The sequence below is a fragment of the Schistosoma haematobium genome, chromosome 1, assembly GCF_000699445.3.
Source record: "Schistosoma haematobium chromosome 1, whole genome shotgun sequence".
Classification (NCBI taxonomy): domain Eukaryota; kingdom Metazoa; phylum Platyhelminthes; class Trematoda; order Strigeidida; family Schistosomatidae; genus Schistosoma; species Schistosoma haematobium.
In genome coordinates, this window is record NC_067196.1 from 85305869 (window position 1) to 85594226 (window position 288358).

The 288358-nt window shown below is 33.3% G+C and overlaps 2 protein-coding genes across 2 annotated transcripts in view; one reads left to right on the plus strand and one right to left on the minus strand.

Moving 5' to 3' along the window:
* Positions 1-32662: 32662 nt before the first annotated feature.
* MS3_00002334 (uncharacterized protein) lies at positions 32663-209568 on the minus strand. Its single transcript, XM_051209902.1, has 23 exons — positions 209334-209568; positions 162393-162459; positions 156911-156951; positions 129904-130095; positions 125721-126188; positions 117754-117903; positions 115311-115541; positions 100717-100989; positions 94879-94989; positions 89272-89616; positions 86588-86764; positions 83434-83740; positions 80286-80344; positions 78884-79063; positions 74962-75241; positions 73456-73564; positions 62861-63169; positions 58549-58722; positions 54150-54372; positions 51557-52125; positions 47078-47372; positions 36760-37313; positions 32663-33068 (listed from the first exon to the last, which is right to left on the minus strand). The coding sequence occupies exons 4-23, from the start codon at positions 130019-130021 to the stop codon at positions 32904-32906; spliced, it is 5097 nt and encodes a 1698-aa protein (XP_051075381.1). The 5' UTR covers positions 130022-130095; positions 156911-156951; positions 162393-162459; positions 209334-209568; the 3' UTR covers positions 32663-32903.
* A 67414-nt stretch (positions 209569-276982) lies between these two features.
* Positions 276983-288358, plus strand: part of BRD7 (Bromodomain containing protein 7) — a 20515-nt gene continuing 9139 nt past the window's right edge. Inside the window, exons 1-6 of the mRNA XM_051209903.1 lie at positions 276983-277126; positions 277877-278016; positions 280443-280604; positions 281966-282373; positions 284217-284280; positions 286456-287309. Of these exons, the coding sequence (XP_051075382.1) occupies positions 282026-282373; positions 284217-284280; positions 286456-287309 (1266 nt within the window). The 5' untranslated portion in view covers positions 276983-277126; positions 277877-278016; positions 280443-280604; positions 281966-282025. The remainder of the gene's footprint in view (positions 277127-277876; positions 278017-280442; positions 280605-281965; positions 282374-284216; positions 284281-286455; positions 287310-288358) is intronic.

Consider the following 288358-nt stretch of genomic DNA (forward strand, 5'->3'; position numbering starts at 1 on the left):
ACCTGGTTGGTATCCGCGAGATGATAGCAACCGATGATTAGAGACCCTGAATGACATGGCTCAAAATCGTTTGCATTGGCGCAGGTGCATACACTCTTTGTGTTCTCCCAAATTTCGATCTCCTGATTCCTCCTTGTCTCTTTTTTTTCTCCTCTCAAATTTATTTCACTGTATTATGCTCTTTAAGTAACACCTCTAAACACTAATTTTCCCGATTACTGCCTATACTCTTATTACCTCTACCACTACGGGATTTGAATCAACCACTGCATCTCTATGCTAATGTGGTATGGCAACTCGAACTGATGTACGTACGTACGAAGTTCTACGTTGTTACTGACTGACTGACTAATTAAAAAGGGGATAAATGATTCACTATAACAAACATATTAAACATTCCTTTTTATTCATTTATTTTTATTTTGTTTTTTGAAATGTTAATTTCTTATTGTTGCCAAGTAATAGTTTAATGAAATTCAATTATAATTGTGCTTTGAATTATTCCAGAATTTTTCGAACAGACCATATCTATACAATAATGACAAATAATAATTAATATTATTATAAAGAAAACGTATATTCAATTTAGTCTATTAATGCAACATACATTAGTTTTTTTTTTAAGAGAAAAAACAATAAAAAACTAATTTACACATGGAAATCTACTCATCCTACAAATCACAATTGTAATAAAGCGTAAATCAAATAGGTCAAATGAAAACTTACACGAAGTAAGAAGACAAAAAAATCTAGTTATAAGTTACATTAGAAAAATAAATAAATAAACGAAATTCAGTTGAACAACAATTAGGTCACTATGACAACACAAATGATGAGAAGGAAAAAACGACAATACATAATTGAATAAAGAAAGCAAAAGGAAGAAAAAAGAAAAGAAAAGAAAGAAGAATAGATTAATTGAATTGAAATGAATAGAAGTAAAATAATAATGACATATATTTATTGTTACAAAACATTAAGTATTCATTATTGTTTCTTATTTGAACAAATTCATAAATGTTGATTTGGTACATAAATATATTTAAAATTACAATAGATTTTAAACAATTCAGTAATGATTTTCACTGATTGTATAGTTTAAAGTAGTATCGTGTTTCAATAGTTGAGATCATGAGTCAATTAAAGCTAGATCACCATTGAACACCTGGGAGAACTAGACGGCCGTTTCGTCCCTTTGTGAGACTCCTCAGCAGTGCGCATCCACCACCCCGTCTTGCGGGATTCGAACGCAGAACCTATTGATCTCGCGCGTGAGCGCTTAACTTCTAGACCACTGAACTGACCGGCATCCAATGGTTTTAATGTCTCATTTCAACTAATTCACGAAAGTGAGTGACACATCCATCATTTTCATTAGTGAGTTAATATCTCATAATAGACGCGGCTGTCCAGTGCTTCCAGGTTTTTCATTATCGTCTAGCTTCAATTGACTGATGATCTGAACTATTGAAATTACTACAATCTCCACAAAACCCCTTTCTGATATTTTCTTGTTGTTTAAAAATAAAACAAATAGCTGAGCTTTATTTAGTTCAGATAGTCAGTAGAAGAAGAATTAGCTAACATCAAGTTAATAGACCATAGCTCGTATACTAGTTAAATTTTTTTAAATACTAATATTTGTTGTTACAGAGGAGATTAGAATGATTTGTATTGTTTATTTTGGAAAAATGTCGCCTGTTATTCTAATATGCATGTTTGAATACGGGATGATTGTCTAAATAATAAATCATGCATTCCATTTGAAAATTTTGTTTTTATTAATATACATTTTGTGGCATTTAGAAAAAAGATTATACTGAGAAGGATTCATAGAGATTGTTGGGTTTTATTGTTTACATCAAGTGTTTAGTAGTAATAAAATTTCGGAGAAGTCGTGACCAATGGATTTAAACTATGATAGTTATAAAACAGATATACACTAATGTAACATAATTAAAAAATACTACCAGTTAACTGAAGTTAGAAACGTACATAATTGGAAAATGTCTCAGTGTTTGGATGTTAATTGCTCTCCACAAGACTTGACAGACCTGAGTTTAATCCTGAGTGAGCTTGTGAATGCTCACTTCTGAGACCCGTTCATGATGTAAATTGTGAGATCATAATGTTTTCTGTTTAATGCGTCATACGTTCGAATATAATCATCACTCAAATATTCTGTTTGGTTCGACATTCGTAATAATGGACTGTAGTAAAAATAAAGTGAACTTATACTTTCCATCACGACTATGGAAAGGAAAACATCAACACATTTATTTCCTGTGGATTTACAATTTTGTTTCACATTGCTAAACTGCCGATGCTTTTGTCTAGCATGTCTGGTTTTTATCTTGATCTACTTTCAATGAAGGCATATGGTATGGGAAATTTGCTGCACTCCTAAAGATTAGGCAAATTGATAAATTCAGGCAGAGATCTTCCAGTATGGTAAACTGCTTTATAAACATCAATGAATGCGTTTTGTACAAGCGAGTACCATTCGATAGTTATCAGTGTAGAAAATTTTACTAAGAGTTCATGAGTCATTTCATTAGTAAAACGTTCTTCAGAGATAAATTAGTCGATTGTATGAGTGGTTATACTTTCACATTCAAATCAAAGAACCTTAATTGATACATAATTTTGACTTGAATTTTTTGATGATCTTTCAATTATTGTTAAACATTTATAGCGATACTGTTAGTTGCAATTAAATGTTCACTAGTTAGTGGCCAGTGTCATATTTCTCTAGTCCTTTAGTACTGAGGGAGTTCCATTGATCAAATTGCATTTTGGTCAATAATTTAAGTGACCCAACATTGGGTGCACTATAAGGTGGGATGTTAGGTGGTTAAAAATAGTCGACAGTAAACTATACAATATCTCAGTCTCTAAAGCTAAGTGATGCATGTCTGTAGTGAACAAGAACACGAGTGGGGACAGTCGAACCATATAGTAAATACATCATTTGCAGAATATCAATCCATCGTCTAAAACTTGACTGTTTCTGTTGCAAACATCAATCCATTGTCTCAGATTTCATTGTTCATGAATTTTCATACCGATTGCTTTCCGTTCCTGTTCTTTCTTCATCGACCATCTACTGAAATACAATTCATGCCTGATCACTATTATATACTACTTATGTGGATATAAGTACCCACACCATACAACAAATACAACTTGTTGATGCATGATAACTAGAAAAAGAAACCTCAATCACGAAAATTTTCTTGCCAACTACCATCAACTATCTTGATATCTGAATCAAGTTCAATGACTAGAAAAAAAAATAAAAGAAAAACTAATTTTACTCTGTCGAAATTCATAAATTTTATTTCTAATCTTGCTCATTATTTTCTTTATTTGCACATTATCAAATAGAAATGCTAATTCATGCATATGACTTTTTGTATGTTAATGAATATTTTCTCGATCAGTTTATTTTATGAATTGACCCTTAATTTAGTTCTCAAATCACAACTGTGAAAATCTACAACAACAACAACAACGACCACAGCAACAACAACAAAGAAATGAAAGAAATAATCAGTTTTCAATAATTGAAAAGATAAATTGAGTAATTTGAGCTGAATACCCATAAATTCTTTCCAAGTAGAAAAGTTAGTTCTATTCTTAATATCCTAAAAAGTTATGGGTCAAATAAAACATTTGTTACTTTTAATTTGTTATTTTAATTCATTCTTTGAGCAATACAAAAAAATGTTTACTATATTTGTATGTCATCTTTATAAAGTTGAATAGATTATAATGAATATTAGTAGTATGTATATAAATACGAGTATTTATGAGCATACTGAAAAACGGAACTTTTATTTTTTGAGATTCCAGTGGTTTTACCATCTTCTTTAACTAGGTGTTAATGCTAACAATACCTTATTAGTTAAAATATTCGCTTGATGAATCATTCCTCTTTGCTCTAAAGATCTGATGAGCTATCTACATTCGATACCTGCTCAGCAGCTGCACGCCTCACTGCCTTCCTCCATTGGCAGCAACTGAAACAGTCAACACCGACCCAGACAGAACACTCCACTCGACTTCACCTTCTCGTATCGAACCTCCCTAATTAGTGTCTCCTCTCTAGACTCTAAGATGGCGTCCACAGATTTGCATCCTTTCCGCCTCCTGGTTGGCGGCGACATCAAATGTAACAAAAGAAGACACACACGTTGAGACAACCAAATGTATTTCAAGACAAACACATAGAGTACTTTCATTCGAAAAACCCCCTAGATTGTCTTATACTTCATCGTTTCTTCACTGCCATAACAATTACTCTCTGTTTATCTTCCATTCAATTATTAAAACCTTCTGCTGCTAGGTTTTCAATTTTCGAGTGGTGTTACATACTACTTATGTTGGCAGATATAAGTAGTATACACCACAATAATTCCCTTTATTATCTTAAAGAGAGAAAAAATAAAGATTGGTGCAGACATTTCCTTGATATAGAGCATCAAGTGGATACACTGAAGTCTTTCAAGATGTTTCATATACAATATAACTTCAATCTTCTGATATTTGCCGAAGCTATATTGATCATACTCCTAAAACCACATCTATGTATGCAAAAGGAAGCAGTGATAAATCTTTCTTTGCTCTGGTAACAATACATCCTTTTTATTACATCGTTCAACTCTTTCCGAAGTTTTGACTACATGATTGTCAATTTTCTTTAATTCATAATTGGCTGGCTGATATGTTTTTTTATTATCATTAATCTGTTTCCAGTTGACTCAATTTAAACGCTTTAAGTTTAGAGTTAAAGCGGTTCGCGTGGGAGACTATTCTTTTAATATATTACTTACCTATCCCTGTTACTCCCAATGGAGCATAGGCCGCCGACCAGCATTCCCCAACCCACTCTTTTAACCCACTCATTTAATATATAAGCTATCTTAAACAAGTTGATGAAAGTGATTGATATACATGGATAGTATTCAGAATTTTGATTTATTTGGTTTAATATTTATTTAGCGTACATCAGACGACTGATAATTTTACAGTTAGAAACGAAATAGTGTTTACTGAATGAAATGGACCAACTGTAAGGATTCATTTTACATCTATCCTTCACTTATACATGAATACAGGGTGTCTGTGAAATGAAATAATGTTTTCTCAGCAAATCAGTGCAAAGAATCAATTAAGGGTACAAATTCGAATAGTTAAATATCAAAATTCTAGAAAGAAGAAACTTTATTATTACTGCTGAATTTTCAAAAGCCTGTTAATTATGTTGTATATGAAATCAACATACACATTGACATGAACTTCATTTATCAACCATCAAACGAAAAGTCAATCAGTCAGATCATCAGTATTCAATGGGAAATTAAAACATGATCACCAGGCTTAACGGTCTAACATCATGGTATACATATTTATTTGAGTTTTATTAGTCTAAAAAATTCTGCAAGAAACCTTTGACCTATACTTTGTATTAACTGAGGTGCATTAACGAGAAGCATCTGAAGTTGAAACGGAACATGTACTCAGCGGGATTTGGATCTTAATTGAACAGCATTAAAACAAATACCCTACTGTTGAGGTATTCTCGACAACATCAATCTCGTGAAGACTGACATATATAGAAACCGTAACGATGCAGTTTCAAAATAATTAAATAAAAATGATTTTGATATATGAGAAAATAATTAAAGATCTGATGCATATCTCATACGTATTGTTCCGTTTATCATCTTAAAGTTAATAAAAACAAAGATTTAAGTAGTATAATGTGAATTCTCTTTATTTCGTTTAGTTTCTTTTCAGCTGTATGCAACCTGTTATATTTAACAATCAATAGTATAAAGTGGACTAATAATCTTTACAGAGATGTGTTTAGTTGGAAGCTGTTCGTAGCATTCATCAGTATAGTATATCGAGAATGTTAGAAAATCTACGAAGCTAAACAAAATAAAATCTGTCTAATATATTTCACATGGAAGAAAACTTTAAAATGTTGATAGTAATAATAATAATAAAAGTCAATAAAGTTAGAAATAAGTGGTTACATAATAAACAGATGCCAATGCTAAGAATAAAATAAGTTAGACAAGACAATCAGTTCACAGAAAGAGTTGGGTTGAATTCTGTTAATTAACAAAAAAGTAGTAATGCTGCAAAGGTGTAGAAAGATAAATAACCATTTACGTCTAAACGCGCAGATCAGGTTTTTGGCGCTTGATAAATACAGCCACGACAAATTTTAGAAGACTGGAGCATCGGTGTTTAATGCTACATTTGAAAGATTTCAAACAATCGACCTAATATCCTGTACCTTGGAGTGATTCAGAGATTTCAATATTGGAAGTAATTTTCCCTTTAATCTAAGGCTTTCAGGAACAAATTGAAGAAATTGAAGATAAACCCTCTTTTGTGTTCGACAGTTATAGCTGCTTCGGCAGGTACTTGTAACTTAACAAGGGCGGCCTGCTTGAGCATCTCGGCTACCTGTTCCTGCCATCTAGATATTTCAACAAGTTATCTATTTTTGTTTGTTTTAATAAATCATTATGTTTATTAATCGCATGACACATTCTGCTGCGTTTCTGAAAAGTGTACAACCTTTTGTTGTCAAAGTTACAAAAAACTCAATAAAAGACAATGTGGTTGCTGGCAATATATAGCGAAAAGAATGCACATTATTCAGATGTTCATTTACTGAACTGCTAACATCTAACTGGCGATCACTGAATATTTATCGCCAGGACCGACCAAGAAGAAAGAAACAGAAACTTGTTGAAATACTTTACGCTGAGAATTCTATATTGTACCGAAAATATAATATTGATTAAAGCTGATAATAATAATAAATTTTTATTAACACAGTTGGTGGTAACATAAAGATATGATCACTTTTGGTTGAGTTATTTGTGAGGACGATCCAGGAGTGAGCTCAAGGAAGCCCTAAGAAGCTCAGAAAGAGCAGTCTAATCATCTTTTGGAAGAATATTCTAGAATCTACACGTGCAGTTTCCCGATCGGACAATCATAATAACCCCCTGTGTGAGGATTGGATAGCTATAATAATGATTCCGTTTTTACTAAAAACTATATATACGTGACAGTTTTGTACCATAATTTGACACTGTCTGGAGTAACATTCCTTTCACTAGTCTTCTGTCTTCTCGGTTCTAGTGTTTAAGCTATAAGCAGTATGTCAAGAATATAAGCTCCAGATATAACATTATTAAACATGCTGTTTGATAAATTATTAGTTGAGCTGCAGTGTACCTGCCTACTTACTTGCTTACGCCTGTTACCCCTCGTGAAGGAGCATAGGCCGCCCACAAAGATTCTCTATAGAACTCTGTCCTGGACAATCCTTTCTGGTGTTTTTTCCGGTTGCTACTCGTTCTTTTCACGTCTACTTTCGATTGCCGAAGCAATTTGTTCTTTGCTCTTTCTTATTTTCTTTTTCTTTCAAGATTCCATGAATTGATATAATCGAGGATATGTGGACAATTGTGAACACAAATTCGACAGGAAAAATATTGAGATCTGGGATAGAGGGAATACTAAGAACACCAGGGAATTTTTAGAAGCTTGGTCTTCAATCAACAAACACATTCTGTCAACCAAACAAAAAATTAAGGACAACTATAAGACCAAGAATCAAATCAAAGGGGACGCATTCAAGATAAAGGAGTTGACAATGACAGGTCAACGGTAAACAATAATCAGTCAAAGTCGAGGTCTACAGAACAAGCTGAGAATCGAACACTCCACTTCTGCCTGAGTTTTTGCTGATAATTACGTTCAGAATAGCAAAGAAAGCTGCATGACCAAACCATACAGCTCGGAACAAAACTCCACCTGAGCTACGAATCTCCTCCGATTAAATGTTTATACTGTACGTAAACCCCACAACAGATCACAGTGCACATGAATGTCACGCCGACTTTTAGTTTGTATATTTCTGACAACTTCTAGAATACTGTAGTCATATTCTCAGCAGTGTTCACATGAAACACGAACGTATAATACAATCTAACAATCGTTGAATTTCACTTCGTATGCTCTACAGTAATTGCAATTTAGACTCAAAATTCAGACGTATTAGTCTAGCAATTGATTATTTATGGGAGCAGTGACATATACTAAATATAATATTTCCTTCAAGAAACAGACAACTCATTTTTGATACTCAATATTGCAACCGAGTGTGAAGGATCACAAAGAAATGTACTCAACATAATATCGAAAATCAAGATATTTCATTCCAACTCCACTCTCAATTCCGATTATCGACAAAACATATTTTCGAATAGTTATTCCGAAACAGTCTCCCACAATGAATCTGTGAAACGTGATCATCATGACTGCTTGTGTGATACGTCGATTACCTGTTCTCTTCTAATACTGCTGCGAAAATGTCAACACCAACGGTTCCATATCATTCCACTAATGAAGTGATAGAGATTTTGAATGTGGGAATATTATTATCGCTGAGAGTGATTATCCAACTTGTCTTCATGTTGACACTGTATGCGTTTATTTGTTCACAAACAGACATTATGATTTCGTGACACTATACATGATTAAATCCAGAACACATTGTTATTCATTATTTGTAGATTCCATGAAACAGTTGATCAGTTTGTATAGAATTGTCTTTAGTCATGTCAGTACATGAGGAGTGTGTGAAGCAGAAGTGAGATGGGAGATTTGTCAGATTATGTTGTTGTCGTTGTTGCTTTATGTGTTTGTTTTTCCTTGTAGTTGCAGATGATTTGAAGAGCCGACTATGTGGAATAGATTTGACCAACAATAAATCATTTATTCTTAATGATAACATCTGAATTCATTTTAGTGGAAATATATTGGTTCGTTACTGGTGCATTTTTGTTGACATCTGATATTCCATAAAGTTAATGATGTGATATTTGTCAATCTATCAGTGTAGGTGAGCCTCTTTCCACATTGCTTACTAATTATAACTCCATACGTATATGAGTATTGACTGTTACGTTGTATACGTTGACATCGATTCTGTACATCATAATTTTCTAACTTAATTCTTTACATTTAGCTTGTATCAGCAAGTTGAAACCAAATAATCTTAGGCAAACTAAAAATTAGAATTTGAGAAAATAAGTGCCAAACATCATCTGTCCCAACCTCACGAAACATTTGAATAGGAAATGTTGGTGATATTTATATCTTCTTCTGTTTGAACATCAACTAGTTGTCGAGCTCCATGATGTAGCTTCACTCACATCAATCCACGTGGACTATTGTGAACACATGTATAACAGGGAAAACGTCTAAATCCTTGATAGATGTAATACCACGAACAGCAGATTATTCATAAAAGCTTATCACTTAAATCAATCAGCAATCAACAAAGACATATTGAAATCTATCCAATTTACAAACTAAAAAAAGATACCCCAACCATAAACGTGATCAAGAACCAAGTCATTACTGTGCTCTGAAATCATATGACCCCCAATTATCCATAAAACTTGAGTCATACACTTCATATTACTGTGATCTATGTGACTATTGTTCTTCTTAAAGAAAAAAAAACAACTTAAGAATAACTCCTTCCAAATAATGTATCTTTATATTCTTTTTCTAGTATTGACTCCAACCTTTATCAAACCAATCATGACTATACACCAGCGTATATTCTATAATTATCTCCATAATAATTATGTAATACAACTCTATGTTGAAATGCATCATTATCACTCAATATGCAAATGATCATATGACTTTTGAAAGAAGAAAAAAAGGTAACGTATAAAATAGTAGGAATGAAAAATAAAAGAGAAAGTCATTTATCTTTCTTCCGACTATCAGATCCAAGTTCTTTGAATAAGTCGAATGCTTTATCTACAATAACTTCTATGCATTATGACGTATATTAATTGACGTATAATTTCAATAAAATGAATAGCCATTAAATTGTAAGAGTAATAGATACAATGGTATATTATAAGTTATAAAACTATGTAGTTTTTATGAATTAAAGTATTACATAATATTGAAGAAGAAGAGGAGGACGAATAGAAAGAAGCAGAAACTAGTTTATCATTATGCATTTATGTTGATAATTTTGATCAAATGTATAAATAATATAAGTATTCAGTATAAAATGAATTTAATGTGAGGTTTATGTGAATATTATGGTAATTATAATGGTTGGATTTATAAGTCATTTGAAGCAAGATCACTATAGAAAACCTGAATGTACGGAGATAGCCGTTTAGTCCTAGGAAACACCAATGATCCAATCCATACACATGAACAAATGTAGATGAAGAGAACTAGTGTAGCAGCAACAGCCCCTGAATCAGTAGGCCTCAATGTACGCAAAAATGAAAAAGAAAGATCCTCAAAAACAATACGGAGAATACCAAGTAACGTCTATGCTTAACTCCATAATTTTCCAACTTCATAATATATCGCTCAATTTCGTGGATTGTTTGAAGTTAGATATTAACACCGTTGGATGTCAGCACAATGGCCTCAAGTTTAAGCATTCCCTCGCGAGACTGATGTGTCCTGGGTTCGAATCTCTCTGGGGGCAGGATCGTGCATGCGTACTACTGAGGAGTACTACAATAGGACGGGACGGCTGTCCAGTCCTTACAGGTTTTCCATGGTGTTCTAGATGCAACTGACTCATGATCTCAACCACTGAAATTACTATAATATCCCTGATACCCCTTCTGATAATAATTTACATTGATCATGTATCATATACTTTTCATAATCAAAATCTTTGTGTCAATTATACTGTTTCAACAATTTATCAACCGTTTCTTTCCAAATAATTTATCCTCATGGCTTTTTTTTCTAATATACATATTAAATTACTCATTATACCCAAATAATCAAGCTTGTAGATTGATGTATGTTCTGTGATTATTTTCAATATATAATTGCAACTACTGATATTGTCAAACGTTTGATTGTATGATGCTTGAATAAAGCAACTAAAAAGCTATTGAATTCAATGAAGAAAATCAATTTAGCGATAAACCGAATTATGATTATACTGAATTTATACAAATCGGCATAAACATAATTCAGTGATGTAGAACAAAGTTGTATAATGTGAATTTTGTTCTCATGGTAACCTTGTCATATATATCAACAGAATGTCTTTTTTATAACTAAACAGTTTGCATGTTGTCGAAAAAAAGTTGTATAAAATGTAGTATTATTTTGAACTTGTTATATTATATACAATAAATTTATTTTCCTATAATCATATATTAGTATTTATGACTGTGGAAGAACTCTGCCTAGAGCCACCACCCCCACTGGAGCTACTACCGGTTCCAAACCCAGATAAAGGAGGAGGGTTGGGCATGAAGTTAGTAACCTCATCATGTAGAAAAATAACTCGTTCAAAAAAACGCTAACTAGAAAATAATGACTATTGAAGGCTCTCATACTAAGACAAAATTGTCATTCAATGTTTATATAAGGTTTTCAATGTTTGATCTAACTTTGATCAATTCATGATCTCAATTTATAATTCTGCTTATTTGTAAAATAATAATTGAAAAGAAAAGAAAAGGAAAGGTTATTGATCAGAGGAAGAAAAAGAAATTCATTATTATAATCAATATTCAATAAAAGTTATTCTAATGGTTAAGATCATGAGTCACTTGAAGCTAAACCATCATGGAAAACCTGTAAGAACTGCACGACCGCTTCGTCCTATTGCGGGACTCCTCAGCGGTGAGCATCCATGACCTCTCCCTTTGAGAGATTCGAACCCAGGACCTACTGGGTACGCGCGCAAGCACTTAACCGCTAGACCACTGGGCCGCATCTAACGGTGTTAATGTCTAACTTCAACGAATCTACGAAATTGAGCCACCGTCCACTATTATCTTCATTGAGTCGCTATCTCACAACAGACCTGATTGAACTCCACTGGTCACTGCTTTTCACTAGAACTCCAGGAAATGCCTCTTGAAATCAGTCATTATTTTATTTTAATAATACATGAATTCAGTAGCCAATGGTATATGTATTAGGTTAATTATCCTTATGTAAATGAAATAACAGCAAAAATAGAATATTTATTAAATTATTAATTGAGACAATTATTTATTCATGAGAAGATATGAATTAAGTTAAATGATAGAAAAAGGAGTACAGATTTGCCGCTTTAATACGGATGATAGTTAAAACTGGTTATTTTTGTTTTGTTTTGTTATTTAGAGGATTCTAATCTTGAATGAATTACATATTATTCTTAAACACAAGAATCATTCCATTAAAACATGGAGCAGTTTTTCTTTCGATCTTTTACTTTCTTCAGTACATATTCTTATCGAATATTTATTGGGATTATTAATTTTGTTATGAGTATTATTATTATTTTATCATTTTATGATGTCTATCATCAAGAAGGTTTAAGTATTTATAGATGTTTTATTTGTTGAATTCATGAGTCATTTGTAGATAGATCACCGTGGAAAACTTGGAAACACTGGACTCAGTAGTCTAGTGGTTATGCACTCGCGCACGAGAACAATGGGTCCTCGGTTTGAATCACGCGAGGTGGGATTGTGAATGCGCACTTCTGAGGAGTCCAATAATAGGATGAAACGGCTGTCCAGTGCTTATAAGTTTCCCATAGTGGTCTAACTTCAATTGACTCATGAATTTAACAATTAAATTACTATAATATCCACAAAACCCCTCTCTGATTATATTTATGAATAGTTGTCTACGCATGATACTCAACATCCATTGGCCGGATATCATCAACAACAACCTTCTATGGGAGAGAAACAATCAGCTTCCAGATAAAGAGGAAACTAGGAAAAGACGTTGGAAGTGGATAGGATATACATTGAGGAAATCACCAAACTAGATTACGAAGCAAGCCTTAACTTGGAATCCTGAAGGGAAACAGAAAAGAGGAAGACCGAAGAACACACTGAGTCGGGAATTGGAAGTGGACATGAAAAGGATGAATAACAAGTGGAAAGAACTTGAAAGGATTTCCTAGGACAGGGTTGGATGGAGAATCCTGGTGGGCGGCCTATGCTCATCTGTGAGAGATAACAGGTGTAAATATGTAATAATGTCTGTAATTATTTCGAATTCGCTTTTATATGAAATACAACCTAATTTATATGATTATCATCCAGTTATTCCAACAAATTAGTTGTTTGTAATATTACATATGCTGTGATCTCATATCTACCTATATTTCTGACCATTAATCGGAGCTGTGATTTGTAATATCAGATGGCAGTATGATATGTGCTACTGATTTGAGGCAGAAATTTGAGAAAATTGAAGAGAAAAGACTAACAACAGAGAGCGATTGGTATGGAAACGAAGGAACAATAAAGTCTGATACAATTGACGGAGATTTTACGAATTAAGTGTTTACTTCATGGTTCACAGAGTTTATCAAGATATTCTGTAATGTTGTATTAAAATACGTTTGATTGTCTCCAGTTGTGTTCTCGTTCACTACAGAAGTACACTGAGGGAATTATTTTTCATTTTTGCATATATATATATATATATATATATATATATATATATATATCAGGTTGACGTATAATTGTTCCAAATCATAACAACACTGTCCTATACTGAAAACATTGAATCAAATCAAAACAATCAAAACATTAGTTATAACAATGAAGTTAAGTGAAAGGTATGTTTTGATAAATATGATACATTATTTTGCAGTTTAAATAGTTAATTGTTTTGTTCTGTGCCCTGGTAATCATAATACGTGATTAATTCTATGAATTAAAATACCATCTTATGTGAAAAGACCAATGACACATAAACCAGCATGAGCAGCCTAGTTTCAATCTCTGAGCCCTGATTAGTCCTTCCGTCTAGCCTTTCCTGTTTGAGTCTAGAACACAGCTTCTACTGTATGAATCATGCATTTCAGATATAATTAGTTTATATACAAGCAAACCAGACCTCAACACACCATAAAATAGATGACACTTATACAAGATCAAGCCGAAAGTAGTTGTGAGTGTGAGATGCTGTAACGAATAAATTAGGAATAACTTAAGAAGAGTAAATCGTATAATAATCGCCAGTAAGCCAAATAGAAACTTATAATAAGGGGAATATGAAATACATATATAATCTAGTTACTTAACAGCTATACAATAAGTATATTTATTAACAATCCATAAAACAGTTCCCAGAAGTTACCTATAATTTAATTATCGCTAAGATATAACAATAATATCTACAAGACTAGGAAACTGTTTTCACTTTGGATATTTCTGTTTTATTGATGTATATAAACAGAACAGGGACTAAAAGCAATTTATCTAATTGTTCCAGTAAGCATCCATTATTCTTTATCATTGATCTTTAGATAAAACAATGCATAGTACTAGATGATCCTATTACTCAGTCTAACTTTACTTCAATAAAAAGAAATGGCTTCATATTTTTTCAAGGATATTTTGATATTGAGGATCGAAACTCGAAAAATTACTATTTCAATAGTTAGAATATTACTGAATGTATCTTCCTGATAGTAAATGTTGTGACAAGCGGTGTCCGAATTCTGATAATGACACACAGTGTGCTACACTCTAACTCGCCCCCCAAAAAAATTCTGACTACTTGAGCAAGAACACAAGAGTGAGCCAGAAACTGTATTGGGTAACTGTTATAACGAGAAAAATAAATGCTCCTGATTAAGGGATAGCAAATTATTGATCGGACCAAAGACGTACAAACACGTAGAACGACCTAGGGTTCTGATTGGTCCTGCTCCCCTGTATAGCCCAGTCAGTTGAGTCCAGAACACAAGTCTCAGCCTCGGATTTATGAATCCTTATATTTCAAACATACTTTGTTTATATACCATTCAAGCAGTCCACAACGTACCATAAAATAGAAGATAACATTGTACAATAATGGCCAACAGGAAAATAACACGTTAAATAAATATGGACCAATAAGATGATACCATTCCATGTCCAAGGATAGCATTAGGCTTAACAGGATAATTTTTGGGATATTTTCCTGAATATCCCAACAGTAACTGAATAAAATGTACAGATACTCATTCATATATGTATCACTCTAATACTTGGGAAATTGACCTATATCTTAATCAATGAAACACACTTGTGTTTTAGGTCATTTCTTATTGCCATCGATTGACCTTCTTGCCAAGCTACCTCTGATTGGCTCTCCATATCAATAAATGCTAGAAATCATAATGTAAATCGAAAATAGATTTCATACGTGAGTGACATACGTCCCATTGAACTATTGGTAGATATCCGGCGGCACCAGCTAATCAGTGAATATAGTCAAATGCTACTTTGGGAAAATGCAACTGCAAAAGACACTTCAATTTAATTAAAATTACATTGTAAAAGTTATCGAACTATTTACGATCATTTTTTTCATCAACAAAACAGAATATTCAATTATGTATAAGATGCAACAGAATGAGTCAAAATTTGATGTATAGAAATATCTAACACTTCAGGGAACACAATTCAATGTCACTTCCTCTTAAAATATGGTTTACAAGCAAAATATTTACATTGGAAATTCTTGCGTTCATAAAGATTCTTAATGATGAAATAACATGGAAAAAGTGTATAGTATTTGTCTGTTATTTACTTAAAATTATAGAGTTGGACATCAGCCATGTATTTTTACGGTTACCTTGTTCACCTGAATTAGTTTTCTTCTGGTTAACGTTTTTTAGCGAGTTAGTTTTCTACGGGATGGAGTCGCTAACCCCATGCTCAATCGTCCTCCTTTATCCGGGTTTGGAGCCGACAGTAGCCCAAAGGGAGCCCCAGACTGAGTCCACCTAGATATCTTTTACAAAAAAATATGCGTATCATAAAATAAGAAAGTAGACTATTTTCTATTCATCGTGTTTACTTATTAGAACTTAAGATTTCTAAGTTAGCATCATAGATGAAATTCATAGTTTTCACTTAATTGGAAACAGTTATTAGGAAGATATAGACAAATATTTCGCATTCATTGTTTCACCTTTATTGTTTCTGGAAAACACAGTATCATCAGTAATAAGAAAACATCACTAGGTTTCTTGGCCAATATTTTGACTATCAAGCAATTTTAAAGTTTTCAATAGAAATAAACTTAGATATTCAATAGGGCAATAGATACTACAAGATTATGAATACATTGAAGTGATGAATTATAATGAGAACAACATATTAGTATAATGCTACAATATGATATTTCGCTAATCATTGAAAATCAAATACCATGCTATACAACGACGAGTTACGTATTGTAATGAGTGTTTATTAACATCTAACAGTCTTAATTCAATAAAATACATTTATCAGTATGGGGTTGTGGAGATTATTAAGTTTTGGTTGAGATCATGAATCAATTGATGTTAGACCACCGTTGGAAACCTGGAAGCACTGGACGGCCAGTGCTTCCAGGTTTCCAACGGTGGTCTAACATCAATTGATTCATGATCTCAACCAAAATACATTTAACTTAACGGAGATAAATAACTCTTAATTTATAATGAGTTATACATTTTTAAAGAAATTCAACCAATTTATAGAAAGCTGAAGTAAATATACATTAAACTGAACAGATCATAATTTAGTTATGAAGCCTATTCAATGCCTTAATCGCAGAAACGTAAATAACTTTTGAAATAGATTATCGATTCTGAAAGATTAGCATTTAATGTTGTGAGACGAAATTGTTTTATCCATAGAAACGTCTTTAAATATTTAATCTTTCAGAATAGGCAACTTGATCAGCATAAACAATAGATGCTGATATCAAGGTATATTCTGTAATATTTACACTTGTAGGCCCAATGAAATGTCACTGAGCCCTAACCAAATTATCCGACAGTTGGGTCGCTGAATATTGAAAAGATCGTCGATCCATTTCAAAGTCAAGGATAACCAACACGCATCAGCTGATCATATGCCATGAACTGGTACATGCGGTGGTGGTCTCACTATCTTCTCTGAACTCATTCTTACTAATATATTTTCGTAATAACGTCCTTTGTGTTTAACCGTTTTTCAATTTGACGAAGGGGTAATCCACTTTAGGTGCTGATTGCATGGTGTGATTTCAACGTCAGCTCTTCGTCACATCATGTCCGTCCAACTCAAGTAGTCCCCCAATCATTCGACATAGATCATCAATGTTGATGGTTTACACACTGAAAAAGTCATCACTGATTACAGAAACATTTTAAAATGACCTCAAGGTTCAATTAACTCATTTAATTCACATAGCATTTACTCTACGATGATTTCATAAAATTATGCGCTTCAAAAAAGAGAATTGTATGGCAATACAAAACGAGAAGAGATCTATCTGTTTAAATTAATACTTCTAACGATATTCTTATCATTTACAATTTTGTTATTGTATATATATATTTAAAAGTGAGGTTTAGTTATAAAAATAATTTGAAACTAAAAATTGGAAAATGAACATTATCAGTAGTAACATTATTTATTTATTTTATTTATTTGAACACATAAATATTGGTACAAGGAGGCACCAAATACATATGCGCCACACAGGTAACTTGATTTGTATGTGGGTTGTGATACTGGCTGGGTGCCTAAACCAAAGAAGATGGTTTTCTTAGAGGGTCACACCCAGAGCCTTCAACTTAAACGTCTGATCCACAATGCAGTGGAGCATTTTAAGGAGATGCAGTCCCATGGTAGCCGGTGACCAACAATTGATTCATACACCATTTGTTTCCTCTGGATGCTGGAGCACATGTGCACCATTGCTTTGGGATAAAGGTTTTCCAACTCCCGTAGCTGAACTCTCCGGGTTCATCAATCCGGTTAGAGTACCGGACATTCACTTTCCGTCCTCTCAATTTCGTTAACAACACCACCCTCGTGAGAAGGCAGTCAGTAGGACTTCCCTGGTAGTGGCTGTATATGCGTGGCAATGTGAGAGCATTTTGAGAGGGAGAGCTGACTCTTCCTACCCTCAGCTGTACCAGGGCATTTGGGGGCAGAACATAATTTACAAAATGAAAATTACTCATGTTTAATGAATTAAAGTAGATTTTTTTGAAACATTTTTAGCTATAAATATTAGCATAATTATTTCATGGAACATCTTGAACAAACTACATTTTCACACAAATAATGAATTTGTTTCATCGTAAATTTCATTCTTTATAATGAGAATGCAGAAATAGTTAATCTTTAGTCAAGTTTCCTTTAGTATCATTTCAATAGAATGTAACAAATGCTTATTCATTGTTCATGAATGAATCTATAGAATAAATGTAGAATAGTGAAAAGAATAATAGAACAGCTTCATAAAGAAATCTCGTATATATATCCGTTAGAGTTGAATTAGATTATAGTGAAGATGAATAATGTATACCTATAATTTTCCGATTTACCAAAGAGAAGTGTTAGAGATACTTATAATTTGGGTGATATTAAATTATGTGATTTGGATGCATTTACTGTGAAACTTCCAGTGCCAATCTGAACAATACCATTAGTAATTATATCATAATAAATATCCGGTATCCTAACATATCTGAAAAACAATTGATATTACTTATGTATAAGGAGTTTGTGATGTTTGTAAAATTTTCACAATTATAAATCATCAAGTGATTATGACTATACTATCGATGAAAACCTGGGAGCATTGTGGAACTTCTACAATCTCTACAAATCTCCAATACTATTAATAATCTTGTTAGCTAGATGTACTTGCCTTCCAGAGTTGATATTTACCACGGAATTTGATCGTAGTATCGTTCATTTCAAATGTCCAGTATATTATTAGTCAAATACTTCTTTAAGATAGTTCCTAATTTTCTTAGAAATCAGTAGGTAAGTAGGTTATTCCTATAGGTTTTATACTTGTTACCATTCATCAGTGAAGCTTGGTAGTACATTTTCAAAAACTTATTTGTGTTATACTATACTGAAGAACCAACCAGATTTAAGATAGCATCTATTGAATCCTCGCTCAAAATTCAAACCGAAATGATATATAAAGAGTAAGAAAAAATTTGTCTAGATCAATCTCTCAAGATACTAAAAGTTTAGGAATATATCTATTCCGAAATGATAAAATTAGTGTAACATTGTATTTAAGCTAAATTATGAGAAACATCTGCTCCCAATACAGTTGGAGTTTTAAGTGCTAATTAATATTTAAGGTCACCTGATATAATTCAAAGCCTAAGGTCTAGTTTCAAATCAGTGTTCATCAAATGCTAACAAGTATTCTGGTTATCTGGAACTATAATAATCACTTATTAACCTTCTTTATTGATTAGTTCAATTTTCATGAGTTATAATACTCTTTTTTAGATGAAAATAATTCACAATATATCGGTTTCATATTCATTTATTACGTATTTTATCAAGCTTCACATGTTTACTAAAATGTATTACACTGGTTGAAATCACAAGTCAATTGAAGCTAGACTACCATGGAAAACCTGGAAGCCCTGGACAGCCATTTCGTCCCAGTATGGGACTCTTCAGCAGTGCGAGACTGATACGTCATGGGTTCGAATCTCGCGGGAGCGGGGACGTGGGTGCGCACTGCTGAGGACGAAACGGCCGTCCAGTGCTTCCAGGTTTTCCATAGTGGTCTAGCTTCAATTGACTCATGATTTCAACCAGTGAAATTTCTAAAGATCTCCACAAAACCTATTCTGATAAAATTTATTCCTTACTCAGCAGTTAAAATTAACTCTTCATTGTCTAACGCTGTCCCTGTTAGAAGTGGTGTAATACAAGGTAGTGTCTTAGGTCCTTTGCTCTTTTTAGTGTTTATCAAGGATATTTGTGAAAGTTTTTGTGTCGGTAAGCCCCTTCTATACGCAGATGATCTTAAAGTAGTATATTCATTTTCTCCACATGACCTGAAAAATATGCAAAATTGCATCAGCATGGAGCTTAACAGGGTAGCACAGTGGTGCTTAAAATGGCAACTGCAGCCTAATACGGCTAAATGTGGATGCATATGCTTCGGCGATACAACACTCAACCTAGACATTACCATAAATGGAGAAGTGTTATCTAGGTTACATACAGTAGTAGACTTAGGACTTAGATATTCCCAAGACTTGTCGTTTACAGAACATATATTAAAACAGACCTCCAAGTCTCAACGTCTAATAGGTTACATAACTCGGAAGCTTTACAACAATGAGTCACGTATTCTAATGTACAAAGTTTGTGCTCGAACTCTTCTAGAATATTGCACGTTTATTCTTAGCAGTGCGCGTATAAACGATAAATTAAGGCTGGAATCAGCACAGAGACGATGGACACTTCGTATTCTAGGGACTGATTGTATCTTGACTTATAATTCTAGATGTAATAAACTTGGGCTAGACCCTTTATGGAGGAGGAGACTCAAACTGAATCTTATCTTTTTCTTCAAACTACTTAATAAACTATCCTTTACATCCAATCACGCGGTTCAATATGCAGAAACTTCTCATTATGGCATCCGTAATTCATTGGCTTTAGTGAAACAAACTCATTCTAAATCATCTCTTTATATGAATTACTTCACCTGTAAATTTTCTAGACTCTGGAATGACCTACCACAATCTATCCGCACGATAAAATCACTCCCATTATTTGTTTGCTGCATCGATGCATACTACTCCTCTGAAAATGCATTGAATGTTCTAGCACCTGGAAGTGTATCCCATTCCACAAGTAATATTATAGGGACTTTAAATATTTAGCCATTTTTATTAGTGCATTCCCTAAGTAAAACCACCTACTCGTTGTCACTTTATGTTAACACCGTCCCTAGCAAGTTTAACTAATTTGAATAACACCAACAGTGTATCAATGTGTCACACTACACATGCATTTAGGTAGACCTGATTGATATATTTTGGTAATTACTGCTTTGTTGTTCCGTGCTCTCTGTTTTCGTTTTAATTTCTCTAGTTGTGGATAATTATCATTATTTCGATCTGGCACACGAATTGACCTTAATTACACCGTTCACAAATCAACAGGCTGTCCATTTAAGAAATATTAAAAATTCCCGGCTGATGCATTGGATCGCTGTAATATATGTACTACTTAAACAACTACTGAACTAGTATACTTAAAACTTTCTTTTATCACATGTTTGTTCTGCACGTCTAACGTTACTATTTATATCAAATTGATCATGCCTGTAGACTGACGTGAATTCTGTAATTATTATTTTCAGAATATAAATTATTACAAGTAATACATCATTCAATGTTATGAATCTAACAGTACTGTAGAATATGAAATTCATCATTAAATAGACAATGGAGTTTATTTTAGGAATGGTAACATAATATTATCTGAAAACTAAGAAGTACTGTACAATATATTCTTTTTAGTGTACAAACTCTTCAACAGTACATATCCACTATCCTACTGAGGATCAAAAACGCATAATCTTAAGGCTTCATAATAAGCATTTAATCTCGAGATCGTTGAATTTGTATTCAATTGTTTATATATTTAACTTCAATCAATTTCGAAAATTATAGTTCAGAATAGAAACATAATAGAAGTGATTAGAAATTTCTATTATTATACTAAATGAAATGCATTATCAATAGAAACTATTAACCGTATAGGGGTTGTGGAAATTGTTAAGTTTTTGATTGAGATCATGAACCGATTGATGTTAGACCACCGCCCAGTGCTTCCAGGTTTTCAATGGTAGTCTAACACCAATCAGTTCATGATCTCAATCAGAAACTATTAAAGTAATTTTATTTGATATCAGAAGTGGTTTTTGTGGATAGTATAGTCATTTTCGATATAACAATGAGAAGATGGAATTGATCTGAAAAATGTTATGTATTTGTGCTATACATTTCGAGCAATCTGGTCACACATATATTTGTCAGGGCATTTTATAGGAAAATTAATAAAGGTCAATTAAATAAGAGTTCAAGTAAAAAAAGTAACAAAAGGGAGAGAAACAATTTTACATCGTATAGAAAGAACAAGAAATTGTCACGTTATCCTAGGCCATAGAATGACTTAAGGATTACCAAGGTAAATTCAAGGTTACAACAAATTGTTTTTGTACACATAGGTGGGGGGGCTGTTAAATTTCCGAATAGCCAAGGCTTCAATAAACTTGAGAATTCATCCTTGACAATTTCTATACAACGTCTTAAAAGATGCAATAATGTCAATTTTGTGCCCCGTTTCAATTATATGTTTTGCTATCGACGAACGTGGTTTTCTACCTCCCATGTTGATCAGATCATTTGACACTAATTGGTTTTCAAGCCATCTAGGTACATATTCAATGACACAGGACGAAACGGTTGTCCAGTGCTTCCAGGTTTTCCATGATGGTCTGGATCTTCGTCTTCTTATTACATTATAGAAATTTATCGAAGGGACTAATTGCTTTAAATTTCATTCATCTGTTGCTGTTTTTTTCATCTTCAAGGAATGTAATTCAAGAACAAGTCGACGGGCTCCGCCTGAGGCTACTGCCTGTCCCAAGGCCGGATAAAGAGGAGTGTTGGGCATGGGGTTAACGACCCCATCCCGTAGAACACTAACCCGCCAAAAGAACGCTAACCAGAATAAACTGTTCAAAAACGCTAAATATTATTTAAAAAGGTCAAGGAAAACAATACCTTAAAAATTATCTTTAATTATAAATCATTCCTGCCATTTCCAAAAATTTCATATTAGACTTCAACAATATTTAATTTTCAGCTAATTTTATATTGTTACCATATTCATGTGAATGAATGTAGTTTATCTGTTCATCTAATTTTGTAATGTTAAACAACACAGTATTTTATCAATATAGAAAGTTAGATTATCTATTTTATTCACTGCTTTATTATTCGGGAATTGAAAGCAGACATGAAAAGGTTGAATAGCGATTGGAACGAACTGGAAAGAATTGTCCAGGACAGAGTTTAATGGAAAATGCTGGTGGGCGGCCTATGTTCTTTCATAAGGGGTAACAGGCGAAAGTAGGTAAGTTTACCATTCTTACTAAGACAGGTTTATTTATAATTCTCTTAGTATTAAAATGTAACATTACTGTTAGTAGTAGAAGTATGAGTTGATTAATTTGTACTCTTGTTTTTATACACTTGGCTATCACATAATAATTTCAGTGTTATATAAATAGTATTGTTTTTATTACAATATAACCCGAGCAGAATTTTATTTAAAAAAAAGTATTTTATACACATACATCTTGTTCTAATCAATGTATTATTTAAACTTAGCTGCCTTCTTGAATATCTGAATTACCTATTTCTGCCATCTAGATATTTCGACAAGTTATCTAATTTTGTTTGTTTTGATACATCATTATATATTAGGGGCGTCCAAACCAAAACGTGACATCAGTCCTTAAAGTCACTAACTTCTAGTCTTAGTCATGTTGGGAGATGCAGACTACTTGTTTGGGGTTCGCGTGACTGTCGTAACCAATCGTTGGAGACTCTTGGTGACATGGCTCAGAATCGATCACAATGGCGTCGGTGTATACACTCCCTGTCTTCCCTTAAACTAAGAGATTACAGTCGCTTCATATCTTTCTTTCTACGAACTAATTCTTTCTTCCTGTACTATGTTGTTATATGCAATCGTTTTTTTTTTACATATTACCACCTCTGAATTAACTACTTTTCTGAATCCGGTGTTCATCTTGTTGTGTTAATGAGGTGTGGCAACTTGGACCAATGCATATATGTGCCTGGTCTTATGTTGTAGCTGACTGACTGAATATATCATTATGGATATTAATCGCATAACCTATTTTGGTACGTTTCTGAAAAGTGTAAAACCTTTCGTTGTACAAGTTACAATAGGCTCAATCATAGATATCGTTGTGGCTGGCAATATGAGAAGAAAAGAATGTACATTATTTAGATTTAGATTTACTGGATTGCTAACTTCTAAATGGCTATCGTTCAATATTTATCGTCGAGATCGACCAGAAAGTAACAAACGAAGACTTGTTGAAATAATTTTTACTGAGAATTGTAGGTTGTACCGAAAATATGATATATTGAATAAAGCTAATAATAATAATAATATTGTTACATATATCCTTTATGAATCGCCTACTAATCAAGAGTAAATATAATGTGGTTTATGAACTATATTTGGAAAACAGTTCATTCCAATAAAATGTGCTAGTTTTAGATTATATTCAAAGTCTACATAGGATATATAACATGATATTTAGTTGGAGAATTAAATAGTTTGAAGTGAGTCGATCTTTAGTTCATGAAATGTTTCTTATCCCAAACTACTGGTTTCCAAATATCAATCAAACCACTGATATATTCGGATGGATAGGCAGGATTCTTCTATTGAAATTTATTCTGAAGTATAACACATATCCAGGATTCCGTAAGGATAGATCGTGTACAGACCAAATCGCAACTCTACGGATCATTGTGGAACAATCAATTGAATGGAATTCATCACTCTACATCAACTTCATTGACTACGAAAAGGCATTTGATAGCGTGGACAGAACAACACTATGGAAACTTCTTCGACACTACGGCGTGCCTCAGAAGATAGTCAATATCAAACAGAACTCATATGATGGATTACACTGCAAAATTGTGCATGGAGGACAGTTGACAAAGTCGTTCGAAGTGAAGACCGGTGTTGGGCAAGGTTGCTTACTCTCACCCTTTCTCTTTCTCCTGGTGATCGACTGGATCATGAAGACGTCAACGTCTGAAGGGAAGCGCGGGATACAATGGACATCTAAGATGCAGTTGGATGATCTAGACTTCGCAGACGATCTGGCCCTTCTATCCCAAACGCAACAACAGATGCAGGAAAAGACGAACAGTGTGGCAGCAGCCTCAGCAGCAGTAGGTCTCGATATACACAAAGGGAAAAGCAGGATTCTCCGATACAACACAGAATGCACCAATCCAATCACAATTGACGGAGAAGATTTGCAAGATGTAAAAACCTTTACGTATTTGGGCAGCATCATTGATGAACAGGGTGGATCTGATGCAGATGTGAAGGCGCGGATCGGCAAAGCAAGAGCAGCATATTTACAACTGAGGAACATCTGGAACTCAAAACAACTGTCAACCAACACCAAGGTCAGGATTTTCAATACAAATGTCAAGACAGTTCTACTGTATGGGGCAGAAACCTGGAGAACTACGAAAGCCATCATCCAGAAAATACAGGTGTTTATTAACAATTGTCTACGCAAAATACTTCAGATCCATTGGCCGGACACTATTAGCAACAACGTACTGTGGGAGAGAACAAACCAGATCCCAGTGGAGGAAGAAATCAGGAAGAAGCGCTGAAAGTGAACAGGACACACATTGAGGAAAGCACCCAACTGCGTTACAAGACAAGCCCTCACATGGAATCCTCAAGGCCAAAGGAAAAGAGGAAGACCAAAGAACACATTACGCTGAGAAATGGAGATAGACATGAGAAAAATGAACAAGAATTGGATGGAACTAGAAAAGAAGGCCCACGACAGAGTGTGTTGGAGAATGCTGGTCGGCGGCCTATGCTCCATTGGGAGTAACAGTCGTAAGTAAGTAAGTAAGTAAGTACGTAAGTAAGTAAGTAAGTAAGTAAGTAAGTAAGTAAGTAAGTAAGTAAGTAAGTAAGTAAGTAAGTAAGTAAGTAAGTAAGTAAGTAAGTAAGTAAGTAAGTGAGTAAGTAAGTAAGTAAGTAAGTAAGTAAGTAAGTAAGTAAGTAAGTAAGTAAGTAAGTTGAGTGAGTAAAGTAAGTAAGTGAAGTGAAGAGTGAGTAGTAAGTAGTAAGTGAAGTGAGTGAGTGAGTGAGAAGTAAGTGAAGTAGTAAGTAAGTAAAGTAAGTAGTGTAAGTAGTGAGTAAGTAAGTAAGTAGTGAGTGAAGGTAGAGTAAGTGAGTGAGTAGTGAAGTAAGTGAGTGAGTGAGTGAGTAGTGAGTGAAGTGAAGTAAGGTGATGAGTGAGTGAAGTAAGTGTAAGTGAGTAAGTGAAGTAAGTAAGTGAGTAGTAGTGGTAAGTAAGTGTAAAGAGTAGTGAGTAGTGAGTAGGTAGTGAGTGAGTGAGTAGAGTAGTAGTGGTAGTAGTGAGTGAGTAAGTAGTGGTAGTAAGTAAGTAAGTAAGTAAGTAGTGAGTAAGTAAAGTAGTAAGTAAGTGAAGTAAGTAAGTAAGTAAGTAAGTAGTGAGTAAGTAGTAAGTAAGTGTAAGTAAGTAGTAAGTAAGTAAGTAAGTGAAAGTAAGTAAGTAAGTAAGTAAGTAAGTAAGTAAGTAAGTAAGTAATAACACATATCATTACAAAATACTCTTTGCAGGTATTTTTCATGAGATGGTGTAGAAGATTTGTAGCCCAGATGGATGATTTTGATGGAGTTTTGTAAACGTTTTTATCCTCAAGTAGTTCCTCGGCTTTCTTGATGTATTCTTCTTTGTCCATAGTCACTGTAGTGCGTTCTTAATGGATGTCAGTTACAAAAACGTTAAAAAAAACCCAGTCGTTTTGATATTTCTACATAAAGTACGAAGAAATTAATCTCGTTTTCAAAGTAATTTGAGAAAAATGGGAACTTGTAAAGAACCCATGTTTAAAACGAATGCCTTCAATGCAGATAAAAAAACTCCATTGGTATTTTACAAGTATCTGTAACATACCAGTTTGGAGAATAATTTCATTGTTTTATGTTGTAACGGGTGGATTTGCACGGTTATGATAAGCAGCGTTTTATCGATCGAATCGGTGACACGGAAAACACGTAAGGACGACCTAGAGTCCCGATTGGTCCCGCTTCCCTGTCTATCCCAGCCAGTTGAGTCTAGAACGCAATTTACAGCCTCTGAGTTATGAATCATTATATTTCAGACATACTGTGTTTATATACCAAAAAAACAAACCACATCGTACCATAAAATAGAAAACAACATTTACACAATATTTAACGAGTGAAATAAACATCGACCAATAGGAAATGTCCATTTAACGTCCAAGGACACCATTCGACTTAACACGACAATTATCGGTACATTCCTCTGCATACCTAACATTTTAGTCATTTACAAAATAAATGACGCAATGGTATTTATGTTGGGTTCAAAGATAATGACTGAAAAGTTCACCTTGATTATTTTTGTAATTTACGTTCATCAGTATACGATTAATGTACAGATTATCTAATTAAATGAAAAAGCCTGTAATAATTGAGTATAGTTAAACGTGAAATATATCTAAGACAACAATTGACGAATCTCAAATTTATGTTTCTGTGATGTGAACAATTTATATCCCAATAAAACTTGTTATACATATGAATCATCAATTTGTAGTGACCTACTTTTATCAAGAGAACGCGATTGATTTAATGGAAACAATTATTATTATAACCAATTGTACCAGTGATTGTTTCACTGTACTTGTCTGTTTAATTGTACTAAGGACATTCTTCCTTCCGTTGATTGTGACCTTGCACGCGCTTACGTTTCCTCTGTGATTCTGCTTGTACTCCTTTGGCCTGATACTGCGAGATCTCCAACAAATATATCTCCCCACAACCTCGAGTCGCCTTCTAATATCTGGTACGCAACCTTCTTGTAGTGATGATCATAGTCAACCATAACTCGACGTCACACTACAAATTCATGACGTTTGTCTGTTATAAAATTGACTGGTGCTATGAGTGTATTATTTGTGAACTTCGGTCATCGTTTAATTTGCCAATACTCTCTTGGAGAACACATTGTGTATTTCTAACACTCTATGGTGAGTTATGAGTATTGAAACTTTAAAAGGTGCATTAATTTCTCTGTAGTCTTAAATTGACTATTTAATCTTTATTTTTATCACTATCTCAAAACATGTTAATTATTCTTATTTCGAATTTATTTTGAATAATTACATTGAAGACATGTTCGTATAGTATAGCAAGGGTGTAAATAAATTTAATAGACTGAATATTGTAAATATACACCTTATGTGATGAAAGACCATTGTGACAACAGTTCAAACGGCTAGAAACAAGTAAACATTGATCAGAATAAAATGAGTAGAGTTCAGTTGATAAAATAAGATTAATAATTTGGTAGATAGTTGGAATAAAACTCGATGATGTGATAAGTGCAAGAAAGAGTTCAAAGAAAAAGAAAAAAACATATTAAGATACAGCGAAGGAATATTAGTTACCAAGGTAAGGAAAGATTAATAACCATCTCCTTTTGAACATATAAATCAGGTTTTTGGCGTTTGTTAGCAACTGCCTCAGCAAACTTCAGAAGACTGGAGTTTGGCTGCTTACTAATCACCTTGAATGATTGTAAGGTATCGACATGATGTCCTGTATGAAGGAGATGTTTAGTGATTGTACTATCTAGAGTCTTTCTTTCTCTTGTTCTTGCTCTTTTCAGAATATATATATATAATATCTTATCTAGCATACATTTTATCTAAGGAAAGAAATTATAAATGTTAGACTAATCAAAGACTTTTAGAGATGAGTGTTTCCTAATATAAGCAATAAACAAAGCGATGAATATGATTCGGAATGGAATTTCATATATTATCATGTAACTATATATCTATTAACTTAGTGTTTGGTCAAGCATTTTCCAATACAGTTTTATTATCTTTTTTCTAGTAAATGGTAAATAACCATGAAAAACATTTATTGTTACAATCAATGTATAATATTTTTAATTATTGAATCGAATGTTGTAATGTTCAATGAGGCAATAATTTATGAACGACCTTTGAGTGATGCCAAAGTAACCTTAGGAATGTCCACCAACTTACTAGAGCTAAATAAGGATTATAAACCTGTACGAACAATAAAGATTATAATTGGCAGTTGATAGTTAGGATTAGGAACTAGATTTAGGGTTTACACCATGAACTGGCATAAGCTAAAAATGCCAAAACTCTATCAAACCAAATGGATGAATAAATTTCGCTTCGAAATTCAAGACCTGTTATCATAAATTTGATTAATTCATCTATAAATTATAGTCTCGCCGAATTTTCCCATAACATACTTACAACCTAGTCAACTGGAAATAAAGATATTAATATAATATTAGTAATTGAACACTAAAAAAACGATACTTGATAAGTAATATAACTAGTGATAAACGGGAAATTTTAGGCTAAATGTTGAAATTGATTTTATTTCGACTAATCCTGATAAAATTATTATGATTAAAAAGGGCAGAAAAGAGTAATTTGCATTTTTTTCCCGAGTACAGAGGATTTATAGATTTGCTAAGCCTTTGTCTTGGAAAAAATTAGTTCACTAAAGGGAAACAATGTCAGTCAAGAATAATTAGAAAGGTAGAAAAATCATGTTATTAATAGTATCAACACAGAAAAGAATTAAAGCTTCAACCTATTGCATAAACTCGTGACCATCAAGACTCAGTAGGTAAGTGGATAATATGATGGTGTGTTGAGGCATACGGTAATGGGTTCGATTTTCAGACTGAACATAAACTCTCGAATATAGGTACATCCAGTTGACGAGAACCAAATAGGATGAAACTTGCGTCCCGAATTCCACTGCTAGCCGTCATTCATCTCAGCTTATACTACTTGTAAGTAGTTCAAATTCTCTATTGAAAATTAAAAAAATATTATGAGTAGTACTCTTTTAAATTAGATCTTATTATTATCATGTGCTAACTCATAAATGTGCATCTACGATCTGAAAGAAAGTTTATTCATGTTCTACTTTCCACCTTGATTCTCATAAGTTGATCAATCTGACTGTTTCGTTCAAAATTAGATTTTTAATTAGATGAATTTTACTTCATGAAATCTAGCAACATTCAGTTATGTACAATGTACAATGAACTATGATATATATGTTCAACCATTCAAATTGTTATAGCATATCAGACTAAAAGCCAGATTGCTGGACGTAGTGATAATATTAGTACAGGTAAAAATGATCAAGCGCCTCAGAAAAATAATGGAATTTCAGAAGACTATGGAACGAAAAATCTAAGGTAAGATTAAGTACAAAAGATACAGTCGAGCTCTTTTAACCATGTTAATCGTAAAGCTTTACCTTTCAGCCTTCGGAGAGTATCCTAGGCACTGTTCACAAAAACAATACTTGTTCTCTATCAATATTAGTTGTAGTAACAGCTGTGTCTGTTGAAAAAGTAGATTATCTTTCCTTGTTCAAAGTTAGATTCCCCCAATTCATTTTGATAATGATGAGATTGTTCTGACTAAACACTTGATGTATTAAATTGTTAAGTTCGCTACTTGATTAACGCAGAATACGGTTTACGACTACGAGACTCAAGAGTTGAACTTCACCGTCGCAAATCAGAAGACAGAAGAAAAGCTGGAGAAGTGTTTATTTAGTAAGAATCAAAATGTACAGAAAATGACGGGTATTCATAGGTATTCGCGTTTGTTAAGTCAACATTGTAATTCGGCCAATCCGGGAAGAGAAATATTATGCTACTGAACAATAGTAGCATGCCGCGTTAATATTATAGAAAACTCAATCATGTCCTGATTGGATGGAAACTCTCCGGCTCCTTTAGGGCCTCTGGAGGCTCCATTGTAGTTCTCGGAAGCCGACTCAACATAAATTAGTAGAGCGAATGAACTCAATATGTTCTCACAGAATCTCTATTTAAATCTTACTTAAAACTACTAGTCAACTGACGAAACCTGTTGTTCAGTCGAAAATTTTATGTATCTACAAATTGTTCAAATATTAGCTTAGTAAAAATGAAATTGACGAAAGCGAAAGATCGTTAAGGTTTATCAGATAGGCAGCAGACATAGTATTTCGTTCTTCTGAATGACAACACTGTCCATTATCAATAGGCGTTGTGTTTTACATATGGCTGGTGTTTCCTAATCTAAGCAGCAGTTGTAGTAAAAATAGTGTCTGTCCTAACAGCATAATAGAACCATCATCTGTAAATCACATCTTTACTTATTGTCATCAGTCATGCCTGTTTGCAATTCTATCGTAGGTTATGCATAGAAACTCTACATTACTTTTGTTGTAGTAATTATTGTATATCTAATGTCTCGGTACTTAATGTGAGTCTAAAAAGAATCACATTATATACATCTGAGAAACTGAGAAAGAAATCATTGATTAGACATTTGTGGCTGATCATCAAGGGAATATTGATAAGTGAATCTGATAATAAGGTTATAAGTTGATAATATGGCAATTATGATAATTATAACATTTTTTGTCATAGAAAAAGACATATTTCGCAGATCATATAGTTTGCCTTCTGATATTCATCCGTTGGTGACAAAACATTAAAGACCTGTTTTTTTCTGTGAACTCGTTACTTGATCACACATAACCGTCATCATTTATAAGTAATCAACAAGGTACATTTCCTATGTAGAAAAGATAAACATCTGATTCAGTATGTAGTCAATGATGAATGTGAGCCAAAATATATTCACTCACTGTTAATTCCATCGAATAGTCCAACTACCGAAATAAAAACAGCTATTTATATAACGAACTGTTCTAAAATTAAAGAATATGCATAAACGAGTTATAATGCATCTGGGGATCTGGAAAGAGGAAGATTTACTTCATTATTAACACCATAAAGAGTGGTTACAACATACAATAGAGTACATAGAACAGCCGGTAGCAGTGTCTATTCCTAATGACATTTTATCAATAAGCGAAATAGGAACAATGAATACACAAGTATAGAAGATAGTAGATTTAAATGTAGATCCAGCGAACGCACAAGACCGAAAACAACTGTGATGAGGTTTGAGATAAATTAATTACGGTACTAAATACAGCAAATGTAATTAGTTTATTTAAATAATTTAAGATATTGCATAATCAACAAACGCGCTGTTTACTGAATATTAACAAGTAGTATAAAACAATATATAAAAATGAGTCAGATAACAATAGGATTCAAGAAAATGAAAATGAACTTAACATCCGTTCTAACTTCAACACTTAAAACTAACCCTCATGAATAATTAACACAGTAACACAATAATAATACCTGATATTAGTTCATAATGTGAACCCATCAACCAATGTACTCTAAGATAACGTCAAGACAGTTCTACTGTACGGAGCTGAAACTTGAAGAACTACTACAGCCATCATCAAAAAAGTAAATGTATTTATAAAGAATTGTCTGTGTACGATACTGAATGTCCGTTGGTCGAATACCATCAGCAAAACCTACTGTGGGAAATAACAAACCAGCTTCCAGCTGAAGAAGAAATTAGGAAAAGACGATGGCAATTGACAGGACATACATTACGGAAATCTCCAAACTGCATCACGAGACAAGTCCTAAATTCCAATCGTGAAGGGAAACGGAAAACAGGAATGCCAAAGAACACATTACATCGGTAAATAGAATCAGATATGAAAAAGATGAATAACAAGTAGAACGAGCTGGAAAGGATTGCTTAGGACAAGTTTATATGGAGAGTGCTGATGAGTGGACTATGCTCCTCCACGAGGAGTAACAGGAGTAAGTAACCTAAAATATTTCATTCTCTATTGATTTTAGTATTGCTAGCATAATTCAGCTCATGAACTCTTTCAAAACCTATTGATTATTTTATTTTCAGTAGTATCTTACCAACTGTAATTCATCATTTATAATTTACCAAATAAGAATTGGATTTTATTATTTTTTTCAAAAATAATGTATTTCAATAAATTCATTAGAGGAAATTGTTCATGCAACTGAATATAATTGAACCATCCTCTTTTTCGAGGTTTATATAATATAAAATAAAAATTTACATCATCAAGTACCTAGAGGAATTGAAATATAAATACATAAATGGTAAGAGATTGGAATAGATTTGTCTTTTTTTGAGAGAGAGATTATTTGAATATAACTTCTAGATAAATGAGAATTCATGGTCCTGATGAAACTCTTTCTATAGGTCGTATGATACTTGAATTTCTTGTACGAATTTCTATTGGACTATCATTTTTACTTAAATTATGTTCCATAATATCTGATTCAAGGTTATTGGTATTCGGAAGATCAACTCCACTATCAGCAAAACTAGAACTAAGCTGAAATGAAAATATGAAAATGATTCTTATTACTTTAATTAATATAAGTAGTATAAAAAGTATACATTGTTGTTTCAGTCAACTATTCATGTTTATAAAGAAGGAATGAATTGAGCTGTTTTGTGACTTTAAGAAAACAGTCAATAAAATAGACGTTGAAATTCAATTCGAAAATCTTTATGCTCAAACAGCAGAACTAGTAACTTCATCAATAGATAATGTCGAAAGATTTAAATCAACACTAGTCGACTGCTGTTTTAAATACTTAAATCATAGACATAACACGAAAGGGATTTTGACGAAAAAATATACAGAAGCTTTAAGAAAACTTAAAACTAATGACAATTTGTTAATCACGAAACCGGAAAAAGGACATGGGATAGTGCTCATGGATAAAAATAACTACATAAACAAAATGAAAGTCCTTTTAAATGATAAAAGCAAATTTCAGAAACTGGCTGTGAAGAACGACGAAGCAGATAAGATTGAAAAGCAATTAACAGATTCACTGAAAGAAATTAAACAACAAGGTTTTATTTCAGAAAAGGTATTCGAAATGTTGAAACCTACAGGAACGATTACACCAAGACTATATGGCCTACCAAAAATACACAAAAGTGGCTTGTCCCTTCGACCAGTTTTAGATAGGAATAACTCAGCGTAGCAAAATGGTTGGTGCAAATTCTTAAACCATTACACAAAGAAATTGTCAAGCACAGTATCAAGGATTCCTCTGAATTTGTTGAGAACATAAAAAATCTATCAGTCAAGAATAATTTCATGATATCATTTGATGTATCATCTTTATTCACTAACATTGCTTAATTCGTCCCTTCTTTATTTACCAAACGGCAAAATGAGAATTTTCACTATACTCATGTTTAGTTTATGTATGACAGTCAGATCCCACCAATATCTTTATAGTAATGTGTCGATAATCATTTGTAAAATGCTTTTAGGATTAAAAAGCTCTTAAATAACTTTAAGTCAATCGGAATTTTTGTGAGGGTCTCTAATGATTTGGTAAAACCAAAGATGGATTTATACGAATATTCGTCAAGATTAGAACGAATAGTTTGACAGTAATTGAGCGCCGAGTATAGAGAAGTCATTATATGTGAAAATTATATTTGAACTATTCTCAGCGATTGAACTTTAACTAATTCCAACGTTTCGTCCAGCTAACTTGTCTGGACTTATTCAGGGTAATAATCAAAATCCAAAATGATGGATTTGACCATAGGTACTGTTCTGAAGAGTTTCGAACAATATGTTACTTTAAAATCATTCATAATGGACGTTTTATACTGATCGAATTCTAAACCTTTACTGCTTATTATTGCAAGTTATCAAAAAAGATATTTGATGGAATGTGGATGTTTCAATTTGCAAATCGGAAGGAAATTCTGGACTACTCGTAGAATAACTGAAACCAACTCAAATCTAACCACTTGTACAAATGATTTTTTTTTGTGATATAAGTTAACGATAAATCGTATTAGTTCTTGGTAAGCCTAAAATAATAAGGATGATGAATGAAATGGTTGATTCACTAAACGTTGTACTTAAGATTAAAGTTATTAATAACATTAACAAATAAAATTTAGATAGTTAAAGGGATTTGCTTGATCTTAGATTATAAAAGTTCACATGGACTTCTTTTGTGTTATTCAATATGAATAGTTCCATTATTAATTACTCTATTGAGTTATCAACTGAATAAGTAGTTGACTAAAAAAGAGAATCGATTTTCTTCTATGTAGAATCATATATTTATCCTCAAAACGGTTCATGGGTGAAAAAAACAGCAGATTTACTCATGACGAAAACATGTTATACTGTCCTAACTAAAGTGAATGAATAATGTAATGAAAAGACATAATGAAAAGGTGTAATTGAAAGTATAAACAGTGGTCTTGAGTGAGTAGAAGATACTCGTAAGCTACTAGTATTTGACCACAGATGTCTTAGAAATATTGCTCGCATCTGCTGGGATCACCTGGTAAGTAATAGTGAGGTTAGACTCAGGGTATTAGGAAATGATGATAAATCAGTTGATGAGGTTGTGAATCTTTATCGACTAAGATGGTTGGGCCACGTGTTACGTATGCCTAAACACCGACTACCACAACGCGCAATGCTGACTAGTGTTAGGGGTGGTTGGAAGAAAGTTAGGGGTGGCCAAACCAAAACGTGACATCAGTCCTTAAAGTCACTAACTTCTAGTCTTAGTCATGTTGGTAGATGCAGATCACTTGGTTAGGGTTCGCGTGACTATCGTAACCAATCGTTGGAGACTCTTGGTGACATGGCTCAGAATCGATCACAATGGTGTAGTTGTATACACTCTCTGTCTTCCCTTAAACTAAGAGATTACAATCGCTTCATATCTTTCTTTCTACGTACTAATTCTTTCTTCCTGTACTATGTTGTTATATGCAATCGTTTTTTTTTACATGTTACCACCTCTGAATTAACTACTTTTCTGAATCCGGTGTTCATCTTGTTGTGTTAATGAGGTGTGGCAACTTGGACCGATGCATAAATGTGCCTGGTCCTACATTGTAGCTGACTGACTGATTTGAAAGTATATTTCAATTCATCGTTCAAAATATTAAGTATCAGTGTAAATGTTCTGTTTCAATCGATATTGAGCATTATAGTTCAACATCTTCAGTCATTACGGTTATTATGCTGACTTCAACCAGACAGTCTACGTTTACCAAAGTGTCTGAGATAAACAGTTCATAACTTTATGAAGTAATGTCATGTATTGATTTATTACTTCTTCTTCATAGTTTTTTTCTTCTACTTAATTCTGCACCAAGGAAAATCACTTAACTGAACATGATAAACACTAACTAAGATTAAAAATCAACTAATTTCTTGTTTATGATAATATTCCATTTTAAACGATTACTGAGAAATTTGTAATTTTAATAGTTGATGTCATGAGTCAGTTGAAGCTAAACAACCATGGCAAACCTGAAAACCATAGAAGGCCGTTTCGTCCTGTTGTACGACTCCCCCAACAATGCATATCCACTACCCTTAACTCTTAATTTTCGAACCCAAAGATTTATCACAGTTTCACGCACAAGCGCTTAACCATTAGAGTCATAGATACGTACTGCTGTGAAATCCCACAATCGAATGAAACAACCATTCAGTGCTTCCAGGTTTTTTTTTGATAATCTATCTTTCATTAACCCATGATTTCAATGATTAAAATCACTATAATATCCATAAAAAAACTCCTAAATCAATAATTACTTCAAAATATATTACTTACACTCAGAATGGGTTTTGTGGAGATTTTTAGAAATTTCACTGGTTGAAATCATGACTCAATTGAAGCTAGACCACCATGGAAAACCTGGAAGCACTGAACGCCCGCTTCGTGTACGGTGGCGCAACTTCGTAGATTGGTTGAAGTTAGACATTAACACTGTTGGATGCCGGCTCAGTAATCTAGTTGGTTAAGCGCCTGGCGCGAAACTGATAGGTCCTGGGTTCGAATCTCGCGAGGGGCGGGATCGTCGATGTGCACTGCTGAGTGGTCCCATACTAGGACGAAACGACCGTCCAGTGTTTCCAGGTTTTCCATGGTGGTCTAGCTTCAATTGACTCATGATTTCAACTAGTGAAATATTACTTACCATCTACTTAATTAATAAAATATAAAACTTACATTTTCTCTTGGACTTTTATGATATTGTTTATTATCATTACATATATTTTGTTGTTCTATTTTATTGAATTGTATATTAGATTGTTTTATATTTGATCTATTCTCTATTTTCTTATATAATTCATTATATAATTTAATATCATTATTATTATTTTTAGTGAATTCCGGTTTACTCATATATTCAATCCATTGTTGTAATGTTAATGTAGCTGTTAAATTATCTGTATAAGTTGATAATGGTGTAGTTAAAGTATTCAATACATTTGATCCATAAATGAATTGATTTTTATTCAATAATTGAAGATGTTTGATGAGATCATTTTGTTGAATTATCATATTATTATTACTATTATTATTATTATTGTTATTATTATTATTATTATATTGATTTATTGGTATTTTTAATTGATTTATAATATTTTGATCGGATTGATTGATTGATAGATTTTCATTAAATGGATATGGATGTATATGTCGAAGAGGTGGTACAGTAGTATAAAATGAATTCGGATCATTTGTATTCATTCCTGATTGAATGGAATATCGTATAGAATCTTTGTGAAATTGTAATAAGTTAATAATGATTAGAGTTATGAATGTAAATGATAAGCTTATATTGATCAAATAAAACAAACGTAAATAATTAGAAATGCATAATGCACATTCAGTAGTTTTAAGTGTCGAATGGGTTTGGATTCGATTTCCTAAGAAGTGATATACTATTTTATGTTTCTTGTTTTCCAATAAGTTTCTAACTAAAATCAGTTTGTAATGAAGACCGAACGATCTGATAATCACCAGAAAACACCTATATTAATAATTCACTTGATGTTGTTTACTTGTATCTTCTTATTGTTATTTAGGACTGCAATTGATCAGTCTCATATTGGCATATGTACATCCATCTTCGCTAATAAAGCCTGTGGTCTAAAGCAATATCGAGGCAATCCGCACAGGATACATATATGCCAATATGAGACTGATCGATTGCAGTCCTAAATAATAATGGGAAGATACAAGTAAACAACGCCAAGTGAATTTAAATTTCGCCACACTGTACAAGCAAGTGACTATCAGGACTCAGTAGCTAAGTGGATAATGCGATGGTGTTTGAAGCGAATGGTACTGGGTTCGAGTCCCAGAGTGGACATCAACTCTAAGATACAGGTACATCCAGGTGACGAGTTCGAGATAGGACGAAACATGCGTCTTTGATTCCACTGCTATCCACTATCCATCTTTGCTATATCAATAATATTTGTATAACCAAAGAAATATGGATGAATGATTGCTTGTCACAAAACTAATAATTAATTGTGAACGTATGATTCAGTAAATGCTAAATAATGTTTAGATATCATTGAATGGGATGAGAATTTGAATCATGTACGTTTCAGCCTTTTTTTCATAGAAAGATAAACTCTGATAATGTTTTCTCTGTGGAATATGATTTTATTCATGACATTCAAAAACAATAATCATATAACCATAATCGATTACATAGTCGTGATATTCAATTTGATAAACAGGTAAGCAAATAAAATACACTTAAAAATAATAGATTCCTGAAGATAAGCTGAGTGAATTACTTCTAAGGTGTAAGATGAACGTCCATTTTCTCTTCATCAATATTTATTATAAATAAATTGATGGAATAGCTATAAGCTCACCTCTAACCACGATTTTAGTTGAATTCATCTTAGTAAAATTAGAAAATGGACATCTTGATAAGCTTATCAATAAACTAGATTAATACAAAAGAAAATTAATTGGATGTCTTACAAATAGAGCCAAAAATGTCTCCTCATATGATAGTATAAAAAAGCAGTTGGAGTTTATGAATAACATACTGGCTGAGATGTGTAATCTGAATTTTTTTAAAGAAGTTCACGTATGCGGGGAAAAAGATAAGATGGAGATACTGATCACCTTTAAAAAACCTCTTTTACTAAAGCTACAGTTCAAAGGGGGTATACTTAGAGACGCCTTGTATGAAAGACTAGGATGAACAGTTAATAGGACATTCTAATCAATCAACCTCGAGTTGATATTTTCTAGTAGACCAGTGACATCTACTCAAACAAAGAAAAAGGTGTCAGAGTTTGCTTCCTCAAACTGTATATATAAATTCAGCAGATCCTGTGGAGATAGCTATACTGGGCGTACTTCCTGGCAACCTAACCAACGAATGAGTTAACATCTACCAGCTTGGTTTGAAAATGGTCAGAAAAAGACAAAACGTAACTCAATCTTGACAGTGGGGTTATAGTAGATAAAGGCGAATTATTTAGAGGGATCTATCGTTCCCGTTTCCTACATATAGCAGAAGTGATAGGGATATGAACCTATAACCTTAGTTTATGTGTCCAGAGGAAATTCGTGACACCACTGTCCATTCCTTGACTGGATGTAACCTAATATCATTCAATAACTAATTACTTACACGCCCTCTATTGAGTAATTTCAATAGTGTCTTTTAGTTATTAAAGTCGATTTATCCAAGTTTAAGTTACTTACTATGTTGAACCGTTGATTAGAGCTTCAATTATATTATTATACTTAAATCATAAATTGCCTTAAGTGGTTTAAATTTTTCAAATAAATATTCATGTATATTAGAGTAACTCTTGGTGAGGAATGTTCGCTTATATGTGCTGTTCTAATAATACTAATAATAATAAGTATGATTATCCCAAGCAAAGTAATTGAACGAGTTGACTGACTGCTAATCGATTGGAGTCAATATGTATACTAAGAAAAGGTGTAGCCAAAAGGAGAATATTCTAATTAACTTGCCATTAAAATAAAGGGAGTAGGTGAGTCTGTTAACCTAATTAATATTCTATCACATATGCATTAAGTAGTTTAGTAGCTTAAATAAATAATAATGATAATTAAGACAAATCAGGTCAAGTCATCACTAAGTAATGTTATGCATATGTATGTATTCTCTGATGTAAATGAAGAAAAAGAGGACTTTATTGAAATATTATTGTAGAGTTTCCCTTAATTAACCAAGGACATAACTTTGTAAAAAAAAGCCATTACGGTTAGTAATATGGTGTACATTATAATGGTAATAGATTCTAAATTCATTACCGATATTATAACAAATAACAGGGTAATTTTTCTGTGAATCACTGGTTAAACTATATATTTCGATGATGATATTAGAAGACGAAGATTATCAGAACTATGTGATATATTAGCGCAATACATTTCGAACAATCTGGTCACACATATACTTGTTAAGAGCATTTATATATAAAAATAAAAGGTCAACTAGACAGGAAACGGGGTAAGAGGAGATAAGGATAATGATAAGAGTAATAATAATAATAATAATAATAATAATAATAATAATAATGTGAACACAAAGCGAAACCTAATCACTCTGGATAATAAGTCAATATTACCAGGGTAGGTTTAAGGTAAGAACAAACTGTTTTTGAACACATAAAGGGGTTTGAATTTTCGTATGGCTAAGGCTTCAATGAACCTTAGTGTACGCCCCTTTACACTTTTATACAGCACTACAAAAGCTGAATTTAGATCAATCTTGTGACCTGTTTCAATTATATGTTTAGCAATAGAGGATGATGGATGTTTATCCTCTGCTCTTATTGGGTCACTTGATTGTATTTGTTTCTGAAGCCATTTGGGTACATGTTCACTCACCCTAATGTTGAGATCACGATTACTCCTCCCTATGTATGTGTGACCACACACACATTTAAATTGGTAAACACAGTGGGATGTGACGCAATCGTTTCCATGTACTTTAGGTTTTGAATGAAGCATGCACCTTGTTCTTTCTTTGATGATGACCTTTGCTGCGCAATAGGTTTTACTGATGACTGATTTAAGTCGTTGTTTCAGTAAAAGGCTATTTGAATCACCTCTGAATGGTAAGGTGATGTAGACAGGCTTTTTCTCTACCGAGGCTACAGTAGGTCTCGCTGAACCATGGACTTTCCATCTATTTATGAATTTCAGAGGATAGCCATTTTCTATTAACGTTTTATTTAACAACTTAACATCATCATCAATGGCGTCGTTTGTACAAATACGATCGAGTCTGTTGAAAAGACACCTTATCAAACCACGTTTGTATTGCACAGGGCAATAACTATAATAACTAAGATATTGACCTGTCCACGTTGGTTTTCTAAAAATAGATCGCTTTACTGAACCATCTTCTCGCCTACTCAGGAGTATATCTAGGAAGGGAAGCTGGTCGTTCTTCTCCTCTTCACATGAGAGACTAATATGGTTTTGGAGAGTGTTGAGTTTATTTAATAGACCGTACATATCCTCTTTTTTCTCACAAACAACTAAGATATCGTCCACATATCTCTTATAAAGTGACATGTTTCCGATTAATTCATCAGTCTGATTTTCAACATGTGCCATGAACACATCTGCTAGTAATGGTCCTAGCGGACTACCCATAGCAACTCCATCAATCTGACGAAAGTATTCACCTTCAAAAGTGAACTGAACTTTGTCAGTACATAGTAATAGTAAATCTTTAAGAAGTTTTACAGGTACACGTGATTGAAAATTGTTTTCAGATATGTAATCACATAATATATCAATGGTTTTTTTTAAAGGTACATTTGTAAACAAGGAATTTACATCAAATGAACACATTGTCTTTTCCTTGATATTAATATCATCTAAATGATCAACCAGTTCAAAAGAATCCTTTAGAGAATACTTACATAGATGTCTTCGAATAGGATCCAACAACTTTGCTAACCATTTAGCCAGATTATGTGTAGGTGATCTGCACATTGATAGAATTGGACGTAAAGGAACATTAGGTTTGTGAATTTTAGGCAGTCCATATAAATCAGGGTACTCGGAACCCATAGGTTTTAGAAAGTTAAATTCCTCTTTATTAATAATATTCATGAGAAGCAATTTTTCTAGGTTTGAATTTACTCTTCTTTCTAGTTTGCTGATACCTCCAAATTCAACATCAGGCATAAATTTACTTTCATCACTAAGGATAGATAACATCTTACTTTTATATTCACATTTATTCATGATAACTACGCCTGATCCTTTATCAGGTTTTAACAAGACAATATCAGAGTTTGATCGTAGTTCTTTTAATGATTTAAAATGCTGAGAAGTTAATATGCTTCTCTGCTTCGGGCCAACACTATGAAATTGGTGTGCTATATCCACTAGTTTAGCTTTACACCAGCTTTGATTATTTGAAGACGTAGGGGTTAGAGTACTCAGTTGATCATATAGATTTTCAAACTGGGCATTTATTTCCAATTCAGACATTTGCGTTATAGGGACGGAGAAATTAAAACCAAGAGAAAGGGCTTCCTTTTCATTAGCAGATAATACAATGGAGGATAAATTAGTGACATACTTTTCAGGATTTACTGGGAATAAATTAACTTGATTAGTAATAATACAAGATTTTTCGAGCTTATTACTGATCCTTTCCTTTGTTTTCGAAATGACATTACTGCAAAAGTTGGTGAATTTAATATGGCAGACTATAGATATTTCATTTAATATAGGCAATGCTTGAGTGTGTAATTCAATTAAATTGATCAGTTTGTCTTGGCACTTATCTATATATGATTTCGACAATCGAATAAGATTTGAAATATTTGGTTGTAATTTACTTGAACGTAAATTCTTGTATAGTTGATTTGGGAATATGTGACTTGTCAAACAAGATTTATAGAAGTTCAGTTTCACGCGTTCCGATACAATTTTACATTTAAGGTTGACGAGTTCATCTAACCTTTTGATAGTATGTGCAGGGAGTCTTCTTTTAAGAAATTTAAAGCAAACTATATATACTTTCTAACTATTGGATGATTAGTTTAAAGAATATTATATCTAATTTGGTTCAAACAACTAGATAGGTAGGAAGAAGGATTGATAAGGACTCTAGACTGTTCGTACGGGTTGACGCGTTATTGATCCGGTTGATAAATCATTGTTCTCTATTCGGTGGTATCATTGCGTTATATAATAATAGAGTACAAGGTCACGAATTATAATAATTGACAAATGGGGTGAAAAAAGAATCAATGTTAGCCAGTAATTAGTTGAAAATCAGTATAATTATTTCGAACAATCAGCATACAGAATTGTCGTCGGTATCCTTGAATGACATTGGTTGTTAATTCGTCATACAGTATTTACTGATTCATACAGAAACAGAAAATGGTTCTCCCTACCAACCAATTTCAGTTACTATTTCAGTAACAATAGCAGCGTTTTAAAAAGAGCCAGTTGAAATTTATAGATAATTTACGCAGATGACTGCTGAATCATCCATGCTTTGAAGATGTGATGAAAATTGATCAATTAAAGATGATGACTGTACGGCACAATAATTCTCTTAATATTAACTTAGTTAACATTAATTATATTTCAAGTCAATAGAGTTAAGTAAGTTTTTATTATAAATTAACGAATCAGTATAGTTTAATGTTTAGAGGCTTTACAAGGGGGCAACAAAGCTGTTACAACATTGTCATTATCATATATGTATATTTACATGATACTTGGGTTTTATTTACTTAAATAAGTAAGGACTTACAGTACTTATTGACTATCTATGTATATATGTTGAATATACAGAACTAACTTAGCTGAACTTTCATACATTTTTTTTGCGAATCCCTTATATGCTAATGTTTTTATACTAGTTTTATTCGATTCTTAATACGATGGATAAGCTACACTTAATGGGGGTAACCCAAGGAATAATAACAATAATAATGGCATTGTTATTATTATTAGTTATGTTTCTAATCATTTATAAGCCTAATTATCAATGACTTTGCAAATAGCCTCTTTTGTAAACAAAACTAAAGGGTAGTCTAATTTTTAGATAATATTCATAATCAAATTTGTAATTAGTAGAACACTAGTCATTTGTATATAATAAGAAAATGAATAATAACGGTGAACTAAATATCATACTGTTAATAAGGCTAATGTTTGTATGACTTCGTGTTGTTGTTGTTGTTGTTGTAAACTCTGTTACTTATCAAGCATAATTGTGTTATCTACTTGGTGGTCTATTTCGAACTGATATCATAAATGGAACATTATATATATATATATATATATATATATATATATATATATATATATATATATATATATATATATATATATATATATATATATATATAGGAGAGAGAGAGAGAGTTATACTTATGGAGGGTAAAGAAGGATAATTTTCCTAGTATCAACTTGGTCATGAAATATTTAGCAAATACATTCATTCCTATTTCAAATAAAGAAACTTTATTCTATTATTTAGGTGAACAACAACAGACTATTGTCATTTTTCAAAAATTAACAATGATTCATCATTGTAGCCTTAGTTTCTCTGGGATAGTAACAGTTTCCAATTCACCTGGTAATACGTTTGTGATTACTACAGGCTTTATTAGAACCTACCACAATTTAAACTATTAATAACCGATAAAACTTGGGAAAACCATTATTTGTATATTTTTATAAGAATAGGTTACTGAATAATAAATTACTTATCTTGAGTTCAAAAAGATCTTTGATTAGGGAAACAAAATGAGTTGATTTAATCAATCTAATTCACAAAACCTTGTTCATCTTTTCTGAATATCGATGATTGGAGGTTTTTGTACACTTTTTCTAGAGAGTATACATTAGTACAAAAATCGAAACTATAGTTTCAGATGCATCAAATTCAAATACCAATTAGTTGAATACGTTAATATGTATAAAATGAAAATCAGTAATCAAATTGAACCATTGATCAGTGAGTATGATTCCAATCATATTAAATTACATGACTTTTTTTATGAAAACCGTTCCATCTTGAACTACTCAAAGTACTTTTGAGTAGTATGTTGTAATGAATAAATTTTAAATGAAATTTCCTATTTGAATAACTTAATATTGTGAGATGACATAAATTACTTTCATTTCATGTTTCCCAAATCTTCCTCATACACAATTTATAAATATATTATTTCATAAATGTAGGTTTGTATATAACCTTTACAGAACAGTAAATAGCTTCAATTTATCCCAAAGTGCTATATAAAAAAATGAATCGCACACAGGAGTCATTCAGTAAATTTTAAGACTAGCTTCTAACTGATAACCAGGCAAAGTAATTGTGAACATTTAAGTTACTCTTAAGCAAATGGTACTTGATATCTGAACCTCAATTATGCAAACAAAATGATCATGTACTTCAGCTAACACTATCATAGTGATCGAATCGCTCCTGTTTATTTTCTCCATTTTTTCATCTTTTTCAAAATATTTAAGAATCTGTTTTGTTTGTCTGATCTACCATCTTTACCCTTTTCTTTTGCTTAGTCGCACTAACGATTTTTAATGTAGAGTTAGAATAACTAGTTGTACTGTTTTAATACTACCCAATAAGACTTTTGGGTCTTAGCCAGTTTAGCTATCCAAGTATCAGCATTTTTTTCTTAGAATCTTTGATAATTGTTATAATTATTATCAGTAGTACGTAGGGTTTTTTCAAAAATAAAGTTAAATTGTAATTAAATTATGAAATGATCCTAAGGAGACCGATACTGAAGAACTATGAAGCACTGGACAGTAGTTTCATCTTAATCAGTAGGCATCTTTTTCTCACTGAGAACGCTTAACTCTTATGTCACCAAGTCATAAAGTTTGTAGAGGTAGTAGAATCTTCATAGTTCATTTCATGGATCAGTGGTGTAAAAGTAATGCATTTGCAGGCAACAACGAAAATCCCATATTCGATTCTCGGAGTTGAGGTTGTGAATGGACACAGATGAATAGTCAAATACTTTGACGAAACAACTGTCCAATGCTTTCTGATTTTCAGTAGTATTTCAGTGAAAACTAGTTCGTGATCTAACTATGGATATAATAAGAATACTAATAACTAATTTTATCATTGTCATCATCATTATGACTACCCTTTCATTGTTTTGATAATTTAAAATAAAACCATAGACCGCATTGACATCATTTCATTGATATTCAGCGTGAAACTATGATCAGTTAATTTTCAAATTTTTGATTGAGATCATGAACCGATTGGTGTTGAACCACTATTAAAAACCTGAAAACACTGGACAGCCGTTTCATCTTACTGTGCAACTCCTCAGAAGTGCGCATTCAAGATTCTGCTCAAGGGATTCGAACCCAGGACTTTCGTTCTCGTGCGCAAACGCTTGACCTATAGATCACTGAGCCGTCATCCAACGAAAAGTCCCTCCAATGCTTCCAGTTTTTCAATGGTGGTCTAACATCATCATCTCAATCAAAAACTTGATAATCTCCACAAACCTATACTGATAATTTTTAAATTACTGATTTACCATTGAGGAACGAAAACAATTTAATATTGTAGTGGCTGGTACCTATATCAAGCCCACATAGGTTATTCTAGCTTCTGGAAAAACCAGTTTATTCATTCTTCTCAAGCCACATTTTGACCTTATCACTTATTCGCTTAATAAGTCTAACTGCATTGATATGATCGTATGTGTGTTATTTATTTACACTGTTCATCATGTGTCTGTAACCTATTTTTGTTTGACTATAAATATCGAGTCACACTTGATTGAGTTGTCTCATTCACCTTCCCTACTGTGCATCATTTTATTTCGCTTCTTTCTCTCCTCTTCTCTTCGTTTGTGTGACCGTCTCTCTGGATCAACGATTGTATGAAATATACATATACAAAATTCATCCTTGTACTTGACTTACTTCATCCTGTTATTCACTAATGCGAGTTAAGTCGATGATTATACACGAAAACAGCTAGGATGTATATTTCGATGACAATCAACATATGAACTAACTGGAATCAGATATAAGGCAACTAAATGTATTTTTTGAAAAAAACGTGATAAGGAATTGCTTTATCGATAATGAAAGCAACTGATAGGAAGTTTAAAAATTGACTGAACTATTAATCGACATATATAGAACAAGTCATAATGATATATACATTGCTATTCTATAACTGATGGACAAACCAATCAGGTAAAAGATAATAGGTCTCGGATTTTGGCACGAAATTCACTCATCTATCTAGTTAAATGGAGTTTTCGGATTATAGTTGATATCAGTTCGTGATGAAAGCCCTAAATCTAATTCCTAACCCTAACCATCAACTGTAAATCATAATTCTAATTCCTAATACAGGTTTATAACCCTGATTTGGTCTTAGTTATTAGGTGGACACTCACAAGGTCAGTCTAACGTCATTCAAACGCCAGCCATAAATGATAGTCTCACTGATATGTTATTGCATATAATTGCTTACCTTGATGTCCTATTAAAGGTAAACTGACAAGATCATCTGGTTTAATGATAAATGGACAGATTGAATTGGCAGCATATGATAAACTAGTTAGCTGTGAGAAATCACATGAAATTTCTTTTCTATTATTGATATCGTTATTGTTGTTAGTTTGTAAAGAATTTAAAATATTTTTACCAATTCCTGAATAATCAGATGGTGTTGTAGGAGATAAAGTTGAGTTGAATCTATCCAAGTGAAATTGTGATAATTCATTGACAGTTGAATCCGAATCAATATGTGAATAGATAGATGAAGACTGAAATGGAACGGGTAAACAGTAATTATTTGATTGTCAGAACATGATATATATATGTGTATGCAAATCAAAGAATGGAAGTAAATGAGACATTCAAATGATATGAACTAAGATTTCCAGAGAAAGAGCATTCGGAGGAAAATAAGCTGTAACAATTAGAAGTAATTTAACTTGAAACTATTTCAAGTGGTTTATTTATGAATATAGGTTATTTTCTGGAGATCGTAGAATCTCCATAATTTAAATCACTAGTTGATTCTAGCTAGACCAACACTGAAAACCAAGAAGCACTGATCAATTGTTTCATTATAGTATGTAGCTCTTCAGTGATACTCAGCCGTAAAACCGACATGTTAGTTTGGACTCAAACTTTCGGTCATATACATGAACATTTTTTAACGTCTAGGTCACTGAGAGATGATTTAATATATGAAGGTCCTATAACCTCCATAATACACCATTTTACTATTCATAATCATTATGTTTCAACATGTGGTTAGTTTCAAAATGTAATTCCTGTAGTTCTAGTGCGAAACCATCAGTAATCAAGCATTATTAACAGATATTTTGTAACAAAAGGATAAAGGGTTTATTGTGAATCGTGACTTGAAAGCGAAGAAACATCGTGATGTAGCAAATTTCAAATTTCATGGCAATTTATTTAAGTCTTTAAACATTTCGAATGTAATATTTCAGAATTGTGTATCTGACTAAAGTGAAACCCAATTCTGATAATGATAGCTGCCTTGTGGTTCAATAAAAATGTTAATAAACGTGAGCGTGTTCTAAACGTAGGTGCTAGTTTGAATAATATTCAAAGGTAATTTCTAGAAGTATATAATGAACATGTTACCTTTATCCTTTTTTTTAATGTAAAAATAAAACATCATGACCTTAAACATTTGATTTATAAACAATGATAAAGTAAACCCAGATTGTGAACGTGTATTTTTTTTAAAAGGAAATGACCAACAACCAGAGAGACTTTAGAATGATCGATATTGGTCCCACAAGTGAATGTTTTTAAAGAAAAACTGTGTCTTCCCAAAATCTGCTTGCCATGAAAGTTTGTTTTTCCGAATGAGGTCTAAGAAACTAACTAACCAGATAGTTAGCCATGTTACAGATTTTACTTCATTTAATCAATAGTTTCCACCATAAACTGCCTTTAACTGGATCGCTATTGGAAATCAGGAAGTGATGGATAATTTTTCATGTATTTTGTTGTCTTTAGACGCCAATTTATCTATCCATCCATTTGGCTAAATAGAGTTTCGGCATTATAGCTTATGTCATTTCGTGATGAAAAACCTAAATCTAATTCTTAACCCTAACCATCAACTGTAAATCATAATTCTAATTCCTCACACATGTTTACAACCCCCATTTGGTCCTAGTTATTAGGTGCACACTCAAGGTCAAAAGTCGTCCATAAATTATAATCTCACCTTTCATTCTTATTGGATCCTCGATACACACCTATTTCTAACCTCTGTCTTGAGTTCGAAAGAGAAAACTGCAACCAAACTTCATGAATTATATCTCAATCAAACAAGCCAGCCAACACATTCACTTCAAATATTCAGCTTATATACACGATTTATGAAGTTGCGCAACAAATCAAATAAGAAATTACAATTAAAGCACAGTCATAAGCGGTAGAGAAGATAATAATAATAATTGAGTAAGAGTAACACGCATAACACTGGGTCAATTAGAGGCTAACACTAAAGAGAACATCGAAATACAATAATACAGTTATCTACAATAAAAACATAAATAATACTAATGTGAGAAATAGCTCGAAAAGTTCTAATTTTTCCAGTAGTCTAGTCTTAACATATTCTGTACTTATCATTGTCAGTGTTTATTCGTGATCTCAAAAGGTTTCAAACTTGGAACCTTCATTAGTTGATGTAAGAACAGTATATTTCCACTGATTTCATATTACCAACTTCAACAGTTTCGTGTTATTGATAGATCATCATCTATTATCAGTGATGATCTATACCTTATGATTGATATAATTCAAATTTATTAGTCATAGCTTCTCTTCAGAAACTCATAAATATGATTGACATTAGGAAGATTCAGGACGATTGTCCTCTGGTATTTGTTCTCTGTTTTAGTAAAATAACTTGCTAGTGAGGAATACTACCCCTAACTCAGGGTCCGAAAAGTCGGAAAAATGAAATTTCGCAAATGCGATAAAAATGATCTTGGTGGTCTAGTTACAGTATTCCGGCACCAGAAAGTGGGTTTCAAGCGTTAGTTAAGCCCTAACGCTTCAGGCTGGGCTATTTTGCTTACTACCCTACATATGTGTTGCATGCAGTATTAGCTATATGGCTATGTAGAGCTGAAGGTCTCATATGAAGCTGGATATTCGCCATTGGTATTGTGGATGGTTCGGCATTGCTTCGGCAAGTTTTCTGACTGTTCATACAAAAACTTGGTTTGCTGGTTAACCAATTTCATTCATACTGGTGGTTGCTTTTCAGTGTTCCCGAGGGCCATTGTCATTGGGACATTGTAAGGCATGTCGCCATTGCTAACATTAACGAGTTTGACTGTCGTGTAAGCGGAATAGGTCAACTTTGCCCTGTTCGTATTGTGCATAATTGATTCACGCGATCATTGATCGGAATAACTATACACGTAATGTGAATGTGTATATGAATGTTGCGAATGGTCCATCAAGGTGATTGATACCTGTGTGGTTGCCCCACAGGATTGAGCTGTACTATTCAGATTGTAGCGTTAAAGACTATACGGTGTCTGGTTCTCCTGTTAAACGGGGTTGAGCTGTACTGTCTGGGTTGTCACGTGATAGTCCGGATGGTGTCTGGTTCTCCTGAAAACCAATGTAAAATTATCCTGGCCCACAAGGGTATATTATATAACTGTGAATAAACTGGTTGATCCTGTCAGTAGTCATTTGCTTGTCTCAGATTGCAATTTACTAGTGAATATTACATAATAATAAATGACCATAAATCAGCTTTTTCATTCTTATTTGGAACAAATTATTAATTTTCATACCCAATTTCATCTTATTATTGTTTGCCTAGTCAGAAACTAATTTAGATTTAAACTGAATTTGATCTATTTTCATAATCAACAAATCGGTTTTAAAAATCCATCAAACAAGATACATTTTTTCAGTTGTATGCTTTATTTTGGAGTGTAAATGAGATCACAATTAGTACTTATCTAGTACTGCGTTAATATGAGATTCAGGTAAAGAGAATGTGATTACCAGTTGGCTGTATATAGAAATTACTTTGAGTGATTACAACTTTATAAATCATATACTAATTGCACTAAAAAAAATGTTAGACTTTAATTTGTATTTCATTCTGATATCCCCAATAAAAATTTCAAAAAAATCTTGGCGCTAAAATAAAATGTGGGTGATTTAAGAAAAAAAGCAACTTTTAACCGCTGTAAAATTGTTGTCAACGATCACATGACAACAACTACAAAAATCAATAGATTAACAAAGTAAAGTGAATAGAGTCTACAGATATGCAAAAATGAAAAAAAATTCATGGACTGGGATAAAATAGTATGTTACATAATCAAATGCTAGGAACTCAATTTACCAGGATAACGGACCATTTCGATGATGATTAGAAATAAGCAAACACTGAAGCCTAAGTAAATTAACTGACCAGTTAAATAGAATATTGTAAACAACTATAATGTGGCTCCAATGTTTTACTGGAGCCTATGATACTTTCTTGAAAGTGTCTTTTGAATCCAGGAAAGCATTGAAATCGGTCTGATGACTGAGTGTTTCTAGGGTATCTACCTATAGAATTTTAGGAGACAATAAATTGCATTTCCATCATCCTGATTAAAAATTACTAACGTACCTACCTACCTACCTACCTACCTACCTACCAGTTTTATCATGTTTTCCAGAGGTTTCGTGAGTCTCAAGCCATATTCAATTGTATAATGACCCTCATATTCTGTGCAAAAGATCCGCAATACATCCTACCCTTTGTTTCCTGTATGAAATTCAAGAGTGGAATACTAAGTGGCAGTTAGGAAGTCGTCGTCCAAACGTTCGACTATAAGAATTATTACAATGATTAAAAACGTGTTTTTACTCGATGTCAAGACATTTGAGATAAAATGTAGCTTTAAAAAAACAAAGTTTATTAAATAGTAGCTACCTGGTCATTTGTAAGTTGATTATCCTTGTTTGAAAGTTTATTTGCACCATTGAACTGCTCTCCAACAGTGATATCTTGAAATATTCCATCTAAACTCCCAATCTGATTGCCTACTTGACCATCTGAGAAGGTACCATTAATTGATTGATGCTTTGTCTGTTTCAGTAAATAATCTTTGTAAAGGGGTAGTAATGGAGAACTATGTATTACGTTTTCATGATTATGATTTTTCATAAATGCTACTTTTGCTTCATTAGAATTTATAATTGGCCAATATGTCTTCAGTGTTTCATCAAGAACCATAGATTTCCTACAATTACTTACACATGGTACTTGAGACTGTTGTATCCACTGTGTTGGATGTTGTAATGTAGCAAAATTATTCAAATCTGTAATCAAATTCTGTTGATCACCTAAAGATTGTAGATGAAGATTACCTGCAGTACGTGGAAATGTTTGATGATTATCAGTTGTTGAAATTGGTTGAGATTGAAAGTTTTCCCATTCAGTAATTGTTCTCTGCTTTGGAGTTTCAGTTAGTTGCGAATCACTTAGGCCACCAAAATAGCCTAATGAGGAAACATTTTATGCGGTACATTGTAATTATATTATAAATAATGAAACGATCAGGTTGTCTTAATTAATATAGTCAATATAAAATACCTTTTTGTATGAGACTGGAAAGTGTATTAGTTTCAGTAAAATGAATCTATGATTATTCATTAATTCTATAAAATTTCAACAGTACGAAATCGATTTTGGTAATGTGAAAAGTTTCACTTAAATGTTTTCTAACCATAAGTGTCTACGGACCAGCAATGAGATCATTATCTCAAAGATTTGATCTATCGAACATAACACAGAGTCATCAATCTATTTCCATTCACCTTTATTTAACAGATAACTTAAATATGAAGATATTTGAAATCAAGCAGAATCGTTTCACCAATAAAAGTACATATTCACTTGGTATTGTTTTCTTTAATCTTCTTTATTGATGTTTAGGACTTCAATTGATCATTCTCTTATTGGCATATGTGTATACTGTTCGTATTGCCTCGATATTGCCTTAATTCACAAGTGTTCTACGAAAATATGGATAGTGGATAGCAGTGGAATCCACGACGCGCGTTTCGTCTTATCTGGGACTCTTCAGCTAGATGTACCTGCATCTCGGAGTTGATGTTCACCCTGGGACTCGAACCCAGTACTATTCGCTCCAAACGCCATCGCGTTATCCACTTAGCTACTGAGTCCTGATAGTCACTTGCTTGTGCAATGGGTTAAAGTTTAAATTCACATACATAGTACATAGTATAAAACTACTTAACAAATTTCTTGAAAAATTAATGTTACCAATATTTATGTTTAATTTCTTAAGTTATATCAATTCGGTATCAGTAGGGTCAAGGTGAATCTTGTCGTACGTACAAACCAATTGAGAAATCATTGAAAACTAGTGAATGCTGAGCACTTGTTTCGCTCCACCGTGAAAATTCTTAAGTGGTTTGCGACACAATTCTAACGGGGTTCAAGCGCAAGACCCTTAGGTCTCGTGACAAGCGAACTATGTAGGTGGTCATGAGTTAGATTCCTTTGCTCTATATTTCCAACATTGATCATTCAGTGCTGTCGTATGATATCACTCAACGAAATATATATGGATACCTGTCATGTTTGACCCAGAAATGTTGATGCGGATCAGCTATCCAGTACACCTTGTTTCTCAAGCGTTCCTCAGCTAATAAAAAACAACTTCTTGGGAGTAAGCAACCTCGATCCCGAACGTGGGACTTAAACCCCAGAACCCTCGGTATCGAGTGCGGATGCTTAACCCCTAAACCATTGAGTTGGCCGGCATCCAACGGTGTTAATGTCTAACTTCAACCAATCCATAATATTGTGCGACCGTCCTCCATTGTCTTCAGTGAGTAACTGCCTCACAACAGACCCCGTTGAACTCCACCGGTCACTGCTTCTCACTAGTACTCCAGAAAATATCTCTTGAAGTCAGTCACTAGTGAGCAAATGAAGTTTAATATCATAAGGGGTGTTATGGAGATTGTAATAATTTCAATAGTTGAGATCACGAGTCAACTGAAAGGATACGGCCATCCAGTTCTTCCAGGTTTTCCATGGTGATCTAGCTTCAATTGACTCATGATCTCAACTATGGAATTTACTACAACATCCACAAAAACCCTTTCTTAAATTGATTATATATTTAACATTTTGAAGCCAGTTGATTAACTGAAATGTTTGTTATAGAAGAGCTTACTCACTTTCGTATGTACCTATTTCTTCTGCTTCTTAGTCCTTCTAATATAAAGTCAAAATGTTAATACATTTGGCTTATGCAACAAAAGTTCAGTGAATAAATGAATTCATAATAAATAATTTGAGATCCACTTACAATAAATCAATTGAAGTGCCTGGTGATTGCTGTATCATGACGAGACCTACCCACTATCAAGTATCAACAGGCAATATCAAGGAATAAAATTATGAAATATATGAAATGCTTCTATTTATGTAAAACTACATTATTTCAGCACAAACAAATACAAATACAAGTCAAATGTTGAACACATACCTCTAGGATATCGAGATTTCAAATGTAATCGATACCATATACAAAATGTAATCAGTGCAATGAATATAATTAGTAATACACCAGCGAGTGAACCAAGTATTACAATTAACACATAACTGTCATGTTGATAATTTTTAGTTAATTTACCAGTTAAATCATTTTTATTACCAATTTGTCCTGTCATTTTAGACTTTATATTTGATGTTGATTCAGCAAATGAATCCTGTGTAGAATGAGAAAAAGTAAACATTTATAAGTATCAGATTTTAAATGATACAGTATCCGATGTATATTTAATTCAGTAAGACAATGATTAATGTATGTTAATTTATTCTATGCTAAACTCAGAAAACGAATTCTGAAATCAATTAGGTAAGAGTCTTGATTATTGATCATATCAGTATTGATTTGTAGTGCCCCACTATTGAAATAAGTGACTGAAATTGGCTAACCTATGTCATCATATGAACATTCTGAGTGAATTCCTTCTCTATAGCTATTTGTAATATGTTCTGCTGAATCGTTCAAAGCTAATATTATGGGGTTCGAATCTCAGCGTGGATGTCTTTACGAGGATCTAGTCTGCTTGTAGTGAACGATAACACAGGCAAGGATAACCAAATATATTTGAAAACAAAATTACAGAATTATTTGGTGAAACGTGAATAGTACATGTTCAATGCTTCATTTGCAAATTATCAATCAATTGTCTCAATCTTTGTTATACCTTCGTTTCTATACCAATCACTCTCTGTTCTCGTTCTCTTCAATCCGATCTTCTTAATCTTCCACTGATATGCATCCCACTTTTATTTGGCGTTACAAACTACTTATATCTGCCAACACATGTAGTACACACTACAGGTTGACAAGTCCCGGATGAAGATAAACAAGTAGCCTGAATTCCAATGCATTAGAAAATTCGAGTATAATTGAAATTATGAACTAATCTAGGTTAGATCACCAATTAATACCTAGAAACACTTGATGGCTGTTTTGTCCTACTACGGGACTACTCAGTAGTGCTCATCTATGGTTCCGAACACAGGAATCAAACCCAGTGCCTTTGGTCGTGCGCGCGAACAATCAGTCTCTAGACCACTGGGCTGTCGAGGTCATACATACGTATTGCTGAGCAACCCTGTATTAGAAATGCAAGGCCGTCCAGTGCTTCTAGGTTCTCAATGATAGTCTAACATAGATCGTTTCATAATTTCAATAAAATCCAGAAATCTCCACAACATCATACTGAAAATTCAAATATGTTACATCTATTTGTAGTGTCAGTTATTATGCCAAGCCCATATACCTTATTCGAGCTTTCGGACATCCCATTCTATTCATTTTACTTGAGCCATACATTGACCTTGTTATTTATTCGCTTATCAATCTAGACTGTTTTTATATGAGCGTATATGTGTGTGCCCTTCTTATTCCATTAATCACATGTCTGTAGCTTTATTTTGTCTGACTATGAATATTGAGTAACGCTTGACTAAAATGGAGTTGGCATCCCAGCCATCTTCCCTGCGCGTCATTCTGCTCTGTTCTATTACATTCACTTTACGTACAAAATATATGTATTCAAATACCATTCATACTATCTAATTGGAGTCAGATCAATGGGCCACAAAAATGGTGAGCCCTTCAACGAACATCGTCCAACCTTAACGACGACAAAACTACGGGCCTCCCAAAATGGTGAGCCCGCCGACGACGAGCGCAATGTAGCAAGCTACCTCGATGAAGGAACGGCGGCACTCCACATTTTCGACGAACATATTATACTGTTTATGTAAAAATGCCTTTAAAATTTTGGATAATATTAAATTCAATTAAATATAAATTCCTTCTATTATTTAACACTAATATGCTTATCGTAACTTTCAATGTTACAGAATTATTCCTCACAGGCACACATGTATGTTTATTAGAATACTTGAGACATATAATCTTACAGTTTTTACTGAAAATTGATCTTTTAACTCAAATATCTCGAAAATAACGTCTTTAATTGTAATAATGAATCAATCAAACAGGAAGCTCTATGATTTACTCAATGAATTCCATAGTTTCCACTTCACTGTCTCTAACCATGTGACACCCTTCTTCATTTTTTTGACATTTAGCGGTTGATTTAATACAGTCTCATAGAAATGTTTCAAGCCTATACGGATAACCTTTTAAATAATATGAAACTCAGCTTTAATCGATACGAAGTTCATTATAACTCATCTTTGAAATCTTTGATTAGAATTGACTTAGTAAGTTATGATGATGTTTGAATTGACCAATACTCATACGACGGACTACAGTGCAAGGTCGTGCATGGTGGACAGCTGACAGATGCATTCCAAGTAAGGACCGAAGTCAGACAAGGCTGTTTACTCTCCCACTTCCTCTTTCTTCTGGTGGTCGACTGGATTATGAAGATCTCGACATCTGAAGGAAAACACGGAATATAATGGACGGTTCAGAATCAATTTGACAATTTGGAATTCGCAGATGACCTGGCCCTTCTATACCATACACACGAGCAAATGCAGATAAAGACAACTAGTGTAGCAGCAGCCTCTGCATCAGTAGGCTTCAACATACACAAGGGGTAAACCAAGGTTCTCAAATTAAAAACGGAGAACAGCAATCCAATCACTCTTGATGGCGAAACTCTGGAAGATGTAGAATCCTTCACATACCTAGGAAGCATCATCGATGAACAGGGAGGTTCAAATGCAGACGTAAAGGCGAGGATCGGCAAAGCAAGGGCCGCATTCGTACAACCGAAGAACATATGGAACTCAAAACAACTTTCAACCAATATCAAAGTCACAATCTTCAATACGAACGTCAAGGCAGTTCTACTGTACGGAGCTGAAACTTTCAGAACTACTACAATCATCATCAAGAATGTACAAGTATTTATAAATAGTTGCCTACGAATGATACTCAGTATCCATTGGCCAGATACCATCAACAACAGCCTTCTGTGGGAGAGAACAAACCAACTTCCAGATGAATAAGAAATTAGAAAACGACGATGGAAATGGATACGACATGCATTACACAAATCATCAAACTGCATCACGAAGCAAGCCCTAACATGGAATCCTGAAGGGAAGCGGAAAAGAGGAAGGTCAAAAAACACATAACGTCGGATAATAGAAGCAGATATGAAAAGGATGAGTAACAACTGGAAGGAGCTGGAAAGGGTTTCCCAGGACAGGGTTGGATGGAGAATGTTGGTGAGTGGCCTATGCTCCTTCACGTGGAGTGACAGGCGTAAGTAAGTAATACTTATATTTGGGCCTCTTATTGAGACACAGTAGTAGCGAATATATAATTGTAAAGCCTGAATATAAAGTAGTTATCGAGTTATAATCTACAATGATGTCTTCTAGTATTAAATCTAAAAGTAATTCAGTATGCTGCATATAATACTTAAGGGACTTTCAAGAAACGAAATAACAGGAGATGAAATAGTTGACTAGAATCTAATTGATCATTTTTAACAGAATAGTACATCGCTAGTTCAAGTTTTATACATAAAGACAAATCTGGTTAACAACTCATTTAAAATATTCTAGTATACGAGTTCAGACTAATTTCTAGTAGAGAAAAATTGATAATTTCTAGTCAAACTAACTTCTTATCATTTGTATAAATAATACTCTCTGAATAGTATTGTTAGTTTAACCTTGATAAATATATTCTACCTATCAAGCATTTAGAAACATTTCATATATAACTACATGTAGTATCATATAACTATTTTTTTGATGAACTTTTCTTCTCTGACCTGAATGGTTTGATCGTGGAGCTTTCATCATTCTTCTGAACGACATCATCAGCAGTACAAACTCCATGTAGAGGTTTCTGTTGATGATGTCGTTCAGAAGAACGATGAAAGCTTCATGACTAAACTATCCAGCTTAAAGAATAAAATTCCATTAAAATCATCTACCTGAACTACAAATCTTCACCATCATGCAGCAATTTAGAAGACTCTCCCACATTGAACGAGCATTCCATGTACCTAAACAAATGATTGTTCTGGTTGTCAGAAGGGGCACTGGCCTCGTGATTTCCGAAGGAACTCGGCTTTCATCATGAGGCATCATAACTCTTCTAAATGAAGACCTTCTGACTCCAAGGGCAGAGTTTAAATAGCTTGAATAATTTTTTCTGATTGGTGTTTTCTTAGCGAGTTAGTTTTCTACCGGATGGAGTCGTTAACCCCGTGCCCAATCCTCCTCCTGTATCCGGGCTTGGGACCAACAGTAGCCCGCCCGGAGGGACTCCAGGCGGCGTTCTTCACCATCATATAAGTATGTTAATGATAGATAATCAAAACCACTGTGAGGAGTGATAAACAAACAACAATTTAAGCCAATGTACTTACCGCCATTTTATTTATATTTTCATTAGTTGAATTATTTGCAAGAAAACTATTTTCATTATTCAATGATGAAGTGATATTTGGTAAAGTTTTTTGAACAGCTTCATTACTTAAACGAGTAAAGTATTTTTGATGTTGATAATGATCAATTTTTGTAACTTCAATATAAACAGATACCTAAAAATGAAACAAACTAGTAAGTTAGAAAAGAAAACAGCATATTTTGAATACCTTACTTATAATCCAAAATAGGTTCTTTAATTGAACACTGCTAGTCGAGTTAGAGCTTATGATGAACTGTCATCTGCTTTCGCAACTTCAAGTGGTGTCCGTCAAGGTTGTCCACTTCATTTTTTTGTTTAACTTCATCATAGACCTACTGATGGAAATAATGCTCTCATCGATTGAATCTTCAGGACTTGATCTCCTACCAGGAAGTCCATTTATCAACTAAGCATACTCAGATGATATAGTACGGTTTGGTGAAGGCGCTGATAAAATGCATGGTCTTTTGGTAGCATTGAGAAACAATGCCAGAATGTTTGAGATGCGCTTTTCTCCCTCTAAATGCAAGTTGTTGCTTCAGGACTGGCCTGAGTCAACACCTGAACTAAGAATAGGGAGTGAAGTAGTCGAACACGTTGACAACTTCACTTATCTTGGAAGTCTCATCAGCACAAATGGGTTGGTGTCCGACGAAATCTCAGCACGGATTTAAAAATATCCTTTGGCTTTTGCCAACTTACGTCACCTATGGCGAAGGCGAGATATCCGTCTATCAATTAAGGGACGATTATACTGTGCGGCAGTTTGTTACCTTCTAATTTATGGCTGAGAAACGTGGCCATCAAGAGCAAAAGATACTCGTAAGTTACTAGTATTTGACCACAGATGTCTTAGAAATATTACTCGCATCTGCTGGGATCACCAGATAAGTAATAGTGAGGTTACATACAGGGTATTAGGAAATGATGATAAATCAGTTGATGAGGTTGTGAATATTCATCGACTGAGATGGTTGGGCCATGTGTTACGTATGCCTGAACACCGATTACCACAACGCGCATAGCTGACTAGTGTTGGAGACGAGAGGAAGAAAGTTAGGGGTGGCCAAACCAAAACGTGACATCAGTCCCTAAAGTCACTAACTCCTAGTCTTAGTCATGTTGGTAGATGCAGACTACTTGTTTGGGGTTCGCGTGACTGTCGTAACCAATGGTTGGAGACTCTTGGTGACATGGCTCAAAATCGATCACAATGGCGTAGGTGTATACACTCTTTGTCTTCCCTTAAAATAAGAGATTAAAATCGCTTCATATCTTTCTTTCTACGAACTAATTCTTTCTTCCTATTCTGTATCTTTATATGCAATCTTTCTTTTATATATTCTACGAATCTGGTGTGCATCTTGTTGCGCTAATGAAGTATGGCAACTTGGACCAATGCATATATGTGCCTGGTCCTACGTTGTAGCTGACTGATTGACTGAATCTAAACAGTAGATTTTTGAGGGAAACATTAAGAATAACTATGATAATCAGCTGGTGTTTCATAATATTCTGTTATTTCTAAATATAGACTCGAAGTTATGAAGATTCACAAGCATGAGGGTTTTATTTTGATAACTTATAAAATATATTCCCTTAGTTGAGGAACAATAGGTTGATTCATACGATGATGATGACTTTATAATGAAATTAGTTTTTGGGCATTCTAAGTAGAAGGGAACATCTAGAAACATTGTTTGATTAAGAACGCATTAATTAGTAGGTGAACATTTTTTAAGGAGAACATCACAACTTAAAATTGTAAAAACTAATTTTATCTCTGTTATATCTCGATGAAAATTATGAATGGTAACTTTTAAGAATTATTTACGGACCAATACGATACATATATTTTTACTGTATATTTATTAAGCAGCTAAACTAACCATATTTGTATTCCTCTTATTATAAGCTTTGTTTTAACCTATTATACGATTTACCATTCTTCAATTATGCCCAGTCTATTAATTACAGTCTCCCACATTCACAGGCACTTTTGGCCAGATCTTGTACAAATGTTATTTTCTATTTTCTGATACGATATGGTCTGTTTGGTTTGTATATAAACTCAGTATGTTTGAAATACATAATTCATATCGCAGAGGCTGAGATTGATGTTCCGAACTTAATAGGCAAAACTAGGCCGGAAGCCGGACCGATAAGGACTTTAGACTTCTCGCACAGGTTTTACGCGTCATTGGTCCGTTCGGTAAGTCACTGTTCTTTAATTAGCAGTACCACTACGTTATATATTAATAGGGCATTAGGCCACAAGTCATAACAGTTTCCACTGAGAACAGATTAAAAAGGAAGAATGTACAACCTGAAGCCCACTATTCATATTTTACTGTTCATTTAAGCTTAGAATACGGCTACAGTATCTTATTTCTACACAAAAAGTGTTGATTTATCAATTACAAATCAAACAAATAGATTCCGAATCCATCGATCATATTTTTTACGCTTTTGTCGTGTATTTTTTGTCACATACCTGTTGTTACGATATCTTTAAATATAGTACTTTCATGTTATATGCTACTTATGTCGACATAAGTAGTATATAATGCTAGTCGGGAATAGAATGTCCGGTAACAGAAGGTTTGAGGTATATCGATGAAAGTAGTACAGGAACAGAAAGCAATTGGTATGAAAATGTAGGAACAATCAAGTCTTAGATATTTAATGAATATTCTACAAATGAAGTATTAGAGTATGATTTTTCTATTTCTTTCAAGTAACTCTGTTTTATTTACTTCATTCACTCAGATCCAAGTATTTTGAGTTTTTTTATATTACATTCCTATCCTATTTTAATTTCTCCATCAAAGTTCTCATGCTTAGGTATCGAATGAATGGCTACCATAACATTTATTGTTATTATTATCATGATGGATCATATGCTCAATCTCTTTATTATTTGTTTGGTTGTGTTGTGTCGGCTTCCGGAGAACTTCAACGGAGCCTCCAGAGGACCAAAAAGGAGCCGAAGGAGCCTAGCCAATCAGAGTATGATGGAACGTTTGAGAATTCCAGCGTGGCGTGCTACCATTGGTCGGCAGCATAATATGACGTTAACGGATTGGCTGAAATAAGATGTTGATTTAACAGACGCCAACATCTATAAATACCCTTGATTTTCTGTACTAAAAGGAACCTTGGGATAAAGTGTTTCCTCTCATACTTGTGTCTTCTCTCTCTGGAGTTCAAGTCGCTGTGTAGTTCTAGTCTGCGGGTTACGGGAATAGCTTAGGATTCGTATATAGCGTTAAACCTACACGACTTATCAGGTTGTAAACATTTTTATCAGTATAAATAACCAGATCCATATTCATGCGTTCATCTTAGTTGATTGAATAACTTTTTTTCTCAGTATTATAATAAAAATTGATTATAGTATTAACAGTATAGGGATTGTGTGCTTAATTGGGAGAAAAGCAATTTATTGTTTCGAACAAAAAATGAAAGTGTCTTCATTACTTATAAAAACCATACATCCAACCACCATCTAGTCTCAATATATAGTGCACGCACTGTCGAGTCACCTAGAGTGGTGGCCACATTTCAACATGGTCGATAGCAATCGATCTGCATTAAATAAGGACTTGACACACATGACATTGATCACCACCCAGTGATCAATCGATTGTGAATTCATTTGTATATTTTTCATTAATTGTTCTTTATATCCTTCATCATTCTTTTAATTCTTAATTTTTTAAGAAAGAAATTTTTTCTACAGTTCGATCTTCTTCCACTTTTGATTAGTGTTACATACTACTTACATCTATCAAATATAAATAGTATGCAATATAATAATTATGCAGTGAACAGAACACGAGCGGGGACAATTGAATGTGTTTGTCACAAAATTACAGGACATGTTAATAAAATCTAACAGTCATAAAGTAAATGCTTAATTTGCAAAATGCTCATCAATTGTCTCAAAATGACTCAGACTTCAATGTTCTTTCATTTTCATACAAATCGCATCGTGTTTTTCCATTCTTTACTGTTCGATCCTCTTGTCTCTCTACTATCAGACCTTCTGTTCACGACTAACATCATATACTAGGACGAAACGGTCGTCTAGTGCTTCCATGTTTTCCATGGTGGTCTAGCTTCAACTGACTCATGATTTCAATCTGTGAAATTTCTAAAATCTCCACAAACCTCTTTCTGATATACTACTTATATCAATATAAGTAGTACACACCACAATAGTAATAGTAAATATAATAATTTTAATACTAATATTTAATTAAACTTACTGCATATGTTACATTAGATTGTAATCCATCAAGTAAATAACCTTTCAATGAACTATCACTATTTATTCGACGTATATATAAATCATTTAATTGATTGATTTTAGATAAATCCATTGGAAATTGTTTATCATTATTCAATATAAATTTAGTCCATAATTCTAATAAAGATTTCCGTTCATTTAGATTCTCAGGTAAATTACGATAGATTATAATGAATGTTATATCTTTATAATTAGTTATATCAATGGATGTATATGAATGATTTCTTGATTGTATATAAATCCATTCAATATAGAGACATGTATTATTCTAGAAAAAAAAACAACAAAATAATGAAATTTGGAAGATTAAAAAACTACTCTGAAGAAGTTCAGACAAGTTTGTTGGACGAAAGATTGGAATTATATATATCGTTTACAGATTGTTATATCCCGATAAGAATAATGAATGGTAACTTTTGGGATCTATTTATAGACCAATACTATACGTATATTTCTATCGTATAATTGTTATGGAACTAAACTGTTCATATTTCATGTCCCTCTTATTATGAGTTTTATTTTGACCTATGAACTATTACTATCCGATTTACCATTCTTGAGTTCTATCCAGTCTATTAATTAATGCCTCCCTCATTCACAGACAAATTTGGCTAATTCTTGTACAAATGTTGTTTCATATTTTATGGTACGTTGTGGTTTGTCTGGTTGATATAATAACCGAGTATGGTTGAAGTAAATGATTCATATTGCAGAGGCTGAGATTGGTGTTCTGGATTCAACTGGCTGAGCTAGACTGGAAGCAAGACCAATCAGGACTCTAGGTTGCTCGCACGTGTTTTATGAGTCACTGGTTCGATCGATAATCCGCTGCTCTCTGATTGGCGGTATCGTTGCGTTATACAATAAACAGGTTCACAAGTTATAACACAGATCTCTATTATATTAAAAGAGTGATATATTAAACAAATTTTTTTTTCGATAAATTCTCTTCAGGTTCCTACAATTAATATTATCTAAATTAATAATCTGAAAAATGATCAAGTTAAGGGTAATGTACATCATAACTAGTTTGTACTAAATGGGCTAATATCGAGCTGTTTAATGTTTTTCACTAGACCTTTGCTTAGCCAAACTGAGAGGGGTTCACGAGCACAAAAATGTAAACTCTTAAGACATTGTTTGACAATCGTAAATTCACATGCTTTGAACGATGTTTTCGACTACTCTAAGATATTAATGAAAATTCAATTCATAAATCACAGATCATGTAAACAAATAATGTTCACAAGCCTATACTGATAATTACAATGTGTTCATCAGTGACTAGCTTCGTCAGGGAATTCTCGTAGTTCTTTTGAGAAGCTGTGACCAGTGGAGCTAATCCGTGTTGGATAGAGACAGGTATCTAACTCAGTACAACGGAAGTTGGTCGCGGAATTTCGTGGATTGGTTGATGTTAGACACTACCACCACTGCATGCCGGCTCAGTGGTCCAATTGGTTAAGCGTTCACGCGCGAGACCAAAGGCCCTGGGTTCGAATCCCGCGAGCGGGACCGTGGATGCGCACTACTGAGGAGTCCCACAATAGGACGAAACGGCCACCCAGTGCTTCCAGGTTTTTAATGGTGTTTTAACATCGATCAGTTCATGACCTCAGTCAAAAACTTAATAATATCCACAATCTTATACTGAAAATAGTATGTCGACTTACTGTAGTCATCTGACTGTAGAAGTTAAAACATCACCTTTAATGTATTTAAATTGAGATTAAAAGGGCATATTAACTGAAAGTTATGAAAAATTCAGATGTTATCAATTCAATTTGTTCAGTGATAAATTTACAACCATCAGTAGAATGATGGAAGTAATACATTTAGTTTCTAGAAACAGCTCATGTCATATTAAGCACAACTTTGTCAACCACGGAACTGTGCACATATAATACTCACAAATTGTGTCACTACCTTGACTGACAGAAGTTAAACGACTGGAATAAAACCCAGTGGTTTAAAGGTGACGCAATCACATTAAAGCCTATGTTTAGTCTTCAAATTGTACGTGTTCACTGTTAATGAATCCCATACCAAGTCAAAACAATTGTTCAGTGTTTGATGATATTGTTTTCGAGAAATCATTCCACGTTGTAAATAGTCAAATTATAGATAATATATCCATGTGTGATCTCTTTGTTAAAACATAGACTTTATTTTAAACTAGATTTAACAAAATATTTTCCTGTCATTTGAAATAATTGACCCCCAATCACTCTTACAACTGGTATACAATACAAAACGTTTTTAGACATCATTTCCAAGGTCTTTAAGGTGAGACTATAATTTATGGACGAACTTCGAGAGACGCTAAAGTGACCTTGAAAATATCCACCCATTCACTAGGGCTAAATGAGGGTTATAATGCACTAGGAAGAATTAGGATTAGTATTTACAGTTATTGGTTAGGGTTTTCATCACGAAATGACATAAATTAATAAAAGTCAAAACGTTATTTAACCATATGGATAAATGGATTTCGTGCCAAAATCCAAGACCTACTATCTCATCTCTCATTCGTTCGTTCATAAATAATGATCTCGCCGTGCTTAAATATGACGCTGAGTCGGCACTGCACAAGCACCTTCATGTTATGTATTTGACCAGCTTTAGTTTATTTCCTTAAAAAAAGAAACTGTTAAATATATATTGAAATGTAAAACAAAAGATGTTGCTTCTATAAATAACTATCCTTCTGAAATTTATAATCTCGAAGTTGTAACACTGTAAATAAATACAAATATGAGAATGTTATCCCTGAAATCATTAGGTGTTTATGTACAATCAATATATAGATGAGTGTATTTTCTACTAGAGTCGTCGTTGTCATAGTATTTTGGGTTAATAAATCATCACTTATACCGGTCTTTGTATTCTTACTTTCGCATCGTGGGAATTGCAGAGGTCCCTCTTTCCTAATATAGGTGATAAACGTTTCCGACATAACAATCAGCGACGACCAGACACAAAAAGTAGCATTAAAAGAGCCAAGACAATAAGCATTCAAACGACAAATTATAACAGTCTGTTACTTTATTCATTACATTATTACAAGAGCATTACAATATTACAGGGTAATGAATTTGTAACGAAATAAATAAAACGCTCGCGCGCGAGACTAAGAGGTCCTGGGTTCGAATCTTGCGAGGCAGGACAGTAAATGCGCACTGCTGAGAAGTCCCATACTAGGATGAAATGTCTGTCCAGTGCTTTCAGGCTTTCCATGGTGTTATAGCTTCAAATGACTCATGAATTCAATTATTGGATTAAAATGTTTTGAAAATTCAGAAGATATCAAACTACTTCCATCCAATAGCTATAATTGTTTGTCCATCCTAATATTGGTGTTTCTAATATATCACTTTAAAAACTTACTATTTGAGGTATATATATATGACAAGATCTAAAACTTATTCAGTGACTATGTATATAAAAGGATACTAATTATTAATTACCAGCGACTCAGTTACAACAAGAAAATGGTGAATACAACAGAAAAGTACTCAGTGAAGCAGAAAGACACATTATTCTTTTGTCTATTCCGCTCCATTTACTTATTAGTTAAAACTATTATTTGACATTATTAACTTGTTATTGATACAAATTGTTTATGATTTATTCAGTTTATGAGAAATGGGTAATTTATCATCTTCTCTGTTTTGTAGTCTCCATTACGCTCACTGTATAATTCTGAATAGTTTAGGGCTGTATTTTCTGGGGTAGTGACAACTATGTAGATCTATTTAGAGGTTGTAATTTTTTTTATTAATGATATATTTAGAACTCATATTGACTAATCTCTGTTGTCTTATGATCATTCGAAGTAAATTATATCATTATAGCGTGATGTAACAAGTTTTACTTTATTTTCGATATGGAACTAGCAGTGGAATCCAGAATACATGTTTCGTCAATACAATACCAAAATGCAGGTAACATCCAGTTGACGAAAGCCAAATAGTACAAAGTATGTGTTCTGGATTCCACTGCCAATCACATACTAAAATAAGTAGGTCATGTTGACTCAATACCTGTTCTTTGATTGGATAGGTAGTTTGATTTGATTATCTGGAGTTAAACGCATTTATACACCATCAAATCTACGAAGGGGAAATACATAAATTGGTAATTTACTTTGTTAAAAAGTGTGTATCTTAGAAAGAAATTCGTAATAAGCCATTTATTAGGATGAATAATTGATATAAGTTATATGAGTACTTTATATTATTTAGTTGATAGGTAGAAAAACACTTGTACGTGTAAAGTTTACATGAAAACCACTTTTAGTCTAATAGATCTGTCTATAATTTCATCACAAGAAAAGTTATCATCAGTGGTATTGGATTATGGTCACTACATAAGATTAATCAAACAAAAGCGGAAATACTGAGAGTTGGATACTAATTAAGCTGTATAATTACATCGATATTGCCGCGAAACGTAAGAGTTTAATCACCTACGACGTGTGCAACTAAAAGTATCATGATAGAAAGAAATATTTTTAAGCAGAAGTGGATGTTGGCTAGCAGTGGAATCTAGGACACACATTTCGTCCCATTTTGGACTCGTCACTTGGATGTACTTGCAGAGTTTATGTTTACTCCGGGACTCGAACCCAGTATAATTCGCTTCAAGCTGTAGGATGCAGATAAATTTAACTGACGAGTCCTGAATAGCATGAAACGATTGTTCTGGATTCCAATGCAAGCCACCATATAACTTACCTTATAATGCGTGTGACTTATGGCTAATATCGAGGCAATCCACACAGAATCCACATTTGTCAAAAAAGACTGAATAATTGCAGTTCTAAACACCAATGGGATGATCCGAGCAACCAATATATAGATGAATTAAGAAGTAATTGCTGTTTAGTACCCATCTGATCATCTACATGTTTATAGCTAAGGTCATATGAAATGTATTCCTAAATAACCCTCTCAATAAACATTCGAAATGTCATGAGTATCTATTCAGATATGATGATTTGTGAGATTAAATGGAAAGAAAACTACATAGTTTGTAAAAATCTATTATATACAAAAAATATAATCACATTTTAAAACGATAAGAGTAGTTGATGAAATAGGGAATAAGTTAGATCAAGTAAATGAATATTTTTCTAAATTTTCAAATTTAAATCAGAAACTCGTTTTAAACAACCACTGGATACTACGAATTTCATGTTAGGTGCTTCATTCTATTGATCTCAAAGTAAGTTTATAATCTTTAGGCTACTGAGGTAGTATCCGATGCTGTGAATCTAAGCTTTTAGATATTTCCTTCCTAAACTACGAGTCTTTCATATGCAAGTAATTATTAAATTAGTTTAGGGGGTTCGTGGAGATTGTAGCATTTTCAGAGCTGAAATCACGAGTTGAACGAAGTGAAATCACCAATGAAAACCTGGAAGCACTGGATAGCTGTTTCGTCCTAATATAGGACTCCTTAACAGTGAGCATCCACGATTCCGCTTAGATTGACCTGTGATTTTAACTGCGAAGGTAATTTAATTGTGAAAATTGACAAATATCCGTAAACTTATCAAATAAAAAATTTCACATTAAATATAAACAAGGTGATAACAACTACTTTATATTGTGAACTGACGTTACATAAACCAAACATAGATAGTTAACTTTATTAGTCTTTACCAACCTATTGCCTCTTTAATGCTACTGTAGTGCACAATAACACAAGTGGGGCCAACCGAATGAATTTGACACGGAAATTTCAGAGCATCTCAATAAAATCTGAGAACCATATAGTAAATAGTTATTTTGCAAATATCAGTCCATTGTCTCCGATTTGATTGTTCGTGCATTTTAATACTAATTGCGTCCCGTTCCCGCTCTTTCCTTATCGATCTTCTACTGAAATACATTCTATGCCTGACCATCGTTATATACTACTTATGTGGATATAAGTAACCCACAACACACTACCATAGGATTAGTCAACGCTTTGATTCTACAATTATAAATAAATAACACATAACCAGTAAAATACATTCAATAGTCTGTTTTTAAATGAAGATTATGATATTTTTATAGACTTGTACTTTACTGTTGTTGATCTTACGAATTGTGTTTGATTAATCTCTTTTGAACTATTTACATCTTGAACAGATGCCTCGATATTACTTTTAGTGACATGTTTTATTATACTCAGTTAATACATTTTGTGGCTTCTGGAATCTGAATTGATGAATAATGGATTTGAGTCTATGCTCAAACAAAAACTCTGAGAAGAAGATCCATTCAAGTGATAGTTTCCAATAAGATAAAATTGATGTAGTGGATAATGAACAAACAGCAGAAAACCTCGATGACTATACATCAATCACTCATGATCAAATGTTATTTAATCTTATATTACACTTGAAAAACATTCAACACTTAAAGTCTAAGAAAATTCATTTGATGGTTTTAGGAATGAATGCAGAAAAGGATGATGGAAGATGAGAGGTTGAAAATCACTTGAATTGGATCTATATGTTCTCATGTTAAAGACTAAAGTTATCAACGTTTTCATTGTTCGACAAGACCACTGGATGCTCTTTCCAGTAGTTTAACAGTTCATTCAGTGGATCAATGAGGTATATATGTGTATGATTTTAAATAAATATTTTATTTTAATCACCAAGTCCTACTATTGTGTTTTTAACCCAACATAATTGAGGTTATCTTCACTGATATGTCAATAGCAGATGTCTGTGGGTAATTCCAGACGCCTGAAATGAAGATTTTTGGGAATATTACGCTTTAATGTACATCATTCACTCACTTTTTAAAAGAGGAAATGACTGAAGATTCTGGATTGAAAACATTCATTAAATATTAAATCGTTAAGGATAACGTTGACCCAATCTATATTTTGTTATGGACAATCAATTTCATAAATTTCTAACTATATTAATATTCTGAATTGTTTAAATTTAGACATATAAACCATTAGATACCAACTCGGTAGTCTAAGAATTAAGCTCTCTCTGTACGAACTGATAATCTTGAGTTTAACTGCTGTTAGGGTCCTACTGAGGAATACCATACAAGGACGAAATAAATAACCTAGTTTTCAATGGTTATCTAGCTGTAATTATTCACGTATTAGCTTGAGTGCATTTTCGAAGAAAAAAACGGAGACAAGCTACGAGGCCATTCAGATCTTCTTTAAGATATTTTATGATTATTGACATCACAAATGTTTTTAACTCGAACATATCTCCTCGAAAAATGCTCAAATAATCTAATATATTTTCTAATGTACACAGTCGATTCAGTAATTTCTCGTTGAATGCTGGAATTTGTAGAAAACCTGATCAAGAACTCTATTTTTGTAGTCTTTAAGGTCTATTTAAGATACATAAGGATTAATCGTATTAATATATCAAATTTAATCTTCATAATATCTGTTATCGTTTCTTCTGTACATGAAGCCAGGATTTCTTTCATTAAATACATCAAAGTTTATTTTTATGATCATATAATAGGACACCAATAATAACTTTGAATGGAGGAACATCTATATAGATTTTAATATGAAAGCAGATACATTGTACTCAAAGACTAAAACAGGACACTCACAATTAATAAGATTAACAGAAATATCTTAAAATCAAACCTACATAAATATAAAATGTAACGAGAAGTTTCAAAAACGTCGGCAAGAATATGAACTATAATGTAACATATAATTCGTTTCTATGATAAAAGTTGGAATTCTTAGAACAGAAGTTAGAAAGTCCTATACACACGATATACACAACTTGAGAGTTTGAAAATATGTTTTTTGATATCAGATAGCTCAGTGGTAACGTCTCTGGCTATGAAGCACGGTGACACGGGATCGAACCCGTTAGGGAGCACCAGTCCACTCAAAATCACAGGTACACTTTGCTAACGAGTGCCAAGTAGCACAAAACCCGGGTCCAGGGTTTCCTGTCTACTACCTCCAACCACCATCTAATCTCAATATATAGTGCACGCAGTGTCGGGTCACTTAAACTGATCGATAGCAATCGATCTGCACTAAATAAGGACTTGATACACATGAGATTGATCACCACCCAGTGATCGATCAATTGTGATCAGAGAATCAATCTCTTACCCATGCATTATGAAGCAATCAGCTATATCTCAATGTATATTTTTATCTTGGTTGTTCAACTCTCTGTTACTTAAACTTCAATTCAATAATAAATTAATGCACTTCTATAGCAAATTTAGTCATCGTTTTTGATGGATCTTATTAAATATTAAACCGATTTATAGAAAAACCTCCTGGAGCCCCTCTGGGGCTACTGTTTGTCCCAAGCCCGGATAAAGGAGGAGAATTGGGTATGCGGTTAGTAACCCCATCCCGTAGAAGATTAACTTGCTAAAAAACGCTAGCCAGGAAAATATTTTAAGTAAGGATTTATAGAAAAGGATATAATTTGAATAAGAAAGTTTGAAAGGTGTTACAATTTAATCAATGCTAACGGTTAAACATATAGAATGTGAGACAAAACTATTAAACAAACTACTTAATTATTGTTTCAGTAGACTGAGAAAGAAATCAGAACCTTAATCAACTTTCAGTTTGATTTCCAGTTAAAAATAATATCAATCCATTTAATTAGTGAGATATATGCAAACCCTTACTACTCTTTTAGACGATGCTTAGGTGGTAGAATTATTTGGCCAAATTTTTAAAGAAGCATGTACACTTAAAGTGGTTTTACTGCTTCGAAACTTATTAGATGAATGTAAATGTATTTGAGTAATGGTTCATAACATGAGATATCGATATCACTCTCATATTATTTAGGATAATAAAAATGATTAAGTTTACACTAACGATAAAACTAAACGACAAAGATAAGATGAAGGATAATTTTGTTGAAATCTAGGCAGTAAAATATGTAAGAATGATCAGAGAAGGGTTTTGTGAATATTATAGTAATTTGATAGTTGAATTCATGAGTCAATCAATGCTAGACCACCATGGGAAACTTGGAAAACTGGAAAGCTGTTTTGTCATAGTGTGTAACTCCACAGCAATGCGCACCTCGCGAGATTCAAAAATCTATTCTGAATAGTGTTTTATTCCAATTTCGGTAACATTATAATTTATCAACGATATTTGAGCGATGCACTGGTGACCTTAAGAATGTTCACCTACTTACTATAGCTAAATGAGTGTTATAAATCTGTGTGAAGAATGAAGATTATGATTTAAAAGTGATGATTAGAGTTAGGAATTGGATTTGTGGTTTTAATCACGAACCGACATTAGCTTAAATAACAAAACACTATTTAGACAAATGAATAAATGAACTTCACACCAAAATCCTTAACCTGTGATCTTAAATCTGATTAGTTCGTCCATAAATTATAGTCTCAGCTAAATGACAGTAAATATGATTGAGTAAATGTTGACAGTATTTGTTTTTCTAAGCAAAGATGGGTAGTAGCTAACGGTGTAATCCAGGACGCACGTTTCGTTCTATTAGGGACTCGTCAGCTGGACGTACCTACATCTCAGAGTTGATGTTCACTCTGGTACACGAACCCCGTACCATTCGCTTCAAACGCCATCACGTTATCTACATAGCTACTGAGTCCTGATAGCCCTTTGCTTATAAAATGGGGTAAAGTTTTATTCACTTTGTGTTATTTACTTGTATCTTCCGATTGTTATTTACGACTGTAATTGATCAGTCTCTTGTTGGTATATGTGTATCTTGTGCGGATTGCCTCGATACTGCCTAAAGTCACAAGCATTATAAGCAAAGATTTACTTTTATTGAAAAGCATTTCAAAGTTTCTATTAAAAATAACAACAACTATGCTTTCACGTCAATTTATGCGACATCAGTTTAAATGTAGGCAGAAATCTATTTTATTTTGATTGTGTATTTAAAAATAAAATCAGGGTCAGTAAACTACTTTGTATAAAGTAAAATTGTGTAGATAAATAAAATTTATTTTTGTTTAAATGTTGACATTCACTAAAGATTATCTAGATCATTCTGAACAATTTAGACAAGGAATTGACACAATGTAATGCTTCTAAACGTATCTAGGGATTATCGCAACAATCCACTGTGTCTTCTTTTTTTTGTTTTGAATTGGACAATAAATTATCATCAAAATAAAAGAAAGCATGTATATTTAAACATTAAACTATCTAAATTCACTTCGCTTTGTTTAACTGTATCTTTCCATTTTTAGTTAGGACTGTAATTGATCAGTCCTTTGTTGGTATATGTTTATCCTGTGCGGACTACCTCGATATATCTCAACTCTGAGACGCAGGTACATCTAGCTGAGGAGTCCGAAATAGGATGAAACGCATGTTCAGGATTCTACTGTTAGCCACTATCTATCTTTGATTAAAAAGCTTGTGACTTAAGGCGATATCGAGACAATATGCACAGGATACACATATGCTAATAAGAGACTGATCAATTACAGTCCTAAACATCAATGGGAAGATACAAGCAAACAATATAAAATGAATTTACAATTAATTATGTTTCAATTACATTCAACTTACATTAGCTACAATGGATATAATTTGTAAATTAGTATCAAGCATATTATCAAAATTCACTGGTTCTGTCCAAGGGCTCCATAGTTGATGTTCTAAAACTAGTACACGCAAGCTAGAATCAAGTAAACGAAAGAAAATGCAAAAGAAAATAAGTTGATTGAATAGCATTTTTCAATATCAAAATTGAACATTGAGCAGTAAAAGTTCTATAAGAAAAGAGAACTTTAGAAGTAACTACAGTTAATGACATTTAAATAAAAATCAATTTATAAATGAAATACCATTTCATGTAAGATGGTTGAAAGTGGTTAATAGGACACATAATCAATGTTTATTTCATATATAAAAAGGTGGACTTCCTGAAGTTCTAGTGAGGAGCTGTGATCAGTGGAGTTCAATCCATATCGAGTGGAGTTAGTTATCCACCTCAGATAATGGATGAAGAAATTCACAAGATCATAGATCTTTTGAAACTCGGCATGAACATCATTGAATGCTGGATCAGTAGTCTGGAGGTTAAGCGTTAGCTCACGAGACCGAAGGTCGTGGGTTCGAGTCCCACGTGCGAGATTATGGATGCCCATCGCCGAGAAGCCCCAGACTGGGACGAAACGACTGTTTTCCAGGTTTCCAGGTTTTCAATGTTGATTTAACACTGATCAACATTCTCCACAACCCTATACTAAACAAATCTATATTTTATGAAATAAACGTCAAGAAAGCATGATTCATTTATTAATTAGTATAGAACTAAACATCATTCATTTTTCATAGATTTTATTGAGGAATATTCTATGAAAATCTTTTCGGTCATTTTTATAAATGACGAGTGACAAATTAGTTAGTAATAAAGAAACATTTTTGTTTACTACAGACTGATATTTTGCTTAATTTATTAGGAATTTCTTGTCTAACCTACTTATTAGTAGTCATGTTCACAACATTGGAAAGAAGTAACCTTTTAAGTAAGGTAAATACTTTAGTCATATTTCATTCAGTCAATTAATCGGTCGATTAATGAATTAATCAATCAATCCAGTTTTACTTCATAAGATACATAAATGAAATGAAAATCTTTCCATTAGCAGCTTCAATCTAATTGTAGTATATAAATCATGCGATATATGTGAAAGCTGTAATACTTCCCGGGTGCCCAAACAGAAGCAGGTGGTTTTCTTAAGGGGCCACATCCCGAACCTTTTATCTAAAAGTCTAATCCAAAAGGCAGTGGAGCAACGTCAGGAGATGCAGTCCTATGGTAGCCGGTGGCCAACAGTTGGTTCATACTGCAGGATCCTGGAGCCCATGTGTCAGGGTTTCCCAACTCCACTAGGTGGATCTTTTTATATCCACCAACCCGGTTAAAGCGCCAGACATTTGCTTTTCGTCCTCTCAATTCTGTAAGCAACACCCCTGTCACGAGAACGCTGTGTTTCATCAATAAAAGAGTAAAGTTTTATTCATTTATAATTACTAAACAAAAAATGCCCAACAAAATTACTAACTGACCTGTAAGAGTTTTGTGGTTGAAAAAGATCACGTGAATCAAATATAATACTTGAATTATCATAAATATTTGGTAGAACTGAAAATTCCTCTATATTTGATTTGTTCTTTAAATTTAGGTACTCATTTGAATATGTCATTATAGATTTAGTTTGTCGAATATTTCCTAAATGTTTTACACCTAATTGATAATGTAATTCTTTAATTGGACTATTATAAACTGTCCATTTTATGTGTATAGCCATTGTAAAATTTGCCAATCGTTTCACAATCGGTCGTGATACTATATAACAAGAAGGGATACAAAAAATGTAGTGAATATTCATAGGATACATTTTAATTACCTATCCTAAGCATAATCAGTTTGTATGTGTTTTTTTAAAAATTTATTTCGCTATTTCCTACGAATAATTTACAGGGACTAGCTATTGTATTGTATCCGACTTGTTAAAGATTCACAAAGATAGATTGGTTTTTACTAGCTTGTGTCAATTGTGACATAGGCAAGATATCCATTTACTAAACAAAGAACTAGTTTACTGAACAGTATTTTGCTTCATGAGCGTGAAGTACGTTCATTCATAATTAAAAAAATAACTGTGAATTACTAGTATTCGATCATAGGCATCTTTAAAGCATTGCTTGTATATGTTTGAAGTAATCAGTTATATGTTCGAAACCTGTTTGTGTTTGACTATGAATATTGAAAATTAAAGATTCCCATTGTGATAATTAGAACAACACATATAATCGAACAATTGTTTTCAATTAGATCGTCATCAGACTTTGCTCTAATATACATGAATATTTATACGAAAATGTTAAACCAATCAAGGCAATATGGGTCAATAATCACAGTAAAATAGAATACGTCACCGCACATAATAAGTAAAAATACAAATTGATAATAGGAAGACAAATGTACTGATAGTAGTAAGAATAATAAAATACAATAACAAAACTCTTATCAATAGTTAAACGTTGGAAATAGAAGGTCAAATGTGGGTAAATAGACTAGGCATAGTCATCACAAAACATTAAGATCCTTACGTAATAATAAGTGTGCAAATAGTTAGATAGTAAAGAATACAAACGGGAAGAGGGGGAAAATTACAAACAAATACTACTAGATGTGAAAATAAGGCTAATGATAACAAAATAAAATAAAAGTCGTTTGTTAAGTTATAACTGGCCATAGGAGGGATAGGTAGGTTACGAATTTCTTCTGTACACATAAATTAGGGTTATATGTACGAATTCTTACGGATTCGGGTATATGTACGAGGCGGGAACGAACTCCGTTGGTAAATGATGGAGGTATACGATAGATCACTCGAAATGATTTCCATTTATCTACAGCATGACCGCTATCAATAAAATGTGTCCCTACATATATCGAATGATTTGTGTGGTGCATGTATATTTGATGCCTTCTTGTACCAATGTTTACATGTTTAAATAAATAAATAAATTTGATAACATTATTTTTCAATTGTTTTCCCAACGGAGTTGGGATCATGGGTTTTTACCTATTATGTGTGGTGACTTATTCCATTTCATTGTGATTATTGACCCATATCGCCTTGATTGGTTTAACATTTTCGTATAAATATAAATATTGACTAATACCTGGTTCAATCGAGTTGTTTAAATGCCATTTCCGATTTGTTTCCCTGATTGTCTGTTCAGAATAACGATTGTATACATTCCGAAATCCATTCTCGTATTTGACTTATTTAATTCCTTTATTCACTATGCGATTCAAGTTGATGAAAATATACAAGAGTTGGAGGCATGTATATTTCAATAACAACCATCATACGATCCAATTAGTGTCAGACTTATCAGTATGGGGTTGTGGGGATAATTAAGTTTTTGATTGAGATCATGAACCGATTTATGTCAAACCAAAACTGGAAACCTGGAAGTACTAGACGGCTATTTAGTCCTGTTGTGGGACTCCTCAGCAGTGAACGTCCACGGTCCCACCTCGCGTGATTCGAAACCATGGTCTTCGGTCTTGCACGCAAACACCTAACATCTAAACCACTGAGTTGGCATTCAACAGTATAAATGTCTAACTTCAACTAATCCACGAAATTGCCCAACCATCTTCCATTGTACTCAGTTAGATACCTGTCTCTACCCAACACCGATTAGCTCCACCGACCACGCTGATGTCAGATTTCGTGGTGGACAATCTTATAATCATCACTTGTAGTGATTATACTAGTTTGAATGAATTTTCAAAGTTAATGTTCATTTATCTCATCCATTATTCAACTGAAATGCAGTTAAATGTTCAGTCGAATTCAAGGAGTACAACTACTCCGAAACTTTATATATTACTACAGTGTAATATTATTATTATTATTTTCATCAATGAATATCAACTGAATAAAACATCTCTTAGTATACTCTTCCCACCATTCAGCATAGTGATATTTGTTCATTAATTGTTCAAATATGAAGTTAACAGAATGTTATGATTTATTTAAGTTGGTTGGATTTCTGATGGTAACCTTTAGGAGATAAGAATCATTAGCACCGTTTTAGTTGATCATTTGAAATGAAGTAAATATTGGGTAGATGTTTAATAATAATAATAATAATAATAATAATAATAATAATAATAATAATAATAATAATCTATTTATAGCACCTCAATAAGTAGAAAATTAAAATTTTGTCATTTGTTTGGCTTACTTCTTCAGAGCATAAATAATCGAAACCGGATATTAATAAATTTATCATATATACTATTAATATAAGTGATAAATGAAGGTAACCAAATGAATCTAATAATTTGTAAATAACAACACTTCATTGAAAGTAATCGGATATGAATAAGAGGAATAGAGATGAAAAAGTTGTTATAAAGCTTTATTAGAGCTTTATTCTCGTCATATTTATGTGATCATAGAATGTTTTATACTTTTAATGAAGTTTTGTTCTTTGAGCTGGTTAGTTTGATCGACCATCTACCTGAACTACAAATCTTCTCTACTATATCAAATGTTTGATACTTTAATAACAAAAAAGATCTACAATTGTGAATGTAATAAATTAAGTTATTTGAACAATGAAAAAGGTATAAATTATCATAGATTCTCTATACTGAGATAAAACGGTTGTCCAATGCTTCCAGGTTTTCCATGATAGTCTAACTTCAATTGACTTATGAATTCAGTTATTAAAATTCTTTATTTGTCCAATTTACTCCGAAATTAGATTGTCCCTTAGACGTATTAAATATCAAGTAGCCAATTATCTTCAGGTACATTTTTGTATATAAATATACAGTTTCTTATTATTCATTATTATAGGCATCACATATAATGAAATTGTATATATGTTTAGATTTAAATAAAATTACTTATGGTGAATACTACAAGGTGGATTAACTGTCATGCAATCATGATATTCATTGTTCAGTCAGTTTAGTAAATTTAAAAATGCACTCTTACAAGTTATGATTTAAGTGATATACATTGAGGAAATCATCAAACTTTATCACGAGACAAGCGTTAACTTGGAATCCTGAAAGAGAAAGGCTAGAGAACACAGTGCACCGAAAATTGGAAGCAAATATGAAAAAAAAAATCGAGTAGCAACTGGAAACAACTAGAAATGATTGTTCAAGATAGAGTTGGATGAAAAATGCTGGTTAGCAACCTATGCTGCTCTATGAGGAATAACAGGCATAAGTAAGTAAATAAGAATTGGACTTCCGTTCACCTACTTATGTTTGACCAGTTAAGTGATCACATTGAATCCCTTCTTTTAAAAAAAAACCGGTATGTCTCAAAAGTGTATACATGAACTCTACTAAACAAAAGTATTTCAATGTACTTTTATTGAATGCAAGTTTTAAACATCCTAGTAACTAAATAACAAAAATCTTGTAGGTATATGTATAGATTACCTTTGATTTGTGGTTTTTCATTATGATGAATAGTTTGTTTTAAAACTAATTCATTTTCACTTCTTTTAATAGGTAATTCATATTTACTATGAATTTCTGATGGAATAGATGATAATGATTTAGCCATAAATGATTCATGTTTCATAAGATTTTTATGTGTATCATCATCATTATTTGATTCTGAAAAATGATAACAGTATGACAATGATTGCGTGCAATATATATACATATCAAATAAGAATATTATCTATTCGGACAAAAGAAAAAGTAAATTTATGGTAAATAAAATGTCCATTAAATAAGAATTTTCTAAGTATTATTATTATTGGAAGGGGGTTTTATGAAGATTATAGTCATTTAATAGTTGAGTTTATAAATCAATTAAAGTTAGACCAACATGGTGGTCTAGAGAGAAACTGTGACAAGTGGAGTTTAACTGGATATGTTGTGAGTTAGTAACTCACTGATGACAATGATGGACGTTGGCGCACTTTAGTGGATTGGTTGGAGCTAGACATTAACACCGTTAGATACTGGCTTAGTGGTCTGGAGGCTAAGCGTTCGCGCGCGAAACTGATAGTTCCTGAGTTCGGATCCTAAGAGGCGGGATCGTCGGTAAACACTGCTAAGGAGTCCCATACTAGGATGAAACGACCATCCAGTGCTTTCAGATTTTTCATGGTAGTGTATCTTTAATTGACTCATGAATTCAACTATTGAATGTTATAGATTGAATTAGATTGAAAAAGGTCAGTTATTACCTATAAATAAGCTATAATGAACAGTCTGATAATAAAGGGACTTCATTATATTTAGTCGATATGTATTTGGGAATTATAAATTATAAATTCAATGAATAGATGAAAGCAATTCAATTTGTGATTATATGTAAGATTTTTGACTTATTCTGGTGATGAAATACTCAATCCCTCACTGGACCTTAGTTTACTATTGATCTTTCTATTGATCATTATAGAGCCATTGAAATATCACTGAGCCGTATCCCAATCATCCAGCAGTTGGGTCACTGAATATCGAACAGATAATCGATCCCTGTCAAGATCAAGGACATCCAACACGCATCAGTTAATCGTACACTATGGACTGGCACATGCGGTGGTGGTCTTACTACCTTCTATGTACTCATTCTTACTAATATATTTTCGTAATAACTTCCTTTGTGTTATACGGTCTTCAAAGCAACTTTGATACATCGAAGGAGTAATCCACGTTAGATGCTGACCTCGAAGTGTGAGTTCGAAGTTAGCTGCTGGTCACACAATTCCTGCCTAACTCGAGTAAGCCCCCAGTCATTCAACATAGATCATCTACGTTAGTGATATACACAACTGTTCAATCTTAACTTATCAATTCGATGTTCAGTGTTGAAGAATTCACTTACCAATTATTAGTTGAAATCGTTGTTCACCTAAAAGTTTTCCTGTTGTTGTATTATAAACTCTAAAACAAAGTAGAAAAATTACACTCTTACAATCAATGACAATTCATTTATATAGATTACATTACATTTGAAAATGAATGTCTTGAATGCAAGTTTATTTTTTTTTAAACGGAATCAGTGAGAGATAAATAAAATTCATGTGTACAATGATGAAACTTCAAAAGTGAAATCTGTAACTTATCACTGGGGTTTCCCCATGTGGGTCTGAATCCCGTCCCTGTCGCTAGTTGTCATATCTACAGCTTTAGATTCTTAATATACCGCGTACAAATTGAGCACTCAAACGCTAGAACCTTCCCAAGTCGCAAATGAAGAGACAGAAGACAAGTGAAGGGATTGTTATTCCAAATATTGTCAACTATGGTACAAAACTGTCAGATATTTATAATTTTTAGTAAAAAAAACGAAATCATCATTATAGTCCTCCTATTCGCATACAGGGGGTTATTAACATTTGTAAACGTTTATGTCGTCAGGTTATTGATGTCAAGGACAGTAATTAATCAGTCTATCTTTTCGAATGTACATACTGTAAAAATTGTCTCGAAATTATCAGGTAATAGGTGAAATACATAAAGTATATTTCATTCTCTTGCTAATTGAGTGTAACTAAATCCTAGTGTTTGTGTTCACATTGGGAATCAAACCATATATTTATGATCTTACTGTAAACTATGATAAGAAACAAATACTTACAAATTCAATTCACACTTGTTGCACAAGTCAGTATCTATCTTGACTTAGTAGATCAATAGACAGCGCGTTAAGCGTTTAAAGTGAATAGTAGTGGTAATATCATCTTTCCTTTGCGACACTAATAGATCTTTACAATAATTTCTATAAATTCACTACATTTTATTGAATTATTAACACTAAAGCGAGTTTACATTATGTTACCATTTAGATGCAACTCAAATAATCTCATGTTGAAACGGAGAATTAAATTAGCCATCAACAGGACATTTCATTAGCATTTGTAGTATTGTAAAAAAAACCTTCAAGGGAACATACTAAGGTTTATTGAGGCCTTGACTGTACGGAAACTGAAAACCTTTCTATGTATTCAAAAACAATTTGTTCTAAATATCAGACGGGGTTTTGTGCATATTATAGTGATTTTAATAGTAGAGATCATGAGCCAATTGAAACTAGACCACTATGGAAAACCTAGAAGTATTGGGCAGTCGTTTCGTCCTACTGTGGGATTCCCCAGCAATGCTCATCCACGATCCCACCTTGCCAGGACATATCGGTTCTGCTCACGAACACCTAACCTCTAGACCAGTGAGTCGGCATTGAACGGTGTCAATGTCTAACTTCAACCAATCCATGAAATTGCGACACCGTCCACCATTGTCATCAGTGAGTTATTATCTCACAACAGACCCAGTTGAATCCCACTTGTCACAGCTTCTCACTAGAACTCCAAGGTATACCTCTTGATTAAGCGCTCGCGCGCGAGACTGATAGGTCTTGGGTTCGAATCCCACGAGGTGAATTCGTGGATGCACACCTCCGAAGAGTCTCATACTAGGACGAAACGGCCGTCCAGTACTTCCAGGTTTTCCATAGGGATGTAGCTTTAATTGACTCATGAATTCAACTAGTAAATTATTAATAAAATTGTTTAGTATTCAACTGAATATCCACATTAGCCTATGAACATTTGACAGTTAATATATTTTGATTCTCAATAGGATGATTGAATAATGCTCTATTATTAAATGTTTCAGTTTAGAAGTTTAACAGTGTTTTATGTTAACTCTGTCTTATTTGATTGCTATACATTCATGAATTATTACTATGATTTTCAATGATTACAAACTTAGTTTATTTGAAAATCTGTCAACCGGTAATTTTTTTTGTTTAAACTCGATTAACTTAGTCAAAATTATTAGACCATTTCATTATTGTTAAGTATACATATGATATATGTATATATGGATGACTCAATTAGTAAGTGTATTCCATATATAGATAGAATCTCAACTATTGACATTACTACAATCTCCACAATACCCCTTCTGATATAAATATGAATTTGTATTTGTATATTTATTATTTCTGATATAGAATATCATATTGATTCATCAATAATCATATAGTAATCAATCATTTAAGAACAAAGGATGTGTTTTAATGAAGTTGCTATATTATAACAGATCTATAGACCTTGAGTTGGGTTACATATATCTACAAAGAATTGTTTGTTGTTTAACATGAAATTACTTCACTTCATGTGATGATTTTAGTTAGACGAACTTCATAGACCAGAAAACAGTGAATAATTGTTTCTTGTCAAACAGTGTGTAGCGTGGGTTATTATTTTAAGCCCATGTACCTTATTCTAGGTTTCAGCAGGCCATTTGATTCATTTTACTTGAGTCACATTCTGACCTTGTTGATTACTCGCTTATCAATTCTTGACTGTTTTTATATGAGCGCGTAGGTGTGTGTACATTTCTTATCCCATTACTCATCACATATCTGTAACTTACTTTTGTGTAACTATAATTATTGATTAACGCTTGATTAAATGGGAGTTGGCTTACCAGCCATCTCCACTCTGCGTCGTTTTGCTTCGTTCTATTCCATTTGCTTTACATACAAAAATACGTGTCCATTCTCGTTATTCGACTTATTCAATTCCGTTATTGACTAACGTGATTTAATTTGATAATTATATACGATGATAGGCGATGACATGACATTCATACGATCTAATTGGAGTCAGATCTCGACCCACTAAAGTGAAGATTCCTTTCGACAACATCGTCCGATCTAAATAAGGACAAAATTATGGGCCCCACTAAAAGTGGACTCGTAGACCCATGATTAGTAGAAATTTAGGATACTCAGAACTCAAAGCATGTCTAAAGTTTCCATTGATTAGCTGTAACTATCAATAGTTTGATATGCTATTAATTATATCTATAATCAATAGACAAACCCACTTATTAAATGGATATCTATTCGTTTTATCGCCTATATATTAATATGAAATGCATTTCTTTCATGATATAGCACATTCAAATCGATCTCAACCCATAAAATAACGGTAAAAATATTAAATTATTCGATCACTTACCTACAAATATATTGACCATCATCAGAAATTTTTCTAGGATTAACAATACTAAGTATTTGTGTATATTCATTCACATTACTAATAATATATTTAATTCCACCAGATGCTTTATTAACTGATTCAATATTAAGTGGTTCATTTGATGTGACACTACGATACCATAAAATTGACCATTGATATTGATTATTTAATTGATTAATATTTTGAGAACTTTCAATTAAAAGTAATGATGATAGATTACAATTCAAATGACCAGTTAAACCTTCAGCGGTATGCTCATAAATTGTTTGGATTTGTTCATCAGTTTCTAAAATAAATATGAATGGATAATAATACGTTAAATATTGTATATTGAAACATCTATATGAGATTAGATGGTGGTTGGAAGTAGTCGACAGGAAACCCTGGGTTTCCTATAGAGATCGAATCCGCCAGGGAGCACCAGTTCCTTCAAGATTACAGGTACATCTTGTCGACGAGTGCCAAGTAGCTCGAAACCCGGGTCCAGGGTTTCCTGTCGACTACCTCCAACCACGATCTAATCTCAATATATAGTGCACGCAGCGTCGAGTCACCTAGACTGGCAGCCACATTGCAACATGATCAATAGCATTCGATCTGCACTAATAAGGACTAGACACGCATGACACTGATCGCCACCCAGTGATCAATCAACTGTGAAACATCTATATCGTACATAATTTATACGAATCCTTATCATTCATATCAGAAGTGCTTTTGTGGGTATTAAAGTTATTTCAATTGCTGAGATCATGAGTCAATTGAAGATAGACCATCATGGAAAACCTGGAAGCATTGGACGACCGTTTCGTCCCCAGCAGTGCGCATCAACCATCCCGCCTCGTGTGATTCGAACACAGATCTATTAGTCTAGTGCGCGAGCACTTAATCACTTGTTATGATGGATGTGATGTACAATTTCACGATATATTTACAGTTTCGGTAAAATAGGATTGATAATATTCCTAGAATATAGTGAATTCATTACATTTCACTGCTATTTCTTCAACTACTTACTATTTCCTTTTTATAAGTAGTAATGAGAGTCAAATGAGACTACTGATAAATTATTCAACAAAAGATCTGTAATCAGTTAAATCAGTATGTGTTTTTGTTTATAACGTGTTCCTTATTTTCAGACCAAATTAATTTCCTGACAAATAGAAAAGTAGAGAATTTTTAGACTGTATTTTACCGCCAGAATAGTACTAAATCGATTAAATTAGTATTCATATTTCAGTTTTTAATAAATTGTAAGGTAAATACTTTTATTGATCCCTTAAGAATGTTTACTATTGAAAGAATGTTTTAGAAATCTTGCTACCGATACGCTTAAACTGTCTTTGTAGCCGATTCTGATATCCACAACTACTTCTACATGTCAAATGGAACACTAAAGAGAAAGAGTGATATGCAAATAAAAGCTTTACTCTAGGTTTAGTTCATGTACAGAAAAAAAAGTAGGTGTTTATAGTACTACACCTAACCTTGGAAATCTAGATATTTCTGCAACCATACTAATATGGTAGCCCTATACATAAATATCCAGTTAAAACTGTGACACGTTATTCTGTATATTTTAGATGTTTCTGTAACTATTCTATTCAATGTTGATTGAATAAAATGTTTTCAAGCATTTCTGGGCCTCTAAGGACTTGATAAAGAATATTTATAGGACTCATTCAAAAATTTGGTTAGGATTCGTTTATATATAATGTTAGTAAGCATCGTTTATAAATAGGTTTACAGAATAATTCACAACTATTCGTTAGTCGAATAATCATTATCATATCATTTCTAATGGATGAATAGTTAAGTCGATTTACTTAAGTTCACTAGTGTATTTTTGAAGAGTAGCCTACAATTTTCAAACTATAAACTGACGTAATTAGTTTGATGTTTAAACATTTATAGAATGCTCACTTGGATAATTAGGGAGCTACGAGAGTTCCTAATGGATCTTATTTCTATACTAAAACGTATCAATGTTTTTTATGTACGATTGACATTTAAGATGAATTAGAATCAGATAGGGGTTTTGTGGAGATGGTAGCTATTCAATAGTTGAATTTATGAGCCAATTGAAGCTAAACCACCATGGTAAACCTGGAAGCACTGGACTGTCGTCTCGTCCTAGTATCGTACTCCTCAGCGGTGCTCATCCACGATCCCGCCTCGCGAGGTCCAAACCCAGAACCTATTAGTCTCGCGCGCAAACGCTTAAGCTTTAAGCCACTGAACTGGCATCTAACGATATTAACGTCCACCATGGTTTTCCATACTGGTCTAGCTTCAATTGATCCAAGCTCATAGCTTCTATTTGGCTTGATCTTGTAAATATGTTATTTCCTATTTTGTGGTGTGATGAGGTCTGTTTGGCTGATATATTAGCCAGGTATGTTTGAAATAAATGATTCGAATTGTGGGAGCTATTATTGGCATTCTGAACTGAACTGAATGGGCTAGGCGAACATAGGACCAATAAGGAGGCTAGGCTGCTCAAACCGGTCGGACATCATTGGTTTGGCACAGTACTAAGATTGAATAAGTCGTATTTGGATTGGCAAATAAATCGCCGGGCTTAAAACACGCAACAGTTATTCAATTGAGATGAGATGGCAATCGTTCACAAATCGTTAACAATTTAGGAATATCATTCATTTTTTCATCTTAAATAAATTAATCTTGATTTCGTAATCTATCACAGTTGAAGATATTTTTGGAATAAAAAGTAACGCATTGGCAACAATGAAACTTTAAATGCTACACTTAGCCTATTTTTGCTAATTACTTAACGCAGATTGATTTCATTGACTATGATCTTGTCATTAGTAGATAATGAAGGCATCTTCATTAATTGATAAACTGTAATATGGGGAAAGGATACAATATGTGAACATTGAAACTGTATATATATATATATATATATATATATATATATATATATAGAGAGAGAGAGAGAGAGGGAGAAAGATATAAAACAACTGTTATAATATTGTTTCGTACAATATATGCTACTTAACATGATATAACATGTTGAGTAGTATATGTATATACATATAAAAGTGTATAAGTAGTATAAATATATCCGCAAAAGAAAAACGAATGAACATTAAAATTGGCTAATCATTACCGTTATGAACAAACTTTTCATCGTTTAGTTGAATATAGAATTTACAGTTGACGGATTCTCTATCATATTCATTTTCATTAGAATTAGCATCAATACTATTGGTATACTGAGTACTTTTCATATACTGATAGATACCAGTATCTGATTTTGCAATTTTTAATATTTTCAATAATCCATCTAATCACAAAAAGAATTATAATAATAAGAATATAAATAACCCGCCAAAAACTGTAAAGATTATCAATAAATTGAGAAAAATAGGTCTATTGTTATGACAATATGTATACTAATCTATTGCTTACTTACTTACGCCTGTTACTCCTTGTGGAGAAGCATAGGCCGCTCAACAGTACTCTCCATTAAACCCTATACTGGGAAATCCTTTACAGTCCTTTCCACTTCTTATTCATCTTTTTCATATCTGCTTCTTTTGACCGATGTAATGTGTTCCTTGGCATTCCGATTTTTCGCTACCCTTCATAATTCCAAGTTAGCATTGCCTCGTGATGCAGTTTGATAATTTGTGTAATGTATGTCCTATCCATTTCAATCGTCGTTTTCTAATTTCCTATTCATCTGGAAGCTGGTTTGTTCTCTCCCACATTAGGCTGTTACTGATGATATCCGGCTAACGGATAGTGAGTATCATGTGTAGACAACTATTTATAAATAATTGTACATTCTTGATGGTGGTTGTAGTAGTTCTGCACATTTCAGCTCCGTACACTAGAACTGACTATCTTGACGTTTGTATTGAGGATTCTGACTTTGATACTGGTTGACAATTGTTTTGAGTTGCATATGTTCTTCAATTGTAGGAATACGGTCATTGCTTTGCAGATCCTCGCCTTTACGTCTGCATCTGAACCTCTTTGTCCATCGATGATACTTCCCGGGTATGCGAAGGATTCTACATCTTTTCAATAATCGATAAGCACCTTTTAATTAGATGAATTCACAAACAGAAATTTTTTAACATCATAGAGGGTCTGTAGAGATCCCTGATATTTATTGATTGAACGATGGGTTGATTTTGCTAGGCAACTACTGTAAATTAGGAATCGATTAGTAGCTGTTTCGTCTTAGTATGAAACTCCTTAGTATTAACCATTAATGGTCCAATCAGAAGTCGAAATTAGAACCTTCTAAATTCAAAGCGAGATCCTAAGCTTTAGACCACTAATCTGGCATTAATCGGTATCGGGTTTTTACCTTTAGTCAATTCACATTATAGTGCACCTTTCTCCTAATGTCACTGTAAAGTAAGTGCCTTACACCTTACATGGCTATACTCAATTGGTCAGACCTTTTTTATTAGAGGTTCAGGAACCACTTTTTGAAGTAAGTCATAAATGAGCACATGATTATGGTCACTTTACGGCATTATTTATTTTATTTAAACACATAAACATGCGGATACATTTATTTCTTAAACATTAACTGGATATATATATAGTTGACTAAAGATTAATTGAAATTTGTTCTTTTTGATAGAGTTTTGTTCTCTGAGCTGGATGATTTGGTCATGGAGCTTTCATCGTTCTTCTGAAGGACATCATCAGCATAACCATCAGGTAGAAGTGAAGTGTTCGGATTTCTCCATATGTGGTTAACAGCTTGTCTTGTAGACCTCGATGTTGATTGATTGTTGTTGACCTTAAACCCGTCATTGTTTACTTCTTCGTTTTGACTGTATCTTCTGTTTGTTTCTTCCTATGTTTGTTCATAATTTTCCAATATTCACCTCAGAGAACAAAACTCCATCAAAATCATCCACTTGAGCTACAAATCTTCTCCATCATCTCAGTTTTTTCTTTCGTCTACATCACTGGAAAAGTTAATAAACTATATCACTTTAGATTAATATATCAAATAGAACTATATTTCACTTCTTAAAATGGCCTAAATTTTAATCTATGACAGAACATCTATTGCTAGTTCTTCGGAATGAAAATATATATCACTTTCGTTGACTAATATCTGTTAAATTTTATTATGAATATAACTTACAATGTTATGTAATAGTTTATCATCAAGTCGTAAATAATCTCATATCTCATTTACAATAATAATTGAATTCTAATTGGATTAGATAATTGATTTGTAACTTCAGTGTTATAAACTTCAGTGTTAGTTGATTCTCTTAAGACCTTAATCAATAAACCATTTGTATAACAACTAAATTTCTTATTTTAGTTAATCGTCAACAGAAATGAATATCAATGGTTAAGATCATGAGTCAGTTGAAGCTAGACCACCATGGAAAACCTCGAAGCACTGGACGGCCGTTTCGTCCCATTGTGTGACTCCTCAGCAGTGCGCATCCACGACCTCCCCCCCTGCGAGATTCGAACCCAGGGCCTACTGGTTTCGCGCGCGAACACTCAACTACTAGACCATTGAGCCTGCATCCAACAGTGTTAATGTCTAACTTCAACGGTCGTCCAGTGCATACGGGTTTTCCATGGTGGTTTAGCTTCAACTGACTCATGATCTTAACCATTGAAATTATTATAATATCCACAAAACCCATCTGATAGAAATGAATATGTGAGAAATATCATTCACCTTATTGAAATTGAAGCTGTTATGTGATTATAGTTAATTCAAGAATATATATCAGGATTATATATAACGAGAATCTTTAGTCATTATGCTTGAAAATTCGTCAAAGAATAACTTACCTTCAAAATGATAATTATTATTTTTAATCTCATTCATTGTAATAAACTGACCATTATGAATCCATTGATTAATATATGGTGAATAGTTTAATTTCTTGTTGTTATATCGTTTTTCCATATGATATTTTGAATTATTAACACGTTTATTAAAATCCCATTTATTCCATTCATCAAGTGTTGGTAACATTGGAAATGGTATTTTATACTTATTCATTATATTACTGTTTTGTAATGTATTATTATTATTATTATTATTATTATTATTATTATTACAATTTAAAGTAACTTGTTTTCCACTTTCAGTAATAATCACTTTTGGATTTAATGAAATGGTTATTGGTGACCCTTAAAATAAAGCAATAATAATAATAGCAATTATAGTAATGATACATTGAAATAATTCTAATGGAGTTTTGTTCTCTGACAGTTCTATTGTACGGAGCTGAAATGTGCAGAACTACTACAACCACCATCAAGAATGTACAACTATTTATAAATAGTTGTCTACGCAAGATACTCAACATCCATTGGCCGGATATCATCAGTAACAGCCTAATGTGGGAGAGAACAAACCAGCTTCCAGATGAACAGGAAATTAGAAAACGACGATTGAAATGGATAGGACATACACAAATTATCAAACTGCATCACGAGGCAATGCTAACTTGGAATCTTGAAGGGAAGTCGAAAATAGGAATGTCAAAAACACATTACGTCGGGAAATAGAAGCAGATATGAAAAGGATGAATAACAAGTGGAAAGAGCTGGAAAGGATTGTTCAGGACAGGGTTGGATGGAGAGTACTGATGGGCGGCCTATGCTCCTTCACGAGGAGTAACAGGCGTAAGTAAGTAAGTTTGTTCCCTGAGGTAGAAGTTTGTGCTGGTTATGTCGTTCAGAAGTACGATGAAAGCTCTACGATCAAGTGATCGAGCTCACAGAACAGAACTCCATCAAAATCATCCACCTGAGCTATAAATCTTCTCCAACATTAAAATAATACTTACATTTTAATAAAAATGAATAATAAAACAGACGTATTCATCCCTGGAGTAATATTTTTTTTGAGATTCTTGTTCATTTACGGAGAGAGAAAACATTAAAAATGACCTTTCAATCAGTGAACAGATAAATTTTATTATTGCTAGTAAATTACATGGTAAACTATTGAACAGTGTTACTGATTAAATTCACCTAATGTTGTTTTGCTTGTATCTTCCCATTGTTGTTTACGACTGTAATTGATCAGTATCCTAGTGGCATATGTGCATACTGTGCATATTATCTTAATTCCTAAGCATTCTAAGTAAACATGAATAGTGGCTTACAGTGGAATTCAAGACGCGTGTTTCGTACAGCACTGCGTTCGAGTCTTGTAGTAGACATCAATTCTGAGATGCAGGTACATCCAGCTGACGAGTCTCAAATAGGACGAAACGCGCCTTCCTGATTCCACTGTTAGCCAGTATTCATCTTTGTTTATAATTTTAGCTTTTAACTGAATAACACCTTTGAATCTCTGATGAAAATGTTCAACCAGTTAAACATTTGTTAAAAACCTAGAATATTTATTGTAACTAGTGTATGGGAACCAAAACTGTGATGACATTTTAAAATGTTATAGTATAAATGAACAAACATAATTTGAAAATACACCATTTAATTTATGTGAAACTAATTTATATAAACGGCCTATGCTTCTTCACGAGGAGTAACAGGCGTTTGTTTCAAATACCATCTCATTATCCACTTAGCTACTGAGTCTGCACGGGATGCATGTATGCCATTAAGGGACTTATCAATTGCAGTCCTAAGCATTAATGGGAAGATTCAAACCAATAATACAATATATGTATGTATAGTTCATGAAGTCATCTAATGCCGAACAAAAAATTACATAACGCATGAAATGATATTTATAAACACAGAATAATGTATATTGCGTAAGCATAAAATAAACCGATAACTACACTTGAATCGTATCAAAAAATAATGACATGTGTACATTAACCGAATTTTGTAATCTGACGTTTAAGGAAATTGTAACCTATGTGATCTCAAAGTCATCCTAGATTAGAAAAGAAGTGGGATTTGTCATTTTGGAACAGAAGACTTCGGTCAGTTCTAATCCACATAGTAACTGCTTCTACTATTTGAAATACTGTAGGTCACGTCGCTTTTTACAACCTGATTTTATGGCTAGTTTGGACCTAATTACTTGCACCTGTTACTCCCAATGGAGCATAGGCCGCCGAACAGCATTCTCCAATACACACCGCCCTTGGACTTCCTTTCCACTTCTATCCAATTGTTGTTCATTTTTCTCATGTCTGTCTCCGTTTCTCGGCGTAATATGTTTATTCGTCTTTTTCTTCTCCTTTGGCCTTGGGGATTCCGCGTGAGAGCTTACCTTGTGACGCAGTTGAGTGTTTTCCTCAATTTGTGACCTATCGACTTCCAGCGCTTCTTCCTGATTTCTTCTTCCACTGGGATCTGGTTTGCTCTCTCCCACAGTAGGTTGTTGCTAATAGTGTCCAGCTATCGGATCCGAAGTAGGTTGCGTAGACAGCTGTTAATAAACACTTGTATCTTCTGGGTGATAGCTTTTATAGTTCTCCACGTTTCTGCCCCATGTAGCAGAACTGTCTTGACATTTGTATTGAAAATTTTGACTTTTGCTGTTGGTTGACAGATATTCTTTGATTGTAGATATACTGCTCTTGCTTTACCGATTCGCGCCTTCACATCTGCATCAGATCCACCGTGCTAATCAATGTTGCCCTCCAGATATGTTAAGGTTTTCGCATCCTCCAAACTTCTTCGTGAAGTGTGATTTGATTGGTGTATGCTGTGTTGTATCGGAGAATCTTGCTTTACCGTTTGTGTATGTTTAGACCTACTACTGCTGAGGCTTTTGCTACACCAGTCCTCTTCTTCTGCATTTATTACTGTGTGTGAGATAGAAGAGCCAAATCATCTGCGAAGACTAGATCATCTAGTTCAAACTAGCTAAGCTAAATTAAAACCATTCAGATTTTAATTGCACACTATTATTTTAAATGATGGGAAATGATTTCAAATAGATCTTCATATTCAGTGTATATTTGTTTGTATGTGTGTAGGTATTATAGTGAACAAAACACCAGTGGGGACAATCTAATGTATTTGACATTCAATTACAGAGCATCTTAATAAAATCTGAGAACCATATAGTAAATCGTTAATTTGCGAAATGTCAGTTCATCATATCAAACTTGACTGTTCCTGTTGCAAACATCAATCTATTGTCTCAGATTTCATTGTTCATGCAGTTTCATACCAATTTCGTTCCGTTCCAGTTCTTTCCTCATTTATCTTCTACTGAAATACATTCTATGCCTGACCACCGTTATGTACTACTTATGTGGATATAAGTAAGCCACACTACAGTATGTGTCAAACAAAACTAGATTCAAAAGATTTATTTATAAATAATCTAATTTTTTTAAATGTATTATTTAATTACATTTTTGTTATCACTTTAGATAGTATAATGTTCATTAAATGTGGGAACTACAATTTTCGATACATTTCCTCTATTTATATTGTTGGTGGTCTAAATGAATCAAAACATTATACATAGTGTCATACGTTATCCTATAAGTTATTATTTGAAATCAGTAATAGCAATGAGATTTATCAACAAATGTCTTTAGTAACCATGTATTTTGTAGTGTAATCATGACAAATGATTATCTTTACTATTCATTAGATCTTTCAGTTCAATTAACTTTATTCACTTAAAATAGTTACAAATTGAATAATTAGATTACATTTTAATTTTAGTTACCATGAATGATAATTATCACTAATTCAGGTCATAAATCGATTGATGTCAGACCACTATTGGAAACCTAGAAGCACTAGACGGCTACTTTGTCCTGTTGTGGGACTCCTCAGCAGTAAGCATCCACGGTCTTGTTCGCGGGATTCGAAACCATGGTTTTCGGTCAGGCACACAAACCCTTAACATCTAAACCACTGAGTTGGCATTCAACGGCATAAATGTCTAACTTCAAATAATTCATGAAATCGCGCAATCATCTCCTATTGTATTCAGTTAGATACCTGTCTCTACCCAACACGGATAAGCTCCATCAATCACGGTGATGTCAGATTTCGTGGTGGACAATCTTATAATCATCACTTGTAGTGATTATACAAGTTTGAATGAATTTTCAAAAATGATGTTCATTTGCCCCATCCATTATTCAACTGAAATGTAATTAAATGTCCAATAGAAATCAATGAATACAACTACTCCTAAACTTTGTATATCACTACAGATTAATATTATTATTACTTTCGTCAATGAATATCAACTGAATAAAGCATCTCTTAGTATACTCTCCTCATCATTCAGCATAGTGATATTTGTTTATTAATTGTTCAAATATGAAGTTAACAGAATGTTATGATTTATTTAAGTTGGTTGGATTTATGATGGTAACCTTTAAGAGATAAGTATCATTAGCACCGTTTTAGTTGATCATTTGAAATAAAGTAAATATTGCGTAAGTTTTTAATAATATTATTATTATTATTATTAATAATCTATTTATAGCATCTCAATAGGTATAAAATTAAACTTTTGTTACTTTTCGTGATGCAGTTTCATGATTCCCATGATGTATATCCCACCCGTTTACATCGTCTTTGTGTGACTTCCTCTACAAATCGAAACTGGTTAGTTCTCGCCCACAGTACGCTGTTGTTGATAGTATTCGTCCAACTGACACTGAGTACCTTAAACAGACAATTGTTTATAAATACTTGTACGATTTTAACGATGGTTGTAGTAGCTCTCGAAGTTTCAGCTCCGTACAGTAGAACTGTTTTGACGTTCGTACTAAAGATTTATACTTTATATACATATAACTTATAACAAGAGGGGAACTAAAACGTTGCTAAAGTTATGCGATAACAGCATTTCCTACGGAAACATTTGTCAGTTTTATAATATCTACGCAGTTTTCAAAGAAAGAATTGACCGATACAATCATTCGTTGTTTAATAATTATCGTATATATTATTACACCATACTGTGTTTTTCAAGATATGATGATCATATGATAATTATTCTCTACTACATATAGATATTCGGTGAAATTGTGTTGCGTGCTACTTATATTGATGTAAGTAGTATATGACGCGAGTCACAAAACGTTATGTCTGGCAGCAGAATATGGGAGAAGATCAAGAAAGAAAGAGCGAGAACACAATGCAGTTTGTAAGAAAACGCATGAACAATGAAATGTGAGACAATGGATTGTTGATTGCAACCGGAACAGTCCAACTTGATATAATACATTGTTATTTTGCAAATTAACGATTTACTATATGGTTTTTCTATTTTACCAAGTAACGCTGTAATTTTTGGTTGAGTTCAGTTTAGTCGTCCTCACTTTTTTGCTATTTCAATACAAAATCATTTGGACATTTTCCGTATTCAAATGTAAATAAATTTACTGGAAGATTAAATTTTATTACAGCATCAGTTATCAAATCATATAAGCTTAAAGTAAGTAAATAGTAGAGATTACGTGGAAAGATTGAATGTTGACTTACTTTTTACTATAATACGAAAAGATTTTCCAATAAGCTTCGAATGAGAATTATCCACTGAACAAGTGTAAATACCTTGATTTTCCAGTCTAGCGTATTTAATGATTAATACACCTAAAATAAGATTAAAAAAGACGGAAATGGTTTGTATAGTTTTCTGAAAATGTAACGGACAGTAATTATATTGTACTCAATCAGGCGTTATATCCTATTTAGAACGCTGCAAAAGTTATACACAACTGAAGTTATATAAGTTTGCATCAGCAAAGTAAGAAAGGGAAGTAAAGAACTACAAAGTTTACTAGTTACATTGGTAGTTAAAAATTAACTATGGTGAATAGAGTTTGACAAAATAGAGAAATCAACGTACAAATTACATACAATACAAGGCTGAAAGTGCTGAAAAAGGATTAAAAAAACTTGAATGAGATAGTTGTTAGGCTATTTCATTTAATATTATCAAACAGAGGTAAAGAAAAAAAACGAGCTGATACATCCGGAACTTAAAATTCTCATCTCTCCATATGGCTCAGTATAAAAATCATTCACTTCGTAAACTGATGCTGAATCTTGACTACGCTAAGATGAATCTTCATTCAGACAACCCATGTATTTTTCCATCTACCATAAGTTGAGGAACGGGTAGTTATTTTTACATTTCTCACCTGCTTCAGCAGTAAAATGTGATGACCATATCATCAAATTCATTGGGCTATGCAATACCTTACGTTTTTGCATATTGTAAATCAAAAATTCCTATCAATTATGACTCATATGAAATTAAATGATAAATAAGTTGATTTCAGTAGATTCACGGTGTTCCACGGCTATCATCCATTTGCATTTTCTTGTCGATTGTCTACTGCAAACTATTAATTTTAAGTGTTCGCTTTATACCGATCACATTTTCGTAGTCACATATGAACGCGTATATGCAATGAACTTTGTTAATGAGGACGTAATCAGATTTTGGAAGGATCAGAAGAATAAAACTTTGAATTGATCATGGTTGTTTATCTGACAATTATGAGAATATAAAAAAACTTTTTCAAGTTATAACTATTCTGACTTAAACGTTCAACAGGTGTTTACGAGTAGATTTCTTCATGAACAGACATTAACTACATTCCGTTGACCAAGATATATCTTCATTAAGAAACCTGATGGCTCTAGATCAAGTAAAATGAAGTCACCGCTATACACTACTGATGAGTTCATAATTACCCAATTTACCCATTTCAACTTTTGTTGTTTTCTAGTTTCGCACCTAACCCAAACGACAATCCACAAGTATCTTACTGCCAGAATCATTCCTTAGGTTCTTATTTGTAGTAGTGACTGGTGGAGTTTAAATATATCGGTAGTGAGACAACTATCATAAATAGGTTTGAATTATAGTCTTTTAATATTAATATTCGTACGAAGCAAAACAATTGGATAGCTTGATTCTAAATCAGTAATATGCAGATTTCAGGTTCCCTACCCTCCATCCCTTAGCCCGAAGGTGTTGTGATCGATCCATAAGAGTGCTGTAGATTTACACCACTGAAGAATATCATGGTAAGAGTAAACACATATTTTATGCTCTTTGATTCTGAATAGTAATACAACCGATTTCAACCTATAAATGATATAATCTATCGACATTTTATTCATAATACAAAAAAAACTGCCTATACAAATCAATAATTTAACTACTTTTCAGTATATTGCTCGGAATCTAATATCCTATTTTTTTGTTTGGAAATAATTCTGAAGTTAGACATTAACATTGTTGGATGCTGGCTCAGTGGTCTAGTTGGTTAAGCGCCTGGCGTGAGACTGATAGGTCCCGTGTTCGAACCTCACAGGGGACGAGGTCGTGGATGCGCACTGCTGAGGAGTCCCATACTAAGACGAAACGGCTGTCCAGTGCTTCCAGGTTTTCCATGGTGGTCTAGCTTCAATTGACTCATGATCTCAACTGTTGAAAATAATTTTCTCTTTTTTTCATTAATGACATCAATAACACTATAATGGAATGTAATTAAATTATGGTAGATATACAACTCTAAGTCTATTTAGTTTTTTTTTCGTGTAAATATTTCAATCATGCCAATGTCTATTTACAATGACGTAACTCTTGCATATATACTGTAATGTTTATTTTCATTTGTCTAAATAACTTGATATAATTTATTGGCTGTTGTTATGTATATTTTACTGGATATTTAAGTGAACAATTTATGAATACTATCTTATCAAGAATATCGTCGAGTTCATTGACAAGTGTACATAGAGAAATGAAGCGATTTGTTGAAAAATGAGAATCTAGCATCTTTCATATACATAGTTCTCTTTAATCATTTTGTAAAGAGAAAGAACAAATATTCTAGTACAGTAATATGAATTCATTTTATTTCGTTTGGTTCTTATCAGCTGATTACAACCTGTGTGATATGTTTGAATGCTATTACGAGTTCACCTTACTTGATAAACGGAACAAAGGTCATAGATACAGTGACATGATAGGCTATTCTAATCAGTTGTCCCCAGCCCTGTTAGCTAGGTCAAGAAGTCTTGATGAGGCTTAGAGAATGTATTCTACAAGCACCCATAAAATACGAGGTCACTAAGCACAGAAATCAAGCTTATTTATACAATGATAAAAACGTCCATGGGAGAGCCACAAAATAGTATACGAAAAAAATCCGTCAACCAATGACAGTCAAAGATTTCTGAGTGGAAAATGTAAGCTATAGGTCAACTAAGCGTCTATTGGCTTAAAAACATAAAATTCAAGATTTCAGAATAAAATTACAAAATTACGACCTTTTCCAAGTGAGTTCTGAGGATCTAACGTCCTCAACACTGTGATATTTGAAATCATAATTACATAATGGGTTTAAATTATTTCCATGAAAGTGTTTAGTCGGAAGTTATATTGAAGACATATTCGTATAGTATGACAAGGATGTAAATAAATTGAATAGATTGAATATTGTAAATATATACCTTATGTGAAAGAACATTCTATAATATTGATTTTGACAACAGTTCGAAGGGCTAGAAACAAGTGATTACATAATGAGTAAACATTGATAGGAATAAAATGAATAGAGCTTGTTTGATAAAATAAGACATCTAATATGGAAGATAGTTGAATTAAAACTCATTAATGTAATAAATGCAAGAAAGAGTTTAGTGAAAAAAAAGTTTATTTTGCTAGAGACTGATATCTAATCGGCTTTCATTTATGTTTCGTTTAAGTTTTAAATGACCTAACGTCTCATTGTCAGTTTGATTATACTTCTAGAACATCATGCTCATTTTATTGCACTTTTTAACAGAAATTTAGGTCATATTCATCATATATTGATCTCATGTAAAGTATCATTGAAGATTAGAAAACTTGAGGTAGATATTTCTTCTTAGTACATGACTCTATAGTGATGTAAATGAGCTATTAAATCAGTAATTGAATTCAGGACCTTGAGGTCTCATGAAGAAAATTCAATCATTTTAACTACTGGGTTAGTTTTCAGTCATGAAATTTCATTCAATTTACGATATATCACGGTAATTATCTATTTGAGTGCTGACAACCGTTTTGTTCCATAGAAGTGCTAGAACTTGTAGTGTCGGTTATTATGTTAAGCCCATATACCTTATTCTAGATTTCGGACAGCCCATTCTCTTCATTTTACTTGAGTCACATTCTGACCTTGTTGATTACTCGCTTATCAATTCTTGACTGTTTTTATATGAGCGCGTAGGTGTGTGTACATTTCTTATCCCATTACTCATCACATATCTGTAACTTACTTTTGTGTAACTATAATTATTGATTAACGCTTGATTAAATGGGAGTTGGCTTACCAGCCATCTCCACTCTGCGTCGTTTTGCTTCGTTCTATTCCATTCGCTTTATATACAAAATATATGTATTCACAAGTCCATTCTCGTTATTCGACTTATTCAATTCCGTTATTGACTGACGCGATTTAAGTCGATAAATATATACGAGGATAGGCGATATATATTTCAACAACAATCATTATTACATTCGCCTTGGAGTCAGATCTCGGGCCACTAAAGTGGAGAACCCTTTCGACGACATCGTTCGATCTAAATGAGGACAAAACTAAATAATGGGGGCCTCCACGAACTATACAATTCATAAATATATTTTTTTTCTATTGTCGATAACTATTTCATAATAAAAAAGTAATGTTTTGAGATTTATAATTTCTCTAAATATCATTCTGAAGTATTAACACTGAGAATATGAGTTGACTAAACTTTCTATACTCAAATGTTTGTACTTTTAAGTGAAGGGGACTAAAAACTGAGTAGTAATTTTCGTTCTGCTACTTTTAGATATCTTACAATTCAGCTTTTAATCCCACTTTTGTAACATAAATCCATTTTTAATGTGATATACAATCCAGTTCAGTAATCTCATAAAGCAATCATTATAACATCGGTTTGGTCGCATTGGATTAATTGAGGTGTAAATATTAAAATAATAGTGATCATGGAGTATAAAGTTCATTATAAGATGATTGATAAAATGTGTTTATCATTGGAAATCGTTTAGCTACTGACATGTATTATAAGAGTAAGGAAAGAAGATAGAACTTCTCATGTAAGCTTATATGAATAGAGAAAAAATAATTATATGAGTAAACATTACAGTATTTACTATGATTTACAATGTGATTAGTGGAAATACATGTAAATTACAAGGTCCACGATAATACTGTGGTGTAGAAGGTCACAATAAAAATGATTATCGTGACAAATTTAGTATATCATCGCTGAATAGTGAATTCTTCTCCTGTGGCACTAACTGACTCAAAAATTATTTAGATTATCAGTTTCTATGTTGTATCAAATATACAAGCGTAATTGGTTCCAACTAACTAGAAATTAAGACAGTCAATTATAGTGAGCTCTTCGAATAAATTAAATTTAATTATGGATGATACATTCTGGAGCCCATGTGCACAATTGGATTGGAATCAGGGATTTCCAACTCATTTAAGTTAATACTCTATATCCACCAACCCGGTTGAAGCGCCGGATATTGGCTTTCTGTCCTCTCAATTTCGCAACCAACACCCCTGCCACAAGAAAGGCAGTGGGTATGACTTCCTTGACAGTGGTTATATGCACGTGCCCATGTGATAGCATTTCGAGATGGAGAGTTGATTCTCCCCACTCTCAGCCGTACCAAGGTATTTGGTGGCTGATTTGTGTAATAAATTACAACCAATGGAATTCATTGTTCTTAAAATGATCCCATCATATGGAACTCAAAACAACTTTCAGTCCATATCAAAGTCAGAATCCTCAATACGAACCTCAAGTCAGTTCTACTGTACGGAGCTAAAACTTAGAAAACTACTACAGTCATCATCAAGAATGTACAAGTATTTATAAATAGTTGCCTACGAATGATACTCAGTATCCGTTGACCAGATACCATCAGCAACAGCCTTCTCTGGGAAAGAACAAAACAGTTTCCAGATGAATAGGAAATTAGAAAACGACGATGGAAATGGATAGGACATACATTACACAGATTATCGAACTGCATCACGAGGCAAGCCCTAACTTGCGATTCTGAAGGGAAGGGGGAAAGAGGTATGTCATATAACACATTACATCGGGATATAGAATCAGATATGAAAAGGATGAATAACAACTGTAAGGAGCTGGAAAGGATTGTCCAGGACAGGGTTGGATGGAGAATGCTGGTGAGAGGTCTATTCTCCTTCACGAGGAGTAACAGGCATCAGTAACTACACCATACATAAAAAAAAAACAAAAAAACGTAATTACAATCAATAGATTTACCAAATTTTTGATTAATTTCAATATTTTCCATAAATCCATCATAATACCAACGTGTTGAAACAACTGGGGCACTTTCAAATATACAAAATAATGTTAAATTTGTATTTTCATTAATGTTGATTTCTTTAATTGTATTCAATGTATTATTATTATTATTATTATTGTGAATAGTTAAAGTATTTGAATTGATTTCATTATTTGTATTATATAAATAAGATAAATCAGGATCATCTGATGAAAATTTTAAATGGGTCCAAATTTTTTCATTTGGTTCTATGAAAATTTGAAAGGAAAAAGAAAAAAGAAAAAAAAGAAAATTAAATGACAAAAATATCGATTGCTGGCTCAGTGGTCTAGTGGTTAAGTGCTCACTCGCGAAACCTGTAGGTCCTGAGTTCGAAATTCGCAGGGGGTGAGGTCATGGATGCGCACTGCTGAGGAGTCCCACAATAGGACGAAACGGTCGTCCAGCGCTTCCAGGTTTTCCATGGTGGTCTAGCTTCAACTGACTCATGATCTTAACCATTGAAAAAATTTTTGTTTGTTTTTTTGGAAATTTTATGATGATAAATAGATATCGCAGATTGAAATCATGAGTCAGTTGAAGCTAGACCACCATTGAAAACCTGGAAGCACTGGACAGCCGTTTCGTCCTAGTATGGGACTCCTCAGCAGTGTGCATCCACGATCCCGCACCACGCGGGGCTCGAACCTAGGACCTACTGGCTTCGCGTGCGAGCACTTAACCATCAGACCACTGAGCCGGCATCCGACGGTGTTAATGTCTAACTTCAACCAATCCACGAAGTTGCGCCACCATATACCATTGTCTTCAGTGAGCTGATATCTCACAACAGACCTGGTTGTACTCCACTGGTAATGGCTGTCCAGTGCTTCCAGGTTTTCAATGGTGGTCTAGCTTCAACTGACTCATGATTTCAATCTGTGAAAATTTCTAAAAAATCTCCACAAACCCCTTCTGAAAATAGATATCAATTGAAGTTGTTCATTTAATGTATAGTATGCTAATAAGAGACTGATCAATTGTAGTCGTAAAGAACAATGGGAAGTTTCAAGTAAATAATACTAAGTGAATTTAAACTTAACTTCTCATTACTTAAAGAAGTTGATATCAGGGTACAGTAGCTAAATGGACAACGCAATGGCATTTGAAGTGAACGGTACTAGGTTGGAGTGTCAGAGTGAACATTAACTCTGAGATGCAGGTACATTCAGATAACAAGTCTCAAATTGGACGAAACGCGCGTCCTGGATTTCACAGCTAGACACTATTCATCTTTGTTTAGAATGCTTGTGAAGTAAGGTAATATCAAGGCAATCCGTACAGTATGCACATATGCCAATTAGAGACTGATCAATTGTAGTCACGAACATCAATGGGAATATTCAAGTAAACAAAACCAAGTGAATTTAAACTTCACCTCATTGTACAAGCAAGTGGCTATCAGGACTCAGTAGGTAAGTGGAAAATGCGATGGCGTTTGAAGTGAATGAACATTAACTCTGAGATGCAGTTACATTCAACTGATGAGTCTTAAATAGGACGAAACGCGCATCTTAGATTTCACTGCTACCCATTATCTATCATTTCTGATTTTTTGTTCCGAAATAGTAATAAAAAAGAGAAAAGTATATCGATTTAATCAACCAAAATATTTGAAATGAGTTAACCGAAAAATATAAATGTTATTTTAATATTAAATTGTACTTTAAAAACAAATAAAACTAGACAAGCATGACATTGATCACCACCCAGTGATCAATCAATTGTGAAAACTAGTTTGCATTTATCATCCCATGGATGTTTACAATTGAGATTGATCAGTCTCTTGTTGACATATGTGCATTCTATGCGGACTGCTTCGATATTGCCTAAAGTCATAAGCTTTATAAGCAATACAACTAGTTATCTGAAGATTGGTTCCCTTGTTTTCGGTTAGTGATGTTGATAGAGCTATTTTTTTTTGTTTTGATTTGAACGTGAAATAACAGTATGGTATCAGTATTATTCAAGGCAGTTGGTAGTTATTATCACAAAAACTATAGGAGTTATTCATTTAGACAGCTATTTACTAAACAATGAATTGTCTTTGTTTTTATTCAACCCAAAGGTTTAGTTAACAACATTTTTGGTCATTATTATGTCTTCAGTTAAATTGCTTAAATCGGCTTCGATGAATGTACTTGGGTTTAAAAAACAATAAAAGATACGTATTAACGTAATCAGATAATTAACATCAAACTGATTGAAGTAACGAAGTAAATTATCAATTATTAATCTCTTTCTGTGAATATAACAATTTAGAAATTATGAATTGGTGTTTTTTAGATTATTAAATTGTTGGAAGTAGGAAGATCAAGATGTTTAATCGAAGTCCTCGACTGCTCTTTTGAGTTCTAACGAAAGACCAAGTTCTCACGATCAGACTTAGTCAAATCGTCGTAATCTATGCTTACAAACATTGAGTAACTTGGTTTAATGCAAGTGTCAGTAGTGCGGTTACATGTTCTAAGTTATCTTGGGCTTCGTGTGATTTAAAACCTCTCAATCTATGATCACATTCATTTTCTTCTATATTGTATTTTTCATCCTTAAATTTCAATTTCAGCTGGTGTTATTTCTTACGTTTCTTCTCATTTCGCCAACATTTCAGTTGTTCCGTTTGTCAGACAAGGTTTCTTACTCTCCTCTTTTCTATTTGCTTTGGTGGATTATGAAGACCTCCATATTTGATGGGAAGCATGGAACATGAATGACAGCTTTCATGCAACTAGACGACTTGAACTTCACAGATGACCTGGCCCTTTTATCTCATATACATTAGTACGGCAGAAACCTCTGCATCAGTGGACCTCAACATGCACAAGGGAAAAAGCAAGGTCCTCAAATACAACACACAGAACACCAACCCAATCACACTTGATGGATAAGCTCTGGAATAGGTGGAACTTTCCACGTGCCTGGGAAGCATCATCGATGAACTGAGAGGATCTGATGCAGACATGGAGGCAGGGATCGGAAAAGTAAAAGTAGCATTTCTACAATTGAAAAAAATCTTCAACTCAAAACATCTGTATGCAAGACAGCATCAAATTCAAAATCTTCAATACAAACGTCAAAACAGTTCTACTGTACGGAGCTGAAACTTCGAGAACTACTACAACCATCGTTAAAATCGTAGAAGTATTTATAAATAATTGTCTACTTAAGGTACTTAGTGTCCGTTGATCGAATAACAACAGCATCAGCCTACTGTGGGAGAGAACTATCCAGCTTCCAATTGAAGAGGAAGTCACAAAAAGACGATGTAAACGGATGGGATGTACATTAAGGAAATCATGATACTGCATCACAAGGCAAGCGCTAACATGGAATCCTGAAAGTAAACAGAAAAGTGGAATGCCGAAAGGCACACTGAGTCGAAAAATGGAAGCAAACATGAAAAGGATGAATAGCATCTGGAAACAACTGGAGAGTCGATGAGACAGTTGAATGGAGAATATTGGTGGTTGGCATTCGTTCTTTCATGGGGGAAGGGGTTACAGGTGTAGGTAAGTATATAAAGTGTTAACATGTTCATTATAGAATAACAGCGTTTAAAGTATAATAGTAAGTAATTAATTGTTCAGATATTACAGCGTGAGTAAGTAAATATAACATTCACGAAACTGTTTTGTTTCTTGATGTAATTAGTAAATGATTAGGTGGGATCATTACAATTAATAAAATAATGTATAGAATGGGTCTACTGCTTCAGATGGTATACCGATACTACAGGAGAAATCCATATGGTCTTTAAACATTCTTATAATCACTCTTTCACTACTCAAATGAATAAAACTAAGTAAAAATTAAATACCTCACATTACTAAAATGGAACAATTTAGTTAAAGTTAGAAATGTAAACCTTTGGATGCCGGCTCACTGGTTCAAAGCTTAAGTGTTGGTCATCTTACTAGATCTTAAATCCTATCCTTAGTGAATTCGTATACAGAGTGAAACAGGTTTTTGGTCCTTCCTGACTTTCTGTGGCTATTTCTTTATATGAAATGTAAATTTCAACAATTTTTACAAACTCCTTATATTAAGAACTAAATTAAATGTGATTATGCAATGCTAAGTCTATTTTAAACAACATGACCAAACAGGACGACTGTGAATATGAAAAAAACAATAAGGGTTAGAAAAAACTACTATTCACATCATAGATGATAAAAATAAATCATAATCACTATTACCATATTAGGTTTGATTAAAAAATGTGAAATGATTTCTAATACTCAAGGGAGATTCGGATTTCCATATGACCAAATATTTAACCTTGACCACTTTTATGTACCATTATAAAAATTATTCTTCGACTATTCTTATGATAAATTCTGAGTATATCTTTAGAGATAAAGAGGAGTGGATATTTATCTCACCATTGAAATCTATATCCTTTTGTAGCTATGATTCAGATGCATATTTAGTTAGCCATAGTTGAATATTAAAATAACTCTTATCGTGTATATGTGAGTAAAATGATAAGCACAGTGGGATTGTACGAAACGTATTGTGGTAATATGTCACACTGTTTAATATTTTAAAAAAAAACTATCTTCTCATTACACTTCGTAAATAAACCGCATATGGTTTGACAATATTTTAATGTCGATGTTTTGCTATATGAAGGATACTTTGATGTACTCGAAATTAATGCGTTTATTTTAAATCCTGACTAAACTAATTGGTTGTAAGTGTACATGTACAACAGATGAGGTTTGATGACTGTCTTGAAAGCTCACTAATTGAATGAATTCAGAGATATGAAATATTGAGAATGAACAAAGTGGTCAAACGATAATTTACTTTTAAAGAAAATTGATTTGGATGTTTGTGAGTGTGAACTATTGAGGAAACGAAAATGAAATTCAATTGTTCTTGATCATTAAATACAATGGATGATCGGATTGGGACGTAAAGGTGAGGATTGGCAAAGCAAGAGCCACATTCCTACAGTTGAAGAACATATGCAACTCAAAACAACTTCCAACCAATATCAAAGTCACAATCTTCAATACAAACTTTTAGGCAGTTCTACTGTATGGAGCTGAAACTTGGAGAACTACAACTACCACCATCAAGAAGGTACAATTATTTATAAATAGTTGTCTACGCAAGATAGTCAATATCGGTTAGACGAATACCATAAGCAACAGTCTTCTCTGGGAGAAGAGAAACCAGATTCCAGCTGAAGTGGAAATTTGGAAAAGATGTTGGAAGTGGATAGGACTTACATTACGCAAATCATCAAACTGCATCACGAGGCAAGCCCTAACTTGCAATTCTGAAAGGAAGCAGAAAAATGAAAGGCCAAAAAATACATTACATCGGAAAATAGATGCAGATATGAAAAGGATGAATAACAAGTGGAAAGAGTTGGAAAGGATTGTTCAGGACAGGGTTGGATTAAGAGTACTGATGGGCGGCCTATGCTCCTCCTCTAGGAATAACAGGTGTAAGTAAGTAAGTCAATAAGTTTAAATACAGTCAGTCAGGGAGAACATCTTTAAGTTTGTATGAAAGACCTTTAACTTCGAAAAATTACTTTGTTTATTGTCATTGTCAGTTTTTAATTAAATCTTTTCAGTTCAATATGATTAGTACAATTTCGATTATTTTGAAATTTGATTCCATCACATTGTTTAAATTAACTACGCAACATCAGTATCCGATTGAATTGTCGCTTATAGAATGCGATTTTAAAAGATACTATCAAACAGTGCATTATTAAATGTAAAAAGCAAATTATATTTTGGTTCTTTCTAACCTGTATCTACATCAGTGTTAAAACATCACTTGTACACGTTACAATACCAAGTGTCTGGAATAACCGATTTGCAATTTTAGTTTAATACCAAGTAATAACAGATGGATAATAATGTTATAAAACTTCAGAAAATTTATATTATACAATATTTTATTACTCGAGTCATTTTCATGTTCGTAACTAAGGTAGAAAACTTGTCTACTTTTGGTTGTGTTATGTTCTTTGATCCAGATGGTCTAGTCATGGATGTTTCATTTTCATTCTGGTCAACATCATCAGAACTTATTTCACATAATAGTGAGCTTTTTAAAATTATGAAACAAGTATTGTATCAGTTTATTCTAATATCCCGATTGTGATTGGTGTTCTATGTAAGTGTTATGGTTTCTCAATCACATGATAGATTACTGGCATTTGGTGCAATCACATCCAGATTAGTCTAAAACAAAACTTAAACAAGACACTTTTACCTAAAATCAATAACCATATTACCTTAAGCAACAACGTTAAGTACAACAACATGGATTATAATTAATTATATATAGTTTAATGTATAAAACATTTGCATATATAAACATTTTTGATGCAGAAATTAAATAATTCTAGACAATCTGCTTTAAGCTTCTTGTTCATTCAAATCCAAAGTGTTTTGGTGAAACTGTTGTAACAGGTAAATGCTAATTATGGAGCAGCGACTTATCGATCGGATACTTACTTACTTACTTACTTACGCCTGTTACTCCCAACAATCTCCACAATCCTATGCTGAAAAAGACTCAATAAAGTATTGTCTTGTCTAAACAAATATCATCTTATATTTCTAATGATTTCTATTTGTTCAACCCTTATTTAATATCAAATCTTAATGAAAAGTCAAATAGACACGTATATATGTATGATCTATATCATTCTAATCAAAGCATACTCATTTTGCATACTACATTAAATACAAACTCACTAAACATTGATATAATTGATGGAAGTTTATGACAGGAGATTTATCATATAAAGATTAAATGGAAGAATATTGATGGGTCTTAGTTTTTTTATTTTGTTTTCAATCATTCACTAGTAAATTATTAACCATCTGTTTATCAAAACTACTTCATTATCTTTCTTCAGACATTATATGTCATTTAGATTAATTTAACGTGAAATTGTAAAAACAAACACACATACAGTAGAAAAAAAAATACTCACTTGATGTTGTTTAACTTGTATCTTCCCATTGTTATTTAGGGTTGTAATTGATCAGTCTCTTATTGGTGTATGTGCATAGTGTGTGGATTGCCTGGACAATACCTTAATTCACAAACATTATAAACAAAGATAGATAATGGAATCCAGGACGCGCGTTTCGTGAGTTGGATGTACCTGAATCTCAAAATTGATGCTCACTCTGGGCTCCGAACCTGGTATCTTGTGAAACGCGTGTTCTCGATTCCACAGCTAGACACTATTCATTTTTCTTTAGAATGCTTGTGATTTGAGACAATATCGAGGCAATCCGTACAGTATGCACATATGCCAATAAGAGACTGATCAATTGTAGTCCCGAACATTAATGGGAATATTCAAGTAAACAAAATCAAGTGAATTTATACTTCACCACATTGTACAAGCAAGTGGCTATCAGAACTCAGTAGGTAAGTGGAAAACGCGATGGCGTTTGAAGCGAATAGTACTGGGTTTGAGTCCTAGAGTGAAAATTAACTCTGAGATCCAGTCACATTCAACTGACGAGTCTTAAATAGAATGAAACGCGCATTCTGGATTCCACTATTAGGCACTACCTATCTTTGCCTATAACACATACAGTATTCTAATTATTCTAATGTCTTCAAATATGATTTTTTTCTAAAAATTATTTCGAATTCATCCCTATCACATGATGTACACATAAACTATAAGGACTTATTGTCTGTTTATATTTGTATGGATCTATGTTTACACCACATCATGAAATGTTCCTTTACGACAAACTTCAAAAAAGAAATTTAATTGAAAAACTAAACAAGCAATACAAATCTAATCGATAAAAGTTAGTTCAATTGTAAGGAACATGGATAACTTCTCATTATTATTAGTAAATATGAACGATCACTAATGATTAAATATCTAGGGGGGGGGGTTGTTTTTTTCTTAGATGATTCATATGTTTATTAGTTGTTTATATTATTACAAGTGGATATTTCTTTTGTTTATACAAAATTATTACTATTCGTATAAGTTTGAAGAAAACTAACATGGTTACTGTGTACAATTCATGAAAGATGATGATGGATGAATAATTAAAATTTTGTAACTATGATCGATATAAATTACAATGATAGCTTATTATCATTGTGCAGAACTATTGTTATATATGTAACCCCTTCTGATATTAATCTTCATGTGCTCACTAGTGACGGTCTCCAAGAGGTATTTTCCTAGAGTTCCAGTAATAAGCAGTGGCCAGTGGTGTTAAACCGGGTCTGTTGTCAGATAGTAACAGACTGAAGACAATGGTGGATATGTCAATCAATTTCATGGATTAGTTGAAGTGAAACATTAACACTGTTGGATGCCAACTCAGTAGTCTAAAGGTTAAGCGTTCGCGCGCGAGACTGATAGGTCCTGAGTTCAAATCTCTTGGGGCGGGATCATGGATGCACACCGCTGAGAAATCCCACACAGGGACGAAGAGGCCGTCCAGTGCTTCTAGGTTTTCCATGGTGGACTAGCTTTAATTGACTCATGAGCTCAATTATTGGAATCAATATAATATTATACATGAATAAATTACGTAATGATAACTAAAAGAATGATTATAAAGATTGAATAGTAGCCCAGACTTGTTTTATTGATTTATCCATATATTATAATGAGTAGATTAAATTGAACAAATCAATGAGAGATTCATAATTTCTTAATTAAACCATTGTATAGGCTTTTATTGATTTAGTCATTGAATTCATGAGTCAAATGAGGCTAGACCAGCATGGAAAACCTGGAATTACTGGATGGCTGTTTCATCCTATTATAGGACTCCTCAGCAGTGCACATCCACGACCCCACCTCGCGAGATTCTAACCCAGATCCTATCAGTCTCGCGCGCGAACGTCTAAACTCCGGACCACTGAGCCAGCATCTAATGGTGTCAAAATCTAATTTCAACCAATCCATGAAGTTGATTTATTGTTACAAAATCTATTTTGAAAAATTAATTTTCATAAAAAGATTTTATATGAATGCATTAGGGAACTTTAAATCTTTGGTGTATTCAACAGTAATCATGTATACAAAAGAAAAGAATTTTATACGATCAATGAATGTCTCTATGTTATATTTCTTTGTTGAGTAAATGAAAATCTTAAATCGATTAGTCCCTTTGATAAATTTCTATAGTGTAATAAGACGAAGATTATCAGAACTATGTGGTATATATTAGCGCATTACATTTCGAGCAATCTGATCATATTATATACTTCTTAAGAACATTTTTATATGTATATATAAATAAAAGGTCAACTAGACTAGAAATGGAGAGTATGAGGAGACAAGTAGAATAAAGGAAATAATGTGGAAACAATTTGAAATAACATCCCTCTGGAAGTGAGAACAAACTGTTCTTGAATACACAGAGGGGTTTTGAATTTTCTTATGACTAAGGCTTCAATAAACCTTAGTATACCCCTTTTTGAATTTTCGTACAACACCACAACAGCTGAGTTAAGATCAGTCTTGTGACCTCTTTCTATTATGTGTTTGGTAATAGAGAATAATGGATGTTTATCCTCTACTCTTATTGGGTTATTTGATTCTCACTGGTTGAAATCATGAGTCAATTGAAGCTAGACCACCATGGAAAACCTGTAAGCACTGGATGGCCGTTTCGTCCTAGTATGAGAGTCCTCGGCAGTGCGCATCCACGATCCCTCCCTCCGCGAGATTCGAACCCAGGACCTATCAGTCTCGCGCCAGGCGCTCAACCAACTAGACCACTGATCTGGCATTCTATTTATCTCTGCAGATAAACATTCACTACCTTAATGTATCACTTAAAAGTTTAAAAACTCAATGTTCTTCACTAATTGATTGAATTTTGAATTAATTTCTAGCTTCAATGGATTCATGAATTCAACTCTTATATTTTCTTGAAACCGAGGAATCATCAAAGATAAAATTGTTATTTGTGATACTTTGCTTTTTAATACCAGACAATATGTTACTTTGAAACAGCATGACTTTAAAAATGTATCACACTTAACTATTAAGCTTTACGCCATTACAATAAGAATAAAAGAAGAGTAGACAGAATAATAAGGTGTAAAGAAATCTTGGGATAAGTATATCAAATGTAGTTTGGAAGAAAATAATTAGACCAAATATTGAAATAAGTGGAATGATATTATGCCTAATTTTTGAAAGACATTCAAAAAAAGCGGATAACGTTTGTTCATTTTTGAGCTCTATGATCTAAATCAGTGATAGTGGGACACATGTATTTACTTTTCCTCTTTCCTTGAATCATCATCAAATTTCAGTTTAGTGCTTTTCAGCATGCACCAATCCAGTCACAATTGACGGAGAAGATTTGGAAGACATAAAAACTTTTACATATTTGGGCAATATCATTGATGAACATGGTGAATCTGATACAGATGTGAAGACGCGAATCGGCAAAGCAAGAGCAGTATATTTACAACTAAGGAACATCTGGAACTCAAAACAACTGTCAACCAACACCAAGGTCAGGAATTTCAATACAAATGTCAAGACAGTTCTACTGTATGGGGCAGAAACCTGGAGAACTACGAAAGCCATCATCCAGAAAATACAGGTGTTTATTAACAGTTGTCTACGCAAAATACTTCGGATCCGTTGGCCGGACACTATTAGCAACAACGTACTGTGGAAAAGAACAAACCAGATCCCAGCAGAGGAAGAAGTCAGGAAGATGTGCTGGAAATGGATAGGACACATATTGAGGAAAACACTCAACTGCGTCACAAGACAAGCCCTCACATGGAATCCTCAGGGCCAAAGGAGGAGGAGGAGAGGAAGACCAAAGAACATATTACGCCGAGAAATGGAGATAGACATGTGAAAAATGAACAACAATTGGATGTAATTCGTAAACAAGGCTCACGACAGTGTGGGTTGGTGAATGCTGGTCTGCGGCCTATGCTCCATTGGAAGTAACAGGCGTAAATAAGTAAGTATCTTTTCATCCATCCTTTTCAATTTCTACCTTTAGTTATGACCAACTGTTCAAATATTCTTGATGCTTAGTTGCCTGTCCTAATACAATGCAATAGTGGTTAGCAAAAATTAGGGTTCTACTATTAAAGGATACCTTGAACTTTGAAATATTCAACATTCTTTAAGCCAAGTGATTAATTTCTGTATTTTACGGTTTATATTATGAAATGGGTTGACTTAGACAAATACTGAATACCTATTTGTCGTAGTATAGGATTCTTCAGCAATATCCATGGATAACCATACTAGAGAATTATGGACTATACAAGTTTCGCAACGATATCCACGAATCCCCTTTACTATTGAAGATATTTCAACCCTTTGCTTATATTTTAAAGGTTTAGCATAAACCTAATTTATACAATAGAAATTTCAAATATCAGGTTTTTTAAATAAACATTTCTTTTTGAAAATTTCACAACTATTATAACTATTACGACTACCACTCAGAGTTCTCGATTATAATATGATTACTGTTAATAATGTGGTGTGTGCTACTGATGTCAACGGACATAAGTAGTATGTATCATCAATCAAAAGTGATATACCTTGCTGTAGAAGGTTGACAAGATCGAAGAAAAGAGAACGAGAACAGAGAATGATTGGTGTGGAAATAAAGGAACATTGAAATCTGAAACGATTGATTGACATTTCACAAATGAAGTATTTAGTGTATGGTTCTCACAAGCTGAATTATCATAGTTGAAGATAGTACGAGTGCACTTCTGAGAAGCTTCAAAACACTATGATAGGGCTGTTTGGCACTTTTTGATTTCAAGTGCTTTCCCGATTAATATCAACCTATGGTAACGTCTATTTTCAAACTCTATGTATTGATTAACTATGGTAGCTCGTTTTTCTCACAAAGAGATACTTAATATCAGAAGGGATATTTATACATATTATAGTAATTTTAAGTTACGATTATGAATCAATTGAAGCTAAACCACCATTGAAAACCTTGAAGTGTTAGACGGCCGTTTCATACTGCTGTGTAACTTTTCAGCAGTGTGCATGCACTCTCTCCCCCCCCTTTGCGAGATTCAAATCCAGGATCCGACGGTCACGTGCGATGTATCTACTAACTATATGAACAACTCTCCTATTTACGTTTTCTAAATAAATAAGCTTTTTTAACTTTTTAAATCATAGGAATTTATGAATATAACTATAAATTAGATCATAATGGAAACATCGAATGAAACTATCATAGAACAGTTGTTACCTATTCAATTATCTCTTGTATACAAATTAACTAATTACTCTATTGACATGTAAATACATAAGTAGGCTGACTAGTGTTAGATGAAACAATTAAGGAAACAAATTTATATTTCTAATAATAAGGGAAAAACGAACAAAAAATACCGTGTTAACATTGGTGATTTAAAAAAAAGAAAAAAAAATTCTAGGAACGAGGTAACAAAAAATAAGGGAAAAAAGGGTTAACACAAGTGTAATTTACATCCTGTTAGGTCATTTTAACTTTAGAAGAAAAAAACAGAAAAAAGAAATATGAATAAAACGTTTGTCTCCTTCTTTTTTTGTTCTCCTTGTTTTTTTTACACTATTTTGTCAATCATACAAGAATACATGTTAACTTAAATGTTTTATCCTTTTAATGCATTACTTATTCCTTATATTGTTGATATTTAAAAGAAACGAACCAGGAATTAAACATTTATCATTTAAAATCCATTTCATTTGTTATCTAAAGTTGACCTGAATTCATCTAATGGATTTAGTTTTAAACGATCAACTTGGTTTAGTTTACTAGATACATGTATCTCTAAAGTGATGTTACATTTAAGAAATCACGTGAATGGAATCTTTTTTCTATATGGAATTAGATATAATAAATAAACAATGTAATAAATGAATTCATGAGTCAAATGAAGTTAGATCATCGTGGAAAAACCTGGAAGTACTGGATGGCTGTTTCGACCCAGCATGGGACTCCTCAGCAATACACATGCATGATCCCGCCTCGTGAGATTCTAACCCAGGAACTATCATTCTCGCGCATGAGTAAGTTACGCAGTTGTCAGGAAACGGGTACTAGATAAGTATGGCAAATAAATCGATGAAGTAGTGAAAATCCATCAGTTGAGATGGCTGGGACACGCGTTACGTATGCCCAACCACCGACTGCCTCGACGTGTGATGCTCAATGGTATAGGAGTAGGCTGGAAGAAAGCTACGGGTGGTCAGACCAAAACATGGCACAAGTCCATGAAGTCACTGACAAGTGGACTGAGTAATGTTGGTAGGTGTATTATACTTCTTAAATAACATCTTCAAGCCCTGATTTTTCCGATTACTGCTTATACTCTTACCGCCTCTACCACTACGGGATTTGAATGGACAACTGCATCTCTGTGCTAATGTGGTGTGGCAACTCGAACTGATGTACGTACATACGAAGTTCTACGTTGTTGCTAACTGACTGACTGATGAATGCTTAACCTCTAGACTATTGAGCCGGCATCCATCGGTGTTAATGTTTAACTTCAACCAATCCATAAACAATGGATTTTTTGATGTAAGTGTAAAATAATTACCATAAATAATTGCCTGTTCCATTTATTATAGTGTAAACGAACTTCTATTTTGACTATAAAAAGCATTTAACTTGAACAAGTAAAATCCAAAAAAAAAATTATTTAAGATTATATATTGGAAAATAGTATCTACAAACGCTGAGGTAATTACAACAATTCACAGTTCTTCCGAAGTTTGTATTTCAAAGAAACATCTACTATTTCACAGTCTATGTAAAGATCTAGTTTATTTCGATGCAATATTCGTCAACTAGTGAGGTATTAAAAATTAAGATTGGTAAAATTGATATTTCCTTAAAGTGTTATTTTTCTTAGTTTGGAACCAAGTATCTTCAAATATCATAGTCAGAATGATTGTAGGTAAACACAATGAATTTTTAGGCAATGGTCTGCATCTTCTTTGATAATTCAATCAATTTGTAGCACTATTTTTAATCTTTATCGACGATGGTTAATTCCATTATTCCAAATTTCAATATCTTAACAGTTTATGGATTTGAAAATACGACTAACTGGATTCTTGTACAGTAGACCAGTATTGATATATTTATCTTAAACACACTATAATGGCATAAGAAGGAGTTTATTCGTTTTTCAGAAGTTTGTATACCTAAATCATTTCATATTTACTTCCTTATGCCTGTTAATCCTCGTGTAGGAGCATAGGTTACCCACAAGCACTCTTTATCCAACTCAGTCATGAACAAATCTTTCCGGTTCTTTCCAGTTGTTATTCATCTTTTTCATATCTGGTTCCAATTATCAACGTAGTGTGTTCGTCGAACTTCCTCTTTTCCGCTTCCTTTCAGGATTCAAAGTTAGGGCTTACTTCCAGATGCAGTTTGGTGATTTCCGTAATGTAAGTCCTATCCACTTCCAAATTCTTTTATCAAAACAGAAATTAATGAGTTACATATTTTTATTACAAAAATTATTTAATAAGATAATAACTTACTTGTCACAACCAGATGAGTTCTTTGATTTGATGAAATTGTTTTATCGAATAAGCTTACTGAACAATAATATTGTCCAGTGTCAGAAAGTTGAAGTGAATGAATGAGCAAGATAACAGCACTTGGTTTGTATTTCTTTAAATGTTCTTGTCTAAAATGAGGTTTCTGTGAATGTACTTCCCATGGTAAACCAGAATCATCACCACCAATATAAATTAAACGATATCTGTCAGCTGAATAGAGGTAAATTTTCGAAAAACAATAAAAAGTTTTTTCGATAAAGTCAACGAAATGTTGTTTTGAAAGTGTTTAAATGTGTTAACCCAACTGATAGTATCAGTGTTACATTAAAACATACCTTGAACGTTCCCAGTCCTTATAATTTGGTGACCATACCCTATATGTAGCAATATATATATATATATATATATATATATATATATATATATATATAATCTGCTGTTATAGCCCAAGGCCGCCGATCAGAAGCAGCGAATTGTTGATCGGACTAAGGACGCGTAAAACACGTGCGAACAGCTTAGAGTCCTGACTGGTCCTGCTTTCCGCCTAGCTCAGCCAGTTAAATCCAGAACACCAGCCTCAGCCTCTGTAATACGAATCCTTATATTTGAAACATCCTGAGTTCATATACCAATCAAGCATATCACAACGTGGCATAAATCAGAAAACAACATTTATACAAAATTTGGCCAAATGTGGCTGTGAATGTGGGAGGCAGTAACCAATAGACAGGGCAAAATTCAAGAATGGTAAAACGTATAATATTAGATCATAGGTCAAAATAAAGCTCATAATAAGAGGGTCATGAATATGAACAGTTTAGTTATTTAACAATTATACGATGAAAATATATGCATATTATTGGTTTATAAATATATCCCAAAAGTTACCATTCATTGTTTATCGGGACCTAACATCTGCAGATTGTTTTTTATATCACTATCAGTTGATAGCATATGAAAATTGGTTTTTTTTTGTATGGTTGATATGTGAACTGAGCTACTAAGATTACTAAAATAAACGACTCTCCAGATATCTCATTTTGATTTTAATATACAAACGACCATATTGTGGCAAATAGTGTGACTATTAGTACATTATCAAACTTAAAACAACAATGATTTAGAAAATTCTGATTTTCGATAAATATGTAAGATTGTTTTAAACAATGATGACAACGATGTGCCCTGTGCTTTAATATAGTATGAATCTTAATTCAAGTAGCATTTTGTAAATTAAAATTTCGTGTTTTGAACAGACTGCGTTTATATTTACTCTGAATAATGTATTTGATTGAATTGTTTGTCAATTACACGCTTGGACTCTGGAGGCGATTAGGATATACATTATGTAAATCACCAAACTATATCACTTAGTAAGTCCTAACTTTGAATCCTGACGGAAAGAGGAAAAGAGACCGACCAAACAACACACTAACTCAAGAGTTGAAGGTAGACATCAAAAGAATGAATATCACTTAGAAACAATTGGAAAGGAAAGAGGAGAGTAGGGGTGGTTGACGGATTCTGGTCAGCAACCTATGCTCTACAAGGGGCAACAGGTGTGAGTATATAAGTACTCAAATTCTTGAATAATACACATTATCAAATCAACATAATTTCATCACTTAATCTTTTATATATTACCACCACTGGATTAACTACTTCTATTAATCCGGTGTTCATCTTGTTGTGCTAATGAGTTATGGCAACTTCGACCGATTCACATATGTGCCTGGTCCTAAGTTGCAGCTGACCGACTGAATCCATTAGTGAACATTTGATTTATATATGAATAATACTAAAATCTATGTAAATTGAGGAAAATAATATTTATTTTGGTTACTAATCTTTCTATATTCCCATCTATTATCTGACGAAAATCTATTTTGAAAAATATTCCGCTTCCAAATATTTGTGTGATATCGTAAAAAAAAAGAGTAATGTGTCAGCTGTTGTATTAGATCATATGGTGAGACGATAATTTATGGACGACCTTTGAGTGATGCTAAACTAACCTTGAGAGTGTTCACCTAATAACTAGGATCAAATGAGGGTTATAAATTAGTATGAGGAATTCGAATGATGATTTACAATTGATGGTTAAGGTTAGGAATTAAATTTAGGGTTTTCAATACCAACTGACATCAGCTATAATGCCAAAACTTTATATATCCAAAATGGATAAGTGAATTTCGCGCCAAACTCCGAGACCTATTATCTTATACCTGATTGGTTCGTCCATCAGTTCTAGTCTCTCCGGTCATATTAACATTAATTTGAATTGTGAAAACACAGCTCAACAACTCCAGAACTTAATCTTTAGTTTAAATGCTAAATCATTAACCGAATTAAGATTACTTGAATAAAAGTCATTTCCTTATGACAATATCACATCAATAAAGTATCATTTGAATTCACTTACTTTGTGTTAAATCTAATCTTATATTGTTATGATAAAAGTGTACTGTAGGTAATGATGGTTGTGACAGTGGTAAATGACAAATAACAATTGCTGTATTTCCAATAAGGAGTGATAAATATTTATCTGAATGAGGTGGGAAAGCTGGAAGAACTATAATTAAAGAAAAAAGTGCAGAACAAAAATATGACAGATTATAAGACAAACAAACCATGCTTAGTAAAATAGAAATTAAAACATGATATTTTATTGGTTATTTCATGGACTATTCTTTCTTACCCCTTGATTAGTACGTAATCTCATTTGTTATCTAGTTTCGAATCCATTTTGCACCGCCTTCCACTATTGTCTTCAGTGAGTAACTGTCTCACAACAGACACGGTTAGACTTCACTGGTCACAGCTTTTTGATAGAACTCCAGGAAATCCATCTGGACGCCAATCGTTAGTGAACACATGTTAATTATCAGTATAGAGTTGTGAAGATTGTTGAGTTTAGACTGATATCATGAATATCATTGAATAGTTAAATAATTATCTCATGAAATACATTATACCTCAAGAACGTTTTTATGTACAACTCACTGAATTTCTTAATAAAATTTTTAGACAGAATGAAACAATGATTAATAAGAAGAAGGTATACTAGTTGCTCAATTGTCAAGTAGTTTACTGATCATTCATTTTAATATAAATCAGCTCTTTGTACGTCTTAAACAATCACTTATTAGAATCAGAAGGGTTTTGTGGATATTATTGTAATTTTAATACTATGGATCTTGAGTTAATTGAAGCGAAACCACCATGGGTAACGTGGAAGCACTTGGTGGCCGTTACATCCTGGTGTGGGGCTCCTCAGCAGTGCGCACTCACGATCCCATCTCACGGGATCCGAACCCAGGACCAACCGTTCTCGTGCGCGAACGCTTAACCATTAGACCACTGAGCCAGCATCTAACGGTGTTAACGTTTAACTTCAACTAATCCACAAAATTGACCCATCACTATCATCATTGAGTTACTATCTCACACCAGTCCAGGTTGAAACTCCACTGTTCACTACTTTTCAATAGAACTCCAAGAAATACCACTTGAAGCCAGTCACTAGTGAGCATATGTTGATATGGATTTTGTGGAGATTGTAGTAATTTCAATAGTTGAGATCATGAGTCGATTGAAGCTAGACCCCCATGAGAAATCTGGAAATAACTATTAAAATTATTTATTATATGAGTGGATCAACTGAAAGTAGTATAGTAAACAAATAATTTTTATCAGTATGGGGATTTGTGGAGTTTGTAATATTTTCACAGTTGAATTCACTAGTCAATCTAGAGGTTAAACATTCGTGCACGAAACCGAAGACCCTCGATTCGAGTACCGTGTGTGGGATTATGAATGCACACTGCTGAGAAATCCCATACTATGACCAAAATGGCTCTCAAGTGTTTCCAGATTTTCAATATTGGTCTAGCCTAGATCGATTCGTGAATTCAACTATGAAAATCATTTTTCATTTTAATTTAGTGAGAATAGTTTCTTTTTTTTTCAACAGATAATATAAATCATCAGAAATACTAAGCCACAATCTGTTTCTGGAAGTCGTTCAGTAACAAAAAAAGTTACTTTCTCAGCTGTCAGTAAACTTTTGTGTGAAATTTTTTATTATCCTAAACACTTTTAGACATTCACTTCTATTTGTTTTTGTATAGAAACAAAAAAAAAAATTAAAGTTACAGTGTATTGTCACAACTAAAAACAAACACATCAACTTTGTTCACAGCCCTTTAATACAAAATTTACTTATTGAATAAAAGTGTACAAATTTCGTAAGGTGGGGGGAGGGTTCTTTTTTGTTTCTGTGTATAGATGTAAACATCCATATTGTTTAGCTGTTCTCTCCGGGTTTTTTTTTTGGTTCTTTTTCTCTAGAGCCATAATACCAACTTCATACCGCATTAAAAATATAAAAAAATGGAATATAATTTTTATTGTTTTTTTCTCATTTTATATTATTTATTTATCACACGATAACTAGTAACGTTATAAGACAAGAAAAAAAGAAAGTTGAGACGTTTGATTTCTTTTTTTACCGTTTTTCTCTCTGCTCAGTTTTGTTTCTGTTTTATTCGTTGAGAAATAAAATTAAGCAGAAAAAGAAGAAGAACAAAAAGAAGAAGAAGAAAGATGATACAGTTTCTTATTTAACTTTGATAAGATACAATTCCTTTTGTCTGGGTTTTTTTTATTTCGAAGAAGAATAATGCTTAAAATAACTTATCGATAACTTTGACTGATACTAGATTTTGCTGAATGATGTAATAAACGAATCAGTAGTTTACTATTGACTGACCATTGAAGAATGACCAATACCATATTTATCTAGTTCTGTATTGCTGATCGAATGTGGATACTAAGTGAATTGAATTCATGTGCGGTATATTACTTCAATGTTTTCTGTTACCTACCTCCGAATACGTAATATCTCAAAGAATAGCAGAGTATTTTTGGTAACTTAAACTGTTGGCTATATCGCAGCCTACTAAATAAAATTTAATCAGCATTGAGGGACTTGGTAAGTATGATACTAGTCAGTAATTGACCGACTATAACATATTTCAGTTGCACAGTAGATCAATCACTGCTTAGTGGTAGCACCTAAGACTGTGAACCTGTGTGATACAGATCTGAACATGAATATTGAACAAATATTGACTATCCTTTCATAAGAATTTATTGAATTTATGAGAACAATTTTAAAGTGTGTTTATAATTTGTCCAATCCATAATGTTTGCACCATCACACAGCATCAAAGACCATCAGTAAAGACGTTTTAAAATCTTCATACTTAAATTGGCTATAAACAAAGATCTGATCTCCAGCTAATAGGCTGTTGTAATTATACAAAGTGTAAAGAAGGTAGTATAAAGATAAGTCAATAGGAATTCTAGAAAGTTACTTGATATCTTTTTATCAGAAATTGACCAAAAATGTTAAGAAGAACAAATTTTGTTACCATAGTATAAAATGAAGTTACCAAACTTGTTCATTACTCCATTTTTTCTTACATAGATGTTACATAACACATGAAGCAATCAGTTCTTATTTCAGTTCACCATGTCTGTTATAAACTCATAAATAAATAAATTTATTAATGGTTCACTGAATTATAGTGGTGCTAGGATAGTAGAAATGTTAAAATAGGTAGTGAATTCTACTCATGACATCTTCATATTCATATGGTGACAACGATGATTCTCTTGTTATTTGATCACCATAACTCTTTAAAGAATTTGTAAATAAAAAAAATTTTGTGAACGATGATTAACTTTCTATAAAACTATATCCAAGAGAAAGATACGGGAGGAAACTGTTTAACTTGAGTATATTAGCACTTTCATTAGAGAGATTATGTAAAGGTAGTTCTACAAAATTATTATCCGGAAATTAATGATGAACATCTAGAAACAATAAGCTTCTTGAAACCATCACACTTTTCCCTGAATGTTTAGCCATTTTTATTAGTGTATTCCCTAAGTAAAATCACCTACTTGTTGTCACTTGACGTTAACACCGTCCCCAGCAAGTTTAACTAATTTGAATAATATCTAACATCGAGAGCATATCACTGTGTCACATGACACACGCATTTAGGTAGACCGGATTGATATATTTTGGTAATTACTCTTTTGTTGTTCCGTGCTCTCTGTTTTCATTTTAATTTCTCTAGTTGTAGATAATTATCATTATTTCGATCTGGCACAGGAAGTGACCTTAATTACACCGTTCATAAATCAACAGGCTGTCCATTTAAGAAATATTAAAAATTCCCGGCTGATGCATTGGATCGCTGTAATAAATGTACTACTTAAGCAACTACTGAACTAGTATACTTAAAACTTTCTTTTATCACATGTTTGTTCTGCACGTCTAATGTTATTATTTATATCAAATTGATCATGCCTGTAAACTGGCGTGAATTCTGTAATTATTATTTTCAGAATATAAATAAATTATTATTATTATATCCAAAGGAGTAATACATTGAATAATCCAATCTAATACCGTCATTTTGGTAGGTATCAATTATAATCAAGACAATACATTTAAAAAGAGAAACAATGATAAATCATAGATAACAAAATGGAACCTGTCCAACAAATACTATTCTCTATTTATTGAATTTTACAATGATATAAATATTGTACATATTCACATTATAAAAAATAAAAAGAAACATAATACTCATGGAAACTGACAGATGTTGTCAAGACTTCTATGAATTAAGAGAATTATCTTCTTTTTTTTCGTTGTTGATGTTGTAAATCTGTTGTTATTCTATCAAAGTATTTTTTTCGTTTGTATATTTTTTTTGCCTTTCCATTTTATGATGAATGAATTAGGCAGGTTACTCTCGTCTGGATTCTTAATTTCTTGATAAGTAAATCAGATAATTTCAGCTAATAATCTTTAGAATATTCTTCTTTTAATAATAATCATTATTATAATTCTATTAGGTATAATAATTTCAACAGAATCGAATGAATCAGCAGCTAGTGAATAAATGTGACTATGTAATTTATTATCACTATGGGGATTTGTGAAGATTGTAGTAATTTTAACAATTGAATTCATGTGACGATCTAAGCTAGACTACCATTGAAATCCTGAAAACACTGGACATCACTTTTGTCCCACTATGGGACTCCTTATTAGTGCATATCCATGATCTAGCGCTCGGGACTCAAATTCAGAATACCCGCTCAGTGGTTTGAAGATTAAGCATTCACGCGCGAGACCAAAGGTTAGGGTTCGAGCCTCTTGTGTGAGATCGAGGATACACAGCCACGGGGGGCCTCATACTGGTGCAGTGAACGAGAACAATCAAATGTATTTGGACACAAAATGACAGATTATCTTAGTAAAATCTGAGAGCTATACAGTAAATACTTCATTTACAAATAGTCAATCAATTATCTCAGACTTGAATGTTCCTTCGTTTACATACCAATCACTCTCTGTTCTCGTTCTCTTCTCTTCTATCTTCTTAACCTTCTGTCGCCAGGCTTTTCACTTTTGACTGGTGATATTATACTGCTAATATCTATCGACATCAGTAGCACACCTCATAGTAGGACGAAACGGCTGTCCAGTGCTTTCAGGTTTTCCATGGTGGTCTAGCTTCAATTGACTCATGATTTCAATCTGTGATATTATATATTTATTTTAGTGCTTATAAGTTGACGTTTTGTAATGAATTTTCCTACCTCTTTCTTAACTAATCTGTCAAGTTTAAAAATGATACATTTTACAAGAGTTGAAACTATAACTGATACAAAAACTTCACTATTTTAATAGATAACATTGTTTCATTTATTCATTCATTCAAATAACCCTTTATTTGGGCTATTGTAATATAATAATCATGGAATCCTAACTGTTAAAGACTGATGATAAGCCAATTAAAAATGAATGTTCATTCATCTATTCCTTGTTTTTTATAGATGAAAATGTCTTTGTTCTCTTAAAATCAAACAACCAATTAGAGGTTAGTGTATTTGTAGAATAGGCTAAATTAAGTACAAAATAAAATGCACGAATGAAAATATATACAAATTCATTTCATGTCTGACATCAACCTGTTTTCTTGATTTAGTTTAATTCTGTTTTATAAAATCGTTTACTAAGCCTCTGTGATAAACAAAGAATTGTGTTATTTCATAAACTAATAGTTGAATTCATAAATCAACTGAAGCTAGATCACCAAGAAAAACTCAAAAGTACAGGACGGTCATCTCGACCTTGTATGGGACTCCTCAGTAGTGCGCATCCGCGATTCCTTACCCAGGACCTGTTTTGCTCTTGTGGGTGAACACTTAGTGGCGCCGCCATTCACCATTGTTTTCAGTGAACTACTATCTGACAACAGACCTGGTTGAACTCCACTGATCATTAGAACTCCATGTTATACCTCTTGAAGTCAGACTCATAAATCCAACTATTAAGTTACTAAAATCTCCACAAAACAGCCTTCTGATTACTTTATAAACATTAGTGGAAAAAGTGCTTATAAATTATTTATTTATTTACAGTTATAACCACATTACTCTTTACAAATAATCTAAGCTTGATGATGTGTGGTAAATAATCGAAAATCGTACTATGTATTTCCTAAGTGGGTTAGAACTATCTATATTTTTTTACATGATTCTTGTTTGAGAAAACAAATTTTTCAAATGATGTTCTGATTATCCATCGCTTTTAACTTATTACTTTGAGGATATTCAGTATTTACACGCAGCTACTTTGAACCAAGGTAGTTGAAAGTGTTATTTCTGTTATGCATAATGCAGAGTACACGGCAAATTCTTTTTCCCTTGACTTATGTTGTAAAGTACTACTGAGAAGATTTCAACATTCTCTATTGAATTTGATTAGAAATAAAACAAGATGCATTTCGATTTGGTTACCTTACAGTGATAAATATTAGTGTAAATATCTTATAATACTGTGAGAGCATTAAATTTTGTTAGCATTGTTACTACGTCATTGTTGTTGAGCCTACTAGTGAAACTATAATAATATCAATGGTCTTGAGAGACTTTAAATGTGACTTTGGGATAGTTTAACCAGTTTTTATTCAATTAGAATCCAGGTAATATAAACAGATACTGTAAAACAACAAACTAAAAAATTTGAAGCCCTCAAATGCCCTGGTACAGCCGAGAGTGGGGAGAGTCATCTCTCCCTCTCAAAATGCTATCACATGGCCACGTGCATACTACCACTGACAGGGAGGTCCTACTCATTGCCTTCTCGATCCAGGGGTGTTGTTTGCGAAGTTGGGAGAACGGGAAGCCAATATCCAGTGCTTCAACCGGGTTGGTGGATATAGAGTATTCACCTAAATGAGTTGGAAATCCCTGATTCCAAACCAATCGTGCACATGGGCTCCAGTATCCTGAGGGAACAAATGAATTATGAACTAATCGTTGGTCACCTGCTACCATGGGACTGCATCTCCTTATGTTGCCTTATGGATCAGACCTTTAGGTCGACGGCTTCGTGTGTGGCCCCCTAAGAAAACCACCTGCTTTAGTCTGGTCATCCGGGCAATATCACAGCCGTCACACAAATCGAATGCTTTACGTGGTGCATATCTATTTGGTGCCATTTTGTACCAATATTTGTGTGTTTAAATAAATAAGTAAAACTTTGAAAAATATACTTATTTTTTACATGAATAATTAAGATTCACAATAAGTTTTTCAGTGTTAAGATCAGTATATGATACAAAAACTCTTTCATACAAATTCTGATCATTTTAATTTTAAACTCTAAAAAAGTAATATCTATCCATCAATGCATTTGCATTTTTTTTATTGAGATCATGAACCAACTGATATTAAACCACCACTGAATACCTTGAAGCACTGAATGGCCATTTCGTCCTATTGTTGAACTCCTCAGCAATGTACATCCACGATCCCACTTACGGTTTAGTGAACAAGAAGACAAATGGGGACAATCGGATGTATTTGACATGAAATTACAGGACTTGTTAATAAAATCTAACAATCATATCATAAATGCCTAATTTACAAAATGTCCATCAACTGTTTCAAAATGACTTAGACTTCATTGTTCTTACATTTTCATACAATTTGCATTCTGTTTCCATTCTTTACTGTTCGATCTTCTTCTCTCTCTGCTACCAGACATTCTATTCACGACTAACATCATACCCTACTTATGTCGATATCAATAGTACACACCATAACGAGATCCAAACCTAGATCCTTCAGTTTCGCACACGCCAGCGTCAGAAAACGACTGCATTACATCTGACTAATTCATGAATTCATTACCGTTTTATCAGTTCAACTTACATGAAGTAAATAAATCTATTATGAAATGGATACTCATTGAATAGCAAAAAAACAAAAAAAAAAAACAGACAAACAACTTACCACTTGTTTTCAAATCAATTAAATGACTAGTCATTGTACCATAATTTGTAGTTGCTAAGACTAATAATTTCATATCTGGTAAAAAATTATATACAGTAATTGACCAAAGATTTATATTTTCTTTAATATTAATATTAATATTGTTATTATTATTACCATTACTATTATCAAAATTATTTATATATGAAATGAGATCATTTAAATGATCTAAATGATCATTGAATGAAATAGATTGAATTTTAGCATGAGTTTGAGCAAATGTCATTGAATATGATTCAGTTGAATATTCTATAACTGTAGGTAAATATATAATCATATTTGGTTTATCTTTATGTACAGCACCAAGTTGTATTGTTGCATTTTTTGGTGTAATTAATGCATATAATTGTAATTTAGTAATAAATTGTGATGGATGATTAGATGAATAATAAATTCTATCCATTGGTTCCATGATAAATTTTGGTAAATCTATAAAAAAGAATAAAAGAATGAAAAAAAAATAGAATGATTTTCATAAACAAATATTTTAGTAATAGTATAAAAAGGATTTATCATTGATGAACATGGTGAATCTGATACAGATGTGAAAGCGCGGATCGATAAAGCAAGAGCAGTAAATTTACAATTGAAGGACATCTGGAATTCAAAACAAGTGTCAACCAACACCATGGTCAGGATTTTCAATACAAACATCAAGACGGTTCTACTGTATGGGGCGGAAACTTGGAGAACTACGAAAGCTATCATCCAGAAAATACAGGTGTTTATTAACAATTGTCTACGCAAAATACTTCAGATCCATTGGCCGGACACTATTAGCAACAACCTACTGTGGGAGAGAACAAACTACATTTTATTGAAGGAAGAAATCAGAAAGAAGCGCTGGAAGTGGATAGGACACACATTGAGGAAAACATACAACTGCGTCACAAGACAAGCCCTCACATGGAATCCTCAAAGTCAAAGGAGAAGAGGAAGACGAAATAACATATTACGCCGAAGAATAGAGACAGACATGAGAAAAATGAACAAGAATTGGATGGAACTAGAAAAGAAGGCCCAGGACAGTGTGTGTTGGAGAATGCTGGTCGGCGGCCTATGCTCCATTGGGAGTAACAGGCGTAAGTAAGTAAGTATAAGAGGATTTCAATTGATTCATATTTTAATTGTAATTTACTTCATTTGATATTGTTTACTTGGATCTTTATATTGATGTTTAGGACTGAAATTGACCAGTTTGTTATTGATATATATATATATATATATATATATATATATATATATATATATATGCATACTGTGAGTATTGACTTGATATTGACTTAATTCACAAGTATTATGAAGAAAGATGGATAGTGGTTAACAACGGAATACAGATTGATGCGTTTCGTTCCGTTTGGAACTTGTCAGCTGAATGCATCTGGAGATGGTGGAAAAGATTTTTAGCTCAGGTGGATGATTTCGATAGAGTCTTATTCTCTGAGCTGGATAGTTTAGTCGTGAAGCTTTCATCATTCTTCTGAACGTTATCATCAACACAAAATTCAGGTAGAAGTTTGGATGCATCTTCATCTCGGAGTTGATGTTTACTCTGAGACTCAAATCCAGCACTATTTGATTCAACTCTAAATGGGGATATATCCAGCTGACGAGTTTTAAATAAGACGAGACGCGCGTTCTGAATTTCACTGCTAGACACTATCCATCTCAAAATATTTATTTACCGTAATTTTTTAGTCGTTTATTGTGTCCGTTAGTATGTTAATCTTACCGAACTTATTCCGTTCTCATATCCATAATCGACTTATTATTCTGTTTTCACAATATTTAGAATCGCTCATACGAACATGTTATCTTAACACCCAGATAGTCACAACACAAATGTATGTTAAATAATTTTTTGGTACGCTTATTAATTTGCTTATAATTCCATGCTACCGTTTCCATTTTTGTCAGTGCCTTTACGTAATATCCATGTACATTTTCACATAAGTAGTACACTTTCGTATAATATACTCACTCTTCACATGAAACTATACTCTGTAAGATATAATACAATTTTTTTCACTCATATTAAACGTATATTATTTCTGTATTATTTTGGAAAACAGACATTTTTCAAGATAAATGTGCTATTTTCTACAAAGGGGGCTATGTAGTGTCCACTATTATGTTAAGCTCACATAACTTATTGTAGCTTGTGGACAGGCCAATTTATCCATTCTTCTTGAGTCACGTTTTGACCTTGTTAATTATTCACTTATCAACCTTGATTGTTTTTCTATGAGCGTATGTGCACTTTTTTTTTAATCCTATTCATCAAATGTCTGTAATTTATTTCTATCCGACTAGAAATATCTATTAACGCTTGAGTCGGCTCACATGCCTTCTTCACTGCGCTACATTTCGTTTCGCTCTCCTTTATTCGCTTCATCCCTCTCATTTCTTGTTCATATCAGTGAGTGTACAAAATATATGTATTCAAAAATTCATTCTTGTATTCGACTTATTTAATTCCGTTATTCACCAACGCGAGTTAAGTCGACAAAGACTAGTCAAGATGTATGTATATTTTGACGATAATCATACATACGATCTAATTGGAATCAGATAAGAGCCCCACTAAAAGTTATCCTGATGTTCACAAATTCTAAAGTATTGCGACTTTAGATGATAAGCAACAACACATAAGAAAGAAACTGGTGATTAGGTGCGATAGCTTATACCTGTTATAAGAAAACTGGCCAAATGCTTAGAGACTTTCCAATATCTATTCACAACTACATATCTTACGTAGTAAAAAAAGCCTTATACAATGGTATATATTCATTTTTCACGGATTCAAAGTAGCAAAACAAGGAAACAATAATACCAAATGGATAATTTAGAACGACTGATTATTTATCAAGTTAAATTATGAAATGAAGTATACAGAGATTGATTACGAGACTGTTCAGACTGAAAATGTTTCAAGGATAAATATCAAAAACTATTTGATCTCAAATAATTATCCTCTACTGTTTCAACAGAGCATATTTCATCAAACTTTTGGATCAACCTACTAGTGTAAAACATGGCATTCACTTAATTTGCGTTTTTCCTTATTACAGGTGACAGATTTCGTAGGTAAAAGCAGTCGACAACTAAAATTTAACATTAAAACAACCGATTCGAGAAAATCTAGTATACTACGCTATCTCTTAGGGCTTGGAATTATTCAATGAAATGGCCTACTTCTGTGTTGAATTTGTATCGAAAGTGTGCATATTTTCAACTCACAGCACTCGGCTTCACCAATATTAGTTGTATTATTTTTATGTTGAAGATATTCCATAATATTCATTTCAGTTCCATGTACTAACTCAGTCATTCACAAACTTTTAATACTGAATACATTTGTTTGTTAATTATAAATACTTATACTCTTTCATGCTACTGATTATAAGGCTCGTTTATTATTTTAATATATAATACTTGAAATAATATGTGATGATATAGACACTGTTTACTTAAAATTCCGCGACTTCCGACCAGCTTCAGTGATTTTCAAGTTCTTCAGTTTCAAGATTTATTAAACATCACTTTTCTTTTTCATCAAGTTCATTTTCTAGGACATCAGCACAAACTTTAGATAGAAGTGAAGTGTTCGAATTTCTTCATATGCATTTCACAGCTTGTTCTGTATACCTCAATGTTGATTGGTTCTTACTAGCCTTAAATTTTTCATTGTTTACTTTGTTTTGGTTGTGTCTCCTAATGGGAACACTTCACTTCTATATGAAGTTTGTGCTGATGATGTCGTTCAGAAGAACGATGAAAGCTCCACGACCAAACCATCCAGCTCAGGAAACAAAACTCCATCTTTGAATAACTACATACTTAATAACCCGCAACTTAATTTGATGCTATTTAATGATATCCAAATCTTGAAATAATATAAGTGAAATTAATTTGTCAATGACCTGAAGCGTAAACTTTATTGATTAATGTCATAATTTTGAATATTTTACAGTAAACATTCACCAATGTTACGTAGCATCATGTTAAACTCAGCGTTCTCCTTTCAAAGTCTTTAACTGTTTTACTAACCAGGACCCATATATCATAACATTTATCACAAAATCGCTCACGACATATGTATATATAAAATGACATAATACACAAATACGGAAATTAAACTTACTATGGATCTCCATAAATTCACTACTCACTATATTATTCACAATATATGTACAGAAAAATAGACCGATACATAGGCACACTCTACATTTTATATACATTTTCATATTTTTTACAACCATTCATGCACTGATGCAATGGTATTTTTAAGATTTGCAGATTAGTGATTCATATTCGGCGAATAAAGTAGAAAATTCTGAAGAAAAAAAACGATATATGAAAATATTATTAAAATAAAGAATATTTCAAACATATATGACTGATATCATCCAAGAAAAAAGTAGAGGACTTAGTAGTGTCTCACTGATAGTGAATATTGATGGTTCTATATGAACTAGAATATACTCAAGATGAGCTAAAATCCTTGATAATGCTGAGTGATCGGACACTTTTAAAGGGTTCAGAAACTCGAATAAACTAGCCAACTAGTTCTTCTTGATTCGTAACTGCACTAAATTTGAAAGTGGACATAGTCGATAGAAACTATACTAACTACTAACTTTTTCTAGTTTTGATAAGTTATAAAGTACGCTACGGTATTGTTTTCCTATGGAATGAATGACTCTGTTGTTGAGTAAGATAACTCAGTCTGCATATAGGATAAAACAGTATTTCATTTGTTTAGATGAAGTATTCAATTATTAGGTTGTACTTGAGTAAATATTAACAGGGGTGTTACACAACTCTACATGTAAGATAAAAAACTCTGATAGGATCAAATAAAATTATTAAAAGATTTTGGTCACCATTTACATGTGATCATAACTATCGTTATGTTTTCTTCACTGGATTCATAATTATTGGATTACATGACAGTTGTCCTGAGGTACTTGTTATAAAAGAACTGATACCTGTAGCAAATCTATTACAAATAAAAGAATACTTGTCTTTAGATACTATACTTACAAGCATAGTGATTGCATTATTTCCTCAATCAGTTATCAAATATTTCACTATTTAACCTAGTTTCCTTAAGCTTGAATGACTATTATGGTATAAAACCTCAATAGATTTTAATAGATCACTATGTTTATCTTCCTCATTATCTTGAGTGCAGATAAATAACATTTATTTATGTATACTTCAAGATATTTCAAATCATATCTTATTTCGTAAGTGGTACAGTCACTTTAGTGTCTTGTAATGTTCATGCAAAATTTCACCCGAACGTATTTGATAGTTATTTTAATCAACTGATTTAAAGATAACTAGATATTAAAAATAATTTCCATTAGCCAGTTAACCTAAATCTCTGAGTGTTACCACATAAAACTCTGATTTTGCTGATATAGTCATTTTATACACATGGGATTAAAGCAATATATCTACCCTTTAGTAGAATAAGTGGAAAAACAGTCACGTTATGAATTGACGACTCAGAATGAAGGTCATTTTTTAATGAGTTACCAACTGGTGTTTCATTTAAACTCTTTTGATGAAGTAGAAAGTATAATATTAGTTAGTCTGTTCATGTATTCAACAAACTCAATTCCAATGGAGGAAGATATCAGGAAGAAACTCTGGAAGTAGGTAGGACACACATTGAAGAAGGCACTCAACTGCGTCTCAAAGCAAGCCATCATATGGAGTCCTCAAGGCCAAAGGAGAATTGGAAGAACAAAGAACACATTACGCCGAGAAATGGAAACAGACATGAAAAGACTGAACAACAATCGGATGGAACTAGAAAAGAAGTCCCAGGACAGTGTGGGTTGGAGAATGTTGGACGGTGGTCTATGCTCGTTTAGGAGTAACAGGCATAAGTAGGCAAGTAAGTTCAAGTATTATAAAACATGATCCATAATTTAAACTATTGGAGATATTTTTAGAGTTTTGGAATATAGTAGTAATAAAAAGTATAATCCTTGCTTATCCTTTATGATATTAGTTTTGTGTTCTTATGGAGACTGCATAATTTCACATGTGCTTTTTTAAAAAACATTCTTACATATTTGTCATTTTGCATTGTGCATCATTTATTTCTCCTCTAATGTACTAAACGTTTTCTCTTTGTTAACCAAGTATCGAATCTCATTCGTTGAGATCATGAGTCAATTGAAGCTAGATCACCATAGAAAACCTGGAAGCACTGGAAGGCCGTTTCATCCTATTATTGGACACCTCATAGTGCTCACCCACGATTCCACCTCTTGAGATTCCAACCCAAGACCTATTAGTCTCGCGCGCGAACGTGTAACCTACAGACCAATGAGCCTTTATCCAACAGTGTTATTGTTTAACATCAAATAATCCACGAAATTGAGCGACACATCTATATCTAATCTACTAATAAACTATAAGCTATAAATCATAAACTATTACGACTCAATTGATTGATCACTGGGTGGCGATCAATGTCATGCGTGTCTAGTCCTTATTAGTGCAGATAGAATGCTATCGATCATGTTGCAATGTGACCACCAGTCTAGGTGACTTGACACTGCGGGCACTATATATTGAGATTAGATGGTGGTTGGAGGTAGTCGAGAGGAAACCCTTTCGACACCTCCAACCACCAACTATTACGACTCATTAAAATGAAATAACTAAAACCTTTTTGATTGCATATATATATATATATATATATATATATATATATATATATACTTTTAACTAACTAGCATCCTATCACTTCAGTTTGAAGTTGTTTTATGTCTAATGTTCACTTAGTTTACTGACAAAATATCCATCCATCCCTATACATTAAATATTAAACTGTTTAAATCCTATCGAAAATAAAGAAAAAACGTTTCTCCTCGAAAAAAACAAAGAAAAGAAAAGTTAGACAGAACTAAAACAAAATATGATCAAGTTTTCTGTAACATTGAAATGAAATATTCATTTTTATTCAACATAATATACACCTTAAATGATAATTTAACTCGAATATAATTCTGTAATAATTTATTGATGACCAAAAAAAAGACAATTCGGAACAATGTCTGAAATTAATGCAATACATCAAATTATTTGTCAAACATATATATAACTGAATATAAAGATTTTTGACATTGATAAAACACTTTTAACAGGGATATTTTAATTCATTTATTGTTTAGAACTGTAATTGATCAGTCGTCTGTTGGCATATGTGTATCTTGTATGGATTGCCTCGATCAGTCAGTCAGTCAGTCAGTAACAACTCAGACCTTCGTACGTACGTACATCAGTTCGAGTTGTCAAACCACATTAGCACAAAGATGCAGTTGTCGACTCAAATCACATAGTGGTAGAGCCTCGATATTGCCTTAAGTCATAAGGTTTCTAAGCAAGGATGAATAACGTCTAAGATTGAATGTCGATTGAAATGAACGGTACTGGGTTCGAGTCCTGAAGTAAATATCAACTCTGGGATGCATATACATTCAGTTGGCAAGTCTCATACAAGACGAAACACGCGTCCTCTATTCCACTACTAGCCATCCTCCAATTTTTAATTAATAACAGGTATATTTGCTTATTTACTGATTGTGTCAGTATCGTCATACTGAAATACGTTTCAAAATACCAGTTTCATGAAGAAAATCTTGGAAATCTAGCGAGAAGCCATGACCAGTGGTGCTAATCCGTGTCGGGTAGAGACAGGTATCTACCTCAGTTCAATGGAAGGTGGTCACGTGATTTCGTGGATTGGTTGATGTTAGACACTAACACCGTCGGATGCCAGCTCAATGGTGTAGAGATTAAGTGCTCGCGCGTGAAATCGAAGGTCCTGAGTTCAAATCCTGTAAACAGGATCGTGTATGCGAACTTCTGAATAGTCCCATAATAGGATGAAACAGTCATTCAGTTATTCCAGATTTTCAATGGTAGTCTAACATGAATCGATTCATGGTCTCGATAAAGAAAAATCAACATAAATCCATGATATGAGAAGAACTTATTTGATTATATAGGAATGGCTCCATTGATAAATTAATCTTCAGCTGACAAGTTCTAAATGGGATAGAACACAGTAGTTAGATTCTACTACAAATCCTTTGTGAAATGTGATTATTATCCCGATAAGAATAATGAATGGTAACTTTGAGATCTATTTATAGACCAATACTAAACGTATATTTTTATCGTATAATTGTTATGTAACTAAACTGTTCATATTCATGTCCCGTTTATTATGAGTTTTATTTCCACCCATGAACTATTATTATACGATTTACCATTCTTGAGTTATGCCTGGTCTACCAATTACTATCTCCCTCATTCACAGCCACTTTTGGTCAGATAATAAACAACATGCAATAAACCTGCTAGAGTTTTTCAACGAAGCACATCCGAATATCCATTTCACTATGGAACATGAAAAAGAAAACAAGTTCCATTTTCTCGATATCGCGATAAAAAGAAGAAAAGATGGTACAGTTCAACGTTCAGTTTATAAGAAAGACACATGGAATGGTAGTTATCTTAATTTCAATAGCTTTTGTCCAATCAGTTACAAAAAGGCACTGGTCAAAACACTGTTTTACAGAACAGAAAGAATATGTACTTCCGATACACTAGAAGAGGAAGTTATGAATGTTAAAAAATGTTTAAAGAATAACGGATACCCACTGAAATTTATTGAGAAATACGGCAAATGTGAAGATAAAAAACCGAAAGAAATTACAGCAAATAAAAAGCCTATTTTTATTAAACTTCAATTCAAAGGTGACGATGTCACAGGATCAATCAATATGAGACTAAAAACTGCACTGACAAGAACTTATCCTGCAGCGAAATTGATTGTCCTGTCCAAAACAACATGTTCTTTGACACAATCAAAGGTTGACAGATATCCCTTTCATGTTACCACCAACTGTGTATACAAATTTACATGTACCTGCCAAAGCAGTTACATTGGTAGAACAGAAAGGAGAGCCTACGTCCGATTCAACGAACATATTCCGAAAAGTTTAAGGTTAAATGGATTGAACGCATTCAACAGTGCTATCGCAAGACATCACCTTGATACAGGACATAAAGCTGATATACTGAAGTCCTTCAACGTGATTAACAAACAATCAAACTCCAACCTTTTGAAATTCGCTGAAGCATTAGCAATCAAACGTTTAAAACCAGATCTATGTATAAAAAAAAGAGACAGTAATAAATCTTTCTTTACCCTGGTAACAATAACCCCCACTCTTTCTATTCATTTGCTCCTATTTATTTATTTATTGCATCATTATTGCAACTCTTTCTGAAGTATAAATTACATCATACATAAATGATTGATTTCAATTCATATTTTCTTTATTACCATTATTCTATTTTCATGAGTTCTAATCACTATTTCAATGTTCCAGAACTTTCCCTCTCTAACTTTATTTATTTATTTATTCGAATCAAACATTTAATGAGCTCATTAACTCTATCTGAATCTTTGCTTGTTACATCATCATACACATGTATTGATCCTTAATCACACTCTTATGTATAAATATGTCAATATCTGTAATAATGTTGAATTTCAAATAATTTAGGTTGTAAGCAGCTGATGAGAACCTAACGAAATAAAATGAATTCATATTATACTGCATCAATCTTCATTCTTGCTCTATCTAAGATAATAAAGGGAACTATATGTATGAAATATTGTACAAATGTTATTTTCTATTTTATGGTACGTTGTGGTCGGTTTGATTGGTATATAAACCCAGCATGTTTAAAATATAATGATTCATATTGCAGAGGCTGAGATTTGATGTTTTGGACTTAACTGGCTGTGCTAGACAGGGAGCAAGATCAATCAGGACTTTAGGTTGCTCGCATGTGTTTTATGAGTCACTGGTTCGATCGACAGTTCGTTGCGTTATACAATAACAGGGCAAACAGATTCATAAGTTATAACAGTGACAAAAACTAATATAGAAATACGCTAATATGAAATTAATCTATTCGGGAAATGATATATATTTCACAGATTGAAATCATGAGGTAACGGCTACTCACTAGTGAATGACTTTAAGAGATACTCCTGGAGTTCTAGTAGGAAGCCGTTACCAATGGAGTTAAACCAGGTCTGTTGTGAGATATCAAATCACTGAAGACAATGGTATACGGTGACGCAACTTCGTGGATTAGTTGAAGTTAGACATTAACACCACGGGATGCCGGCTCAGTGGTCTAATGGTTAAGTGCTCTCACGCGAAGCCAGTAGGCCCTGAGTTCGAGTCCCGTAGGGTGCGGGATCATGGGTGCGCACCGCTGGGGAGTCCCACACTAGGACGAAACGGCCGTCCAGTGCTTCCAGGTTTTCCATGGTGGTCTAGCTTCAACTGACTCATGATTTCAATCTGTGAAATTTCTAAAATCTCCACAAACCCCTTCTGATAATATGATATATATGACGACAAAGACTAGTAAATTACATTACTGATTATAATAATTACCAATTGAAAATTAATATTTTGTTCATGATATATTCAAAATGAATTTTAAAATGTCTGTACAATCCTTCATCACATAACATACAGTCTATTGTCAAAACAAAACAAAAAAAAAAAGAATGATAACATCCTACTGTTTTCCAATAATATAAGTAGTATAACATTCATCATTCAACATTTGTACTTTCATTGTTTCATGGAATGTTTGTAATAAAATAAATAATAATGAAAACGATTGAATGAATAATTATTCCATAGTAATTCAATGACATACATTTCAATATTGAATATCAAGACAATATGAAAACATTCAAAAAAAAGAAGAAAGAAGAAAGATGTTTTTAACTGTTTACAAATGTAATTTTGTATATGTAATAGAAGATTAGTAAAATAGACGATAGATATACTTGAAGATTATACTATTATGTCTATGTTGTCAGGAGATAATGTACATTTCAGTATTTATGCTTCCCTGCTGTTCCAATGAAGTAAATATATATAAACTAATTATTATGAATATTTCTTGGTCATTTCCAATTTCGTCATGGAATATCTGTCATTATATATATGACTATTGTGTAAGTGATTTACAGAATTGTTGACACGAAATACATATGTCTGAACAAAATGTTAATTCTAGCTTAAACTAATAACTTGAAATAGTAAATATTATTAGGAAGAATAAATTTAATTCAATGAAGAAAGTTTGCTTTAAGATGATGTTGTTTATAAAAGCTGTAAAGCCAGTATTTATAATGACTTAATACATTTAAAACACTGGCTTCACGTGGTGTTTCTTGGAGTTTTAGTAAGAAGCAGTGACCAATAGAGTTCAACTAGGTCTGTTATGAGATAGGAATTCATTGACGACAATGGTGAATGTGTCGCTCAATTTCGTGGATTAGTTGAAGTTAGATATTAACACCACATCGATTCAGTGGTCTAGTGGTTAAGGGGTCGCGCACGAGACCGATGGATCCCGACTTCGAATCTCGCGAGGTGGAACCGTGAATGCTCATCGCTGAGGAGTCCCACATTGGGACGAAACGGCCTTCCAGCACTTCCACGTTTTCAATGGTTGTCTAGCGTCAATTGACATATGATCTTAACTATTGAAATTTTAATGATTCCATATAATTATCAAATAAAATTTACATCATCAAGTGTCTGAAGACTTGAAGTAACACTAGAAGGTTCTCTAGTAGTGACCTACACGCTAGTGTACAATAGGAAGATGAAAATGACTAACACACTGGTAACATGAGAATTAATTGTCCAATTAACAGATATGAAGAAGAAATTGTAAATGTAACGATTGCATAATATTTCCAAAAGATTATAAGATGGGAAAAATAACTGAATACTGATTAAAACATAGTGTTATGATCACAAAAGTATGAAAGATTGTACACGTTGCATTTACATACAGAATCCAGATTTGAAACGGTACAAAGCAATAGCCTCCATTGTGAACAAGTTTTTAATTCAATCTCTCTATGATCTTGATTGTTTTAGCGTATAAGTTAATTAGTCGACTTCTTACTAGAATCCTATAGACTCATATATTTATTAAATCACTATCAATGCAATGATGCAGCTTAAGGTAATGATTTCATTGAAAAGATAAGTTTCCATGGTGAATTAACGTTATTTACCTAAAATGACTTAGCGAAGTTACTTTTTCATTTTATAAACTGAAACATTTTGAAAAGTCATTAAATTACACATATACCTCTGTTATGTAATTCAAAGGGTTGAAAGTTTCGATGACCGAATAAAATAATTTGATATAACTTCTAGTGTTCTATCCTAGAAGACTTAATCCTACTTTTCATTAAAGTGCATTTTATTGTTATTTCTACGTTCTGGATCTAATTCAGTTAGAAATAATCAATTTGTATTACTGATGAAATTAAACGATGAAAATATGTGACTAAACTGACTGTAACCACTTCAATCCTTAATACGAACATCAAGACAGTTCTACTGCATGGAGCTGAAACTTTGAGAACCACCATAACCATCATCAAAAGGTACAAGTATTCATAAACAATTATCTACGTATGATACTGAATGCCTGTTGGTCGGATAACATCAGCAACAGTCAACTGTGGGTAAGTAAAAGCCAACTTACAGCTGAGAAGGAAATTAGGAAAAGACCATGAAAATTGATAGAACACACATTGAGGAAATCATGAAACTGTATCACGAGGCAAGGCCTAACTTAGAATTCTGAAGTTAAACAGCGAAATGGATGGTGTCGGGAATCGGAAGCAGATATGAAAAAGAAGAATAACAATTAGAAAGAACTGGAAAGGATCGTCCAAGACAGAGTTGGATGGGGAATGGTGATATGTAGCCTATTCTTTTCCACGACGGTTAATATGCGTACGTAGTAAGTAGTATGAATCAACGATTCCAGCAACGGGATAGTACTTCAACTGAAACGATAGATAACTATCAAGTCATTTTGTAAATGTTATGGATGCTGAGGGAAAATATACCAATAATTATCGTGTTAAGTCTATGGTGGCCTTGGACCTTAAATGGACATTTCCCATTGGTCGATGTTTATTTCACTTGTTAAATATTGTGTAAATGTTGTTTTCTATTTTATGGTACGATGTGGTTTGATGTTTGGTATATAAATAGAGTATGTCTGAAATACAATGATTCATAACTCAGAGGCTGTGACTTGTGTTCTTGACTCAACTGGCTAGGACAGACAGCGAAGCAGGGCCAGTCAGGGCACTAAGTCATTCGTACGTGTTTTCCGTGTCACTGTAATCGATCGGTATAAACCCTGCTCATCATAACCTGCAGGCCAACACGTTACAACAGTAAATTAATTCAAACCAAAGATAAAAAATATTGCATAACAATTTAGTGCTCTAAAAGTAACGCATTTCCCACTAGATACACTAGTCCCGAATTTAATTAATGGTAAAGTCCTGGATAATACACTACTGACAAATCACAATTTAATGAGATATGAACATTTCCCAATGACATTCGCTAAATGATACTATTTAGATCATTCAATCACAAGCAAACATCTACATTATAATTAAAGTTAGGAATAATCTAAGGAATATCTCATTCCTGTTTAAATCTTAATCATAACAAAATGGATCTGAAACTTGATAATTTCAACTTTATTACAATTGGCTAATTTTAATAGTTGACATCATAAGTCAATTAAAGCTAAACCATCATGAAAAAAAACTAGAAACATTGGACGACTGTTTTGTCTTATTATGGAACTCTTCAGTATTGTGCATCTACAATTCCGTCTCTCCAGATTCCAATCCATGACCTATCAGTTTTAATTGGTTAAGTTTAGTGTAAAAATCATTACAACTTCCCAATTCTTAATGATTCTCCTATTCATCAAAAATGTTTAAAACAAACATTTTTTTTATCATATTCAATTCATCATTGTAAACTATTCAACTAGACTACAGAAATGTTTTTTTTTCATACTACAGAAAAGTTAATTTACAAACTATTTCACTTATTTTATATAAGTAGAATCTATAACAGGAAATTATATTTGAGTACATTTTAACAATATGACAGTAACTATGATACAACACTCTATAACAATGATAATTACTTAAACATTGTTTAAACGAATCATAATTAAGTCAAGAAAAGACTGAACTGAAGCTTCCGTTTTTTTGTTCTTTTTTAAGTTAAGATTAGTAAACTAGAATTAAAACAAAAAGCACATTATGAAAATTTAGGCGTCTACCTTATTTCCTTTAGGTATTATACTTTATTATTAGATTACTTATGTGTGTGTGTGTGTGTATTTGTGAATGTTAAGTGTAGCATATGTGTTGTGTAATAATGTATTGTAATAATTAAAATAGTGAATTTATATAAATAGTTATGCTAATTTGAAGAAATTGGATAGATTATACTTGTTTTATAGGTCATATTACTAAAGGTGTTTTAATTCATCATTTGAAAAAAACGATGCCTTCAAATGCCCTGGTACGATCGAAGGTGGGGAGAGTCAACTTTCTTTCGAAATGCTCCCACACGGCCATGTACATACAACCACTATCAGGGAAGTACTACGCAACTACCTTCTCACAGTGTTACTGTTGTTTACGAAAATGAGAGGAGAAAAAGCGAATATCCGGTGCATTGACCGGGTTGGTGGATATGGAGGATTCACATAGGGGAGTTGGAAAACCCTGATTCCAAACCAATCATGCAGATGGGTTCCAGGATCCTGAGCGAACAAATGACGTATGAACCAGTTGTCGGTCACTGGCTATCACGGGACGGCATTCTCTAAGGTTCCTTCACTGCCTTGTGGATTAGACTTTTAGGTAGAAGGCTCGGATTGTTGCCTCCTAAGAAAACCACTTTGTTCGGTTTCGGCACCCCAGCAGAATCACAGCCGTCACACAAATCGAATGATTTATGTGGCGCATATATATTTGGTGCCTTCTTGTACTTATGTTTATATTCACCTAGTATTGTTTTACTTGAATCTTCCCATTGATGTTTAGGACTGCAAATGATCAGTCACTAATTGGCTTATTTGCATACTGTGCATATTGCCTCGATATTGCCTTAATTTACAAGCATTATAAGCAAAGATGGATAGTGGCTAGCAGTGGAAACCAGAACGCGCGTTTCGTCCTACTTGGGACTCGTCAGCTGGATGTATCTGCATCTCAGAATTGATGTTCACTATGGGACTCGAAACGCGCGTCCTGGATTCTACTGCTAGCCACTACCCATCTTTGCTCATAATGTTTATATGTTTAAATAAATAAAAGAAATTTCAAAATGATCAATTGCTTAGGATTAAACAGCAATCTATTTTATGAATAACTAGATGAATAGAAACAATTTTTTCCTCCAAAAAAAACATGTTAACTTCGACTACACAATCATTAGGAAGAAGTATCATTGTTTAAGGCTTATCTGTAGTGGTTTATTGTGATGTCATATGGAATGAAATCTAGTGTTGTAAAATCTCGCGACTAGAGTGATACCTATATACACCATAGAGTCGAAATCTAATGATACTAATTTTGAAATTTAAACAATTCGCCATATGGTAAGATTATTGTCGATTCTGTATCACCCTTGGCAACATTGTGCTTTATCATCCTCATACTAACCCTAATTTCAGTAAGAGTCATGTATTTATGAGTAAATAACTCTCAGATAGGTTGCCAAAGTATTAACAGGAAGATTCTAAAATAAAACAGAAACAATCAATTGGATGGACGCTGTAGATGATTTTTATATGTGGCTATGTGATACTTTTATTAAGGAATGCTCTGTGCGGCTGATCGAACCTGTTCCACAAAAAATCCTAAATCGATAACTGCATACTGACAGTCAAGAGATATCCTTAACATACCCATAAGTTTTGTTTGAACTGAGAAACATTTAAATCATAGAAGAATAAAAAATCTATAACCGTTTTAAATTCCTTATGGTTTCCGACTATACACTACCCTTTAGTGTAGCTGTTTCTATGAACCATGAAACTGGCATTACTGTTCCAGACACCAATGTCATTAATAGCATATAAAAGAGGTACCGATGATTCAGTTTTGTACTGATACCATACAGAAAGAGAGTAAAACCTTCCAAACTAAAATTTCCAGTCCAATGAATATTATTTTGTTATATCTAACTGAATGCTTGAATCCGTTTTCTAAGCTTCCATAATAACATCAGACTAATTCTACACGACAACTTGGACACGAAAGAAAAGGCGCGTAATATGGAAAAAAGCTTTACTCTAAGGTTCGTTTATGAACAGAAAATTGAGAGTATTCATAGCATTTCAAATGGTCTTAAGTTTCTGGAACCCTACTAAATATAGTGGCTGGATAGATCATTATCCAACCAGAAATGTGATAAGTGGTTCTTCACCTTCTAGGTGTTTCTGAGACATTTTCATTCAATGTTGATTGGATAAAGTGTTCCCTAGCGTCTTCGGAACCCCTCTGGGCTTTCCTGGGGTATATTCTAGATCTCAACAACAGTTTCCTAAAAAAATCATAATAAGCTCTAAATACATTACATACCAACTAATTTTATACAATAGCCTGAGTAACTTTTGTATGAAGAAACTTCACCATATTTTACAAATCGAATTAATAGTGAATTTAAAATAAACCTCGCATTACATATACTACTAAAAACATCTTCAAAATAATCCATGTTTAGTGTATAATAATAAATAAAAGTCAGTAATTTGTAATCGGATAGAATAAGAATCATCGGTTGTTTAAATTAAGACAATAACACCGTCGAATGCTGGCTCAGTAGTCTAGAGATCAAGCGTTCTCACGCTAGACTGAAGACCTTGGATTCGAATCTCACGTCCGAGATTATGGATGCTCACAGTTGAGGAGTTCCGTGTCATCCTGTGCTTCCAGGTTTTCAATGGTAGTCTAATGTTGATCCATTCATGATCTCATTTAGAATAAAGATCATAAAAGAGTAAAATAAATTTACTTCGTAAATAATACCCGTAGCTCGAGAAGGCAGTGAGTAAGATTTTCCTGACAGTGACTGTATACACCAGGCCATGTGAGAGTATTTCAAGAGGATGAACTGACCCTCCCTACTTTCAGCCATACCAGGGCATCATCAACAAATTTAGATAAATAACAAAATTTATTTTAAATAAAAAATATAATTAAAATCATTCATATTATCTTGTATATACAAGTGTCTACAATCCATCATAAAACAATGTCTACAATATACTAATGTATATTTGACAGAACATATATGCGTCAACATAATGAATGATCAGTATGTATATTAGTCATAGAAATATCATGATATGTACACATATAAATATCATTTCAGATTTACTGTTCTTGATATAACTACATGAATATAAATTTGTATTTACTATGTTCATTAGTCATTATTATTCATACATTCATGTCTACATAAACAAATGAAGAATAGAATATAATGTACATTTTTTTCCATTATTTCATGGATAAATGATTTCATTGAAAAGAAAATCCGTGACGCGTAGAGACAGGTATCTACCTCAGTACAATGGAAGATGGTCGTGCAATTTCGTGGATTGGTTGAGGTTAGACATTAAGGCCGTTGGATGCCGATTCAGTATGTAGTGTGGGTTACTTATATCCACACAAGTAGTATATGACGGTTGTCAGGCATAGAATATATTTCAATAGAAGATAGATTAGGAAAGAACGGGAGCGGAACAAAATTGGTATGAAAATGCATAAACAATGAAATCTGAGACAATGGATTGATATTTGCAACAGGAACAGTCAAGTTTGATATGATGGATTGACATTTTGCGAATTAACAATTTACTATATGGTTCTCAGATTTTATTGAGATGCTCTGTAATGTCGTGTCTAATACATTCGACTGTCCTCACTTTGGTGGAGTTTTGTTCTCTGAGCTGGATGGTTTGGTCGTGGAGCTTTCATCGTTCTTCTACACGACATCATTGGCACAAACTTCAGATAGAAGTAAAGTGTTTGAATTTCTCCATATGTGTCTCAAAGCTTGTTCTGTGCTGAAGTTTGTGCTGATGATGTCGTTTAGAAGAACGATGAAAGCTCCACGACCAAACCATCCAGCTCAGAGAACAAAACTCCATCGAAATTATCCACCTGAGCTACAAATCTTCTCCACCATCTCATTGTCCTCACTGGTGTTTTGTTCACTACAAATGGTTTGGAGGTTAAGCGTTCGCGTGCGAGACTGAAGACCCTGGGTTCGAATTCGGCGATGGGGATTGTGGATACCCACTGCTGAGGAGTCTCACAACAGGAAAAAACGGCCGTTCAATGCTCCCGAGTTTTCAATGGTGGTCTAACATCAATCAGCTCATGATCTCAATCGGAAACTCAATGTTTTTTTCACGAACTGACATCAGTTATAGTCCCGAAACGTTATTTAGTCAAATGCTCCAAATCCAAGACCTTTTGTCTTAAATCTGATTTGTTCGTCCATAAATTATAGTCTCGCCGAAAAGTTTTATTATAAGCTTCGGATAGCTAATATCTCTACAGACATTAGTAAGCTTTAATTAATTAAGTTACATGTCTTTCTGTTATAATTTGATAGAAATTCGAGAAGAAAACATTTAGTGCATGGATATCCAAATGTATGTTTATAGACTTTTCTTTATTCCTAGCCTTTCATTGTATTCATGAATTGAATGGAGTTCTTCTACATGACATGAACAATTTCATTTAAAGTATTTAAATAATTTTTTTTAAAATTGAAGTTAATATCAAGAAACTGAATCAAAAGTTAAGGTTAAACAGTTTATGGAATACGAGAATCGATAAAGAAATATAATGAGTACCTTATTGATTTGATATTTTGTGGCCCATGTAATTGACTCCGGTTTGATCCTACGAAGATACTATGAACATAAACGTCCCATTGAATCCCTTATATTACCTAGGCTAACGCTATTTGTGTGACAGAGACAATCATTTAGAATGGAAAAAACGGGAAAGCGAAGCGAAGGAAATTGAACCAACTCGATTTAATCAAGTGTAACTCAATATTTATAGCCAGGCAAAAACAATTTATAAATACGTGATGAATAGGGTAAGCAATTAGAACACATACGACCATATAAAAACGGTCAAGGTTAATAAGCGAATAATTATCATTGTCAAAATGTGTCTTGAGACAAATGAATGAATTGGTTTGTCCAGGAGCTAGAATAACTTATGTCGGCTTAACTTAGTATTAGACACTATAGTTATACCAAAAATCCGAAACAAGTTTAACATCAAATGCAACGGTTTTTGGATGCTCTGAATATTTCTCGTATCAGTTAACAGTACTTCTTATTGTGATTATGATTACAGCAAGTATCATGAATACCTTAGACTTACTCTTTTAGTTTACAACAGCCAATAACATCACAATTCGAAACTAGTTTGTTTACTCAATGGGAAAATATTTTGGCAAAACTAAAGTAACGAAGTTATAAATAATAATAAATGTATACGCAAAATTATTCATAATAATCCTTTTTAAATAAACTAGTTTGAGATATCGCTATTTTAAATGTCAATGATCATTATACAACAATTTTCTGAACATTTCTTTCGTTACCATCAGAGGGGGTTTTGTGGATATTGTAGTAATTTCAATAGTTGATATCATGAGTTAATTGAAGCTAGACCACCATGAAAAACCTGGAAGCACTGGACGGTCGTTACGTCCTATTGTGGGACTCCTCAGCAGTGCGCATCCGCCATCCTACTCGCGAGATTCGAACCCAGGAACTACCAGGCATCCGGTGTTATTAATGTCTAACTTCAACTAATCTTTGGTTAGACTATTGATTGTAAGGCGATAAGAAAAGTAAATTTTTACTATATGGTAATGCTAGTCAACAAACTTAGTGAAGGCATTTATTGTTTTGGTCATTAATGTTGATAAACTTTACTGAAGCATCTTAATGCAAGTCTTATGTTCATAGACAGTTTTCTTGGATCGATTTTATTTCGAAGTAGGCATGTGTTATTTGTAGTAACCTAACTGAATACAGTATCACTGTAAACATTGTTTAGTACTTGAGTGGTTCATATATTAGTAAATAATAGAAATTTACACATTGTACTATCAGTTGCGATGTCCAGCCCACATATCTTATTCTAGCTTCCGGACAAGCCAATTCATTCATTCTTCTTGAGTCACATTTTGACCATTTTAATTATCCGCTTATCAACTTTGACTGTTTTTATGTAGTGTATATGTGTGCATTCCCTATATTACTCATCCCATGTTTGTAACTAATTTTTGTACTGACTGTAAATATTGCGTTATCCACTAACGTGATTTAAGACAATGGTTATATACGAGGGTAGCTGGGACGTATGTTACTATAGCAATAAGTAAATAATCTAATCGGAGTCAGATCTTCGGTCCACTAAAATATGATATCGGTAGTTATTTTGAAATTGGATTCCTCATCGTAATTCATTCAGTACCTTAGAGAAGGTATAAACACAAAAATTACAAGTTTCACGGTAAGCGCTGTACATTCTGATGACTGAATCCAAGTTCAACGAGCCATGGTTTCAATATTAATTATTACGTAATAAGACTTGGAAATAATTCTAATTTATCGGTGTTAATTATCTGGGTTTCAGTGTGATTTACCTAGATCAATTGTAATTTCCTAAGATTAATTATTGGTAAGCAAACGGTTACTGTGCAATTAAGTTATTCTCAAAAATTCATGAAATTTCGAAGTTAGATTTGGTTTTAACATTCTTAAATAGTTTCAAACGAGAATAATACACATAACTTACGTTTCTTAGTTATCATAATGAATTACTGAATTTCCGCATACAAACTGTTCACATCCTTTCAAACAAACTGAACTATACATTATTATACAATGAATAAATTGACTAACATTAAACAGAACAATAAAAATGTTCAGAATAAACCAATTATTTTTAATAATTTTAACAGTTGTATTCACTAGTCAATCTAAGCTATACCATCTATCGGAAACCTGGAAGCACTGGATGGTTGTCTCGTCCTAGTGTAGGACTCGTCGGTAGTAAGTATGCACGATCTTGAACACGGGATCCGGACTCAGGACCTTCGGTCTCGCTCTCATTAAGCCAGCATCCAACGGTGTTAATATCTAACTTCAATCGATTCATGATCTTGCTGTCTCTTCCAGACAGGCTTCTCACTGGAACTTCACCGAATACATCTTGAATTCAGTCACCGGTGATCACATGGTGATTATTAATAAACAGAATAGGGGTTTATTGAGATTGTACTAAATTTTAATAGTTCAATTCATGAGTCTGTCTAAGCTAATAACAACTTAAATATTAATTTATAATTTAACAAATAAAGAATGATTACAATCCAAATATTTAAAACCCATTTCAACATTCATTTATTCATGCCTCAGTTTAAATTGTTTATTATTATTATTGTCACCAGTTTGAATATACAGTGGATAGAAATTTAAAAGTGGACAATCCCTATATATATATATATATATATATATATATATATAGAGAGAGAGAGAGAGAGGGAGAGTGTTGTAATGATTTCCTTTACCAAAGAAAATTGTAGTTTTCAAATTTTGTCCCTTTTTGTTGTTGCTAGTTGGTTATTTTAGGAATGAAAAGACTGAATTAATAAAAAATATTGACAGATTTATAAAATCTAAATCTAGATTTTAGAATAGTGAACGAGTAATTGAATATATATATATACTAATTTGTTTATTGTGTTAAGAATGCAAATGGGAGGCTTATGCTCTTTCACAATGCGGAGGGGGTAGTAACAGACGTAAACTATGCGCAATAAGTAATGAATAAACACTAAAAGGGTAGATAAGTCAAACGAGATGAAATGGGCAGTTAACTAAAACAATACTTACAGATTATAAATGAATACACATTCAAAATTTAAGGGTAATGATAGATAGAACCTATGAAATTTACAAAACGTTATATTCCAATTCTATTGAATTATTAGTGTCTTATTGTTTTGTTCTGTTTTGTTTTTCTGGTCACATTGTTTAACTCAATTTGTAGTGGTTTTCAGTATTTATCACATTTGGAGGAAACTGGATTTCATATATCGATTTAAAATATAAAGAAAAATTAATTATTCTAGATTGCAATAGTTAAAATCATGAGTCAGTTGAAGCTAAACCACCATGGTTGTGCTGAGAATTCTATATTGTACCAAAAAGATAATATTGAATAAAGCCATTAATAATAATAATAATAAATAATAAATTAATAATAATAATAATAATAATGGTAAATCTGGAACCACTGGATGACCGCTTCGTTCTAGTATGGGACTCCTTAGCAGTGCTCATCCACGACCGCTACACTTATCTTGGAAGTCTCATCAGCCCTTGTGGTCTGGTGTGTGACAAAAACTCAGCACGGATACAGAAGGCTCGACTAACTTTTGCCAACTTGCGTCATTTGTGGTGTAGGCAAGATATCCGTCTATCAACCAAAGGACGTGTTTACTGTGCAGCAGTTCATTCCGTCCTACTTTATGACAGTGAAACATGGTCGGTAAGAGTAGAGGATATTCGTACGTTACTAGTATTTGATCATAGGTGTCTTCCAAACATTGCTACTATATCCTGGGACCACCGAGTAAGTGACTCATTTGTTAGGAAATGGTTAGTAGGTAGAGATGTCAAATCAATTGATGAAGTATTAGAACTTCATCAGTTGAGATGGCTGGGACACGTGTTACGTATGCCCAACGACCGACTGCCTCGACGTGCTATGTTCAGTGGTATAGGAGTAGGTTGGAAGAAAGCTACGGGTGGCCAGACCGAAACATGGCACAAGTCCATGAAGTCACTGACAAGTGGACTGAGTCATGTTAGTAGGTGTAGACTACCTGGTTGAGGATCGCGAGATGATAGCAACCGATGGTTAGAGACTTTGAATGACATGGCTCAAAATCGTTTGCGATGGCGCAGGTGCATCCACTCTCTGTGTTCTCCCAAATTCTAATCTTCTGAATTCTCCTCGTCTCTTTTTTTTCTCCTTCCGAATTTATTTCACTGGATTATACTCTTTAAATAACATTTCCAAACCCTAATGTTTCCGAATACTGCTTATACTCTTACTACCTATACCACTACGGAATTTGAATGGACAACTGCATCTCTGTGCTAATGTGGTGTGGCAACACGAACTGATGTACGTACGTACGAAGTTTTACGTTGTTACTGACTGACTGACTGCTCATCCACGATCGTGCTCACCGCGGAATTCGAACCCAGGACCTATCAGTCTTGCTACTGTAAAAGTTTGAAAATAATCTCTAGATGTGTTTTTAAAAAAAATCAGAGTTGGATAGTTGCAAACATTAGTAGCTAGTGTGTGCATTTCATACTAGTTAGGATTTATCAGCTGAATATGCCTACATTCTAATATTGATGTTCACATTTAAACTCGTTTAAAGAGCTTAACAGTGAAAAGTATCGGATTTAAATGATAGCTCTCCAACGGCCCCACTATTAATTGATATTACATATTTAAAATGGACATATGCCAATAAAGACTAAATGATTGTAGATTATAATTTCAGCAACTAGTTAGTATAAAGTACGACAAACATTTCTGTTAACGGTTTAGATAAACAATTTTCGATCAAACAAACGTTGCAGACTGCAGAATTGTACACCTATGATCCTCGTGGGAATAAAGTCCAGAAGCTTATGACTGAAGACTGATAAGAAAAGACTATCTGTTGCCTTCTAGTTTTTTATGGTTGACTAGGCACAAACAATCTCTCATGTAAACAGCTGAATAGCTTCTACTAACCTTCTATACTTATATTAAACGGAGATAAAAACAACTAGTTTAAAGTACATCAAAATAACTTCATGTGAATAAGCGGATCATTAAATGTGAAGAATTGTGACATCGTCGTTGTGTTTGGCGTGCGAACTTCAGGATCTAGTCCTGTTCTTAATAACGGGTAAGTATTACTGTACAATATTGCACATATATATAACACCGTTTGATACTGGCTCATTGGTCCAGAGTTTAAGCGCTCGCGCGCGAGACTGATAGGTCTTGGGTTCGAATCTCAAGAGGTGGGATCGTGAACGAACACTTCTGAAGAGTCCCATACTAGGAAGAAATGGCCGTTCAGTGTTTCCAGGTTTTCCAAAGTGATCCAACTTTAACTATAAAATTCATTATTAACAATTTTCACCAAAATCTAATCTTACGTAAATATGAGAATTTATAATTATGTGTCTTATATCATTCTGTCAATATACGGTTTTAGATGTTCATTAGTATTAACATTATTATTATTATTATTGGTTTTGTTGTCATAGTGAGTGTATTTCTTCGTTCTCTTTTCTTTTACCAGCTAATACTTTTTAAACACGTAATGGATTTAGTAAACATATATGTGTGACATATTTTGAGGGAAACATTCTAGACTAATCTTTATGTCAATTAATTAATCATCTCTTTGGATAATCGTTTAGTAAAAAAAAAAAACAAATATGAAGAAGTTGAAGGAAAAATTGTTTCTTTCTCAAGTAGTTATGTTCTAATTACTATAAACGTGATGTTTAAACTGAACAAATATGTTTAAATACTCTGGGTTTAAAGGTAAAAATTAATAGTTTATGGCTGGTGTAATATTTGGTTACAAGACTGACAGATAACAGTAATTATTATAAATGAAGTGGAAGAATCCTTTTCTAACCAAATGAATGGGTACTTATTCATTTAGTTCATTCATTTTTGTTACTAAGTTTCTTTCAGTTATCTTAGATACTATAGTAACTATCCTATAACTAATTTCGATTTTGGTTCATTTTGGTTAAGCCCTTATATTAACTTATTTAATAGACAATGTTATTTGAATAGTAACAATTCGCAAATACCTTTGTACTGTTATAATCACTAGATCATATGAGAGACTCTGACTAAAATGTTGATTGCTTAAATATCACTCGATGATTCGTTCTCCTTCCCATGTATATATGTACTCAAACCTATTATTAGCCTTTGACTTACGTAGCTGCGCCTTATGAGATTTGTCTATAAATTTATATATGTATTAGCTGGCTTACACATATTCACCAATTTGTTTCAAATTCGCTCGATGCGTTTAGAGCTTTGTGATCTGCGCTATCCTCTAATAAACCGTAGTTGCCACTTCTCTTTGCCTTCTCATTTAAAACATCATTGAGATTTATATTATAATGCTTATCGAGGTGATCGATTAACGAACCAAAGCCACTACAGAACTTGATAAGTCATGTTAAAGTACTATATACATTTTACATAAGTTATTTTTCTCCATAAAATAGTAATCACATTTTCATTATCATTTTAAGAATCGATTAAGTCCATCTTTATTTTATTTAGTTATTTTAGGTACCTTAGTAACTACATATTGTTATGTTTTACTTACAAGCTGTCTATCATCACATTTAGAACATCAAGCAAATATTTAATTACCATTGTCTAATTAGTTCGTCGGCGAAGTATACTTCTAGTAAACATCGTTGATGATATGATGAATTAAACCTAATCTAATGGTTTCAACTAACGTTTCTAATCTTATTTAATATGTACATTTATTTGAAAATCCCAAAAGATAGAAATAAATTATTCAATCAATAACAAGATGCATTTTGTAAACTCCATATATACAATGTTTGTATTAAAAAATACTAGTAACAAAGTTTTTCATGCTCAATATCAGTTACGTAATTTCTATCCCGACCGTTGTTGCTACCTTGACGTGGTGGTCGGGCTTGCCTGTCGTGATGAAGCAACCGAGCTATAGCGGCTGGAACAACCGTTCCTCAAAGTCCTACGATGCCAGACAGGTCGGTTGAAGAGCGGTAAGTCTAAAATCAACAAACCCAAGGTACGAAGGCGAAGTCGTACTGCTGACTGTACAGAGGTGTGACAGCAGTAAGGTGTTTCCTTCAGAAAACCAGCATGGCAGCGATGCTGCCTTCCCACAAGGAGGAGTGGGGTTAGAAAAGGTCGACCCTAAAAATGCACACCTCGCCTTATCCCACGGATATCCGTGTCCGGCGGTAAGGTCTCAACAAGTACGGAGCTAACACAAAACTTACCCATAAAAAGGTCGTGTGTGACCGATCTCAAGCAGTTGTCCCTTGGGCACTGCGGTCACTTTCTGGTGGTCACTAAGACCACCTCTAGTCCAATTTCCTTTTCAGGCATCTCCAGAAGAATCCTTCCACGGTGTGGGCAACCGGGAAGTGATAACCGCCCTCACACCTCTAACAGCACTCAAGACCACTGACGTAATATCTATTATCAGTTTAAAACTAACCATCTAAATATTTCTGACTTCTTGCTTTCTTTTGTACTAGTATTGTATATTTAAATAATACGCTAACAAAAAAAAGAAATGGAGCAAAGCAAGAGCAGCATTTCTACAATTGAAAAACATATGGAACTCAAAACTACTGTCAACCAACAACAAAAACAGAATTTTCGATAAAAGTGCCAAGACAGTTCCACTGTATGGAGTTGAAACTTGGAGAACTACGAAAGTCATCATCCAGAAGATACAAGTGTTTATTAAAAAATTGTCTGCGCAAAATACTTCGGATCCGTTGGCCAGACGATAACAGCAACTACCTACTATGGGAGAGAACAAACCAGATCTCAGCGGAGGAAGAAATCAGGAAGAATTGCTGGAAGTGGATAGGACACATATTAATGAACGCGCCCAACTGTGTCACAAGGCAAGCCCCCACATGGAACCCTCAGGGCTAAAGGAGAAGAGGAAGACCAAAGAACCCAATTCGCCGAGAACTGGAGACAGACATGAAAAGAATGAACAACAATCAGATAGAAATAGAAAGGAAGTCCCAGGGCAGAATGGGTTGCAGAATGCAAGTTGGCAGCCTATTCTCGATTGGGGGTAACAGGCGTAAGTATGTAAAGTCCAAAATGAAATGCCTAGAAATTACACAGCTTTAATAAACACATTTGTGAATATAAACATTGTAAATATCTAATATTTACTTGTAGTCAAATTAAACAGAATAATAAGATAGAAGTAAAAGATTTAGAAAAAGTAAGAACAGAATAAATATTTGTATTTCGGATTGAGTTTTTCATTATGTAAATATTTATTCTCTTTCTTTCTCTCCCTCTCTCTCTCTGTTCTTGTATACTGACTCATCTTGATAGCTTCAATGAAAGAAAAAAACATTATCTAAAGCTTAATGAAAAATATTACTTTATTACCGAGCGATGAAACTTGAATCCGGCAACATATCATGTGATCTACTTATGCCATTCTTGAATAAAAGATGATAACAGTTTTTTACAAAATCTATTATCAATCCATTTCCTCAGAGAATGGGGATTGTATTATTTTTCAAAGTTGAATTCATGATTCAATGTAAACTGGAACACTATTAAAAACAAGTAAACACTGGATGACCGTTTAATCCTGGTATAGAACTCCTCAACAGTGCACATCCACGACCTAGCACGCGGGAGCATGGATTGACTGAAGTTGGGCAATAAAAATGTTAGTTCCCGTCTAAAGGTAACTTTTTGCGAAAGCTTGCCATACTGAAAGTCCTTCAAACGGTTGAAGCAGTAGCCATCCGTTTTAAGAAACTGGAGCTGTGCATACAAAAAAATATCTTCAACCGCTCCTCTTCCCTTGGCCAACCTTAAGGCTAATTAATCAATGGTAATCTTAGCTGTTGAATAACCTAATTTGATCTTTCGTAGTCAAATGTAATTGTCTCTGTTATCTTTATCCACAAATCTTTATATTATTATTATTATTATTGGTTAAACATCATTACTAATCTCCCGTATACATGATTCATTCACTTCGCATTCACCCAATATAGTCTTCCACTACACATTTGGTGGAATTGTAATTGCACTATTATTTCTCTCACCCTATCTGATCCATATTTATTCTGATCATGGATCTTGACATTTTCACTTAACATATAAGCTGATTCAAGTCAACATTCCATATGAATCATATCAACAGGAACAATTTTATTCAAGTTTGTTCGACAATCCTGAATTCACCTAATTTAACTTTAAACGATATACTTTACCCTAAACCTGACTACTATTTGGATTATTAGTGTGGAAAATATTTTAACTTTGCATAATATTAGATGATAAATATCATTATTTTACTTGTCACCAGGATAGAATATTTTAATATACAGATAATAGTATCATTATCAGTAGTAGCAGTAGTAGTATTGTGGTGTGTGCTATTTATATTGACATAAGTGGTATATGATGTTGATCGTGAACAAAATGTATGGCAGCAGAGAGACAAGAGGATCAAACTGTAAAGAATGGAAACAGAATGCAATTTGTATGAAAATGCAAGAACAATGAAGTCTAAGTCATTTTGAGATAGTTGGTGGACATTTTGCAAATTAAGCATTTACTTTATGATTGTTAGATTTTATTAACAAGTCCTGTAATTTTGTGTTGAATATATTCGATTGTCCCCACTGGTGTTCTTGTTCACTACAGTATTACTGTTTTCGTTATTATCAGTAGTACCATTAGCAATAGTAGTTGAACTCAAGTTATCTCGTTCAGAAAATACAAACACATTGATTGTTTTCATCAGTCTGATGTTGAAAAACATAAAATTGAAAGTAAATCAATTAAGAAAAGTGATTTGGATGATCTCGTTGTTAATTTTAATTGAAATATGATCAATTCGTCTATCCTGTATCAATTTGTGTTATAATGGCTATATTGAAACAATCTTAACGGAATCCTTTTTTATGACAAATATGATTGGTGAAATTTCAGTCAAAAACATCAACAACTGGATAATTTGAATCATGTTAAATTGAAATAATTATCATATCTTTTGTGTAAGTCAGTGGTTATCTAGATTCAATAGCTCAGTAGATAAAGAGATACCATTTGAAGCGAACGGTACTGGGTTCGATTCCCGAAATGAACATAAACTCTATGATGCAAGTATATTCAGCTGACATAGGACGAAATGTACGTTCTGAGTTCCAACGCTAGCCCCACATTTATTCCTTATTGAGAATAAACATTTTAAACTACCGAATTATTGAATATTAACTTAGAATAACACATAAATTAGGTTCTTATTTACTGAAATCAACAAACATAATTGTTTTTCATCATTGTCTATGAAAATTATATTAATAGTTCATTCAAATGAACAACTAATAATGGATGGTCAATGACTTGAATAGATAATAATAATAATAAAAATAACAATAATAATAATAATAATAATAATAATAATAATAATAATAATAATAATAATAATAATAATGGTATTAATCATAATAATAACAATTATGATAACTAGTTAGTGTATATATATATACCAGTTTCCATTGAAGTCAATGAGGTATGAGACTATATTTGACACTTCCGGTATATTTCAGATGATAGATAATTATAAACATAACTAATTCATTGAATAATAGATTAGTAATCGATTTTCGATTATTATATAATATCAGAAGAGGTTTGTGGAGATTTTAGAAATTTCACAGATTGAAATCATGAGTCAACTGAAGCTAGACCACCAAGGAAAACCTGCAAGCACTGGACGGCCGTTTCGTCCTAGTATGGGACTCCTCAGCAGTGCGCATCCACGATCCCGCACCCCGCGAGACTCGAACCCAGGACCTATCAGTCTCGCGCCAAGCGCTTAACCAACTAGCTTCAATCGACTCATGAGTTCAATCTGTGAAATTTCTAAAATCTCCACAAACCCCTTCTGATAATAATCATTTGCTCACTAGTGACTGACTTCAAGAGATAATCCTGGAGTTCTAGAGAGGAGTCGTTACCAGTGGAGTTCGACCAGGTCTGTTGTGAGATATCAGCTCACTGAAGACAATGGTGTACGGTGGCACAACTTCGTGGATTGATTGAAGTAATGCATTAACACCATTGGATGACGGCTCAGTGGTCTAGTGGTTAAGCGCTTGGCGCGAGTGACAGGTCGTGGGTTCGAGTCTCGCGGGGTGCGGGATCGTGGATGCGCACTGTTGAGGAATCCCATACTAGGACGAAACGGCCGCCCTGTGTTTGCAGGTTTTCCATGGTGGTCTAGGTTCAATCGACTTATGAATTCAACCATTAAATTACCATATTGTCTAGGCTGATGTAGAAATATGTAATTGTTTGTTACGGGAACGATAAGTTTGTATTCATAGCTTGTCTTACTGTCGACCACTGTTAATCCCTCTTTTAAAATCATACTGTTTGATTTTTATCTGTGTTTAGGCGTGATTTAAATCGTTTTGTTTAAATTAGATTACAGTACGATGAGTGTTTGTTAAATATTATTACTGAACAGAAAAGTATTTTCAGAGTTATTATTAGGGATATTAGTTTGTGAAATCTGATGAATATAAAATCATTTTCACATGTGGTCTTTGTCACTTAATACTGTTAAGCATTAAATTAATGTAAAACGACTGTGCACTGTTAAATAGTTTTGTGGAGTTCTCAATCTGATTACAGTCTGTAATGAATACTAACTTCATACTGATTTTTTCCTACAGTAGTTAAATTTCAACAATACCGTGTACGTATATCAGTACATACTTTATAGATACAAGTCGAAAGGTATATGAAGTAAAATCTCCAACAACGTATCAATTTTATAATTCACAGATTGATATTTTTTATAGAACCACTGAAAATCAGGAATCAGTGGAGAAACGTTTCATTCAAGTACGGGATCAAACCTAAGACCTTTATGTGCCGCACCTGGTTCTCGGGATTTAGACCACCAAATTGACACTTAGTAGTTCACACTTTTAACTATAATCAGTTCGCCATATCGCACATTCACCATTTAATCACACTGACATGTAGCTGATTCACCTCTGGTGTTGTTGAATTCTACTCGTCATGGCATTTCATTTACTCTCCGAGGGTTACTTCCGAAAGCTAGTTACTAGACTGTACATAATAACTATTACTAAAGGTGGTTTTTAGAAACTATTGAATTTCGTAGTTTATTTCACGGATTATTCTTGCATAACATTCTACATAGCATCAAAAAAAAAAAAAAAAAATTATTTACCTTGTTCATCGTTTTATATTTTTGCTTTTTTTCTCCCTTACCTGAATGGAAATACGAATAATAATAATAATAATAATAATAATAATAATAATAATAATAATAACAGTAACAGGCAAGATATGATTTTTTATTCTTATCTAAAACCTAAGGGGAACGTCTTTACTTTTATTACTTAAACAACTTGTAATCCCCCCGCAAGCCAACACCACCACATCCCTAATCTCAAATTACTCCTGATCATTATTGTCGATAATTTTTTTTTCTGGAAATTTCGTTTTTTGTTTATCGATTCATGATAGAAAATTGTTTTTTCTTTACCACTTTGAGAGGTTAATTGTATTTTAGTTTAATCAAGTGTAAGAGATGAAATTAAGTAGTGGATGAAAGAGTGATTAGTTAAGTCAAAATGAGTGAAGATAATGAAGAAGATAGTGAAGAATACGAAGTGAATCGGAATAAAATGAAAGTTTTCTTAACTATACAATCAGTGTTTACTTAATAATATATGATTATCAGTAATATCATAAATATTGATTTTCAATTTTTAGAAAAATAAGCATAATGAATTAAGATAAAATGAAGAAAGAAACAGAGAGAGAGAGAGTAAAGAAAATAACAATAAAAGTAAACTTTTTGTTCATAAAAGTGAGATAAATTTCCCTTGTGCATGTGTAAAAAAGAGGTTTGGACAGATTTTAAAATACATTAAACTTTATAGTTCAGTGTTCACTTTTATGTTAATGGTAATGTTTGTTTATCATTCTTATAAAGTAAACTGATGGATATAATCGTCCCGGGTCCGAACCTCGCAAGGCGGGATCGTGGATGCGCACTGCTGAAGAGTCCCACAATGGGGCGAAACGGCCGTCCAGTTCTTCCAGGTTTTCCATGATGGTCTAGCTTTAATTGACTCATGATCTCAATTATTGAAATTACAATAATATTCACAAAAAACCCCTTTTGATAACAAAAGATTACTTGAATGTTTCGAATAAAGTAACCGTACTATTTGTAGATATCTGTGTGAATAATAGTAAGCTTATAGCCTCTGAAAAATATTGATTTATGCAGATGATTTTGGAATAGAGATTTGTAGTGGCTCACGATATTAACTATCTAACCCGTAGCAACATAAGTATTGGCAACAATTAATCGAATTCCACGAGTACATCGAAAACTCTAATTGATGCCTGGTGGAGTTCTCATATTTAAATTATAGGTAAGTTTTAGTTTAGAATGTTATTTTAATGAAAATTAAAGATTCATACACTTAAAAATAATAGTTCAGTTTTATATCACATGTTAAACACAGATCATTCTGTGAATTCAGTAAATAGGTATCAATACCAAAGTTGGATAGTTGATAGTTTGAAATTAATTGAGCATTGTGTCCTTTAAAGAAGTGACTTATATTAAGTCACGAAACATTAGAAATACAAAGATACAAAAAATATATATTTATTATTAATCAGTAAGTAATTTGATTATATTCCTATTAGGATACTCAGAAACTAAAACGATTGACATATGAAAACTTGGTCAATATACTTTTGTAAGCAATGATGGATAGTGGCTAGCAGTGGAATCCAGGATGCGCGTTTCGTCCTACCTGGGACTCACCGGCTGTATGTACCTGCATCTCAGAGTCGATGTTCACTCCGGGACTCGAACCTAGTACCATTCGCTTCAGACGCCATCGCGTTATCCATTTAGCTACTGAGTCCTGATAGCCACTTGCTTGCGCATTGGGGTGAATTTAAATTCACTTGATATTGTTTGACTTGTATCTTCCCATTGATGTTTAAGACTGAAATTGATCACACTGTTATTGGCATATGTGCATACTGATCAATTGCAGTCTTAAACCTCAATGGGGAGATACAAGCCAAATAATACCAAGTGAATTTGATCAACATAGTTTTAGTATAGTTAAAAGTTTAACCTTTAACTATTTACAGAAATAAAATAAACCATGTGAATAATTGATTTTTTCTTCTCAATCATAAAATTATAGTCTCAAGAGAGATATTATCCGAGGTTTATTTCCATTCATTCACTTATTAAATATGATTAATGAAGATAGAATAGATTGAAAACAAGAAATATCAATAATTCATGACACTCTATAGAATATCTAGACAAATTTAAATTCCAAGAAATAATAAACTTATTCACAAGAAATGAAATGAACTATCATTGTCAGTATTAGGTTTGTGAAGATTTGTGAACTGAGTAGAAATAACAAATCATGCTAAGTTGTCAAAAACAATGAAAACCTGATAGTATTGGATAATTATTTTATCCTAGTATCATTGCACATCTACAACCTCATAATCAACGATCAGACTTAGAACCTTCGGCCTTGCATGAAAGCTTAATGTTCAGACCAATTAGCTGCAATCCAGTTATGTGTAAGTTTAACTTCAACCAATTCTCGATAGTTCCCGACGATCTACGATTATTTGTAGGTATTATCTTCACACTCAATATACTTGAATTAAATTTCTTTAAAAGATTCAATTAATTAATTTCCACTTCACTACGAATATTTAAAAAGGTACTTTCTGTGAACTCTATAATATATCAGTTCTTTAGTATTTATTTATATAGTTACGTTTTAGAATTATGGCTGTAATTTTCCCAAGTTCCTGTCCATCATAATCTGATTATTTAATACCATTGATTAAACAACTTTATGATAAAGTTACACTTTATTACCGTAATGGATTTAAAGTAATGACCATGGGTATTTTGATTGATTAATCCTGAGCAAATTTCGGTTACTTATTTACTCTGAAGAAGCGGCTTACACTAAGTTACGAAACGTCAGAAATACAATTTTTTCTACTCAATACGATATAACGAAAATATATTTATTGTTAACTTTCTACTCAATGCTCATTTTTTTGAAACTGTCAAATCTAACCTTAGGAGGACTGACTTACTTTGTAACCCAAGACTTTGTAATTGTTACGTTGTTTCAAAATTAAGATATTTCATAATAAGTACTGTTAAAATATATACTTGACATCCCTTTTTAGATAAATAATAAAATAATAAGTGAAGTGAAAACAAGAACACGGCGGCCTATTTGAATATCTGGGTTACCTGTTCCTGTTATCTAGATATTTCAACAAGTTATCTGTTTCCTTGTTTGTTTTAACATATCATTATGTCAGTTAATTGCGTAATCTATTCAGGTGTGTTTGTGAAAAGTTTACGACCTTTCATTGTACAATTTACAAAAACATAAAGTCGGAGACATCATGATGGCTGGCGAAATGGATTGAAAAGAATGAATATTATTCAAATGTCAACTTCTGAAATACTAATATTTTAACTAGCGATCACTCAGTATTTATCGTCAATATCGATTAAGAAATAAGAAACGAAAACTCGCTTAAATATTTTGTGCTGAGGATTCTATATTGTACCAAAAATATAATATTGAATAAAACCACTAATAGCTAATCCGTGTCGGGTAGTGACAGGTAACTACCTCAGTACAATGGACGATGGTCACGAAATTACGTGAATCGGTTGAGGCTAGAGATTAACACTATTGAATACCGGCTCAGTGGCCTAGAGTTAAAGCGTTCGCGCACTAAATTGAAGATCCTGGGTTCGAATCTCGTGAGGTGGAATCGTGGATGCACACTGCTGAAGAGTCACACAAAACAGCTATCCAGTGCTCCCAGGTTTTAAATGGTGACCTAACATCAATCGGTTCATGATTTCAATCAAAAACTTAATAATCTCCACAACCCTATACTGATAATAATATAGTAAGTGAAGCAATTATAATAATAAAATAATTCATTTTCATTATGCAAAGAAATACACATTGTGTATACAACTAAACAAACAAATAAATAAGGTCTTTATGATCCTAGTACCGTGTTGTATTGGAAACAACCTGAAATTTAGGATACTTTGGACAATCATTATTTGATATTCATTTTTTTGCACAACCACTCATTTACTATCTGCTTCCATTTGAATTATCACTTGATAGGACTAAAGAGTACAAAATGCGTACGTCTTTTTTCTCATTTCTATAGTGAAGTGTCTAGTTTAAGCTGAGATGATACAAGTTATGTAAAATATGGGGAAAAAAGATCCTTTCTAAACAAATGAAAAAGAAAAGGAAATATTTTTAAGATTAGAGCTTCTACTTATATGACGTAATCAATAAAGGTAAGTAGAATTAACTTAAGTGGTCATTATGAGAGCTTTTAAAACTTTATATGATTTCAGTCACTAATGAAATACATTGTATCACATCATACTGAACAAGTTAAAAGAAACCGGAAAGTTATATTATTTAGACAGTTAGAAACAAATACATAATCATAGGTTTAGTGGCCCGAGATCTGACTCCAGTGATAATGTATGAATAACATCTGTCGACATATATATATCGTTAATCCTCGTATAAATACGCGTTAGTGAATAAAGGAATTAAATAAGTTAGATACGAGAATGGATGTTTGAATATGTGTATTTTGTACACTCGTTGGTCGGAACAGACAATCCTCAGGCGTGAGCCTGAGATAATCGCAGCAAATGAAGCGAAGAAAAGAGAGAATAAAATCAAAAGGATGCGTGGTGGAGTAGGCATGTGAACCAACTCCATTCAATCAAGCTTTAATCAATATTTATGGTTACGCAAAAATAAGCTACAGACATATGGTGAATAGGATAAGAAATGTACACACATTCGCTCATATAAAAACAGTCATGGTTGGTAAGTGAATAATTAGCATTGTCGAAACGTGACTCAAGAATGATGAATAATTTAGCTCGTCCAGAGGTTAGATTACGTTATATGAATTAAACATAGTAACCGACACTACAAAGGTTTGATCAGATCACTGGAAGGTATTTAGATACTATCAAATTATGAAATATCTTTCATTGAAATTATGAACCGATCTAAGTTAGACTTGTAAACATTAAATGGACGTTATATCCTAATATAGAACTCCTGAATAGTATGAATCCATTGAGTGTTTATTAATGACTAGCTTTGAGGAACAATTTCTGAAATTTTAATGATAAGCCATAACCAGTGGAGTTCAACCATGTCAGTTGTAACACAGTAACCTACTAAACACAATCAAAGATGATCACTCACTGTCTCTGGTTGACTGAACTTAGATACATGAACACTATTTAATGTCGACTCAGTATCTAAGTAATGAAAAAATATTCATTCATTTACTGATTCATCAAAATGAATAATGCAGACACTACATTAAATACAAACAGTTCGTCAAAGTGTAATTCATTAAAATGAGAAAATCTTTCATCTTTTGTAATCACATTGAATAAAATGGCATAAAGAAGATGTGGGACAAAATAGGTTTATGAAAACTGTATGGCATTTAAACTCATATAAATATTATTATTATTATTATTATGGTTTGTAGTATAGTGTATATAAAGTAAAATGGTATTAATATAAAAGAAGGAAGCTTACTTTGATATTTCATTTAGGTTTATTCTGTATTCATGTTAGCCAATCTCTCAATGTATCAGCAGGCATTCTAAAATGTAAGCAAATCAAAATAGTTGTGAATTATGTAACTATATAATAAATCCATTGGTAATATAAACTTATATGAATAATATGAATATCACCTTCTTTCATTTGTGGAAATGATTTTAATATCATGCTGTTACTGAAATATTTATATATATGGATAGCATAGTAATACTATTTTCCTTTTGTTAAATTGTTGATGATACTTTGTTGTGAGAAATGATTCCCACTGTTCAGCTAAATAAACATGCGAAAGAAAATACCGCTAATTTATAATAATAATAAAAATAACAATGATTATAAGTTTTCTAAGCAAAGATGAATAGTGGTTAGCAGTGGAATCTAGGACGTGAACAGCGAAATTGCGATGCAGGTACATTCAGCTGACGAGTCTGAAATAGGACGAAACGCGCGTCATCGATTCCACTGCTAGCCACTATTCATCTTTGCTTATAATGCTTGTAAATTAAGGCAATGTCGAGTCAATCCACACAGTATGTACATATACCAATAAGAGACTGATCAATTACAGTCCTAAATAACAATGGGAAGATACAAGTAAACAACATCAAGTGAACGATCATAAGATCAAAATAAATAGCTGTAACATAGAATAGATGGCTAATTCTTATCCAATCAGCGCTAGTCGATACTTGGAGAACACTCTAGAATCTTCTCATGTAAAAAAACTATAAATATACTAACGTTTTTCCTATTGTGCTTCTTACTTCCACCTAACCTTGTTATTTGGAGTATAAATTCTTTCTCGTTCAATCGTGTTCTAATTTGGGGACTTGTCAAGTGAATCGGTGTTCAAGAATACTAAGCAATAGGAATAGTTGGGTTGTAATACGAGAGAATTATAACACGCCTCGTTCTATGTTGAAGTCGTCAGACAGATCTATATACATTTCAGAGTTGCCGCTGAATCTGGGATTCGAACTCAGTCATGAGATGTCAGAAAATTCTTATTTGTCTACTCATCAGGATATCTACAAATATATTATATTTATTTATAACAATCTACGCAATTTAAAACAATTAGTCCACTTGGAAAATTTCGAAATGCAATGACGAAGTTTATCAGAATTATGTAATACATTTCGAACAATCTGATCACACATAATATACTTGTTAAGAAATTTTCAATATGAAAAATAAAAGGTCAATTAGACAAGTTAAAGGTGGGTCTTGACAGATTGAAATCATGAGTCAACTGAAGCTAGACCACCATGGAAAACCTGCAAGCACTGGACGGCCGTTTCGTCCTAGTATGGGACTCCTCAGCAGTGCGCGTCCACGATCCCACACCACGCGATATTTTAATCAAGGACCTATCAGTCTCGAGGTCAGGTGCTTAACCAACTAGACCACTGAGCCGGCATCCAACGGTGTTAATGTCTAACTTCAACCAATCCACGAAGACGCTTCAATTGACTCATGATTTCAATCTGTGAAATTTCTAACATTTCCACAAACCCCTTCTGATAGTAAGCCTTAACAAAGAAAAATGAAGTACACAAAAACAATGTGATAACCACTCTGGATAATAAATCAGTATTACCAGGGTAGGTTAAGGGTAAGAACATATTATTTTTTAATTCATTAAGGGGATTTCAGTTTCCGTACAGCCAAGGCTTAAATAAACCTTAGTATACGTCTTTAAAGGCTTTTGTATGACACTACAAATACTGATTTGATGTCAACTTTATGACTAATTTCAATCAAATGGAGGATGATGTCTGTCTATCCTGTGGTCTTATTTGACCACTGGAATTCATTTGCTTCTGCCGCCATTTTGGTATGTATTCACTCACCCTTAATTGGTCTTTTAATTTTCATATATAAATGTCTTAACAAGTATATTATGTGTGATCAGTTTGTTCGAAATGTATTGCTCAATTATAAACCTCGTCTTCTCATTACATTATCGAAATCTACCCAATGTTCAATTTGTTCGAAATTATCGAGTCAAACATTGATAATGATACTCGTGAGCGGGATCGTGGATGTGCACTGCTTAAGAGTCCCACAATAGAACGAAACGGCCGTCCAGTGCTTCCCGGTTTACAATGGTGGTCTAACATCTAAAAGCAGTTTAATCATGATTCAGCGGAAATATTTGACAACCTTGTAAAACTATATTTATGTATATCCAGTCATTTGTTTTTTATAATTATTTTTAACGGAAATGTTGAAATGTTGACAAATGGAATAATAAATTATATTATGTTCCTTTATTTGGATAGATAAGTGAAAATATTCAATTGTTTAAATGATTTTATATAGAAAGAAACTATTGAACTAGTAATGGTAATCATACTGTATATTAGTCAGTCAGTCAGTTACAATGTAGGACCAGGCACATATATATATATCGATCCAAGTTGCCAAACCTCATTAGCACAACAAGATGAACACTTCAGTTATAGTAATATATAAAAGAAAGATTGTGTATAAGGATATAATACAGGAAGAAAGAATTGGTTCGTTAAAAGAAAGGTATAAAGTAATTTTAATCTGAGAGTTTAAGGGAAGACAAATAGTGTATACGCCAACGTCATTGTGATCGATCATGAGCCATGACACCCAGTGCCTCCAACTATTAGTTACAGTAGTCACGCGGAGCCCAACCAGGTAGTCTGCATGTACCAACATGGCTAAGACCACAAAATAGTGACTTCAAGCACTGGTGCCACGTTTTGGTTTGGCCGCCCCTAACTTTCTTTCAACCATCCCCTACACCGGTTAGCATTGCACATCGTGATAATCGGTGTTCAGGCATACGTAAGAACACGTGGCCCAACCATCTCAGTCGATGAAGATTCACAACCTCATCAACTGATTTACCATCATTCCCCAATACCCTGCGTCTAATCTCACTATTACTTATCTGATGATCCCAGCAGATGAGAGCTTACGAGTATCTTCTACTCTGAGTGGCCACGTGTCGCAACTATGAAGTTAAACAGACCCGACTGCCGCGCAGTATACTCGTCCCTTAATTGATAGACGGATATCTCGTCTTCCACATAGGTGACATAAGTTGGCAGAAGCCAAATGATCTTTTTGAATCCGTTCTGAGATTTCGTCAAACAACAACTCATTTGTACTGATCAGACTTCCAAGATAAGTGAAGTTGTCTATGCGTCTGATTACTTTGCTCCTTATCCTTAGTTCAGGTGTTGACGCAGGCCAGTCATGAAGCATTTAGAGGGTGAGAAACGCATCCCAAATATTCTGGCATTGTTACTCGGTGCTACCAGCAGACTCTACATTTTATTGTATATCGAATAGTTGTGAAGTAAACAATACTTATGAGAGAAGAAAAAAATTAGTTTGAATAACTAAGGATGAGTTATATACTGGATGAATAGATCAATTACAAAGTTGAAAAAGAGTAGAAACTATAAAACAATAGATGATGGTATTATGGTAACCTTTCAGTATATTAATATGTATTGATTCAAGAATCACTGAAAATCACAGAGTGAATTGGTGAGCTATTTTTATCAAATTTCAAATTTTACCAATAGCAAGTAACTATAAAGTGTTAAATCCAAGACATTCATGTCACATACAGAGACTCAAATTGCTCATTTGAATTATAATGGTTGTGAATGAAGTTATTGTTGAGCACTGCTGGGGATTTTTAAATGAAGTCTAAACAGTTATTTAATCTAAAATATTAGATAAGGGTTTTTAACTGATATCATATAGTAATGAAAACCACATCGAAACTCCACAAACATGTACACTAACCATTACAATAATAACTAAGAAATGCATAAGTGTGCGTTCATGTAAACACAACTGACATATTTGAATCCAGGGTTGTAATTGTTTACATTATTCACTAAACGCACATTTGATTTTCATGAATGTTTTGATGATTTATTAGGATCAACCAACTACCACTTGGAATAGGTATAGGGTAAGTGTAATCATGGGGCAGTGAAACTGATTAGTGATATCAATACACGAAGTTGGTGACAGTTCGTTTGAATCATGGTAATAGGTAAAAATTATGTAGTTGTGGTACACACTATTATTATGACAGATGGTTGGAGACAATTGATTTGATTGAAGATCTCTTGCACTAAAATAGATATTTTCAAACATTTTATCCCAACAGACCTCGTTTCGCTAAATTAATTTATACCTTTTACTTCGTAAATTCATTTCTTTTTCTCAAACCAAGTATTCTAATTCTACATTTTTTACCTTCATTGATATTACTTGTACATTTTTATTAATCATGTTATATTGGAAGTAGATAAGTTGCTGTGTTGTAACGAACTGAGCAAATCAGTATTCTAGTTGTTAAATTCATGTGTCGATCTAAACTAGACCATCATTGAAAACCTGGAAGCACTGGAAGGCCGTTTCGTTTTAGTATAGGACTCTTCAGCAGTGCTCGCCTACAAATCCCCATTCTGACAATGCTTATATGCTCAGTAGCGAATAGCTTCAAGATGAATTTCTTGAAGTTCTAGTGAGAAGCAGTGGCCGGTGGAGCCCAATCCATGTCGGGTAGAGACTGGTACCTACCTCAGACAATGGATGAATGGTCGTACACGATCATGAATCGATTGAAGTTAGACATTAATACCGTTTGATGCCGGCTTACTGGTTTAGGGGTTAAGTGTTCGCGCTCGAGATTGATGGTCATGGGTTCTAGTCCCGAGTGGGGATCGTGGGTGTATGCTGTTGAGGAGACCCATACTAGAACTAAACGTCCTTCAGTGCTTCCACGTTTTCCATGATGGTCCAGCTTTAATCGACTCATGAATTCAACTAGTAAAATTACTACAATCTCCACAAACACCGATTCAAATTAGTATTCATCACAGGTTGCTAATGGATGCTTCATTAACTGAAAACTAACTCAGTGATTATTATGCCCATCTTCAAATAACATTTCTAAATTTCAGTCGAAGCTTAATCTTGTTTGCAACTTGAATTTTTCCAACGGTACTAACAAGAATAAAACAGCAATTTACTATTCTTGAGCCTAAAAAACTCTCTAGTCTATTGCAATCTGTCATACAAGTTAACAATTTATATGTAAATATAATTATCTACTTTTTAATGACTAAAGTCGTGAAAAATTCCTGAACTTTGAAAAGAAATCTATAATCATATATTATGGTAATTCAATAGTGGAATTTATTAGTCAATTGAAGTTAGACCACCATGGGAAACCTGGAAGCACTGGACGGCCGTTTCGTCCTACTGTGGTACTCCTACACAGTGCGCATCCAAACAATGATGGATTCTGGCTCAGTGGTTTAAGTGGTTAAGCGTTCGCCTGCGAGACCTATGGTTCCTGGGTTTGAATGTCGCAAACGATACGCGAACTGACGTACTGTATTACAAAAATAAGCTAAATATTATAAACTAAGTTTTTATTTGAACATTTATGCATAAGTGCAGACGAACATGTATTATCGAACTTGATTACATTATTACTTATAACAAATGGATTTATGAAACATCATAAAAATAAAACTGTTTAAATCATTTTGTGAAAACTATCGTCAGTAGTTTTGCGTTCTCTAAGCTGCTTTGTTCAGATCTCATTCTGGGAAACATCGTCAAAGATACTATTACTTCAAATAGGAATAAAGAGTTTGTTCTGATGACAATGTAAGTTAATTCATATTAGAATGGTTTTTGTGGATATTATGGTAATTTCAATGGTTGAGACTTATCTCAACCCTTCTGATATGAATCGTCATATGCTCACTAGTGACAGTCTTTATGAGGTATTTCCTGGAGTTCTGGTAAGAAGCAGCGACCAGTTGAGTTCAACCGTGTCTGTTGTGAGATAGTAACTCATTAATAACAATGGTAGATGTGTCAATGAATTTCGTGGGTTGATTGATATTGGACATTAACACCATTGGATGCCGGTTCAGTGGTCTAGAGGATAAGACCGATAGACCCTGTGTTCGAATACCTTGAGGAGGTATCGGGGACGCGCACTACTGAGGAGTCCCATATTAGGACGAAGCAGCCATCCAATGCTTCCAGGTTTTCCCACGGCGGTTTAGCTTCAATTGACTCATGATCCCAATCATTGTAATTTTAGTTGAGTAGATTATAAAAAAACATTCTTCATGATGAAGATAAACACTTTTCAATCAGAAATGAACTAGTTTATAAAATACATTTAAAAACTGTCAAAATACTCCGTTTCGTTTAACAAAGTGACTTAAAATATTTATCCACAGTCTTCACAATATCAAGTAAAAAACATCTAATTTCAAATTAAATATGATTCTAAAACTTGATAATTAAATCATTTCTTTTAGCGGTGGAATCCAGGACGTACGTTTCGTCCTATTTGAGACTCGTCCGCTAGAGTGAACATCAACTCCGAGATGCAGATACATTCAAATAGGAAGAAACGCGCATCAACCTGTATTTCACTGCTAATCACAATCCATCCTTTCTTATAATGCTTGTAATTTAAGGCAATACGTACAATATGCATATATGCCAATAAGCGATTGATCAATTACAGTCCTAATCATCAATGAGAAGATTCAAGTAAACAATATCAAGTGAATGTATACACTTCAATAATTGTGAATTATTCTAAAATGGTCTATGAACAACATGAAAAGAAAAATTGAATTATTTCCTATTTAACAGAAAACTATGAAAAATAAATATTAAACTATATTAAAACTATTTTCCCACCCCTCTCCCCCCCCTCCGAAAAAAATAATAGCTAAGGAAAAAACGTTTATTGATAGTTGCATTAAAAGTGGATAAACTTGAGACATCATTATTTCTTTTTCATATCTAATTAACACATGGGAACGAAATAAACTATGGTTTGTAAATAAATTCCTTTCAACCTTATATATATATATAACCTTTCATTCTAACTAAGCTAATTTGAATATGGTTGCATAGAATCATAAACAAGTGAGAGAAGTGGTTTTGAATACAGTAGATAGTTCTTTTTTTTAAAAAAAAAATGAAAAAGAAAAAGAAAAAAGGAGAAAAAACACCCTCCCCACTAAACCTATAATCATCATAATTCTATTGACTATTGACTAATATCTACACCCTGTAGTATTCATCTGTTACCACTATTTAAAAAAAAAAGATTTTCCAGTTAACTGTTTTCAGTATAAAAAGAACTTCCAAGTTTTCCATGATAGTTTAACTTCAATTGATTCATGAATTCAACCATTAAAATTACAAAAAATACAAAAAGAAATTCTGCAACAAAAACCCCCTTCTGATAAAAACTTCGAGAAAACACAAACCCAGTTAGGTTGAATATAAAATACGAGTGAATAAAGTAAATCAATTCAAACTAAGAAATTGACACAGTTACAATAGGACAGATTGACAAACAAACAAACAAACAAAGAAATAAACAAAAATTAGCATAGATGTGAATATAATTAGGTCAATTAGTTAACCTCTTTCATATAATAATCTAAATTTGTTTCAATATTAAATAGAAGAGAATTGAATAGAATTAGAATTTCATAGAGGAAAAAAAAGAGAGAAAAAGAATGTAGATAATAGATAAAACTTATTTTGTGACTATGATTTACGATTATTATGATGATGATGATGGTGACTAACATGGTGATACTGTGTGTTGTATGACAATTATAATTCTCAATAGTGAGCCATATTCATAATAATAATAATCATAGTTATTATTATTATTATTATTATTATTATTATTATTATTATTATTATTATTAGTAGTAGTAGTAGTAGTAGTAGTAGTAGTAGTCGTATTAGTAGTAGTATTACTTCTTGGACTAATTAGATTGAATGCATTAATCGGAATTGTTCATTGTTGAAGATAAAGAAAAATAATACGTCCTACTGTGTTATAAATGATTATTCCAATTTGGAATAAATTATAATTTATTATAAATAATTCCAAAGATGTTAATCAATCATATTAAATTCAAATTGAATAATTGCTCCTAAATGCTCTGGTACAGCCGAGGGTGGGGAAAGTTCAATCTCACTCTGGAAATGCTCTCACATGGCCATGCGTAAATAGCCACTTTCAAGGAACATCTACTCACTGTTTTCTTGAGCCAGGCGTGTTGTTTACGAAATTAAGAGGATGAAAAGCGAATGTTCAGAGCATTAGCCGTGTTGGTGGATATGGAGGATTCACATAAGAGAGTTAGAAAACCCTGATTCTAACCAATGGTGTACATGGGTTCCAAGATCCCAAGCAAAAAATGACGTATGAAACAATTGTTGTTCACCGGCTAACATGGGACTGCATCCTTTAAGGTTGCTCCACTGCCTTGTGGATCAGACCTTTAGGTTGAAGGCTCCGGGTATGGCCACCGAATAGAACCACCTACTTCAGTCTGGTCACTCCGGTAGTATCACAGCCCACACACAAATCAAGTGACTTACATGGCACAGAATTCAAGTTTCGTCTTATTTGACACACGTCAGGTTGATTAGTCGAAGTATTAAAGATTAATGACAGAAGGACACAAACCTTCACAATTTAAATCTATGCTTCCTGAATAGGTTAACGGCTATCTGAACTAATTAGATAAATGAATAACGCGTTGGCATTTGAGAAGTAACATTTTGGATTTGATTACCACTGTGGATATTGACACTTGGATACAGATACATGCAGATGTGATGTCTCAAAATTAGGACGAGAAACACATCAGGAACTCTACAACAAATCACTATCCAAACTTTATATAAAAAAAACATATAATTAAAGAGAAATAATGAGGCATTCCACTAAGAATAGAGATATTCCATTAGAAACTAATCTATCCGAATGTAATAATAAACATGTAATGAACTATAATAAAGAAATTCACATTACAAATGAAGGGATAGGTTGGAGTTGAATAATTAAAACCTAGATTAACTAATATTATGATGCACATTCTGAATCACACTAAAACCATCTTAAATATATCGTATCATTTTTTCAGCCGTTGAGGATTTATATAGTCTAATATAAGAATCAATTGCTAAACACTTAATAAGAATTAAAGGACAATAATATTTTCCATTTTACTTATGATTTTTAAGGTTTAAATTTCGTTGTTCACTTTTTTTTTTTACTCAGACCACTTTCACTACTGAAACTTACATATTCTAGAAGGAGATTAGCTTGTGTTTACTTGAGTTACACGATCATGGATCTCATAAAAGATAACTATTTACTCATTAAATTGTTGACTTTGAGAGAAAATGAACAGAGTCTCATACATATGAAAATCTTGACCGTTATGAATATTTACATGACACAAGTTTTTTTACTAGTCAGTAGGTAACTTGGTTGTCTATTGAATTTAAATGAAGTAAAATAAGTAAATTTCTATGTTCTCAATGTAATCTATCCTACGAAAAATAAGATGATACATCTAGAGCTTAGTTTTCTGTTATCATGTTCATCGTATTTTGTATCACTCCTTGACATATTAAACTTATCTTAAAGTCATTAACTTGATCTTAACTATGCGAACAGTTTATTATATAATTTTTTGATGTGTGCCACTTATATTGACATGAGTAGTATATAACGACAATCAAGATTAGAATGTCTGATAGTAGAAGATCGAGAAGGAAAAAAAACGGGAATAGAAAGCAATTGTTATGAAAATGAAGAAACAATGAAGTCTGGGACGACTGATTGATATTTACAAAAGGAACAAACAAGTTTGAGGTAATTGATTGATATTTTGCATATGAAGTACTTACTGTATAATCTTCAGATTTCCGTAAGATGTTCTGTAATTTTGCGTTCAAATACATTCGATTGTCCCCATTTCTGTTCTTGTTCACCAAAAATTTATCCCAATATAATTCACCTTTAACTGAATTATTTACTATGCTAATTAGAATGTGATGTGGTTCGAACGAAAGTTTTCCTTTTATAGAAAAGTGATTCAAAGATATCTATCCATTCCAAAACCATAAATTAACCCAATTAATTGTCTAGATTTTAATTATCAGAATAAGTTTTGTGGAGATTTTAGTAATGCCAATAGTTGAAATCATGAGTTCATTGAAGCTAGATCACCATGGAGTCTCATACTAGGACGAAACGGCCATCCAGTGCTTCCAGGTTTTCCATGGTGGTCTAGCTTCAACTCACTCATAAATTTAAATTAACAAACCTTCACGTAAGCACACAATGTAATATTAATATTAATAGAAAGCCATGACCAATGATGTCCATTATGTTTGAAGATAATAAAACTGTGATTAAATAATAACAAAATTGTATGCAAATCATGTTTTGTATTAATAAATTGACAGTAGTTTAAAGTTCATACAATTAGATTGTAACATTAAACGGTATTACACATTATAGTCGGTATACACACTCTTTGTCTTCTCTTAAACTATGAGATTAAAATCGCTTTATATCTTTCTTCCCACGAACTAATTCTTTCTTCTTGTATTATATACTTATATGCAATCTTTGTTTAAAATATTACCATCACTGAATTAACTACTTCTATGAATCCAGTGTTCATCTTGTTGTACTAATGAGGTATGGTAACTTGAACTGATGCACATATGTGCCTGATCCTACATTGTAGCTAACTGACTGACTGACATATTATAGGCAAACTGTAATATATATGTATTCTAAATTCTTCCTCTTTTTTATAAAGTAGTATCCCATTATTGTTGTTAAGACACTGTAAATATCAAATTGTAACCGCTATTTGTACTATCTTATTATTTGATATATATGTATATTCATCCTCCTCCTAATGATATTAATCTAATAATAAAAACTAACCTTCAAACAGAATGTTTGATTATAAACTACATATGAAATGTGGATACTATAGAGCTTTAACTAATAACATATGACAAATAACTTGTGTTTTTTTTAAAAAAATTTACCGCCATGTTTATTATTATTTATTGCGTGTTTAAAGTATTAGATAGATTTCTTAGTTTTTTTTCCCCTGGATACAAGAAGCCTGATGATAAACTACTTATCTTACAGTTCTTTGTTTGTTTTTTTAATGCACAAATATAGTTACTGTAATCATGTATACAGGCGTATATACTTCCATGTATTGATAAATTTGAAGGGGAATAAACAGTACATTATCCATATATATAGTCGTATTAGTAGTCAAATTAACAATAACCATTAATAATGTATCATAATTTAGTTTAAATAAATAATTTCTCTCATTTCATGAAGGAATCATATAATATATATATATATATATATATATATATATATATATATATATATATATATATATATATAACTCAATTAACACAATTCTAGTAGTTAACAATGATTAACACTATCCTGTTTAAGGCTTTTCCGCTGAACTAATCACAAAATTTTACGGTGCTTTCTTATTAAGCAATAATAATTATTTGAATGGAATAAACCTTAAAGTGAATTTATTTTGTGTAGAATATAACTTAATAATGCCCTGGTCATTACCAAATGCTTTCACATGGCCACGTGTATATAGCTACTGACACGGAAGTTCTACTCACTGCCTTCTCGTGGTATTACTGTTGTTTACGAAATTAAGAGGAAAGACCAGTGCTTCAACCGTATTGGTGGATATGGAGGATCCACCTAGGGAAGTTATAAAATCATGATTCTAAACCAATGGTTTACATGAGCTCCAAGGTCCTGAGCAAAAATGGAGTAGGAACCAATTGTTGGTCAACGGCTACGATGGGACTGTATCTCCTAAAGTCGTTCCACTGTCTTGTGGATCAAGTCAATGTTTCCAGGTGTAACTCCCTAATAAAACCACCTACTTCGAATTTGTTACCCAAGCAGTATCATAGCCCACACACAAATCAAATGACTTGTGTGGCGCATATGTATGTGGTGCCCCTTTATACCAATGTTTATGTGTTATGATCAATAAATGAATAATAAATAACGAAGAAAAAAAATTTAGTATACGTAAAAAAAGTATAACAAGTGTGAACACTTTCAAAGATTTTAAATCACGAAATGATCTTAGTTTAAATATTATTGAAAGCTTGAGAGTATTGGATGGGAGTCTCATCTTAGTAAAAATCAGCTCTATAGTGTACACTCACGATCTTAGTTCCAGGAACGGAACAGTCATTAAACTAGTTAACTATCTTTGTGAATCGATGTTAAGTCCAAAGTAGTGTTACTTATTTTGGAGAAAATCATTAGAAAACTAAAGTGAGAATTTTCGATAGTTGATACTCATCACACTCTTCTCTCAATATCAGGAAAAGCCTTCAACAGGGTGTTGTTAAACAGAATGAAGGACTCCCTCGACACCCAGTTTCGAGATCAACAGACTAAATTCTGTACGGATCGATCATGTGCCGACCAAATCGCAACACTACGGATAACTGTAGACAATCAATTGAATGGAGTTCACCACTCTACATCAACTTCATTGACTACGGGAAAGCATTTGCCAATCAACACTAAAGTCAGGACTTTAATTAAAAATATCAAGACAGTTCGACTTTATAGGGTAGGGACTTGGAGAACTACAAAAGCCATTATCCATAAGATACAAGTGTTTATTAACAGTTGTCTAGGCAAAATACTTCGGATCTGTTGGTCAGACAATATCAGCAACTACTTACTGTAGGAGAGAATAAACCAGATTCCAGCGGAGCAAGAAATCAAGAAGAAACACTGGAAGTGGATAGGACACATATTGATGAACGCACCCAACTGTGTCACAAAACGAGCCCTCACATGGAATCCTCAAGGCCAAAGGAGAACTGGAAGACCAAAGAACAAAACACACCGAGAGATGGAGACAGACATGAAAAGAATGAACAACAATTGGATAGAAATAGAAAGGAAGTCCTAGGGTAGATTGGATTGGAGAATGCTGATCGGTGGCCTATTCTCGATTGGGAGTAACAGGAGTAAGTAAGTAAGTTACTCATCAACAAAGCATATCTACAACCTACATGTAACTGACACTATCCTATAGATTGAAACCTAATCTAATTGCCCAGTTTAATAGTTCGAGATGTCGCCACTGAACCATATTTATTATTTAAAGAGAAGTGAATGAAATCATATTTATCTGTGACAATATTTCGGTTCATTAAACTAATTGAATACATTGAGATCTTGATATTTTGACTGATATTTCTACTGAATAATAGATAATTAACTATTGAAATAAATATCCACTCAATATAAATGTTGAAATAGATATTATAAGTAAGACTAATATATGTCTAATCAGAATGGGTTTTGTGGAGATTTTTAGAAATTTCACAGATTGAAATCATGAGTCAGTTGAAGCTAGACCACCATTGAAAACCTGGAAGCACTGGACGGCCGTTTCGTCCTAGTATGGGACTCCTCAGCAGTGCGCATCCACGATCCCGCACCACGCGGGGTTTGAACCCAGGACCTACTGGCTTCGCGCGCGAGCACTAATAATTGAATTCATCATTACTCAATGAAACTAGACTACTATTGAAAATGTAGAAAACTTGATCGTACAATCCTTTCAAATTTTCAATGGTGGTCTAGCTTCAATTAACTCATGAATGTCAACTATTAAAAATGACTACAATGTCTATAAACTCTCATATTTCTGTTTGGTTTCCTATTTCACATTTATCATAATTATTATTCCGAATAGTAAATTCTAATGAATAATTAGAATATCATATTATTACCGATGACAACAGGAAGTTAACCTTGGTTAAGTTAGAATACAAAACCATAAGCTGAATGTCTACAATATCGTTGTATTATTACAATAAACATGATTAGTTATTAATGATTGAGAAAAATATGTAATTTCTAAGTTATGTTATACATTTATGTCTAGAGACAAATGACTATACAAACATCACTAACTCGTTTGTTATCCTATAAAAGGATTGTTTAAACGAATCTAAGTTTATATTATTATAGCTAAATCCATTGTCCTATTTTATACTTAAATCGATTTAGGACTGTTCACTCATGTCATATTAAAAAAACACGTTTGAATTACTTTCTAAGTTTATGAAATGAATGAATCAATAGAATGAATACTGAGAATTTATGAAGATCGTAATTAGAAAAACCATTTAAAAACAAGAAGCCTTTTGAAGAAGCAAATGTTTCATTCTCGTATAGAACTCTTCAAAAGTACAAATTCATGACCTAATCTGAGATCAACTCCTAGTATTTCTGTCTTTATAATGGTTACTTATCTCAGGTCAGTCTGTGATGAGAATTATGGAGTAGTTAAAAGTTACTGTCATTATTCTTAGTTTATTGACAATAATGGTAAACAAAAATGTCTAAGGTAGTGAGATGTTTGATCAAAAGCTCATTTCTCACTGACGGTTTTATCTTTTTATAGTCTAGTGAACCTCCAATAGATTCTTTTACAACAGACACTTATGAAGAGAATCATTTTTCATTTACCTAATTTAATAAAAGAACAATCTACATAAATAGATCACAAGAACGTGAATACAAATTTTGACTCGGTTTCAGTAGCAATAATAATATTGAGATATATTTTTATTCTGAAACGACATGACCAAAATATTATGAAATTCACACCAATGACTTCACAGTTAATCATTACTCAAACATAGGCTTAACAAATACGATTCTGTATAATTCACTGTACTAGAACGACGTAACACTATAGAGACCCGACCGTTGCTGCTACCTTGATGTGGTGGTCGGGTTTGCCTATCGTCATGAACCAGTAAAGCTTTACTGACTGAAACAATCATTCTTCAAGGTTCTACCATGCCGGACAGGTTAGATGAAGATGGGTAGGACTAAAATCAGTAAACCCAAGGTCTAAGAGCGAAGTCGTACTGCTGACTGTAGAGAGGTGTGATTGCAGTAGAGTGATTCCTTCAGACAACCAGCATAACACTGCTGCTGCCTTCCCACAAAAGAAGGGTGGTGTTAGAAAACGTTGACCCTGAAAATGCACACCTAGCCTTATCCCATGGATATCCATCTCCGGCTGTAAGGCCCCAACAGGTACTGAGCTTACATGGAAATTTCCCACAAAAAGGTCGCGTGTGACTGACTTCAAGCAGTTATCTGCTGGGCACTGCGATCACGTTCTCAGACCAGCTATAATCCAATATTCTCTTCAAATACCTCCAGAAGAACCCTTTCATGGTGTGGGAAACTAGGAAGTGATAACTGCCCTCATATATATCTAACAACACTTAAGATCACTGACCGACTGACTAAACACTATAAATATATTCTTTGATTATCCCCTGAATTACTAATTAGTAACCCAAAATAATATCACATATGAAATATCTACGAAAAGTTAAACAGAATATTGAGATGTAGGTTTCCAACTTTCATTTTGTTAATCCGATAAGAAAAAACTGGAATTAATCATTCATAACAATTATATATATATATATATATATATATATATATATATATATATATATATATATATATATAACCTCGAATTCCACAGAACGTGGATTAAGAGAGGTCAACCATCTATATTTCAATTAGATTTTTCTATCTATCAAGTATATATTTGACTGTATATTTCGAAGATTATATATGTGTATATCCATCATATTTATCATTGATATATTATTATGTATGAAAGCAAATTTCAGATGCTCTATGAACCTAATATATCAATGAATATTAAGTTAGTGGATACTAGATTTCAAAGGGATATATATATATATAACTAGTTCAAGTAACAGACTAACTTCATAACAAGATTTCTTAAAGGCATTAAAAAGTTATAAAGTGCTTTTCATCACTGATTGACATCCATTAAGAAATTATTGGATACCAGGGAACAATGTAGATAAGATGGTGGTTGGAGGTAGACAACAAGAAATAACAACAGGGTTTTCTGCTGACTACCCCCAACCACCATCTTATCTCGACATAGTGCACGCAATGTCGAGTCACCTAGACTGGTGGCCATATTACAACTTGATCGATAGCATTCGATTTGCAGTAAGAAGGACCTGATGTACATGACATTGATCATCACCCAGTGATCAATCGATTGTGAACAATGTAGAATTGTAACAATAGTGTGAAATTACGACTTTATTATGTTTATTTTCATGTCGATAAAATGTATATAAACATATTATTTAATCGGATAAGAAGCTTAACTTGTTGGTTATTTGTCTGATTTTTGAGCACTTATTTTGAGGATATACGTCAGTGGTTTGATCTTCTATGTAACCTATCATTAGTTTATATTGTATCAATATTAAATTATCCAACTATTGGTATTAGTTTAATTTTAAAAATCAAAAGCTTATTTCCATTCACTATATATCTTAATATCAATATTATGAAGTGCGACAAATTAGAATGTTACTGATTTCATTCCATAATCAATCATACCATATCGTGTCATTGGATTTCATCAGTCAATTAACATATTGTATTATTTTAGCAATTAAACGAACATTTTCATGATTTCACTCGTCGAGATCATGAGTCAGTTGAGGCTAGACCATCATGGAAAACCTGGAAGTACAGTACAGCCATTCCATCTTATTGTGGAACTCCTCAGCAGTGCGCATCCACCATCCAACTCACGGGATCCGAACCCAGAACCTATCAGTCTTGCGCGCGAACGCTTAACCATTAGATCACTGACCAGGCATCCAACGGTGTTAATGTCTAACTTCAACCAATCCACAAAAATTGAGCGATACATGCGCCATTGTCTTAAGTGACTTACTATCTCATAACATATTTTTTACTTAGAAAAAATCGGTACTGATTTCATTTCATAATCAATCCCACCGTATCGTGTCATCGGATTTCACCAGTCAATTAACATTTTGTATTATTGTAGCAATTAAACAAACACTCTCATGATTGTTTCAAAACACAGCCCTGACTGATATACTTAAATTTCAACTCCTTTCATTCAGAATATTTATTTCAATAACATTGAAATAAAGTATCAACCAGTAGTGGGATCATGAAAACGGTATAAATACCATAAACAGCATTAAAAAAAGGGTTTTGTATAAATTGTGTATATCAAAGTTTGCCAATCGATTTATTGATCAAGCTTTTTGTATAATCAATAAAATATAATGGGTGATTATTCATTTACGGGTTAGTAAAAATAAAGGGGTGTTTGATGAAAAATTTTCTGCTTACTATTTAACGTACCTTAACAATCGTAAGCTTATATTTATAAAAAAGGGATTGTGTGTATTTTAAAATCTATAAAAGTGACGACAAGCACTTTATCTTTTTGTTAATGGCATCAAGAGATATTGTGTTTTTTTTTCAAATACACCATGATCTGATATGTTCAAATAATGATTATCAGTATGGAGTTGTATGGATTGTTGAGCTTTTGACTGAGATCATGTATCGATTGATGTTAGATCACCACTGGAAACTTAGAAGCACTGGACGACCGTTTCGTCTCAGTATAGGACTCCTCGGCAGTGCGCATTCACGATCCCACATGCGAGATTCAAACCCAAGAACTTTGATCTTGCATGCGAACACTTAACCTCTAGACCGCTGAGATGGCATTGAACGGTGTTAATGTCTAACTTTCATCGACACATGAAACAAATAAATTCAACATGCTTACGTTCTATTTACACCAGTTTATGTTACCAATCACGCATTTCATTGTTATTTCAGATATAATCAAGGTGAAATCTACTTTTTTTATGTATAGCAATGAGTAGTTCAATAATAATATTTCTGTGCCCATCTTAATATTATGTAATACAGTAATTATGGATTAATAATTAGGGAGCCTTAAAAAGAACAACTGTTTGTTCAAATGTCTTAGGTCATTTTATTTTTCCATAAGAATTTTCAATTTATTTAAATTTACGCTGGTTTCCATGAGAAAAAAAAGACTCATAAAAATAGCAAGCATAGGTAGTAACAAGTCAATATACTTCGACACATAATAAACATCTATTTAACTCTAAAAATATATCAAGAATTTTTGAGGTGATACATCCTTTTTCAATGTTTAACAAATGGAAAGTATTCAGTATTTTCACTCATTTTTGTTGTTCATTTATTTGATGATTGTTAATGGTTAAATGTATTTGCACTGTCTAGGAGACTCATATTAGAATAAAATAGTTCTTCAGTGCGCGTTGGTTTCTAGTGTTACTTCAAATGAGATTAATATGCATTGAATACATACTATAATTTAAACAAATGTCCAGGTAATTCTTTCAGGTAAACTAATTACTTATTTACTCACTTACGCCTGTTACTACTCGGGGAGGAGAATAGGCCGCCTACCAGCACTCTTCATCCAACTCTGTCCTGGGTAGGCCTTTCCAGCTCTTCCCACATGCTATTCATCCTTTTCATATCTGATTCTATTTCCCGACGTAATATATTCTTTGACATTCCTCTTTTCCGTTCCCCTTCAGGATTCCAAGTTAGGACCTGCCTTGTGATGCAGTTTGATGATTTCCATAATTTATGTCCTATTCACTTCCATTGTCTTTCTTTAATTTCCTCCTCAGCTGGAAGCCGGTTTGTCCTTTCACACAGAAGACTGTTGCTGATGATATCCAGCCAATGGATGTTGAGTATCTTACGTAGACAACTATTTATAAATAATTGTACCTTCTTGATGGTGGTTGTTGTAGTTCTCCAAGTTTCAGCTCCGTACAGTAGAACTGCCTAAACGTTCGTATTGAAGATTGTGGCTTTGGTATTGGTTGAAAGTTGTTTTGATTTGCATATGTTCTCCAACTGTAGGGATTCCGCCCTTACTTTGTCAATCCTCGCCTTTACGTCTGCATACGATCCTCCTTGAACATCAGTGATGCTTCCCATGTACTTGAAGGTTCCCATATCTTCCAGAGTTTTGCCATCAAAAGTTACTGAACTGGTGTTCTCCGTGTTGTATTTGGGGATCTTGGTTTTCCTTTGTCTATGTTGAGTCCTATTGATGCAGAAGCTTCTGCTACACTGGGCGCCTTTATCTGCATTTGTTCGTATGTATTGGATAGGATGGCAAGGTCAAATGTCATTTAGAAAAAAAAACGCTAACCAGAAAATAAACTAATTACTCTGTATTTAAATAGGAATCTAGAATATAGTTAAACCAACTTAGTAAATAATGTTTCATGTATTAAATAACAAATTCTGGGTAAAATAATTAGTTTAAAAATGTATAACACGATGAAAATTTATTCCTTGTTTTATAACAGTCGGTAGACTAGTCCATGTACAGAAAATATACTACACTATTCATAGTCAACCTGGGGGTAGTTATCAAAAATAAAATGTAGAAGTGTGCATCAACTCCGCCTGGAGTCTCTCCAAGGGCTACTTTCGTCATCCAGAAAATACAGGTGTTTATTAACAGTTGTCTACACAAAATACTTCGGATCCGTTGGCCGGACACCATTTGCAACAACCAACTGTGGGCGAGAACAAACCAGACCCCAGTGGAGGAAGAAATCAGGAAGAAGCGCTGGAAGTGGATAGGACACACATTGAGGAAAGCATCTAACTGCGTCACAAGACAGGCTCTCACATGGAATCCTCAGGGCCAAAGGAGGAGGAGGAGAGGAAGACCAAATAACACATTACGCCGGGAAATGGAAATAGACATGAGAAAAATGAACAAGAATTGGATGGAACTAGGAAAGAAGACTCAGGACAGAGTGGGTTGGAGAATGCTGGTCTGCGGCCTATGCTCCATTAGGAGTAACAGGCGTAAGTAAGTAAGAAGTGTGCATCAACATATGTATCTATAAAAACTACGGCAAACTTGTTTAGTTCAAAATATAAGTTAAGTATTAATTTTAGTTGTTCAACTACATATACCATTGAAAGGCCTGTGAAAAATCTGACCATGTTGGTTTGTGGTATTATTGCTTATTAATCAATCGTAGTCATAAACATCAATGGGAAGATTCAGTTAAACAGTAACAAATTAATTTAACTGACTAATAGTTTAGAATACCTAAACCAATTGCTTTTTTATCTCATAAACATTAAATTTAAATATTATACATTGTATAGTATCAATATGCAATACATTGAATATTAGAAGGGGTTTTTGTGAATATTATAGTGATTTTCATATTTGAGATCATAAGTCAATTGAATTTAGACCTCCAATCAACTCATGATCTCAACTATTAGAATTACTATAATATCCACAAAAACCCCTTCTGATACTAATCAATATATGCTCACTAATGACAGGATTCAAGAAGTATTTCGGGGAGTTCTAGTGAGAAACAATGACAAGTGGATTTCAATCGGGTCTGTTGTGAGATAGTAACTCATTGATGACAATGGTGGATGTATAGCTCAATTTCGTGGATTAGTTGAAGTTAAACAATAACACTGTTGCCTGGTCAGTGGTCTAATGGTTAAGCGTTTGCGCACAAGAATAATAGGTTGTGGATTCGAATCTCATGAGACGAGTTCGTGAATGCGCACTACTGAGGAGTCCCATACTAGGAAGAAACGGCTATCCAGTACTTCCAGGTTTTCTATGATGTTCTAGCTTCAATTGATTCGTAATGTCAACTATTAAAATTTTATTAAATATAGTTTACTGAAATGAAATCCCATCACATCCCAAGCTCCCAACTTTAGGGAAATTTTAGGGAAATCCCCAAAGTGAAATAGCCTTCCGCAAAGTTTGGGAAAATTTTGGGGTTTTTGTGCCATTTCCCCAAAGTTCACTATAGCGGCTTATTTAAAATTTCCCCGAAATTGGGAGCTCAGGATATCATAACAAATATGCAAAACGATACATTCGTTTGTTTTTCTATCACTTATACCATTTGCATTTTCTTATGTAATATTATAAATGATCGAGTTATATAACCGTTTTAAAAAGTCATAAATTGTATACATACAATCTAAAAAAACTTCCCATTTTCTCTCAACTTTTGAACATCTCGATTCCATAAAACAAAACAAAAAAACAAGCAAATTTTTCTTAGCATATTTTAAGGTTTTTTTTATAAAGAAGAAGAAAACAACAGAAAAACCAAAACGTCAAAAATCTTTACACACAGAAAAAAAAGAAACAGGTTTAACATTGACATTAGAGAAACAAAAAAGTTTTCGTATGTTGAAAATTTGAAAATCATTTCTCTGGGTACCTTGTTCAAAATGGATTGGTTAATATTTATATCTATATATATATAGACAGAGATACAATGACAAAGAACTTGCGGATAAGGAGGGGAGTAAATATCGTCTTGAAAGTATTTGATACCTTTTTTTACACTATCAGTTAAATTTATTGATTTTTCTGAATGGATACTCTCATTCTTTATGTTGAAATACATTAAATCATAGTGAAAAATATTCTGTTAGAATAAGTTTAACTCGATATTAAGCCTTTGACTAAATTGATTGAGAAAATAAACGAAGTTTTATATTATTACTTAAGGGAATTGAATATAAGATAAAAATGATCCATATATATTACAACTATATTATAGTTCATTTATGTTCAGCTAAGAGAGATTATGTAATAAAATAAGGAAAACAATTAGGAGTGAAAACGTTTGAAATCATCTTAGAGTTAAAATGTTACAATATATCAGTAAAGAGTTGTGAAGATGTTGGGAACGTTAGATCCTCAGAACTCACTTGAAAAAGGTCCTAATTCTGTAATTTTATTTAGGTAATTTGAATTTTTTTGTTTTTTTTTGCGCCAAAAACGCTCTTTTCGCTTTCATGTTGTATTTCTCACTTGGGAGAATCTTAAACGCTTTTGGTTTGTTGTGTCTTTTAGTATGCTATTTTGTAACACTTCCCAAAGACGGTTTTGTGCTGTATATATATACGTTTTGATTTGTGTCTTTTTATCGCTCGTGCTTTTGGCTTTCTGTGGAATATACTTTGCCGTCCGGACTTTGACGACTCTATTTAGCGGGCCTGGGACTCAACAGAATAGCAAGTTCATTGGTCTTTGGTCACAAGTCTTTGTTCCGTTCGCAGTCTAAGTGAACTCGTAATCGCTTCAAACTTAGCAGAAGATTATTGAGTTTTTGATTGAGACCATGAATTGATTGATGTTAGACCACAACTGAAAACCTGAAAGCACTGAACGCTGTTTTGTCCTAGTATGGGATTCCTCAAATAGTGCGTATTCATGAAATGGCCATCCAGTGTTTCTAGGTTTTCAATGATGGTCTAGTATTGATGGATTCATGTCAGAACATAAAGAAAATGATGTTTGATATTGAACTTAATGAGTTATTTCTGAAATTTTCAAAAATTAACTACATTCATTATCCATATATTTTACCTTACTTCAAACATCCTCAATAAAACAGTTTCTAGATTTCGGCGTTCAAGAATGAATTTTAATGACTCATTTAGCCCAAATTTTAATTAGACGGAGGATTTTAGCTGAATCTAACTGTTATTTAAACCGGAAAATAGTCTAAATTGAATTTTTGCACAATAAGAGAGAAAAAATAACTTCCAGTTACAAATGTGAAAACCGTGCTCGTGGAACTTAATCACGTCAGTAGATTAGCATTGTTTGTCAGTTGACGCCAATATATAATATGAGACAGTAATTGCCAGATCACATCTGACAATTATATGATTATGAATATACATTTGTTTACAACGTCGTATCCATTAAATTACTTGCTTACTGACACCTGATACCCCTAGTCGAGGAGCATAGACCACCCACCACCATTCTTCATCGTACTCTATCCCAGGCAATCCTTTCCAGTTGTCTTCACTTCCTATCCATTCTTTTCATGTCTGTTTCCGATTCTCCGTGTAATGTATTCTCTGGTTTTCCTGTTTTCCTTTTCCTTTCACGATTCTCAGTTAGCGCTTGACTCGGAATGTAGTTTGATGATTTCTACAATGTATGTCCCACCCACTTCCAGAGTCTTTTCCTAATTTCCTATTCAACTGAAAGTCGGATTTTTCTATTACACAGTAGGTTTTTGCTGATAGTATCCGACCGACGGAGTCATCCAATAGATAACGCTTTTTATAATTTTTGTTCAACCATATTCTCTACTCAAGCAGTATCACAAGTTATAGCTATTCGTTACAACGTCAAATAATACGTCTTTCGAATTAATCTTTAAAGAATACACAACTGTCACATGTTTCAGTGAATTGAGGTAATTTGTAGATAAGTTGAATTTCTTTTTTTTTCTTGTGTATGTCCATCATCAGGGTTTGTATTCAAATAAAACTAATTTGGTAATTATTTCCATCTATCAAACATGAAACATATTTACATTTCACTGTATGCTAGTGTATATCATCAAAACAATGTATAGAATAGTTATGTTTGTAAGAAATTTGAAGAAACACTATTCACTACTGTCATTGAAATATAACTTCCTACTGTTTTATGTTTTTTTCTTAAACAAAAAGAGTACAAAACTATTTCGATTGTGTTTAATGTTTTACAAGAAATGTATTCAATTAATGTTCATTAAATTTTACCATAAGATAATTGCACAAATTGATTTCAAAGCAAAAATCAATAGTGGCTAGTAGTGAAATCCAAGAAGTGCATTTTGTTCTATTTGAGACTCGTCAGCCGGATGGACTTGCATCTCAGAGTTGATGTTCAGTCTGGGACTCGAACCTACTACCATTCACTTCAAACATTATCGCTTTATTCACTTATCTACTGTGCTCTGATAGGCACTTGCTTGTGAAATGGGGTGAATTTTAAATTCACTTCGTATTGTTTACTTGTATCTTACCATTGATGCGTATATACATATGCCAATAAGTGACTGATCAATTGCAGTCCTAAATATCAATAAGAAGATTCATGTAAACAATACTAAGTGAATTTAAATGATTTTAAAGTTTACAGTTTTATTTCATGTGGTATAAATATAAGTTGAAATCTTGCTTGGAGCTAAAAAGATGTACGTCTAAAAGCATTTATGATTAGCAGTACGTCGTTTCAAGTGTTCCTGTTTGCTCTAACAAAACCTAAATCACCTGGAATAGTTTGGAAATTATCAAAAATAAACACTGTCTAACTGAATAAATAGTATTTAAGAATCTTCAGTTGGTATTTATTATGAATCGACACTATCTGAATGATACTTGGGAGTAAAGAGGATCTAGAATCTTGTTTTGCTCATATTAGTGACTATTCAGTATTGCGTAACCATAGTTGATGGGCCTGCTAGCGTTCAGGTCATGCAACGAGTATGTTGTTTTCTAAAATATCCTTAAAGATCGAGTGATCCACATGTGCAACAACATTCAGTCTGTGACACAGCCTAATCATAATTATATACTGCCAATCATATATACCTCATATCTAACGTACTATATTACTCCAGGTACTACTCGGGTCATTCATTGTGATGAATACCATCCTGTTCTAAACAACTCGTAAAATGTCAGCATGAAGGATAACAATGAATTCTGTTACATGTAATACTTTAAGCAATACATTTTACCTTATTATCAGCCAATAAAATAATATACTGTGTAAATCAGACATGCTACGTGATTTCCCAACGTTGGTTAGTAAAGCACATACAAGTATGGTTCACACAAAATGAGTGAATAAATCGTTAATCTTGTCAAGATCACTGTTTGCCTTTTAGTAGCCCTTTATTTAGACGCCAATTAGATCGGACGATGTTGTCGACGGGCTCATAACTTTAATAGCCTGGAATCTGAATCCAATTAGATCGTATATTGATCGCTTTTGAGTGGATGCTATCGAAATATATATGTCGCCTATCCTCGTATATAATTATCGAATTAACCCGCGTTAGCGAATAATAGAATTAAATAAATCAAATACGAGAAAAGATTTCGAACAAGTACATTTTGAACAATCATAGATCTGGACAGACAATCAGATGGACGAAGCGAATAGAAGAGAGCAAAAGCAAATGACACGCAATGGAGAAGGCATGTGAGCCAACTCCACTCCAATTAATCAAGCGTTAAATCAATATTTATAGTCAGAACAAAAATAAGTTACAGACATGTGACGAATAGGACAAGAAGTGTTCACACATTCGCTTATATAAAAACAGTCATTGTTGGTAAACAAATAATTAACAATGTCGAAACGTGACTCAAGTAGAATGGATAAATTGGCTTGTCCAGAATTTAGAATAAGTTATATAAGCTTAATATGATAACTGATACTACAGCCTCCTTTAAATAGGTCAGACCAGTTCATCTATATTTAAATATATTTGCTTTTGACATGAATTCACATTATCAGGAGAAAGATAATGAATGTGTACACAAAAGGTGTATGATCAGATCTAAATGACTTTCAAGCATATTATCATTCTCATCTAGGTGATGCGATTTGATAATAACAATGTAGTAATAATAGCAGTTTTATTTATTACTGAAGATTTTATTACAGTAAAGAACTCTCAGCACAACTTGTACGATCTTACAATAAATATCAATATTTTGATGAAGTTTTGTTCTCTGAGCTGGATGGTTTGATCGTGGAGCATACATCGTTCTTCTGAACGACATCATCAGCACAAACTTCAGATAGAAGTGAAGTGTTCGAATTTCTCCATATGCGTTTCAGAGCTTGTTCTGTACACCTCGACGTTGATTGGTTCTTATTGACTTTAAAATTTTCATTGTAAAGTAAAGTAAACAATGACAAAACCAATCACCAACGAGGTGTACAGAACAAGCTGTGAAACACATATGGAGAAATTCGAACACTTCACTTCTATCTGAAGTTTGTGCTGATGATGTCGTTCAGAAGAAAGATGAAAGCTCCACGATCAAACCATCCAGCTCAGAGAAAAAAACTCCATCAAAATCATCCACCTGAGCTACAAATCTTCACCACCATCTCAATCTCAACAACATACATATCAAATGTAATTACTCAAGTCATTTTATAGATGTTTCCAATAGCCAGTTTTTAATAGCTCACGAATACTTTTAATTAGCCTTCATAATAAATCAGATAAAATCAAATGAATTTAATACAAGAGCACTCAGACTTTTCAACAGACTTCCATCAATAAACTGTATTGAAATTATAAAATAAATGATCCATATTGTACAGCACAACTTAATGTCTGAAATGAGATCATAAACGGTACTACTCCAATCTTATTTACATAACTTTTAAGTGTTATGATATTCTCCAACGGTTTTTATCGGTCACAAACATTACAGTTTTGTTCTAATTAATTCGTCAAAAAGTAGATAATTCGGGTAATTTTATTTCTTAGGCAAGACTATAATTTATGGACAAACCAATCAGGCATAAGATAACAGGTCTCAGATTTTGGCACAAAATTCACTCAGTCCATTTGGCTAAATAGAGTTTTGGCATTATAACTGATATCAGTTCGTGATGAAAACCTTAAATCTAATTCCTAACCCTAAACATCAACTGTAAATCATCATTCGAATTCCTCACACTAATTTATAACCTTCATTTGATCCTAGTTATTAGATGAACACTTTCAAGGTCAGTTTAGCATCGCTTAAATCTCACCATTTCTTACTACAATACTTCAAGTATACCATAATACCGGATTTTGTTTTCTTGCCCTACTCAAAAACAAGTTTATATAAACATAGTTGAATGAAAAATTCTGTCGATTTATTTTTCTTTCAAGTCAATTTACTTGACCTTAACAAAACAAAAAAAACAAGCAAACAAAAATTACCCACTCAAACGTAAATTTAATTAGTTCCTTTTTTCAATCTAATACTTAATACAATCAAAATATTAGTATAGATAATATAAATGAAACAACTTGGAGGGTATAGTGTATACTGGTAATAAAACAACATTTTCAGTGATTAACTACAAAGGCTAAGCTGATTATTCAAGCAGAAAGTAACAATTTATATCAAACCACTTCAATAACTAGCAACTATGAGTTATTATTATTATTTATTAAAGAACAAAGAATAAGAAGATACATTAAATTGTGAAGTAGCTTAAAATAAGTCCATTTTCTATCGAATAACTATAATAAATAAGAAGATTTGTAGCTCAGGTGGATGATTCTGTTGAATGGTTTAGTCGTACCAAACCGTCTGGCTCAGAGAACAAAACTTCACCAAAAAGATCTCTTCTAGATCAGGAACTCAATTCTATTAGTTGATAAACAATTATTACTAAGTGAAAAGCTTATAAATGAAAGTAAACTAGATATTAAAGGGTAAAAAATTACGAAACATTAAATGCTTGAATAAGCGATAATGTTGGTGCAAATTTCAAATATATATCAATAACGCCACGTTCTTCACCTTTATTGAAAGGTTCTAGATCAGTAGCACAAATAATAGGTAATTAGTCTGTATTACTAAATAGGAGAAATGTCTACTTGTATAAATTTTAATGAAGCTTGACTCTTAATAATTGTATGACTCAAAAGTGGAACTTGGTAGAATGGATTTTGACAAATTTTGTATCAATCTATGGTGTTAAGTGATTGGTGAAAAACTGTAGGAGGTTCTATTTGGTTCATGAATTAAGCATAGAACTGAATATCTAAGTATGTATAGTATCTACGTCACTCAATACAGCAGTCAAAGATGCTACCACTAAATCACTTATTCCTTGACAGACCTCTTGTAGGGCCGAGCTATTCAGTCTGAATAATCTCTGAATACTGATCAAGATTCTGTTTCTCTAGAATGTTATTGATAGTAGTATTGTAGCTTGATAGATAGAAATCTATCTACACAAAACGTATTAGGCAAATATGATATTCGGTCAATATTCTATGATTAGTCAATTTATAATTATGAATTCTATTCCGTAAAGCATTTTTGTTTCCTTTTATTTAGCAGATTTATTTTCTATCATTCTTGTCTACATGGTATCTGATCCCCTGTCTTTGTATTTGACATCGATAACATAAAATACTTATGTATTATTGGTATTATAATTGGATATAGTTCAGGTTTTATACTTATATTCATATGACAGTTTTATTCTACTGACATTTATCTTGAAAATTTATTGACATTCCTTACTTTACTGTATATCAGATGATCTTAATGTTTACTTCAAGTGACCTAGTTTACGGGTTTATCTCAAATTTGTTTTCATTCTTAACATTTGAACATTCAAATAATTGATTCATTTAAAAACTTTTCTTCCGCCTGATATATAATTTTTTGTAAAATTCTTTTTATTTATCGAAAAGTGGTGTCGTGGATATTACAGTGATTTAATAGTTGAGCTCATGAGTCAATTGAAGCTAGATTACCATGGAAAACCTGGAATCATTGGATGGATTGATTGAAGTTAGGCATTAACACCATCAGATGCTGGCTCGGTGGTTTAGAGGTTAAACGTTCACGTACGAAACTGAAGGTAATAGGTTCGAGTTCCGTGTGCAGAAACTTGATTGCGACACGAGGACGAAACATAGGTCCAGTGCTTCCAGGTTTTTCATGGTGGTTAACCTTCAACTGAATCAAGAACTGAAGTATTAAATTCTTTTTACTTAAGTCTTATAATTATAAACACTTCATTTCTTTTTGAGACTATTGACACTAATAATTAAATTAACAAAAATAACTAAATTAATCTAACCTCCCTTCTAATTTTTCTTTTTCTTATAATGATGGAAAAATGTAGTGGTGAGTGAATAACCAAAGCTATTTGGCATGAGATTTGTATAGTTTGAAAGCATGTTTCATCTAAAAAAAAACACGTAGATTACATTTGTAGATGATTACTTCATTCAGATGTGAGACTCTTAAGCTACATTACACAGCGTCCATCTCAATTTTGCCAATAATTGTCATATCCTCTGCAAAACCCTGTATATCCTACAGTCAATCTTTTAAAGGAACTTTGAAAGAATAGTCATCGAAAGATTATTGGTTTCCATAGGCTTTTTAGTTAACTATTTATTGGAAGGAATAACTAAAAATTAACAATCAATATACAGAACGAATTCTGAAAACCATCATCATTTTCTATATTGTTTCTAAATAAAATAATTTAACTATCTATTCATTCTTCTATATTATTGTCTTGAAAATGTGACAGTTTAGAACAATAGAGAAAAGAAAGCGTTTCAAACAAAGAAACGTCAACATTAAGAAGAAAGCGGTAGGAAGAGGGAATTTATTGTTCAACTAATGGATTATATAAATGCATTTTCATGTATTGTAGGATTGAAATCACGAATAGATCTATGTTAGATAACCACTGAGAACTTTGAGATACTAGAAAGATTTTCCGTCCAAGTATAAGATTTCTCAGAAGTGAACATCCGCTAACTCATCCAGTGATCAAACATAAGATTTACAACTCTTACTATGAGCGCTTAACCTCTAAACCACAAAGCAAGTATTGAATATTATACATGTTTAACTTATACTAATTTGACATATCAGTCAACAATCTTTCATCCAGTCAGTCAGCAACAGAGTAGAACTTCATACCTACGTACATCAGTCCAAGTTGCCATACCACATTGAATATGTTATTCAAGGAGTATAATCCTGTGAAGTAAATTTAGAAAGAGAAAAAAGGGACATGAAGAATTCAGAAGATTAGAATTTGGGAGAACACAAAGAGTGGATGCACCTGAGCCAATGCACACGATTTTGAGCCATGTCATTCAAGGTCTTCAACCATCGGTTGACATCAACCCACGGATCGCAACCACGTAGTCTACACCTACCAACATGGCTCAGTCCACTTATCATTAACTTCATGGATTTATGACATGTTTGGTCTGGCCGTCCCTAGCTTTCATCCAACGTACTCCCAAACCATAAAACATCACTTATCGGGGCAGTCGGTGGTTGGGCATAAATAACACATGTCCCAGCCATTTCACCTGATGACGTTTCACTACTTCATCAATTGATTTGCCATCCTTACCTAGTACCCGTTTCCTAACAACTGCATTACTTACTCAGTGGTCCTAGAATATATGAGCAACGCATCAAAGACACCTATGATCAAATACTAGTAACGAATATCCTCCACTGGTACCGGCCATTTTTCACAGCCATAAAGTAGGACGGAACGAAATGCTGCGCATTAAACCCGTCCTTTGGTTGGTAGATGGATATCTCGTCTACGCTATAAATGACGCAAGTTGGCAAAAGCTAGTCGAGTCTTCTGTATCCACGTTGATATTTCATCACACACTATGACACAAAGGCTGATGAGACTCCCAAGATAAATGAAGCAGTCAACACTCTCAACTACTTCATTCCCTATCATGAGTTCAAGTGCCAATATAACCTAATCCTGAAGGAACATTTTGCATTTCAAGGGGATTAAATCCTATCCCATCTCAAACATGCTTACATTGTTGCTTACGTTAGTTAACAATATTTAATGTAATTAATGAATAACTATTTCACATCTAATATATTTAAAAATTTAGTCATCTGAATTATGCATATATATACCTAGAAAGAAACATCTATTCACCTACTTTCTACTTTTCATCAATAATTGTTTTTTTTTTCTTAAATTTACATCTATTACTGATTTCAATAATACATATCAATCTACATAAAGCTACAAAAATGAAAACTAAAATTATGATCTAATAATAATAATAATAATAATAATAATAATAATAATAATAATAATTAATTTTAATTAAAGTTGATTCAATATACTTCGTTGTTGTTGTTGTTTTTTCTCTTTTTCAAGTCATTCGCATTTAGTTTTAATGTTTAGATCCCTTAGAATCTTTCGAAGAAAAGAAAAATTGAGAAAAAAGAAAACTCAATTAAAAGATTCAGTGATTTTGTTTTCAGGAAAAAAAAAGAATTAAATTATTATGCAAATTAAAACTGCTGAAAAATATCGATTAGAGAAGTTTTTTTCTTTTTTTCTTTTCTCTTTTTTTCTTCGTTTTTGATTGATACATATCGATAATTAGTTGAACAGTGACCATAAACATTAATATATTAGATAATGATTACTAGAAGAAAACAACCATCCAATGCTTCGATGATGATGATGATGATGATGATGATGATGATGATGATGATGATGATGATGATGATGATGATGATGATCTAGTTTAGATAGAACAATGAGAAGACGCAGTTGACCTGAAAAATGTGATGTATTAGCGCTATACATTTCGAACAATCTGGTCACACATATACTTGTATAGCGCTAATACATTACATTTTTCAGATCAACTCCGTCTTCTCATTGTTCTATAGAAATTTATAAGAGGAACTAATTGCTCTAAAGATCTAGTTTAGATTGATATGTGAATTCAACTGTTAAAATATTATAATCTTCACAAATCCTCATACTTATAATACTAGATGATTACAGGAATTGTCAAATGCTTCTATTTGTATCAGAAGGAGTTTTGTGAAGATTATAGTAATTTCAATAGTTGAGATTATGAGTTAATTGAAACTAGATGACTGCATACTGTTGAGGAGTCCCACAATAGAACAAAATGGTCATCCACTGCTTTCAGCTTTTTTCATGGTGGTCTAGCTTCAATTGACTCATGATCTTAACTATTAAAATTATTTCTATTTGATCTTTACTTACTATGACATGAGATTCATTTGGTACATCTTAGTTTATTACAGCTTGTAATATTTAAAGAAAAAAGTCTTATTACAAAATCGGTTCAAATAACTTAGTTAAAAGTTGTAACTGAGCACACATTTGTTTAGTTTGGTAAGAATGTGAATACGTTTAATAGACTCAATAAAATATTCCAAACATTCTGTAGTATTGATAGAAACAAAAGTCTAAGAGGTTAGAAACAAATGGCTACATAATGATTGAGCAAGTAAGAATAAAATGTGTAAACCTCAGTTAATCTAAATAATGCTGACAATCTAGAAGACAGTCGAAATAATAAAAAAACATAATGATCTAAGTTAATGAAAGAGTCGAAAAAAATTAAATGTTATAATGAAGAAAAAAAAAAATTTGTTACCATGGCAAAGAAAGATGAACAACCATCTGATACCTGATGGTAAAGACTTCAGTAAACCTCAGAAGACTAGAACCTAACCTTTTACTAACCACCTAGAAGAATTTCAAGGTATATACCTAACGCCCAGTGTCCGAGAAAAATTTAATAAATACACTATCGAACACTACTATTAATATCGTTGGATTCCGGTTCAGTAGTCTAGATGTTAATGAATTCACATCCAACACCATGGGTCCTGTATTCAGTCATCGGTTACAAAGCTGATAATTTGAATTATTAGAATGACTTATGTCTTATTTGAATATGATTAAACAAAGAACTTATCTTTAAAGTATACACCTTTCAACCGTTAAATCTCATATTTAAATACTACAATACATACTTCACTTTGATTAGCTAAATAATATCACCAGTCACTAAACATACAATATCAAGCAAACAAACGACTAAAAGATAAAAGAGACTCAGATTTTATCTAATCTATTAATTCCATTCAATAGCTTAGTAAATATATAGAAAAATTTAATTGGTTTTCAATGAATCCAACTATAGTTTATTATAATAAACAATCATAATAGGCAAATATTACAATCCATCTTATCTTTAAATGAATTGAGTACACTCATATCATATCATTTAAATAAATTAGGCATGATCATAACAAAACAAAAAAGCGAAACAGATAATTAACACCAATATAATCAAAACAAATTGGAACCAAACTCTATTTAAAATTCATTTCTACCCATATCTCTCTCAAGTTCTTTTTTCTTTTTGTTATGTCCGAATAAGCATAATGAATGGTAACTTTTGGGATCTATTTATAGACAAATACTATGCGGGTATTTTTATTGTATAATTGTTAAATAACTAAACTGTTCATATTCATGTTCTTCTTATTATGAGCTTTATTTTGACCTATGAACTATTACTATACGACTTACCATTCTTAAATTATGCCCTGTCTATTAATTACTACCTCCCTCATTCACAGCCGTATTTGGCTAATTCTTGTACAAATGTTATTTTCTGTTTTATGGTACGTTGTGGTCTGTTTGGTTTGTATATAAACCCAGTATGTTTGAAATACATGATTCATATCTCAGAGGCTGAGACTGGTGTTCTGGATCAATCAGGACTCTAGACTGCTCGTACGCGTTTTATGCGTTACTGGTCCGATCGAGAATTCACCGCTCTCTAATTGGCAGTATCGTTACGTATACATTAGCAGGGCACTCAGGCCATAAGTTATAACACTTTTATACATAAATATTACATATTTTTCTTTTTATCCTATTCTCTCTTTAATCTGACATTAATATTCAATTAAATAAATGACTAACTGTTTACAATGATGTTATTGGTGGTGTTAAATTTCAAAGAATCCTTTAGGATGTGTGTTCTCTGTATTGTTTTGCGTGATATCTTGATGGTTGTTGTCAAGATTATTAAATTTTCTGATGTAAGTGTTCTTTGTAGCTTCATCTTTTGGTCCTCTATGATGTCATACTGTTAAGAAAAAAACTAAATACTGCATAATGATGAAAGATGGATAGTGGCTAAAAGTGAAATCCAGGACGCGACTGGATGCACCTGGATCTCACAGTGGATGTTCACTCTGAAACTTGAACCCAGTACTGTACGAAACGCGCGTCATGGATTCCACTGCTAGCCGCTATTCATCTTTGCTAAGAAAGATTATGACCTTAGGCAATATCGAGGAAATCCGCACAGGATGCACATATGCCAATAAGAGACTAATCAATTACAGTCCTAAATAACAATGGGAAGATACAAGTAAACAACACCAAGTGAGATGGATAATAAGAATACAGAAAATATTTTGAAACTTGTGTGTGTTTTTATTTTGTTTTGTTCTGTTATTGTGTTTGTTCAATGTTCCTTTTTCAACTTTTCTTTTCCTTTTCTTTCAGATATTTTAAGTCTTTAGATAATACAGCATAGTAGTGAGCACTTACATACTAAGACTCTGTCCGAATAAACAAATATTAATTTTCAGTATAGGGTTGTGAGATCATGAACCGATTGATGTTAGATCACCATTGAAAACCTGGAAGCACATGACGGCCCTTTTGTCTTATTACGGGACTCCTTAGCAATGCGCATCCACGATCCCGCTCTCGAACGCTTAACCTCTAGACCATGATCTAGTTCACGATCACAATCAAAAGACTTAATAATCTCCACAACCCCATACTGATAATTACGACGTACTCACTAATGGCTATCTTCGTGAGGGAATTGTCGGAGTTCTGGTGAGAAGCAGTGACCTGTGGAGCTAATCCCTGTCGGGTAGAGACAGGTATCTAACTCAGCACAATGGAAGATTGTCGTGCAATTTCGTGGATTGGTTGAGGTTAGTCATTAACACGATTGGATGCTGGCACTGTGGTCTAGATGTTAAGCGTTCGTGTGCGAGATTGAAGGCCCTGGACTCGCATCCCGCGAGCAGGTTCGTGCATGCGTACTGCTGATGAGTCCTACAATAGGATGAAACAGCTGTCCAGTGCTTCCAGGTTTCCATCGGTGGTCTAACATCCATCAGTTCATGATCTCAATCAAAAAAACATTAATTTATCATGATTGTGAAGATTATTCAATGTTAACTTTGAATTGATGGCTTATGTGGTGAAAATACCCGACTTTCATCTAATTTACACATCATTTTAACGGCTGTGAATAATAACAACTAGATTTTTTTATAATAAAGCAGAATGATTGTTTTGTGAACTAGATGACTGAAAACAGTTTTCTCTGTAACATGATGATGGAATTAAAATCTTTCAATCAAAACATTATTACGTAACATATTAACTAGAGCTTAATTATACTTTATATAACTCAATAAATATAATCTTTTGGTGAGACTATAATTTATGGACGATCCTTGAGCGACACTAATGTGATCTTGTGAGTGTCTATCAACTTACTAAGGTTAAACGAGAGTTATAAAGCAGTTTGAAGAATAAGGATTATGATTTACATTTGATGGTTAAGGCTAGGAATTAGATTTATGGTTCTCATCAGTTATAATGCCAAGACTCTATTTAGCCAAATCGGTGAATGAATTTCGCGCCAAAGTCTAAGACCTGTTATCCTCAATTTGATAAGTTATTATAGTCTCGTCATTTCAAATGAACAAAATTTATGTAATTAGATAAAGAAATTTGGCTTGATTATTTTTGTCACTTTATTGAATCTATTAATTGTTAAACTTTATTAATATGTACTACGCATAAATGTCGACGAGTCACAGTGTGTTGTCGTTAATAGAAGTAATATTCTTAAGTAAAATATTTTCAGCGAGACCATAATTTATGGACGAACCAATCACATTTATGTTAACAAGTCTTGGATTTCGGCGCAAAATTCTTTATCCATTTGGCTAAATAGCGTCTTGGCACTTTAGCTGATGTCAGTCTGTGATGAAAACCTTAAATATAATATCTAACCGTAAACATCAAATGTAAATCACAATCCTTATCATTCGCATAGATTTAAAACCTTCATTTAGTTCTAGTCAGTAAGTGGACATTCTCAAGACTGCTTCAGCGTCGCTCAATGATCGTCCATAAAAAATAGTCCCATCAACAAAATATATAAGATTGTTTTAATTGTTCGTGCAAAATAATAATTTTTCAATATTCCATTTTATTGTAACCCTTTGTTCTAGTTGCCTACGCAAAATACTTCAAATCCGTTGGTCAGACACTATCAGCAACAACCTACTACGGGAGAGAACAAACTCGATTCCAGTGGAGCAAGAAATCGGGAAGAAACGCTGGGAGTGGATAGGACGCGCATTCAGGAAAGCACGCAACTGTGTCACAAGGCAAGCCGACACTCAGAATTTTCAAGGCCAAACGAGAAGAGGAAGACCAAAGAATACAATACTCCGACAAATGGAGACAGACATGAGAAGAATGAGCAACAATTGGATAGAAGTAGAAACAAAAGTCCGAGGACAGTGTGTGTTGGAGAATACTGGTCGGTGGCCTACGCTCGATTGAATGTAACTAAGTAAGTAAGTTCGTTCTAGTATAATTCATCTAATTCAAATAAAAATAAACCTATTCAATGTTTACAATATACGGAGAATGAAGAAGAATCATTAAATAAATTTGAATATTCAGTTGAAATTTAATTTCGATTCACTTTATGCATGAATAATTGTTTATGAATATAAATAGAGATGTAATGCTACACTATGTTATTGTTTAGTTTCTCTAATTATCTCTTTCATAATAATCATCAACATTATCTATCTTTGTTTCAATGTTTCAAAGAATAAGTTTTGACAAATTTGTCATCGTCTTTTTTTTACCTTTTAAAGTAGCTATAATATGGTGGATTCATTGAAGCAAATCTTTCCATGGATAAAATATTCACTATAAAAGATAGTAATCTATGAATTGTATGCTTATATTATGTTGTTCCATGTTTATTCTATTTGTCTATGTACCAATGATACTGATAAAATCTATTCTTGTAACAGATATCATTCATTTAACATACTCTCACAGAGATTTTTTCTCAGTGATAGTGTTCATAGAGAATTGAATATAGTTTAAGTTTCTCAAGAATTATCACTGTTTTTCGCTCTAGGAAAGTTAGAATGAATTTCATATCTATGTTGAGATAATATGGTGGTTGGAGTTAGTCAACAGTAAACCCAAGAACTAAATTTCGTGCTATTCGGCACCTGTAATCTTGAGGGAACTGATGATCCCTGACTGATTTGATCACGTGTCACAGAGATTCACAGTCAAAGATGTTACCACTAAGCTATCCTGGCCACGATTGACCTCTTGTGGGAGTGAGATGTATTTACAATTGATTGGTCACTGAGTAGTGATGAATATCATGTGTGTCAGGTCCTTCTTAGTACAGATCGATAGGATTCAATCACTACACAGTGACCAATCAATTGTAAATGTCATATCTTTTTTTCTTTATAAAAGATCATGTTTTGACATCTGAGTTAGAATACAGGGTATCTATTTCAAAATTTTGGTTCAAATCAAGTTACGATTGTTATCCAGTGCCTTCAGAGAGTGATCAACCTTTCATTAACGTTGTTGAGTAAATGGGCCACTATTCTTCAGGTCGTTCACTTGCAAACAGATAATTTCTTGCTTTAATAAATATCAAAAGAGCTATGGATCTGAATTCTATGATTAATACAACATCCAATGGTGTATTAAATCAACGTGGGATGAAGCACAATTATGCAACAGTTCACAACCTCAGGACCCATATCAACACAACAAAATGAAATTAACACGATAAGAAACACTGATTGGGATATTTCAACAAAACCATGACAATTTAAACCAAATTTTGGAATGAGAAAGAACTGCAACTCATAAGTATTCTAATAATAGTCGATAATATTCAATGACTACGCTTGCTTATTGACTAACAATTACTATTTCGAGTTTTGAATTTACCTTAAAAATTCTAAATTATGATTTATAATAGGAATGTTCCCGAAAAAAGTGGTTTATAAAAGCATTTAATTAAGCAAACAAATAAATCTCAATGATTTCATGCTTCAGCTATCATAATGACATACCTTTTGGTACTAAGATCGATCAAAGCTATATGCTGTAAATCTATCCTCAGTCCAGTGTTTTTTTAAATCATAAAATGTGATAGCTAATTGGCTAAAAAAACAAAATCTTAATCATGGATGCGCACTGCTGAGGAGTCCCACAGTACGACGAAACAGCTATCCAGTGATTCCAGGTTTTCCATGGTGGTCTAGATTCGATTGACTCATGATCTCAACTATTAAAATATTCATTAGTTTTTCATCATAGCTCCACACTAATATATATATGATTAACAATAATGAACTAATATTCATCGATTAGACGACGTTACGTCATAAAAATATAATGACATATCGACTATAAATTAACATTGAGTAATTGGAAGAAAAAGGATTAATAATAATCAAAGTAATTACTGGAAAATCAAGCAGTTGCTACGTTGCATAATATATAAAAAAGAGAAGAAGGAACTAACAAAATCCTTCGATGAATGATCAGTAGTATAGTAGTTATGTAAGGATCACGAGACGAATGTTGCAAATAAGTAAAATACAAAAGAATGGAATAAATACGAAAATAGTTTATCAAAGTTCTGCTACTAACTTCCCTATACCGATGACCAAGTTAGCGAGAGTGATTGTACAAACTCCTTATGGATGCCAAGGTTAAGTTTGTGAACTTGGCAATTGCACTGTGCAAAAGATGCATGAATTAAGATTTCATATTTGAATCCAACTTCCTTTACTTTGATTCAGGTAGCTATATGGTTTCAAAAAGCTGTCACATTAGATTGATTGTCCAAAAACAATATGAATGAAAAGATCTATTGTTTGGCTATAATAGAAGAGTGATTTTTATCTAAGTTAACTTTATTCACATAGATTATAATATATAAGTATCATCTATTAAACGATTTCTTCATTGATTATCTAATAGTTAATACATAGATAAACGATACTAGATAACAACACAAGTGCTTTTCAGTGATTGAAACAAGCAATAAAGTCATTCAATTAATATATATGTCGGATAATTGGATGGCGGATTACACGTGAGGAAAGAAAAGCAGATTATGTCTAAAACTGTCAAAATCAAATGATGAAATAATAGAAATGGTAGACAAATTGAAATAAAAGAAACCTTATCTTTTTTCTTTCTCACTATTACATCATCATTTGAAATAAAGGTGTAATTTGTAAGAAAAAATTCGAAAAAAACAAGTGATTGATAAATAACAAATCTCAATCAAGATTATGTCAGTTTCTAGTTAGAATTAATTGTAATAACAGACTTAATGAAATAATTGATATTACATATCTTGTTGCTATAGGTGTCGATTTTAGATTCATGTTTATACTTGGTTATTCTATGTGTATTCGTAGTTGATTCAATGAATAAAAAAGCAGATATTGATAAAGCTAATATCAGTGCTTTCCTCATCTGTTCAATACAAGCTTAAGCGTGCATCCGGTTTAGATAGTGAAACAATCAATGTTAAACCACCATTGAGAACCTGGAAGAACTGGGTGGCCGTTTCGTCTCAGTCTGGAGCTCCTCGGCAGTGCGCATCCATGATCTCGCACGTGAGATTCGAACCCCGGACCTTCGATCTCACGTGTGAACGCTCAATCTCTAGACAGCCGGCATCCAGTAATGTAATTGTCTAGTTTCAACCAATCCACGAAATTTTGCGACCGTCGGGAAATAGAAGCAGATATGAAAAGTATGAATAACAAGTGGAAAGAGCTGTAAAGGATTCCCCAGGGCATGGTTGGATGGAGAATACTGGTGAACGGCCTATTCTCCTTCATGAGGAGTAACAGGCGTAAGTAAGTAATCATATTAAATTTACACTTAATTGTTTCTAAATCAGATAACTTTTATTTCATCATTTTTGAAATAACAAGATGTTATAAGTTTTCCAGTATTTTCTAAGTAATTTATTTGGTAAACATTCTCTGTTACTTTGAATTCTTGTGATTCTTGATGGTTAAGTAAGTCTACAACTTTAATAATTATTTGTTAAGTGTCGAGAATTCCAGAATCAGTTGAATTCATAAGTCGGTCTAAGCTAGACCATCATTAAGAACCTAGAAGCATTGGATGACTATTTTATCCTCTTGAATTCAACTATTAAAATTACTACAATCTCTAAAACCCCATTCTAATTCCAGAATCAACCATATCTTTATATGATTTAACATTTTAATTAACCAAATTCCTGCATTGTTTCGTGAAGATCTATTAAAGATTAGTACGTTATTTAAGCAGATCTATAGGAGAATTTAGTCAATCGAATGTTTACATAAATAATCTAATATGGTTCAATATTATAAAGATTTTGAAATTTCTTAATTATTGGCATTAATATATTTGGTGTCCATTCTTAACATAGTGACATTATTTGTGATTCTTTCTTTTTGGATAAATGTTAAGTAAATGATATGATTGATGTCTCAGTTAGTGGCACTGATCATTTACATCTTTTAATTTTAAACGATATGATAAATCAATAATGTGGTATACTCTCAATCTGTGAGATACAGTGACACACCTAGTTGAACACGTTTGGCGGTAAACATATATATATATATATATATATATATATACTGACATAAAATATCCGGTCTTCCGTCTTTTAATCAAATATTCTTTACCTTATATATTTAATTTCTGACTGTCCTCTTAATAAGGAGCAGTGAGTAATACATTGCAAATGGTGGTTCAATAGGTAGGATACATAATCTTCTTCATTAAGTTGAATCTGGTTAGCTGTAATCTAACAAGCGACCAATTATAAATGACAATTATAGAAACAATGAAAAGATAACTATAAACTATAAAGCTTCCATAAAATGTATAAAAAACTAGACACAGGATTGAATTGATTTCAATGTAATCTACGCATTTCAAAGGCTTAAATGCATTAGACAGTTTATATTTGCTAAGAACGTTATGAGCTATAAATATACAATTACGTCATAGCATGCAAAGTAAGAAGAAAAACACTGCTTTATTACTGGTGAAACAAAATGAATTTCAATGACGTAAAAACCTCTAAATTACAACTAAATACACTTGTCGTGTCGGTTATTATGTTAAGCCCATATACTTTATTCTAGCTTTTGGACAGACCATTTGATTCATTCTATTTGAGTCACATTCTGACTTTGTTAATTATTCGCTTATCAATCTTGATTTTATATAAGCGAGTAGGTGTGTGTACACTTCTTATCACATTACTCATCAAATGTCTGCAACCTATTTTTGTGTAACTATCAGTACTGATTAACGCTTGGTTAAATGGGAGTTGGCTTACCAGCCATCTCCGCTCTGCGTCATTTCTCTTCTCTCTATTCCATTCGCTTTATATACAAAATATATGTATTCACAAGTTCATTCTCGTTTATTCGACTTACTCAATTCCGTTATTGACTAACGCGATTTAAGTCGATGATTATATACGAGGATAGGCGATAACAAACATTCATACGATCATCTTGGAGTCAGATTCACGGTCTGCTAAACACTGATGAATATGAACATAAGAGATTAAATGAAGTGTACAGGAATAGAAATATCCTATAACAGTATAATTTAATATGTAATTAGTAATCAACTATGTTTAGGAAGTGATTTCAGTAAGATAATAATTTGTGGTAGTTGGTATGCAATACTCAGGCATACATGTTCATACAAGTGCAACAATAATAAAAGTACAATGGTGGTATACATAAGTTGTTGTACGAATGACTGTTTGTTAAATGAGTTAACAACAGGGCTTGACCAAATTAAATGAATAAACTCAAATGTATGTGAGCTACTATAAAGTTATCAAACAATCATTTCATCTAATAACTCAATACATTAATGAATAAAACTAATAAGTAGTATCTTATTCAGCCTATAAAATCAATCTCTTCTAAAATAAAGTGATTAATTGAATTCAGTATTTATTTTTCAATAACATAGAGAAGGATACAAAAAGTATATTCTCACAGATGAACCAAGCTGTAATGATATTAGTCAAAACGACAATGAAAGTTATATAACTACACCATACAGTTCAGAGAGTTGAACGACGCTAAAAAACTTTTTGTTGATGTTTTGTTCTTTGGACTGGATGTTTTGGTCGTGGGGTTTTCATCGTTCTTCTGCACGACATTATGAACATAAACTTCAGGTAGAAGTGATGTGTTCAAATTTCTCCACATGTGGTTCACAGTTTGTCCTGTACACCTCCATGATGATTGGTTCTTGTTGGCATTGACATCGAGGTGTACAGAACAAACTGTGAACTACATGTGGAGAAATTCGAACACTTCACTTCTACCTGAAGTTAATGCTGATGATGTCATTTATAAGAACGATGAAAACACCACGACCAAACCATCCAGCTTGGAGAACAAACCTCCAACTGAACAACAAATCTTCTCCATCACCGACACTAAAAAGCATTCATTTGAGCTATTAATCTTCTACAACATTTTGGAAATACTAAAGTGTATTATAATGAACAAAACCTGTTTAGTTGATCTCTGACATGGTTTGGCTGAAATAATTCTTATTTTAGTAAATCTAATCAATATTCTGTCAAATATTTAAAAAATATATGACCAGAATACATAACACATACTACTGGAATGAACAAGAACACGAGTGAGGGAAAATCCTACGTAATTCGTACGAAATTGCAGAGCACCTCACTAAAATTTGAGAATCATATAGGAAATAGTCAATCCATTATCTCAAACTTGACTGTTTCTGTTCCAAACATCAATCCATTGTCTCCGATTTCATTGTTCATGCATTTTCATACCAATTGCGTTCCGTTCCCGTTCTTTCCTTATCGATCTTCTATTGAAATATATTCTATGCCTGACCAACGTTATATACTACTTATGTGGATATAAGTAACCCACACCACACTACTTAATAATTGATGATACTAATTAAAAAGACACAAATCAGAGTATCACGATTTCATCTTTCATTATTATGCCATAACTATCATTCTATTAAGTATTTTTATGCTTGTGAATTCAATGTATAGTAACAATTAAAATTTGTCCTTTAACATTTATCAGATATCTTGTCTTGATAAAAGTATATTTAAAGTATATGTAATATTCAAAGTATTCTACAAATTGTTCTACCTTTGAAATTCTTCCATAGTGTAGTTACCTTTAGTTTGATTCTATCAAATTAGAATATGAATTATGGTTCGTGAGGTGTCTGCTTTATTAACAATAGTGTAGCAAATGATTATCATTATGTTTATCTAGGTGTATTAGTTAAATATTATACTTAAGTAATTTACAATGTACATGTACATTTGTTATATTGTTGATTGTTTTAATTGAGTTCGATTACTATACACAATAAAACTTGTAACTACATGTTATATCAAGACATCGGAAAAGACTGTATATATGTCACAATGAAATCTTGAATGTCAAAAAACAACAAACTTTTATGAATAAATCTGATACATCTTAAACAGGTTTAATGTCTTTCTGGATTCATTACCTAAATGGGTGACTCATTTAAAATGATAGGTAATAAACGAACACTCATACGCAGTAGCATTCAGTTGATAAGTCATAAATTCAATGATATATGCTTCTTGGATTTCATCTGTAAACTTCAAGTTTATTCATCACTGAAAACTAAAAAAATATTTCTGTTAATTTAATGCTGAAGAATGCCAAAATACGGCAAAACGGCCATCCAGTGCTTTCAGATGGTCAAGCTTCAAATGACTCATGAATTCAACTATTAAATTACTATAATATCCACAAAAATCACTTTCTGATAATAATTTCAATAATTGAAATAATGCTTCAATTGAAGATAGACCACTATGGAAAAATTAGAAACATTGGATGGCCATTTCGTCCTAGTATGCTACTTCTCAGCACTGTGTATCCACGATCCCGCCCTCCGTGAGGGTCGAACCCAGGATCTGTAGGTCTCGCGCGCAGAACTGATAGGTCCTAGGTTCGAATCTCAAGGGGGTGGCGGTACCGTGGATACGCACTGCCGAAAACTTCCATACTAGGAATAAACGGCCGTCCAGTGTTTCCAGGTTTTCCACGGTGGTCTAGCTTCAATTGAAATTACTAAAATCTCCTCCAAACCCCTTCTGATGATAATAATTTAGTGATTGTTTATCAGTGTAATGTTTAAGCGTATATTATAATATATTAGTGTTCAAATAAATTGTTTTCTAACATTGTCAAAAAGCCAAGTATATAAGTCAATTAGATCCATAAACGATGTACTTTTACTCTCTTGATGATTACATTGTCAAAACTATCTAAAATGGGACATTCTATTATTTGTACAAAAACTTTGATTTAGTTCATATTTATTGATAAATGTAAATATTAAGACATTTGTACATCATGAAGTGAATTTAGTTAGACTGAGATTCGGTACACGTGACCTCATCAAGACTTGGACAAAAGACCATCTGCTCTCTTAGCAAGAGCTTAGGCTTTAGATCATTCAGACTGTATGCAGTGATTTGTACTTCTACTTTAGTAAGTCCGTAATAATTCTTCAATATCTTTCAATGTTGATAGTGGATAACTAAGTTATACATTACATTGTTGAATTCCACTAGTCACAGCATCTGATTAAACCATTGCCAATTGCCTCTTAAAATTTGTCATCAATGAGAACATAAATAACTTTATGTCTAACTATAATGCTTAATGCATGAATAATTTTGTGAATAAGCTTGTATTTTAAAGGCAATTTTCACCATTCAACAAAAAAAGAGTTTAGTTGAGAACAAATCGTTTGTGAATCACGCAAAGTAACATTAAATAATTCCATCTATGATTTTTTTTTAGCAATGCAAAATCCTACAACGGTGAAAAAACAATAAGCATTAAGAATGTTAAAGTCTTAAAATGATCGAAATACTTCTAGAATACTAAATCATTACATAACACAAAGAATATACTTATGTTCATTCACATTATGTTACAAAATTACAAAATATATAAACATGATATAATTTCTCTCTGAATGTGATTAACTGTACAAATCTTTAATTCAGATGAATAAGTCATTGTAATGCTAGTTGCTAGAGGATAACAAATTGTCATTTAATGAGGTTATATTTCTTTTTTTTTCTCTGAATGCGTCAGTTTAGTTTGAAGTTACTTTATATAGATTTGCTTAGCCTCATATCCTTTTGATGAAAAAAAATAACGGCGAGATTATAATTTATGGAAGAACCAATCACGTATAAGATAATAGGACTCGGATTTTGGCACGAAATTCGCCCATCCATTTGGCTAAGTAGAGTTTTGGCATTATAACTAATGTCAGTTCATGATGAAAACCTTAAGTCTCATTTCTAACCCTAAACATCAACTGTAAATCATCATTCGAAATCCTCACACTAATTTATAACCTTCATTTGATCCTAGTTATTTGCTGAACACTCTCAAGGTCAGTTTAGCATCTCTCAAATGTTGTCCATAAATTGTAGTCTCACCAAAATAATCTCCAGTACACTTAATATGTTAGTTATAATTTATCACTGATCAGTAAATTGATTAATATGTGTTTGTTTTTTACTCTAAACGTTCTATCATTGAAATTACTTATAATTAATGTTTATTATACGAATTGTCAATCACTCATTGTTCAATGGTCTTTTTTTCTTAAAACAATGTAATCTATTTAGACTGAAATAGTTTATGAAACTATTCATACATGATAATATTAGTTAAGCGTATAAAATTTTCATATACATATATATATAAAGTCAAACTAAATAGTGTACTACTGATGTCAACTGATATAAGTAGTATGTATTATAAAGTGAAAATGAAGTGCCTGGCAGCAGAAAGTTATGTAGATCAAAGAAAAGACAACAAAGACTGGTTAGTTTAAAAACGAAAGAACAATGAATTTCGAGACGTTTGATTGATATTCGCGAAAGAAAAAATTAAGTTTGTGGCAAATAATTAACGTTTTGCAAATGAAGTATTTACTGTATGCTTCTCAGATTTTAGTAACATGCTCTGTAATTTTGTGTTCGAACATATTCGACTGTCATTACTTGTGTCATCGTTCACTACAATACCGACCAAATATCATATGTAAATAATACTAAACGAATGTCATTATATAAATAACATAATGAGTTAAAATACTACCTGAAGTTTTACTTCATCGAAATATTTAGATGCTGTTATTGCTAACGATATACAATTCAGTGAAGTCATTTGATTCTCTAAACTTTTGATATTGATTTATTTAAGCTCTAGATTTATTTTATTAATTAAAGCTATCACCATTGTAAATTACGCGCTTGCTGATCATTAACAGCTAACACTGTATAGTGACACAAAATTCCAGTTCCATCATAAGCCAAATCTCTAGTTTTTTTAATGTTATGTACCAAGGGTAAGTTTGCTAAATTGATATAAACGCACAATTTTTATGATCCTAATCATAGAGTCTACTTAAATATGAATTTAGTCCTTAAAATTACTTAAATCTTTTGGATTGGACTGATGAGAATTGTGTATATGAAAAATAAAATTGTCGTACAAAATCATGTTGAACTATTCGACAATTGAATTCGTAAGTGTATATTCTATAGTTAAGGTGTAATACCTGTCATTCTCATATGGATACTAGACTTCTGTTAAAACCCTATTTTTGGTACATGTCATAATATTGGTCATAAACAATAATTTATTTCTGATTAGAAGTTTAAATCTATACTTACAAGAATGTTGACTATCGTTTTGCGTAGTCCGTTAAAGTTACCATACTTTTAAATGATTTTACATTTGATTACACATTTTACATGTCCGACATTAATATCTGACCTAAAACGTCCTAGTGGAACTACTGGGTAATGGAGATAGGCTTATTAATTAACTTGGGCAGTCAGTATAGTTCGGACTAATTCATTAATCTACTGTAACCTGGATCACATGCTCCAAATGCTTCAGGATTTAAGTAAATTTGTTAAAAATTCTCAGTAAAATTAATTTATAAATCCTGTCTATTGTAATTGTAAACTATTATTTTATCATTTTTACACAAGCCTTTAATTTAAGCTAATGATTTAGTCGTTTCCAGAAAAGATATTTGCCAAGTAAATATTATTAGGAGAATAACATTTAAAATTTCATAATTCAAACAAAAAATATTCAGTATTAGGTTGTGGAGATTATTAAATTTTTGCTTGAGATCATGAACTGATTGATATTAGACCACCATTGAAAACTTGAAAGTACTGAATAGCCATCCGGCGGTCTAACATCAATCAATTCATGATCTCAATCCAAAAGAAAAATTCCTTTAAATTTATTAAAAATTTATATTTATCAATCATTTTGAAAAAATATCAATCCAATGAACTTACCAAATAAAGAAAGATCAAATTTCATCCCATAATCAATTTATTATATAATATGCATATGTATTTCCAAGTAATAAACACAAAGATTATTACTAAGATTATGTTAGTATTATTATTTTTTTTATTTTTTGTATGAAATAAAATCAAAATAATAAATATGTTTATCCTTAGAATATCAGTTTCAGTTCCAGTTTGGAAAGGATAGGAGGCTTGATGGCCTAAGTACTTAATAATTTTCTTAATATGATCAAAATGATCATATATATATGCCAAATAAATAAATATTTATTAAATTGATTGAACCAATCAATGTATTTTATTTTAACCAATCAAATTCATGTATTGACATTTTATCGTGATATAAAATTAACCAATCAGAATTTTTCTTTTTTGTTTTTTTTGTACTGCATTGATTTACTTTTAACTCTTTCAAATATTGTCAACTTGTTTTTCCTTTTTTCTTTTCTTTCTTTTTAAAGTTAATTTTACATTCTAGATATTATCCTTTTTCTTTTGTATATTTTTTTCTTTTTTGGATTAATCTTTTCACTTGTTATGTACATAGTTACATGACTCCTAAAAAAAAGGATTTTATTAAGTTTATTTTGTATGATGACGTAATTTTAGGAGAAAACTTCCCCCCCAAAAAAAGAGATTTTTAATATATAAATTTATATGACAACTAAATGTTAATTACAAGGCGCCATTATTTAAATAAACTTTAAGAAATAAAGATCAATAAAAAGTACTTTATTTTTTCTTATCTAAAGAATAGATAACAATTATTTATATAAATTTAAATCATATACATTCTGATTTAAATATATAACAATCTAAGTTGTTATATTTTTAAACGATGAATAATAAGAGGAAATTGATAAAAGGGAAATCATTGTAATATTAAATGTAGTGTGTTAATATGTATATAATTGGTTATATGGTCAATGATGATTTTGTTGTGTCTAGGCAGATAGATGGAAAATGTTTGACTTCAAGGATTAGACTACATTGGATTAATATATATGTATTTTATTATGGATTTCTCAAATATTCAATATATAACATTTCAAAATGAGTTGGTTGTATTTACTCATTTAGTGTATATTATTATTCATAAAGTATATTTATCAGTCTCGCGCGCGAACACTTAACCTCTAAACCACTGAGCCCGCATCCAATGGTGTTAGTGTCGAACTTCAACCAATCCACGAAATTGTGCCACTGTACTCCATTGTCGTCAGTGAGCTGATATCTCACAACAGACCTAGTTGAAGTCCACTAGTAACGGCTTCTCAATAGAACTCCATGGGTATCTCTTGAAGTCAATCACTAGTGAGCAGATGATCATTATCGGAAGGGGTTTTATGGAGATTTTAGTAATTTCAATAGTTGAAATCATGAGTGATTTGGATCTAAACTGATAGTTCTTGGGTTCGAATCTAACAGAGGGTTGGATCGTGGATGAGCAGTACTGAGGAGTTCCATACTAGAACGAAACGGCTATCCAGTGCTTCCAGGTTTTCCATGGTGATCTAGCTTCAATTGACTCATTAATTCAACTCATAAAAATTACTACGATCTTCGCAAAACCCCTTCTGATAATTATTTATGTTACTCAGTTTTGCACAACAACTGACCTAATTATGCACATATTGTGGTTTCCTATTTATAGTATTTTATAGTCTTGTGATTACTGTTTGTTATCATATGAGATTTTCTGTCATGATAATGCAAAGTAAATCAAGTGTTTTTATGTCCTGATTGATGGAGAAGGAAAGAAATATTTACATAATCGTTGAGTGTCACGATAACAAGAGGTTGTTGGAGGCGATTAGTGACAGTGATTAAGTAAAACTCATTTGTGTAATTGATATGACGTGAATTCGTCATTACTGGAATCACTAGTTTAGTGATTCTATTATTTGGTCCCATAGAAATTGAATTATCAATAAGCCTGATTTCATCACGAGATAAAATTACCAAGAAACCAAAGATCACAGGCTATATTTTATTCTGGCTTCAAACTACTCATTGTGCCTCAGTTTACTTCTAACACAGAATTGAATTCATGAATCAGGGTATGGCTTTACTCTTATTTTGTAGTAAGCCAATCTGAACAATACACTTTTTTTCATAGCTGTGTTTAATGTAACAAATTACCGTGGATTTCGGTTTTACTATCGATCACCCTGCTCTTAATGATGATTTATAGTGCTTTGTAGCATCAAACTTATCTCACTGATTAGCGTTAACAAAAGACTTGCAAACACTGTGATATTGTTCAATACAAGTATACTCATGCAGTGATTATAATAATTAGTCGTGATCTTAGTCAAGTTATCACAAAAAATCCATTTATAGAGATTAATTAATTTTTAGGTTTAAATCCAGTTTTAAGAGCTCAGTCTACCATAATTCGTTTAAAGTAAACATAAATTGATAAGTATGACTAGAATAAACTAAAATGTAAGCTCAATAAGTAGTACAGAATCTGCTGAAAATTATATGATGGTATATAGTAAGTACAAAAAAACTAAACAAGCGTCACACTGATTACTACTCGATGAAAAGTCAATCTTATATATTTCAGTCCTACTGAATATCACCGGGAATCCCAACAATTTATTAGTAACCTCTCAAATTGTGAAATTCACTGGTCTAGGTTCAAATCTCATAGGGAGCATCTTTTTTCATCAGAACCTCAGGTACGCCTTACCAAATAGCACTGAATCTAGTTTCACGGTCTCCTGTTAACTACTTTAAAACATCTCAAATTTAGGTGACAATGTAGATAAGTTCTGCAAAAGTAGTGAATGTTCCACTGATCTTCAGTAAACCAACAAAATGATGACATGATATTGTGTTGACATAGCAGCTTATTTGTTCTCGAGTAAATACAGTTAAACTAACACCGTTTACAAAATGGCTAACTGAGCATTGAAAAGTGTATGTATATGTATGTATGCATGTATGTATGTATGTATGTATGTATGTGTGTGTATGTATGTATTTTTCTAACACTTAGCTAGGTTAGGCTACAACAGAACTTTTAAAAACTAATTGTAACTCATTTTTTAAAAACCCGAAATTTTGTCTTCTATCCTTAATTATTCAATTACCTATTTCTCATCTATTAGGAAAATCAGGTTATTTCCTTTTTGCTATTAATTAATAATATTTCATACTGACCGAGATAAGACTTTTCTGATCCATATTTTCACATCAACTTTTGTTATTATTTAACTGATTGCTTCATGACTAAATTATCTGTTTTCTCACCTTATTTTCATTTATACATATAAAGAGTTACTTTTTTTCTTTCTTGATTTCATATTCTTCAATATTAGGCATTTCCTAAACTCTTAATTTCTTAGTATTTTCGTTCACTTCGTGAATACCTATTGAATCATTGTTTCATTTATGAAGTGGGGTTAGACAGGGTTGCCCAATCTCACCATTCCTCTGCAACTTGGCCATCGAGCCAGAGCGGCTTATGTCAATCTAGGCCATCATTTGCGCCTTCATGATATCAGTCTGGCTGTAAAAGGTCGAATCTATGCTTGTGAAACCTGGCCTCTCCGAGTTGAGGATGAAAGACGACTCTCTGTGTTTGATCATCCCTGTCTCCGAAGGATTGATGACATCCAGTGGCAAAATCATGTCAGTAATGCAGAGGTTCGGCAGTGTGTTAGGGCAAAGAGACGATAATCCAATTGGTGTCACCATGTTGAAACATTGACTTCGGTGGCTTGGACATGTTCTACGAATGTAGTCCCAGAGAATTCCATGTCGTGCATTATTTGCCAGCACTGGGACTGGTTGGAAAAAGCGGAGAGGTGGTCAGTGTATGATATGGTGTCGTGGTATGAAAGAAAGCTGCAAATTGCTGGATTCAGTTGGTCCTTCACGACTCCCTGGATGGGGTCCAAGAGATAGTGCAACACAGTGGCTAGAGACGTTATGAGATATTGCTCAGAATAGAAGCCAGTGGTAATACTGGTGTAACCTTCTTTTATTTTCTTCATAAAAAGTTGTTGTAACTTCCTTAACTGAAAGAATTCTTCTGGTTGTACCTTTCCATTTCCCCTACTATTATTATTATTCTTATTAATATTACACTGCCATACACTAATCTGTGGTCGTTATTGTTCGTTTTTTTCTTATACGCACCTTACATTCTTTTTCTCTTCTCATTGTTTTGCATTGCGCATATATATCTGGTGCCCCCTTCTACCAATATTTATGTGTTCAAATAAATAAATATTATGTATCAAATCATTTCTATTGAATACTCTTAATATTAGAAGGAATCCCAATCAGTTTCCCATAGGCTAGATACAAAACTTAATACCAATATATCTGATATGTAGATAGATGACATTTTTTGTTCACAAATTCACAATATTAAACTTTAAAATTTCCTTAATTACTTATTTTACAATCCATATATTTGTGAATAATTCACATTTATTCATTGACATTTAGTTTATTCCCTTTCGAATGAACAAGGAGATTACATAATAGTTTGACAAGTTTTTCTATGATGATATATGACATTTACCTTTTATGATGATTATTATTAAAGAAATAAAATAAAATTCATGAATTCAATGTTTCCTTTGTTAAACTATTTTATTTCATGTTTATGAATTCAAATTAAGAAACTTGCAACTACCTGACATGAATAGATACCAGTAAAGTCTTTTGTCAAACACACACACACATACATACATACATACATACATACATACATACATAGATACATAGATACATACATAGATGTCTTACCATAAAAATCTTATGCATTTGTTCATTTACATATTTTTTTAAAACTTAAATGTTAATTTTATGCCTAATGTGTGAAAAAAAATCTGTGTTTCATGTTAAATGGTATCAAGGCAACCTGTATAAACGTTATCTGGGTAACATGGTATTTAACATTCTTCGATGAAATAGATCTAAGATTTCAGGTAGACTATTCATTGTGAATCCAACTGATGGAATATCTGAATGTTAATTTTAAACAATCCGGACTGTTTAAGTTTTTAAAAAGTGATATGAAAACAAAAATGACCACATTAAAGTTCTACTTCATAAATGTTACGTGTTACTAAGATCTCATGTTTTATGTGTAAGTATAATAAATACTGATAATGTTATATCCGAGCGAAGATTAAATCACCAATAACTTCTGAGATATGATAATTGACTAATATTATCTATACATTCTTATGGTATAACTATTCAATAATTAGATTATGTATATTTATATTCCTCTTATTATAAGATTTATTTTGACCTATAATTTATTATTGTACGATTTACGGTTCTTAAGTTATGTTCAGTTTACTGACTACTGCCTCCTACGTTCACATCCACGTTTTGGCTTTATTGTGTACAAATGTTATTTCCTATTTTATGGTGCATTGCGGTCTGTTTGATTGATATGTAAACCCAGTATGTCTGAAATAAATGATTCGATTCGATTTGCATAGTGGAAGCTGGTATTGGTGTTTTGGACTCAAGTGGACGGGCTAGGCGGACATAGGACCGATAAGGACGCTAGACTGCTCATATCGGTCGAACGTCATTGGTCTGGCACAGTGCTAAGATTGTATAAGTTGTATTTTGATTGGTGGATAAATCACGTGATAAAAAGCCGGACATAAAGTCATAACAGATAAGAACAGATTAGATAGGTGACTTCTGGTGGTCTTTTGCAACTGTTTTCTTATTAATAAGTTGTTTGAATTTCTTCATTCTAAAATTCAAACAACATACACAAAGGAGAAAGCATGGTCCACAAATACAACACAAAGAATACCGAACTGATCATATTTCATGGAGAAATTCTGGAAGAGGTAGAAATAATCACGTACCTGAACATCATCATCGATGAACGTGGAAAATCTGATGAAGACATTAAGCGGAAGAATTGACAAGGTAAAGACAGCAGTTTTACAACTGAAGAACATATGGAACTCAAAAAATTTGTCTATCAGCCAACATCAAAGTCAGAATCTTCAATACGAACGTCAATACAGTTCTATTGTACAGAGATGAAACTTTGAAATCTACCACACATGTCATCAAAAATGTAAAAGTATTTACAAACAATTGTCTACACATCATACTTCATGTTCGCTGACCGGATGCCAAAAGTAACAACCTTCTATGGTAGAGAAAAAACCAGTTTCTAAACGAAAGGAAATTAGTAAAAGATGATGAACGTAGATAGAATCTACTTTACGGGAATCATCAAACTGCATCATGAGACACTCCCAAAATTGAAATCATGAAGGGAAACAGAAAAGAGGAAGATCAATGAATACGCTATGGGGTAAATTGGAAGCAGACATGAGAAGAGTGAATAACAACTGGAAACCATTGCTTGGGACGGAATAAGATGATGAATGGAGGTGGGTACCCTATGATCCTCCGTGAAAGGTAACAGACTAAAGTAAGTAAGTGGTGGAATCCTGAAGGGAAGAGAAAATAATGAAGACCATAAAACACAATGAGTCCTGAATCGGATACAGAGATCAAAAGAACGAACAGCATTTGGAAATAACTTGGAAGGAAAGCGGAGTACAGAGTAAGTTGTAGAATCTTGGTCGGTGGCCTACTCTACACGTAAGGTTGCAGGTATAATTACAAAACCTTGTCCAAAATACTTTAAAGTCTACTGAACAACAGTATATATATATTGTAAAAAGTTTATCAAGTCACGGGTTAATGAATTTCTTAGTGATTTTTCATGGCAAAAAAATACATAAGTTCAATAAGTAAGGATGGATATTGGCTAGCAGTGGAATCCAGGATGCGCGTTTCGTCCCATTCAGGACTTGTCAGCTAAGTGAGCCTGCATCCCAGAGTTGAGGTATACCCCGGGACTAGAACCCAGTACCGTCCACTTCAAATACCATCACATTATCCACTTAGCTACTGAACCCTAATAACTACCTACTTTAGCATTTAAGTGAAATTTAGATTCATTTGATGCCGTTTTACATATATTTCCTCATTGTCATTTACGACCGCAATTGATCAATGCCAACAAGAGACTAATCAATTACAATCCTAAATAACAATGAGGAGTTACATGTATAACAGCAGCAAATCAGCATAATTTCAATAATTTTCATTTTCATATTTACATCGAAATTATTATGATAAATCTACTTTTTTTTCTTCTTTTAAATGTTTCTTCTCTCTTAACAAGTCATTCTCTTTCTTGACAATAAATATACATTGAAAGATAACTTTCATTTTAATCGATCACAATACAAGGTCATTCGTAGTTGATTTGCTCAGTTCCATATTGATTGAATGTTTTTCCATAAAATTTCTTTTTTCTTTTTTTTTACCTCATTTAGTTCATCTACTGTAATTTCATCTTTGAAGTTGATTTCAATTAAGATTTCCATAAAGAACGTTTCAACTCATTATTACATATGATTGTAATATGGAACAGGTATTTACAAGTTTATTGGATAGATATATTTAATGCATTTTTGTAGATTGTGTATCATACAGAATATTAACAAGGTACTTGGTTGTAAATGTTCAGTTTTACTCATTTTGTTATGTTTATTTTGTCATATTACAATTACAGGTGGTAGTCGAGACTCTGGGTTTATATTTCGTACTATTTGGCAATCGTTAGTAAAGTACTTGTTACTCGAAACTGGTGCTCCCTGCCTGATTCGATGGTGTATCACCTAGTTCACAGTCAGAAACGTTATCTTTGAGTTATCTAGGTCACTACTGAGCTTCTGTAGGACTTAAATGTGTTTATAATTTATTGATCACTATGTAGTGACCATGGTTATGTATGTCAGGTCCCTCTTAGTGCTGATTGAATTCTATGGATCAAGTTGCAATGTGACCACTAATCTTGGTGATTCAACATCGCATGTGCTAGTAATGATACATCTGATGAAACGTTTGTTAAACGCATTATTATACGTCATATATCAGTTGTTTCAAATAAAAATTCATTGAACTGTTTGCTCATAGCTACTTTTTTAAAAAAATTTATATACAAAGTATTAATCCGGTCACAATAGATCACAAAATGCATTATTTTTATAAATGTTCATCAGTTTGTTATCCTGTACTATGCCTAATAAACTGATCTTCTTTTCCTAAATACATGAATGAAAACAACGGATTAATAAAATTTGTGATCAGATAGATGTAAGAGTTTATTGACGATTAGTATAATTTATATGATATTTTTTGCAGATTCACCTCAGCTGAAGTATTATTAGAAACCAGGGAAAACGAGACATTGGTGTGCATCCATGACACCTTCAGGGATTCAACACAAGACTTATAGTTCTGCCAAAGAGTGTTTAACTGTTAGACTAATGAGTCAGGATATTATGGTACACGTTACAAACCTAATTCACGAACGTCATTGATGATAGCTGTATTATTCCAGACGTGTGTAATATCCACTGGTCACGCAACATATTCAGTGTTTGTTGACTGGACTCCATCAACAATAGCCTACTGTAGAAGGGAAAAACAACCAGCTTCTATTTGAAGAGAAAATTAGAAAACAACGATAGAAGTAGATAGAACACACGTTATGGAAATCCTCAAACTGCATCGTAATGCAAGCGCTAACATGGAATTGTGAAAAGAAATGGAAAAAAGAAGATCAAAGAACACACTACATCGAGAATTGGAAGTATATATGACAAAAATGAGTAGTAATGAATGGAAACACTTGGAAAGGATTATCCAGGACAAAATAAGATGGAGAGTGCTGGTGGGTAGCCTATTGTCCTCGACGAGAGTCATAAGTAAGCAAGTGATAATTTGTTAGAATGTTTAAAACAAAGTGATTTATTCTGTTAGTAACACAAATAAAACTACTAAAAGTTCTATTACATTTTGTCAATTGATTTTTTATATTAATTCATAATTAGAACCCCCCCTCCCCGGTAAATTTATCTCATCTATCCTATAAAACATATAAAAGTAAGGAGACAATAGAATGTGACCAGATAAAGACAAGACAGAAAAATAATGATGAAATTTCAACTTAGAAAAATCTTTATTTCTGTGACGACGGACCATGGATAAACTCGAGGAAGCTGTAGTAGGCTCAGAAGGAGCCGAAGATGTCCCATCCAATCACCTTTTGGTAGAATATTCTAGAATTCCTACTCGTAGCTTCCTGATTGGACAACGCCAGTAACCCCCTGTATGCAGATTGGCGGACTGTAATGATGATTTCGTTCTTAATAAAAACTATAAATACCTGACAATTTCGTACTATAATTGACACTGTTTGGAATAATATTCCTTTCATTAGTCTTTTGTCTTCTTATTGCGACTTGGAAGGGTTTTGGTGTTCTAGTGCTCAGTTATACGCGGTATATTAAGAAAACAACCTTCAAGATATAACAGTTTCCAATAATTGAATTTTTTTGTTGTTGAGAAGGAAAAAGAAATATCCACAGATGTATTTCAATTTAAAAATGGAATGAGAAATTTGAGTGAGAAAAATCCAGTTGGTTGGATACAATTATTTTTTAACTTCGCGGAAAAAGATCCGCAACTATTATAAAATGGTATATATGATCAGTCAAAACAAATGACAGATTTTCTTTTTTTCTCTTTTCATTTTTTCTACTTCAATTCTATACTTATAAACATATCAATCATCAACTTGACTTTTTTTGGTTTTGTTTTTATACCATATTCGCATTTTACAGTGAAAAGTCGGTCTGAATCGCGCAGTAGTAGTAGTAGTAGTTGTTGTTGTTGTTATTGTTGTTGTTGTTGTTGTTGTAATAGTAATAGTAACAGTAATAGTAATAGTAGTAGTAGTAGTAGTTAACTGTCAGTCAAAGTGTTAAAAAAAGAATTACACGACTGATTATTAAATTAAACTATTTGGTTGGTCAGTAATTTTTGGTGATATTGTCATTCATTAAACTGGGTGGTTTAATTATTTAAAAAAAATTTCACTATCTTTCATGACAACATCAATACACTTAGTATTGTCTCGGTATTAATTATGTAATTCACTTGAAAGTTGTAAAACTGAAAATAAGATTTTTTTTACTCGTTACATAAAAAGAAAAAAAAATTATTTTGCATATTCTAAAACTGTCACTCTGAGCATTTATTAAACCCTGTTGAAACTACGAGTAACTTCTGAGAACTATTAATGGACTAATATGTATTCCTATTATATAACTGTTCGGTAACTAGATTATGTATGCCTATATTCCTCTTACTCTCAGCTTCATTTTGACTTATAAATTATTATTATTATTAAACGATTTACTGTTCTTAAATTATATTCAGTTTATTAGTCGCCGTCTTCCACGTTCATAGCCACTATTTGGCTTGATCTTGTTTATAAGTTATTTCCTAATTTATGGTTTGATGAGGTCTGTTTGGCTAGTATGTAAACCAAGTATGTTTGAAATAAATAGCTCGCATAGTGAAAACTGATATTGGTGTTCTGGACTCAGTTGGACAGGTTAGGCGAATAAAGGATCAATAAGTACTCTTGACTGCTCATAATGGACGAACGTCATTGGTTTGACACAGTGCTAAGATTGTATAAGTTGTATTTCATTGGTGGATAAATCACGTGATAGCAAGCCGGACTCAAAGTTATAACATTTACATTCTAAATGACAAATTATGTTAACAGTTGAATTCACGAGTCCATCTAAACTAGATCACCACAGAAAACCTGAAAGCACTGGATGGCCATTTTGTCCGAGTACGTAGCTCCTCAGCAGTAGCTATTCATGATTTCGCACGCGGTATTCAAACTCAGGACCTTCGGTCTCGCACGCGAACGTCCAATCTATATTGATAAATTATTTATCGTTACATATCTCAAATTATGTTGGGAAATCGAAGTAGCTAAACTTATTAACATGTAGTGAAATGAAGAAAAATCAATAAGATACGACGAATTCCTTGTATTCCACAAAATTGCTATTCTAGCTGTAGTTAAAATTGTGAAGTGAACCGTATTACAAACATTTACTTTCACATGTCCTTAGTCTACACAGCTTTCTCATTTCACCTTATATTAACTTTTTTGTAGAAAGAGCAGTTATCATAATGTGTTTTATGTATTAAATACTTCATCCAAGATACACTTTTCATTTTACTAACTGTTATCTATTTATTAAATAACGAAAACGACCCATTATGTCACTGAAGAAGAAAGGAAGTTAATTCAGTAAAGAAAATATCCTTCTTCAATGATTTCATTTACTTAAGCTGTACAATTGCACGTATAGTCAATTTTATTTGCTAAAATAGTGTTTTTTTTTTGTATGATACAAATGTACTAATGAAGTAAAACACTTGAAGCCGTTTGTTGTCAAGACATGAAAATCAGATACTGAAAAGAAGTTATGTAATGATCGGCTAAAGAAAAAAAATGTTAAGGTTAACTAATTGTCCATTTGATAGATATTAACAAAGGAAATATTCAAAATGGTCTATTTAATAAATTTAAAAATCATGTAACTTATTTTGTATTAAAACAACGACAACAAGTGAAAATATGAATGTATACAAAACTGAATGTCTGAAATAATCCGTCTAATATAAAAGGAAGAAAATAAGAGATTTTCAATATTCATGTCTTTCAGTTGTTGTTACTTACTTACTTACTTACGCCTGTTACTTCCCATAGAACATAGGCCGACAACCAACATTATCAAACCCACTAGCATTTCATAAACCTAGTTTAATGGTTCCTCTAGTTGTCAGAAGGAGTATTTGCATTGTGACTTCCGAAGAAACTCAGCTTTCATCATGAAACATCATAACTCTTCTAAATGAAAATCTTCTAATTCCCAGGGTAGAGATTAAATGGTTTGAATTATTTTTTCTGGTTAGCGTTATATAACGACTTGGTTTTCCAAGAGATAGGGTAGCTAATCCTATACCTAACCCTCCTCCTTTATTCGGACTTGGGGCTGGCAGTAGGCCCAGAGGGGCTTCAGGTGGACTAAATCAACCATTTAACTTCCGTTTAAATTTATTTAAAAAATATCTCTATTTGGTAAGTTTTGAATGACTGTTTTAATTCACTCTAAATATTTTCTAAACATAAATAAGTTATTTTAGATAATTAAAATAACCCATAGTGTCATTGAATAAGAAAAAAGGAGAATTCAACCAAGAAAATTTCCTCTTTGACGAAATTATTTACTTAAACTGTACCATCCTCAGCGGACTTTACAAACTCGGAGACGAGCTTTCGAAGTTCCAAAAGATTTATTGGGCTAACGAACGTTTTGTAAAGACCATCACTAAAATATAGGTCTATAGAAGGATAGAAACAATTGCATCACAAAAATGGATTCGAGACTAAATAACAAATGAGGTTACTTACTAATCAAGAGGTAAGGAAGAAAATAATGTATGGGTCAGATAATAGTTCAATTGACAGTTATGAAGAAAAAACAACCATATTAAGTCAGTTTTCTGCTAATTAGTACTGTCGTTAATAAATAAATACAATAGACAAAAGGATACGACGTAATTATTGGTTCGATTTTATGTTCAGAATCGTGAAATTTAAGGTAGATATCTGTTTATAGTGTTTAAAAACACACGTAATTAGTCATACTTAGGTACACGTGTTTACACGTATAGAGATTAACTAAATAACTACTAGAAATAAACAAGAACTAATTGGATGTTTCACTTCAGTTTTGAGAAACTAATGATTCTACCAAGGATATATGATCTATTAGCTACAGGTTATATTAGGAACATATGACATCATGTGTGTTTTACTGGATTATTCCAATTTTGACCAAACACTTATCTTAAATTCTATTACTGCTCATGATACAATGAACTTTGAATTCAAAAGTTCCTATAAGTCCTTCAAGTGACACATGATCAAGATAATTATAAATCAACTGGAATTCTTGAACTCACAGATAGTCAGAGTACAATATATCACAAAGAAATCTACTTACCTAAATCTTAATAAAAATATCTATGATTTTTATGCAATAATAAATCCCAATCAGTATATTATCAATATCTGTATAGTGTTACAATTGGCTATATAAAAATATATACATTACTTACGGATGAACAGGGTGGATCTGAAGCAGATGTGAAGGCGCGGATCGGCAAAGCAAGAGCAGTATCTTTACAAATGAAGGACATTTGGAACTCAAAGCAACTGTCAACCAACACCAAAGTCAGGATTTTCAATACAAATGTCAAGACAGTTCTACTATATGGGGCGGAAACTTGCAGAACTACGAAAGCCATCATCCAGAAGATACAGGTGTTTATTAACAGTTGTCTACGTAAAATACTTCGGATCCGTTGGCCGGACACTATTAGCAACAACCTACTGTGGGAGAGAACAAACCAGATCCCAACGGAGGAAGAAATCAGGAAGAAGCGCTGGAAGTGGACAGGACACACATTGAGGAAAGCACCCAACTGCGTCACAAGACAAGCCTTCACATGGGATCCTCAAGGCCAAAGGAGGGGAAGAGGAAGACCAAAGAACACATTACTTAGGGAAATGGAGATAGACATGATAAAAATGAACAAGAATTGGCTGGAATTAGAAAAGAAGGCCGAGGACAGAGTGTGTTGGAGAATGCTGGTCGGTGGCCTATGCTCCATTAGGAGTAACAGGAGAAAGTAAGTAAGTAAGTAACATTACTTACGGACCTATATTTTCTTCTCTATAACAATCTAGGAAGATCCTTAGTAAATTATTACACTACTGAATTGAGTAATATGATCTTGATCATATGATGGATCATATAGATTAAGCTTAAATACTCAACAGTTGTTTTATATCATACTGTTTAGTTTTGGATAGTCGGACATTCATAACTCTAATACCTAATTCATGATTTCAGTTTTAACTATATACCTATACACATTGAAATACAAGTAATCGGAAATAGTACAAATTTTTATATCAAATAAATTCCTATGTGAAATATATAAAGAAAATATATCATTGTTTTTACATTCCATTCTGGTAAGATAAATTGTATAATACAAGAAGAAATTTATGCTTAAAATTGTTTATGAACATAGTTGATATGCTATAAAAAACAATGATCTTAATCGGATTTTATAAGGAATAATGAATAATTCCATTGTAATGACATGTTAAATATCATTAACATTTTTGGAAATATCATACGTTTCTAAGTGGGTTTACATAGATAGTAGGGAAAAATCGGCAAAACTATAATTGACGAATGAACCAATGAGGTATAAGATCATAGGTCTCAGATTTTGGCACAAAATTCATTCAATCCATTTGGCTAAATAATGTTTCGCTATTATAGCTGATGTCAGTTCGTGATGAAAACCTTAAATCTAATTCCTAATCTTAACCATCAATTGTAATTCATCATTCGAATTCCTCATACTAATTTATAACCTCCATTTGATCCTAGATATTAGGTGGACACTCTCAAGGTCACTTTAGCGTCGCTCAAAGGTCGTCCATAAATTATAGTCTGACCGAAAAATCTTCTTATTCTCTAAGCAATAATATGTGTGTAGTGATCGAGAACACAAATGAGGATAACTAATTGTATTTAGGATAAAATTACAGAATTACTTGATAAAATAGAAAAACCAAAGTTCAATAATTGTTTCAGACTTTATTGTTTCTGTATTTCCATACCAATTGTGTTCTGTTTTCGTTCTTTCCTCCTCGACCTTTTCAACCTTCGGCTGTCAGACATTCTATTCCTTATTGGCGCTATATATTACTTATATCAACATAAGTACCAAACACCACATGTGTAGGAAATTTACGGTGGATGATCGGTAACTTAAAAAAACAAGAACATAATCATGTCAGTCAGCTACAACGTAGGACCAGTCACATATATGCATCGATCCAAGTTGCCATAACCCATAAACACAACAAGATGAACACCGGATTCATAAAAGTAGTTAGTTCAAAGGTGGTAATATATAAAAGAAAGATTGCATATAAGGATATAGTACAGGAAGAAGAATTAGTTAGTAGAAAGAAAAATATGAAACGATTTCAATCTCTTAGTTTAAGGGAAGACAGAGAGTGTATACACCTATGCCAGTGTGATCGATTCTAAGCCACGTCACCCAGAGTCTCTATCCATTGGTTACGATAGTCACGCGGACCTCAACCAAGTAGTCTGCATCTCCCAACATGGCTCAGACAAGAAGTTAGTGACTTCAAGTACTGATGCCACGTTTTGGTTTGGACGCCCCTAACTTTCTTTCAACCATCTCCAACACCGGTTACATAATCATGTAGTTTCTATTTTTTTAAATTCATTTGAAGCAAATTTATATCAATGATTTTTCCCTCATGTTCGCTTCTGGAGTTTATGTCACATATTCTACAAAGCTTACTAATTTTAATGCTGTATGTTTAATGACAAGGAAGCACTAAATTTGATGCAACTCTTCAGCATAACTAATGTTTAGTTTTAATGCAATTAAAGCTCTTTTGAGATTCGCATATCCATCATTCAATAGTTAAAAATTTCAGACAGACAATGCTAATAAGTGCTAATTAGCAGATAACCTGACTCCATTAATTTTTGCTGATCAATTTTAACAATGAATTGATAAAATTGAATTAACATAGGGCCCTAACCAACATAAGATCGATTGCTTCTTGGTGATTTGTTAGTCTTCACGAGTTTAAATAACCAGTATTCAGAGAGGCTTAGTGATATGTAACAGAATCAGTCGCAGCTAAGCGAATGCATTTACTCTTCGTTTATCTTTATATTTTTATACCATCAATTAATTTCTTCTCATATCATATAATTCACGATGAATGTTTTCTAATACAACTAATGTTGTAACTATTTCTACTACTTCTCTGGCATTATTGCTCAGAATGTCGGAAAGCTGTGTTGATTTGATGTGATAGTTTAAACTGATACACATATTTCAACAGTTGAGATCATGAGTCAATTGAAGCTAGATCACCATGGAAAACCTGGAAGCACTGGACGGCCGTTTTGTCCTATTGTGCGACTCCTCAGCAGTGCGCATCCACGACCCATACACACATTAACCAGGTTCTACGTCGCTTTTAATAGATTTTCTGATCATACAGTGTATCTACTAATTTAGATGGCATCGTATCAAGAAGGACAATCACATTCTGTAGTATAGAGTTGTGTTGATCAAACAATATTTAATTATCATCTTTTACTTTTGTTTCCCACGATTATGGCTCAATAATAAATTTCTTTGTAGAATTACTTAGCATCAATATATCAATAACAATGTTACCTGGCAAACTGAACGGATTCACAAATTACTCAAAAATAATTATTTTTAGGTTAGTCGTTGCTCTACAGAACAGTAATTCATTTAAATATAGCAACCGCAGAATATTGACACCGCGATGAACAGTTTAATTTGTTGATGATATTATGGATGAAATTTAACCGGCGATTCACTTAAAAAGAAGCAATGGGTTTTTACAGCTCATGTACATAATCCAATCATGGGATAAACAAAGAATGATAACTTAGTGGTTGAAGCAGGATGTTTTTATCATGAAATCTTAGGCTACCACGGTTACTTCATAGCCAAGTCATGAAAGTGCATCCATGAAAAATTTCAGGCTACTACAAAACCGCTAGAGACAAGCTCTGTTTCTTTACTTAGAAAATCTTTAGCTGAATTCCATCCATGATATAAAGTACTCATATACTGAAATTCCTTCACAAATCACTTGTTTTGTTCAGTTCATTTATCTTGTACCTATACTCACAAGTGATTGATCACTGGGTGGTGATGAATGTCGGAGTTTCCTGTTGACTACCTCCGACCACCATCTTATCTCAACATAGTGCATACTATGTTGAGTAATACAGACTAGTGGCTACATTGCAACTTGATCGATAGCATTCAATCTGTACTAAGAAAAACCTGACACGCATGATATTCATCACCACCCAGTGATCGATCAATTGTAAATACATCTCACTCCTACAGGAGGTCAGTCGTGGCCAGTGGTAACATCTCTGATCGTGAAGCTGGGTGACACGTGATCGAATCTGTCAGGAATCATCAGTTCCCTCAAGATTGACAAATCGATATATGCACAATTAATACATCATAGAATCAACCAAAAACAAGTTACAAACTCGAAATGCAAAATCATATTATTTAATATATGATAATCTATTCACAGTACTGGTTAACATCAAGTTAAAGGAATTTCCATGAATAATTAGACAGATAGATATTTAAATAATAACAAGACAAGACATGCAAATCAGTCTATTCTTAAGATAGACATTTAGAATGAAATAATTTGGAAAGAGTATAACATTTTATATAACTTACCTAGATACTTTTTTTATATGGTATTGTACCAATGATGATTCATAGAAAGTGAATTAAGTGAAGTATTAAACAAAATGCATTGAAAAACCGATAGAACACTTTAGAAGTCAATTTCACACGTCTTCGCCTCAGATACATGACATATTAGATAATATTGAAGCATGGAAAAAGATTAATCAATGAATATGTTTATATATACCCTTTTAAATTACTCGTAAATAAGATAGCGGGGAATAAACTGATTGATAATTAGATGAGATCATGCTGTTTTATTTGAACTGTAGTATGACGTTTCCTAAATTGATGTATTCGCCAAGTTGTATAACTTGAATTTTATTATATTCTGATATTAAAAGTATAGAAGCTGTATAAAGGTAATCCAATGCCTTCGTCATGATGCTTTAGAACCCTCTGGTCAACATGTAGGGTCTTCGCTCACGTATATGATAATATATTCTAGACCAGTATGCGTATAACGTAAACTCAAGCACTGTATGCAAGCACCGATTCTCTGTCCAAAGAAAACAGTAAACTGTTGGAAAAGTTTCACGGAACTTTAAATAAGTTTATTCCTGGAGGCTCAAAACTTGCCTATGACGAGCGACTGACTAAACTAAACACTATTCCCTTTGTCATACATATGTACTAGAAGTGATTTAATCATGGTCTTCGAATTAGTTAATAATAACTTTACACTTAATTTTATGTGCACTTTAAAACAGGAAATGTAATAGGACACTCTAGTAACTCTTACAAGCTGAAAACCGATTACTTGTCCTCTGACTGCCGACTTTCTCACTGAATCATCAACCAACAGAACCTCTAATCTCAAATTGTGATAGTTGCTTCATTTACTAACGTATTCAGAAATATATTAGGATCAACTGGGAGGCCAACATTACCAAGACAAGTACAAGGCATTCATTTTTCTATTCATACTGAACGAAAACCAAGATGATATCATTTGGAAAATTTCTCGAAATCAAATAGTATTATGAACAAGTGTTTTGGTCTAGTTTATTGTTTGTTAAGAGTGTACACACAAAACTCGATACATGATGGTAATCATAAAATTCAAATGTCATGTTTAAACCCCTGAATTGGAATCTACCAATTCGTATTCTTAAATCTAGTCATTTTGGGTCATTACTTCGCAAACGTTTCAACGTGTGATAAAATACTTGTTTATAGTTTCTTACTTACTTACTTACGCCTGTTACTCCCAATGGAGCATAGGCCGCCGACTGATTGATATCAGTCTGTAGTAATGATCCATCATTTTTCTTTAAGTTAGTTCGTTAAATAAATTTAAGAGAGTTTTTGAATAATTTTGTTCTTCAGATTCTGTTGTATAACACAAACAACTAATCCTCTTTAATGAATGTTTAATGTCATATTATTAGCTATCGACTTGCTTTTGAATCTTAATGTACTAAATTGTCAAAAGGATTTCTATTTGGTCAACGAATAATTTGCACAAACACTGAGTGATACTTATTTTAGCCAACAAAACTAAATTATAATAAATAGGCAAATATATATATACATCAGAAGGGGTTTTTGTGGATATTATAGTAATTTTGATAGCTGAGATCATGAGTCAATTGAAGCTAGACCTCCATTGAAAACTTGGAAGCATTGGACGGCCGTCCAGTGGTATACACATATAGAATGATATAAAAGATTGAATCATAAATTGATTCGAAACTCTTATTATCAAATGAGGTTACGCAATAATCGAGGGGTAAGAAAAGAATATAAGGATGACAATTATTTATGGGTCAGAATCATGAAAGATAATTGTCCACTTGATAGATATGAAGAAGAAAACGAAAAACATAAATGTTATAATAATAACTGTATAATAATCATGAAAATTGTCAAAGGATAATAATAACTGACTACGGTTTAAAATAACAAAACACTAAATTTAAAAAATCAAATTATACTACAATAGGGAATTAGGGCCAAGGAAGGATGAAAGGTTGGATGTATCGTTTATGCACGCAGAGTTGAGACTTGAGTTGGTGAATTTTCAATGCTTAGAAGTGCATAAGTTTGTGACTAAATCTCACTTCGATCTAATTCCTTTAACTGCGTGGGTTATTTTAAAAAGACTACTTCGGAGCGATATGTTCAGAGTTGATGATATGCTTCTTTTTCTATCCTTCTATAGATTTATATTTACCATAAAACTCTAATAAGTAGATCTTAAAATGAGTTATGATTTCAAAATTTAAAGTATCAGTATGCGATTGTAGAGATCATTAAGCTTTTGATTGTGATCATGAATCGATTGACGTTAGATTACCATTGAAAACCTGGAAACACTGGATAGCCGTTTCGTTCTAGTATGGGACTTCTTAGCAGTGCACATCTATGATCCTGCTAGAGAGGTTTGAACACACTACCTTTGGTCTGGCGCTCGAATGCTGAATTTCTAGATCACTTTGTCAGCATCCAATGGTGTTAATGTTTAACTTCAACTAATCCACGAAATTGCGCGACCGTCTTCCATTATCTAAGGTAGATACTTGTGTCTATCGGACATAAATTAACCTTTTTGAAGTTTCCTAAACAACATGTTGGAAAGAATTCAAACGACCATTCTGCTTTTGGCAAAGAGGTGCAAAAGTTATTTTACAGTAGCATATACTTTAAGTATAGTTATTATGATTACTTTCATTCACTGAATTGATATCTGATGTTAATTATTTATTTAGCCGTAATACTTCAAAAAATCTGATCTTCAAACGAACCCATCAACATGTATTTGAGTGAATAGTCTTTTTACAATTTACAAGGATGTTAGACCTCAGAGTAATGTTTATTCTTTGAAGTAAAACTATGTATGTTGCAACTTATATTGTTATTATCACCACATAAAAATAAATAAAATCATTATGAAAATACATTTCATAGAGAATAGATTACATCGTAAAAGTCACGAAACACCGGAAAGTACTGGATAGCTTCTTAGTTTGAGTACAGAATTCATAAACTTCCTAGGTATCCAAATAATAAAAAAAATTTAGGTCTCGTGATAGACAAATAATCCTTAATATCAGAAAGGGTTTTGTGGATATTATAGGAATTTTAATAGTTGAGATCATGAGTCAATTGAAGTTAAACCACCGTGGAAGACTTAAAAGCACTGGATGGCCGTTTCGTCCTACCGTGGGACTCTTCAGCAGTGAGCATCCACGATCCCGCCTTGCGAGGTTTGAACCCAGGATCAATCATGCTCGAGCGCGAGCGCTTAACCACTATTATATTGCCAATCATTAATTCAAAACAGTTTAAGGCTTCCCGGTTTTGAATAGTTGTTTATTTAAAAAGCTGCTAGAGAAGGAAATATGAAACAGCTTCACGATACAACGAAGAAACTATCAGGGAAATACAGTAAACCAGAGAGGCCGGTCAAAGACAAAGAAGGCAAGCCAATCACTGAAATTCAACAACAGCGAAACAGATGGGTAGAATACTTTGAGGAACTCCTGAATAGGCCGGCTCCAATGAATCCACCGAACATCGAAGCAGCACACACAGATCTTCCAATAGATGTCAACCCACCAACGAAGGAAGAAATTAGAATGGCCGTCAGACAAATCAAGAACGGGAAAGCAGCAGGACCCGACGACATACCAGCTGAAGCACTGAAATTAGATATCGAAGCAACCACAAGCATGCTTTACCTTCTATTCAAAAAGATTTGGGAGGAGGAACAAGTGCCGATGGACTGGAAAGAAGGACACCTCGTCAAGATTCCAAAGAAAGGAGATCTGAGCAAATGTGAAAACTACAGAGGCATTACACTACTGTCAATACCAGGGAAAGTCTTCAACAGAGTGTTGCTGAACCGGATGAAAGATGCAGCAGATGCCCAACTTCGAGATCAACAAGCTGGATTCCGTAAGGATCGATCGTGCACAGACCAAATTGCAACACTACGGATCATCGTCGAACAATCAGTTGAGTGGAACTTATCACTATACATCAACTTCATTGATTATGAAAAGGCATTCGACAGTGTAGATAGGAGAAAGTTATGGAAACTTCTTCGACACTACGGAGTTCCTGAGAAGATTGTCAATATTATCCAGAACTCATATGACGGACTACAGTGCAAAGTATTGCATGGAGGACAGCTGACAGATGCATTCCAAGTAAGGACCGGAGTCAGACAAGGCTGTTTACTCTCTCCCTTCCTCTTTCTTCTGGTGGTCGACTGGATTATGAAGACCTTGACATCTGAAGGAAAACACGGAATACAATGGACAGCTCAGAACCAATTAGACGATTTGGACTTCGCAGATGACCTAGCCCTCCTATCACGTACACACGAACAGATGCAGATGAAGACAGCCGGTGTAGCAGCAGTCTCTGCATCAGTAGGCCTCAGCATACACAAAGGGAAAACTAAGGTCCTCAAATTCAAAGCGGAGAACAGCAATCCAATCACTCTTGATGGCGAAACTCTGGAAGATGTAGAGTCCTTCGCATACCTGGGAAGCATCATCGATGAACAAGGAGGATCACATGCAGACGTAAAGACGAGGATTGGCAAAGCAAGGGTCGCATTCCTACAATTGAAAAACATGTTGAACTCAAAACAACTTTCAACCAATTTCAAAGTCACAATCTTCAATACGAACGTCAAGGCAGTTCTACTGTATGGAGCTGAAACTTGGAGAACTACAACAACCACAATCAAGAAAGTACAAGTATTTATAAATAGCTGTCTACGCAAGATACTCAACATCCAATGACCAGATACCATCAGCAATAGCCTTCTGTGGGAGGGAACAAACCAACTTCCAGCTGAAGAAGAAATTAGGAAAAGACGATGGAAATGGATAGGACATACATTACGCGAATCATCAAACTGCATCACGAGACAAGCCCTAACATGGAATCCTGAAGGGAAGCGAAAAAGAGGAAGACCAAAGAACACATTGCGTCGGATAATAGGAGCAGATATGAAAACGATGAATAGGAACTGGACGAAGCTGGAAAGGATTGCCCACGACAGGGTTGGATGGCGAATGCTGGTGAGCGACCTATGCTCCTTCACGAGGAGTAACAGGCGTAAGTAAGTAAGATATTTCAAATTACTTTATGCGGTAAAATACATATTAAACAGTTTACCAGTTTTGGGGTTGTGTAGATTGTTGAGTTTTTTTATTTAAATCATGAGTCATATGAAGCTAGACCACCATGGAAAACCTGGAAGCACTAGACGGCCAATTCAATCAAAAACTTAACAACCTCCACAACCCCTGAACTGATAATTACCATGTGCTCACTAGTGACTAGCTTCGTGAGAAAATTCTCGGAGTTATGGTGAGAAGCCGTGACCAGTGGAGATAATTCGTGTCGGGTAGAAACAAGTGTCTACCTCAGTACAGTTGAAGATGGTCGCGCAATTTCGTGGATTGGTTGAGGTTGGATATTGACACCATCGGATGCCGGCTCAGTGGTCTAGTTTGTTAAGCGCCTGGTGCGAGACTGATAGGTCCTGGGTTAGAATCCCGCAGGGTGCAGGATCGTGAGTGCGCACTGTTGAGGAGTCCCACAATAGGACGAAACGGCCGTCCAGTGCTTCCAGGTTTTCCACGGTGGTCTAGCTTCAACTGACTCATGAATTCGATCATAAACAGTTTACGTTGACTTTCTTTATTTAAAGGATGTATGTCTATTTCTACTGAGAAATAAATACTGATAAAAATTATGCACTCAACATCAATCTTTTTTTTGATGGAGTATTGTTGGATGATTTGGTCGTGAATATTTGATCATTCTTCTGAACAATAGCATCAGTGAAAAATTTAAATAGAAGTGAAATATTTGCATTGATGATACTGTTCAGAAGAACGATGAAGCCTCTGCAACCAAACTATCCAGCTCAGAGAATAAAGCTTCACTTGAACCATAAATGTTCTCCATCATCTCAACATCAGCTTTTTATTAATTAAATCCCAACAGTAAATCTATTTAGGTTTGTTCTCAAGAGTTAACCTTTTGATAACCATTATAATGTAATAATTAGATTTTTAAAAAGTCATATAGTAACAGTATAAATTTTGTACATATTTTGTTTAACCAATGGAAAGCGGCATAATCATTAAAAGATAATGAATGATCAGTAATCATTTTGATGTGAAAACGTTATGATAAACTTCTTTCATGGAAACTGTAGTGAATGAGAATATCAGTGGGAACAATCGAATGTATTTGAGCACAAAATTACAGAGCACCTCACTAAAATCTGATAACCATATAGGAAATCGGTAATTTGCAAATATCAGTCCATCGTCTCCGATTTCCATTGTTCATGCACTTTTATATCAATTGTGTTCCGTTTCCGTTCTTTCCTTATCGATCTTCTACTGAAATACATTCTATGCCTGACCACCGTCATATACTAATTATATAAATATAAGTCACCCACATCACATAGACGACTTGGATTTTTCTCTTTTCTTTTTATTTTTCTGATTACAAAAGTATGCTAATATTGTTCATACCTAAATTATAAAACCTTAAAATGCTTATATGCTTTTTATGTGATAACTAACCACTGAGCAATAGTAATCTCTATTATTGTTTTATGTATTACTCAAACTGTGCACAACTAAAACATAAATGATATCAAGTATTATTCAACGTTGCTAATAGAGAGAGAGCGAGACAAAGATGATTTCAAATTTGTGAATACTCTCTAGTCTTTAGTGTTGCTTGAACTCTGTAGTGTATACACTGTGCGAAGTAACTCAAAACTACTATGTTTTTTTAATGTTAAATAATTGTAGGCAGTCATCAACAATTCATGAACTTATGATTTGTGTTAATTGTTAATCTTGAATGACCCAAAATACTTATTCATGAATTAGCTGAAATTAACAGTCGGATTTAAACCTACAAAACTTAGATCACCACCCAGTGACCAATCAATTGTAAATGTATCTCAGTCCTACAGGAGTTCGGTCGCGGCCCGGATAGCTCAGCGGTAACGTCTCTGACTGTGAAGCTGGGTGACACAAGATCGAATCCGTCAGGGAACACCGGTTCTTTCAAGATTACGAGTACACTTTACTCGCGAGTGCTAAATAGCACGAAACTTAGTTCCAGGGTCTCCTGTTGACTACCTCAAACCACCATCTTAAAACTGAGATAAGTATCCAGAAATATTACTAGGTAGCTATTTTAACCTGCGATGTATCTAGTATAAGATCAAGATGTTCAAACTAATGAGTGACTATTTTTTTATTTATGTCATGTTGTCAGTTTCTTCCTTGTGATTGAATGGCTTTATTTGCTTTTCAATCAGAACTAGTTGCTGTGTGTTCAAATTTTGTATCATACGTCATTTTTATCAAGATTAATAATACATTTGGTTGATGGGCACAGGAACATTAACAAATATAGGTCAATAGTATCCTATCAACTACTTTTAACCATTTAACATTGAGGAAATGAAAATGCCTTATGAATTTTGACAGTTTCGTTTGTTTCATCTATTTCATTACTTACTTACATACACAGGTTAACTCTTGCCGAGGAGAATAGGCCACACATAGCCATTCTCCATCCAACTCTGTCCTGTATAATTATTTCCAGTTGTTTCCAGTTGCCATTCATTCATTTCATATATGCTCCCGATTCTCAGTGTAGTGTGTTCTTTGATCTTCCTCTTTTCCGTTTCCTTTCACAATTCCAAGTTAGCGCTTGCCTCATTATGCAATTTGCTGATTTTCACTATGTATGTCCTATATACTTTCATCATCTTTTCCTGATTTCCTCTTCAACAGGAAGTTAGTTTGTTCTTTCCCACAGTAGGATAATTATTTTATATATTTGCAGTATTTAATTAAATGTTTTTAAATAGCTATAAAGACCCAATGTGTCATCCAATTGCTTTAAACTAGTGAATAGGATACAGTTAAAATTAGATAAGGGTAATCAAGTTACCACATACAAGTTAACATTAGATGATTAATCTATCCCAACAACAACAACAACAAAAGACGTTGCTACCGTCACATTAAAAATTTTATCAACACGATGCCAACTGAAAAGTACTCAATATTGAGAAAAGATCAGTTTACGGACTACCATTATTGTCAAACTATTTTACACTATTTCGTTTATAAAGAATTAACACACAATGGCTTATGCTTGTGAATCTTCAAAGCTTTTTTGAAAGCAGTTAACTCTTTCTTGGAAAAGTCATAGCGACTATCCTATAACCAATTTCCATTATGGTTAATTTTGGTTAGGCCCTTTTTGTTAACTTACTTAACAGATAATGTTATTTGAATAGTAACAATTCGCATATGTCTTTGTAACGTTACAATCACTAGATCTCATGACAGACTCGAGCTAATATGTTGATTGCTTAAATATCACTTGATGATTCATCCTCCTCCCCATCTATGTATGTACTCAAATCCTATAATTAGTCCTTGCTTTGACTTACCGTGTCGTTATGCAACCGAACTATAAATTTGTCTATGTAATTACTCGTATATCCTTATCCGCCTCTCTGCTTCAAATTCACTTGATGTGCTTATAGCTTTATGATCTGCATTATTCACTAATAAACTGTAGTTACTCCTTCTCTTTCCCTCCTGATTTTAAACACCGTTGAGATTTATGATTATAACAGTTATATCGAGGTGATTGATGAACGAAGTAAAGCCACTACCAAGTCAACCACGGATTTCATTTAATAAAAAGAAAGTAGTCTATTTCATGTTCATTTGTAATTTGCAAAATGATGTTTTATTATAGAATCTATTTCCATAGACAAATGAATACAAGTAAAAGCTTTTAATGAAGAGTCACATGAAATATATCATGGTTCTACTAGTTGTTACTATTATCATTACTTCTATCTTCTTGTATTCCCTTTCTTCAGTCCATTACATTTATCGGCTGTTATTTCTTGTTTGTGTCGACAATAATAATAAATATCAAATTACAATGACAAATACCAAAAAAAGAAGAACAACAACAACAAGAACAACAAAAAATTACACAACAACAAAAATACAAGTAGAATAAGAATAAAGAAGAAAAAGAAAAGAACAAAAGGAATGATCAACTTGTTTCTTGATTGTCTCTATTTAATGTTCAGTAGCCACGATTTTAGTAAATAATTCTTTGGAACTAATTTAAACAAGAATAATAGTTAATAATGATAATTGTCTATGGTGTTTAGTTATGATGACTCAGTTAGTAGGATAATTGTAGTGTAAATAGTCATATAGAAATAAAATAGGGCATGGTCATATCCAGCATATATATGTACATAGATATGTATATGTATCATTGTATTTCTACAATTACAAATGTGTAATATTCATGATGATTCATCGGTGTAGATCGTTTGTTTTCACTAACGTTGTTCATTATAAATAAACATTTGTCAGTGTAAAAATAAAAATGACAAATGTGACTTCTTTTTTTTTAAAAAAAAGAAAAACGTTTTAGAAAAACTAAAACAAAATCTTTGGTCAGTTCAAAAGTTATTGTAGTTAATATAGCCCGACCGTTGTTGCTTGCCTATCGTGATGAAGCAACCGAGCTATACTGGCTGGAACAACCGTTCCTCAAGGTCCTACCATGCCAGACAGGTCGGTCGAAGAGCGATAAGACTAAAAGCAACAAACCCATGGTCCGAAGGTGAAGTCGTACTGCTGACTGTACAGAGGTGTGACAGCAGTAAGGTGTTTCCTTCAGAGAGCCAACATGACAATGATGCTACCTTCCTATAAGGAGGGGTGAGGTTAGAAAAGGTCGACCCTAAAAGTGCACACCTCGCATTATCCCAGAGATATCCGTCTCCGGCGGTAAGGTCTCAACAAGTACGGAGCTAACACAAAAATTACTCATAAAAAGGTCGTGTGTGACCGACTTCAAACAGTGATCCCTTGGGCACTGCGGTCACGCTCCCAGGTCACTAAGACCACCTTTTACCCAATTTTCTTTTTCGGGTACCTCCAGAAGAATCCTTCCACGGTGTGGGCAACCGGGAAGTGATAACCACTCTCACACCTCTAACACTACTCAAGACCACTCACTGACTGTAGTTAATATAGAATGAAAGTTTCTCGAATATTCACCTTAATAACAAACTAAACGGTTATTATATTGAGATAATCTTTGTTAGAAATTGATTGGAAACTAAATAGCATTGAATGACTTTTTTTGTACTAATGCTACACTCCAATACTATGCTTACACAACTCTAATGGGGATCAACTCTAGAACATACAAATCTGGTGGCTCATATTCAATCCATAGATTATTTAGAATACAGTGGTTTACTTTTGAGATATTCTATAACCATCTTCTAATATTATTGATAGGTATCTAATGAAATTGGATTCCTTAAGGATCGATTGTGTACAGACCAAATCGCAACTCTACGGATCATTGTGGAACAATCAATTGAATGGAATTCATCATTCTACATCAACTTCATTGACTACAAAAAAGCATTTGATAGCGTGTACTGGATAATACTATGGAAGCTTCTTCGATACTACGGCTTGCCTCAGAAGATAGTCAATATCATACGGAATTCCTATGATGGATTAAACTGTGAAATTGTGCATGGAGGACAGGTCACAGACTCGTTCGAGGTAAGGACCGGTGTCAGGCAAGGTTGCTTACTCTCACCCTTTCTCTTTTACCTAGTGATCGACTGGATCATAAAGACGTCAACATCCGAGGTGAAGCATGGGAAACAGTGGACGGATAGGATGCAGCTGAACGATCTAGACTTCGCAGATGATATGGCTCTTCTATCGGACATGCAACAACAAATGTAGGAGAAGACGACCAGTGTAGCAGCAGCCGCAGCAGCAGTAGGTCTCAACAAACACAAACAGTGAAGTAAGATTCTCCGATACAGCACAGCATGCACCAATCAAGTCACACATCACGAAGAAGCTTTAGAGGATGTAAAAACCTTCACAAATCTTGGCGGCATCATTGATGAACACTGTGGATCTGATGCAGATGTGATGACTATCCTAATTCTATTTACCAATGTCTGACCTTCTATTTCCAAGGTTTAACTATTGATATGACTTTTGTTATCGTATTTTATTATTCTTACTGCTATCAGTACACCTGTCTTCCTACTATCAACTTGTACTTTTACCCATTATGTGTGGTGATTTATTCTATTTCATTGTGATGATTGACCTAAATTACCCTGATTGGTTTAACATTTTCGTATAAAACACAGCATGCAACAAGCGAATCACACTTGATGGAGAAGACTTGAAAGATATAAAAACCTTTACATATCTGGGCAGCATCTTTGATGAACATGGTGGATCTGATGCAGATGTGAAGGTGCGGATCGGCAAAGCGAGAGCAGCATATCTACAATGAAAGAACATCTGTCAGCCAACAGTAAAAGTCAGAATTCCTAATACAAATTTCAAGACAGTTCCACTGTATGGGGCGGAAACTTGGAGAACTACGAAAGCCATCATCCAGAAGATAAAAGTGTTTATTAACAGCTGTTGAAGTTGATCAGTTTCTTTTTGGTATCCATGCATTCTCAAAGGGTTGCATCTATATTGCCATCCGGCTCTAATCATTTGTAAATGAACATTTGATAGTGACCAGTAGTAGAATCTGGTTAATTCATTTAATTCTATTCAAAACTAGTCAACTGAATTCACCTGTATCCCAATGTTGATATTATTATCAAAACTCGAACCCACAACTTTTCACTTTAATCTAATCAGCTATTGAATCCAAATACTCACTAACTCAAACAACAGAGATGAAATTCAAGTTCATTTTTAAGGGTTTGAATGCAGACACATCTAACTGACAAATTTTAAATAGGATGAAACGTGAATCTTTGATTCTACTCATAGCTATTAACAAAACTTCATAGTTGAGAAGATTTGTATAACTCAGGTGGATAATTTTAATAGAGTTTTGTTCTCTGAGCTGGATGTTTGGGTTGTGGAGCTTTCAGAAGAACATTCAGAAAGAAAATGAAAGCTCCACGAGTAAACAATCCAGCTCAGAGAACAAAACTTCATCTAAAAAATTTTAACTGTATTGTTATCTGTGTTAGAATTCACTTCATTTAATATTAGACAAAACTAAAAAGAGGATATTTTTTAAACACTTTATATTAATTATTGGTTTATTTCTCTTACTCTTACTCAAATAGACTAATTACTGTAACCAAGTTACAAAATATTTAATATTGAACACATTGAATGCTTGTTTCCCCCCCCCCAAACGTTTACGTCAGAGTTACCAGTATTCTCCCCCCTCCCTCCAAAAAAATATATTATAAAGGTACTGATTATTATGAAAGCAAAACAGGATTATTAATATTCATTAATTTTTCACATTACTTTTTATGTTTTATTTTGCTCTTTTTTTAAGTGTCCAACTATGTTGTTTAACTATATACTCATTGAATATTTATTACTTTGGTCTTAACTGTTTTTCGTATTGATTGGGGTTTATTATTCTAAACATTATAGACGTTTAACTTGACGTTTTTATGTCACTATATATATTGTATCTCTGTAGTTAACACCTAGAAATTATAATTTTGTTGGTACATACTTCAAGTTGATATATATGGTGGGAGAGAGAGATAGATAGACAGACAGAGAGTTTTGTAATCATAAACAATTTATTCATAAGCAAAGATGGATAGTGGCTAGTAGTGGAATCTATGATGCACGTTTCGTCCTATTTGGGACTCGTCAACTTGATGTACCTGTATCGCAGAGTTGATGTTCATTCCTAAATTCGAACCCAGTACCGTTCGCTTCAAACGCTATCGCGTTATCCACTTAACTACTGAGTCTTCATAGGCACCAACATCAAGTGAATTTTTTTTTAATGTTTTCATCACTACTGATAATTTTAAAAAGTTAGTATCCTATTTTCAAATTGTATCAAGTCCCTTATGATCGGGTCTTTATTATTTAGTCCGATCACTGATTAAATTCATCATATGCCTACAGGATTGATGACCTATTTCACTTATGACTTAGTGACTAAGGCATAAAGACCGGGAACTTAATGTCTTCCAGTCTTCAAGTTGCTTCTGTTACGTTCAAAACCCTTAGGATCCTAGCTCATTCTGTCTAACCTATTTACCATATTCATGATGCTTCGACTAAACTACAAAAATACAACAGTTTGATTGTAATGGTGGTACTATAATGGCTTGAGTATTTTTAAGATAATTAGTTATATATCCCAAATTGTACCCAACAGACTTGGTACAACTAACTGATCAAAAATAAAAGTTCATTACCTAGCACAAAATGTTGTTCTGTGACTAAAGAACTTAGTAGAGACAAACTTCAATGTATTATATAGATCAATGTTTAACAAACACAAAACTGATTACTTGTTAAAGAGAAAAATAAACCCTAGACAAACTAGAGATGTATTTCGATCAATAAACAACATCTTAATCCAACCATGCCAAGTAGTAACAAAAAAAGACACACAAAAGCAATTTGGCAGCCATCAAAATTCAGTGATTATGTAAAACGAAATTAAGGCAGTCAGTGAAGTATTAACTAATTACGAGAAATGTTTATAAAACAAAAGCTGTAAGCAAAATGAATGATGCCAGTCGCCTGTGAAATCAAAAATTGAAGTGAATACAAAAAGAATAAAAAAATAGAATATATTAGCTCAACATTTAGGGAAAAACAAGTAGTTATTGCCATGCGAAAACAACATACAGGAGGGATTTCCCAAACACGTATTCATATATACATAGAAACATACATCTTCCAACGCGGAGTCCAATCAGAAGAGGAAGTTAACAAGCTCATATCTTCCCCATTGATCATCAGTTCAGCTCTATGACACAATCTATACAATATGAAGTAATTTCTTGGCCACATACCTACATCAATACGAAATTACAATAACTCACTATAAATAAAATAGAAACTATGATAGGTCCAAAATTAACTACAAATAAGTTGAGAATGGTAAGACATACAACAATAGTATATACACTAAACGGAAACTCACAATTAAGATAGTATAAGGGTACAGTAGTATAAATGTCTAATAATACAATTTACAGCTTTCTCAAAATTAGTTTAATCATAGCAGTTGTGTATTGAGTATTATTCCAAGACATTTGTATATGTTGAACACATAATACTAAGCTTAACCTTAGTAATAACTTGCATCAAGATGTTCTTTAGAGTCTAACAAGAAGTCATGGATAGCGAAGTTCTGACAATCAATCAGTGAGGCAGTTCTCAATAATAGTATTGGAGGATCTCCACTTTATCGCATATTGATTGATTCTGAAGTTACATAGATCGGCTCCAAGACAGTGGTCCTAGTGATTGGCCGTTCACTGTTAAACCTTAAGTTCCTGGGTTCTATTCAAAGTGGAATCGTGGACGCTCATTGCTGAGGAGTCTTATACTACAACGAAAAGCTGTCTAGTGTTTCTTCGTTATTATAAATGAATATAATAAGTAAAAGTACGAATTGATGTGATTACAGGTGTAAAACCGGACAACTGAGTAAATGAGCTAGTGAACAGTCCCCTACATGTTTAGGAAAGGGTATCATAAAAAAATAATAAACAGCTCCATTCTGTCATATTCGATAGTTAATAGCTGTGTTGTAGATAGAATAAAGTAATTTGTCGTATACCTACAATCTTTTCTTACAGGATTCGACCACGTCTCACATCAGAAGCTATTAGGGTTTGAATTAATGATCTGAGTCTTTGTCCTCATAACAAATCTGTTCAGTATCTTATCTCTTCCTTGGACGAATTATACTTAGCAAACGATTTTGGTTATCATTATTACTACTTTCTATACTCTCTGTATATTTATTTTTCTTTATCCTCTTAAAATATACACTTCACTGTTCAATTATCTGGACACTTCTTTCTATGCAATCTTCATCATTTTTAATAAGTGTTATCTTAATGTCTGTTTTCCTAAGTTGTTTACCTACTTCAAATTATGAAACACTGATTGAAGTCTTGGTTATTCTTATCACAACTAGTATACCTGTCATTTCACTACCAATTTGTATTTTCTACTTATTGGTTGAAGTCATGAGTGAAATTGAAGCAATACCACCATGGAAAACCTCGAAACACTGGACTGCCGTTTCGTCCTACTATGGAACTCCTCAGCAGTGCGCATCCACAATCCCTCCCCCAGCGAGATTCGAACCCAGGACCCACCAGTTTCGCACCAGGCGCTTAACCAATTAGACCACTGAGCCGGCATCCAATGGTGTTAATGTCGAACTTCAACCAATCCACGAAGTTGCGCTACCGTACACCATGAGTTGATATCTCACAACCGACCTGGTTGAGCTCCATTGGTAATGGCTTCTCACTAGAACTCCAGGAGTACCTCTTGAAGTCAGTCCAGTGCTTCCAGGTTTCCCATGGTGGTCTAACTTCAACTGACTCATGATCTTAACCATTGAAATTACTACAATCTCAACAAAAACCCATCTGATATATATATATATATATATATAGCTTGTTTAGTCTTGCTTTCAATGGTATGATTTAGTTTTGATGACTTGTACACATGTAAGTTACAACATTGTCAATTAGGAATTTTAATAGATGAGATCATGAATTGAATGAAACTAGACCACCATGGAAAACCTGGAAGCACTGGACGGACGTTTCGTCCTACTGTTGGACTTTTCAGCAGTGCGCTAGCAGTGGTCTAGCTTCAGTTGATTCATAATCTCAATAATTAAAATTACTATAATATCCACAAAACCCCTTCTGATATTAATTAAGAATTTGTTATTTTCGTCTATTTTACATACGTATCCTTTGAACTCGTTATTGATCAAGTTAAATATTTTAAAAGCATTCTCGCCTAAATCTATGTCTAGCCTCCCGGTTATTTATGTGTTATTAACGTTATTAGTAATTTAAACCATGTTTCCCAAGAAATAACTTAAGGGATACTCAAAGATATTCATGATTTAGACAAAAGTATTCATTATTTATATCTCAGTGGGAATTGTTTTAGCTTACACATGGTGTGCACTATGAAGTGATTTCAGTTGAAATATCATTGGAACCCAAAAAGCACTGTAAAGCCGTTTCTTTGTAATATGGAACTCCTCAACAGTGTTCACAAATCATTGGTTAGCCATATATTTTGTTAAGATTAGTCCAATTTCGAATTGCTTTCATTATCAGCTGATATCGAAAACGAGTTGTTGCAAAATAAGTCAGTAGTAAATTTATGACACCTAGTGATGGAAGATGACGGTACTATTTTTAGATCTGACTAAGGTTAAAATATGAGTTATTTATTGCCGACTAGGTGATTCAACACAATTTTGTCATCTATATAACTTCAAGAAGCTACGTACAATGTATGTGAGATAATGGAATTTATAATAACACTAAGCAGAAATACTATTCTTCTCCTTCAAATAATTTGACCCTTTATTTGAAACTAACCAAATGTTTAATATTAGCTCAAGCTAATTTATACATTTAAAATGTGCTTTTTCAAGACACTTATCTAAAGCAAGTATAAATAAACTATTTGTACAAAACGAATCAGGATAAAACTTAAAAGTGTTTAATTTAAAAGAACTTACTTACTTACTCCTATTACTACTCGTGAAGGAGCATAGGCCGCTCACCAGCACTCTCCATTCAACCCTGTCCTGAACAATCCTTTCCAGCTCTTTCCACTTGTTATTCATCCTTTTCGTATCAGCTTCTATTTCCCGACGCAATGTATTCTTTGACATTCCTCTTTTCGGCTTCCCTTCACGATTCCATGTTAGGACTTGCCTTGTGATGCAGTTTGATGATTTGCGTAATTTATTTCCTATCAATTTCCATCGTCGTTTCCTAATTTCCTCTTTATCTAGAATCTGGTTTGTTCTATCCCACATTAGGCTGTTCCTGATGATATTCGGCCAATGTATGTTGAGTATGTTGCATAGACAACTATTTATAAATATTTGTACCCTATTGATGATAGTTGTAGTAGTTCTGCACGTTTTAGCTATCTGCAGTAGAACTGCCTTGATGTTCACATTTTTATTTTTCTAAAAAAAATCTAGCGCAATCCTAGTGCGAAACAATGATTAGCTAAGTTCAGCCATGTCATTTGTGAGGTAGTTATCCACTGAAGACTGTATATAAGGAATGGGTCATGTCATAAACTGACTGAAATTGAAAACACATACACAGTAGAATCCGAGCACATTGGTCTAGAAATTAAGTGTTTCATACGCTAGACTAATTTTCCTGAGTTCAGTTCTAAGATATAGGGTCGTGCGTGAGCACTTCTGATGTGCCTTGTACTAGGAAGAAACAATTATCCAATGCTTACAGACTTCACTAGTGATCATAACTTGAAATATAGAACTTCTACAATCTTAACAAATTACCTTATATTATTATAGTTGTTTATATCTTAGTGCAATTCATTAAACTAACGATACATTCATTGTCATATAAATTCTTTTTACTTATAGTTTAGCTTTTATCAATGTGCTATCAAAATACTGATGTAGTTTTTATAAAAGATAAGATCCATACTTCATTCATTTTCATGATAATATGATTTTTGGTGCATTAATTTGTTAATGAATCGTATTCCCTTTGATTTGTTTTTTGGCAATAGACTTCATTCAGATATGTAAGGTGATAATATTATCATAGAGATTAACTAATGAAGTGACAATTTCTTCTTTTCGTTTTTTTAAAACAAATTAGTAAATGTTTTATATTATCGGTAAGATATAAAACTATAACTGTTTCATATTTTATTTGGAATTTGTCATTGTTGTTATTGTTGTGGACTACAGTTGATCAATCTCATTTTAATATCTGCTGTATATCCTGGAAGAATTGTCTCCATATTCTCAATAATCTAATCATTTTTGATTGAGGTCATGAACCGTTTGATGTTAGACCACCATTGAAAACCTGGAAGCACAAGACAAATCCCGCGAGCGGGATCGTGGATGCGCACTGCTGAGGAGTCCCACAATAGGACGAAACGGCCGTCCAGTGGAAGAATTGTTTTAATTAATATATCATCAGATCCTTCAAGTATAAATGCTTAGAATATTGTACGGCCCATATTGATCTTATTTGTTCAACTTATCATGCTGATACATATACACAAATTCATATGAATTAGTGCACTGTATGCAACCTACATAATATAGTCTACTGGAGCAGCTTAACTAATATTCACAATTAAAGGAGCATATCTTCAATATTAAGAATTAAAAACACGAAATTCTGCAAAGGGATCTAACTCCAACCAATCCACTGCTGGGGAGTCCCATACTAGAGTGAAACGGCCATCCTGTGCTTCCAGGTTTTCCATGACGATCTTGCTTCAATTGATTCATGACCTCAACTATTGAAAACCATTAGAATCATCTTATTACATTCACTAAATCTATTGTATTACGTATCATATTACGCAATCTAGTATTACAATCTTTCTATTACATTATCGTAGTTATTCGTGTCCATAATTCCTTATGGAACTAGTACATTAAAAAAAACATTCTCACATATATATATATATATATATATATATACGATTGTACAACTTGATAATAAATTCATTGAGAAGAGATCCTTTCACTGAAATTCGTGTTGTTGTTTTTTCAATGTTTAAATGGGAAATATCTGTCAATATCTTCAATAATTTATCTTTAATTATTTAATTACTAATTTGATTAAACAATATGACAACATTAAATTTCTTTTAAATAGATCACTTTTTTTTAAAAACAAAAGTCTATCACGCTTTTACTTAACATTTCGCCTTAATACTTAATTCAATTTTTCAATATATCTGACATAATTATTAATTTTTGTTTATCATAATTACATTAATGTAACGCAACTATCATTAATAATAATAATAATGGTAATAGTAGCAGTAGTAGTAGTAATAAGAGTAGTAATAATAATAATGGTGGTAGTAATAATAATAATGGTAATAGTAGCAGTAGTAGTAGTAATAAGAGTAGTAATAATAATAATGGTGGTAGTAATAATAATAATGGTAATAGTAGCAGTAGTAGTTGTAATAAGAGTAGTAATAATAATAATGGTGGTAGTAATAATAATAATGGTAATAGTAGCAGTAGTAGTAGTAATAAGAGTAGTAATAATAATAATGGTAATAGTAGCAGTAGTGGTAGTAGTAGTAATAGTAATGATAATAATGTTAGTAGTAGTAGTAATAATAATAATAATAGTGATACCAATAATGATAATAATAATGGCAGTAATAATGATAATGATAATAATAGTAGTACTAATAATAATAGTAGCAGTGGTAATGATAATAATAGTGGTGATAGTGGTGGTAGTAATAGTCATAGTGATAATAATAGTAACAATAATACTGGTGGTAGTAATAATAATAATCATAATCATACTAATAGTCGTATCCGGATTTTCGATAAAAATGTCATTTACGTTTTCAGACAAACAAAAAACAATTTCACGTATTTTATTATCAAACTACGAAATAGCTGGAGAAATTGAATAAAAAAAATGGGAGAGAAAAAAGGGAATTTGTTTTTATTTCTTTATTTAATTTCTACTATTTAATTAACTTGTCATAACAACTAAGTATTGTAATGATTATTATTATTATTATTATTATTATTATTATGATCCCACAACATTAGTGACAGTATATCTCCCTGGAGAACTAATTTCCATCTACCAATCATAAATCATGTGATAGTTATTTTTTTTAAAAATTACTTGTTTACATAGAACAACAAAAAAGCGCCTGATAAAATTTAATTTAATTTGAATAATGTAAACCAGTAAATTTATTTTATATATTTAATTTATAATACTACTTATAGAAGTGGTTAAATAAGGAGTCCCATATTGGTTATCCATGCTGGTCTAGATTCAATTAGCTCATGATTTCAATCAGTGAAATTTCTAAAATCTCCATAAAACCCCTTCTGATAATAATCATCTGCTCACTAGTGACTGACTTCAAGAGATAATCCTGGAGTTCTAGTGAAAAGCTGTTACCAGTGGAGTTCAACCGGGTCTGTTGTGAGATGTCAACTCACTGAAGACAATGGTGTACGGTGGCGCAACATCGTGGATTGGTTGAGGTTAGACACTAACACCGTTGGATATCGGCCGGCTCAGTGGTCTAATTGGTTAAGCCCCTGGCGCAAGACTGACAGATCCTGGGTTCGAATCTCGCGGGGTGCGGGACCGTCGATGTTCACTGCTGAGGAGCCTCATACTAGGACGAAACGGCCATCCAGTGTTTCCAGATCTTCCATGCTGGTCTACCTTCAACTGACTCATGATTTCAATCAGTAAATGATATACCTTTATTTCACTCTTTAATACCAATTTCGAACAACTTTTTCGTTCACCTTTTAGATGATAGTTGCATAATTAATTACTTATTTATGCCTGTTAATTCCAGTGGAGTATAGGCTGCCGACTAGTATTCTCCAATCCACTTTGTCCTGAGTTTTACTTTCTAGTTCTATCCAATTGTTATTCATTCTTCTTATGTTTGTCTCCATTTCTCGGTCAAATGTCATCTTTGATTTTCTTCTTCGCCTTTGGCTTTGAGGATTTCAAGTGAGAGCTTGGATTATGATGATAGTTGGATATTTAAAAAAATTATTCTGATTAATGATTTTATTTCAACCTTCTAGAGTTACCTACATATATCTTCTTAAGACACATCCTTGTGGAGAATTTCAAGTGATCAGATGAAAGTACTAAATGAAATGAAAATTAGAGCCTGAAATGACATCGTCAGTGAAATCATTTTTTTAGATCTAATAATCACTCACCAAATGAATGAAAGAACATTAGGAAAAGCCTGATACTGCGGACAAATTTATTGTTTGAAAAACGGATGTGCTGAAATTTTATGGATGTATCCTATCCCGTACATTCATAACATAACTGGTCATGTTAAAAATTTGTCATTTTAATGAAATAAATCATTTTTACATAATCTTCCACACTTTGGGTAACTTCAAATTGAGCTGTTTATTCATATATATATATATATATATATTACAATGGCTCGAAGATGTCCTGATACATTCGGAAATGGGGAGAATCAACTCTCTCTCTCTCGAGATGCTCTCATATGGCCACGCGTATACAGCCACTGCCAGGGAAGTCCTACTCACTACCTTCTCGCGGCGAGGGTGCTCTTTACGAAATCGAGAGGGTGCAAAGCGAATGTCCGGTGCTTAAACCGGGTTGGTGGATATGGAGGATCCACCTAGGGAAGTTGGAAAACCATGATTCTAAACCAATGGTGCATATGGGCTCCAGGATCCCGAGGGAACAAAAAGGTGTATGAACCTAATGTTGGTCACCGGCTACCATGGGACTGAATCTCCTGAAGTTGCTCCAGTACCTTGCGGATTAAACCTTCAGGTCAAAGGCTCCGGGTGTGGCCTCCTAATAAAACCACTTGCTTCGGTCTGGGCACCCGGGCACTATTGAGTTAACTGCTTCTATGAGTCCGGTGTTCGTCTTGCTGTGCTAATGAGGTGTGGCAACTTGGAACGATGAATGTGTGCGCTAGTCTCTACGTTGTAACTGACTGACTGGCCCGAGCTGTATCTCAACTCTCATAAAAATCGAATGACAAAGTGTGGCGCATATGTATTTGGTGCCCCCTTGCACCGATGTTTATCTATTTAAATAAATAAATACAAGAATCTGTAGATGTTCGAAAAATAGGACATACTTAGTAGTGTTATAATAGAAATAAATCATTTTAAAATATCAAATTACTAGTTTCAGTAAATTTTCTAATAACCGCAGAATACCGGTTAACTTGGATTCTAGGTGGTTTGTTAACAGTGTTTTGTTAGATGAGATTCCATGTTGAGGTAGGAGTTTTGAAGATATTTCCATCATTAATTTGTTATATGATCGTATTTTTGTGAATGATAACTCAGACGGAGGGCAACCAATTTATTATTTAATATAAAATTACAGAATATTCTGGTAAAATACACCATACATCATACACCAAAATACTTCATTTGCTAATCTTCCATCAATTATCTTTCATATTCTGTATGACTCTTCCAAGTCACGATTCATTTCTATTTTAATCGCTTAAAAAATTCTCATTTTATTGAAATACAACTAATATGAACGAAGAATATTCGACGAGACTATAATTTATGGACGACCTTTGAACGAATCTTAAGTGACTTTGAGAAATATTAGCTAATCAGCAAACAGTCAGTATACAGTAAAAATATGTTCTACAAAACCAAGGAAATAAAGTGGACACATTTCAAAAACTTGTCAAAGTTAGAAAGAGTTTCAGAGGTTCTAAAATCGTAATGCATGCAGTAGAGGAAATCATCCATATGACTACAGAATAGTCGGCCTCTGGAGCCATGATAAAGTCTCAAAGACTCTTTTAGCCTCGACCACATAGCTTTAATATTGTTTGTGTGCACTTCTTTTGTTCACTTTACAAAATGCCACTTGTGGATAATGACATGATACACGTAATCAAGCCTATGTAGGAGTCTTTACGCTCTCCAATTCTTATATATTATAGTACGTGGCTGCAGCCAGTGTTACTGGTGCTTTTATTATCCAGTTCGCAACAATTGTCGTAATTTGCCTTAGTTAGGAATTATATATGGGGTTCTCATCACGAACTGACATTAGCTATAATGCCAAAAATCTATAAGCCAAATGGATGAAAGGCTTTCGCGCCAAAATCCGTTATCTATTATCTTATACCTGCTTGATCCATCCACAAATTATAGTCTCGCCGTTTTATTTGTTATAGCCGCTCAATTATCACGTTTTGCGCGAAATTCCATGTGAACCTATCGTACGTTAGCATTAGGCACTGAAGTTGGCACTGTAACCTTGAAATCTCTCAAACGCTTCTGATCGGCTCGTCCTTAGGTTAGAGTCTCGCCGAATATTCTTTTCAATAATTTTTTATCAGGTTCTACAATCATCATATCCGAATTAATAATCCATAAAATTTGTCAAGTTTAAGGCAGAGTACACCATTTAAAATCGTAACATGTGAATCAAGGATTGAGATAGTGGTGAACACTTCACTTCTACCTGAAGTTTGTGCTGATGATGTTCAGAAGATTGATGAAAGCTCTACGACTAAACCATCAAACTCAAAGAACAAAACTCCATCAGAATCAAGGACTATTGGTCATATAAAATCAAATCAAATCGTTAATACTGGGATGACTAATATCCAATGTCATACACATAGTTCCCTTTATTATCTTAGATAGAGCAAGAATAAAGATTGATGCAGAATAATATGAATTCATTTTATTTCGTTAGGTTCTCATCAGCTGCTTACAACCTAAATTATTTGAAATTCAACATTATTACAGATATTGACATATTTATACATAAGAGTGTGATTAAGGATCAATACATGTGTATGATGATGTAACAAGCAAAGATTCAGATAGAGTTAATGAGCTCATTAAATGTTTGATTCGAATAAATAAATAAATAAAGTTAGAGAGGGGAAGTTCTGGAACATTGAAATAGTGATTAGAACAATAAATAAGAACTTTCGTCTAAATTTGAACGAATAGTTTCACAATATTTGGGCGCCGAGTTAATTTGAGACATTAAAAAGAAGAATATATTTGTAAAATCTCAGCGAATGATTAGAACTCATGAAAATAGAATAATGGTAATAAAGAAAATATGAATTGAAATCAATCAGTTATATATGATGTAATTTATATTTCAGAAAGAGTTGCAATAATGACGTAATAAATAAATAAATAGGAGCAAATTAATAGAAAGAGTGGGGGTTATTGTTACCAGGGTAAGGAAAGATTTATTACTGTCTCTTTTTGTATACATAGATCTGGTTTTAAACGTTTGATTGCTAACGCTTCAGCGAATTTCAAAAGGTTCGAGTTTGATTGTTTGTTAATCACCTTGAAGGACTTCAGTATATCAGCTTTATGTCCTGTATCATTCATAACTTCCTCTTCTAGTGTATCGGAAGTACATATTCTTTCTGTTCTGTAAAACAGTGTTTTGACCAGTGCCTTTTTGTAACTGATTGGACAAAAGCTATTGAAATTAAGATAACTACCATTCCATGTGTCTTTCTTATAAACTGAACGTTGAACTGTACCATCTTTTCTTCTTTTCATCGCAATATCGAGAAAATGGAACTTGTTTTCTTTTTCATGTTCCATAGTGAAATGGATATTCGGATGTGCTTCGTTGAAAAACTCTAGCAGATTTATTGCTTGTTGTTTATTATTACATACGATGAAGGTACCTCGTTCAAATTTAGACTAAAGTTCTTATTTATTGTTCTAATCACTATTTCAATGTTCCAGAACTTCCCCTCTCTAACTTTATTTATTTATTCGAATCAAACATTTTATGAGCTCATTAACTCTATCTGAATCTTTGCTTGTTACATCATCATACACATGTATTGATCCTTAATCACACTCTTATGTATAAAGATGTCAATATCTGTAATAATGTTGAATTTCAAATAATTTAGGTTGTAAGCAGCTGATGAGAACCTAACGAAATAAAATGAATTCATATTATTCTGCACCAATCTTTGTTCTTGCTCTATTTAAGATAATAAAGGGAACTATGTGTATGAAATTTCTCAAAATGCGTCTCCGTGCACAGTCATTCAAGTCATTGAATCGTCTGGTGACAATACGCTGCAGAATATCAAGAGAAATAACTCGACTAAAGTTTTTTGATGAATGTCTCAAGTCATGCCGTTTCCCACGTCAGTTCTTAAAGTCTTTACGCTCATTTAAACTTCCGCCTTCTCTTAAAAATCTTCGACGCATCACAAAATCTCACATTGAATCAACCAAGTTACTGATTGAACGTTTGAGGGCAGAAACTAATGCCTTTGATGAATTAATCAACAATCTAAGTATCGTATGTCGCATAAAATTTATCAACTTTATACAAGATCTGCAAAGCAAAATATGCAAGAATTTCCACGTAACTTTGTCAAAGACTCTGTCAAAGGAACAAATATGTTTTGGCTTTCCGGAAAACCCCGAAAAGTTTCTCTATAATCTATCAACAATGAAGTTAAATCAGATAGAAACAGAAGCCTTGTCACTTGGATTTAAATTTCATATCCCCAAAACACATGCCGACAGAATCGACACAGAAACTCAATTTGAGAATTTATTTGATCAAATTAAAGAGTTGCACCCAGTTAGTGAAGAAAAGAAAGGCTGGTTTAAATCTAAACTAGTCGATATTGCAAACCAATATCTTGTTTCACCCGCACCACAGTCTAAGCTTTTATCCAAAGACCACCAAACAGCATTACGAAATATTAAACGAAATGACGATATAATGATATTACGGTCAGACAAAGGCTCAAGTGTTGTTCTAATGAACAAAACAGATTATGTTTTTAAGATGAAGTCCATCTTGAACGACCATATGAGATTCAAGTTAGAGAAAAGTAACAAAGACTTAACTGATTCCATTGAGAAAAGAATCACCAAAGTACTCAGAGATCTTCTGAAAAAGAAGATGATCGGTAACTCTACTTACAATAATCTACGACCTCGTGGGTCTCGTTTGCCCCACATGTATGGATTACCGAAAATACATAAACAAGTTTATCCTCTTAGACCTATCTTGTCAATGATCAATTCACCATACCACAAAGTTGCACGATGGTTGGCAGATAAGTTAGAACCAGTGCGTCAACGACTAGCCACCTATACACTAAAGGATTCATTTGTATTTGCTGACAGCATGAATCACATAAATATTGCTGGTAAGTTTATGGTTTCTTTTGATGTAACATCTTTGTTTACAAAAATACCACTTCTTGAGACCATAGACATAATTTGTCAACATTCTGACATCCTACCTCTACCAGTACCAGAATTCAAACGACTATTACTCATTTGTACAAAAGATGTTCAGTTCCAGTTCAACGATATCATATACAAACAAACCGATGGTGTAGCGATGGGAAGTCCGTTAGGTCCTGTCCTAGCAGATATTTTCATGGCTAACCTCGAAAGAACCAAACTCAAACGAGCGATTGATGAAATGACGTATTATTCGAGGTATGTTGATGATACCTTCATCGTATGTAATAATAAACAACAAGCAATAAATCTGCTAGAGTTTTTCAACGAAGCACATCCGAATATCCATTTCACTATGGAACATGAAAAAGAAAACAAGTTCCATTTTCTCGATATTGCGATGAAAAGAAGAAAAGATGGTACAGTTCAACGTTCAGTTTATAAGAAAGACACATGGAATGGTAGTTATCTTAATTTCAATAGCTTTTGTCCAATCAGTTACAAAAAGGCACTGGTCAAAACACTGTTTTACAGAACAGAAAGAATATGTACTTCCGATACACTAGAAGAGGAAGTTATGAATGTTAAAAAAAATGTTTAAAGAATAACGGATACCCACTGAAATTTATTGAGAAATACGGCAAATGTGAAGATAAAAAACCGAAAGAAATTACAGCAAATAAAAAGCCTATTTTTATTAAACTTCAATTCAAAGGTGACGATGTCACAGGATCAATCAATATGAGACTAAAAACTGCACTGACAAGAACCTATCCTGCAGCGAAATTGATTGTCCTGTCCAAAACAACATGTTCTTTGACACAATCAAAGGTCGACAGGTATCCCTTTCATGTTACCACCAACTGTGTACACAAATTTACATGTACCTGTTAAAGCAGTTACATTGGTAGAACAGAAAGGAGAGCCTACGTCCGATTCAAAGAACATATTCCTAAAAGTTTAAGATTAAATGGATTGAACTCATTCAACAGTGCTATCGCAAGACATCTCCTTGATACAGGACATAAAGCTGATATACTGAAGTCCTTCAAGGTGATTAACAAACAATCAAACTCCAACCTTTTGAAATTCGCTGAAGCATTAGCAATCAAACGTTTAAAACCAGATCTATGTATACAAAAAGAGACAGTAATAAATCTTTCTTTACCCTGGTAACAATAACCCCCACTCTTTCTATTCATTTGCTCCTATTTATTTATTTATTGCATCATTATTGCAACTCTTTCTGAAGTATAAATTACATCATACATAAATGATTGATTTCAATTCATATTTTCTTTATTACCATTATTCTATTTTCATGAGTTCTAATCACTATTTCAATGTTCCAGAACTTTCCCTCTCTAACTTTATTTATTTATTTATTCGAATCAAACATTTAATGAGCTCATTAACTCTATCTGAATCTTTGCTTGTTACATCATCATACACATGTATTGATCCTTAATCACACTCTTATGTATAAATATGTCAATATCTGTAATAATGTTGAATTTCAAATAATTTAGGTTGTAAGCAGCTGATGAGAACCTAACGAAATAAAATGAATTCATATTATACTGCATCAATCTTTGTTCTTGCTCTATTTAATATCCAATGATAACTTGAATAAGTTTATACATTCAATTAAAATTGTGAGATAAATGATCAGAATAAATATGGTCAACATGGAGTTAGAAAGAGAATAATGTAATTACAAATCGGAATTTATGCAATATGTAGAATAATATGAATTAGGCAAGAACCAGCAGATAGGGCTGGATGCTGAAGGATTCTCAGCCTGGCGGAATTAGGTAGAATGTTGTTAGCACGATGTATTATTGTGAAAGATTGCTCTATGTTGGCTGTGTGTCCCGTTTGAATTAAATGAGCTAAAATGGAGCTGTTAACAGTTTTAATTACACCTTTGCTTAACCATACTGGGAGGTACTTACGAGCCCAAATATACAAATTCTTAGGACATATGCCAATATAACTTACTCCACAGCAGTAATTGAATTGGTAGATACAGAAAGAAGTGGTTAGTTCAGGCAATTTATGTTTCAACTTCGGAGTGATCATTGGACGTGTGGAAAATATTAATTGTATTTTAACTGCACTAAAAGTTCTTTGGATTGATCTGTGTAACTTTAACCTCAGCATTTCATTTGGTGCATCACCTCTGAATTGTAAGCGTATATACAGAGGCTTTTTGTTTACGGTTAGGTATTTCTTATACTCTCTCCTATTGGTTATACGTTTATTTATAAATTTCTCAGGATATCCGTTTTATTTTAGTGTCATGTACAATGCCTTTGTTTCGTCTTCAACCGTATCTAGAGAGCCTATGGTTTTGATTCTGTGGTGAGGTGTCTTAATCAGGTTCCGCTTGTATTGTAGAGGAACAAAACTAAGAGAATTTGTATATTGGCCCGTCCAAGTAGTTTTCTTGTTTATGTTTCTTCCTAATGACCCGTCTTTTCTCCTTGTGAGTAAAATGTATAGAAAGGCTATTTTACCTCCATTTTCTCCCTCAAATATGAACTTTATGGACGGATGAACTTCATTGAATCGCTCAAGTGTTTCTATCAAGTTAGTATGGTCATTACAAAGGAAAAACGTATCATCCATATATCGGCAGTAAAATGGAAACTTGTCAATCTGTTATGCCAGTGGGCGGTTTTCTAGTGTAGAGCGAGGAATGTCAGATAATTTGAAACCTAGGGGTGAACTCATTGCGATACCATCTATTTGTCTATATATTTCACCACTGAATTTGAAATGTACGTTCATAGTACATTTTAGTAACAATTCTTTGATGATCTCCACAGAGATTGTAATCTCTATTTCTTGTTCTCTAAGTTGTTCACAAATATATTCTACAGTCTCCCTGAGTGGGACATTTGTGAACAATGACGTTACGTCAAAAGGCATCATCATTTAACCATTAGTGTCTATGTTTTTGATCTTGTCGATGAACTGGAATACACCTTAATACCATGCTTCACTAGGTATTTGTGGAGTGGTTTTAAACTTGTTATTAACCACCTGGCTACAGTATAATAAAGGGAATCGTACATTTTTGAAATTGGTCTCAGTGGGATATTTGGTTTTTGTACCTTCGGTGGTCCGTATAACCTAGGTAAATGGATACCTATCGGCTTAATTGCTTTGTATATGTTTGGTGGAATCTCCAGTTGATCTCTGAGCTTTTTTAAAGATCTGGTCAGTTCACTCTCTAATTTATTCTTGACATCTTTTTGATCATCCAGTTTCTGAAATTTTTGGTGATCATTCAAGATGTTATTCAACTTGTCAATATATTTTTTTGTTAAGTAGAACAATTCCTGTTATTTATCAGCTTTCCTGATAATTAAATTCTCGTCATTAATAAGTTCATTGATATCCTCCTTGTGTTTTATAGTTAAAATGCTTCTGTAGTTATACATACTGTTCTTAAACTGATAGCAGAAGTCAATTAGGTTTGATTTGAAATGTTCAAGTTCCTGATCAGAAGTCGGGACCAGATCTGATATCTCACGATTTAAATTTTCAAATTGGATGTCACTGTATATGATTTACGCGGTTTCGTAATACTTCAAGTTTTTTTTATTTAATTTAGTACCGGAAAAAATTATGTACATACCTTTTAGTTCAGTCGGAAATTTGTTTTCATTTCTATTTCCCTTTCTGTTATCGTCAGTTTAATGTTCTTGGCCTTCTACTACCACGTTTCTCCCTTCCGAATGGTATTACACACTACTTATGTTTGTCGACATAAGTAGCATACACAACAACATTTCCTTTTCAAATTCATCATCTTCGCTATCTTTTCGTGCAGATTATCCGAGTTTTATTATGCAGTTTATTATGTGATTAGTGCATTTCTAATGTTTACCTTCGAATAAACTTACATTGCGTTCAAAAGTATGATACATAGAATTTTTACAGTTATGTAGATAGTAATTCATTATTTCAATTATGATACTTAAAAACACACTCATATATTTGCCTATTTCTTTACAGTTACAATGTAATAATAAGTTGGCAGTGTAGAGGTTATAAGCCAACTTCAAAACCTATAGGTTTTAGTTTTAACTATTAACCTAGTTATCAGAAGGGGTTTTGCGGAGATTTTAGTAATTTCAATAGCTGAAATCATGAGTCAATTGTAGCTAAACCGCCATAGAAAATCTGGAAGCATTGGACGGCCGTTTCATCCTAGTATGGGACAACTCAGCAGTGTGCATCCACGATCTCGCCCCTTGCAAGATTCGAACCCAGGACCTATCAGTCTCACGCGCGAGCGCCTAACCATTAGATCACTGAACCGTCATCTACAAAATTGCGCCACCTTGCACCATTGTCTTCAGTGAGCTGATAACTCACAACAGACCTGGTTGAACTCCTGGGTTCGAATCTCGCGGGGGGGACGAGATCGTGGATGCTCATTGCTGAGTTGTCCCATACTAGGATGAAACGGCCGTCCAATGCTTTCAGGTTTTCTGTGGTGCTCTAGCTTCAATTGACTCATGATTTCAACTATTGAAATTAACCTAGTTGTTGAACTAAACTTCAAGCAACTCCATAATTGAATCAGATAATTGTCTAATATTTCTTGATTCTCCATAAAGAAAACTCTTTGTAAATTAAACTAATCTTGAAAAAACTTTACATTCGAAACCATATAATTACCAATAAACTAACATTATACATTAAATAGTTTAACTTGACCAAAAGATTTAATAGAGTTCATGTGATCTTCATAAAGAACTCATTATAGATTAGAAGTTTTAAATGAATATTCCAAATGATACAAAAGTATTTCTTATTCCAAGATGAAAGTTTAACATTTTTCACGTGATATTATTTAATTACCAGTTTTCTTAAGTAAAGTAATTGAATAATACAAATTAAGTAATTTGTACTTACAGGGTAAAAAGAAAAAGTAATGATAATGATACTTTCTCTTTTACATAACTAATAAAATAATGACCGGTGGAGAAGATTTGTAGCTCAGGTGGATGATTTTGGTGGAGTTTTGTTCTCTGAGCTGGATGGTTTGGTTGTGGAGCTTTCATCGCTCCACCGAAATAATGACTGTTTAAATAAACTAGAGTCAAATTTTCATTAATAGAGATTGGGATAATTTATATATTGCAAGGGTAAAATATAATTTTATTTACTTAACCATAGAGCTGTATCATCATCCAACATTGATGGAATGGTTTTTAAAGGTAATACTGATATGATGGAAAGAAAAGTCAATGTTCGATTGATTCACTCATTATGAGTTTTGGTTTAAGATTATTTCCGTTTTGATTCAATGTAATGATTACTGAATGTAGTATTTGTATTCTTGTATAATATACGATATTCTTGTATTCCATTGACATGAACTATGCTCAGTATGTGATTTGTTATAACTAAGTATTTTTCATATATGTGATTTTATCCTAATTATTAATCAAAATGGGTGTACAATCAATATATAAATGAGTGTATTTCTACTAGAATCGTCGTCGTCGTCGTGTTTTGTGGTTAATAAATCTTCACTTATATCAGTCTTTGTGTTCTTACTTTCGTATCGTAGGAATTGCAGAGATCCCTCGTTCCGAGAATAAGTGATAAGCGTTTCCGACATAACAATCAGCGACGACCAGATACAAAAAGTAGCATTAAAAGAGCATTCAAACGACAAGTTATAACAAATACATTGTTTATCTTCCTGAAATGATTCAGTCGATAAGCTTTTTTGGACTCGCAATCTGACTTTAGGTAGATCAGATAAGTGATTTTTATAGAATGATTGCTGTTGAAATATACATGCCGCCAATTTAAGTACATAATTGTTGATTTAAATCGCGTTGGTGAATAACGGAATTAAATAGATCAAATATGAGAATGGATCTCAAAGCAAACATAACAAAATGACGCTCAGTGGAGAGCCAACCCAATTTAATCAAACGTGAATCGATATTAATAGTCAGACATGAGTGTGATGAATCAAGATACCAAAGAAAGGAGATCTGAGTATCTGTGAGAACTGCAGAGGTATCAAGCTAATGTCACTAATAAGAAAGGTTTTCAACAAAGTGTTTCTGAACCAGATGAAAGATTCAACAGACGCCTAACTTCGAGATCGACAGGCTGGATTCCGTAAGGATAGGTCATGTACAGATCAAATTGCCATACTGCAGACCATCGTTGAACAATCAGTTGAATGGAATCCCTCACTATACATCAACTATCTTGATTATGAGAAAGCATTTGACAGTGTACATAGGAGGATTTTATGGAAACTTCTTGGACACTATGGTGTGCCTGAGTAAATTGTCAACATCATACCGAATTCGCACAACCAACTACACTTCAGAGCGGTGCATAGAAGACAGCTACAGACGCTTTCTTAGTAAAGACCGGAGTTAAACATGGCTACTTATTCTACCCCTTTGACTGGATTATGAAGACCTTGACATCTGAGGGAAGCATGAAACAGAAAAACATAGAAAATGAAATGTATTGATTTCAAGCATTGACCCAACATAAGGTACACAACATTTCTTTTAAAAAGTAACATATTTAGTCGGTTGAATACTGCATAACAGAAACAGAAATCATAATATCTTAATATAAAGTAAATTCGTGGAATTCATCACTATACATCAACTTTATTGATTATGACACGGCGTTTGACAGTGTGAACAGGAGAACATTATGGAAAGTTCTTCGACACCATGGAGTTTCTGAGAAGATTGTCAACATTATCCGGAACTCGTACGATCTACTACAGTGCAAAGTCTTGCATGGAGGACAGCTGACAGATGCAATCCAGGTAAGGACAGGAGACAGACAAGGCTGTCTACTCTCTCCCTTCCTCTTTCTTCTCGTGATCGACTGGATTATAAAGGCCTCTATATCTGAAGGAAAACACGGAATACAATGAACAGCTCAGAACCAATTAGAAGATTTGGACTTCGAACAAGAACTCGTCCTTATATCCATACACACCAACAAATCCACATAAAGACAACTGGTGTAGCAGCAGCCTCTGCATCCGTAGGCCTCAACATACACATAGGAGAAAGCGAGATCATCAAATACAACACAGAAAACACCAACTCAATCGCATTTCATGGAGAAACTCTAGAAGATATGGAATCTACCTGGGAAGCATCATCGATGAACAGGGAGGATCGGATGCAGACGTCAAGGCGAGGATTGGAAAAGCAAAGGCTACATTCCTACAGTTGAAGAATATATGGAACTCAAAACAACTGTCTGTTAACCAATATCAATGTCACAATCTTCAATACGAACGTCAAGATAGTCAGTTCTACTGTAGGTAGCTAAAACGTGAAGAACTACTACAACCATCATCAAGAATGTACAAGTATTTATAAATATTTGTCTACACAACATAATCAACATAAATTGACCGGATGCCATCAGCAACAACCTTCTGTGGGAGAGAACAATTCAACTCACAGTTGAAGAGGAAATTAGCAAAAGACGATGGAGTCGGTGGATAGGACATACATTATGGAAATCACTAACTACACCATGAGGTAAGCCCCAACATGGAATCGTGAAGGGAAGTGGAAAAGATGAAGGCCAACGAACACATTACATCGAGAAAGAGAAGTAGATATGAGAAAGATGAATAACAAATGGGAAGGAGCTGGAAATGATTGTTCAGGACAGAATTGGATGGGTAGTGCTGGTGGGTGGCTTATTCTCCTCCACGAGGGTTAACAGGCGTAAGTAAGTAAATAAACAATGTATTAAATACTTAGCATGAAATTAAAATTTATACAGTTTTAAGATATTTTTATTATTAACTGAATAACCACTGAAAACTAAATTCCGATTAACAGTTCTTCATTAATGGAGAACTGACTAAAAATAATCTATGCATTTCGTTCTTATCAATAGACATGGAGGTCTTTAATTCAGTTGCTGGTTTTGTTGCGAATAAGTACCACTATCAAACATTTACCTGATGCTCTATAATTTTTACCAACGCTTCTAGACGAAAATAAATCTTAAATAATAACTAGTAGTGTAGTTAACGAGAACACAAGTGGGGACAATCGAATGTAATTAAACACAACATTACAGAATCTCTTAGTCAATTCTAAGTATCATACAATAATAACTTCATTTGCAAAATATCAATCAATCGTCTCAGACTTCACTGTTCCTTCACTTCCACAATAATCATTCTCTATTCTCGTTCTCTTTTCTTCAATCTTCTTAACCTTCTACTGCCAGGTATTTTACTTTCCAATGATGTTACATACTACTTATATCTATCGATATCAGTAGCACACATCACATGGTAGTACGTTATCATTCTAATGACAAGAATATTTCTTTTCATGATTAGTTATTTTATTATTTGACGGAAATAATATTTTGCACAGACAAAATAGTTGTTAGTTCTGACTAATTTCCTTATTTACCCAAAGATATGTCAATGTAATTTAAGACAATAGACAGTAAAAAAAATTATAATATTAATAATAATAGTAATAGTAATAATAATGATAGTAATAGTAATAATAATAATATTGGTAATAATAGTACTGGTAGTAATAATATTAGTAATAGTGTGGTGCGTGCTACTTATATTGATATAAGTAGTATATGACGCGAGTCAGGAATGTAATGTCTGGCAGCAGAAAATGGGAAGGATCAAGGAAGGAAGAGCGGGAATAGGAAGCAATTAGTATGGAAATGCAAGAACAATGAAGTTCGAGACAATTAAATATTTTGCAAATTAAGTATTATAGTATGGTTCTTCTATTTTACCAAGTAACTTTGTAATGTTGTGTTAAATGTATTTCGTTTGTCCCCACCCGTGTTCTCCTTCACTACAGTAGTAATAGTAATAATAACAATCATATACGTGTAAATTAACTTAAAAATAACCATTTATTCTTCCCATATAATGTAGATACTAAATTCTAACATTAAATTGTATGTAATACTGACTCATATATTTTGTTCTTTTATTAATGATAACATATGTAACTTTCTATCAATTTGTAGTTGTTATCTTGTAACTACTAGGAGAATATTAGTCTTTTTTGTTGTTTTTTTAACAAACAAAAAAATAGTTTCACAGATGTTTATTTGTATTTGATACCACCTTCTGTCATTATTTGTATCATATTAATTAAAGTGAAATGGTTTGAAACTGTGATCTTGAGCAGATATGTAGTCGGCATCTTAGTGATTATGTTGAGATTGTTGTAGTTCATTTTGAACTATATCAGTTATATGTACTCCGCCTGGAGTCCCTCCGGGAGCTACTGCCGGTCCCAAGCCTGGATAAAGGAGGAGGGTTTGGCATGGGGTTAGCGACCCCATCCCGTAGAAAACTAACTCGCTAAAAGAACGCTAAGTAAGTAATGTGTGTGTTACTTATATCGATATAAGTAGTATATGATGTTAGTCAGGAACAGAATGTCTGGCGGCAGAGAGACAAGAGGATAAAATAGTAAAGAATGGGAACAGAGTCATTCTGAGACAACTGATAGATATTTTGCAAATTACGTATTTACTATTTGATTGTTAGATTTTATTAACAAGTCCTGTAATGTTGTGTCAAATGTATTCGATTGTCCCCACCCGTGTTCTGTTCACTACTGTAACACTTTCTTCATGTACAAATTGTAATAGGTGGGTGAAGAATACGAATTTATAATCCAATAGCTGAGGGTCTATAGCTGAAACCAATAAACCACGGTTTCTCTACTTTATTAATGAGTTATATTCATGTTAAATCACCATGGAAAACGTGAAAGCAATGGACAGTCGTTTTGTTCTATTGTGTGACTCCTCAGCAGTGCGCATCTATGATGTCGCCTCACGAGATTCTAACCCAGGACCTATTGGTCTCGCACGCAAACGCTTAACCTATAGACTACTGAGTCAGCATCCAACGGTGTTAATGTCCAACTTCTAGGTTTTGCATGGTGGTCTAGCTTCAATGGACTCATGATCTGAACTATTAAAGTTAATATGGTATCTACAAAACTCATTCTGATATTATATTTATGTATTTGATCATATAGCTTACTAAATTATCAATTCTAGAAATTAACCTGTAAGCTCAAGATTAGGTTATAAAAGCTAGTTTGATAGTGTTATACAATTGTTTAAAACATTTCAAACAATCTGGTCACAAATTTACTCATCAATACTGTTGATGAGACTATAATTTATGAATGACCTTTAAGCGACCTCTACTAACTTACTAGGGTAAAATGCGAGTTATAAATTAGTGTGAGGAATCAGGATAAGGTTTTAAAGTTGGGCATTAGGGTTGAGAATTAGAGTTTTCGGGTTTTAATCACGAACTGACATCAGCTATAATACTCAAATGTTACTTGACCTTATGTATGAATGAATTTCGTATTGAAATCCAAGACCTGCTATCATAAATCTGATTGGTAGTCTCGCCATACTGTCAAAAGAGTAAAGCTAAACCAATAAGTAGCAGTAATACAAAAAAGAACATTATCAAATTAACAAAAGAATGACAGTTTTTGCTATTACTCTAAATGGTAAATATATTTTTTTGTTATATCCCAATGAGTATAAAAATTGTATTTCCGACGTTTCGTAAATTAATGTATGCCAATTCTTCAGAGTAAATTTTCAACTTCCCTATTCACTGGGATATAACCACAAAAATATATTTATTATTACCTCTTCACCAAATGCTCAATTTATTTATAACTATTAATTTTGTGATAATATCTAGGTTTAAGTGTAAACAATATATAATAACAAAATCGACAACTTCACTAATCTTGGAAGTCTGATCAGCCTTAATGGGTTGGTGTCCGACAAAATCTCAGCACGGATTCGAAAAGCTCACTTGGCTTTTTCCAACTTACGTCACCTTTCGCAAAAACAAGATATCCATCTATCAATTAAGGGACAAATATACTGCACAGCAGTTCGTTCTTTTATACTTTACAGTTGCGAAACGTGGCCATTAAGAGTAGGAGATACTCGTAAGCTACTAGTGTTTGATCACACATGTCTTAGAATTATTGCTCGCATCTGCTGGGATCACCGGGTAAGTAATATTGAGGTTAGACGAAGGGTATTAAGGAATGATGATAAATCAGTTGATGAGATTGTGAATTTTCATCGACTGAGATGGTTGGGTCACTTGTTACGTATGCTTGAACACTGATTAACACGACATGCAATGCTGATTAGTATTAAGGATGGCTGGAAGAACGTTAGGGTTGACGAAACTAAAATATGGCGTCAGTGCTTGAAGTCACCATTTTCTGGTATTGGCCATGTTGGTAGATGCAGACTACTTGGTTGTGGTCCGCGTGACTATCGTAACCAATGGTTGGAGACTCTTGGTGACATGGCTCAGAATCGATCACAAGGCCGTGGGTGTATACACTCTTTGTCTTCCTTTAAACGATGAGATTAAAATTGCTATATATCTCTCTTTCTACGAACTAATTCTCTCTTCCTGTACTATATCCTGATGCACAATCTTTTACATATTACCACCACTGAATTAACTACTATGAATTCAGTGTTCATCTTGTTGTGTTACTGAGGTATGGCAAGTTGGACCGATGCATATATGTGCCTAGTCCAATGTTGCAGCTGACTGACTGACTGATTAACCTGAAATTAACGAAAATATATGTTTTGAGAATAAATAATAATGAAACATCTAAATTGTTAAATAACTACAAAAATTAGTTACAATGCTAAAGCTTTCATTACTGAATTAATCAATTCCGCCTGTTACTCCTCGTGAAGGAGCATAGGCCGCACACCAGTATTTTCCATATAATCCTGTCCTGGGCAATCCTTTCCAGTTGTTTCCAGTTTCTATTTATCTTATTCATGTCCGCTTTCAATTCCTGAGGTTGTATGTTTTTCGACCTTCCTCTTTTTCATTTTCTTTAAAGCTTTCATAAACCTTAATCATCTGAAATAAATTATCACATAGAATTCTTAATAAGAATAAATTATTATTTAGACACATTATCATGATCAGTATTCGTTTGCAAGTCTAACTATGAATGATTAGAAATGTTGCTAATATAATGCTAAACTGAACGTGACCAATAAGAATGAACAACTACTACACAATAACACTTCAACGATTGATAACCATATTCCAGTATGAAGAATGGAGATAAGACTTTGTTAGAGAGTTTTTTTAGTTTTCTACAGATATATGAAAGTTATTTGTAATAAGATCCATATCTATTTTGTAAGCTGTAACAACCAGTGTGTACAGAATGATTTCATGAAATAAACCAAATGTAATTAACTTTGAATTTTTTTATTGTGTGATAAATTAGACTGAAAAAAGAAATGTGATCACACAAGGGAATTTTCCAGGGTGTCTACATGAACACACACACACACACAAAAAAAAAACAAATAATGACAGCAGAAATCCCAAAAGAAAGAAATAAGGTATGACATGTTTAAACAATAACCATGGTATTAAAAATAGGTTAGTAGTGTCTGAACCAGATTCAGGATAAAAAATATACATGGGATGATTGAATTTTAACTAACTATATTTCTGAGACTATGATCCTGTCAATTTCCTTATAAAGATTTACAATCTATTTCACAGTTAATCCTATAGATCATTTTTATTTTATATTAATCTATAGAGAGACATTTAGATTTTCCCGCCTGTACAGATATAAGTTTGAGATTTCAACTTGTTTACAGACAATATAGGTACGTGCTTTAACTGATTCAATTGCATAAATCAATAATTCATCCTTGTTCCTTTCATATTTCTAATTACATATGAACTGACAAACTCAATGAGATATTATATAACCAGTTGTTATGTCAACATTTAAGTATGGGTTTTTGTTTTGTTATCAGTGATATGTTTGTCTAGACGATCTGTTTACCAAGTATACTCCAAAATAACCCTATCTGTTCACAATATAGAAATGACTGCCTTAGTTATGACATACAATATGGAGAATAAAGTTATTAAAATTAGAAGAGTTTGATTAACCATTTAATTTAGTTGTCTGCATAATAACCCTATACACTGACAAATTATCATGTTCTTACCAGTGATTCACTTTGATCGGTAATTCTCTAGGTTTTAATGAGAATCCATGAATAGTAGAGTTTGACCACGTAAGAAGGGAAACAAACATCACTAATACTAATGAACAACAGTTGCACGATATCATGAATTGGTTGAAGTTACCAATGTAAGTGATTACATTTCAACTCAGATGTCTGGGACTTAACTCTTGCTTTGACACCTCAATATATTCATAGATTCATACTTCTGAGGAGACCCATACTAGGATCAAACATATGTTCAGTGCCTCGCGGTTTTCAATGGTTGTCTTTAATAAAGTTAGTCAATGATTTTATCTACAAGCAGTGTGAATATTTATCACCAGAAAAATATCCTTACCTATTCAAGATTTGTACGTGAAGCCAACAGTTTTCAAAAGGTGCATTGTCTATTGAACAAAATGTAAGCTAAGGAATAAAATGACAGTATTTGTTATGAGTTTAGATTAGTTAAAAAAACCACTATTAATCAAGAAACAATGAATAATATTTTTTCGCAATTTCAGATTTCTCAGGGATACCTAGCCTGTCGTATACCCTGATGGTATCCTCGTAACTTTCAGGTGGTCTGATCTGCCAACGGCGATGATATAGTGCACGATGCTATTGTTGTGTGTTAGGTTCAAAAAGAATTGTATACTATATGCATGCAAATCCGTCCCATTATTATTCCTACTAAGATTTCTCAACAATCCATACCCATGACCTGAAACAGAGTTAAGGTTCAGGATGTTTATTCTCTCGAGGTTCACTGAATCGGAACGCAGTATGATCAACATTCAATACTCAACGCAACTGATAATTTAACGTAGTTCACAATCAGTCATCAATGATTTAGTTAAATCTATTATTTACTACTTACAATGATAATTTCAAGAAATCTATCTGAATTAAAATTGCCAATGAGTACATACATCATACAATTATACTAAATATATTAGGGATAAATATTACTATCTATTCATTAAACATTTCTACAAACTTCAGGTTAACTACTATCTTTTAATATTTGTATACTCCTACATAACAACTATTGATAGAAGAACGAAAATCATTATTTCTAATCATCTAATAAAACTTTGTTTATTATTTGTCTCAATGATTGAGATCATGAGTCAATTGAAGCTAGACCACCATGGAAAACCTGGATGAAACGGCCATCCAGTGTTTCCAGGTTTTCTATGATGATCTAGCTTCAATTGACTCATGATCTCAACCATTAAAATCACTATAATATCCACAAAAACCCCTTCTGATATCATTTATCTATTGCTTTATTTAATCACTTCCTATTTACTGACCTAATTGTTTACAATATTAAATAACGAACATTATTGATATTCATTTCTATGTTATTATTTGAAAATTAGAAAAATACTTTGTAACAAGAAATAAGAGAACTTGACAAAACTATGATCTAATCACTTGTTCCTAAGAATTGAAATGATTGACTTCAAGATCTAATGGTCTTAGCTTTCTTCAACTTACTTACGTCTGTTAACCCTCGTGGGGGAGAATAAACCGCCCACCAGCACTACCCATCCAATTCTGTCCTGGACAATCATTTCCATCTCCTTCCCATTTGTTATTGATCCTTCTCATATCTACTTCTATTTCTCGATGTAATGTGTTCGTTGGCCTTCATCTTTTCCACTTCCCTTCACGATTCCATGTTGGGGCTTACCTCATGATGCAGTTTAGTGATTTCCGTAATGTATGTCTTATCCACCGACTCCATCGTCTTTTGCTAACTTCCTCTTCAACTGTGAGTTTAATTTTTCTCTCACATAGAAGACTGTTACTGATGATATCCGGTCAATGTATGTTGAGTATCTCGTGTAAACAACTATTTATAAATACTTGTACATTCTTGATGATGGTTGTAGTAGTTCTTCACGTTTTAGCTACCTACAGTAGAACTGACTATCTTGACGTTCGTATTGAAGATTGTGACATTGATATTGGTTAACAGACAGTTGTTTTGAGTTCCATATATTCTTCAACTGTAGGAATGCGGCCTTTGCTTTGCCATTCTTCAACTTGTGAAAATAAAACAATACTATATTGCTTTATATAACATTCAATATTTCTCAATACAATTAAATTTGATAATATTATACATATGAAATAATAATGTAAACAAGGCTTAAAAGATAGCTGATTTTATTATTTAAACTATTAGTCAGTCACTGAAAAGTTACCAATATCATGTCGTATAAACTTTAGTACCTATTGGGTTGTATTGATCAAGTTGCAGTGTGGTCAATATATATCGATCGGATTTGTTTAATATTCAGGACCAGATATTATGACATTGATTACGACTGAGTGACAGTCTAATATAAGGATTACAATGTGATGTAAATTTAGTTGTATCCCGTAAATCTAAGAAGTGATTCCCTATATTCTGATACAGGTTAACAAAGTTTTAAACCCTTTAGGCGGCAGACGGATCCTAGTAAACAGTCTATAACAGAACAAAAACTAGGTTAATGACTCTCAATCCACTAATTTCAATTATCTGACATCGAACTTTGGGTGCACACTATTATTTTTTAGTAGATGCCAAGATTCCTAATGCCAATCAATTTCACTTTAACATATAAACTTTTGCGTAATACGTATTAGTTATAAGCTATTTAGATACTGGGGCATATGTGTATTGGTTCAAGTTGTCACACCACATCAAAGAGATACCAGCGTATTAGTAGTAGTAACAGTACCACTGATGGTACCAGAGATCGGCCATAAATTATGTGGTTCGTAAAGTACGAATGGATTCAAAGAAAAAAATGAATGATATACTTCAAATCTTAGGATTAGGCGAAAACAAAGTGAAAGGATTTATCCAGTTTCAACTTATTCCAAGCTATACCACCCAACCTATCAAACCATGGACTATAATAATCGTGCGACACTAAACCCGGTTGCCTGTACTCACTGACTCAACTCAGTATGACAGTTAGTGACTACATGGACTAATTTAACGTTTCAGTTTCCCCGTACTTATATATATAAAGAGAGAGAGAGTAACAACCTACCGTCAGGGAGAACAAAGCAACTTCAAGCTGAAGAAGGAATTAGGAAAAGACTGTGCAAGTCAATGGGACATACATTTTTAGAAATCATCAAACTGAATCACGAGGTAAGCATCAACTTAGAAACCTGAGGGGAAATTACACGAATCAACATTGAACGTTCTTTTCAGCTTCACACTTTTTTCCATAATATTTATCAAAACGAATGCTCAGTATAAATTATGATTAACAAAAGTAGTAGGAAACTTTCATTACTGACAAGGATTTCACTGAAGATTCTTTTATTAGCTCTAGTTCGTGACTGGTTGTATAAACCTGAGGATAGAAAACACTTAAAATGTTGAAATTCCTAGAATCAACAAAATCAATAGGATAGTCATTAATCAGCATTAAAGTAAATAAATAAGACATAATTAATCATATCCAATCAATTTAATGAACATTAATTGTATCACTCATTTATGATAGATATTGTCCTTCATTTTTATCAACCTAATAGGATAAAACTACACTATTTTACCTACATTAAATCCTACTTATTCAAGCAAAGATGGATAGTGGCTAGCAGTGGAAACCAGGACGCGCGTTTCGTTCTATTTGGGACTCTTCAAATGGGTGTACCTGCACCCCAGAGTTGATGTTGACTCCGGGACTCGAACACAGTTCCGTTCGCTTCAAATGCCATCGCGTTATCTACTTAGCTACTGAGTCCTGATAGTCACTAGCATGTGCAATGGAGTGAAGTTTAAATTCACTTGGTGTTGTTTTACTTGTATCTTCTCACTGTTACGCCAACAAGAGATTAATCAATTGCAGTCCTAAATAACGATGGGAAGATACAAGTAAAACAACACCAAATGAATTTCTACTTATTCAGTTTAATTGCCTTTTGAGTCCTTAGAAGTTTGAAACTATCCAATATATAAAGTATTATTTCCGTCAAGACATATGAACAAGGAATAAATGTGATGTTGTAATAGAAAGATTGTAGTATTAGATTACGTAATGTGGCGGTAGTTAGTGCTTGCTTTCAAATGTCTCAGTGTGGTTCTAAAAGGGTGAGAGGAAAGCAACTATAAGTTCCATTCTTGAATATCTAATTGACTCTAATCACTTCACTGATCCATAAATTGATTTTAAAAAATATTCGTATAATTCGTCCAACTCTACCTAGATTCCCTCGTACCTAACTCCTCAAAACAGCAAAAGCTCATACCATTCATGGGTTAAAGCCAGGACTGTAGGTACAAAATAAGTACGTCTTTTCCTTATCGTTACCTCCGCCTTAAGCTATTATTATTATATTATATTTTTATTTTATATTTGAAAATATTTACCCCCTTTCTCGTTATTTATTTCTCAGATCCTCGTGATTTTATTCATAATTGTTTATGATATCACTTCATTTCATTTTATCCTTCTATTACCTTTGATTATCGTAACAAAACTATTTTAATGATTCCACTTCATTCACATTATAATCCGTTGCTAACTTATTAATTTTACAAGGCATTCTATTTGCATACACACGATCCTTTATTGTTATTACGTAATCCATTATTCTAATCCTTCTATTACATTATCATGTTTATTTCTTGTCGTCACGACACTAATACTTAAATTCGTTGAAAAGAGACCTCTTCGCTGAACTTAGTTTTTCTAATGTTTGAATGGGAATTATATATATCTGTAGTCAATATGCGTTTTATATTCATTAGTTTTCTAAATTTAAAGCATAAAAGAAAGCAGGAAGGAGAAATAGTAATAGAAGATGACAGCGATAACAGTAACCAACTTTTGTTGTGCTTGTTTTCTTCTTTTACCTTATCATAAAATATCTTTTAAAAAATTTCATTAAAATCAATTATGTTAGTTTTATTAGTCCTCATTCTTTTCTACTCTTACAATCTTTATTCATTAATGTTTGTAGTTATGACGTGAGTCAATTTGTGTAGTGCGTGTTGTTGTTGTGTGTGTGTGTGTGGAGGGACTTTGAGAATCGAGATATTCTTGTATAATCTAAATGCACATTTACTATTTGTGTAACACAGTGATAGTTTATGTTTTCTTCTGATTCAAAAATAAACGTAATCCTTTTCTTCACCACCTTGCTGAATAATAACGATGATTAATTCAAAAATATCAATGATTTTCGTTCTATTTATTAAGTATTTTTCGTAACTATTGTCATTTCATTCTGTTTGTGTGTGGGCTGTGATATTGCCCGGGTGCCCAAACCGAAGCAAGTGGTTTTATTAGGGGGCCACACCCCGAGCCTTTGACCTAAAGGACTGACCCACAAGGCAGTGGAGCATCGTGAAGAGATGCAGTCCCATGGTAGCCGGTGACCAACGATTGGTTCATACGCCATTTGTTCCCACAGGATACTGGAGCCCATGTGCACCATTGGTTTGGAATCCGGTTAAAGCGCGGGACATTCGCTTTTCGTCCTCTCATTTTCGTAAACAACACCCCCGCCACGAGAAGACAGTGAGTAGGACTTCCGTGGCAGAGGTTGTATACGCGTGACCGTGTGAGAGTATTTCGAGGAGGGCGAGCCCACCCTACTCTCGGCCATACCAGGGGATTTGGGGGCATGTAAAATTCATATAAGATATTTAAATAAAGCTACTTGAAATATCTGGAAGGTAACGTAACAAAGAAGTTGAATATGGTTATGGCATTTACTAAAATTACCTCAAATTATTTAGTTTTATCAGAGTTGAAATCATGATTCAATATAAGTTAGACCAACACTGAAAATCTAGAAGTACTGGACGAGCGTTTCGTCTCAGTATGGGACTCCTCGTCAGTGCTCATTCACAATCCAGCACGTGAAATTCGAACCCAGAACCTTCAATCACGAGCGCGAACGCCTCATTCTTAGACCATTGATCCGTCATCCAGTGGTATTAATGTCTAACTTCATTCAATCTATAATCTTATCTTTGGTGGGTAAATATTGCATACCCGACACGCATTGGACTCCACCGGTCATAGATGACTATCTTCAAAACGTAACTTCTGGAGTTTTAGTGAGAAGCCATGACCAGTGGAGTTGAACCGTGTTGGGTGTGTGACAGTTACCCACCGCTGACAATGGAAGATGGTCGCACAATATCATGAATTGGCTAAAGTTAGACACTACCATCGTTGAATGATGGTTCAGTTGTTTCGAAGTTAAGTGTTCGCGCGATGTCATGGTCGTATTCTGCTGAGGAATCCCGCACTACGACGAAACGGCCTTCCGGTGCTTCCAGGTTTTCAATGGTAGTCTAGATTAGATAGACTCGTGACTTTAATTGTAAAAATAGTACAGTCTCCACAAGTCCCCATATTTATTTAACTTTAGTTGGTAAATATTAATTTCCTTACTGTAAGGATAACTTTGAAGACAATTCCCTATTTCATATTTCCGAAATAGCCGTTTTTATTTTCCGATTTATTTTTATCACTTTTAACCGGCTAATTTCTCACGTGTTCCAAGGTTATGTTTTGTTACTACACATACAAAGTCCTCCTACTTCAGTTAAGCTGTTGTTTCATAATAAATTGAGGATCTTCTTAAACGTAGAAATTGTTGTCATATTGAATTAGTTTCCACAAATTATTCAATTAAACAGTAATCATATTTTAATCAGTGACTAGCCCCAAAATTTAGCGTGGAGTGGCGATTCGTGAACTTCAGCCGTGCTGAAAATTAGGGACCAGTTTTGGCGAAAAGAATAATGCTTTCCATCATAAACAACAGCAAAAAATTTACCCTTACAGAGTTACTAAGTATATAACGTGAAAATTAACTAATGGAAAATGTTACAAGTACGCTGACTGGCCAACAAATATACAAAACAGATGGAAGATTAGAAGGGACTCTTGTGGTCGAAATTCGTCAAATAGAACAACATCAGCATTCCTGTCAGATAAATCCTTCTAATACTCACAAAGCTCCTCCATACCTTGTCTTATACCCTTCTTTATCACTATATTTAAGGACAAATGTGCCGTGTGGAACGAATTCTCCGATCTTTTCATTCAAATCATATAAAGTTTCAATCCCGTATCAAATTGATACATTTAACATTTCTTTGGTTGTATTGGAATCCTTTTGTTCGACATTACTACTTCAATGGAGCTGACCAAGATCACGTTGCATTCAGAGTCAGAGTGATAAGAATCAGAGGTATGAAGATTATTCACTACTAATGTATTAATATAGACAGTATTGCTACACAAATTTTAAAACATTTTTATCCAAGTGTTAGATTAATGGTATTGTATAACAAATAATGGCATCCAATCTGGTTGTGTATTCTGTCACAACAATCGGGATTGAGTACAGACTTGTATTCTGTGTTTCATAGGTTTGCTCACCCACAACAACCCTTGAGAATTTCGTGAAACTTTACACATTTTATTAAGAGATGTTACTGGGACAGACAATACTACTTAGTGATCCGTTATTACCATATCATGAGACCAGAGTATTTACTTGGTATTTCGCATGATGAGCCAAATACATTAGATCATTAAAGTGATCTGTTCATGTTTCTGCTATTGAGCTAATTATTCTTTAAACTACCTTGCATTAAAAGTGACGTTATATAAAGATGGAGAGCCCTGAGTTTATCCCGCAAGTAACTGTACTTCTTTTGTTCTTCACTTTTATTTACTTCTCTTAATTTCAATACTGATTTGATTAATACTTTCTTATTTGTAAGTTTGGTTTATGTGTCACTTTTCACAAATTTATGAAGTCCCAATAATTATCTTGTATTTTATTACACTTAACTAAAATACCACTTGCTTAAGTGGCTACAGAATCACTTGATGGAATATTTGTGGTGTTTAAATGGATTAATGATTCTTTTGTACTGGAGGACTGTCTGATTCCGAATTCCAAATACAATATGTTCATTTGTGCTCACCCAGTTCTATTTTGCCTTGTAGATTACCAACGTAGATGATCTATGTCGAATGATTGGAATCCTACTCGAGTTAGACGGGAATGGTGTGACGAACCAGCTAACGTCAAAGTCACACCTCGCGGTCAGCACCTTACGTGGATTATCTCAGTGACGTAAGATTAACTAATGCGCGTTGGTTATCCCTGACCTTGACAAGGATCAATGATTTGTTTGATATTCAGTGACCCAACTGCCGGATGCTTTGGCCCTACAGCCTTAATTACGCTATTTCAGGAATTCCTAGTTTTTATAATAGTTCAAATAATTCTAATTATCACAAACGTCAGTTCTATCATTGCTGCAAAATTTAAAGACCCGGAGAGGAGAGGAGACAAAGACTTCCATGCAGAATCGCTAGACCGTACGCTAAAGAAACGATGTTGATAATTGCCTAAACAAAATAATCTTCGTACAAGAACTCCCTTCCCACAATCTAGGAAAGGTCTCCTAAAACAAGTCAATGAGTATCAAATGCAAATGCGAGCCAGTCACAACGACTGAATACTTTATTAGGATTCTGGTGAGTCCGTTCCAACTTCCGCTATTAATTCTAGTACTAATGGGTACATTCCGGATCGTACAGAGACTTGCACACCTAAAGACACGTGATTGAGCTAAGGAGAAGACGCGCAACAGGTTACGGGGATCTGGATAACCATTTAATCTGTGGTGATTGTAATATTTGTACGAACTAATAATTGATTTTACTTTATGACTCGCTGGTGATGAGTGCCAAATTTAATACGTTCATTTAGTTTTACCTGCTTTAAATTGCATCGCTTCGGCAATTCACAGTTGGAAAATTAATCCGAATATTTTTTTATTCATTTTTCTAGTTTCCGATTTCGAACAGTTTTGATGAGAATTTCGTACAAGTGATACTTACGTCTGTTAAACCTCATGGAGCATACGCTATAAACCATGATTCCCCGACCAGCTCTATCCTAGGCGCTACTTACAGGTTTCCCTAAGTGCTATTCATTATTTTGGTGTATACTTCCGGTCCACAGCCCTAGGCGTTCTTTTGTCTGTTTCCTTTCGTTTCGCATTGTTGACTGCCTCGCGATGCAGTTTGGTGACTTCCGCAATGTAAATTCTATTCACTACCATCGTCTTTCCCTAATTTGCTCTTCAGATGGAAGTTAGTTTGTCCTCTCCCACAGTAGGCTCTTACTGATGATATCCGGTCAATGTATGTTGAGTATCTTGTGTGGACAACTATTTATAAATACTTGTACCACCTTGGTGATGCTTGTAGTAGTTCTTCACGTTTTAGCTACCTACAGTAGAATTGACTATCTTGACGTTCGTATCAAGGATTGTGAATTTGATATTGACTGACAGACAGCTGTTTTGAGTTCAATATAATCTACAACTGTAGGAATGTAGCCTTTGCTTTTCCAATCCTCGCCTTGACGTCTGCATCCGATCCTCCCTGTTCATCGATGATGCTTCCCAGGTAGATTCCATATCTTCTAGAGTTTCTCCATGAAATGCGATTGAGTTGGTGTTTTCTGTGTTGTATTTGGGGATCTTGCTTTCTCTTATGTGTATGTTGAGGCCTACGGATGCAGAGGCTGCTGCTACACCAGTTGTCTTTATGTGAATTTGTTGGTGTGTATGGGTGTAAGGGCCATGTCATGTGCGAAGTCCAAATCTTCTAATTGGTTCTGAGCTGTGCAATGTATTCTGTGTTTTCTCTCAGATGTGGAGGCCTTTATAATCCAGTTGACCACGAGAAGAAAGAGGAAGGGAGAGGGTAGACAGCCTTGTCTGTCCCCTGTCCTTACCTGGATTACATCTGTCAGCTGTCCACCGTGCACAACTTTGCAGTGTAGTCCGTCTTATGAATTCCGTATGATGTCTGCAGTTTCAGGACTAGATCTTGTATAATAGCAGTATTTATAACAAACTAGACCATGATTTACCAAGCTCCCTCCTTGGTCTCACGTCTACCATTAACGTACTGATTTTTTCGGCGATACAAATATGATCGATCTGGTTCTGTGTAGTGTGATCCGGTTAGTTTCTGCGGTCCCCTTTTTGTTTTGAATTATGCCTTGATAATTCTGGACCCATGAGATTCCCATCCTATAATTGCTTTACACGCCTCTTTGGTCAGCATAAGTGAAACTTCTTATATGCGAGGCATCTTTGTGACCGGAATACAATGAAACTACTCTCGAATCTGGTCTGTTCTGTCCAGCCTGGGTTCAATGGATTTTTTTGTATTCCTAGCACCGCCAAGTTGTGTCTTCGCATTTCCGAAGATATTTGACCGGTACTCGCAGTTTTCTATATTGTGAAGACTTTCTGCATACTTATATTACTTGTTGCTTTGGTTATTAGAAAGGACTTCTGTCTCACAGCTTCCAAGTTATCTGGGCTCTATGAGGTGTAGGTCATCAACCTTGATGACCCATGTCGAATGATTGGGGGCCATACTCGAGTTAAATGGGAATGCTGTGACTGACAGCTAAATTCGAAATCACACCTCACGGTCAGAACCTAACGTGGATTACCTCTTCGTCGTGTCAGGGTTCTATGGATGCTTGGAAAACGTACAACACAAAGGACGTTATTACGGAAATGTATTAGTAAGAATAAGTACAGAGAAGATAGTGGGACCACCACCGCATCGGAAATTCCGTGGTATGTGATCGACTGATGCGCGTTGGCTCTCCCTTACCTTGACAGAGACCGATGATCTGTTCGATATTCAGTGACCTAACCGCCGGATGCTTTGGCTAGGGCTCTGTGACATTTCACTGCCCCCACAGAGGGGTCATAATTCTTATAATCGAAGACCCTCCAACTCCCATTGAAAAGTTTAGATGCTTTGAATGATTCTCTTCGTGTTAGCTTTTTCGGTAACCTTGTCGTCTCATACCCATTCCTCCTCATGTTTCTGGGTTTGAGACTGTCAGTAACTCGAGAAGGGCTACAGTCGGGTGTGTGTGTGGAATACACAGTTAGTTAGTTAGTTGCTTCACACAATATAATCTTCAAAAGTAGGAGATCTTTCCTCATATTACTCAGAGGCATGTATCATTAAATACCACCTAAGCAAAGTTAGGTTGCTTTACTACCAAACCTCGTTAATGCATTCAAACTTAAGCTGGGTAAACTGAGGAACCCAACTTCCAAGATTAACGCACAGCGTCCCGTCATTTTAAAACCAAACTAAACTGCAGTCCTATCCTCAATAACGGGAACTGACATAGTAGAAATTCTGGGTGCTGTAATCTAAGTAACAGCGCGCAAAATGCATATGGTGTTACAGTTATGCTAAATGAAATGAACTCCGGTGGTCTACATTGCGTTGCTGATTCAGATAATGCCTTAAAGCTAAAGATATCATTCTCTGGAGGGAAATGTTCGCAAGAGTGTTCTGGTACAGTTTTTTTTAGCCTATTTTCCTACATGGGTTTGCATTTACCTTTTCGACCGATTATATTATAACTGAGTTTTTATCTGTTAAAACTGACAGAAATGTTGCTTAGAAATTAAGTGTTTTTATCTACAAGGCTTGATCTTTTTAATTCAATCTCAACGGATTTTTCAGTTCGACTGATCTGTAATTTCATGGATACTCTATTTTAAAATTCTGAGTTCTGGGTTTCTATCCTACTTTCCCCAAGATTTTTAATTTTCTTTTGACAGAGTTTCCACGAATTGTGTGGTTTTTCCCAGTATTTGAGGGCTCAAGTGGTATGTATTTTAACAAACTTATAGTATATATAAGTCCTGATACTGGAACGTTATTTCTACTCAGGATACTAACCAATATGCGTAGGCATAGGCAATTTTTTGATCTTATCTCGTTTACCGGTTATTGTTCCGATAAATGGACTAGTGGGCTGATGTCAGGAAAAGTTCTTGTAGTGATTTACGTTAACCACATCTTGGATGATTATATGATACCCTTATTCCCAGATATAATGGTCTAATGTGAATGAGCTAGTCACACTTAGTGATATAGCAACTGGCATTTTCATAACGTAGTGTTTGCGTCACTTCTCTTAGCAAAAGATAAACCTACCATATGTCCCGTGTTTAATGATTTTCCACCAAGTTTACTATATGTCATCGTTATCACTTCGTTTTTATTGATTGATAAGTCTTATGATTTCTTTTATCACAGAGGCCGATGTTCTGACTGAAGTTACAAGTAGAAACCTATATACCGTGCTAATCGAAATTCACCAAAATCTGGTCCGCAGAGATCCACGTGGTATCTTTGCCAACCCTGTAACTGACGATATTGCTATTGGATATTCAGAGGTTTGTCACTTAACGTTTTTTTTCCTCTACGATTTTGGATATCAGATCTGTAACTTCGTCCTTATTTGCAACAGAACTTACTTGTTACCCCATGTTCTTGATGTTTTTAATATCTATATAATTACACGGTCACAGTTGATGCTGATAACGATATAATCAAATTAAAATGTTGAAGACCTAAATTTTATCTACTCGGAACAATACTAAAATACGTTTCAGGTTGCAAAGTTGTCGCATTCTATGTATAGGTTTCTACCCATCCAATATTCTGTCTAAAATTACAGTTAAGTGGCTAAAAATGGATGGTTCCTTAAACTCAGTAGCAACTAGTTCGAACTACTATGAAACAGTATCATTGTCTTTTTTGTAAGTTATTTTAGGCTAACTGCAAGTCGACCAACTCCATTTCCTCTCGTTCGTATTAGTTAGAGTAATGTAAGTCATAGATTCGAAATCCTTTTCGTCTGCTTCATTATGAAGAGTCGAGTCGTATCAGTGGCCATCACATAAATATTGTATTTCAAAGCGCGTTTCATAAACCAGTACTCGATAAAGATGTTACACTATCTACTGTTTTACCGCGTTTATATTGTTGACTGTAGATGGTTCTGCATGTCAGTGATTAAATTCGCAGTTGTAAAAAGTATGGCTGTAAAATGCAGTTCTAACAATTATTCTCAAAGCCTTACTTTTTTGAATTCTTATCACATGTGGCTCAGACAAGATGTCCATCTCCCAACTAAAATACGAATATACTCAGTAGTTCGTTCTGGTCTACTTTATGGCTGTGAAATGTGGTCATTTAAGTATAGTAGGTATTAGAAGTATAATTTGCAAGTTACTAGCTTTTGATTGTAGATGTCTTCTTAGCATTGCTTGTGTATGCAGTACTGAGGTTAGACATGGGGTACTAAGTAAATATGGTGCTGAGGTCTGGAATGTGTATTGATAAAGGTGGTTTAAACATGTACTATCTACGACCATCCACCTTCTACCGCTACGCGTAGTGTTCGCTGGTGTGGTGGTAGGTTGTAAAAAGAATTGTGGACCTTGAAATTAAGATGTAGCATCAGTCCATGAAGTCACTGACTGATGTACTGACCCGTATTGGTAGATTAAGACTACTTTGTTGGGGTCCTCACCGTTGTCGTAACCTTCTGTTATATCTTTAGTTACAAGATTATCTTATACGTTTTTATTGTGCTAATGCATTCTCTCCTCTCAAATCATACTACCTTTACCTTGTCTTTCCCACTATCAGTTTCTTTCGATACTTAATTCTTTTCTCTACTACTGGTACTTTTACCACTTCTACTGCTTTAGGATTTTTCTTGATAATATTATCTCACTATGTTAATGTAGTGTAACAACTTGAACTGGCGCACTTGTGTCACGTTCCACTCTTCTTGTAACTGACTTTCAAAGCAAAAAATCTGAAGCATAACCAACAAAATTTCCCCATGTTTTGCATTCTAAAACTTCTTAAATGCAGTGTTGATAAAAATAGGTCTTGCGCATTGTTATTGTTTTATCAGGTATCCATTATAAACAGCGCCTCGTAATTCCAAAAATCACTCAACATCTGCGTTTTATCTGACTTTTGACTTGCTATCGAGTAATATGTCAGTTATGCTGGGAATAATAATCAACCTTTTCTGGAAGTAGCGTTTGTTGTCTTGATAATTTAGTCCCAGTTTTCAACCACACTGTAGTATTCAGACCTCACTTTTCTTCTGATGAAACTGCAAAATATTGTTTTGCATATTCACTTCACAATTTTAACTGAGTTGCACTAATAATACTGAGCAAAACCATCCGTCTGCGCTTGAACTGATTCATCAATGAAAGAATAAATGAAGTCTCCAATTTATATTCAAGTTCAATAGTCATCCTGACCTTCTAAATGAAGTTTAAAATAGACTCAACTCCATAGAATACTCATCATTGTCATGACTTGATTTATGCGTGCACATGTTTAGACAGTTATTCAATGTCAAAGAATTAAATTGCTAGGCGAGTAGCACAAAGTACTTCATACTGTTATTAAGTTCCTAATGTGTAACCTATGTGATGTCTGTCTTAAAGAAGGAATTTTCAAATTCAATTTTCAAAGGTTTGGATTATCCCGTTGTTGATACTTTTCTACTGAAGTTTGAGCAGTTTTGGTTGGCATATGAGCATTCCATACAGATTGTTTTTATGTCGTCATTATGACACATGTTAATATAGAATAAATGGAATGTGACTAGAAGTGGAATCGCGCGTTCTGAATTCCATTGCTAGCCACATACCATCTATTCTATATCGACTTGATAAGTGTTAACCATCACAAATATTTCTGTTCATACTTTCAAAGAAATTTTAATTTATCCAACCCACTTTTCAGTTATATATTGATAAATATCACATTCTATTTGCTATGCTAGGTGATTTCCAAACCCATGGATCTTGGGACAATATACAACAGACTTAAGTCTCGGGCGTATTATCGATCTGCTACAGAATATCTTGCTGATGTCACATTAATGTGTAATAATGCAATGATTTATAATCCCCCGGATACAATTTATTACCAACGTGCACGTAAAGTGAGCGTTGAAAAAATTTTGTTACTTTAACTTTCCAAGCTACTTAATTACTCATTGAGATTTCAATTTTTTATCGGGCTTTGTTTGATGCAAGTATTCACGTTGAGATGGTTTTTATGACTAATTTCTGAGGCTTAATTCTTTAGGAATATGATACTAGGTAAAGATGACAAGTCGATTGATGAAGTTGTAAATCTTCACCAACTTATATAGTTGGGACTATTGTTTTATTCTTATTCTTATTGTTTTATATTATCAACTTAACAGACAGTATTAGCTTTAAAAGTTATGCATTCAACTTTCGAAAAATTCCCAAACTAAAGTGATTTCGAAAACAATTTTATGAACAGAAATTTTCTATCGGAGATTTCTAAACGCATTTATGTCATAAATAATTGCTTCTTGAAGCAATTGCATCGGTTCAGAATATGCCTAACAGTTATTATGTTTCTTGTCTATTCGATGTTATTTGTATGATGATTTATTGATATAGGACTACCGTTTACCTTTCATACTCCCTAATAGCTATAAGGATATCTATATCCACGTCATTCTAATGACCAGTCGATCACTGCTACTTTTCTGAAGTAACTATAAACATAACAAGATAACTCTTTAGACTCATCAACGATGATGAGGTTTAGAAGTCGATTGTTACCACAGTTCACAAAGAACGACCAAATCATAATACACCCTTTAAAGAAATGACTAAAACAATGATCGGAATGCTAAGAATCAGTTTGATTTGTTGTAAGCTACTCTTTGGTTTCTCACTATCCACAATTGGTCTCATTGAAAATGTTACACTAAACCTTCACCTCTTAGCAAAGTAGTAAAAACTATAGTTAACTTAAGACGGAGGTCAACAGGTTCAGATATCTTTGAGGAGTGATGATCTAACATTTTCGGTAAAGTCAGTCGGAACATTAGCTAGACTCTAAAAGATGAACACAATCCCATCTGAATGCTCTTGATTGCTGGTTTCATTACCTCACAATGTTGGTGAAAACCTTCTCGGGATAACTACAGACGAGTCTGTTTAACTGATATGGTTTCCAAGATAATCCGATGCTTAACAGCAAATCGGAAAGATTCATACAGACTCAGACCTAGCCCTGAGTGTACCTACTCAGTATTTACCCTCTGTCGGGTTTTAAAACATACTTATCGACGTCTGGTGTAGCCACATCCGTTAACCATTATGTTTTATTCTATTCCGTGAAGTTATCCAATTATTTCTTGTTTTTGAGTAATCGTCACCCATATAGTCTCAACATAAAAACGTCCACAAGTTCCGTTGGTTAAATATTTATTCTACTGAGGCTTTTTTTTAACCATCTCTCCTTCCTGTACTTTATCAGCTGTTGGCATTTTGTCGCAAACAAATGACCGTTTCATCGTTACAGAAAGCTTGTAAAGATATGCCTGGCGGATTGACTTTAGAAGAAATTGGCGATTTAACAAGTGTGGAAGCTCAAATGAATCAGATGAATCGCGTGAACCCATCCTACAGATCTTCAAAATTGCATACTCACAGTCAAAATGAACAAAGTGATCATAAATTTTGCTTTTCGCCAAAACACCATGATGATTCTAATCGTAATATTCCACCGACTGTACAGCCACTTGTCAGTCAGTCTTTTCAAAAGCATCGTGGTCGTCCCAAATCTCATTTGTCTACTTCCTCAAGGTTATATCATATAAATCGGAAAGTTCTGAAAAGTTATTCACATTTCTCGTCAGAGGAACATTTGTCTCATGATTCGAAAGTAAGTTCTTTGTGCAGAATTATTTCTTTACTTTACAACGTTAAAATACCATTGTGTACAGCCTCACAAATACATTGCTTAAATGCGGATAAATCGATATAGGCATAAAAACTTTTAAGTGTTATGAGATTTTAATACCGACAATTATGGGGATTTAGCCAACAGAGGGACCTAACATCTGAAACCGATATTTAATCTAATTATAAGAAATATTAGTTTCAATATCGGTCAGTTATTCAGTTCTTGATACTTGAAATGGAAACTGGAATAGTAGTGGTCTTGGCGAGTTAAGAGTATGTCTGCAGAGCCCAAGAGATAGCTGCTTCAGGCAGGCCTTTTTAGGAGTAGTTCTTAATTAGTTAAGTCTGTACACTTAAGGTCTCCCCGCCGACAACAGAAATCCTTGGAGCAAATTAAGGTGTACTATGCTTAGGAGTGACCTTTGACACCTCCCTCCCATTATGAGAACGCTTCATCGCCGCATATATTATTTGTTTTTTTGGAAAAAAACGTTATCACCATCAAACCATAGCATAGCTAGCAGTAAGACTTCGCTCTATGGTCCTAAGTCCCTGCTTTGTTCTTCCTTTTGTCTGGCTAGCCTACCTGGCATGGTAGGATTTGAAGAAGTAAGTGTTCTGGCCAATAAAACCTGGTTGGATAATCGCGACAGGCCACGCCGATCACTGCGTCAAGGTAATAGCTATACTCAGGAGTTTCAGTTTTTCATCAATACAATCCGTGCTCCAATCTCACTAGAAACCGTTCAACTCGAAATCGAGAATATGTCATAAATTACAATAATTAGACTCCAACCGGTGGTCGAATCCAGGACAGACGTTGCTTCTTATTCGGTATTCGTAACTACATTTCAGTGGGGATGTTCACACTGATGCTCGAATCTGTATTGGCTGGTACTATGTCAAGCCCACATACGTTGTTCTAGTTTCTGGAAGGACCAATTTATTCATTCTTCTTGAGTCACATTTTGACCTTGTTGATTATTCTCTTATTACCCTCGAGTGTTTATGTGAGCATATGCGTGTGGACTGCTTATTTTACTCATCACATGTTTGTGGCTTATTTTTGTTCTGGCTTTAAATATTGAATAACACTTGATTAAATTGAGTTGTCTCACATGCCTTTTCTGATCCGTTTCGCTTCGCTTTCTCCTCTCCTTCCGCACTTCGTTTTTCCTATCGTTCGTCTTGATCAACGATTGTATGGAATATGCGTGTTCAAAATCCGTTCTCGTATTTGACTAATTCGATTCTGTTATTCGCTAACTCGATTTAAGTAGATAATTATATATATGATGTTAGCCGGGATGTATATTTCAACAGCAATCATCACACGATCAAATTGGAGTCAGGTCAGTTGGCACCACTAAAAATCAATATATGACAAAATGCTTTACTACAAGGTGATGAGCTTAAGATTAGCATATACCAATAGTGATTAGTCAGTTACTATCCTTTATACCAACAATCGAGGGAGTAAAAGCTTACATATGTTTTACAAAAACTTCTTTGAAATTAGCTTTTCAGTTTATTTACAGTGCAAGTTTATATACTTGGCTTTAGCCATACTGCTTGTATGATGACTAATAATACTTCCCGGTTACCCAAACGAAAATAGACGGAGTGGGGTTCGATCTATGACCTGATAATCAAAAATCATGTGTCATTGCTTGATGAGGTAGGTAACTAACAGGTATTAACAGATTTTCTATTTCTTCGTCAAAAATAACAAGTTTTAGTGATTTTTAATAATAATTTAACACAAAATTACGTATGGATAAACCATTGGTTACATATTCCATATGTTATTATTTTTCTCATAGAAAAAGAATGACAATAATAATACGGAAAAGTGTATCTCTACTGTAGAATCTAAAAAGTCATTCAGTAAGTTCATTTTATTCCGTAAAATGATTTCTGACCTGTAATTTGATTGTTAACATGGAGAGATTGTAAAAATCTTTGAATTTGTAGTTCATATCGCGGACTGATTCTAATTCGTTAACCATTGAAAGCCAAAAAGCACTGCCCACGCGTTTTGTTCTAGTTTAAGTCTCAATGATTTCACAATTTGATGCAACGTTTTACTTGACCCTTCCCATCTCTGTTTCCAACCTGCTTATATTTTAGCTAACATGATCACGCGTAACACCTATCTGAAAATCTACATATTTATTACTTGATAGTAGTAATAATTAGTAGTTTATACATGTGAGGGTTTATCATTTGAACAAACCGATTTTAACTCATCAACTTAAGTCCATTATATTGTCGAAATGTCTGCTCAATTTACACTCTGATATTTAGCTTATTATATTTGGCGTATTGTCTTTGTATAGTTTACAAAATAATAATAATTTCCAAAAATAATAAATAATAATAATAAATAATAGAATGGTTATCTTAGTGAAGTTTCGTTCTCTGAACTGGATTATTTGATCATGAAGCTTTCATTATTCTTCTGAAGAACATCATTTGCTCAAATATCAGGTAGAATTAAGGTATTTAGATTTCTCCATATTTGTGGCGAGCAATGAAAGCTGCAAAACTAAATTACCCAGCTCAGAGAACGAAACCCCATCAAATCTTATTTATCTCAATGATTATCTGATAAAAATAACAGTCGACTATATTTTGTTTAAATTTGCTGAGTTTAGAAAAAGATGAACGGAACTTAGACTAATTACTTATGGTGGTAATCGTTATTAGAATAGAATTAAGAGATTATCATGCTGCATTCTCCCTTTATTTTTATTTGAACATTGATTTGCATAAACTGATACATTAATCAACGCGACACTATTCATAATTGAGCATTATTATTGTAATATATGAATTAACTGATCGATGAGTATGTGGAACAACACTTGTTTGAGATTTTTTGAACTTATCTTTTTACCATCAACACCTCAATTGGATTTTTACTAAATCAGTATAGGGTTGTGGAGATTATTAAGTTCTTGATTGAGATCATGAACTGATTGGTGTTAGACCACAATGGAAAACCTTTAGGCACTGGACGGCCGTTTTGTCTTGTTGTGTGACTCCTCAGAAGTGCGCACCTACGATCTTACCTCGCAAGATTCTAGCCCAGGACCTATTGGTCTGGCGCGCGAACCCTTAACATCTAAACCACTGAGCCGGCATCCAACGGTGTTAATATATAACCTCACCCAATCAAACCATGATCTCAATCAAAAACTTGATAATCTCTACAACCCTACACTGATAATTACCGTATGCTCACTAGTGACTGGCTTCGTGAGGCGATTCTCGGAGTTCTAGTGAGAAGCTGTGACCAGTGGAGCTAATCCGTGTCGGGTAGAGACAGGTATTTACCTCAATACAATCGAATATAGTCGCGCAATTTCGTGGATTGGTTGGGGTTAGACATTAACACCGTTGGATGCCGGCTCAGTGGTTTAGATGTTAAGGGTTCGCGCGCCAGACCAATAGGTCCTGGGCTAGAATCTTGTGAGTTGAGATGGTAGATGCGCACTTCTGAGGAGTCACACAATGAGACGAAATGGCCATCCAGTGCCTCCAGGTTTTCCATGGTGGTCTAACATAAATCAGTTCATGATCTCAATCAAAAAAATAAAGTAGTTTCAGTTTGTATAAAACTAAGTCGCCACATTCTACACCTGTCTCAACCTAAATCAATTGAGGTGTTACGGCTGCATCGTTTTTTATTTTTATGTTTATGATTTCGAACTAACTTATGAACAATTGTGAATGTTATACAATCTTATCATGTATTATGCAGTCGTCAGAGTCCACTGCTGGCATGCAAGTTTGAATGAAAAAACCATGAGCGATCAGGAAGCTTTAGTTGGCTAAAGCGAATCGAAAAGATAACCAAAATTCCATTCATAAATATAGATATATGTCTATTTCCTCAGAAGATTAATCCAATTTTTCATTAATATCGTATATTTGCCAGTGTCTATCACTTATCATTTCACCTGTTTGATTGTCTCAGTGTATCAAGTCTTTAGTCTTAAGATGATCATACTCCTAACGGTTATTTCATTTTTAACTCATCTTTGTTTTCTCTTGAAGCCAGCGTTACAAGTTCAAAAAACGTTCAACTAACTCATCAAGACAACACATCTATTAGATCATCCGTCAATACTCCTATCTTATCTATTCCACATAGACGTGGTCGAGGTAGACCAAGAAAAATTAAAATTGATGATATTCAAACATCTTCAGGAAGTTCAACTTTAAACATCTCTACACAACTTCAAGACTCTTCGTTGATTTCTTCAAATTGTACACCCATAGATGAGAAAAAGCATTCTGAAAATTCATCCACACTATCACATGATCATTATTCTCGCTCTATGTGTGTAAATAATAGTTTTGAAAATTCGATAACTGGTCATTCAAATTTATCTTTGGGATCAACTCAATCAGAATATGAAAATCCTCTTACTGAATCTGTAATGAAAATTGAATCAAATTCTCAATATACTCAAGAATTTTTAAACAATGAACCCATTGTTTTATTAAATCTTGCACCATCTACTCCATCTTCATCTCCATTATCTGGATCTTCTTGTAAAACATTCATTGGTAAAACTTCATTAGTTTCGAAAAAATCCAAGAAACCGCCTTCAGACGTCCAATCAAATAAATCATCTCAATTTAAAATGGATCGAAATAAAGAGATTTTTAATTATCCTGATAAGACAAGTAGCATAAATGATGAAGACAGTGTTTACAACGATAGTTGTGATGAGAATGTGGAAAGACCATATCATCAAGTAGTTGATAATGTTCCGAATGAAATTCTCATTCAAGCTAAAAAAGCTGCTGAAGAGTCTGCTGCAAAATTAAAGAGAAAATATAAATTTATTGCAAGTATTGAAAACAACAATGAATACATTGGACCGAAAATTGTGTGTTTAAATGTAAGATTTTCATTTACGGCTTCTGATTTAAATTGAGGGTAAACATCATTCATTACTTGGTTATTGAATTGTCTTTAGAGCGAAATAATTTAAATACAACTCATTTACCAAGTGCAGGTTAATTTATTGTTCTTCCAGCCACGCTGCCTGTGTAATGGCTGCTCAAAATGAAGCAACAATTTACTGAGCAAGCATGTACTAGTCACATACTGTCTTGAAGGCCTTGTGATAGGTGAGAGTTGCAAATCTGGAAGGGCTATTGTGACTAAGTAGATTATTCACCTAGTTGAGGTCACTACCCACATTTCCCAGTCTCAATCAGTTTAGTATAAAACTTATGCACCTGTGACTTGTGTACATATTTATTCAGCTTTTAGCAATACAACTTATTTAATCTTGCTTTATGTAACTAGTTGGGTGACCAGTAGAAAACGTATATTTTTACCTGAATCAGAAAGTATAGCGTAAAATATAAATTGGCCGGTGTTCGAATCATGGATTTTGCTGTCAAGGGCTAATCGGTATCTTCAATGCTCAAAATATTAGACTTTCAACCAACAGGTCTTCATTTCGAACTTTACCGCACCTACGTCCGTCTGAGCAGAAAGTTAGCATCAATAGATGTCATACAATCAGTGTAGCTCGAAGCCAAGAACCTGAAAATGCACTTCGTAATTAAGTTGCATTGAGAAATTTGGGTGAAAGCCAAGTAGTTTAACTACCTCACAGAAATACACAGTTTTAACAATGAAGTCATGCAAGGAGCTGAAATCTTCCTAACAGTTTTAGAGAAGATCATGGGAGACTTTAAGGAAGCATAACATTTAGAACAAGTCAGTATATATTAAAAGTTAATGACATGGAGAAATAAAAAATAATATATACTTGACGTAACTTTTTCAATCCAGACTACACCCAATGGGTTTTACTTATTTCAAGCAAGGCCGAGTTGCATCTTGATATCAACAACTAGAAGATATTAACTTGTACAAATAAAATAAAATATATATTCTAAAATATTTAATCTCAATGTCTATCATGAATGCTGT

Bases quoted from the DNA above. Each gene is read 5' to 3' on its own strand.
- MS3_00002334 (XM_051209902.1), bottom strand. From the start codon at position 130,021: ATGGTTGTAAAAAATATGAAAATGTATATAAAATGTAGAGTGTGCCTA. The intron at 80,345-83,433 runs GTAAGTGATCGA...ACTTTGTTTTAG, and splicing joins GATGGTCAATATATTTGTAG to AGTTTATAATACAACAACAG. The intron at 47,373-51,556 runs GTAGCTACTATT...GTTCCATTTCAG, and splicing joins ATCAACTTACAAATGACCAG to TCTTCATCTATCTATTCACA.